Genomic DNA, 288,358 nt, shown 5'->3' with positions numbered 1-288,358 from the left:
CGAGTAGCTCCTCTGTTTACTAATTATCCTTTTTCTTACTCCAAGCCACACTGCACAAGTTGTCTGATTAAATCGGATTTGTGGGGATTGGAGGGTGGGGTAGGTGGGTGCTCCGGTGGTGGTGGTGGTGGTTGGGGCCGGGTGGATTGGATGGCAACCGTTGTCCATCTTTGCAAATGATCCCCACGTCCACAACACCAAGGGCCCGCTGGTGCGACTGTAAATCATGTTAAAGGGCTGTGCCACTGTTCTTCACATTGACATTAATTCCCAGCTTGTGCCGTTGATGATCTTTACAGTCAGCATGGTGGTGAGGAAAAAAACAAACACACGCTGGCAAGTGTATTCTAATGACATTTCGGAATTGATATCCACCGCAGTCACGCAGGGAACAGGCTTTGAAATTTGAGATTTCTTGAATGTGGGTGAGATGTGCAGTTAAGATCTGAAAACTTTTAAAGAGCCATGTTATATGAGGGTAGATTCACAACAGCAGCTCTTAGCCACAAGCTTATTTGTTTCCAATGAACAAGTAAATCTTTTTTTTTAATTGGGTCACTGTAGTATTTTGGCTCAAACCAGAGTAAATAGTACATTTGAATGAGATTATTAGAGCTCAGTGAAATTAAGTAAACAACAGAGTGGGGCAGTGTATTTGTACATAGTATAGTAACTATTTCTCTCATTATCTAACATATCTCTAATTCACTTTTTCTTCCTGTCTCTTGTGCTGCAGTAACAAGTGAATTTCCCCCAGTGTTGGATTAAATAAACTCTGTCTATGTCTAAAAAAGGCAAAACAGATCTTTTAATATATACGCATAAGATGTTTTACATTTATTTGTCTGTTCTGGCTTTATTGGCACTTTGTACTTGGAAGTAGGGTAAATTCAATACAGAGTTAGCTGTTTTCATTTGTTCATAATGAGGAAAATATGGATATTATTACCAACCTTATCAATTTAGCAAACCTTAATCACAGCTACGTTTCTAAAATGAAGTAACAACGGATCGCTGGAAAACATTCACTTATTAAGCCTCCCTCTCAATGTATTGTCCATCATAGCGCACCGCAGACACCGAGCTAACACTACAAATTTGAGCAATAATGTGCAGCAGTAATGAAGTGCTCCAGTTGCTACAGTAGAGAGAGAATATGGCGGGGCTCTGAACGCTGTGCAGATGAGGAAATTTGCACCGCTATAAAGACCTCTCCCTGTCAACTAAATGGGCAGTTGAGCTGCCATATGGTTGTGCTGACATTATCTCTGGGTAATTAATATGGCATCTCGCCTGGCATCTGGTGGCATTAATCTAGCTGGGAGCAGTTCATCTTACAATGTCAGCGCTGCTGCGGGCCCGACGTGAATTATCACAGGGAGGGAGGAAGGGACGAAACAAAACAAAACACAGCGGGGCAGGGTCTGTTGACTGCGTGGCGTTGCATCTTCTTATAATAGCGGTTGCCTTTTTACTTTGATTTCTTGTTTATTTCATCTGCATGAATAATGTGAGCGAGTTATTGGTTCTTTGAACTGACTCCTTGGCAGTCCTGTGTCATTACTGAAATGCTCGTATGAGTGCGATAATGTCTTCAGTGAGTCGTTTTGTTGTATTTAATTGCAATTGTGCCAAACTATTGTAGCTCTAGTTTTGTATTTTTCCCAATTATTAAGTTGCATGCTATTATATTGTAATTTTTCCAAGTTTCCTTATATTCTTTAGAGGTAGCGTAGTATAAAAACAATGTATAGTATAATTACGATTATAAATGTTGGTGTGATGTAAAGCATTTCCTTCCAACGTTGTCATATAATATTTTGCCATCCATCTTGCGTCTAGTGTCAAGACGGAGGTGATTATTTTTTTTGGACTGCCTCGATGCCTCCTCTTTTATTAATCACCCTTTTGCTGATCGACAGCCTCTCAGTTTCCTAATCCCGAGTTAAGAGTCACTGAAATAAGGTTTGTCCAGACAGATCTTAGTTTAGCAGCCTGCTTCTCCCATATGTTTTTAGAGGCTTAAATAATTTGATTTTGTGTGACCAGCTATGGCATTGCACTTGGGTGAAGCAGAAGTGTCCATCAGAACTAACTGCCACAGGCTAATTTCAATTAATAAAAGGGTTGTTTTTCCACGCACGAGGGAAAATCTCGTTTTTTTTCAAAGTATGTTCATGACCTCGGATAACCCACCCCCCCTAAAAACATGAAATCTCTGCCTGGTTAGAAGTAACCACTTTAAAATCTGTTGCCTCAATCCAGGGGTTTTATTCAGATGTAGAGCTCCCTTTCTCTGTTACCCCTGAAGCCTCATTTCAGCAGTCATTCCAGCCTCCTCCAGTTTGATCAATAAATAATTCTGTGGAGGTGTTTTAAATGAATTAGCAGAAGCGCAAACATTCCATCTTATTTTCTTTCTCGTGCCGAATACACAAACGCGCTACAACACAGGGTGCCTCAGTAGATGCCAGACCCCTGTGTTTATTTTTCTCGTGTTATGCATCTGCGTTTTGAAGCACAAGGGAGGAACTATACTGATAATGTGAGTTGAGAAAAGAGGATTTATGGGAGTGCTGCGCCTGGTTGGATAACAGGATACTCTGATTGAAAAGCGCATATCAAACGTGGCATTCACCTACAGGTTATTATTCTGAAAAGCTGCGTCTGTTGAAGTTGAGGTAAACATGAGATGTCTCCAGCAGCAACAGGTTCAACGCTAAAATCCTTAACACGTCGAATAAACAGCTCTTTGAGGGGAAATCTGAGGAGATTTCAGGATGTAGTACAGACCACAGGGGATGAAAATCTCATAAAGTAGTCCTAACTTACACCAGGAATGTTTTCTTGCCAAATTGAAACTGTTTGCATGCAACAAACAGATCATTTGCTAAGGGTGTGCAGAGTGATGTAATTCAGATGCAATGCACAATATGTAAACCACTTGAACAGAATGCTTATTTCCCCATTTCTGCATCTGCGTTGGCAGTTCTTCGGCTTCTACTTAGCACCATGTGGTAGCTTTACTGCACAATCACTTTAAATGTACAGTTCTCCACGATGCAATGAAAAGCTCTCAAACAGTTTTCCTCATGAATATCGATCCCCTGAACATTTTCTGAAGATTTAGTTGGCAGAACAAACCCCAGCCATTTTTCTCTTCAGTGTTAAAAACAAATTTGTTTTCTTGAGCATCTGTCGGAGCGATCGTTATCATACCGAGGAGCATATGTCTAACAGTTTGTTTCAGTGGCTACGACTGAATGAGGCTAAGAGTCTGTCACTCTTTTGATTATGTTACGTGGTAATGAGGAAATCCCTGAGACAGTGGAAAGGACCGCACACTGTAAAGAAATCCACTGGCGTTAGCAGTAAGATCTTCTAGTATTGCACATTCTTACATCTTTTTCCCTGATGCTTTTTTTCCCTGCTTATCCTTTTTTGTTGTTGTGTTTTGGAAGAAACTTTGTGTGGTGGTGCTACAGACAGGCAACTGTTGCCCACAGTGGAAAGGATATCCCTTATAATCAATTTAAAGACTCCTTTCAGTCCATAAAAAAGTAAATTAAAGAAGGCGTTTATTTACTTATTTATTTATTCATTCACTGTGAGATGCATATCTCTGATGACACCCCACGGAGGCGGCGGTAAAAAGGTGCTCTGCGACCTTTTCAGAAAGACTCTGGCTTGATATGCGATGAAGCCTGATTGCAGATGAACAACAAACACTTGACAAAGCTAAAGAGCAGCAGGAACATCGCTGTTTCTTTGATTTCTCACACCTTGTCCTGCCAGCACAGGCGGGGATGTTGTGACTGGTGTTTGTGGAGACTGTCAGTTACATGGTGGGAGATAGGAGAGCAGCCAGTAGGACGGATGTTGTTGTGACTGAATGCTGTTGTACTGTAGAGCAGCGATAGTTCAAGGCAAGAAAATGAAAGAAGACGCTGAGATTTGCGTACTAATAATCTAAACATTCAGCTGCGATGGTCACTCCAACTAAACAGGACATGCCGAGAATAATTCGCCTACCGCTGATTTCCTGTAAGGAAACGGACTGAAAAGGTCTAGTTCGACAAACCAAACCAGCACGTCCCGGGGAAGTGTCAGCGATCGGTTGTACTGCTGCCAATGGCTTAGTCAGGTTGAGTCATTTGCGGTTGATTTTTGATTGTCACTATTCAAATGCGCTTGTCCATGTGGCAGAGGCGCTAAAAGGGGGGTAAAGTTAAAATCTGTGACTCTGAATCTAAGACAGCAAATGCTTCTGAGAATAGTGTGGTTTCCTTTTGACCAGGCCACAAAAAAGAAGCCACTTGAAGGTAAACGAAGTAAATAAAGCAAGGGTATATTCACTGGCCTTTCAGGATTTAAGCCTCATGTTTGACAGCTGGGTGCATTCATTTTTCAAACTTCTATTTCCACATCAGGTATGAACGCTCCTTATCAAGATGAATCACATTTAGGTAACTTATCAAGGCAGCAGCTCAGAAAAGAACTCAGATTTCACATGATGCGGTGACTTTGGGATCATGTTTCTGTTATTACGCCTCAAATTGGGACATCTCCAATTAACCAACTACAAACCTGGCAATACCACGTTGACTGAGGGTAACGCGGAGCTTGCAGAGGAGCTGAACCACTTCTTCGCACGCTTTGAGGTGAAGGGACCAGAGGCAGCAGCAGCAAAAACATCGGACAGCAGCAGCCCAAGCCTCATAGTGCAGGAATATGAGGTGAGGCGCACACTGAGGGCAGTGAACCCCAGGAAGGCCACCGGACCAGATGGGGTAACCGCAAAGGTCCTAAAAGAGTGTGCAGACCAGCTGGCTGGGGTCTTCACTAAGATCTTCAACACTTCACTGTCCCAGTCCTGCATCCCGCCGTGCCTAAAGTCAGCCACAATTGTCCCACTGCCAAAGCGTACTAACATTAGCAGCCTCAACGACTACCGACCAGTTGCTCTAACACCTGTTATAATGAAGTGCTTTGAGAAACTGGTCCGACGTCACATCATGTCCTGCCTGCCACCCACACTCGACCCGCTCCAGTTTGCATACAGAGCTAACAGATCAACTGAAGATGCCATTGCTACAACGCTCCACACCACCATCTCTCACCTGGAAGTGCAGGGCCGTTACGCCAGGCTGCTCTTTGTTGACTTTAGCTCTGCTTTCAATACGATACTCCCGGACAGACTAATAGATAAACTGCTGGAAATTGGACTTCCTTCCACCACCTGCCGCTGGATCAGAGACTTCCTCTCAGACCATGTACAGAGAGTTAGAGTGGGGCCTCATCTTTCCTCAGCCCTCAGCCTCAACACCGGCTCTCCACAAGGCTGTGTACTGAGTCCCCTACTGTACACTCTGTACACACATGACTGTGTTAGTTCCCACCCAGACAACACAGTCATCAAGTTTGCAGATGATACCACTGTGGTGGGGCTCATCTCAGGGGGAGATGAGACTGCATACAGAGCTGAAGTTCAGAGGCTGTCAGATTGGTGTGCAGACAACAACCTGGACCTCAATACCACCAAAACAAAAGAACTGGTAGTTGACTTCAGAAGGAGGAAGTCCGAGCTGCAGCCTGTCAGCATCAACGGGGAGTGCGTGGAAAGGGTCTCCAGTTTCAAGTTTCTGGGTGTGCACATAGACACAGACCTCCAATGGAGCTCTAACACTTCTGCGGTCTTAAAGAAGGCCCAACAGCGTCTCCACTTTCTGAGAATCCTCAGAAAAATGGACCTGAAGAAGGAGCTGCTGACCGTCTTCTACCGCTGCTCCATTGAAAGTGTGCTGACATATTGCATCGGTGTGTGGTTCTCCAGCTGCACCACAGCACACAGAAAGGCACTCCAGAGGGTCATCAACATGGCCCAAAAAATCATTGGACATCCTCTTCCCTCCCTGAAGGACCTGTACAGCACTCGCTGTCTCAAGAGGGCACGCAGCATCCTACGGGACTGCACACACCCAGGACACCGGGTGTTTAAGCTGCTGCCGTCTGGCAGGAGGTTCAGGCTGCTGAGGTCCCGAACAAATAGACTCAAGGACAGCTTTTACAACAGGGCAATAGCCCTGATCAATGTAAATAGCTGACCTGACTGGATACCTCCCTGGACTTTTTAGGGGGAGGTAACAATGTTTAAAACGATAACAATAATATTTATATTTATAACAAGGTGCAATAATAATTAATGTGCAATAATAACAGTGTGCAATACACATACACTTATTCTTCTTTTTTATACTAAGTTAATATACTGTGTTGTGTTGTTTGTTACGTTGTGATGTGTCATATCGTGTCGTGTTGTGTCATATCGTGTCGTGTTGTGTTATATGTAGTGCCGACGTAGGACAGTTTTTCCAATTTCATTGTACTACTGTACTATGTATGACTGTGCAATGACAATAAAGAGTTATCTTATCTTATCTTATCTATCTTATCTTAATACTAGCGCACTAGGATGCAGACACCTACATTTAGTCACTATTCTGCCCTCTGTATAGATAAAGTATAGCTTGCTATAGATTGCTATTGACAAGAGCAAGCAGTAACAGAGGTTGAGGGCTGCGGTAATGGCCTGTGATTGAACACCTTGTGCTGAGGTCCCGCTGCTCTCTGCCTCATTAACTCTGGCAGTTCCTCTGTTCAGCACGCTGCATTGTAGGCCACAGTCAGGACGCATTTAACTCTCTCAGCTACAGTCCTGGAAACGTGCATTCAGAAAGGATTTAAACCAGCATAAGGACTTTTAATGCTTCGTCTCGAAAAACGCCTGCGAGTCGTTGCAAATATCCCAGGTAGCTGTTAAGCTTCTAATCGAGGAGCATAGGCTGCTGTTATGTAGAGTATGTGAGTGGCAGCACCTTGAGGTGTACGTGGAGATTTTCAGGTGTGTAGTTACATTTTACCACTCATCAAAATCCATTTCTTCAAGCTTTAGAGTCCTCAAAATGTTCTGAGATCCTGATGGTCCTCAGTCGTGCTGCATTCTGTCACTTCCACATTTAATTCAAATGGCCACCGTGGTGGAACCTATAACCTAGAATTATAGGAACAGTCTTAAGCTGTTTTCATACATGCACTTCAGATCTGAACTTTTCTAGACGTTACCCAACGGAGCTGCAGAGCTGTGAGAATGCAAATGTCCCTTTTATCCGGATCAGACATTAAAACTGCCTTTAACCTGCCAGATCCTCTGATGCAAAGTCAGTGTGATGTCTGCACGTGTGAGACAAGTGCAGCAAACTCTGAAGAGAATGAATGAGCACCATGTGTCCAGTATCAAACACTCAAACCACCCTTGCCTAATCCAGAGTATTTCCAGTAGAGGCCACATGTCTGAAGCAGATTTCCTGTGGTTTGCTAAATGTATGGAGAAAAGGAAACTTCATACAATGTCCCAGCCAGAGTCTCCTATAAATAGACTGATTCTTATATAGTGTTTCACTGCTCGAGCACTGAAAGTATTTTATACAACATGTGTCATTCGCCTATTTGCACCCATTCATGCAAGCACTGTTTTCAACACACTGAAACAATTAAAACTAAGATAACGCACACTGGAGAGCAACTAGGGGTTCAGCGTCTTGCCCAAGGATACATTGCCACACAGAGTGGAGCAGCCAGGGTTAGAACGAGCAACCTTCCGACCTTCAGATTACTACAGCTCAGTTCACCTGTGATAACGGCTCTTGTTGATTTATGCAGATTTATGCAGGTGACAACTGTAAGAATTTCTGATAATTTTTGAAGCCATTAATCAAGATGGATAATTTTTCTGAATAGGTGCGTGAGTGGTGGGTGGTTACCCTGCTGCTGGAAGCGCCAGCCTCAATGGCAAGCATCTAGCTACAGGCCATTTCTCTGCTCCTTGCCCATCCGGCCACTGTCACCTCCCATCGCGGGGTATTCCTCTCCATTACCAGCCTGTGTCCATCCCCCACTTAAATAACAGCAGCCCTGCCACTCCAGACCCATTAAGATACTACCGGCACTGCTGCGGCCCCGCACACAAACAGCCACAAACTGCCCAAGCCTTTATAAATAGATGGCACGAGAAGTGTAGAGAGGCTGGTTAAAGGAGGTAAATTATTCCAAAACAGCCAAACAGGACTGAGACTAAGAACCCCCCCCACCGCTCTGGCTCCACAGCTCCTCCTTTCAGGTGTCACTTTGGGCTGACTCAATTTTACACTGTAATGGACCTCCTGGGTCAACTACCTTTCTCCCACCTTTCCTTCCTTTTTTATCTCTCCACTGCTCTCTTCATCTATCAGCAGCTGACAAGCCTTTTACTCACTTTACTGCAACACACAATTATTCCCTGTTCTGAAGTTTGGACCGCTTAATTTTATCTAACAGTAATCAATGTTAGCACTTTGCTACAAACTGTGCTTTGCAGACAAGGAGGGCAAACGATAGCAAGGAGGAAGCAATTTCCTACAGTACATAGACTCAGCAGCATAGGTGAAAGATCTGGGATGTAACGTGCAGTTTGTGGAAAAAGTCTTAAAGACTTTTTTTACTTACTGGTGTCAGATGGACTTTCTGTACTGGCTGGTTAGTCAAACCATTTATTTCTATGATGTTATTTGTACTGTTATTAAAGTTCTGGAACTAGTTGGACTTTTTCCCACATTTAATTAAACATAGGATGTAGAAAGTCTTACTGTAGTTGGTGTATTCCTACACTCCAATGAGATCCATAGAAACATATTAACAGGAAAATTAATCATTTCTGTGCTCGTTAGCTAGTTTGCTAACATTGCTAACCTTTGGTTAGGTTTAAGCACAAAACACCACATGGTTTGGCTTAAAATAATTAGTTTGTTAAGGTCTAGGGGCCTTGCGTGATCCCGCAGTAGTAAATATGCAGTTGTTATGCAGGATTCTAGGAATGGTCGTGGTTAGAAGAAACGGCATTAACTAAGCAACAAATATCAATCTGCAATACAAGTGTATGTAATCTTATCAGTTCATCTACCCAACACAACATCCGCCCTGCAAAAATAATTGGACTTCCTCCTTTGCTGCTGTCGGAGCTACAACAGGCACTAAAGTGCTTTGTATCTTAAAATGAATAGAGATGGCAATTACATGTAAATGTGGGTTGTAATAAGATGCTTTAGTGTTGGCAAAATGCCTGAAACATTAGTTAATAGCAGCTCTTCGAGGCTCAGAAAGTCAAAAACTGCATAAATATGTGGTCATTTTTGATTATTTACTTGTGTGGTGTTTAGAGAGCAGCATGTTTAAACGTCCATCACTTTCTGGTGGTTTGCTTGTACTAACCATCTTTGTTCCAGTGTTCTCAGCTAGATTGTATTGCTTTTGATAAAAGCAGTCACTGTCAGAGCTCTTTTAAAGTTGATACACACTTTGGTGATGCATATTGTTCACCATAATGCGCCGCGCCACTGTAACTGCCCTGACTTCAAAGTCGTGTTTTTCATGCGGTGCTTCCACTTTTTTGTTCCACTGCTTTGATTTTCTGTGTGTGTCTGTCTGCGTGTGTGTTGGTATCTGGGTTTCAGATTTCCACCATGCCTTGGCCTAAACCTGAGGTCAGAGGTCTGCTGACCTTTTACATTCCAAAACCTTTTTTTTCCCCTCTAATTCTTGATCTTTGGCCAAAGTCTCCACCCAACCCTACCCCCAAGTCCACTATTCTCTCATTTTCTCTGATGCCCATTTCACCTCTTGTGCACTTACACCATTGTTAGTTTCTTCTTTCAATAATAGAACTTTATTTTTACATATTCAGTCTAACTCTGAATGTTGTGATTGATCTGATATAGCCTAAAGGAAGAAGTATTGTGCTTATGGAGGATCACCGAGTTAGCCAGACCTTAGATGGATTACAAGCTAAAGAAGGAGGAGTGAGGTAGAAAAAGGTGAGAAGTGACTAAAATCTGGATTGTCAGTCAAAGCTATTATCGTACCTGAAATGTCCTGAAGGGATTCTAAAAGCAATAATAGGCATTCATTGGCCTCTTCAGTGGCCTTTTCAATGATAAACGCAGAGAGGACAAGAAGACAGAATTGAAAAAAGAGCAAGCAAGTTTAGATGTAAGTTTAGATGTAGATGTAGGAAATAGATAGATAGATAGATAAATAGATGTTCTGAGCTAAGAAGTGGCTAATTTCCAAAGGGTGATCCTCAAGGTGGCATGAATATGCTCGGAAAAATTAAAAAGCAAAAGGTTGCAAAAACGCTGCCCTGTGTTTGGGGGGGAATAAGTTGGTCAGCAGCACATTTGGAGTTATCCTCCAAGGAGCATGAATATAACTGACATCACATGTAGGGCTGGAAGATTAGTACCTCGGGCTTTCAGTCATGAGTGCTCACCACGGTGTTAATGAAAACTCTACACTCCTGTAGACAAGCCTGATTCCTTTCATGTACAAGAAAAAATGAGAAATAGAGACAGTCCGAAAGTCAGAAGGGAAAGGTTTGTCAATATTTATTTTTTCTCCACTACTTGCAACAAAGTGAGAATTTTTTTTCCTCGTTTCGCTCTTCAGCATCACTTTCTTCTGCTACAAACCGAAATCTCCTCTCTTTACCTGCTTTCCAGCAACTCTTTTCTATCCTTCCTCCTATCATCATTCTCCAGCAATATACTCCCTCCCTTCATCCCGGTTCTTTAGCGTGTAGAGCAGCAGAGACAGTGATTGATCTGGTGTGGAAGCTGTCGTGGGCCCGCCTCCTCCTCCAGTGGTTATGAACATGAGGCGGGCTGCTCTTCATAGATTTTTAAATTAGTGTCAGCTTTGCCCCAAAGATGTGTTATTGACTGATGAAATAGAAACTGAGCTCCAAACACTCAGTCCTTCCCCAGAGTTTTCCCCAGCCTGGTAATTGAAAAAGTGTGAAGGGAGTGTGTTCAAAGGAGCGTGCAGTTGGGTGTGTGTGTGCGTGTTTGTGTGTGCGTGTGTTCTGCTGTGTTTGTGGGCTCTTTATCTCTGCTGGAGAAAAATGCACAGTGCTCGCTGGAGTCAAGATTCGATTGAAGTATTGCATAGGAGATCTTTATCTTTCTACACACCCACCCTAAAACATGAATGCTGCATGCAACTTTAATCCTATAAATACAGTATTTTTTTACATGCACTTGTGAAAAAGTTTTTTGTTTTCCTGGGTTCTTTTCTTTTTCTTCATTCAAATTTGATGTGCTAAAGTTCTCGACATCATACCTGTGTTGTTATCCTGTATTTTAATCACTGTAAGGATACACAGCCGTGTGTGATTGGTTTGAGAAAAGCTGGCTTTGGCTGTCACTCTGGATCTACATTGAAGTGCTACTGAATAGCTCCGTAGTGACAGTGCTTTATTCTTCCTGAAATAACCACTGCACAACTTGGATCTAAGTTTTTTTTTTTTTTAACACAAGCACCTATAAGGTCATATTCATCCCTTTAATTGCAAAAGAATGGATACACAAAAAGACATGCGACAAGTCAAGAAACGTGAGGTCGGATGACTTTTAATAAATAATGTTTGCCTCGAATTAACTTGCGGTGTTTTTTGCTCCGCAGGCTCGGACATGGCCATCTTTTGCCTGCTTTGTGGGAAGCGCTTCCAGACCCAGACAGCATTGCAGCAGCACATGGAAGTCCATGCCGGAGTTCGCAGCTACATTTGCAGCGAATGCAACCGGACTTTCCCCAGCCATACTGCACTCAAGCGTCACCTACGCTCACACACAGGTCAGTGAAAGCCGCCTGTGGTGATAAGGCGGCGATATCATTTCACCGAGGTGTTCCATGGGGCGTTATCTGTCTATTCATATCCAGCCTTTTCTCTTGGTCTGGAATATGCGAATGCTGTAACAAATTAAGTGCAGTAGTCCATAATACATTCTCTGTTTGATCTTGGGCGACCCGCATGTACCCACACCAGGTCGGAAAGGTAATCCCTTTGCTCTTTTTTTCTGTATCCTAGAGTCTGCTTTGATTTTAATTCAAAATACCTCCAAAAGTAGGATTCATCATAATTAGATGTCTGAACCACCTCCTTCCTAATGCTAAGGAAGCACATCCAGAACTAGTCCCTGTAATTCCTAGCTGAGTAACAGTCACCTTCCAAAACTTTGAGTATATAGTAGATGAAACACGAAGACCTGACAACTGCAGCCATTTGTTTTGTTAAATCAGTGCACTTATACAGCTTAGCCTTTTGATTCATTTCCTTAGCGTATTTAACAAAAACAACTCAAATCCTTCTAATAAAATGGATGGCATTGCGCACTAACAAGTAGTTGATATCTTTAACTTCTAAGTAGTTTCCATGAATGACACGCTAACTCATGTGCACAGTCTGTATTTTTTACTTTTTAAGGTTTCTTCAAGTCCAAAAGCTGCTGTGTGTTTACTTTAGGATGGGAGTTTTAACTTTCACTGTCCAGGACAACTGGGTGTGATAAAAGAGAGTAAAAGAAGTGATGCCACTGCCTTTATTTCCTTTTCTTTAGGGCAACAAATACGATACATACATGAACTCTCATACAACTTACACATATTTAAGCTCGTCATACAACAAAGGACCTTCATCACATATAGGATGCCTGAATGAAAAGGTACATAGACCCATATGAATGGTAGTGACAGTATCACTCCCTATCAGATATCCAGTTCTCTTATCAGTTAGCCAGGAGCAGAGCACGTGTATGTAGATAAAGGACTTTCAGGTGGAAGCCTTAGTAATCACCAAAGTATTGACTATTGGAGAAATGATTAGTAGGAATTAATAATGGCAGAATACATTTTCCACCCAGCTCATACTGATGCCAGATTTCCGTTTTATTTATCGTGCATGCCCACACCTACTAGACCACAGACGTGCAGTCCCTGTGGTTCCATAAAATCTACATTTATTATTATTCCAGCTGATGCTCTACCTAAACGGTACATATTCTTAATTTTTGTGTGTGTTTAATGGAGGCTAGTATAATGTCCAGCAGTGTCCCATAATTCAGGTCATCTGAGTTCATTTTTAGCATAAAATAAAATATAATTCATTCTCAAACAACACGTAGGGATAGGGTGGCTAGTAGAGCAGGGCGATATGGCCAAAAATATTTATCACGATATATATTTGAAAATTTGCGATAACGATATAACTGACGATATAATTGATGCAAGACAAAATACAACTCCACAACATTACTAGTGCAAAAAGACAACCTTCCATTTATTTTCACTTAAACAAGAAGCTGGTTTTTATGTACATTAAAGCTATATAAAAATTTAACAGTGCGAATACAAATTCCTTGCTGAAAGTTTAACCAAAAGGCATTTCCAGTAGAAATGGGCTGACATATCCTGAGCATAACCATGTATAATATCCACTGAAGTTAAAAAGAGGTGCTTTGCAACATTAAACTGCAGTGTGCAGTACGTATTTTTCGGACCATAAGGTGCACGGGATTATAAGGCACATTAAGCGAAACAAGGCAGTCAGATAAATCAAACTTTATTAAACTCATTCTTCTTGCTTCCTCCACTTCTGTACCATTGATTCATTAATGTTGAATTCTCTGGCAGCTGCTCTATTCCCATGTTGTTGCAGTATATTAATGACTAACCTCGTATTGTGGATGGATTATCTCAGTTGTTATGGATTATCTCAGTTGTTCTCCTGACTGAAGTTTGGTCCGTTTACAGCATCCTGCCATGCGATTGCATTTGTCTCTAACTATCAGGCACGTTAACTTTTATAAGTGGAAAAGTGTTAGTGTTCGTCCTCCAGCTTCACTGTTTATGTTATGCTAACATAGCTGTGTCGCTAGCGATCACGTAGCACATCATTATATACCAGCTAGCCCAACTTCAGTAACCCTACAAACGTCACTGCTGTTTAGTTTCCCGTCTTCATTTATGTTGGAAGTGATAGCAGAGCTGTACGTTTGAATTTATTCAGAAATCTCTCAGTCAGAACATGCTATATCATGCTTGGGTAACTAGCGAAACTAGCGAGCTAACTTCCGCTAGCTTCCTGCTAACTTCTAACTCCGTTAAATGTAATAAATTTTGTTTTCATGGATGCCTGGAAGTTAAACTTCATAGTTACACCTGGTAAAGCAGCAATGCTGATCGTTTTATTAAAGATGAAAGAATTTAGACAGTTTTTAAACTCTCAGTGATGCTGCAGTGTTGTTTGACCTGAAGGTTTACGGCGTTTAGGACCCAGATTACTCCCAGATTTAAGAGCATTTTAGTCCGACAAATACGACAATAACGACGGCCGCTTGCATGTTCTGCAAAAAAATGTGCTTTGTCGTGTATCTGACAGACAAACACCAAACCAGTTCCACATCACTGAAGTTGCACCATTTTTACAAACCAATTCTGGTTCATTTGTTTCACTCAACAATCGGCCATGTGCGTATGAAAACAAAGGCACTGCGCATGCGCGTTTTACTCCCATTCTATCGCGATATTTCATTTTCCTATCGTTGCCTAACATTATACCGGTATTACCGTGAACGGTATAATATGGCCCAGCCCTAGTGGCTAGTACAGCACAGCCAGCGTAGGGTTGCCATCGACAAATATAGGTATACAAATAAAGAATTCATGTTTTGTTTGTAGCAAATTTGAGTGAATTATGTTACCACTTTCCTGTTACGCTGTTGTTTTTGCTCATCTGAATAAACAGTATTAATTCAGGTCAACACAAAATGAATTCTGCAGCAGTCACAAAAAGCGTATTTACAGCAACTATTTTTTTCTTGTTGTTGCTGTTGTTGGGTTTTTTGGTTTGTTTGTTTGTTTTTTTTCCCCCCCTTTTTGTCAACTTGTAATACTCACGGTGTTGGCTCTCTACTGAGATGAGGCCAGGATACTAATACATTTTTGCGAGGGAGCAGAGGTAGCCTGACGGATGCGGCTATTCAGAGTAAAGAGAAAAAAGCCGTAGCCATGACAGAATATGAACACATGGAAATGAATCCCATTTCACTGGCAAGGGGATGGACGCTTTTTTCCTTCCCCCTCTCTCTCTCTGTCTCTTAGCCAGCCGCCTGTCTGCGACCTTAAATAACAGTCTCACTGTCAGAGCCGATTTAGCTCACCGGCTCAGGGATAAATATTTGAAACGAAAGGCAGTGAGATGAGAGCAGTCGGCCCTATTTACAAGTCAGGCGAATACACCATTAGTGTGTGATGGTGGCAGAAGCCGGGGGGGGTTGAGGTGGCGGAGGAGGGAGGGGGGGGAGGCGGACGTGGCTGCTTGAGCCGCCTGTACAGTAGCGGTGCACACATCTGTTCTATCTACCAGACATTGGAGGGGACACATGCAGCGTCTCTGATCCACCTGCCCACCCGGGCGACGCAAATGTCACCTCAGCTCGTCAGTGGAGCTGCAGATGAGACTTTGCAGCCTCCTGCCACTTTGAACCTCATCCCACTGTGGGCGTGTGTTAAATCACAATGAGCCAGCCATGAAAGCAATCGTTTAAATATGATGCAGAGCCTTTTGTCAGGGGATTATAAAGTCAGCAACTCGCACAGCCATCATAGGCGCCAGAAATAGGTCTAATTTACCCTCCAAAAAAAAAAAGTAGAGGCATGGTGTTCCTCTGCATTTACACTTTGATGTTAATAATCTCATTCACACTTTGCTTGGTAACGAGGCAAAAATAGTGCTTAAAAACAGACAGCTAGACAGCGTATCCACCTTAGAGAATCAGCCTTATAACTTTACCTTCATGTGATGCAGAGACACGTGCACTCTCACCTAGCAAAGTTCAAGTTCGGATTTTTGTCTAATTCTTTTCTTTATATTTTGTTATTTGTTCCTTAATGTATCAATGTTGTGTTTTCAAGTTTTATCGGATGCATCAAACATGCAGAACCCATAAAAGGGTTGGTTGGGTTAAGATGTGGAAACGATTCAATTAATAACGCCCTAATTAACTTATTTTCACTTGTATCAAACATTAGATCTACACCTTAACTAAAGTGCCATCCTCGCTTGTTTTGTGCATGTATTTTCTAGGAGAATATTCCATTCAAAAAGAAATATAGATTAAGTGACCTTGCAAAGGGGTGTATCTGTAAAGATAAATTAGACGTTAAGCCTGTCTGAATGTAGCCCTAGAGGCAAAGCTGCAGTAATGTAAGTCTGTAAATGTAAATAAATTATGTCCGTCTGTATGTTCTTATCAGCTAGGATCTTTTCTCGTCTGGATTCTGTAAGACAGCTCAGCTCAAGACATTTGAGTGATTAAAAGCAAATTGCATAAAGAAAGCTGCCATGTATTGGAAAGGAAATCTTTAAACCAACCAAAGTTTCTGCAGTAATGTGCATTTGTTTTATTTATTTACTTCAAGTTAACTTTATGCAAGCGCCAAAAAGCAGATAAAATGGGAACCATTGGCTCTTCCTTCTATAGTTTTAGTTCTGGTCCTAAAAACATCAAAACCGTTGTCATTAATGCTGATTAATGGCATACGCTATCAAAGACAGTTTATCCATATTGCAAAAGCTAACAGTGCTTAGTAATTGCTAACTAATTACTTTGATAAATGGAAGTAGTGACTAAGAGATGTTTCCATTTGGTGTCATATTTTGTCTGGATTAATAAAGACTCATCACTGAACACATTTAAATTTAAGATCTGAGATATGTGTAAATTACTTTTTGAATGAAGGTTCAGCTCTATAGGTTTTCTCTCGATTTAAAAATGATTCCTTAAAAAACTGTGCTTTAAAATAAAAAACCAAAATGAATTTTTGTTTCATGTAAACTCCAAAATTTAAATCTAAAAAAGCATATATTATAATAATTGTGACATCATTGTATATTTTCATGTAAGTATTATATTATATTATATTACACTTGCATTATATATTAAAGCAGCACAACAGTGTCCCTGTTGACAAAACCTGCTTTGCAAAGGGAGGAGAAAAACCTTTCACATGCCGCCATTTTTTTCTCTTTGTTTTTCTAATTTTGGGAAAAGCAGTTAGTTATATGCCAAGTTAAATCACAAAATTAATTCATTCTTCTTGTCTGTTCTCTTATTCTGATTTAGTGATGGTTGATCTGTTTTTGTTGTTTTCGGAGGGTGTGCTGTTCTTACAGATTTAGCCTTCCGCTTCATTCAGACCTGGAAAAATTGTATTTCCTCTCATCTGGACTTAAGGCAGACACTGAAACATGGAAAGTAACTGAAAACAAAACACTGCAGGAGAAACGCTGATCCATATTATATTACCGTAATAATGGCTTTTCAGTGGCAGACTTTGGCGTTTAGGTGTGACAGTTGTGTGGTAAATGAGGTTTGGATGAGGTGTCTTTGTTCCAGTGCACGCAGTTGTTTCCAGCACACAAATGTATCATGGATGCACTGGTTCCTGGCAGGTATTTTCCCAGAAGCACGGCTCAGTTTTGACAAAAAATCCCCAGTAAATACCAAAACCTCAATTCCTGGTATTCAACCTTAATTTTTATGGACAGACAATGGCAGCTCATCTTCCATACAAAGCATTCTAGATATTGCTTGGTTATTGGTTGACTCACTATTCGGTTGTATCAGCTGACAGCAGAAAGCAGCAAAAGCACTTTTATGGACATTCATTACGCGTGCTTCATTTTACCTGTCTGCAGCTTTATCTTTTGAACGCAGCCTTGCTGGTGCGGGCTTTGACACTGGATCACCGTTTAGGACGAGGAAGCAGGAAAAAAAAAACAACCTGATTTAATGGTGTTTATTTCAGCATCTTAATCTTGCCATCTCTCTTTCGCCTCCATCACTGTGTTTTCATTTTCTTCCATCCACCTGCGGTTTCATTACCTCCCCTTAACATCCTATTGCACATTCTTACTGCGATGTTGCCTATCTGTTAAATTTATTTTTGTCTTTATTTCGCGCATGTAGTACAGTATAGGTTCGAGCACTCACGCACAAATGCACAATGTTGGCTCATAAAAAGTGGCAGTCATAGCAGCTGTGTTATTTTTCTTCCCCGGCACCACATGCACACAGACATACACACTCTCTCTTTACAGACCAGACCTTCATTAATATTCTGTTGTTGTGCACTGTCTGTGTGTAAGTGTCTGTTTTTTTTTTTCCCTTTTTTTTTTTTTTTTAACGCTGGGCCAATTTGCTGTCTGCTGTGGCGGGGTGTTTTGTGTTCGCAGCTGTATTTGATAGTGCTACAGCCAGAAAGAGAGAGAGAGCGAGAGAGGGCTGAATTGAATTTAGAGAGAGAGAGAATGAGGCAGTTTCTGGTCCTGGCAGTGATGGAGCCTGGTGATTTACAGCCTCTTACCGTATATAATGAACACGCACCGTGTGCCCATGGGCACAGGAACCCTCAGCAGTCCTTTGGGGTGTCAAAGGAGGTGATGAGGAGGGGTCAGGAGACGCAGGTGGTGATGCTCGGGGGCACCCTTGGGTTCAGTCACCATGCTGTGGTTCCACCTCACTTTGCCGGGTCCTCATCTGTCGCGTCCCTGCCATGTGGTCACGCCACAGAGGGATGGAGAAATGGAGAGAAAATAAAGAGGAAAGCAAGAATGGAAGGATGGAGAGATGGGGGAAGTAATAGTAGCAGATTTGGGATGGACGGAGGACGTGTTCCTATTATTCTCCGCCTCCCATGAGAATATATCCTGACAAAATGAAGCCTTGTCTGCTCCTTTACATTCTCACAATGTGATTACAGAATTGTGTCCGACTTATATAAAACTCTGCAGTGCAACTTTGCACTTTGGCGTCCCCGAGTGGCAATGGGAGATAACATGCGTGATGAGCATCCAGCAACAGGGTGCTTGAGTGAGACCGAACCCCCTCTGTATGTTATACCACGGTTATTTTTTAGCTTCTGCTGATACCAGAAGCTCCTTAATTAGATTTACACTGGGTCTCTAAGCCTGAATATTATATATTTGTTGTCTATTCATTATATATAGCTAAAGCAGTTGTAGCCAGCACAGACTAACAGAGGCACCCTTACTTTAGCGCAGTAACTGTAGCATTGATTTGTGTGTTTGGGTATAGGAAAACTATTTTTTTTGTTTTGCATTGTTGTCAAATATGATTTTGAGGTTGTTTTCTTCTTGCTTTTTGTTTATTGCTGTTATTTCTTGTAAGATTTGCATAAATGTCTACAGTAACTTGAGATAAAGTCAGTGTAAATGGGTTAAATTGAAGTGATTTATAAACCAAATCTAAGCTTCAGATCATTTACAAAGCTATAAGAGAGATCATGGACACTCTCCAAAACTCTTTATTGTGTTTTCCAATTTAATTTAAATAGCACTAACTCACCATCACAAACATACAGAATACATATTGTGTAGAAATCTGTATTGTGCAGAAATCCTTTATTATATTATCAAATGAATCAAGTTCTTTCCTACTGATGGAAGATTTTTGATGTTTGCCAACAGCACACGTTAGCACAGAAACACGCATCTAAACGTAAATAGCCCTCCACAGACATTCTTCGAGTATTAGCATCCCACTTGCTGGTTTGATCGGAGGCCTTAATTAAAGGCAGGTGAATCTGAGCTCAATTATTATTCTTGCAGCATCGTGCAAGCCCACCGAGCTCTGTGATGGATTGTGATCTCTGCTGTGGTTGAAACGCTAGAAAGAGCATAATGTCTTACAGCGGGAGCCACTGATAACTTCATGCAGACAAATAAAGACTGTCACTTTTATTGATTTTTGCACAGCCCCCACCACTGCCACCATATACACCCACATCCCCTGCTCCATCCCTGTCTCAGTTTTATCCCTCCCCCTTTACCCCCTCCAATCCCCAGCATTCCCTTTAATGGGAATGCATCCAGCATCAGAAGGCTTTGAAAACATTTCCCTCCCCAAAAGTATAACATAGCCGACACGTGATCAACATTTAAAGAGTATCCAGTTTACATTCCTTTCCCATCCTTTCTTTGTCTCTCCTTCTAAATAAACCAGTTACATGTGTGCATACTCTATGTGCATACATAAAATCTCAAATAAAATATGCAGGATGGAAGTGAAATAGTCTCTTAACAGCGGGGCAGTGGTAGCAGCACATAACGAGAAATGCAATTTATTCTCTGGCACGTTGCTACTTGGACAGGCAGATAATGAAAGGCATAGGTCACTGATGGTGACTTAAACCTGCAGCGGTAGAGTGAAATACATTAATAAATATCCACAACATTACTTGGATGGAGAGTGTAACACTGGGGGGAAGCAAATGACGCAAGAAGCAGCCCCTCATCAAACACGGAAATACAATTAGTCTTTGGACTGCTGGTGAGAGGCTCCTGCAAATCATAATATCCCTGATCACTGACATCTGAATATGCATTACAGCAGCCCTGTGGGGACCTGTGCAGTGGCAGCATGAGGGGGAGAATGTTATCATTTTCATTTCTGAAAGCATGCATGCTATACAACCGCCAGCAGTCTGATGCCTACAATAACTGCGATGTCTCAGGAAGGAAATATGATGCTATCTAAGGAAAAATTAAGGAAGGGTGGAGACGGGGCGTAAGGAGGCTAATATAAGCCAGTCAACATGCTGCCAGTGAATGTCAAGACATGGTACATTTATCTTCATTTACATTTTTAGGCATTGTCATTTAACCGTGATGATGACACACTGTCTAAAATACAAATATTGTGTTTTAGGACCGGCTACATGGCAGTGATCGAGGATGCAGAGTAATTTGGACTCTACGACTAGACCAGTTAAAGACAAATGCCTGAATTTGGGTCTGCTTAAACACATATATATCCAAGGATAATAGATTCTGTGATGACAAACTCACTTCTTTATCCTAGGTTTGCACATTAGTTAGGTGATCCATTAGTGCATTGTGACACTGGGTCTGCATGGTCAATAATACATCTCGAGGCTGGTGTGACATGACAGGCTACAATTATTTAAGGGTTTGGACAAAGCAAAACAACAGCGCAGGTGATTTGTAGACAAAGACAACAGATGGGTTATACTTGTCTGCTGTTATTAAAGGCTTTATGTAGCTACGCATTGGAAGATACTGCATGCTGCTCTTGCATTGTGCACAACCCCGACAAAATAATCAGATAAAGTAAAACATTTTGCAATGCGGCTTCCTTCACAGTAGCTTTCTAATTTTTTTTGAAGGTGGAAGCTATTTTCAGACATTTGACGTTCTTCTTTGTCACAATTACTAGAGTAACACTTGAATTGTACATGTAAATAAAGACAAAACCTAAGCTTCTTGGTGCTGTCATTTGCACTGAGTTGTCATTAACCCTTCGAGCTATCTTTTCACGAGCTCAACCAGTGCAGTCTTTAGCCTTTTTATGATACAATGTCATCAGCAGTTTGTGTGAATGTGTCCTATTTTTTCTTTCCACATTTTAGCCGGGGACCACCCATTTGAGTGTGAGTTCTGTGGGAGCTGCTTCCGAGATGAGAGCACGCTGAAGGGCCACAAGCGCATCCACACCGGAGAGAAGCCCTATGAATGTAACGGGTGTGGGAAGAAGTTCAGCCTCAAGCACCAGCTGGAAACCCACTACCGTGTGCACACAGGTACTGTGACCAAAATAAGTAAAGGCTTTAGCGATAATGGATAACAATCAAAGCATTCGGAACTATTTATTCTCACTTGATTCTGTGTTGTTTGCGGTAGAAAATGAAAATCTATCGTGTGCAACACAGTGTAGCATCACAACAACTTTAGCTTTTTGTTTCAGAGCAAAAAACTGTAGAACTTCCTGTTCAACATTTTTCATATATACTCAGTTAACAAATGTTTTGGTGTCTGTAGAGGCCCAGTGACCCCCAAACTTGGGCAGGACAAAAATGGATGCCAGATCATTTCAGATACAATATGTTAACAAATTAATTTTGCAGGTGATAGCAGCTATGTGAAAAAGGCCAGACTAGTGTTTTACACTTGCTTTTGAGTCTTTTACTGTACTTTTACTGTAAGTTCTTCTCACCTCACTTGCAGAAAGAGCATAAACTGCAGTAATGAGGTGTTCTAAAACATATGGTGCATGATGGGGGAGCCTGTTAAGGGACTCTCTTCTAGAAAATCCAAGTTGCAAGGCGCAGACCAAACCAGATGAATATCTTTGTTGCTGAGATACAGTAGATGAATGTCTCAGAAGACTTTGTATTGATCTTAGTATATTTAGAGCCCCATAAAGATGTTGACACAGTGATAAGCTAGGTGCCCTGGAGAATGAGTGCGTGCTACGTAGCAGAGTGAGCGAGGATACCACAAGTGCTCACCAGGATGGCACACAGCCAAAGGTTTATGCTTCCTCACCATCCCTTTTTCTCAAACACACACATAGCAGCACCCTCCCATCTCCCATTCAATAAACCAGCTGTTAAGCCACACTATCAAGGCAGCCTGTCCAATAATTGGCTTCCCCCCCCATCCACCCTTTCGCCTTTTGTGTTGGGGAGGGGGGCTTTGCGTTAAGCTGGAGAGCAACAGCAGATAACAAGAGCAAGTGACAAGCTCACAGTCAAAGGCCACCTCGCACAAAAGGGAGCTGCTTGATGAATCATCGACATTGGCAACCCAACCCCTCCCCGACCCGTCCTCTCCACACATTCCAAATGCCAATGGCGGATCAATACCTGGGCCCTATTTGCAATTCATTATTAGCTGGTTATTTGAAGCGACCCTGTTTACAGTCTGGTTATCAATATCAACATCATGCAGGTGTCCACACTGCTACAAAGAAGCGCGGGGCCTGCAACACTGTATTTATGCTTATTGGCTCAATGGAAGCGTAACCCGGGCCCTGTGGAGGTCAAGGTTAACCGGGGATTCAAAGGAGCAGACGGGCTGGGCAGCAGAGGCACAAAGTCGGACGTTTCGCAGCACACATGCGCAAAGATCTAGCTGAAAGGTGACAGCGAGCGCTGGGCCAGATCACTTCCGACAGCTCATTTCAAATGCCATTGGTAAAGGTCAGCATTTACATGTCTAATTTGCGTCTGCCGGCTTGAGCGCTGGTGGATTATTCCGTGCCATCACTCAAATCATTAGCACATTTAGGCTGGCCGCTGTTGCTGAATTGAAATGTGCCTCTGGAATATAGCAGCCCCCACAGCAAGAAAGCAGTGTTGCACTATGATTTATGACACTTGCAGGAGTTCTCGGTGTCGTCAGCTGTATTTTCTTGTAATGTGCTGTAGATTAGTTGATTAGATCATATTCTATAAAAGTAAATACGCCTGGAATTTCTTTCTTCTTCTGATTGTACTGACTGGTTCTTATCACAGGTAAACAGGTGATATGATTTAGAGAGTCTCTTATAACTCTTGTATTCTCTAATTTGGGTCATTTTGAGCATATTTCTACCGCTACTCACTCTAATAAGTACTAAGAGCTGAATTTTGAATTTTACAGTTTTTACAAGTAATAACAAATAAAGTATATGTTAAATTATCCTCTGCATGTACTTTAAAACTGCTGGCATGTATATTAGTTTTAATAGCAGAACATCTCCTTTTCTTTTTCTTCTGTTGCACAGCCTGATGTAACTAAAACCTTGATCCTTCAAAAATCTCTTTACACAGGGGTATTTTAATAAAATAATGACATGGAAACAGTTCTATCCCTTTAAAGTAAGAATAATTAGTAAACAAATCATCATGTGCGCTGCTGCTGTGAGGGGATACTTTGACTGGACCTGACGGGTATTCTATTTATTTCTCAGAGGTGAGAAAACTGCACTAATGTACTTGGAGCTTTTTATTCTCCTCTCACTTCTGATTTGTATCAATTATCGAAGGCTGTTGAGAATGACTTTAAAGAGTTACCATTATCTTTTACTGGTGCACAGTGTCGCCTGGAAGACATTTGGGATTTCACCTCTGGGTTTTGACTTGTCACTTTTTAGATGCATCGTTCAATTATCATAATAGCGTCAATGTTTCTTGTGAGCCACACAGAGAAAAAAATCTCTTAGTGGTGATGGGATTTTTTTTCTCTCCCACAACTTTTACTTCTTTGGTGCAAAAGACACCATGTTTAAACTGTCGGTAGATTTGGGTTGATTACATCTTGGGTCTGGCTGTTGTCCAAAGACATAAAGATGGCAACACAAGGTCAAAACAGACCATGTAGTGAAACCTAACTGACAGGGATGAACCACCTTCACCTTAGCTCCTCTTTTGAGGCAATGTTTAACTTGAAAATCTGTAAGATTTTTCTGACATCCAGATATTCAAAATAACCTAGTATACCTTTGACTGCTGCGGCCTTGGTGATTGAAGACACAGAACAGTAGCTGAATCCTCAGAAGCAGCTCAGACAGTTGCTAACCTGTTGGTCCATTTGCTGTTTGTGTGTTTATCTGACTTATGTTAGAAAAAAAAAATATATATACATATATATATAACTCAAATGTAATTTAAAATCGTTGGCTGTAGAAATACACACATTTTTTACTGCATTTTGAACAGCAAGGATTTTTCTCATTGCATTAAATAAAGTTAATAAGTTTTAAGGCAAAGAAGCAGAAGTCATGCACTTATCAGTAACATCTTACAGACTAGTACAGTTTTTCCATCCCTCTAATGGATTTCAGTACTGAATTCCTTTATTTGCTGTTTAACGTCACACTTAGGCTAACACTGTTGTCTTCATCTTTAGGTGAGAAGCCATTCGAGTGCAAGCTGTGCCACCAGCGATCCAGGGACTACTCGGCCATGATCAAGCACCTGCGCACCCACAATGGCGCCTCGCCCTACCAATGCACCATCTGCCTGGAGTACTGCCCCAGCCTGTCAGCCATGCAGAAGCACATGAAAGGCCACAAGCCCGAAGACATCCCCCCAGACTGGCGTATAGAGAAGACCTACCTGTACCTCTGCTATGTCTGAGTCTAGGAAAGTGAATGAAGAGGGTAGGGGATGGGTTGAGAGGTAAGGGGAATGTAACAAAGCGGATAGGAGGCATGAGTGTTGACGATCGAGGAATGTCAACGAGAAGTGACTGGAAAGCAAGAGGGTTTGTTTTCTGTTTTTTGTTTTCATGCAAAGGCAAGCGATGAGGGCGGGGTGGGGGGAAAGGGTGGTGATGGTGGGGCAAACGTGCTAAGAAGAGGAAGTCTTGGACACGGAGATCAATTCTCCACCATTGTTCGGATTCACCGGGTCATTCACTACATCTGCAACTGTGTTATTGTTTCAGGTCATTTCATGCAGCGCCATAAAGTGAGCAAGCTGCAAGGAAGTGACTTCTTGGATGCTGCTGAGTTGAGAAAGCAGATTCTCAAGGGCTATCTGAACCTCTACATCCATGCTGTCGGGAGCCTTCACTGCGTTTTGAGGTCTTGTTTTGCTCAAAAAATGGAAAACTTTTTGGGGGGGGTTTGTTCTGCAGTGGTACTTTGTGCTTTCATGCTCAAAGTATCACTGCAAACCTACATCTTTCTGGTTACGAACTACATAAAAAAATATCTCAGAAGAAGACAGAGACATGTTTTTTAACATGTATGCATCCTGAAGAAACTAATACTGTGGAGTAAATGAACAGCTTTGGGGGGGACATACACGCAACCTTCTCCTTTTCCAGTAGAGGATGTATAGGTTTTGTCACCTTTTTTGTTTTATGCATGAGCAGTTTTCACAGAAATCTGCCCGTTATCCTGTCCATGTCTGAAAAACCTTCAGATCCCAATGGTGGCAGTGAGATAGCCCCTGAGAATCAGCAGCAGAGCCGGTAGGCTTATGCAGTAGATGAAAACAGTTGAACTGGACGAGTAGAAGCATTAATTTAATGCTGCAAACCAAGCACCCATTTGGTTGTGAGTGGGGAAAATGCTAGCGCTGCTCTTTGTCGGAAGTGTCGAAAGTGTTCTCAGTAGTCTTCCTCGTTCTGCATCTCTTTCAGATGAGGGCTGGAGAAGGTTGAGTCACAACTGGCCACTCACGGTTCTCCCCAGAGAGCCACAGGCTAACTTGTGTTACTTTTTCATCATATATATACATACATATATATATATTTTTATTTTTTATCTTTTTTGCTCTGCATCGTAGTTTATTACGGCTTAATTGCACAAGTAAAACAAACTACGACAACAGACTCTGTTTGACGTCAGCAAGGTATATACTTTTTTTTTCATCCGCTCATAACTCGCTACAATATTTCACATTAAACCCTGCCTATTCACTTATTGAGCAATAGATAACTGGACTGCTTGTATCCATGTACGTTTAACCAGATGACTATCATTTTTCCCACACTAACAAGAAAGTACATAAACTGACTGACACGCAAACACTTCAACTGCAAGAGATCTGTCAGTTCACCGGAGTGATTTGAAATCCAAGCAGCGGAAAGTGACTTGGGAAAAGGTTGCTGTCTGTGAGAGTCCTGTGACTTTACCTGCTAGTTGTAAATGTTGAGGATGCCTTAGCTGCACACCTTAATGTTTGTCATAGGTGGTGTGGCAGTTTGAAGACTGTTATATGGCATAGTGACATGAATGTGAACGCTTGTAAGCCCGGCTTCTACTACCATGTAAGCATACATACTGTAGCAGGTTAATGCTGCCTTTCAGTCAGTAATTCCCAGGTTATGATTAGTTTCCAGTGGGTCACACTGGAAGACTTTCTCCATCCAACATTAACAGCATGCATGCTTACGTTCCAGCAGGCAAGACTTGCTGGGCTACGCACCTTTTCATCCACGAGCCCCAGGTCATTGTGTGGAAGTGAGGTTTATTTTGGAATGTGCACCACTTGAGTACTGGCAGGTCCTGCGTTATGTTACAGATATTGTATTCAGATGATGCATATTCCCAAATGTAGTTGCACTGATTTGAATTACCACTGAGGCTTTTGGCAAAGATATAGCTAAAAGGATGTGTGTTGGATACCTGTTTACAACACAGCATAGGGAAAAGGGTAACAGCTGTAAAGCAGGCGTGATATTTCATGCTAAGCTGTAACACTGACCTTGGTTCTCTTGGGGGGGGGAAAAAACACATAACCTGAGAAACTCCTGCTCCAACATTTTCTCTGACTACAAGTCGGCAAAGTCTTTTCTTACACCTTTGAAATGCAGCATTAGACCTTTACGGTATACGCAGTCAGGTATTATGGTTGAACCTTGGGAGTTTTGATGAATATCACTGCACGTCACAGCGTTGTATCTGGTTGATCACATATCCAAGAAGGGGGAGATCACTGATTGGACGAGACACAGCCCAGCAGCTTAGGGGGCGACCAGTAAGATGACAGAATAAATCAACTCTTTCTCTGTGGTTTTTGTCCCTGCACTTCGTCTCTCTCTCTCTCGTCTTGTTTTGTTGTTGTGGGTTTTGTTTTTTTCTTATGATTTACCTTGAGTTTGATCTCAACACATTGTACTTGAATTACCTCGTTTTTGTGACCTCATGTTCCTTTTGTGTATTTTAATTTTCCCTTTTGTTTCATTCGTTTTGTTTTGTTGTTTTTTGGGGGAGTTCTTCTTTTGTTTTTATTTGTTAGTTAGCGTGTGTTGGAAAGGTGCATTGCGAACATGATTGAAGCAATGCGTACACGGAAAAAAAAAATAAGTGCCACGGCGAAGAGATTTGTTTGTTTTTTTCTTATGTTGCGTATTTCTTTGTGCATTACTCGTTACCAAACTTGGTATTATTAACCCTGCTTGTTAAAGAGCTGGAAGGTTTGGTCATTTGTTATAAAAGCTACCTCTAAGTTGTCGTGTTGGTTTTTTTTTTTTCTTTTTCTTGTTTTTTTCTTGGTAAAAGCACATTTTTTGCATTTGTGTTTTGCATTGTTTCATCTCATGCTTTTTTTTTTTTTAAGTTGATTTATGATTGTCTGTTTTTTTAAGCAAAATGTATATAAAAGGATGAGAGATAACAAAGTAGAGGCTGATAGGATGAGAAATGCCAAATGATGTTTATTCTTCTCTTATAGTCCCCCCAAACCTGCACCTCCAACCACAGAAGAGCAGAGAGAATGGAGGGGGAAAAAAGCAATTTTGAAGCCTTAAGTGATGAGGGATACAGCAAATAAGAGGAAGTACTATTGCTTTTAAGAGGGTTTAAAAACAAGAATCTAAACTTGAACATATGTGAATAGAATTGTAGTTTTGTAATGTGAAAAAAAAAAAAAAAAAAACCAGAAAGTTCGTCTAAAAAAACGCTGAACCACCCAGGACAGGTCATTTTTGCAGTGATGCAGAGTGCGTTGGACAATTGGAACTGGAAGTGGTAATCAAAAAAGGAGGGAGAAAAAACCACACATAAAACAAAAGGTTAAAAATAGAGATTCTCTCAGCAGACAAGCTCTCTTGAGAAATGAGTGTATTCCTGAACAAGAGCCAATAGAGGCAATTTGATATATAAAAATTGTGATATTTTTGTATTCAGTGTCAGTCCTTTTTCCATTTGTGGAGGGTTATAGCAGGGCACAAATATTTGTATTTCTTTTTTTTTTTTTTAACCTGTTTTTTTTTTCTCTTTTTGGGTGTGAATCATTTTATTTGCCTTGCTCCTCTTTGATATTGTTGAACAAAAAAACATGTGTGTGAACATATTGTAATAATAAGTGTTGCTTTCTGGATGTCAATTGCATTGTAGGTGAAGGACTAAATCTATCCGCCACAAATTTTACGAGTGTGTGTGTGTGTGTGTGTATGTGACAAAGTTAAGAGAGAAAAAAAAAAGAAGAAAAAAAAAGATGATAATATGCGGGGCGGCAGGGGGACGCGGCCAAACCGACCAATTAGTACTTGTCATTCATGATTTTTCAATCAAACTTGACTGTCGACATGTTTTTTTGTTTTGTTTTTGTACTTGAAAAAAAAAGAAAAAAGAAGGGATGGCATGTCCCGTGGTGTCTTGCCATTTTATTCTCTAACACTGTGATTTGAGGGAGCTTTTTTTCACCCTCGCATAATATCCACCCACTATAATATACCCAGTCACGGTTCAGTCTGAACACCACAATGCAAGACCTGTTCAGTCACATTATTCCTATCATCGTCCTCTGAATGTTTTCTACTTTCTTGTGCAGGTGAAAGAGTGCATGAAAGAGTGTGTAACTGTGTGTGTGCGTGTGGGTGTGTATTAGTGGAAAAATGCACTAAACAGATCAGATACAAAATAAATGATATTCTATGCCACTTTTTTTCTGTGGGAAAAATATATATATACATTGGCATTGATATAGTTCTTCCCTCAGTGTTTCTCCGATGTTTCTGTACTATCTTTGTGCCTAAAAATGGAAATTGTTCAACAAAAATATCCATCTATATCTGCTTAGTTTCTGTATTTTCAGAAGAAAATAAAAATGGTGTCTCCAGCGCCCTAGGGATGTCATGACGCTCTAAAATGACCTGATTTTCTTTCTTTTTTTCCTTTTTAATCCTGAATAGAGCAGTGCCTCTTCTTTTCTTGTTTTTTTTCAAGGACTGCAATAAACCCTTAATGCTATTGAAATAGCAACTAGGATTGTGCATTCGCTTCTGTTCTTTGGCTCTGCTCTATGATTGGCTCCCAGAAGCATTTATTTAGCAACACAAAACAAAACATGGGGAAAATTTACTGAAATTTGTGCTGCAGTCGTGAAACTATTAGAGACTTTTGGGGACGAGATCTGCTTTGTGATTTATTTTTCTGTTTTCTTGCGAGCAAACGAGGCCCCGAGTCTGCTTCTCTAATTCTAATTTTCTCTTTTTGTCAGCAACAGGTTTGCTGAGCAGAACATTTTATTGTTCTGGAAAAAATGTAAAAAAAAAAAGATAAAGAAACCTCCATTTGGGTAGGTTAGCACCGGGGTATTACCCTTCTGTTGCTTCAGTTTTGTTTGTTTTTTAAGTACTTTTTCTTTGCTACAAAAAAGCATTTAAGAGGGGATGTTCAATTCGTCAGAGAGGAATCATGGCATCCCTGGACCTGGCACTCTGTGTTTGGGTGTGGTGTTTCTAGAACAAAGTAGCCATTTCATGCAGTGTTGCAATGCATGTGTCATCGAGGTCTAGACTAAACTTGTTTGAGTAACAAAGCACCAAGACATTGTATTTTTTTATATTAGCACTGAGGACCAATTGCCCTGTCGGACCAAGCATAACAAAGCTTTTTATGTAACAAAGCTTTTCTCTCTCTGTCTTTCCCTGGCTTGTCTGTGCTACTTCTTTCCTCCATTGTTGTGACAGCACAAGTGCCAGTCAAGTTGCTCTATATTAAGAAAATAGTGTTTTTATTATGATTTGAATGGTTATAGTTTTTGTCTACCTCAGCACCTAATCTTAGCCTAATCTTAGAAGGTGCCCAATTATTATTTTTTATTTTCTTTATTTTGGTCTCTTATTGTTGTCAGGTATATAATTTTTTTTTTTTTTTTTTTTTTTTGGAGAAAATTGGCATTAGAGCTTTGCAAAGGTCCTTTGTCTTTTCCAGCGACAACGTGCTATTTCTTTCTGTGGCAGTACGTTTCCTGTTGAGCTGTGCCACCAATCTATAGCCACTGTCTGTTGATATAGAAGTTGTTCTTTTTCGTTTCTTTCCATGTAGAATCAGACACATCTCTTTGTAACATTTCAGTGTTCTCTGATGGAGTGTGAAAAAAATAAAAAGGAAAAATAAAAGAATTATGCTGCAGGTTTTCTTCTCCATGTTGTCGATAAAGTCAATGTTGTGCCTTTGATAGTGAAAATATAACGATTTTTTGTTTTGTTTTTTTACATCCTACTAACAGTAGATTGTTTTTGTTTGTTTTTTTGTAGTGAAATTTTTTTGTAATTTTATTTATGAGTCTCATAACAGAAATCAAATCATGATGTTCAGTTGTATACTTTCAAACTGCAGTTAGAAAAAAAAATAAAAAATGGACTTCATGTTGTCTGTGTTAGCCCTCTTTCTGGCTCACTATTTTATTTACAGTAGTGGAAACCCTGTTTCACAAGAGACAAAGACTCACAACTTTTGAATCGTTGTTAAAGTTACATACAAACTTTGGCAAAAGTAGGAAAAAGTCTGCGTGGAATAGCTGCAGACATCTATCAGGGTAGATGGACAGTACTTCCACATTCAGTATTATCCTAAAAACTAAAGGCATTAAATAAAAGAGCAAGGTATTATATATCTCAAAGAAAATAACTATTATACTGCAGATATGAAAATACCAAATAAATAAACGCCAAAGACGACCGGTTACATTTAAAGGACCAGTGAATATGAGAGATTTTATCTTTATCTCATTTTATCTCAACACAACTCACCATATGCTGTACTTTTATTTTCAGAATGACTATATCAATAATATTATTGTATAACTAGTATTTAATCTGGTGAAAAGACATTATTTTTACTCATTTTTAAAACTAAGATTTCGTCCACTCTTGCTTTACTTTATTGTAATGTGGGCAGGGTCATGTTTACGAGCAGCAAGACATACTTAAAGCAAAAAATAAATATCCACATTAAGTAACCGGAATCAACGTTTTATAACCATTTCAAAGTATCTGACTGATGCCACCATCAGTTTTCTGTGAATCTGCTTTATTTTTCAACAAATGCTCAGAGCTGAAGTGCATTCAGTTGTCTAGCTTTGCACTCAGCATCTGGCTGTTTGCCACCAGTTCTCACTCATAATGTACTAACGGTAACTGTTGCACCACTTCAAGCCTGACTGCCTTTTGTCTGTTCAGTCGCTAATGCCATAGAGGTCATAAATGCTATCATTAGATATGCAGGGGCATGTTTATCTGCGCACCTGTGCTCTCACACAGGCATGATTGTCATTAGAGAGGAAGCGAAGCAAGACAAAAAATGTTCCGATTTTGCACAAAGATAGACGACCCCAAACAGGGGGTTTTTCTGTGGCAAGTTATAGCTGATGTTTATCACCTGTTATCATTTTGCATCGTTGGTCAAGCTCACATCAAAACATCAAATATTTTGATATAGCATTTAAATTTATACAGCAGGTATTGAATAATTGTTCCACGGTTTTAGAGCAGTAGATCATTGTGAAGCTAAAGAAACAGCCAGTATTTAGAGAGGCTTAATCCCTGTCTTTAAAAGTAAAAAGAGAAGATCAGTCTATGAGTCCAATATCTGTTTCAATGCAGCGAAGTCTTCTTTAATTAGGAGAACTTTTAACAAAAGGGTCACAATGAAACTTTTGATCACTTAAGACAAGTTTAAGACAAATTTGGAAGTTCGATTCTGCACATGAGCCATATTTTAGTATTTCTAGTAGTCATAAACTATATTTAACTGTCCACTATTAAATGTTTTTATTAAGAGATAACACAGTGAAATTTTCCTTTTTTTTTAATTCCAAGTTTTCTGAAACTGTTCACCGTAATTAAACAAATGAGGTATCTCATTACTTATTTAGCAATTTGCAGACACTGACAGGAGAAATAGAGGAAAATGAACACAGAAATCTGTGCTTGGTTATTTTGTGAACCCTAGTTTGACCAAATATAACAAGCCAGAAATCACCTTTGCATTGCTCATTGGATTTGTAACCACTGCTATTGCAGGGACTCTCTGCCATTTGGTCTTAGAGCTGAAAAAGCTTGTCGGGTGAGAGGTGAAGCATCTTCAAGAAACTTAAAGAAGTCCCATCAGTTTTCCTTCGAATCTCCTTAGATTACTATGAGCTGGATAACTGAGAACCTACACTGCTATTGTTTCTACACATGCTTCACTAATAATATTTTGTCACTTCGTCACTGATGCATAGCTCATCTGAATTCGACAGCCAATTAAAACAGTTACTACTTTTGTCAGTCAGACTTTTCTCTCCTTAATATTGTCCAGCATGACGTTTTTTGGTTGTTTGTTTTTTTTTTAGTCAAATCAAATATGTATGAAAAAGTAAAGAAAGCACTTTCTATTTTACTGGAGCACTCAAAGTGCTTTATACAACATGCTTCCTTCACCCCTTCATGCTTTTTTTCCAGTACAGCATTTTTCCAGTCTTCTGAGATCTAGTTTGAAATGTAGCCTCGGTTTTCTGACCTTAGCTGACAGGAGTGGCATCCTGTATGGTGTTCTGGTGCTGCAGCTCATCTGCATCAAGTTCCAGTGTGTTGTGAGTGTTCTGCATACCTTCGTTGTAATGAATCATTATTTGAGTTGCTGTGACCTTCCTATCAGCTCAAAGTAGTCTTCTCCTTTAACCTCCGCTATCAACAAGGCTTTTTGTTTTCTCTTTTCTGACCGTTCATTGTAAACGTAAGAGATAATTGTGTAGGAAAATTCCAGTAGATCAGCAGTTCTGACCAGCCCATCTGGCATCAACAACCATGCCACACTGAGTCACCTTTCTTCCTAATTCTGATACTTGGCTTGAGTTTCAGCAGCTCATCTTGATCATGTCTGTGTGCCTAAGTGTTTTGAGATAATGCCATGTGATTGGCTGTAACATTTGAGTCAGTTTTTCCTCAGCTGGTTTGATGCAGCAGAAAAGTCTCTCTTAATGCAGTTCTCACAACACTTCAGACATTTTTCATAACGCAGAATCAGCTGTGCAAAAGACACTGAAAGATTCAAAATACCCTTTTCACATTTATCAAAACACGAATAGTGAGTCAATCACTTCAACTCTGTGATGAAAGAATCAAACCCTTTCACCACTCTTTAAAGAATTAGTCATTGAAATGTTTAGTTGTTTCTTTGTCTTAAACCCTTAGTGACTTTGAGAGATTTCTGCAAAAATGTGAAGGATTTTTTGACACTTTACAAAATTGCTGAAATTGAGAAAAGCTAAATAATACCCATTAAATTCTATGCATCAGAAAACGGACAAGTCAAATATATATAATCTGAGACCTGAACACCAACTACTGTGTGGGCCAGAAAAGTCACGCTACATACATTTAGCAACCACTTTATTAGATATGCTTGTTCCAATGCTTGTTACAGTAATCCAAATATCTAATCAGCCTTTAACATCAGCAGCAACTCAAAGTATTTAGGCATGTAGACATGATTAACTTAAATAACCACTCATTAGAAACAGGCTAGGCAGAAGAGCATCCCTGAAAGTACAACATGTCTGGCCTTGAAGGAGATCTGTACTTCAGATGGGTACAGAAGACCACACTGGGGGCTACACCCATCAGCTAATAACAGAAATACCTAATGTAACCAGTATGTAACAAAATATATAAACAATGGGCAAATCAGAAGATTTCAGGAACGACAGGAGCCCAGAGGATGGGTAACCACAATGAAAACACAACTGCAAATGATGAAGCAATAGTTCAACTGTATTTGAAATTTGTGCACTGTATTGCCTTTACAATAACAACCAAAATTGTGTGTGCGCGCACAGATACCCAAAATAAAAAAGAAAAGAATGTTAGACCCGGGTCTTTTAAAGTGTCAATAGGATCCAGATCAGGCCTGTTTGGTGATCTGGTGAGTTATTGGTGTGAGTTCAGTCCACGATCGATGTATGGTTTGCACTGTCCTGTCCTACCACAGTTCAGGCAACCAGACTTCAAGATTCAATTCCAAATGGGCTGTGGCTCGCCATCCATTGCAATGGAAAATTATTCCTCTTCTGCGGATTTCCACAAAGTCTGTAATCCAATGTTCTCCGAGGAGTCTCGGCTCCTTTCTCCAACTCAAACAACTTGACCTAAGAGTGAGGTCAGAATTACTTCAAATGAACATGGTTCACACTTAACACTTCTGTTTAAAGTATAAATCATGAACAAAATGTGTTTCAATTTCTAATGTTGTACAACTAATCAAATTCTAAACGTTTTCATTACATGGCAATGTAGCTATCACCAATCATTAAAGCAATTCACACTGCTCATTAAAAGCAGCAAACTCAATATACTCTGCTCACGGTCAAGTAACAACAGTGATGAATAAAAGTAACACAATAAAACATTTCAATACAACAGATAGACATACTGTTTTTTCCTTAACCTAACAACAGCTAATAAGTTCTCAACTAACGCTTAACAACGGGAGTGAGCGTTTAGCACACTCGCTAGCTACTTGCATAGTACCGTCACCATTAGCGTTTGTTTTTTGAAGCGAACCCCATTAACATTTCAGGATGCCGATCAGCGGCTATAACAGTTTCGTTACTCACCAGTGCAAAGCACTTCGTATTCATAAAACTAGCTTCGGCTATCCAAATCTGGCGGCTAATCAAGCAGACACCAACAGCTTCGCTGTTTCAACAGCTACCACGTTTTCCCCACAGGTACTGCTATGGCGCGTGTGGTCTAAGCAGCCTTAGCAGCGCAACCAAACATGATAAACAAGGCGGGACAAACAATCCCATTGGTTGGACTGCATTTGTATCCAGGTCAAAAAATAACCTTTGAGAAACAAAATAAATAAATAAATAACACAAATAATGCAATTCCATACAAAATAATTTGGATTTTTTCTTTAGAGTCTCTCTCCAATCATGAGTGCTTTTAACTGAACAAAATAAAACACCTTTAATAATAATTACAATAAACAGTCTCTAATTCCATCTGTTTGCCACTGGGCTACACTCTCCCCTCCTAAATTCATGCAAGTCCCTTTGCATGGGAGATGGCTGTGACCTCACCACTTGAGAGAGTGGCTCCTGGTAAGTTCCAACCTCCTTACTCTCTTGCAAAGCATCAGTAAAAGCTAAGCTCAAGCCTTGGAATAAGGATTGCACAATAGATATCAGTGGATTACCCAACTGGGTGTACTGCAGTCTTTCTGGCGGACCTCTATTCCTCACTGAACGTCGAAGAGTGTCCGTTTTATCACCTTCCACGCTCTGTTGTGAATCTTCTTTGTTAAAGGCCTCAGGCTCACTGTCAGAGTCTTCTCTGCTTAGAAGAACATCTCCCTGAAAGGTGGATGTGTCTGCTAAGTCATTTCCACTTCCAGGTACATCAGCAGCTGAGCGTTTTTCACTCACGGCATCCAAGGCAGTATCCTCCAAAATGATTTCTGCATTTCCACGAGACAAGTCTTCTCTGACTACCGTATCATTAACAGCTAAGCAGTCTTCAGTTAAATTTATCTGTGCTGCCTCACCATCATCGGTGTCAGGGGATGATTTTGGAATCTCGTACAATGTGGTGAATCGAATGGTTTCTCTGGGACGCCTCTCACGAAACCAAACGGTATCCTCCTCTGTCTCAGAAGGTTCAGTCTCATCATACTGTTTAGCTGATTGCCGTGTTACAGGCTTGCGTGTGGAGTTTGTCATAACAGGCTTCTCCTTAGTGGGTGTGACAAAACCACAAGGGAGTAGGAGATCTCGATGGACAGTTCGCCAAGGAGCGTCTCTGTTCTCAGGTTTTATTGTGTAAACTGGGAGATCTCCCGCCTGCTTTACCACCACATAAACATCTGACTCCCACTTATCAGCAAGCTTATGTTTCCCTCTTAGGCGTACAGCACGCACTAAAACTCTGTCTCCTTCTTCCAATTTAGAAGCGGTTACACGCAAGTCAAATCTGGTCTTATTCTTGTCAGCAATCCTGTAACTCTCTTCCAGACATGACTTCAAACTTTGCACATATTGCGAATGTGACTTGTAGCCGTCGTCTCTGAGGGGAAGACCAAAAGCCAGGTCAATGGGCAATCTGGGTTTACGGCCATACATTAATTCATAAGGTGAGTACCCTGTAACGTCGTTCTTTGTACAATTGTACGCATGAACCAATGGTTTCACAAAGCTATGCCACTGTGATTTGTCCTTGTTTTCCCAATGTGCCAAGCATGCTCAACAGCGTCCTATTAAAACGCTCTACAGGGTTTCCCCTAGGATAGTAGGGCGTAGTACGAATCTTGTGAACACCCAGGATGTTGCATAGTTCTTTGATGATGTGTGACTCAAAGTCAGGCCCTTGGTCACTATGCAAACGTTCAGGAATGCCGTAATGGACAATGAAATTATCCCACAGGCACTTGGCAACTGTTTGAGCTTTCTGATTGGGAGTTGGGACGGCAATGGCATACTTAGTAAAGTGGTCTGTAAGTACGAGGACGTCCTTAATATTGCTCCTATCAGGCTCAATGGACAAAAAGTCCATACAAACAAGCTCAAGAGGTCTGGTGGACTTTATGGTGACCAAAGGAGCAGCTTTTTCAGGAAGGGATTTTCTCAGAACACAGCGATCACAGGTTTTAACCTTTTTCTCAACATCTGCAGCCATCCTTGGCCAGTAAAACCTTGTTCTCACCAGGTCGAGAGTGCGTTCAATCCCTAAGTGGCCCATATCATCATGGAGGCTATGGAGGACTGTGTCTCGAAACTGCTCTGGAAGAACAAGTTGCTAGGTTACACAACCTCCATCTTGTCGTGTTCGGTACAGTATTTGATTGTGTAGCTCAAGGCGACTGAATTCCCTGATTAGTAAGGGAATATCGGGCAGTTGCTTTCTAACGGTGGGTGGAACCTTGTCCCCAGTCTCGAGTTGAGCTATAATTTCCCTCAAACACGGGTCAGCTCGTTGTTCTGCCCTTAGCTGCTCTACTGGCATATGGGGAATAACTGGTAACCCACCACACTGATCTTCATTCACAAACTCATCTGGTATAGCAGATACAGACATGGCCAAAGAGTCTACCAGGGTGAAAGCACAATCCATCTCTTTGTTTTCACTTGGGCTACAGCCAATGAGGTGCCTCTCACAGATAGCTGGGACCACGTCTGGGCCAAGAGTGACTCCTTGACCAGACAGATGTGTTTCAGTGAACCGCTGTATACGTTCCTGCTCTTTTTGTGAAACGGTGTCATTGAGCAGTTCTCCATGTGGTCGTCTTGAAAGACCGTCTGCATCAGAATTTAACTTTCCAGCTCTGTACTGAAGCTGGAAGTTAAACGTGGAGAGTGCTGCTAGCCAACGATAGCTCATTGCATCCAACTTGGCTGTAGACAGAACATATGTTAAGGGATTGCTGTCAGTTACAACCATGAATTGGCTACCATAGAGGTAATCAGAAAATTTTTCTGTAACTGCCCACTTTAGAGCTAAAAACTCTAGTTTGTGGGCAGGGTAGCGAGACTCACTCTTGGACAAACCTCGGCTAGCATATGCTATTACTCTCATCTGCCCCTCCTGCTCCTGATACAAAGCAGCACCCAACCCCATAGTGCTGGCATCCGTATGGAGAGTGTAGGGCAACTTGGGGTCAGCAAAACCCAAGATCGGAGCAGTAGTTAGCTTTTCAATGATCGCTCGGAAAGCTTGTTCACACTCTGGAGTCCATCGCTCACCAAAGGGTTTTTTCGGATCATGATACTGAGGAGTGTTAGCTTTGGGCTTGGTACCTTTGCGAAGGGGTGGGTAACCTGAGGTCAGATTGGTGAGGGGCTTCACTAGGTTAGAATAGCTTTTAATGAAGCGTCTGTAATACCCTGCAAAACCAAGAAAAGACCTCAGTTCTTTCAGATCAGTAGGCACTGGCCAAGTTTGCAGAGCCTTCACTTTTTCAGGGTCAGTCTCCACCCCATTACGAGACACAACATGTCCCAAGTACCTCACTGATGTCTGAAAAAATTTACATTTCTCAGGGGATAATTTCAACCCGTACTCTTTCAGACGGTTGAGAACTTTGATCAGTCGGGTCTCATGTTCTTCCAGTGTTTTAGAGAAAACAATGATGTCATCAAGGAAGACAAGAACCTCCTTCAGGTTCATATCCCCCATGCATTTCTCCATGAGACGCTGAAATGTGCTTGGAGCGTTCGTAATGCCCTGCGGCATACGGTTAAACTCCCAAAATCCAATGGGACAAACGAAAGCTGTCTTCGGTTTGTCAGCCTCTTCAACCTCAATCTGGTAGTAACCAGATTTTAAGTCGAGGACAGAAAACCACTGGGAACCAGTCAGCGTGGAGAAAGTCTCCTCCAAGTTTGGGAGTGCATAAGCATCCTTCACTGTTTGCAGATTGAGCTTCCTGTAATCAACACAGAGACGCACATCCCCATTCTTCTTCCTCACCACCACTATGGGAGAAGAGAAGGGTGATGTGGACTCCCTGATCACACCTGCCTGTTGAAGTTCTAGCAAGTGCTTTCGGACAGCTTCCAGATCATTTGGGTGTATGGGGCGTGCCCTGTGCTTAAATGGAGTCTCATCAGATAGCTTGATTTGGTGTTTTACCTGATTAGTTCTCCCAAAGTCAATGTCATTTTGCGCGAAGACCTCCGGCATATTGGCAAGTTTTTGTGTTACTCTCTCTCTCCACTCAGCACTTATGGGTGAGTCCTCGAAGTTGAAGTTGAGGCCTAGCTTCTGCTTGGTGCTAGAATCTGGTGTCACCACACAATGCTCATGTGAGAGAGAACACGATGAAATGCACTGATTTCCCCAATCACACACTTCTGGGGAATAACAACATCATGATCCAGCTCATTAGTCGTAATGACTGGCACTTTATATGGCGCTTTCTGGGGCAAGTCAATGAGGCAAGGTTTAACTAACACCCCACCTGGCAGTGCTGACAAGGAGGGATGTTCTAAGAGGACAGATTTCTCAGTGGTATGACTGTTAACATCAATGAACTCCTCTAACACTACGGTTTGTCCTGCTGGAACTAGCTGGGGGTCTTTTCCGAGCGAGGTGACCAGACCAAGGCGGTTATCCTTGCACTGCCTGTGTCGCAGCCCCAAAATCTTTAGCACTGCTTTGTAACCATATTGTGATGGTTCATACTCTTCAGGACAGGTATCACGATGGAGTTCGTAAAGTAGATCTAGTGTGTTAGTACCTATCAAAACTAGTGGCTGGGGGACTGTACGAACATCTGGAACCACCAATGCTAGTGTGGGGACTTCAACCTCAGCACCTAAAAACTCTTTGGGGAATACAACATTAATCTCAATGTAGCCTAGATAAGGCACAGATTGGCCATTGGCTCCTTCAACCTCCAAAAGCTCAAAGAGAGGCCGGATCTCATGTTGTGACAGGTTCTGATTGTAAAACGACTGGGGAACAGTGGTGACTTGAGAGCCTGTATCCATTAAGCAGCTAACACAATTGCCCTCTATTTGAACCTGTGCTGTAGTTTTCGCCCCTATTAAACCTTTGGGTAATTTGAAATTACCACGCTCAGCATTCAATGTTAACATGGCACCCTTCTTAGTGGTCACTTTAGGCTTCTTATCAGCGGGACGTGTTTGACCCGTTGCAGTCCCCATCTGTCCCACGACAGGGACTGAATTCAGTTTAACGAAGGTGTGTTTCGGTGTTGGCTTTCCCATAACTGCTGACGGATTCTCAGTTCCTTTCTTTTAGCAGCTACCAGGGTAGGATTTGGATCTGACTCACAGGTGGCCACAATATGACCATCCTCCCCACAACGGAAACAGTACCACGGTTTTGGCTTTACAGTTAAAGCGCTGTGTGGAGGGGGCCCTGGTTCAGTCTTTGCATGGTCAGGTTTTTTAGTTTCATCTTTCTGCATGTGTTCTTTCTTAGAAGCAGTGGGTTTTCTTTGTTTCATGAGTGCTGTCAATTGACTCTTCAAGTCAGCAACTTGCTTCTTTAACTTACTTAGGTCACTTGATTCAGATTCAGCTTGTGTTTCGCTTGTTTCCTGAACACTCTGTCTATGGGAGACAACCTTAGGTTTGGTAGTACCAAGGTGCCGTTTCATTCTACTAGTTTTTGTTTCTTGCCTATTTTCTGCAGTACGCAGCAGCAACAAAAGCTCAGCGAGTGATGGGGGTTGTCGATCCTTAAGTTCTAGCTGCAAGACAGCAAGCAAGTCATGATTCCAACAACCCCTGTAAAATTGTTTCAGGAGGTGTTTGTCGACCTCTTGTGGCTGTACACCTCCCCTGCGTACAGTACGGTTCAATGCCACCTGCAGGCGATGCAGGTAAGCTGAGGGTTTTTCTCCAGGATCTTGCAATGTGTTCATGAACCTCACCAACAATTCCTCCCCATCCTCAACTGTGCCAAAGGCAGATTCCAATAATTGCAGGTAGGTAGATGGTGGCGCTTCAGGTCCAAGATGTCGAACTACATCTGAAGCAGGAATGAGGAGGCTCTCGAGAATTTTATGAGTCTTCTCCAAGTCAGAAACAGAAGTGTCCTCCATCATTAAATCAACATGAGAGCGCCAAGTATCATAATCAGCTTCATTATATGGCCGGGGAATCTTCCCAGAAAAAGCTCTCAGTCTCAAGGTGGAATGGGTACGTGACATCTTATCATCACTCTTTACAATGTGTTCAACCACAATTCTCTGTACGTCTGGTGGGTTAAGCTCACCAGGATTTAGAGTCAGGGATCTCTTGGTTCCAGAGCTTAAAGTCGGTGTGCGATATTCATCATCAGCGTGGCCAAGCTTAGGACAGACTGAAATACCAGCTGATTCAATAAAAGTAGCAGGGGTCTGGCTGGGCCTGTCAGTATGATCAACTTCCTCTATTTCAACCTCAGTACTGAGTGCAACACTTTCTTCGGCGACACCCACAGACTTTTCAATTTTTGTCATCACCTCTCTCAGTACCTCTTCAAAATCTTTCCCACTTAGCTTGGCTATTCCTCGAAGTTCACTCAGGTAAGTATCTGTGACACTCCCCCCAACTCTCTGGGAATAAACATCTGTCAAAGCATGTACAGAAAATACTACATCAGGATTGGCAGCTGAGGGGTGGACATAGGGCAACAAGGGTCCTAATGTTTGCACTGCTACTCCACTATCTGATCCTTGTTGAATTCAGATACTTGATCATCAATGGTGAGGACCCTACTAATAGAGCCGTACTGCTTTAAGAACTCAAAAATCTCTTCATCCTTTTCTGATCCTGTTACCCCACGCACTATGACAGCATTTGGGACCTTAATACCTAATTTTTCAACAAAATCCATCTTTTGGTGCGACAGACGGTCTTACCAAAAGCTCAATCACACAATATGCTTCACTATCGTCACCCATTAATTCAAGGCTCCTGGCTGGCTCGCCACTTTTACACTGTAACCAGTATGTAACAAAATATATAAACAATGGGCAAATCAGAAGATTTCAGGAACGACAGGAGCCCAGAGGATGGGTAACCACAATGAAAACACAACTGCAAATGATGAAGCAATAGTTCAACTGTATTTGAAATTTGTGCACTGTATTGCCTTTACAATAACAACCAAAATTGTGTGTGCGCGCACAGATACCCAAAATAAAAAAAAGAAAAGAATGTTAGACCCGGGTCTTTTAAAGTGTCAATAGGATCCAGATCAGGCCTGTTTGGTGATCTGGTGAGTTATTGGTGTGAGTTCAGTCCACGATCGATGTATGGTTTGCACTGTCCTGTCCTACCACAGTTCAGGCAACCAGACTTCAAGATTCAATTCCAAATGGGCTGTGGCTCGCCATCCATTGCAATGGAAAATTATTCCTCTTCTGCGGATTTCCACAAAGTCTGTAATCCAATGTTCTCCGAGGAGTCTCGGCTCCTTTCTCCAACTCAAACAACTTGACCTAAGAGTGAGGTCAGAATTACTTCAAATGAACATGGTTCACACTTAACACTTCTGTTTAAAGTATAAATCATGAACAAAATGTGTTTCAATTTCTAATGTTGTACAACTAATCAAATTCTAAACGTTTTCATTACATGGCAATGTAGCTATCACCAATCATTAAAGCAATTCACACTGCTCATTAAAAGCAGCAAACTCAATATACTCTGCTCACGGTCAAGTAACAACAGTGATGAATAAAAGTAACACAATAAAACATTTCAATACAACAGATAGACATACTGTTTTTTCCTTAACCTAACAACAGCTAATAAGTTCTCAACTAACGCTTAACAACGGGAGTGAGCGTTTAGCACACTCGCTAGCTACTTGCATAGTACCGTCACCATTAGCGTTTGTTTTTTGAAGCGAACCCCATTAACATTTCAGGATGCCGATCAGCGGCTATAACAGTTTCGTTACTCACCAGTGCAAAGCACTTCGTATTCATAAAACTAGCTTCGGCTATCCAAATCTGGCGGCTAATCAAGCAGACACCAACAGCTTCGCTGTTTCAACAGCTACCACGTTTTCCCCACAGGTACTGCTATGGCGCGTGTGGTCTAAGCAGCCTTAGCAGCGCAACCAAACATGATAAACAAGGCGGGACAAACAATCCCATTGGTTGGACTGCATTTGTATCCAGGTCAAAAAATAACCTTTGAGAAACAAAATAAATAAATAAATAACACAAATAATGCAATTCCATACAAAATAATTTGGATTTTTTCTTTAGAGTCTCTCTCCAATCATGAGTGCTTTTAACTGAACAAAATAAAACACCTTTAATAATAATTACAATAAACAGTCTCTAATTCCATCTGTTTGCCACTGGGCTACACTCTCCCCTCCTAAATTCATGCAAGTCCCTTTGCATGGGAGATGGCTGTGACCTCACCACTTGAGAGAGTGGCTCCTGGTAAGTTCCAACCTCCTTACTCTCTTGCAAAGCATCAGTAAAAGCTAAGCTCAAGCCTTGGAATAAGGATTGCACAATAGATATCAGTGGATTACCCAACTGGGTGTACTGCAGTCTTTCTGGCGGACCTCTATTCCTCACTGAACGTCGAAGAGTGTCCGTTTTATCACCTTCCACGCTCTGTTGTGAATCTTCTTTGTTAAAGGCCTCAGGCTCACTGTCAGAGTCTTCTCTGCTTAGAAGAACATCTCCCTGAAAGGTGGATGTGTCTGCTAAGTCATTTCCACTTCCAGGTACATCAGCAGCTGAGCGTTTTTCACTCACGGCATCCAAGGCAGTATCCTCCAAAATGATTTCTGCATTTCCACGAGACAAGTCTTCTCTGACTACCGTATCATTAACAGCTAAGCAGTCTTCAGTTAAATTTATCTGTGCTGCCTCACCATCATCGGTGTCAGGGGATGATTTTGGAATCTCGTACAATGTGGTGAATCGAATGGTTTCTCTGGGACGCCTCTCACGAAACCAAACGGTATCCTCCTCTGTCTCAGAAGGTTCAGTCTCATCATACTGTTTAGCTGATTGCCGTGTTACAGGCTTGCGTGTGGAGTTTGTCATAACAGGCTTCTCCTTAGTGGGTGTGACAAAACCACAAGGGAGTAGGAGATCTCGATGGACAGTTCGCCAAGGAGCGTCTCTGTTCTCAGGTTTTATTGTGTAAACTGGGAGATCTCCCGCCTGCTTTACCACCACATAAACATCTGACTCCCACTTATCAGCAAGCTTATGTTTCCCTCTTAGGCGTACAGCACGCACTAAAACTCTGTCTCCTTCTTCCAATTTAGAAGCGGTTACACGCAAGTCAAATCTGGTCTTATTCTTGTCAGCAATCCTGTAACTCTCTTCCAGACATGACTTCAAACTTTGCACATATTGCGAATGTGACTTGTAGCCGTCGTCTCTGAGGGGAAGACCAAAAGCCAGGTCAATGGGCAATCTGGGTTTACGGCCATACATTAATTCATAAGGTGAGTACCCTGTAACGTCGTTCTTTGTACAATTGTACGCATGAACCAATGGTTTCACAAAGCTATGCCACTGTGATTTGTCCTTGTTTTCCCAATGTGCCAAGCATGCTCAACAGCGTCCTATTAAAACGCTCTACAGGGTTTCCCCTAGGATAGTAGGGCGTAGTACGAATCTTGTGAACACCCAGGATGTTGCATAGTTCTTTGATGATGTGTGACTCAAAGTCAGGCCCTTGGTCACTATGCAAACGTTCAGGAATGCCGTAATGGACAATGAAATTATCCCACAGGCACTTGGCAACTGTTTGAGCTTTCTGATTGGGAGTTGGGACGGCAATGGCATACTTAGTAAAGTGGTCTGTAAGTACGAGGACGTCCTTAATATTGCTCCTATCAGGCTCAATGGACAAAAAGTCCATACAAACAAGCTCAAGAGGTCTGGTGGACTTTATGGTGACCAAAGGAGCAGCTTTTTCAGGAAGGGATTTTCTCAGAACACAGCGATCACAGGTTTTAACCTTTTTCTCAACATCTGCAGCCATCCTTGGCCAGTAAAACCTTGTTCTCACCAGGTCGAGAGTGCGTTCAATCCCTAAGTGGCCCATATCATCATGGAGGCTATGGAGGACTGTGTCTCGAAACTGCTCTGGAAGAACAAGTTGCTAGGTTACACAACCTCCATCTTGTCGTGTTCGGTACAGTATTTGATTGTGTAGCTCAAGGCGACTGAATTCCCTGATTAGTAAGGGAATATCGGGCAGTTGCTTTCTAACGGTGGGTGGAACCTTGTCCCCAGTCTCGAGTTGAGCTATAATTTCCCTCAAACACGGGTCAGCTCGTTGTTCTGCCCTTAGCTGCTCTACTGGCATATGGGGAATAACTGGTAACCCACCACACTGATCTTCATTCACAAACTCATCTGGTATAGCAGATACAGACATGGCCAAAGAGTCTACCAGGGTGAAAGCACAATCCATCTCTTTGTTTTCACTTGGGCTACAGCCAATGAGGTGCCTCTCACAGATAGCTGGGACCACGTCTGGGCCAAGAGTGACTCCTTGACCAGACAGATGTGTTTCAGTGAACCGCTGTATACGTTCCTGCTCTTTTTGTGAAACGGTGTCATTGAGCAGTTCTCCATGTGGTCGTCTTGAAAGACCGTCTGCATCAGAATTTAACTTTCCAGCTCTGTACTGAAGCTGGAAGTTAAACGTGGAGAGTGCTGCTAGCCAACGATAGCTCATTGCATCCAACTTGGCTGTAGACAGAACATATGTTAAGGGATTGCTGTCAGTTACAACCATGAATTGGCTACCATAGAGGTAATCAGAAAATTTTTCTGTAACTGCCCACTTTAGAGCTAAAAACTCTAGTTTGTGGGCAGGGTAGCGAGACTCACTCTTGGACAAACCTCGGCTAGCATATGCTATTACTCTCATCTGCCCCTCCTGCTCCTGATACAAAGCAGCACCCAACCCCATAGTGCTGGCATCCGTATGGAGAGTGTAGGGCAACTTGGGGTCAGCAAAACCCAAGATCGGAGCAGTAGTTAGCTTTTCAATGATCGCTCGGAAAGCTTGTTCACACTCTGGAGTCCATCGCTCACCAAAGGGTTTTTTCGGATCATGATACTGAGGAGTGTTAGCTTTGGGCTTGGTACCTTTGCGAAGGGGTGGGTAACCTGAGGTCAGATTGGTGAGGGGCTTCACTAGGTTAGAATAGCTTTTAATGAAGCGTCTGTAATACCCTGCAAAACCAAGAAAAGACCTCAGTTCTTTCAGATCAGTAGGCACTGGCCAAGTTTGCAGAGCCTTCACTTTTTCAGGGTCAGTCTCCACCCCATTACGAGACACAACATGTCCCAAGTACCTCACTGATGTCTGAAAAAATTTACATTTCTCAGGGGATAATTTCAACCCGTACTCTTTCAGACGGTTGAGAACTTTGATCAGTCGGGTCTCATGTTCTTCCAGTGTTTTAGAGAAAACAATGATGTCATCAAGGAAGACAAGAACCTCCTTCAGGTTCATATCCCCCATGCATTTCTCCATGAGACGCTGAAATGTGCTTGGAGCGTTCGTAATGCCCTGCGGCATACGGTTAAACTCCCAAAATCCAATGGGACAAACGAAAGCTGTCTTCGGTTTGTCAGCCTCTTCAACCTCAATCTGGTAGTAACCAGATTTTAAGTCGAGGACAGAAAACCACTGGGAACCAGTCAGCGTGGAGAAAGTCTCCTCCAAGTTTGGGAGTGCATAAGCATCCTTCACTGTTTGCAGATTGAGCTTCCTGTAATCAACACAGAGACGCACATCCCCATTCTTCTTCCTCACCACCACTATGGGAGAAGAGAAGGGTGATGTGGACTCCCTGATCACACCTGCCTGTTGAAGTTCTAGCAAGTGCTTTCGGACAGCTTCCAGATCATTTGGGTGTATGGGGCGTGCCCTGTGCTTAAATGGAGTCTCATCAGATAGCTTGATTTGGTGTTTTACCTGATTAGTTCTCCCAAAGTCAATGTCATTTTGCGCGAAGACCTCCGGCATATTGGCAAGTTTTTGTGTTACTCTCTCTCTCCACTCAGCACTTATGGGTGAGTCCTCGAAGTTGAAGTTGAGGCCTAGCTTCTGCTTGGTGCTAGAATCTGGTGTCACCACACAATGCTCATGTGAGAGAGAACACGATGAAATGCACTGATTTCCCCAATCACACACTTCTGGGGAATAACAACATCATGATCCAGCTCATTAGTCGTAATGACTGGCACTTTATATGGCGCTTTCTGGGGCAAGTCAATGAGGCAAGGTTTAACTAACACCCCACCTGGCAGTGCTGACAAGGAGGGATGTTCTAAGAGGACAGATTTCTCAGTGGTATGACTGTTAACATCAATGAACTCCTCTAACACTACGGTTTGTCCTGCTGGAACTAGCTGGGGGTCTTTTCCGAGCGAGGTGACCAGACCAAGGCGGTTATCCTTGCACTGCCTGTGTCGCAGCCCCAAAATCTTTAGCACTGCTTTGTAACCATATTGTGATGGTTCATACTCTTCAGGACAGGTATCACGATGGAGTTCGTAAAGTAGATCTAGTGTGTTAGTACCTATCAAAACTAGTGGCTGGGGGACTGTACGAACATCTGGAACCACCAATGCTAGTGTGGGGACTTCAACCTCAGCACCTAAAAACTCTTTGGGGAATACAACATTAATCTCAATGTAGCCTAGATAAGGCACAGATTGGCCATTGGCTCCTTCAACCTCCAAAAGCTCAAAGAGAGGCCGGATCTCATGTTGTGACAGGTTCTGATTGTAAAACGACTGGGGAACAGTGGTGACTTGAGAGCCTGTATCCATTAAGCAGCTAACACAATTGCCCTCTATTTGAACCTGTGCTGTAGTTTTCGCCCCTATTAAACCTTTGGGTAATTTGAAATTACCACGCTCAGCATTCAATGTTAACATGGCACCCTTCTTAGTGGTCACTTTAGGCTTCTTATCAGCGGGACGTGTTTGACCCGTTGCAGTCCCCATCTGTCCCACGACAGGGACTGAATTCAGTTTAACGAAGGTGTGTTTCGGTGTTGGCTTTCCCATAACTGCTGACGGATTCTCAGTTCCTTTCTTTTAGCAGCTACCAGGGTAGGATTTGGATCTGACTCACAGGTGGCCACAATATGACCATCCTCCCCACAACGGAAACAGTACCACGGTTTTGGCTTTACAGTTAAAGCGCTGTGTGGAGGGGGCCCTGGTTCAGTCTTTGCATGGTCAGGTTTTTTAGTTTCATCTTTCTGCATGTGTTCTTTCTTAGAAGCAGTGGGTTTTCTTTGTTTCATGAGTGCTGTCAATTGACTCTTCAAGTCAGCAACTTGCTTCTTTAACTTACTTAGGTCACTTGATTCAGATTCAGCTTGTGTTTCGCTTGTTTCCTGAACACTCTGTCTATGGGAGACAACCTTAGGTTTGGTAGTACCAAGGTGCCGTTTCATTCTACTAGTTTTTGTTTCTTGCCTATTTTCTGCAGTACGCAGCAGCAACAAAAGCTCAGCGAGTGATGGGGGTTGTCGATCCTTAAGTTCTAGCTGCAAGACAGCAAGCAAGTCATGATTCCAACAACCCCTGTAAAATTGTTTCAGGAGGTGTTTGTCGACCTCTTGTGGCTGTACACCTCCCCTGCGTACAGTACGGTTCAATGCCACCTGCAGGCGATGCAGGTAAGCTGAGGGTTTTTCTCCAGGATCTTGCAATGTGTTCATGAACCTCACCAACAATTCCTCCCCATCCTCAACTGTGCCAAAGGCAGATTCCAATAATTGCAGGTAGGTAGATGGTGGCGCTTCAGGTCCAAGATGTCGAACTACATCTGAAGCAGGAATGAGGAGGCTCTCGAGAATTTTATGAGTCTTCTCCAAGTCAGAAACAGAAGTGTCCTCCATCATTAAATCAACATGAGAGCGCCAAGTATCATAATCAGCTTCATTATATGGCCGGGGAATCTTCCCAGAAAAAGCTCTCAGTCTCAAGGTGGAATGGGTACGTGACATCTTATCATCACTCTTTACAATGTGTTCAACCACAATTCTCTGTACGTCTGGTGGGTTAAGCTCACCAGGATTTAGAGTCAGGGATCTCTTGGTTCCAGAGCTTAAAGTCGGTGTGCGATATTCATCATCAGCGTGGCCAAGCTTAGGACAGACTGAAATACCAGCTGATTCAATAAAAGTAGCAGGGGTCTGGCTGGGCCTGTCAGTATGATCAACTTCCTCTATTTCAACCTCAGTACTGAGTGCAACACTTTCTTCGGCGACACCCACAGACTTTTCAATTTTTGTCATCACCTCTCTCAGTACCTCTTCAAAATCTTTCCCACTTAGCTTGGCTATTCCTCGCAGTTCACTCAGGTAAGTATCTGTGACACTCCCCCCAACTCTCTGGGAATAAACATCTGTCAAAGCATGTACAGAAAATACTACATCAGGATTGGCAGCTGAGGGGTGGACATAGGGCAACAAGGGTCCTAATGTTTGCACTGCTACTCCACTATCTGATCCTTGTTGAATTCAGATACTTGATCATCAATGGTGAGGACCCTACTAATAGAGCCGTACTGCTTTAAGAACTCAAAAATCTCTTCATCCTTTTCTGATCCTGTTACCCCACGCACTATGACAGCATTTGGGACCTTAATACCTAATTTTTCAACAAAATCCATCTTTTGGTGCGACAGACGGTCTTACCAAAAGCTCAATCACACAATATGCTTCACTATCGTCACCCATTAATTCAAGGCTCCTGGCTGGCTCGCCACTTTTACACTGTAACCAGTATGTAACAAAATATATAAACAATGGGCAAATCAGAAGATTTCAGGAACGACAGGAGCCCAGAGGATGGGTAACCACAATGAAAACACAACTGCAAATGATGAAGCAATAGTTCAACTGTATTTGAAATTTGTGCACTGTATTGCCTTTACAATAACAACCAAAATTGTGTGTGCGCGCACAGATACCCAAAATAAAAAAAAGAAAAGAATGTTAGACCCGGGTCTTTTAAAGTGTCAATAGGATCCAGATCAGGCCTGTTTGGTGATCTGGTGAGTTATTGGTGTGAGTTCAGTCCACGATCGATGTATGTTTGCACTGTCCTGTCCTACCACAGTTCAGGCAACCAGACTTCAAGATTCAATTCCAAATGGGCTGTGGCTCGCCATCCATTGCAATGGAAAATTATTCCTCTTCTGCGGATTTCCACAAAGTCTGTAATCCAATGTTCTCCGAGGAGTCTCGGCTCCTTTCTCCAACTCAAAAAACCTGACCTAAGAGTGAGGTCAGAATTACTTCAAATGAACATGGTTCACACTTAACACTTCTGTTTAAAGTATAAATCATGAACAAAATGTGTTTCAATTTCTAATGTTGTACAACTAATCAAATTCTAAACGTTTTCATTACATGGCAATGTAGCTATCACCAATCATTAAAGCAATTCACACTGCTCATTAAAAGCAGCAAACTCAATATACTCTGCTCACGGTCAAGTAACAACAGTGATGAATAAAAGTAACACAATAAAACATTTCAATACAACAGAGACATACTGTTTTTTCCTTAACCTAACAACAGCTAATAAGTTCTCAACTAACGCTTAACAACGGGAGTGAGCGTTTAGCACACTCGCTAGCTACTTGCATAGTACCGTCACCATTAGCGTTTGTTTTTTGAAGCGAACCCCATTAACATTTCAGGATGCCGATCAGCGGCTATAACAGTTTCGTTACTCACCAGTGCAAAGCACTTCGTATTCATAAAACTAGCTTCGGCTATCCAAATCTGGCGGCTAATCAAGCAGACACCAACAGCTTCGCTGTTTCAACAGCTACCACGTGTAGTCTAAGCAGCCTTAGCAGCGCAACCAAACATGATAAACAAGGCGGGACAAACAATCCCATTGGTTGGACTGCATTTGTATCCAGGTCAAAAAATAACCTTTGAGAAACAAAATAAATAAATAAATAACACAAATAATGCAATTCCATACAAAATAATTTGGATTTTTTCTTTAGAGTCTCTCTCCAATCATGAGTGCTTTTAACTGAACAAAATAAAACACCTTTAATAATAATTACAATAAACAGTCTCTAATTCCATCTGTTTGCCACTGGGCTACACTAAGGCTACATTGGTGAGTCACACAGTCTCACCAAAATACAGAAGACTGAAAAAACTGTACTCCAATGGCCTTCAGTCAACAGTATCCAGTAGAGCATCCTTGGGGCTGCTTAAAAGGGAAACTTGGATGAGCAGCTGACACTAACCTGAAAGTATGCATTTCTATTTGTTGCAAGTAAACCTCTGAATAGGCGTTACTGTATTTGCTCTTTCATACAAGCTTGAAGTCACTGGACTGGAAACATTAATGCAATGCTGGACAGTATTAGTAGAAAAAGGGTGTTTTCTGTCACGGTCTGGCTGGCAGACCGTGGGGATGTGGGGAAAGGAGGACCCAAAACGCAGACTCTGCGATGCAAACAGTGCTCTTTATTTACAGTGAAAAGGCTGTAAATACAATAACTCCCCGTTGCTCCCTCGAACCCCGTGTGCGTGCTTCCCTCCGATATCTGTGCTCGTGCTCCCCGCTGTTGTGTTTCCGCACCCCCGTGCGTGCTGCCTCTCCGGACCACTCCTCCTCCTGTAGGGAAACCAGAGACGCAGCCGTCAACACTAACCCTCGGCGGGCATATACGCACAGCACAGACCTACGCTAACACACACTGACTTGGTAAGATAACTCAATGATCCCGCGTCGGTGGGAGCTCCAAGACTCTCCTAAGTAGCTCCCCCGACGAGCCCTGATCAGCGGCAGGTGTGTGGCTTCGGGTGTGGCCAGTCCCTCCGCAGGGCCACACCCCTCAGGCCTGCAGGTGGCCGAGCTCCATCCTCCAGGCACACCCGCAGACATACACACCCATACCTCGCCTAAACATATGAGTGGGACACAGACTAACACAGCACAGAGAAACACACATATGTACACGCACAGAGAAGGGGAAACGACACCAAAAATACATAATAATAATAATACACAGGTCCATGACTGCCCAGGGATCCTGGGTCGCCCAGTCCCAGGACCCTGACATTTTCATATTCAAATGACATAATTTCCTTAGGGATTATTAAAGTATTCTGATTCTGAAGTTCATCAAGACAGTAACAAATATCTTTAGTAGTGTAACAATAGCAGTATCACTGGACAATTTATTAGGTACACCTTTTGGTAGATCTGTCTAGTACTGGTTTGGATCCCAATAGGTGATTCTATTGTGTAAAATGTTTAATTCTTCACATTTCATTTTTGGGTCTGGACACTATTTTTTTAGGGCCAGTAAAAAAAAATTTTGGTATTTTTTGATAAAAAGTAGAAAAACATTTTGATGTCAAAGTCCTAAAACAGCAGTGAGTAAAGGCTTTTACTCAGCGGTCACTGTGTTTAAGTGAAGTGCTCGACTGCATATTCTAACTCATGTGAAACAAGCTTTGATTGTTGAATTGTATCAAAACAATTGAGAAAACTTAAAAAAAAGAAATATGGTAATTATTATTCATCATTTTACTTACTTATGATTACGTTAAATAGTATTATGAACATAATCATGTTCATAATTTGGTGAGGGAGCAGGATTTATTTGTCTCCTCTGGTGCATTGGACATGTTTTTTTGTATGAATGCTTTAACAAGGCCTGATATTTTTTTTCCCAGTGCCATCATCAGGCTAAAATCTCCACACGCTACCCTTTCCAAACAAAACACAGCACTGAATAGGTGGATTGTACAACATTTGCTGAGAAAATGTATGTTTCCTGAGAAGAAACTCCTTTGACTTCACTGATTTGAGGGTCTTTTCTGTACCATGATACTTAGAGCAAGCTTTGAAATTTCATCCTCAGTGCTGGTGAGGCTTAAATGTTGCATTCACATCACACAGGCAGGATAGGAAAAAACAAAAGACATCCCTCTAACTGTCCTTTCATTGCTATAGTCAGCAATTAAATGTACTAACAATGAGGTGTTCTGACATCAGTATAATCATCCTGCCTGAGTGTGCATTACTGCGCAGTGCATAATATATATGGAGTATATTTTGTAAATGCTTGCAGTGTTGTGTGTTTGTAGTTAATGTCATCGCCGCTCATATCTGGGGTAATAAACATCCATTGTCAGTTCTGTGTGGTTCCCAGAATTTTATGCCCAATAAAACTAGAGAAGGCAAGCCCGGCTGTGTGTGTCCAACAAATAAATACAGTGTCACATCAAAAGTGTCTCCAATATTTCCCAATAATCTTCCTATTTGCTCATTTCCTCTCTCTGGCACACGAGATCAGATCTTGACTTCAGCGTATTGGAAACTAATGAGGCAGCTCTCCAGTTTCCCTGTTCATTTATGCAGAACACGCCAAAGTATTACATCCAAAACACATTGCAGATTAGTGTAGTTTTTCCCGTTTGATTTTTTCTTCTTTTCTTGTTTTTTTGGGAGAAAACAAAAACAGGAAATGAGGCCAAAAACTAACTGTGAGCAGATTTGTTGGACTTTGATGTGACTTTCATGTTATTTTGGGGCATGGGGAAGGAAAGGGCAGTGGTAAGTGAATGGTTTGTCAGGATGGTAGAAGGAACAGTGTAGGGGCTTTGTTTTACAGAATCAGGTTTGAGTGCTGATCTTTGACCCACATATGTAAAGAGTGGATTATTAGAGTGATGACTCCAAGGTTCCCTGTTTGGTGGTGAAGGGAGGATTAATGATGGTTTAATTCCAACTATTAATCGCTTACTCAACCAGACTGTTTTTAAATCAACCACATGAACTACGCCATTGAAATCTGAATCTGAAATCTTGTCAGCAAAGACGTAAACAGTTCAGACATAACCCCAGTCATCGGTCAATGATTTAAGAGGAAGCTAAGTTGATATATGTTAGAGCTTTTCAGATATGATGTTATCATCACAGTGCATTTTACATAGCACATACCTTAAGTTGCACAGCTTATTGCTCAGAGGTAAAATAGAAGCTTAAGCGAGTCTTAAGACTTAAGAGATCCCTTATTCCTTTAAATTTTGCTTCCAAAGAGACACACTTCCTTTTCATTTTTAAGTGGTCATGAGCAATAGTTCTTCAGGCTTTCTGATTGCTTTTTCAGTCACTTTCAGTCCAGTCCTTGTACCTGACCAGAGCAATGCTTTGTTTGTTTTTTAAGCCACTTAACACTGACCTAAAAAAAAAGGTTCCTAAAACTGCCAGTGCAGAAAAAGCATACCCGGAGAGAAAAACACACAACAGAACACTGCCAGTCATAGATTGGCCTCCCCAGTAACTAGATGTCAACATTACTGAAGCAGTGTGGGATCATCTTGACAGCGAACAGAACAAAAGACAGCCAACACCCGAAGCAGAGCTTTAAATGTCCTTCAAGAAGCCCGGTTAACTATTCCTGAGGACTACTTAAGGAAATTGCGAGAAAGCTTTTCTCAGAAAGTTCAGGCATGTACTGAAGAATAAAAGTAGTCATTACCAATATTAACATTCGAGGTTATTGGAAATGTACAAACTCTTTTTGTGTACTTTATTTCCATGTATGTTTGTATGTTGCTGTACCTATTTCCCATTTTCCTGAGAGAAAAACAAAACTAAGGAAGAGCTATACTTTAAAATGATTATTCATCTCTTAGCATGCAATTGTGATGGGGCTAGGGAGGAGACCTTATATAGTGTCATTCATCTCATTTGCATTGTGTTTTTGCACAAAGAGCTACAAGTTGAACAGACTGATAGGTCGTGTAAACTGATTTAATTAACCTTTAACGTGACATTGTCCAAATTGTGGAACATGAAAGTGGGGGAAAAATCCACAAAATGCATTTAGTCTAACTTACACAATCATTTAATCATACTAGAGAAAAAGATGGCAGTGAATATCGCAAATGTATTCCCCCTCTGCTATTACTCTAAAAATTCTCTGGGTGCACTAAAACTGATAAGAAGCATTCATGCGGGCCACTGATAATATGCACATCAGACCTTCAGTGACTCACTGCTATTGAGGGAAACTGATGTTATTGTACATGGTGCCATCCTCTGGCAGCTGTGGTGGACTGCAGGCAGAAAAAAAGCTAAAAAGTCTATTTTGTTATAAACTGCACATCACATGTGACACGTACTGTACTGTGTGTGAGTGTGTTTGTCTAATATCTGTGGGTTCATTTGCAAGACACGTTACAGCTTCAGTGGCTTGGTTATGATTCTTTTTGTGATAAATTCTATGAAAAGGTGTTTTTCTCTGTTACGATTTTTTAAAACTCTGAACTTCAGCATTATATTTTTAGTAGAGTGGAACAATGCAGCTTCCGAAACCTAAACTATGGAAGTCATTTTTCATTTCATAGTGTCCAGGTGCAAAGACATATCTTTAAAAAACGTCATTTTACACACCATTACATAAATGGAAGCTCTTATAAATGTAGTTTTTATCATTTGCTTTGTTTGATTTTATGTTTTATATGACTGTGTATTTTTAATGAAATACTGTGGCACACATGGACTTCTATAAAAAGCAAAGACTGCTATTTTTTTTATTATTTTTTTTACTTCTTTTATTTGATGACTAACCAGTGGTATTTTTAACTGGTTGTAAATGAACATTATGCATTTTACATTTTTTTTTAACATTCTACATTTTTTCAGTGTATAATTATACAGACATTGTATTTTTTCACTGTATATAATTATATATCATCTCTTGATGGCACAAAAACACCAGAAAGTGTGTAATAAAAAGAATTCAATAGATTTCACATATTTCTCATGCTTTGAAGCATGAAAATAATTAACAGTCTTCTGTCCAAAAAAGACACTAAATAAACAAACAACATCACTCGTATGCAAAGCAGTTAATAAAATGCAATTCTTGCCTCACTAATATAAATTAATGTACAGATAGCACACATGCTGGATATTTGGACTTGCATTTACATAGCACTTTTCTTCTATGCATGTTAAGCACTTTAATTTCTCACATATATCTTCTGCTCCCAGAACCTACCACTCACCACTTAACCCAACAACGACTGTAGACTACTTGAGTTCAAATTTGACACAGCAACATCTGCGATAACAACCTTAATGTCACCACTTTGACCAATTTTACTTTTTTTATGTGTATCTCCTGGTTTGTCACAGCACTTTTGCTATATTCGTCTGGGTTTTATACGATATTTACCTGCATTTTATGCTGTATTTTCATGTTTGTCTTGCAGATCTGAGTCACACGCTTCTGTTCTTGCTTCTCATTCTTTGTAATCCCTCATAATGATGGATAATAGGTGCATTTTCATGTGTGTGGGACTATTTGTATTGTTTCATATCCAGTTGCTATGTGAGTGCCTTAATGTATCCTATGAGCTACATGTGGCACAGGCCGACTAACTCTGGCATTCTTGATTTCCTGCTTTCGAGCTTGTGCCCACAGCAGTACAGTGCTATAACTTAGGCGGCCTGCCAAACAGACCACAGTGTGCCCAGGGTGATGCTGTAGGCCACCACGGCCACCAAGTAGACTCTGAAGAGCAGCACGTCAAGCACATAGCCAACCTGGAGCCACTCCTTGGCAATTTCACGGCACTTGTCCCTCTTCTCTAGGAAGTGACGTATCGTTGTCACCTCTTGCAGGATGTTGTCCATGAGAGGTGGGACGTTGTCCTTAGCTGGAGTCAGGTGCAGTCCAAGCAGTCCATCTTCTCTCTCATGCTGGCTGAGCTTTCGGCCGATTTCACAGGTGTGGTGGAGTGAGCACGGAGCTGTAGGGTTTGATTGGAGTTGTAGGATTATTTACAGTGCTAAAGCTTAAAAGCATTTAGGGATTTTTCCTTATTTTCTGCATTATTTAAGTGCGATTATGAATTATATTAGCCACTTTACTTGTTTTCTTCAATACCTACCACTTCCATAGTTGTTTTCCTTGTAGTTCTCCATGTCAGTGGACTGAGAGGAAAGTCTGGAACATAGCCGGTGCTTTTTGTGGATGCAGAAAAGGACTGGAGCTCTTTCCAACACCAGATACTTCAGCCACTGGGGCACAGGGGGCTGCAGGTCTTGTTTGTGGACCAAACGTACAATCAGTACAGTTTCTGTTAGGCTGATTACTAGGAGGGCCATGCAAACCACAAAGTACACACCTGTAGGACAGATAAGATTAAAAAAATAAATGAATTGTAGTATATAAATGATAAAGGGTAGTATGGTAAATGGTGAAAGGATGTGGCCTGACACCCAATCCATCCTGGGATAGTTTTCAGCTCAGGTGATGTTTTGCCCTCAGCCATCTGTCACTGCATGCTTTACTACAAACCAATAGCTGTTCATGGTGTTGATCTCCCCTGACATATTTTTCTCTGTTTTGTTTACCCATACATTTAAAGAAAAGTAAGACTGCCTTCAGGCAAAATATTTTAAACTCATCTCTACATAGTCACAGAAAATGCTCATTTGAATACAAACTGCCGGTGAGCGTAATTGATTCTAGTCACCAATTAGCGGGGTTCCTATGGCAGTGGCAGGCAGAGTGTCAGACACAATGATGAGGAAGACAGAGTAGCCCAGCAGCAAAGTGATCTTGAATGAAACTCTCTCTCCACTGTCTGGTGGCAGATAGAAACCCACAATGTCCATCACCATTAAGAAGATGCTGGGCAGCAGCAGGTTCACGGTGTAGAATAATGGTCGCCGTCGGATCACCACCTGGGAGATTTAGTTTAGAGTCAAGTTAAAATGTGTGCTATCAAATGAGGGAGGACATGTTTAGCATTTCTTTTCATAAAAACTGGGAATCTGGGGAACAGATGGGAACATGTTTCTTGTTTCTTGTTGGTATAAGCAGTTTATCAACAGTGTTATCACCTGGGAATAGATTTTGAGTAATTGTACCACAGGCAATGAGAAAAATACACACAAGGTAAAATGATTTTTTTAAAAAGACCTTTCAGCTTTCTCTGTAAATCATAGTAAGAACATTAACTATAACCTATAAACAGGGGCGCACATAAGTGGTCCACATGTGCGCATTCGCTGTCAAAATAAAAGAAGCGCACCCAATAAGAAGTTGCAACGCGCGTTTGCGTCCATATAAAAAGCACTGTTTTTGTCCTGTAGAGTGGGATTTTCACGGCATATTCTGCACCACATCTCTGTGCGTTTATCATTTGTTTGAAGCCAGCTCACCTCCTGCAACCACTTTTCCGAGAATACGTGCTTCTTTTGTGGTTCGGACTCCTTCTGACATTTCTTTGGAGGTGGAGGAACACCAAAGTAATTGCTTAAAGGAGCTTGCATCTTCGACATCTTTAAGAGTTCTAAACAAATGTCTGTCCTCCTCCAGAAAATCTTATCTCAAACGCGCGTTGCAACTTCTTATCTGGTGCGCGTCTTTTATTTTGACAGCGAATGCGCACCTGCGGACCACTTATGTGCAGCCCCTGACTATAAAGCATGATGATGAATACATAGTCAGGTCCAAAGTTATTTGGAAGTATTTGAACAATTGTAATTTTACCTCTCGGGACCACAGCAGTGGATTTGAAATAAAACACTGATAATTTTATTAAAGTGAAGATTTAAATTCAAGAGGTTACACAAAAGTGTTGCATTAGTTGTTTAGGAATTATACCAATTTTTATCCATAGTCCCCTATTTTCACAGGTTCAAAGAGAATTGGCTTGACAACATTTCACGATCAGGTGATGCCTGTCTTTTTTCAATTCCAAGTACTGAACTTGCATTTGGTGCCTGTTCAAGAGACATCCAAGAGATGTCTGTGCAAGTAAACAAGACCGTCATCTGGTTGAAAAATGAAAATAAACCTGTCAGAGAGATAGCAAAAGCCTTTTTAGTGGCTTTTGTGACAGTTTGATGTGTGCTTAAAAAGAATGAATTCACTGTAGTTCATCAACACCAAAAGGTCTGAAAGACCACAAAAGATAACTAAAGTAAATGATCACAGAATTATTTCCATGGTTAAGAAAAACAACTTCACAACACCTTGCTAAGCCAAGAGCACTCTCAAGAAGGTATGTGTATCATGATCAAAGTCTCCAATTGAGAGATGGTTTCATCATCGTAAATGCAGTTTACGACAACGTGCAAACCACTTGTTCCACTCAAAAACAAGAAGGCCAGATTAGACTTTTCTAAAGATCTAAAGGAGCCTGCACAGCTCTGGAAAAAAATCCAAATCATGGAACGAGGATTCACTTGTAACAGACTGACTGGAAAAGAAACGTATGGAGAGGGAAAGGAATGGCCCACATCATCTGTCAAACATGGCTTTCCATAGAGACAGGTCACTGGTGTTTAGTAATGACTCAACTGCTGATAAAAGTATCAGGATGAATTCTGAAGTGCAAAGGGTTATACTTTCCTAGATTCCACCAAATCCTGCCAGCCAGACAGCGTTTCACAGAGCAAATGGTTAGTGATGCAAAACAACCTGCAAAAGCACCTCACAAGTTTTTCAAAGCAGAAAAATGGGATAGTCCTTAATCGCCGGAGGAAAAAGATGATGGCCATGGACTTCAGGCAGTCAGTGAGTGCAAAGAATTTAATCATAAAAAAATTCTTTTGTTTAACATCGGGGTTGTCCGGTTACTTTTGAACTTCCAAAAATGAGGGACTTTGTATAAAAATGCTTGAATTTCTGAAGAGTTAATTCAGTACTTCTGATAAACCCCTTAAATTGAAGCTGAAATTCTTATGTCTATTTTTTATTTTTGGTCAGTCTATTGTTTTCACTGTTTCTCTATCTTGACCTATTAGATTGGTTCTGAGTTTTTGTATGCTCTATACAACTTAGTAAATCTTTACACTCACATGAAATTTCATTTCAGCGTAATACTCTTCTTTGTCCACACTGAAGTTCTTATATTTGGATAGTACATGAAGTAACTCCCACTCTCCTTGGTTCATGAAGACACTCTTGTCTTTACTGAGTTCCTCGGGCTCTCGCATCAGGGTGATGTTGATGTCATCAACTACAAATCGAACACAATATTGGGAGCAGCGTGAAACAGCCATGGCAACACGTCAGCCTTCACCTACCTCTGTGCTCTCTCACAGCGGGAGAGAGTTGATGGATTCATCAAACAGAGCAGTTGTTCTAGCCAAGACTTACAAGAAGTGGTGCTGCTTCAAAGACATTGATTGGATTTAGCTTTTTTTTTCTGTTTAGTTCAATTTGCATGCAGGTAATTGATAAATATGAACTATTCATTGCATTTTTTTTAAAGCATTCACAAATACTTCTAACCTAAAATGTACGTTTGGCTTGTTAGAGGCTTGTTAGCATTCTTATACATGGGAATACTTTTAGGAATAAAAATAATAAAATGTTCATTTAAATGTCATATAATAAAAATGTTTTTAGAAAAACAAAATTGTGAGAATGACTGTTATGTAATGATAAATTAATTAATAACTCGGTGAAATATCTTACTGGTATGGAGCCAGCTTTGGAAGGTCAGGCTGCAATTCTGTACATCAAATGGGAAGTTGTAGATATTGAGAGTGCAAGCTGTGACAACCTGGATGGGCTTGTAGTTGCGCACAACTCCATCATCTGTGACATAAACGTAAGGAATGTCTGGAGACTTCCCCACGTCTACACTGCAGGTCACAGGCAGAAATAACAGTTTTAATCATTGTAACAGAAATGCGAGAGGGTCTGTCTGTTAGAACTAGTAATAGCATAATCTTACAACTCATTGATGAGGATGTCAGGAACCCAAACATTAGCCGTGGGTATGGAAATTTTTTTGACTCCATCAAAGTCCTGTGAATCCCACACCAGGAACTCATCTTTCCATGACTGAAATATTCAGGAGTGCAGAAAGAACCAAACAGAATGTAAAGATTTTTTTAATTGCACTATGTCAGAAAATATGGACTGAGTGTGGTGTCATTATTAAGTGAACACAAAGGAATACAAAGAAAAGCAAACACAGATGTAAGTTAAAGCAAACATATTTCATGCAGCACTTTATAAGTTGACTAATGTCTAAATTTTATAGATAATACTTTGTGTCTTTTAATGGCGTATTTATTGATTTAGTCATTTGTCCAAACAAAGACAAGCAAACATTTGGTTTGTTTGTCTGTGTTTATGGCACTTACACAGCCCCATGAGAAAATGTAATGGTTTCAAAGAGGGGAAAAAAATCAATCATAACTGAAAGTTTTTTGTTTTAAATGGCATGAATGTGAATACTAAAACTTATTGTTGAGTAACCACATGTTTGCCATGTCAAATAGATCAAATATGTGATAAATTAATAATACCACAATTACAGATAAAGTAAGCAAACAATATACATCAAGATTTTTTATTTTTCTTACCTGTCTGTACCAGACGTATGTTGTTAACACCTGATTCTTCTCATCCTTTAACACAAAACAAAACAGAGAAATCAGGGGAAAAACAAAAAATGGTATATGGTCCACGTTACATTGGTGCTTCTATGTTTTTTTTTTAAAAAAATCCTAACATGTGAAAGCAATGATTTAGATTCAGTTTTACAAAATGACTGTGTATTTGTGCATGCTCATGTATGCATAATTATGACACATTGTGTACTTAATGATGATTTCTTTATATATATAATGTTATATATACTATATAAAATATATATATATAACACACAGAAAATAGTAATTGCTTTGTAGACAGCATAACTCACCACATTAAGGATAGAGTATACCATGAGGTCAATTTCCACATTAGTAGGGGTGTTCCAGTCTTTCACTGGTCTCACTCCTTTCTTATAACCGACACTCAAAAATTCTGCCAGTCGCACTAAGGTGGCATTGGCAAATCTTCCAGTGCTGCTGCCCAGTTTCTTTGCTGAAAAAGTTACAGTGAAAATTTGAAAAACCCATAAAAAATCTAATAGACACACTAATATAATATATATATATAATAATATATGCACATATAAATATATGCCGTTAAAGAAATAGTTAAAATCACAAATGACAAACAAATGTGTAATAAGATCGGTTGCATCTGTGGTCAACTTCAATAAAAATAAAAATGGAATTCATCAAAAATAATTAGAAGGAAATCATTATGAATATTAAATGCACTGAATATTTTTAAACTAAATGTATTTCATAAGGAATATGCATTTCTTGTTTCAGATGACAGATAACAGCTACATGTCACGTATATTTAATCAAAAAGCTACATTTCCAAGCATTCAAAGCATAAATGTTTTGAAGTTCCATAACGTATTTCACCACAAATATAACAGTACTTTAAGTGTTCATTGCTTTTTTTATTTCTCAACATATATCCTTTATCTTTTATACGTACAATTAATGTCAGCTGTTTCTGCGATATTTCTTTCTTTGTTTGAGACACTTTAATTTTATTTAATTTAAATGATAGATATATATAATTATTAGTTACTAAGATTCATTATTAAGATTCAACTTTTTGCAAAAACACTTAATTTGTTAGCAGACAGATGTGACTAAAATAAAACAGCTAAGATTGGACTAGAAAGTCAAATGAAGACTAGCAAAAATATTACACAGGAAAGCTAATACCATTTTAAACTATCATTAATATTTTCCCTGATATTTGGTGAACCCAAGGCCCAAAACTGGCTTAGGTTAACAATAAAATTAAATCCTCTGGTGTACCTGTGCATTCTTTTGAGGCTTCATTAATCAGAAGGAAGCAGAGTGCTGTCCAGGCTGATGAGAATCTCATGCTGCTAGTTCACCTGTGTTTTCCCTTGTTGCTGCTGAAGTCTGCCTGTCGCTCTGATGAAAGGCCTCAGGATGCCTGGCACCTATATCCTCCACATCCATCCACTATATGCATCGCTTCGCTCACATCCACTATCAAAACCTTGTTAGTGTCACTCCACTCATGAGGGTGTATCCGTCTGCTCTGACACCACTCCTTGTTCAATAAAGCAGCAGCTCGCTCAGATAAATGGAGCCAGAGTTCTGCGACTGGATCATATGTCATGTCTGAGAAGTTATTTAATTCAATAATACGATCACAGGCCAGTATGTTACAATGTTTACCAATTAAGAAACCATTAGGCAAGAATGTCATCTCATTTTAGTCTCAAAGTGTCAGCAATTAATGCCTTAAAAACAATTAAAAAGGAGCGTGGCGGTGTGAATTTTTATTAGCCAGTTTTCAGCTGTCCTCAGTTTTACATCAGGGTACATTTTGTTTGGTAAATATGCCCATTAACTTTTAAGGAAAGGGCATAATATTTTGTTCACACCTCAGAGCATACTATACTGCAAATGTTCGTGGCCAGGATTGCTCTATCTACAGTACTTACTATGAGTAAACTGATTATGTGCCGCATACAGCCCAGTTATCTTTACAACACTGAAATAATCTTTGCTGGATCTGCCTTCAAAATGCTCCATCATCCCTATTACTACTGAGTCTACTATCATTACACTTGCTGTACAATTTCCAGACAACAGTGAAGTCCACAAATGCACGTAAGCTTCACATGTTCTGTGCTTTTGGATTTAAACAACAGTAGTATGTTGCAATTTATCAGGATCTAGAAATACTATTTACTTTCAATACATTTTCATGGCTATACAAGGAATAGTGGTATGCCTTATTAAAAAATTTAAATGATTAATGAATCATTTGCAACTGTTAGCCTTTGAAAAGTAGCAAGGTGAACTGGGCTCTTTGGCAGGCCAGTTTTATTCAGTTCAATTCAATTTTATTTATACAGCGCCAAATCACAACAACAGTCTCCTCAAGGCGCTTTATATTGTAAGGTAGACCCTACAATAATACATACAGAGAAAAAAAAACCCAACAATCATGTGACCAAGCACTTTGGTAACAGTGGGAAGGAAAAACTCCCTTTTAACAGGAAGAAACCTCCAGCAGAACCAGGCTCAGGGAGGGGCGGAGCCATCTGCCGCGACTGGTTGGGGTGAGAGAAGGAAGACAGGATAAAGACGTGCTGTGGAAGAGAGACAGATTAATAACAAGTATGATTCAATGCAGAGAGGTCTGTTAACACATAGTGAGTGAGAAAGCTGACTGAAGAAGAAATACTCAATGCATCATGGGAATCCCCCAGCAGCCTAAACCTATTGCAGCATAACTAAGGGAGATTTCAGGGTTACCTGATCCAGCCTTAACTATATGCTTTAGCAAAAAGGAAAGTTTTAAGCCTAATCCTAAAATCTTAAAATTCTGGCCTCTGTGCCACATGTTTAGCCCCTGATCTTAACTGCACCTTGAAAGAGGACAATATTGTAGTTCACTTTCACACTGACTATATCTAAAATACTGAAAGCTTTGGTTTTTGACTCATATAATGTAAGTAGTTTTCAAATTCAGATTGCAATTCAAACAAAAAAACCTAGGTTTGATTTGGATTGAACCTTTAGCTCTAAGCCATGGAGGGTTGTAACAACTCTTTAGTTTCATTCATGTGAAATTTCCTAAAGAAAGGTTTTGTGGCCTACTTTTTCACTCGCCTGCTCTCCGGGTTTCAGAAATAATGAATATGAGCAGCGAAGCCTTTGAAGGCTTGTAGCTGTCTCTCTAAATGGATGCATACTAAGTCTGTAATCATGTGTATTTCAGAAAGGCAGGATCCATCGTTCCTTTGCCTCACAAAAGCTTTTGTTGCTTCTTCTGTCATGTTTTATCTTTGCAAAATAATCACATTCTTTTTGTGGTTATTATTTTTATTTAAAAAAAAAAACAGGCACAAACATCTACAGATTACATTTATATCCAAAACGAAGCGAATGCAGACATCTTAAACAGCCACTGGAAGCCTCATAGAGACACTAACAAAGCAATGATGAAAGATTTATTTTCAGATGTGTTGCATAACATCGTGTAACCAGATATACTGGAAAAAAGAGGTTGCTGATACCGTCAAAACTACATTAATATTGATCGTTACACTGGCAAGTTTTCTGTGCACATTTGATATTCTTATTAGGACTATTAGGAAACCACCAGGGAGTAGAGACACAGCAGCTGAGCTCTGAAAGGTTTTCACTGATCCATTTTGTGGCAATAGGATGGAGATTAAAGTATGAATACAATATCATAGCATCACACTGGAAGTGAGAATTTTCTCCTGAGAGCTACTTTATTGTACAGTATCTCTGAGTAAATCTTCACTGCCGGGAAACATAATAACAGAGCCGATACAATAATGTCTTTGTCAGAATGATGATACAGTGCTACGATGGCTAGAGCGGTGGCGGTTACGCGAGCAGCATATTTAAAGAGTAGCTATTGCTCCAGAAGACTTCAAGTGTACTTTTTGCAGTTTTGCCAAATATTTGTACTGGCTATTTAAAAGGCATTACTCAATCTGTCAGTAATAAACATAGTTTTTTTAAATAATTTATATAATCTGAATAAACTGTTGTTTTGACCACATCCTGTTCTTAGACCCCAAAGGTCCAAAACTGTGATTAAAACTAAAAACAGTCAAAAAACAGCCACATTGCAACATATAAAATACAACAACAACATACAAATAAAGTGTATTGTAACCAGTGGTTTCTTAGGTTAAATATATATGAGCACTTCTTGAAGTAGCCTATATTTTTATTTAAGTCAGGTTTATTCTATACACAGCAACAGTGCAGTATTTATCTCTGCAAGTACAGTGGACATAGGCAAGAACTGTTTTTAAATGTGCAGTTAAGTCAAGCAAAGCTCCAGTTGACCCAGAGCAGCAGCAGCGTTCCAGCATACAAGCCCAGAACCAGCAGATAAAGGCGAAACAGGAAGCAGTCGAGCTTAGAGCAGAGGGCCAGCCATTCGCTCTGAGCTGAAGACTCGCTGTCCTCCTGGGAAAAAGCTAGACGGAGGGAAACCAGCTCTCGGAGGAGCCACTCCAGCCCAGTGGGAGTATCCTGGATCTCATTCAGGGACAGCAGATCCTCATCCAGTGAGTTTTCAAGCTCATAGTCTAAGAAAAAAAACATTACAATGTAAGTAATGGATATATATTTATGGAGTAGGAGACAGTTTATATCCTTTACCAGCTTTATATCCTGTACAATAGCCTCATTGACTTGGCCCACTGTGCCACCCTGCTGCTATTCCACCCTCAACTATTCCGCTAATGCATTTTTGTCCTACTTTCAAAAAGAGTTTCCATACGCTTTGGCACAGTGTGTATTTCTATTTCTATTTTTAGGGCTTAAATTTTCCCACAGATAAGATGTGCCTTGGCTCCCGTTTAAGTGTTTTTCCTCCCATGACTCATGATGTTGTTTTCAATTTTGCTGAAGCAAAGTAAAAAAAAAAAAAAAAGAAAAGTGTACTCTTATATCCGCTGCCAATAGCACATTTGGGAAAACGAGTCTTAAAGTTTACCTCCAGACGGGTTTATGTGGTCGAGGGTTTTGATGGAAGTTAAAGCACTCTCAGTAAAGACATGACCAGCTGAGCCATACTTGTCCAACAGGCAGGCAGACACTGACATTTCCTTGACCTCCTTCTCACTGTAGTGAAGCAGCTTCACAACCAGTATAGACTTGATCAGACTGAGCATCAGCAGGGCCATGCACACCACAAAGAATACCCCTAAATGGAGATTGCATAGTTCAGAAACTTGGTGGAGAATATAGAAACACTTACAATAGTGTCTAGTTACATAAAATCCAAACTATAACCGATATTTACAATAAAGCTTTACTGATTGCCCAGACACCTATTTCCATGCTCACAGTCTGATTCTACCTCAAACTGCCTTCATATTGTGACACACTGCCAGTCTTGGGGTATTTAGTCTAAGAGTGATCTTTTCTGTGGTTTAACATTACCCTTACTCTTTATAGGTTTTTCATGGAGCACTCTATTTAAGGCAGAGCAGGTTTGCAGCCTCCCCAGATAAATTACTGTGTGTAAAATTAAATGTGGGGAGCACTCAGAGCTTCATAATTTAATTAAGGTATTTCAGATTCTGCTTCTTCAATTAGGCTCCACTTGTTTTTCCTCTTGTATTCCCCCAGTACTACTAGACATACTATTGTCATTCTACAAATTAATGTTTTGCAGACAGTGCACATTGGAATTTATTTTACATTAACCTTTCTGGCTTCAGTTACAGAATAAAAAACAGGATATAGGTTGTTTGCTTTACATATGTGTGTCTTTAAAATCCCACCAATGAGTGAAGTTCTGACAGCAGTAACAGGCAGTTCATCTGTCATGTTGACTCTGAAGACGGTGTAGCCGAGCAGTATGCTGATCTTAAAGGTGATGCGTGTACCGCTGTTCAGAGGCAGGTAGAAGCTCATCACATCTACCAACATGAGGAAGATGCTCGGGATGAGGAGTCCTACCACGTACAGCAGGGGGCGCCGGCGAATCAACACCTGAATAAAAGATGAGGCCAGTGAGCTGAGGTATGAAGGACAGAAGACAGACAGAAATAATATCCACAAGTCTTGACAGTTCACACACCTAATTTTGGAGTCACTTTTAAATATAACCAAGGAATATTTGTTTATCTCTCCAGACAAACAGCTGTGTGCATGAAACACTTATCTCTGACATTTCTGCCCCCAAACCCACCTGAATGGAACTGAGGAACATTTTACTTAGGACACAAAACAGCAGCAGCACTGTCTTGTTTCACAAAATAAATGTCCTTATTAGTCTGTATAATCCACAAAACACATTATCAGCTGTAACATAAAGGACAACCAGACTAAAGAAAAACAGTTTCTATCCACAGGCCATCAGGCTACTGAATCACTAACTAATTGTTGAACTGTAATGATCTCTCACCTGTAAATTTGCAATTTTGTACATTTATATATGTATATATTTATAACACAACTTCATACAATATAAACATTGCATACTCTGCATATATTACACTGGGACAGTGTTGCAACTACTTGCACTTTAAATTCTGACTACACCTACACATAAGCTGCACTTGTTTTACTTTATTATTATTTTCAGTGCTATTTTCTATGTTCAGGGTTAAGTTTACTCTTTTAGTTAGTTGTTATTTAAATGTGTGAAGGGAACCTGCAAAGTAAGAATTTCATTGCTCTGCGTAACTACTTGTATTTTGTGGTGTATATGACAATAAACTTCACGAATCTTGAACATATTTCCACTGTCACTCCATCCATTTTCTTTCATTTATTCTGTGTTGGACCGTATCCCAGCTGCCATAGGGCAAGAGGCAGGATATGCACTGGACAGGTCACCAGTTTGTCGCAGGGTTAACGCAGACTGGCAACCATTCATTTAGAATCACCTAAATTGTCTAACCCCACTGACTGCATGTCTTTGGACTGTGGGAGGAAGCCAGGGTACCCGGTAAGAACCCACACAGACATGGTGAGAACATGCAAACTCCACACAGAAAGACCCCAGCCAGATGGTGGATTTTAACCCAAGGACTTCTTGCTGTGTGGTAACAGTCCTAACCACCGCTGCCTGTTGGCTCCTGTGTGATAACACGAGTGAACTTGTGTGTTGAGTACAAGTAATAATATAAAATTCAATTATGTCTGATTTTGATAACCACAAACCCTGAAAAACCACCATTAAATCCCTCTCTAGTGTGTTCATGTGTCTGAGCTGCCGTGATGGTGATTAATGAAAAACTAAACATAATCCTGTTAGAAAGTTTCCCGTCATAACAAGTTGAAACCATCCCTGATAATAATTACCAGCTAACTGATGTTTCACTAGCTGCTGCTGTGAGGGAGCCTTTCATTACTCTCTCTGAGAGAATGAGTCCCCGAAGTAACTTCTGTTTACACTGCACTCGTTAAACTTTGTTAGCATTCACAGCACATATGATATGTAATCACAGGAGTGTCTTATTCATCACATCTAGGACACTCTCTCTCAAAGTCATTTTCCATCGTTCTCTGCAGAATATCAGCTGTCTACAAACACGTCTATCACTCAGCTCGTCTCAATTTGTCAAGCTACAGCCTGCTTCACAAAGTGATTTATGAGCACTACTCTGGTACAGATTGCAAAAATTGCTGGCATCCCAAGTTATCATCACTCGCAAATTAAATATAAATTTGCAAGTCTGACAGTCCTTTCCCATGTTCGGGCATAGGATTCAAGGTTTTCATTTCTTCAGATCAGTTAAAAGTGAGAAAATTAGTGTGAAAGTAGTTGACCCCAATTGCCAAATTCATGAAATGGGCCCCAGTCATCAACGAGAGATAAAAAAGAGCCAAGCCATTATTATTTATGTAACAACAATATAGCAGTGTGCATTGACATCAAGTGGCCCACTGTTAAATAAGCTTGTGTTCCAAGGCATGAATAGGCGTCACTATGAATGCTTTAGTGCATTTTTTTTACTTCCAAACTGGAACGAATATGTTTGGATTTCACTTTGACTTTTCATTTCGATGAATAGAGAATCAGGTCTTCTCGGGCTATAGATTTCGATTCTGAATGTGTGTAGATTTGTTTGTTCATGTTCAAGTATTTGGGTTATTAATAGCAGCTGAATGTTGCTCTGTTACTTTCTCCAGCTTGTGAAAAGCAACATTTTCTCAGAAGTCAGACGTTTTTATATAAAATATCTATTGCACGCAACAACACTGTCACAGTGTAACAATATCCCAGTGAGCCATGAAATGCTCCATTACAAAAAAAACCTTGGCTCTTTGAGCTGGATAACTAGCAGCCCTCCCTGCTCTCCACCTGCAATGGGCTATGGGGCCATTTTGCTCCCCGCTAACAAGAAGTCCATTGATCAGGCAGCCACTGAGACAGTCTCATTATGGTTGCTCACCCTCCCCTGTCTATCAGCTTCTCTCTCTCTATCTGTCTCTTTACTTGCCAGAAACAGCCTCAGCCTCATCATTTGGCATTAGCTCTCTAGCTCAATCCATGAAGGTCGCAGCCAATTGCTTTACACTTTACAATTCCACCGCAACGCTTCAGGGTGTAACCCGCAGAGAACTACAGTTTAAAGCTCACCATCGACTAGCAATCAGAGCCATCACAGCACAGTTACTCTCTCACTTGTTACAGAGCGTTTACGCCTCTGAAGTAATAATCTATCAAACACCCGAAATATTAGTATTTGATTGCTGTTAGATTTATAAGATAACCGGTTTCATTTAAATTACTCCCAATAACAGTAAATGTGATGAATGTACGCTAAGTACGATAAGTCACGTACGTTAAACTGGATGTAGGCATATTCAGTTTCGTTTTGTTGACTCAGCCGGTAGCGTGAAGGAATGGACAGCAGTTCCCATTCTCCATCATTCATGAACTGCTTTCTATCCTTAGCAGTGGTGTTTTCATTCCTCAACAGGGCCAAGTTTATTTCTTGCACTGCAGAGGGAGAGATAATGAAGAATAAAAGATGGCAGAAGAAACAACAATGAGCGTAGTGTGTATCTGCTATCTCCTTGTACTGTGTTGTCACCTTTGTCTCACAGTGGCAGACAAATCAGTTTCAAATTATTCAGTTTTCCTTCTACTATCCACAGATTTTTAAGCAAGGTGCACTGTCATATCTACATGTCATCTGTCAGCTGTGGCAAACCCTACAGCTGAATGGAATGATAAACACTGCAAATACGGAATAAAATAAGCTCAGCATTTCACTCACTGTCTTTATCGGTTGATGACTTTCATCAGTTGTCCTAGAGATGGTTCAGATTTTATCACAGGGCTGAAGCTATGTCGTTTACAAGGCAATGATAACTGATGGTTGCAAAGGCATATGAAAGAACACTAGCTGAAATTACAAAACATTAGCTGTACAGCTTCTACAGTTCGACTGTTTACTGCTTTAGTGGATCACCATAGTCTTTCATCCCGTCTTCCTTCTCTCACCCCAACCGGTCGCAGCAGATGGCCCCGCCCCTCGCTGAGCCTGGTTCTGCCGGAGGTTTCTTCCTGTTAAAAGGGAGTTTTTCCTTCCCACTGTCGCCAAAGTGCTTCTTCATATGGAGTCATATGATTGTTGGGTTTATTTCTCTGTATGCATTATTGTAGGGTCTACTCTACAATATAAAGTGCCTTGAGGAGACTGTTGTTGTGATTTGACGCTATATAAATAAAATTGAATTGAACTGAATTGAATTGAATTGAATTAGAAGAATAAGACAAGTTAAGTGAGTTTTGTTGAACTTTATGCAGCAATAGATATCTATGATTCTATTAACAGATGTAAACTGGATGAATTCATCAGAGCTTTTGGTTAGATTTTTTAACTTTGTAAAATATTGTAACATTTAATTTATTTTACTTAGTTACTGTTCTTACTTTCTTCGAGCAACTGTGACCACATAATTAAGGTTTTCTGATTCTGAAATTATAAAAAACAAAAGTTCAATTTATGTGATACTAAATAAAAACACTGTTGATCTAATCAGCCTCAACCTGTTGAATCACCATAGGTGCTCCTATTTTTTCTAATTTCTTTATTTTTATTATTATTTTATTTCTTTGTCTCCCTCCCTCACTAACATAGGCTTTTGGACTGAATAGAGCCCCATACTTCCACACAGCAGCCCCTATAACACACACACACCTACACACACTCATATATCTCGTCACATCCTGTCTTCTCTTGCACAATAAAAGACAATAAAAACGCTGTTGTTTTTGAGATTAAGCAGATACACCAAGTGAAGTCATTCTGACTGAATTTCTCTACTTAAAGCTGGTGAACGTCTCCACCACAGGTATGAAAACTGTACTCTCCTGCTGTAAACGTAGGCTGATTTTACAGACCTGAGTGCAACAAACTTCGGAAGGTGAGGCTGCAATTCTGCTTGTCAAATGGAAAGGCATACATCTCGAGAGTGCAAGCTAGCACTGCCTGTATGGGCCGTTTGTTCTTTACTGAGCCAGAAGAGTTGACGTAAACGTAGGGGATCGGAGGGGACTTCCCTTCGTCCACACTGGAATGGATATGAGGAGAAAGAGGGGAGAACAGGTGAGATCATCAAGACACCTTTTGTTGAGCTGATCCATAACTAAAGTGGCTGTTTCGTGGACCTTGTCCCATGAACGGGGACATGCTAAACCAGCACCTATAAATGCTCAGGTTTAACATGAATCCTAACCTAATTTTGATTAGACTTACTGAGATTGAGACGTACATAATTTCCTCTGCCATTAATAAAGTATTGTGATTCTGATTATTTCATGATTACCTCTGGGATGCCAAAATCCAATTTCAAATACAGAAACATGACATCAGCAGTTACCGGAAAGATGTAATTTCCTAACAGTTTACAACTAAATTAAAAAAAACATTGCCATGTTAAAAGATATGTGAATATTTTAATGTACTGCAAATGTAAACCATGTTATCAATTGATGTATTATTGCTTTAATACAATACAAAACAATCAGATCAGTAGGAATCTGTGGTACATTTCTAAAATCAAAGAAACTCAATCATGTTTGAGACTTGGGCAAAATTGAAGGACACTGCACTGAACACAAGAAAAAAAGTTTGTGCAGACACTTTCTTACATTTCACTAATGATAACATCAGGTATCCAGATAGCTTCAGATGACAGCGAGATCTCTTTGATACCCTCAAACTCGTCTGGATCCCAAACCAGGAACTCATCTGTCCAGACCTGAAAAGTGCAAAGGATTTTTCAGCTAAACTAAAAAGCTCTTTTATCCATAAAGATATATATTTTAATACACTGAAAAATGCCTTTTTTTCTTAACTTGTGTAGCAAGAAACAATAAGGAAGCACAAAAAGGCTATTTACCTGTCTGTACCAAATACTTGTAGTGATGCTCTGAGTCTTTCCATCCTGAAGAAAAGAAAATGAGTTTCAACACAATTTCTAAAATTTTTCTTATATATTAACTCTTCCAAGGTTACTGTTTGAGTTGCTTTGTAAACAACATAGAAATGCATGAAAAGTGATACTGAATAAAATGCAATATCATAAACGTTAGGAGCAATACAAACACAGCAGAAAGCATTCAAAACTAACATACCACATCAAGGACAGACCGTAGTGTCAGGTCTATGTAGACAGTAGTAGGAGTGGTCCAATTGTGAACAGGTCGAACGCCGCAGTCGTAGTTCCTCAGCAGGGTCCTGGTCAACTGGTTCAGAGCTGACCTCTTTGGCTTCTCTGGCACACATTCAGCCAGATGGGCTGAAAATTAAAGAAAGATTACCACTTGGACAAACAACTCACACTCACAGGACACAAAGGACAAAACGATGTGCTGCTACCCAGTGGTGCAGAGGAAAATCTGAGGCTTAAACTATTACATCAGTGGATTACTAAAAAAGATATCATATCATGCCTAGACTCAATATCTGTTGCCTACTTGAATTTACACAACACAAAAAGAATTGGATAATTAAGTTTTGGGGTAAGCTGGGGGTATCAAGAAGTCCCCTTTGAATTTCCTGGATCACTTATTAAGTCTTGCAAAAAGGTAGCTGCATGAGCCATTCATTGTTCCGCATTCCCTTCATTTTGCCACTTTAATGTAAAGCGATGAGAATAATGTAAGGAAATCCACATTTTTTAAATACATTTGTATTGATTTAAACACATTGTTAAGAGGATGCTTATAATAACCATCAGACAAGGTGACTTTTTCTTTATCTCTGCATTTATCGTAACATCTGAATGTGTCTGGTATTGCTGACCAAATACAATAAGCAAAGCAATGGCTCAAACAATTAAAACAAAACAAAAAATCAGGACATGTGACAGCTGCTTCATTCTGATGTGAAATGCCACAAAGACGAAGCATCTAAATGAATTCATGTGGACATCTCAATCAATTACAAAAAGAGCAACTTACCTGAGATCAGCAGCGTCAGCCAAATGAGAGACATCAAGCTAAAAACCAAGATTACAGGTGTTATCCAAGTCATACCCAAAATGATTGCCCTGTTAAAGTAGAAATATCCACAGTTTCATCAAATAAGTTCAACAGCAGCAATCCTGACAGGAGGGGAGGAGCAATGAACAGGGTAGAGCAGACATTTTTTTGGTTGTCATTGATTTTCCACTACCCGGGTAAGGTGATACATGTGATAGAAACACCCCAGAGAGACAGCTCCCTGGAGGTGTTTTTAGTCCAGTTTACAGCTTCGGATAATTCTAAACACTTAAGTATGTGTTGTAAAAGTGCTGGAAGCATCTAACAGAAGAACTAAAGAATGGACTGATGGGTAATTGTACATGTCTGCGAACCAGAGAGTGGAAAATAAAGCCATAAAATGCAAGGCATAAAAATATTTCACATTACAGATTGCCGTGACTGTAATACCATGGATATAAATGCATATCATTTATATTGCAATCACATTTAGTTTCTCGTAAGAAAAGCAGTAATTCAATTACAAAAACAACAATAAGGCTCTTAGAGACGAGGAAATTGTTTTGTTTTGTTTTTTTGTTTTTTCTGTAAGAGAGGCGGAAGTCACCGTATTGTAAACTAGCTACATAATTGCTGTAAAGCCATTAACGTTGGATAATAAATCTGCCATAGACACTGGAAGTATTTCATTACCTGAGGAAACGTCCCGACAATCACGTAACGGGTGCGCGCGGGTTTTAAGTTAGCGACCATTGACTGTAGTTAGCGATCGCTCCAAGGCACGCGCGTGTCTGGATAGGTGAGCGCGCACAGCTGGCCTGTCGCTCTCGTGCCTGACAGATGGAGCTGGTTTGAGTCGGAGGCAGTGCTGGAAGCATTTGGGGGGAAAAAATCAGAAGGAATTCATGTTTTCGTCTGCAATGAGAGCCGATCAGTCTGAAAATGGAGAAAACTCAACCAACTCGGTGAGAGCTCAGGATGATGGAGCTGCTATTAACACAATAAGTGGCATGTTTGTGACGCCTGCAGAGCTAACCTTAACACTAACCCCTCTGTTGTGTGGGCACAACCCCCGGAGGCCAGTGTGTGTTCAAAAATCTGCGATTTTAAAGTTTCCTCTGATATTCTTTAATGTAACTCAAAATAAAAATACATTTTAAAACGTTTTCAAATTTTAAAAAATAACGTTTTTTAAATCGGTAGGCATAAAATACACTTTTTATTTTTAAATCAAACTTCATGGCTTTTTAACCAGATGTGACTACTTAACTGAGCCTTGTTTGATTGAACTTCTATTTTTTTTTTTTTCTTTTGCTCGTTTAGTGACCAACAGATAAAATAATGTCTGTGAAGGTTCTCAGTCATCCAGGTCATCGTAGTCAAAGGAGCTTGCAAAGATAAAATAATAACACTTTAATTATGCAGAGTTTTTTGTATATAAATACATATTTTATTAATAATTCCCACTAGTTAAACGTAAACTACGTAACATTTACATTTAAACCGTTATTTGGCTCAGTAACTATTAATCCAACCGATTGCTCTTTCAATAGGCTTTTGTAATTATTCTAAGACAGTGTGGAGTGATTAGTGATTTTATACTTCAGGGAGGGCTTTCCTCTAATTATATATGATGTGGTGTTAATGAAAATGCAATGCAATCTAAACGTTTATTACACTTTTTTGGTTTGGTATTGACACAGGAGGTGTGTTTGAAGACAGAAAGAGACAGACCCACTACTGCCCTCTCACCATGCCTGGTGGCATGGTGAGTGGAATGATAAACAGAAGCTTGTGCTATCCATGTCAGTAGCTGAAAATAGAGGCTAACCAAGAGGGTCTCAGATAGCCACTGGACTCCATATAAGTCTGGTCAGCCTGCTCCTGGCTTCCTTTGTGTGTAAGAGAAAGATACCATGACATGTGCACCTGGTGTCAGGGTTGCAGGCTTTATATAGAGCCTCTAACTCAGTAAACGTGTGTTATTTCTTTTTTAAAACTTCATGTGTCTGTGAGGTCAAAGTATATGACTGCCTGGGAACACTTGTGTTTGCCTGTCCGTGTGTGGAACAAATAATGTGGTGGTGGGAGACTGACCATGCAAAGCCTGCTGGCTAAAAGAGGGGGATCTAATTGGAGGAAGGGTACCTGAAAGTGCCCCCGATTGGCCAGTGTCCCTGATTCACTGGTCTACTTGAAACTAAACAGAGAAGGCAGATACACAGACTGACATCCCAGCAAATCGCTAAGGTTTATTCAGTTGCTCCCTTTAGGAATCTCAGCGGATCATTTCCCTCCATTTCATTATCTCCCTTGCATCCTGTTCTGTCACACCAGCCAGTCTGCATGTCCTCTTTCAATACATCCATTAATCTTCTCTGTGGTCTTCCTCTTTTCCACCTGCCTGGCAGCTCCATCTTCAACATCCTTTGCCCAGTATGTGCACTATTCTTCCTCTGCACTTGTCCAAGCCATCCCAGCCTTGGCTTTCTCACTTTGTCTCCAAACTGCTCAACCTGAACTCTCCCTCTAATGTACTTATTTCTAAAGCTGTCCATCTTTAACATCTTCATCTACATCTCCTGGCTTTTTGTCAGTGTCTGATCTGACATTCTGATCAGTTGATCCATTTTGTTGTTGTGGAACTCACCCATAAATTACTGCCTCTCAATATCTCTAGCTATTCCAAAGCTTCTTCCAACTATGTTTCAGTTCTACTCATTGGAAATATAATTTCATTTTTGTTTAACTGTTCCTACTCAGCAAACTGCCTGTGTAAGTCACAGAATAGAGATGAGCCACACATGAGCCATGCACTTATGTGGTCCTCAGTTTGTTCCACTCCATGTACATTAGGTAAGGAGGACTGTAAGTGGGATGACACACTAACCTTGACATCTTTTGGTTACCACAAGTGACTTTCTTAGACTGGTCTTGTGTACCCTCAGTACTGGTGATATATAGACCAGACGTCACTTTCTGGCAGGAGTAATGCCAGCTGAATGATCGTGAGATCCCCTCTGAAATCCTGGTGTTTTCTCTGCTGAGGGAATGCTCATAAGGAAGTTGACTGGTGTTTTACTTTTGAATTCCTTTGGATAAATCATCTTTTTTGCCTCTTCTGACAACAGGGCTCTTTTTTTCTCTTTTGAAAGTCAATTTTTCACATTTTTCTTTCTTTGAGTGCCATTTCAGCTATCAGAGAAAAACTACCAATAGCTTTTGGTGAGAACAAAAGCACTATTCATTTATTTTGTTGGTGGCGTATTCTTTACAACATATTTCATTCTTGATGGAGGACAGACTTGGATAGTGAAAGCAAGGATTATTGAGCCAATCTAAATGGAGGACTTATTGTTGCCATTGTTACTGTAGTGATATTTATTTCGTAACAGTTGTAACTTCAAAGCCAATAATACTTCCAGTGGATCGCCTACTTGTGCTACAGTTATGTCCATTTTGTCTACCCAAATGGAAATGAAATGCCAGCCCATCACTGCCTCTAATGCATGGATCCGATACAGGAAGTTGTGTGTAATGGTGATAGAAAGATCTAAAGTCTGCCTGGTGTTTTCGTTCTCTCAGCAGAGTGAAATGCTGATCAGCCAGCTGAGGGAGATCACTGGCATCCAGGACCAACAGATCCTCTACAGAGCCCTGAATGTAAGGCCCAACAACTTAGCATCAGCTTTTAGAATCTGCAGCATCACATGTTTAGGGTACTACAGTTGTTTGACACTATGACTTTCAGACAGTAGAACAACATTCACGGGATTCCCGTGGCTGAGAGATTTGTAGTTTTAATGTGATTAAAAAGCTTGTAGGCCATTTAAAACACCATGAACCACAAACTGATAGAGCTAATACCATTTCTTATTTAGCCTGCTCAGCAGACCAGCCTCAACAAGAATCTGCTGTTTCACTTTAATAATATTTCATTTTAATATGATTGTCTATATAGTCGACTAATGAAGGGGTTTAGGTCAGGCTAACCTGAACTTACATTTCATGGAAGAAAAGGTTTACACTTTTTCTTCCACTCATCAAGCTTCTCGCTCCCTGTTGCCACAATATTTGAAACGTGTTATGGGCTATTATAAAATGATGACATTATTAAAGGTACAAAATGGACGATTTATTCCAGACATTCAGGAAATTGTTTATATTTAAAATGATTTTTGAGAAAGAAATGAAATACATAGAGTAAAGACTAATCTGAATGTGTGTATTTTTTAATTGATTATTTGCCCACATCTCATAATGGTAAAGTATCCTTACAAACATTCCTAGATTAATATCCAGATTCCCTAAAAATGTGAAACATTTCTAAGTTATGCTACGTCTGGTAAATGCATCTCCATCCTTAACTTTATGAGTAATGCTGCTAACAAACAGATAAGCTAGCAAACATCCTGAAGCCATAGTTATTTGTAAAGAAATCCAAATGGTAATCTAAGTAATGGTGAGAATTCTGCTTTTAGCTGGAGAAATATATTAGACAGTTTAAAAGGTAGGAGATGTTTTATAGCAAGATTTAATACCATGAAGAACATGAATCTAAAACTGTTAAACTGTAGCAATCCATTCCCGCACTATTAGGCAGCTAAAGAGTCTTTGAAGTGTAAATTATGTTAAAGACCCCATAGGGTCCCATTTTTTCACTCCAGCACTCTACCTCAAGCTTACCATGTTTAAATACAGCTGCATATGAAAACCCCGTTAAAAGATTGAATGAATTGGAACATCATAAAAGTAACAGTTAAACAAACAGTACATTAAACACACTGGTTAACTTTCACAGGCATCGTGTAACCAGATGCAGACGGCAATAGGGTTATGTATTCATTGAGTCATACAAGTCTAAAATTCTTGTTTAAAGCACAATCGACTGGATATGGCCATGTGTTTATATTTTGATTTGTGTGTCTTTAAAATGTGTTGATTTATCCTTGTGATGTATTATTAGATGTTGCAGTCACAGATAAAATCCTCAATATTTATATATTCCTTCTTCTCTCTCCTCAAGGTCAGTCAGGGGGACATTGGACATGCTGTTGGACTGCTGACAACCCAGACTGCAGAGGTTCAGGACCCTGGAGAACCACAGGAGTCAGGGACATCTGGAGAGGCCTGGGAGGGCCAGAAAGGTACTCTGGGGATGCAAATTGACACAAAGCTGATAGCAGAAGTGACACTTCCAGCACAAATGCAAACTGAGCTTAATGGATGAATATAAAGAAAGCTTTACTATGAGACATCAAAAGAGAAGAGAAGACAGCAGTAAATGCATTCAGTTGGCCAGCAAAAGGCTGTTGGTTTGAGTCCAGCCGGAGACACAAATCTCCTTTGGGGTGGCATCAAGAAGGGCATCCAGAGTAAAACTCTGCCAAATCAAACATGTGGTGACCCCTTGTGGCAAGGGGGCAGCCAAAAGTGGCTACTACAGATTTGCCAAAATCGATTGACTTATGTGTGGCGTTAGGGAAATTAGGTATGAAACAGATAAGGAACACACTGCTCTTCAAACACAAGTAAAATGTACAAAGAATGTGTCAAGCTTTTTTTTTTCGAGGTGAACTTACACATATTTTAATATACATTTAAAGTATTGCCATTCATAGCCATCTGTTTGGGGATTTTAATGGTAAGTAAGCTAACAGGAGAATATCTGAGCAATGTTATGGGTCATCCATTTACTTTAGTTAGAAAACAATGTTTGAGTGAAGGCAGAGTCACATAGAAGAAACAGAATTTTATTATGAGTGCTCAGTGTGATTTTTACATTAACCCATTTTAAGTTGAATTATAGGATCTCTGTTGTAACGCTCTTGTGGTTTTTTGTTCAGGGCTTCCTAAAGATGAACTGCAGACCGCTATAGAACTCAGCCTGCAGGAGTCCCACAAAGCCCAGGAAGAGGAGCGAGAATTTCATAGGTAAAGGACGACTTTTCATTTGATACAACACTTGTTTTTGGTTTAATTCACTTTTTAATTTCAATAGAGAGAACTATGAAAATTAAAATGTTAGCGGCATGAGTGTTTTTCCTCTCAGGCTACTAAATGTCCATGGATGCCACAACTATTATCTTGGCTGTGTGAGTGTTACACTCTCAGCAAAGGTCACTGCTGACAGCTGACAGTTCACACGGAGCAAAAACACACAAAACAGTGTGGTCTAGCAGTTAATCTGAGATCAAAAGTAGATAAAATAGCAAAGAACTTTAAGTGTCTGACTACACTTTCTCTCTAGCCATGCTGGATGGATTGAAATGAAATTTCTTTCAGATGATAACCATCTATCAAAGACCTTAACTAATTATCGTAATGGTGATTCATTGACTTTTGATGAAGAGGAGATTTCATTTATCCAATCATAGATGGCCCTAAGATGATTTAGCTCCATGTCTTTGGGGAACCTCAGATTTCTTAACGTTTCATCCCATGCAGTGTTTCAGTTTACACTGAAAATGGGTAGTTATGGCGGTTTTGGTCCAGCAGTACCCCACACAGTTTACCCAAGGACACTTGGGTAAACTGTGTGCAGCTTGGGAGCTGCAGTTTTAACACTGAACCTGGAGTTGCTTCCAGTAACAGGCCCGCGTTTTGCATTGCAGCTCTTTTGCCACTGAGATGTGAGCAGATGAATAGGGCAGTTACTTCAGCATAGTTCATTCACCATGAGCTGTTCTTCATTTCAAATGCTGGATTTAATGTATAAGCATGTTGATGCTCATAATTCCCACAATACTGATTACCTGTTAGACTCATTTGCTCCTCTTGATGTACATTTAATGTTTTTCTACAAATCTTTTTGGGGTGATTTTACTTATAAAGATTACATTATACTAACCCTAACCCATAACACTGGGAATGAGTTAACCTGTGTTCAATAGCGTTGTCAGATAACCATTTTAAAGTGGTAAACTGATGTTGTGCAGGGCTCTGGAAGCCAGTGCAGAGGAGAATGCTGCGAGAATAAAGAGGAAGAGATGTGAAGCCCAGAGTGAAATGTGTAGCCCTGCAGAGTGGATCCGTCAGGAAGATTGGCCTGTGGGCATTCGTAATGTAGGAAACACCTGCTGGTTCAGTGCTGTCATCCAGGTGAGGACAAGGAGCTTTTTTCACCTAACAAATAATAAGATGAAAAAGGAGCATTTTGGTTACAGAGGTCAGATTAATAACAACAAATGTCCATAAATATAACCCCTATCATGCTTCACAGAGAGATACTAAACAATCAAAATGTTGCTAAAATCTATTATTGCTTGTAAAATAGTGTAATTTATTTAGAATGAAAAAAAAAAAAACCTCAATCATAAATATGATCAAATAGGAACACATGACATTGTAATGCCATAAACGTCCTGAATATGTTGATATAGAATGAGATCCATGTGAATTTAAGCAAATGGATGTAATACTTTAATTGACTTGTCTGTAACAGACTTACTTAAAATTCCTTATAAAATAACTATCTTAAAATTTAAGTATTTAAGACAAGTAAAAAACATATGGAAGAACAAATATGCAAAACATAATAGGGAATCTGTTGACTTATAACAGATATTTACCACCAATTTGAGGAGGAATTAGGAGGTTGAGGGTTAGCATTAGCAGTCACAAGTGTTTTAATTTTTTTTTTTTTTTTTTTACTTTTTGTTTTAAGTTGTTTCATTTAGTTTCCTAAATTGATTTTCTTGGTTCATTTTTGGGTGAAAGCATTTTGAGTTTCAGTCTTTTTAATTATCATTGTATAAAGGGCATATGTCAGAGGCAAGATTTAGCAAAATCAGTTCAGGTATTACAATAAAAACACTACTTTTTTGAAAGCAGCTGACTCACAATCTTGTAGACATCTATCGACTCAAAAACAAGGCCATCAAAGCCTCATCAGCCAAGCTGTAATAGCTTAAGCAGTAAACAGTTTTAAGTTTAATTTTAGTTGACTGTAATAACCCTGATACCCACTAACATAAATTAGTGTTGTATTTTTAATGTAGTGTATATATAACACATGTCGATGTTAGACCCATATGACACTTGACCACAAAAGTATTCAAATTCATATTCAGAAAACATAGCGACACCTAGCATGTATTCTGTTGCATGAAACTCATCACCGATCTCCACCTGTTCTAACAGTCTCGCCTCTGTTGCTCCCAAGACCTAAATAGCTCTTGCACTTAGTTCAACAAACATTTATAGACTTGGAGTTTCCTTTCAAAGATTTCTAACTTCTCTTGATCCAGTGTCAATCATCACATGTCTGTTTTGCTTTCAGCAATATCTGTCACCTAGTTTTTCCATGGTAAAATTTGACCACACTGGGTTAAAATGTACAGTACAGACATCTTTTTAAAGCGAAAGCAGAACCTGTTCAGCTACACAAGAATCTCCCTTCTATCTCACCTTTTCATCAACCCTCTATCTTGCTAATAAAGTTAAACATCTTCCCGGTGAGCTTGAGCATACAGTATTAATCTGAGCTCTTAATTCTATTATAAGTCCATTCCAGCTAACTTAACTTTTCCAGGCCTATCAGGTAGCTCGGCAGAAACCAGAACCCTAACTGAGATACACCGGCTATATTGATAATTAAATAGCGAGCGAGGACGGAGTGAGCGGTGGCAGCCTGAGTATAAAGTAAACAGAAGAGACTGTGATTGTTTCTCTCTGTTAAACTCAGATATGCTTCCATATCTGTTAAGAAGTCCCACCCGCATATGACGGGCCTTTATCTGGAAATTGAAATGGGGGAAATAAGGCCGTATTGTTAGAATACAAATGGCGTTCAGATCATACCTTTTTTTCTCTGTTTATTGTACCAGAGTCACTTCCTTGTTTTACAACTGAGCTGTTGTAGATTCAACAGAGCTTGACTCGTCGTCTCCCCTAGAAAATTTTTATGCTATCAGATTGAGGCTGAGTGACCACGTGACTCAGTTGTCAGCTCATATTTCTTCAATTATCCTTTGTGGACTAAATTGCAGTAAAACTGAGATAAACCGTAATTGAATTTCCCTCTGAAATGTAAATGCATATCTTGATACTCAGAAGTGCTTATAAGCTCCCATCAGCCCTGCACATGACACATAAGATTAGTATTAATGCATTTAGTTTATCCTGAGAAACATAGGTATCTTATGACAAATTGATATGGGGTTTGTTCCTGGCTGTAAATATATTAAGCTATTGACATATACCGTTATAAAACCTTATTTTCCGACTTGCTGACTTCTTAGTCTTTTGCATATTTGTCACACTTACATGTTTCAGATGGTAATGAACTAGTGATTTGATTCAGGTGTGTTGACCCAGGGTAATATCTAAAACTTGCAGGACAGCGGCCTTTGTGGCCTGGAGTTTCCCCCACCCCTGTTTTACATCATCAATGTAACGTTTTCCCCCCCCGAAAAAACCTAAATAAATAGCTCAATACATTTTTAAGTAATAAATTGCACCCAAAAAATACGGAATGTAGCCAATTTATGTGTCTTTTATTATTATTTTTTGGCAATAATTTCAGGGTTCAGGCTTTAAAGGGTTAAACAGGCTGTTCATCCTCAAAAACCCTCCAATGTAGCTGAATTAAAGCAATTCTGGAGAGAAGAGTGGGCCAAAATTCCTCCACAGTGATATGAAAGACTCATTGCCAGTTATCACAAACACTTGATTACAGTTCTTGTTGCCAAGGGTGGCACAAGCAGTTATTAGCTGTAGGGGGCAGTTACTTTTTCACATAGGGTTGGATAGCTTTTTTCCCCTTAATAAATATACTCATCATGTTAAACTTTATTTTGTGTTTGCCCAGGTTATCTTTATCTAGTTTTTTTCATGATCTGAAACATGTAAGTGTGAAAAATGTCCACAAATAAGAGATTAGGAAGGGAGCAGGTACTCTTTCGCAACACTGTATGTGAAGAAAAAAGAATAACAAAAACACAGAGGATGTTGGCCTATTTTAGCCTACATTTTTGAATCCAGGTGAAACTACACCACAGTATTCATATGCAGATCAGCCACAACATCAAAACCTTCCACCAAGTATTTAACCACCAAAATATCTCTGACCCGTTGTGGCATGGATACAGGACTTTGGTTGCTCTTTGTGGTTTTCGCAGTTGATGCTTTGGAAGTTTGGATGCTTGGTCGTTGCCTGTGCCTCATGTATTCCTCAAGCCATTCCCAAGCAACTATTTTTCCCTGCAGAACATTGCATTAAAAAAATAGAACTGATGTCATTAGCCTCACCTTTCAGTTATTGTGATGGTTGTTTGATGTGTGAATACTTAATCTACTTAACACTCGCATGCAAATTTCCAAACAGCAAGCTAAATGTCAGTGGCAGAACATTAGCAGTGTTCTTTGTTAATCAAGCAACATATTTGTAAACATATGTCCACATTTTCTCCTCAACCAAGTTACAATAAATGTTCTGCTGTAGCGATGATCTGCCATCTGGTAATCTCCCATATCCAACCTTCAGTGGATGGCTGGATTTATGTGCCTTGTTATGCTGTCTTGTTACAGTCACTCTTCCACCTGCCTGTGTTCAGGAGACTGGTTCTCAACTACCATCTGTCTGAGAAAATACTGGAGAAGTGTAAAAGCCATTCAGTAAGTAAGCTACTGTCACGAGTATATACAGAACAGGATAACACATAACTCTTCTTACTTTGCCGCTGTGATATAAGGGTGATGAAGTTGATGAGTTTACGTTAACAGGACAAGAGGAACATAGCCTTCATGCAGGAGCTGCGCTGCCTGTTTGCCCTCATGGTGGGCTCTACCCGCAGGTTTGTGGATCCTTCTGCTGCTGTGGAGTTATTGCGTGACGCCTTCAGGACCAATGAGGCCCAACAGGTACAAGATATGTACAGTATTTGTCTTTTTAAGGAACAACCTAACTCCGCACCTGCTTTTAATACTCTCTGACTTGCTGATAAAGCTGAGGTGTTCCTCTCTCAGATACAGTAACCAGAGCACATCTGTCAGCACCTTTTCTGCAGGGCACTTCAGACTTCTGGTTTCTCTGAAATTTGTAGCCACTGCCTCATTGTTTCTCATTAACTACAGGGACATGTAGGCTTTAATGGTCAGCAGTCTCTCTATTTTTCAGCTGCTGTCCTTCTCAGACTCATTTTCTTTATTTTTTCTATTTTCCAGCTGAATATTTTATTTGTGTCTTTGAAGGATTTATGATGTTTTAACTCTTCTAAACCACCATGACAGAAACCAGCCATAATTTTCCAGAGCAAGTCTGCCCACAAACTTTTTTTTTAGTGTCCATTGTAATAGGATCAGCAGACGGCAGGCATCATTATCTGGGTTTTGCACTGAATCCATTAAATTTACATGCAGTCCGTGTTTGCCCTGACCTGCTCTTAGCCCAGTTCTGTCAGGGCCACTTTAGTTAAAAGAGGTTTGTTACTTCATCTGTAATAATTATGAATTTTAGGCTGGGACCTTCCAATCCTTCTACCTGCAGATTTGCAAAGTCTATAGGGAGAGCAGCAACAAGACTGCTTAAGTGAAAAGAGCAGGCATTAAAGAAAGGGGCTGATCTCTGGGTGAATTCAGGAGGACTGTTTCAAGCTGATAGGAAGGCAAAACTCAAATAACGTCATACCGAGTTACAACCAATATATGCAGAAGAGCATCTCTGAATGCACAATATGCTAACACCAGGTGTGACCTCTGTCAGCTAAGAACAGGAAACTGAGGCCACAGTTTTTATGCACTCACCAAAACTGGACAATAGAAGATGTTGCCTGGTCAGCTGACTCTTGATTTCTGCTGCAACATTTGGATAATGGGGTCAAAATTTGGTGTAAACAACATGAAAGCACAGATCCACCCTGCCTCGACTCAATGGTTCAGGTCAGTGGTGGTGTTGTAATGGTGTGGTGGATATTTTCTTGGCGCATTTGGGCCCATAGTACCAACTGAGCATTGTTTAAATGCCTCAGCCTATCACATGTTGCCAACCATGCCGATCCCTTTAGACCACAGTGTACCCATCATCTGATAGCTATTTCCAGCAGAATAACGCACCATGCCACAAAGCTCAGATCATCTCAGACTCGTTTTGTGACATGACAATGAGTTCACTGTACTCATTTGGGCTCCACATTCACCAGATATCAATCCAATAGAGCACCTTTGTGATGTGACTAAACAGGAGATGGCTCGTCACGGTTGTGCAGTCTACAAATGTGCAGCAACTTCATGTCATTTCCAGCACCTTGTTGAATCTATGCCATAATAATTAAGGCAGTTATGAGGGCACTATAAGGTTCATTCCAGCACTGGCAAGGTGTACCTAATGAAGCGGACAGTGAGATTATAAGCAGGCTGAAACTGTTTAAATAGGATGCCAATTTGAGACTCTTTTATTCCCCGGTAAAATTCACAGAAGGGAATCAGCTGAAGATTTAGCTAATGTGGCTGACTGAGTTCAAGTGTTCAGCATGCCAGAGGTAGTGCTATGCACACCTGGTCATCATTTAGTCTTGGTTTAAGACTTCCCAGTGGTCATGCAACAGGTGGTCATACACTTAGACAAGCTCCATTCACTGGGGAAGACCATGAGATGATACTGAAACAAGTTGATCTTTTATTAAGATTTTAATTAAGAGCTAAAAGACTTTTTCTTTATCTAACTTTCAGTGAAGATTGTCTCGTAAATGTAATAATATTTAACCTTCCCATTTGTTGTTTATATGTTTATGTAGATTCAGCACATACTAATGCTCAGCAGTCCCTTTAGTTCTTAGACAGCCCTTCATTAGGTCTTTATACATCAGAGACAGAGTACAGAAAAAGCACATAACAGAAAGACAATTAAATAAATGACTCAGACAAGTAAATTGCCCTTTTTGAAATGTGTCCCTTTTAGGATGTCAGTGAGTTTTCCCACAAACTGCTTGACTGGCTCGAGGATGCATTTCAGCTGGCTGCCAGTGGAAAGTACGTTTTAAGCTGATGGCACCCAGCGTGTTTTGTCATTGTCATCTTTAGTGCACTACTGCTTGCTAAATTAATTTAAAATAATGCCATGTTTTACTTTTAGAAATGCAGAAGATAAACAACATAACCCCATGGTCCAGCTCTTCTATGGTACCTTTGTGACAGAAAGAAGACACGAGGGTATGAGTTTGGTCTTTTTATTGGTGTTGTCTATGATTTTCAGTCATCCCCTGGTATCTATGTGATTTTTTTCTCAGGTAAGATGGTATATAATATTGAGCAGTTTGGCCAGTACCCCCTGCAAGTCAATGGCTTCAACAATCTTGATGAATGCTTAGAAGGTGCTATGGTAGAGAAGGAGATTGAGTCGGTTCATTCAGAGCATCATGTCACATCTGGACGTGAGGTGAAGAATTTGATAAACTTAAAATTGAATCTCTCTTTGTGCAGCACGCTCGGCTAGAGTTTGTGAAATTTAATGATCTGCTAAGAAACTCTTTATTTATTCATGTTTTCAGAGATGGTTCAAAAAGCTACCACCAGTCTTGACATTTGAACTTTCGAGATTTGAATTCAACACCCAGCTTGGGCGCCCTGAGAAGATACATAAGAAACTGGAGTTTCCTCAAATCATTTATATGGACAGGTGAGTTTAAAACAGAGGGGGATGGTTCCAGACTAGGCTTGTTGATAACTTAGGCCGCGGTCATTTCCACCAAAATGGTCATCCAACTTTATTCCATTGGTATTTTATGATGTGTGTATGGTGTAAATATTTAAATATAACTTTGCCACATTTTTAATTGTAGGAATCTTCTTGTTTTTGTGGTTACAGATATCTTCACAAAAACATTGAGCAGACCCATGAGAGGAGAGGAGAAGTAAAGAAACTAAAGGAGCAACTGGCAGTCCTTCAACAGAAACTTGAGTGGTAAGTTTTATCCTTTCTTTTTTTTAAGGTCAAATCTCCATCTAATTATCTGCTTTCTTTACTCACAGTTATAAAAACTATGGCTCTGGACCTACAAAGTACCCTCTAGCTGACATGCTCCAGTTTGTGCTGGAGTTTGCTACCACCAAGCCGACTAGCGTTTCCCCAGCTGAAGACTCGAGACAGGCCGCATCGTCACCGACTCCTCCAAGTGCCCCCCTCAGTGAAGCCATTGCCAAAGAAAGCAGGTGTTTACCTTTTTCAACTCTACTCTTCTTGTATAGAGCAACAGCATTATACTCACCGAGGCCACAAGTGGGATCTCGAAAATGAAATCATCTTTTAATAGATTTAATTTATTCTCAGTTAGTGTGGTTCCACACAGTCGTCTCTTTAAATGGGAAATCCTGACATGCTTGTAACTGCTGTGTCGTTGTTCGTGCCTTCTTTAGTGATCCCGGAGAATCAGTTTCATCAGAGAGCCTGGGTTCCAGTGTTTCCAGTTGCCAGAGGACCCCCATATACAAGCCCTTCACTCAGTGCAGACAACCTATTGACTGCCCACCACACCCTGCCCCCCACAGCATCACAGAAGAAGAGCTGCACTTTGCTAAAACCTGTCTTCAGCGTTGGAGGACTGAAGTTGAGAATGACATAAATGGTATGCTAATGATAATTCTCTTTTTATACCCACATTGATATTACCTTAAAGATTTACTTATATTGCTTTGTAAGCATCATATGAAATCATAACATCCTTCAGCTTTCTTTGTGTTGTGTTTTCAGTTGTTAAGCTGCAAACGATTTGTCTTTTGGTGCCTTGCTTGAGGGTTGATAAGTTCAGAGTGAGTAAACCAAAACAATCAAGCTGCATAGTATAAAACCCAAACATGCATAGAGTAGAGTGGGGTCATAAATCTCCTTGGGTTTTTTACCTTGTCTGGCATATTCCACATTATATAAACTCACTTGAACACCCAGTAATAAAAACACTGTGCTTAAAGATATGCTTCAATAAAACTGCTGCCAAACTGGATACAGCAGATGATGATGATGCATTAATGTGGGTAGCCTTGACAGTGAAATTGCAATGAGCCCCACGGTTTCCAATGACACTTGGTCTGCTACACTTATTCGCCATCTTCAGTGGAATAAAATACATTTCATTAAATATAAGTGCTGCAGGTGAGTAAAGAACAAAAAGTGTACTGGCACAGAGCTGTGCACCTGCACAAAAATAGAGCCAATGTTCTTCTGCTGACTGTGACTCATTCAGGCGCAGACAATACATCAGAATATGTTAAATGTCAAGATGAGTCATATTTCTTTGAATACGGGTGATAGACATTTGGCCGGCTCTCTCAACTTCCCCATTATGGCACATATCATATAAAATGTAGGACAGCTATGCAAGCATGCAAATTAGTATTATTCAGATTGACTTATTTTTGTTCCAACAGTTGTGAAAATCATTTCCTTTCAGGGTCTGTGTTTATTTTTTGCTTGTTTGCCAGAACTAAAGGCCAGCATTGACAGGCTCACTCAGACGCTCGAGGGCATGTACTCAGACAACAGTCTCTGCCAGGTAAGGCCTGCACACTCACCTAATTTAGCAATTCAATTACATATTTTACATCTGCAGCTGTAGAAAGTGAATGAGCTGAGATTAGATTAAACTTTACTGATATCTACAGAGAAACAGAAAATAGTGTCATGTAAACAGGACAACAGGACACAAATAAGAACAGGTCAACTGAAAGTAATGTTGCAGTTCATGGCGAACAGCTGATATTAAGTTGGGAAGCTGGATTCCAGTGTTCTTTCTCTATGTCTCTTGTGTGACTCTTAGGCCCCCTACAGACTCCATGCAGTGCTTGTCCATGAAGGCCAGGCATCAGCTGGTCATTACTGGGCTTACATCTATGACCATGCTAACCAGCGCTGGCTGAAGTACAATGACATAAGTGTCACTGAGTCATCGTGGGATGAGCTGGAGCGAGACTCCTTTGGAGGCATGACCAACGCAAGTGCCTACTGCCTAATGTACATTGACGACAGGCTACCTCAGCTCATCACAGGTACACCTACCTTTCAGTTATTTTATTTTTAAGAGGAAATGAGAGGAATGAAAGCAATTTTTGCAGAGCGTTCTCCATTTACTTGATGCAAAGAGGCAGTTCAGAGGTTTCAGCTGCTCTCTCCAGTGCAAAGATTCCTTTGTCCAACCTTAATATTCAAGAGAGGAATGCTATCAAACACCTGAGCAGAAACCAAAGCATCAACTGAAATATATTTATTTTTAAAACAAAGGTTTATCACTTTGTTTATTAGCCAGGATTTATTTGAGATTTTATAGATTTATAAATGTATACCAAACTAGTACATTTCATTTGCCAAATTCAAGTAAATTTAAAATTCACACTGTATTTATGAAACAAAATGCTCAGCATATCATTATAAAAATGGTTTGTCAAGAATTCCTCATTCCAGTATTCAATTCAGTTCAGTTTTAAATAGCTCGAATCACGACAATAGTCGCCCCAAGGCGCTTTATATTGTAAGATGATGGATACAAGCACTTGGCGACAGTGGGAAGGAAAAACTCCCTTTTAACAGTAAGAAAGCTTGGGCACAACCAGGCTTAGAGAGGGGCTAGAGGTGAGAGGAGGGGGAGACAGGACAAGAGATGCTGTGAGTGTGCATAAATACATGTAGAGTGAAAGGAGAGTGAAAGAATGGTTATTAAAGAAGAAAGAACACTCTGTGCTTCATTGCAAGTCCCCCAGCAGCAAAGGTCTGTTGTAGTGTAACTAAAAGATGTTTTTTTAAAGTCACCTGATCCAGCCCTAACTATAACCTTAGGAAAGTTTTGAGCCTAATCTCAAAAGTAGAGAGGGTGTCTGTCTCCTGAAACTAAACTGGAAGCTGGTTCCGCAGAAGAGTGACTATTCTACCTATAAATACTGTAGTAACCACAAGCCAGCAGTCTGTGAACTGCTGAGTGAGTCTGTTGGGGTGATACGGTACTCTGAGGTCTTTAAAATATTCAAGACCTTTTATATGAGGGGACACATCACTAGATAGACAGCATCACTTATGTATGTACTTATGTAAGTGCTAAGCAACGTTAAGGAGCAAAAAATGTTTTTTCCTGTAACTTGGACTCATGTAGTGAGATTCAGTAAAGATAAACGAAACTGAAATGAAAACAATTTATGTATAAATTATATGGAGTTCACCCAGTAGTGAAGTAGTGGCTAGATACTAGAAACTAGAAACGCATAAACATTTTTCTATGCAAACATTTTAAGTATAGTAGCATATTGAAATACCTATTTGTACAATGGATATTAATATGCATGAATTCAAATGGTATTACTTGAAAGGCATTAAAATGATAATAAATGACAGTTAATTTCCTAACTAAAATGTCTTACATCCCACCCAGAAGACACAGATGATGAGACGGGCCAGGTGCTCCATGGCATGGACTCTCTGCCACCCATCCTCAGGCGCTTTGTCCACGAAGATAACCGCTGGTTCCAGCAGGAGCTCAGCGAATGGGAGGAGCAGTTCTGCCAGACAGCAACCCCGCAGGAAGAGTCCACCGCCTCTGCAGAGCCCACAAGTCCCAGTCTGGATAACATACAGCAGTCACCTGTTGAGCCAGCACCCCAGTCAGGATCCACTACTGAAGAGGTGGATGAAGGAGTTGCTCCAGAGCCACAGCCAGACCAAGAAGCAGAGAAAGAGCCAGAACCTGATCTCAGAAAAGAGCCAGAAGGTCTGTAGTGATGCCTGAAAAAGTGAGAATGACATAAAATATTTCATCACCACTCTAGATAATGTGGAGATGTATATGAAACATGTAGTCATTGTAATTATGTTCACACCAGGGCAACTAAGCCAGTTCAATCAAATCTTGAACCTCCTTCAGGAGCACAATATATACAGGATGAGACTTAAGAAGCAGATTAAAACACAAAGTATTATATATCTGTTCAAGCTTTAGCCTAAGGAGCCCAAAACAGCAGTAGACATTGTATTTAAAAATTGTATGGACCCAAAATATAATTAGCAAGGATAAGCAATTCTCAATAGAAGAAAATCTAATTCTACATGAAATATTGAACTAGTTGATTGCACTTCTTTGTCCAATTAAGCAGGTGTCAGTTATCACTTTCTCTCCAACAAAATCACCTCCCTCCAATGTAGTTTTATTGGCTGTGTAACAAGAGCCCATCAAAAATGTAATGAACACTTGTTACTGCAGAGCTTTCTTAACTCTAGACAGAAGTCTGCCCTCAGGCTGGACGAATAGACTGTATCATTGCTCAGACCTTCTAGGTGGGGTCTCTAATACCAGATGAGATTAGAATATATCCAGTAATCTAATTATATATTTAGCACTTCTTCTTTTCAAAAGACACATGAAGAGTCAAAGCCTGTCTTTCTTTTTTGACCTTAGCGCAAACAGATTTATCTCCCCCACCACCAGAGGGCCCTGGCTGCCAGCCAGGTGATACCAGCACTCCAACAGTCACTGACACCACGGGGGTCAGCCAGAGCTCTGATTCAGAGGAGAAGGAGCCGCAGAATCAGGTGAACAAGTACACGACACCTCACCCTATCATTCCCTACCCTACCATGTTGAATATGGGTCAGAAATTCTAGGCCACAAAAATAAAGTGCGTCCATCTGGGTCAGCGATCAGATTTCCCCAGTTAGCATGGTGATGACCCTTCAGGACTTATGTAGAGCTTATTTAGAGACCTATTTAGATTAGTGTACAGATAACAAGTAGTTATTTGAAGTAATTTTTGCACTTTTTGTTGTGATCATAATATAAACATAACTGTTTTTGCTGACCCAGATAACCCGCTTCTGTTGAATGCAGATAACTATTCTGAATCACAATATTTCTCACCATGTTTCTCATTGAATACATTTGTTGTTAGAATTGCAAAGTACTGTAAATTAGCACTTTGAGACACACTGTTCAAGCCAGGTACTAGACTTCCAGAGCTTACTGGTATGCTGACAAGACCCCCAAAAGCTGTGAAAGCATACGCTGATATAAGAGAGTATATACTAACGTGTTCTATCTGAAAACTTTCTCTGTCAGATCCCTGGCCCTGATGTAGAGCTTTGCGATCAGACACCATCTGACATCCACGTAGAGAAGGATGACCCAGAGGTGGCCGGCCTCGTCTCTGAAACTGAAGAAGAGCCCCAGGCTTCTGGAGAGGCTCCTGAACCTATCGCAGAGCAAAGCAATCAGGAGCAGCAGCAGCAGCAGGAGGTTCCAGCCAGACCACGACAGACTGAGAATGAGGTCTCAGAAGTGGAGATCCCCAATGTGGGCCGGATCATGGTGAGGGCGGATGCTGACGGATACAATGAAGAGGTAAGGCCTAATGTCTTAATGGAGTGTGATTTAAGCAGTTATAAATACATACCTGCAGCTGATAGCTTTCCTAGTCAGTGGACACAAATATAAGCTAAATGATCAAATGCAGGGTTAATGTAAACGTTGATGAGATTTAAAGAGATACAATAGGTTTTGAGTCATATATCATATGTGTCATATGTTTTTTCTTTGTTTACCCTTTGGACTAATTATCTGTCATTTCATGGTATAATCATTCTCTTTTTTCTCTACATTGTCATGTCATTTCCCAGATGATGCTAACTCCAGCTATGCAGGGTGTCATTCTAGCCATAGCCAAGGCCAGACAAATTTTTGATAAGGAGGGTCCTGAGGCTGGCCTCATCAAGGTATTTTTTGTTTGGGATATTGATGTTCTTTTAATCACACATCAACTCTAAATTGCAAAAAATCTGTAAAAGCTGTATGACTGATTTGACCTGATTTAGACCCAGATACTCATAAACTGTCCTTGGATCAACCCGTGCTCTAATTGCAGTTTTTATCTCTCTGCGAGACAGTTTTATTAAAAATCCACTCAAAAACAAAAATGCGCATTTTATGGGACTTTTTCGCTAGAAGTTAATCCCTGAAGGAATTCCTTTTATCCTAAACTGGAGGTTCTCTTGCAATAAGCTCGGGAAGCAAGATTCACTTTGCAGGGTGAGAAGCCTCTTGAAGTATTCTTTCTGTATTTGATAAAGAACTTCTATGAAGCACAGTGTTTCATATTTAAAAAGATTAACATCAATAGCAAGATCTGTATTTTAACTTTGTCACTAAAGTCATGATGAAATCCCCATATTTCCTAGATTTTAAACAACAAAGAAAATACTTTAACTTGTGAAATGTGCGGTCCTTGTATAAGTCACACTGAGGCCTTAAAGTGTACAATTAATTAAATAAAGCATTAAAAACATTAAAATTTCCCGTGGTTCTTTCAGGCTTTCCATGAAGAGTATTCGCGCTTGTATGAGCTCTCTGAAGAGGAGACCACACCACAGGAGGATGCACGTCTGCAGCACGCTCTGGTCTACTTCTTCCAGAACAAGGCACCCAAGCGTGTCATTGAGAGGACGCTGCTTGAGCAGTTTACTGACCGCAACCTCAGTTTTGATGAGAGGTGCACACAGTCCTTGAGTGGCCAAAATAATTGTAACACAGATGAATTTTGTCCTAGATTACCCCAAATAAAAAAGTTTATAAATGAACTAACATAGAACAGAGGCATTTCAAGGTTGTAGCGTGTGTGTATATACAGGAATAGGAGTGTAATACTGTGGCTGGAAAGCAGAATGGTAACTAAAAATACAGTAGAATATATAGCATGCATATTGTGCCATCTAGTGTCCAGAGTTCAGAGCTGTAACTTTACAGTATCTTCTCCTTTCCATGCATTTGCTGTTAAACTTCATTTATCATTTTTGGTACTTACAGAGCCATCAGTATCATGAGGGAAGCCCGGGCCAAACTTCGTCTCATTAAGCCAGAAGACATGGACATGGAAGAATACATGGTACCGTCTCTAGGCTGAACGGATAAAATGTTTGATTTTTTTATGCAGGGAAAACATCATAAATATGCAAATAAAGAAATTAGTATAATTTTCAAACAGATATTTGATGAAAAAATGTCATTAGGTCCATGATGCAATATGGCAGTGATCTGTAACAGCAGCTGAGACTTGCCCCCAAAACAGAACAGGGGCAGACATCTGTTAAGTAGCTTCACTGGGTTGAATTTTTGTTCCACTGCTGAGCATCTGTGGAAAATTAGTGGCTCTGTTAACAGATTTGTGGCCAAATCACCTCATTCTTGCCTTTAATAGCAATAAAAGGCTAAAAATCCAAAAGTAAAAATAGACACCCTGCACTGCTCTCAAATGTCAGTTTTATAAAATATTTTGCGTTTATAAAAATATTATTACATGGCTATCTCAGCTTTATGAAGGAAGTTTGTTTGTGTTCAGTATATTAAATCCCTAATCTGTGTTTATTTGGGTCTGCGTGGTTGACATTCCAGTAGGGAGCATGTAAACCCAGTGACATTTGTTCACACTGGAATGAGAACTATGTCCAGCATGGAAAGACAGCTGGGATGGTGAAGACACCAATCACAGACTGCAGTAATAAACTGTTTCTTATATCAAGAATATAGCATAAACCTAACACCAAACTTGTCTTTGATTAAATGACATATTCTCTATGTCTTTATATCTGTGCAGCCTCTAACAGTCTGATTTTACTTCTTTTTTTTTCTTTTTTTTTTTTCTACAAAATAGAAGTTTTTATTCAAATACTGTCAAGTGGAAAAAATAGGAGGAGTGTAAAAGAGGGAATTACGTGATGGTGATATTTCTGTTTGCTCTCTCACAGCAGTGGCATGACGATTACAGGCTGTTCAGGACGGTCTTTGTCTATCTGTTGACTGGGCTGGAGCATTACCAGCACGGGAAGTAGGTGTCGAATATTCAGCACAACCCTACCCGATCAGCATGTGTCTGACCACATTTTTCCAGATTAATATATGGTTGTTTGTGCTCATTCGTGCGTTACACATAAAAAATCTCACACATCACTGATCCTTTTGACACTGCCTATTAAGTTATGAATTCTTTACACAGAGTAAAGATGCACTCATTTAAAGCCAGGATATACATACCAAAGAATAGTTAATGATAGTACAGTTCAGATATCTATATCCTTGAATACTATAACTTTAGAGTAACATAACACGAAACAATTTCTAAAAGCATGGGGACCCTCATTTTAAATACTTTTCATATGTTTTCAGATCATAAAACTAAATATTTTGCTTACATTTTGATTACATTGTGTGGGAAATAACCATTTCTTTTTTTACAAAAAGTGTATTTTTTGTGTAATATGACAGCAGTTGTTGCCTTTGCGTACTGCAGGATGCGTGATGCACTGAATTACTTGGCCCACGCCTACGAGACCAACAGCACCCTGCTGCGAAACGGAGAGAAACGTGGTGTGGACAAGTCTCTCATTGCTGTTTACAGGAGGAAGTGTCTCACTGTGAGTAGGACTATTTTCCACTCCGTCGAATTGCAGATAGATCGCTGAGCTCGATTCTTCTCTATAAAGTCTGAAATATCAATAAAGAAAAAGTATCTAAAAATAAGAGGTTTTGGTTTGCTTAAAATAAGATGTTTGCAGATCATTAGAATCCATCCTCTGGGAGTGATCCATGTCCCCCTGACATTTTCTAAAATATATTTCTCTGTACCAAAAATGTGGATAGAAGGACTGACTGGCCAAGAGGGCCACATTTAGGAGAGGAAATGTTTTGATAAGCTGCACTTGGTTTAGTTTCCCATTACAGCCTGTATAAAATCTAGTCGGACAGTATTAGAGCAGGAGTAGATTTGTTCTCCAATGTATTGAATTTTATAAAGTATATTGACTTGGAAACGACGGTTCTTTAATTGCTGTTTTGCAGCTTTTGATTGTGTCTCTCGAACCTTTACTTTTAAAATGCCCTACATTTAAAATAGTTTAGTATCAACCTCATTTTGAATTTGATGGCAGCAACACGTCTCAAAAAAGTTGGGACCAAGGCAACTGGTGTGAGTGGTGCTAAAAAGAAACCGCTGGAGGAACAATTTTCACTACTTAGGTTAACTGGCAACAGGTCAGTTACATGATTGGGTAACTAGTCAGGCAGCGTTTCTCATAAGTAAAGCAGACAGAGGTTCACCAATCTTCAAAAAGAAAATGTGTCTGCCAATTGTGGAAAGATTTCAGAATAATGTTCCTCCATGTAAAATTGCAAAGACTCGTGAAATATGACTCGTGAAATATCATGAAAAGGTTCTAAAATTTGGAAAAATCTGAATGCCTGTGATTTTCAGGCCCTCAGGCAGCACTATAATAAAATCAGGCCTGATTCTGTTATGGAAATCACTGCATGAGCTCAGGAAGACTTCCTGAAACTGGTGTCTGTGAATACAGTTCCCCATATTATCTGCAAATGCAGGTTAAAGCTCTGTCACGCAAAGAGGAAGCCATATATGAACATGATCCAGAAAGGCTGATGTTTTCTCTGGGTCACAGCTCATTTAAAACGGACTGAGCAAAAGTGGAAAACTGCTCCGTGGTCATGGACGCTGCATCCTCTGGACAAAAGAGGAAAGGGTTTATCCGACTTATCATCAGCACTCAGTTTAAAAAGCCTGCATTAGTGCCTATGGAATTGGCAGCTTACACATATGGAAAGGCTCCATTAGTGCTTAAAGATATATACAGGTTCTAGAACAACTTGTGCTCCCATCTAGATGACAGTTTTTTCAGGAAAGACCTTGAATATTTCGGCAAGACAATGCTAAACCGCATGCTGAATCTATTACAACAGCATGGCTTCATGCCCTGCAGTCCAGACCTTAAAACAGCTGAAAACATTTCATAAGCATAATCAAATGAATAAGATAAAACAAGGAAGCTCAGGACTGTTGAGCAGCTAGAATCCTCTATTAGACAAAAATGAGACAACATTCCCAAAAGTTCAGCAGCTGTTTTCCTGAGATCCCAGATGTTTACAGACTGCTGTTAAAAGGAGTTGAGAGGGCTACACAGTGGTTCCGGTGCTTGTGATTAAAATATAGGGTGATAACATGTGCAAATCATTGTATTCTGTTTTTTTTTTACACTTTACACAGCATCCTAGCATTTTCAGAACAGGATTTGTACATATGTCCTGTCATCCACCACACAGGCACTAAATGAGAGCGCATCGCAGCTATTTTGCAGCGGTGAGGAGGCCAAAGTAGAAGAGGGTATTGCCATCATGGATGAAGCCGTCATCCCCTGCCTTCACCTGATGAACCGGGACTCGACTTTACCCCAGGAAGACCGAGATGCAATGGAGGCCATCCGCAGCCACTGGTGCTGCTGCCTGGGCCGAGACATGGATCGTAAGTTTAGATTGTACATCAGTCTGTACCGTCCAGCTCTATTATTCTTATAGCTGTATACATGATGTCTCATATGATGAGCTAGAAGTTTTAATTACAGCAGCTCAAAAAGAAATAAATATATAAGGTGGCTTGCTGCCATGGTTTTGTGCATTTTCTGCAATACCGACTTTTAGGATGCTTTTAGGTTGCTGTAGGGTTTGCATCAAAAATGTCAAAATACACTCAATTATTTTTTAACTTTCAATAAACACAAATCATTAATTTTCAGTTAAATGCAACTGACATATATGAAAGAAAGGGTTTATTTTTTCAAATAATTCATCACTGAGGAAAATGTGCTTGATATAAACTGGATGTATACCAGTAAAGTAAATTTCATTTGACCAGATTCCATTAAATTTTACATTATGACTTATGTAACAAAATTATATGGAAAATTCACATGTAATCAAATTACTTTAAGTCAGCATGTTGGTGCATCTTGAATAAATATTTTATGTGTATACAGTAGATGAGGATCCCTTATTCTGAGAGTTTGAAATACATTTAAATTAAAAGGAATGTGGGACAGAGGCATAAAGGCTTATATTGAGTCAATACAGTATAAAGTTTGCATACTCAATAGTGTAGGTGCACCCTTAGACAACATTTTGCTGTAATTACACACATACATTTAATTCTATACCAGTAATGCTGCTAGCTAATTAAAATTTAAACCTTAAATTGAAACAAAACTGCAATAAAGAAAATCAACAATAAACTAAGTCGCTCACTTCTGCTGCTCTTCCTTTGTGTTCAGAGTCATTGCAGGTGAAGCTCGGCGAGTTGCTTCCCAGAGTTCTGGACGGTTCAGCTGACACAGTAGTGCTTAAAGACCCACCCAAAGTCCACGTCACCCAGGCCTACGACCTGTGCAGTCGCCTGGCTGCTGTTATGGAATCCATCCACAACACATCAGTGGTCATTGTGAAGTGAAATCCCAACAACTCTTTTTAAACTGTGTATCTTAACTGAAAGTGTCCCGGCTGATGGTTTCTTCTCCACTGACAGACTGTAGGGCGGAGACATCATGTAGTTTTAGCACAGATTGTTTATTTTAGTATATCTGCTGTTTTGCATTGCACACTTGCCTTGTTCACATAGCAAACCCTGTGGGTAAATGATGGACCATGCAGGGCTGTCACCACACGAATACATAATTATTACAAGAACACATATCGTGGCATTTTACCCCAAAAGCCTCAAAAAGAAGTCAATGTTCTTCTCAAGAATATTAAGGTATGCACTTTGACTGCTCACCATACGCAAACAGCTATAATGTGTAAAAGAGGTACAAACTGTACTTAAAATTTTAAGGACTACATCACAAGGATATGCAAAAAGAAGCCCAAAAGGTTGCAGTATTGCTATGTTTTGCCTGGTACAAGATGGAGAACCAGCAACTCTAAAGCGGGGATTATCTTTTCAGGTAACACCTAAAAGTTTGAAACTTGTCTGAAACTGTCTTTATGTTACCTGCTACAAAGAGACCGATAAAGATTTAAGTAGCTCTGACCATCTCAATTTACAAAACCAGCTTGCTGGAGAACAGTGAGGCATTGAAATTCTGATTGGTGCAAATGTTCATATATGGAAATGTTTAGCTGGGCTACCCCGTTAACTTGAAAAAGTGTTAACAGTTGTCCTGTCGCTCAGCTCTGCAGTAAGTGACTGGATTGATATTTGGATTGTGAATATACAAGACTAAAAAAAACCCACAAAATATATACTACACAGAAAATAATAGTGTTTAATAGATTTTTAAAAAATATATGTTTTATATTACTTTATTATCTTTGAAGGTCTATCTGTAAACGCTGTAAGCCTTTTGAAAGGAGACTTGATATTGGCAATCCTGTTTTGTGTCGCAGATGCAACACGTTATCGTGAATGAATGAGGATTTCTAGATGAGCTACTGTAACAGCCATTTTTGCCCACTGATTTCAGTCTTTCACTTGTGCTCTGTGATGATACAAATAAATGTTTTAAATACTCTCTGCGTGCTTATTATTGAGACTATTATTGTGACTTGTGTGGGCAGGCTTTGAAGCTGTTCCAGCTGTTGTTCCTTCCCAAAACCAAAGCAGCATCACAAACACCCAAACAGAATTAATCCGCCTAAGGAGTTTGGCTGTTCCCCAGTAAGTATTAAAGAAAAATAAATCAATGAGCAGCAATGTTTGGGGATATTTTTTTTGCATTATAGTAAACATCTTATTTTGGATAGATAGCACATATGCCATGTGTTTTAATCCACAGAAGATAATTGATAATACCCATTTCCGGGCTGGCTGCTTCTTCCAAGGAGTCATACTTTATTGTATTTTTTTTTTCAAGTTGACTTGTGCACTAGTTGTCTTTATGCATATAAGACAAGGCTCTGTCATGGTTTGGTATTTCAGCCAGTGGTGTTGGAGATTGATGGAATTATGAACACAGAAAAGGACCATCAAATTTTGATCTGCCATGCAAAATTATCTAGAAAGTATCTGACTAGCAGCAGCTTCAACATGGCAGTAATCCCAAACACACTGCGCAGATGCAGTAAATGCTTACCTGGTTAAAAAAGACACAATTGAACACTATCAGCCATGGATTGGCCTCCTCAGCTTCCAGAAGCAGTGTGGGATCATCTTGACAGAGAGCAGAACAAATGCAGGCAGCATCCAAAGAAGAGCTTTGAATCTCCTTCAAGACCCCTGGAGAACAATTCCTGGAGTTACTTAAAGAAAGTACAGGACAGCTTACCTAAGACACCCAGTTGCTGAAGAGTAAAGGTGGTCACACCAAATATTGATTTTCAAGCTTGTTAGAATTGTATAAACTATGTTTGTCCTCAAATATTGTATTTTCACTGATGTTTGCTTGCTTTTTTAACTACACGTATTTTCCTAGAAAAATATAATGAAATAAGAAGGGCTCCAGACTTTTGCACAGTACTGTAAATCTACAATAAGAACCAGTTATGTTACAGAAGTCAGACACACTTACCTCTCATTGGCCTATTAACAGATTTCTTTACATTAGGATAATACCAGATTTAGTTGGATTTTTTTCTTCTTCTTTTACTCTCAATGAGTTAATTTCATCTGCTGATTAGACCACGTGTAAATCTATTGCTATTTATGATCTCTCTGCAGTTATACTGAGATTAAGACAATAATACTTGAGAGTCAGAGTTGGCACGAGGTGGATTAAGATCTGATTTTCGCTAGTCAGCATTGTTGAAGGATGTCAAGGGGGGCTGTTGATATGTCTACAGCTGTTTGAAGTTTTCAGGACATGTAGTGTTATTGTTCCATCTGAAGTTCATCATTTGAGGAATGCAGCAACATTTTTAAAGGAGCATAGAAGTCCAGTGTTTCCCGGATTATATCTGGGACCACTTCAGCACACACACTGCTCTTTACAAACAGCAGTGACTGTTCTGTTTGTAAAGAGTTTCGCAATCCTCACAGCAGGTGCAAAGGCATGACCAGCTACTTTCAGCAACTACATAGGTATTCAACAACAAAAGCATGTATGCAAATTAAATAGACAATTTGTCAAGAGTTACTCTTAAAATATAATTTCAGAAACAACCAAAAAAAGATCTCTACAGGTAAGTAGTTTTGTGCATAAGGCAAGATTTCTCATAATATACAATACAATATTTCAGCCACAGGAAACTGACATGAGTGGCAAGCGTGAGCCTGGCTCCTGGATGAAAAATCTTTAAATAGATGCATCTAAAAAAAAAAAGTTTTGACAGCAGTAAATGCACTTCCACATACTGGCATTTTGCTAGTGCCAGTGGTGTGAGGGATATAACCACTCTGTCAGCTTTACAGAGGATATTACCTCCAAAATAGCCCTGGATGATCTTACCCACCAGTTACAGTTAGTTGCACTTTTGAGTTTGATCTAAAATTAACATTACAGGTCTTATTACATACTTTAAGAGGTATAATAACATTATTTAATTTATGTATCTTATTAACCCAGTGAGAGGCCTACTTTAGAGATTGTGACATAAAGCATTGCTGGGTCTAGAAACAATCACAACATGGTGCAAGTCATTTTTCTAAACCCAGTCTAGACAACTATTTATGCTTATAATGCAGTGTTATTGGGAACAGGGTTCACTGTTAAACTTTCTTTAATTGTTTTTAAGTGTTTTATGTGGAATTATTTTATGCATTAACAATGAAAGGGGCTTTTTGAACAGTCTTCCTTGTATTGTAGGAGACACCGGGAGGCTTCAACCTGCTTTTATTTTGAAAGTTACACGCCCAAGCGGAAACCTTTTATTTTAAGGACTTTAGTTTTCCTCAGCTTCCGTTCTGCACTCTGCTGGGACCGCACCATCCGAACCAGGAAACCAGGCGGCAGGTGAACTTACTTGGAATTGAAGCGCAACTGTCACGCAGGTTGTCGGGGTATGGAGGAGAGCAGTGCAGTTGGAGGACCTGGTTCAGATGCAGGAGTGAAACGGGGGTACTTTTATTGATTAACTACAAGCCAAGAGCGGAAGTTGTTTGACTAAAACACCCGGAGAGGACCGGAGAGCGTTCATTTGTCGGGTGGCAACGTGGAGAGAGGACTGTCTCGGAGTTTGCACCCGTAATTAAAAGGTACTTTGGCGGATAGGTAAGACGGAAAGTTAAGGAACAGGCGAACTTGCTGAGAATGGCTAGCTAAATAAGCTAGCTGGTAGAGACCTGCTTTTTCTGAATTTTGTTATGGTGCTCATATCAGGTGAAGATGGACTCAGGCTAAAATGCGCACCAGATTTTTTGCATAAGTATTCGCATTATGTCTTCCGGCTTTTACTGTTTAACGCTGACTGAAATAACAGCGGTATTTTTGCTTTCTGTTAGCGAAACTCTGTAAACGGATCCTGCCAACTTACCAGAGTTCTAAATATACATAGAGACGTAAAGGTGCACCCATCTGCTGAAACGTGTTACCCCTGCAAAATCATGGGGCCACCGTTTTGCACTTGTCTGTCTGTGTGTGTGTGTGTGTGTGTGTGTGTGTGTGTGTGTGTGTGTGTGTGTGTGTGTGTATATATATATAGATAGATGGAGAGAAAGAGAGTGGGCGAGATAGATATATAGATAGTGGTGCGCACTAACTATCATAAGCACTGACGCATTAATGGTTAAAGTGCAAACTGTAAAATTCAGTGGTTTGTGTTTGCACAGCCTGTGCTTGCACATCGTGAAGGGAGATAGACGTACTGCTGCTGTGCAGTTTGTTGAATGTTGTTGTTGAGTGCATCACTTTAGAATATGCCAGTGGATATGTGCTTATATATACATGCTTAAGTCTTTGCTTTTTTCATGTGTTTTTACTCATGGCATGGCTGTTTGTATTCATGCGTTAACTTTGTCTTTTTTTCCCACAATAGTGATTTCCTGTTCCCTCCCTTTAGCTCCCCTGGCTCTTTGCCAATAGGTTGTTGGTGCAAAACATTGTTGAGACAGCCCCCCTGTTCTCTCTCACACTCACACACACAGAGTTTGGGAGTATTTGGATAGTGAGCTCCTGTGATTGATGGTCAGGAGAAAACACAGCAAAGATAAACATTCACAACCGAGCATTTCTTTATATATAAACTTTATTGGGTTACTATGATAACATCACAGTTAATAAACTGAAGGACCCATGATGTATCTTTTTTTTTTCTTTTTTTGTAATATGTAAACAGACCTAGATATGGGCAGGAGCTGGTAAACCATCTTGGCTATAAATGCTGCAGTATTGTATGGTTAAAAATATGAATGTCACAGATTGATGATTTATGAGCTACAATTGTCCACAGCAGCATCACCAAATGTAAATTTTTGTATCTGATGCGTATCTCCTGTGACCACAAGGGAAGTTTTCTGTTTTCAAAATGAGTCACTTAAAAAAAAAGGTTGGTTTTGTTAAATGTCCCACAGTACGCTGATCACAAGGTTAACACTGTCTCCTGTTTCTCAATCAATCATAATTTGGTGATTAATTTGAGGAAGTGCTTTCAAAATAAAGTTCATGGTAATGTGATAGAATAGCGGTTAACAGCTGTGACTGTTAACCGCTAAAGTAAGAATCACGCTAAAGTGGCTTAATTTTTTGCATAAAAGTGGTACATGTCAAAGGGTTCTTGCAGGAGATTTAAAAAAAAAAAACTTTTGTTATTATCACTTAAACATGCCACGTGTATTAATCTCATATCTCTAATCTTAATCTGTAATGGGATCTGAGACACCAGGTCATTGATGTGATTCTGTCTCTGCTTCATATCCACCAGGTGAAATGAGCAGTGAGCTGAATGTGCCTATGGGTTCTCCAGCAGAGCATGCCCCAGACAACAGTGGGATGGACTACAGGGACTGGGTGCGACGTAGTTACCTGGAGTTGGTCAGCTCCAACCACCACTCAGTGCAGGCACTGTCATGGAGGAAACTCTATCTGAGCCGTGCCAAGCTGAAGGCCTCCAGCAGGACCTCTGCACTGTTGTCTGGCTTTGCAATGGTTAGTCAGTTTAGTCTAATATGAAAAATCCCCACTAACCTGCAGGAAGGAAGTGGTTTTAAATGTCATGTTTGTGCTGTCCATTTGCATTCTTAATGGGATGAGTGTTTTTTCTGACAATATAAATTAAATATATCGTTAAAGTTGATGAATTAAGTTTTTGACAGAGAAGCACATCTTGTGTTCTGTTGTGATCAAATTTGGACAGCAATTTTCCCACAAAGTAACAGCTATATAGTTAACTTAGTTGCTGTTTTGTTATCTCCATAGTAAATTAATTATTTTGCTCATCAAGAAGAAGCATTTGTAGCTGTTCTGGCATTGTGGCTTCTCACAAGACAAGCCACAGCCTCTGTTGCTATGGAGAGTAAGGCAGACAGAGCAAAACGCATTGCCTTCGAAACAGAATCTGACACTGACCCAGAAACTGAAATTTCATAAACCGCTTCATTTCCTGTGTGTGTGTGTGTGTGTGTGTGTGTGTGTGTGTGTGTGTGTGTGTGTGTGTGTGTGTGTGCGCGTGCGCCACCGGGTCTTTGCTGGGCCAATTCTGGCCCTCTTGCCTTATGCTTGACACCCCTGATCATTGGAGTTAGAGATTTATTCATGCTGAAGCCAATTCAAGCCTCCATTTGAGGGACTGCAGTTTGTTGGCTTTATTTTTCAGCCCTGGAAGCATGGTGGTTGTTATCTGACTTGAGAGTTAACATTCCAGAAAGTTTCTGAAGGCTTAGACTTGCCAAAAAACTGCTCTTTCTTAGTGGCTTAAATACTTCTGACCACAGTTAATGGGACCTCATAGAAAATGCCTGAAATTCTTTGCGTAGTATAGTTTGCATTGTGTTGGTGTGCTTTGATGTACTCATGGATGTAGAGTAATTTGGATATGTCTCTGTTTAAATGTCTCAGGTGGCCATGGTTGAGGTGCAGCTGGAAGTTCAATACAGTTACCCTCGTCTGCTTCTCATCGCCTTCAGTGTGTGCACCACCATCCTGGTGGCAGTGCACCTCTTTGCTCTGCTGATCAGCACCTGCATTCTTCCTAATGTGGAAGCTGTCAGCAACATCCACAACCTCAACTCCGTCAGCGAGTCGCCTCACGAACGCATGCACTACTACATCGAGCTGGCCTGGGGCTTCTCCACGGCCTTGGGGATCCTGTTGTTTTTAGCAGAAGTGGTGCTCCTCTGCTGGATCAAGTTCTTGCCTGTAGAATCTGGCAAGATCAAAAAGACAACTACCACATCAGCCACCCCTCTGGAAACCACCACCCCCTCGCAGCAGAACCCCGGCTGGCAGGCTGCCCTGGCCTCCACCATCATCATGGTCCCGGTGGGGGTGATTTTTGTGGTGTTCACCATTCACTTCTATCGCTCTCTGGTTCGCCACAAGACAGAGCGCCACCACCAGGAGATCGAAGAACTGCACAAGATTAAGGTGCAGCTGGACGGCCACGAGAGAGGACTCCAGAATGTCTGAAGACATGACGGCAGCTTTAATGACTTCACTTTGTCTCATATATTTATCAAACCCTCTCTCCCTTTTCTAAAATGTATTCTGGTCACTTTTAATACCTTGGACATGTCAGCAGTGAGCTTTAAAGTGTTGCAGTGCCGACAACCAATGTGTTCCAGACTGCTAATTTATTCTTATGGTGAACTTGTATTGTAGGATTTGTGCAGTGACTTTTTTCTGTGCTTTCAATCTTTAATCTGTGCTGATGAAAGGTCAAGTTAAAAGGTTTACAGAAAAAAAGGGCTATTAAGTTCTGTGTGCCATTCTTGCTATATCTCTGTTTTCATGTTAGGGTTGGGAGCTGGTGATGATTCCATTGTTACAATGTTTGTTCAGTCTGAGAATGACTCATTTTTTTGGAATCTCTTATAAGTCCTCACTTAATGGCATAAAAGTAACCAATAATTCTCAAAAAGTTGTTCTGATTAAGCTTTGTTTATCATCTTGCCTTAAGTAATTTGCCATAATGTAATGTGGCTTTTGTTTGATTATTGTCTTTTCTGAAAACTGGTCTCTATGCTCAGCTTTATTTAGGCATAACTGTGACAGAGAGAGCCATAGCGTGCAGTATTTGTCATGCAAAGTGTAACGATGCTTTTGAACGTTCAGCTTTTCCTACTGTTGTTACTGAAAACATGTTTCTTTATGCATCTGTACCATCCCTCCCACGCAGATGCCATTTTGTGGGAGGGATCATTATATTAATCGTCGTATACGTAACATTATAATGAGCCGAGCTACTCACAAAGATGAAAGAGATGCTCATAATCCTGTGACGCGGTTATCATATTGACCAAGGTTTTACTTCACTTGAAGATGACACATTTAGGTGCCATCAGATTCAAGTTAAAGAATGTGTGTCTGAAAGGGGTCTGAGTCTCAATCCAGAGTGGAAAAATTCTACTTTAGAGAGAGGTTTGTAGAAGGTCTTTGATGTCAATTATGGAATTGGTCAGTTTACCTTTTTTTAATTAGTTGTACCAAGTTAAGGTTTAATATTTTTACAGCACTTATATCTGAACACTCATACAAGCCACATTCACCCACAAAGCACTTTCTGAATAACATGTATGCACTGGAAGCTATTTCTTACCCAGTGCTACTTAGACACAATCTGTAGGAGCTGGGAATCAAACCACCAACTTTCTAATCATTAGAGAACCTGCTCTACCTTCTGAGCCACAGCCATCCTGATATAGAAAGATGCAGCTTTTTGCACCTACATGCTTAACTCTATAATGACAGGCAAAGTGTAACTGCCAACAAAAACGCGAGTTGTGTGTAATTGTCAGATGGATTCTGTGAGAGACTCAAAGATTTGGCTCTGTATAGCAAAGTCAGTACTTGATTTAGGTTTGATGAAATGCTACTGAACCCCAGACCTCATGCATTATGTGGTGGCCTTATTGCTCACCCTCAACCTGCCCCTCCAGTGGGGTATACAACAAACTGCAAGCAGCTGTGCGGTGTCTCTGTTCTGACTGGAGGGGAATTGTTAAACTAAGTATCTATTGTTGGTATGTCTTAAAAAAGCTGCATTCTAGTGTTTTTTCAGCCAAAATCTCACAAATGCCTCAAACCTTTTTTTTTTTTTCCCCTTTTTACTCAAATAGCTTTTACTGTCTGTTAAGACCTTGGATCCTTTGTAAAAGATGTCAAATGTGTCTATTCTGTATATACTGATGATGCACAAATTGCTTAAATATGAATGTGTTACTGTCCAAATATAGTTCTGCCTTACAGAATTGTTGCCTTTTATGAAACGCTGTTTTGCTAAAGGTCATAACACAAGTACATCTTTTGTTGGAAATGTAGTGAAGCTAAAATGTGAGTTGGGTGTCATCCAAATATTTGGAGGAAGAGTCACATATGAACAGTCACAAAGTGCATGTAACGAGCATGATTTATGGTGTTTACAGTTTACAGTTTTTTAAATGTTTTCAGTTAAGTGCGGGTCCATAAACGGAAATCCGCACGGCGAATGACGATGTTTGAAAAAAGAAAAATGTTCAAAACAACATTCCAAATATGACTGACCAAAGTGTTGCTCAGTTATGTGTCGTTTCTTTCTTTTCAGAACAGAAAAAAGTGCACTTGTAGTTTAATTGTACAGTAAGTAAGTGTCGGTTTCTTATCAAAGAACGTCCTCCATTGTGTTGTGTTTGTTGCTTCTTAAATGGATACTGCAGAGGACACGGAGACCTGTGCTGTAAGATAATTAACACCCTGAAGGCTACCAAAAATAAAAATAAAAAGTTCTCTGTGTCTTTTATGTCCACGTCCATTTTTAGGCACTGTGAAAAATAATGATTTATCTTCACTCTGTCTATTGAAATGAACTGACCTCGTGTGGCTTGACTAATGGCCACAGGAGGAAATGGTACTTGAGAAAAAGATAAATAAAATCAAACTTTTCCTGTCTTGTTGCTCCTGTCCCAACCAGGTAAACTAGTTCTGATAATCTTCTCAGGATGAGACTGAGGCCTGAAATGTCCAAACGTTCTTAAAAAAAAAAAAAGTCTTGTAATGTGAGGAGGTGTTATTGAGGTAACAGGTCACACTGTGTTGTTTTGTGACGCATTCCTGCAGTGCTACATGCTAATAGTAAAAACATCTTCAGACTACTGCTGTCAAAAACATAATGTCTTAGACAAACCTTTGTAAGGAACCTTATTTTAGTGATAAACGTCCTTCTGATGTTCTTTGAACATTTCTTGAGAAGGCCGTGAGAACGTCATCAACACTGTGGGAGGATTTCCTGCTAGCTGGGAACTTGCAGTTGCCAGTATTACAAAATAACTGATTGACTGTGACTGATTAGCAAGCCAAAGACATCCTGAACAGCACGAGACAGCAAAAAAGTAAAAGATCTCCAACATGCAATATCAATATGATAGTGCACTTTTTTAGCATTTTGCATGGCTTGAACGATCCACGGTATTTAAAGCCAGAGGTTTCTGTGTGTGGCACTGAGTTAAATCATCACTCTTAACAGTTTGATAAAAATGCTAAACAGTGATGATGAATATGGTGAGCAAACAGGAATTCTTGTACTCCTGAAATGTAAATTCTGCTTGAAATCATTTGTTTAGATGAGTGTCACCAAGTGAAGTTTAGCCCATGTCTAAGACTAGTGCAGTGCGCTATATGAAGCAGCGAGCATGCCTCTGCTCAGCAGTGGAGGACATTGTGCATATTTTGAAGCACTTAACCTTTGAAAGACTCAAACCTTGTAAGAGAAACAGAACTCTGTCCAGGATTCAGAGAACCATTAAGCCGGCTGCACAAAGACTACTGAAGGACGCTGGCTTTGACTTAAAAACAGACTTCAAAAAGAGAAACTTGAAACATTTTGGTGTCATTTTAGAATTCGGTCCAACATTTACAGCAAAGAGAGAATTTGAGATTCAGTAAAAAGAGACCTATGCTCATACATAGAGCTTTAAACATGGGTTGTCATCAAGGACTCTATATTTGCTTGGACGATCTGATTTCCTCGTGTCAGCATTGTTCCCACATCATCATAATTAATGTTGTTCCAGGTTCAACATTGCAAGTGACCAATCACCTTCTTGTGACGTCATTCCTTTGCGACTTCGAAATACCCGCCTTCGATTATTTCGAAATACAAGTGAAGAAGCGAAAAACCGCCGCCTGTCCGCCGAATTTGAAGTCAATTCGCCTGTCCGCCGAATTTGAAGTAATTTAGGATACTTTCCTTTAATAAACGGTAAGCATTATACATATGTTCCTCACTTGGCTTGCTGTTTGTTTGCTAGCGATAGGCTACTTGACGACAGCATTAGCTAACCAGTGTTCCCCAACTTTTTGGGTGTTTCGTGGCCCGGGGGTTGGGTCAGGCAAAATTGCAGTAGCTTCCCTGATCATTTTACAAACATAAGTGAAGAGAATCTGGACTAAAAGGCCTAGACTTATGGTTGTGTGCTGAATCTATGAATCAAACTATCACCTGGAAACATAATTAACTGGTCCATAGCTGTGAAACTGGACATGAGTTCTTGATTCTATGGAGATTAACAGTAATCCAGAAATTTACAAATTTGTCCTGGTACATCGCGTAAATGTTGTCCCTGGGACATTGTGTAAATGTTGTCCCTGGGACATCGTGTAAATGTTGTCCCTGGGACATCGTGTAAATGTTGTCCCTGGGACATCGTGTAAATGTTGTCCCTGGGACATCGTGTAAATGTTGTCCCTGGGACATCGTGTAAATGTTGTCCCTGGGACATCGCGTAAATGTTGTCCCTGGGATATCGCGTAGATGTTGTCCCTGGGATATCGCGTAGATGTTGTCCCTGGGACATCATGTAGAATTTGCCCTGGGACATCGTGTAAATGTTGTCCCTGGGACATCGTGTAGATGTTGTCCCTGGGACATCGTGTGATAGCTTGTAAATAATGGAATGAAAATTATTGATTGTTATTAACTTGTGAAAAAGAAGTGTAACAAATCCACATGTTATGTTCTTACACCCTTACAGAAACTGTGACTCCTTCACAATGTCAGGTAAATGTCAACTCATGTTGAATAATCAACCAATCAAGCCTTTTATTATCACATGCAATGTTACACGTACAACTGCAATGAAAATTTCACCCCCTTCTGACCATACATATATTGCTTAAACATCACATTGGGAAGACAGGTCGGAAACAGTTAGGAAGGTCAGAAAACAATTTAATTAATAGATGAGGGGAGAGGAGGAGAAAAAAGAACTACAACCAGACAAAGCTCCTAGAAGACTGAAATGGATGATGGTTGCAGCATGCAAAAAGAAAATGATATCTGTTGACTACAGCATATGCTTTCTCACAGATTACCTTGTGGGAGTAGCTGGACCAAACTCTATTGGTATTTCAAGTTTGAAATCCCTGTTTGACCAGACTAACATTTCAGATGAGGTACCTCTTGACATAAAAATCCTTTTATGTTGTCATAAAACTAATGTTAAATTCTGCTTTAAATACACTTTATTGTACAATTTACTTAATGAATCGTGTTCCTTAGTTCTGTTTTTATTTATATGTATTTATTTATTTGTTTTATAAGGTAATAGATGGCCTAATCTATTTGCAGTGTGAGGTATGTTGAAAAGCTTGTTTGATCATAATGACATAGCATGTTTACGTTTTTTGTAATGTATTTGAAAACATAGGTGTATTTATGTTATTTTTATAGAATTTCCCTCACATTTATCCAATACCAAGCCAAATCACTGGAAAAATTTTGGATGGGTCCACAAGAGCACAAAGTGCATACTTTTTGAAGGTATGACTTGGACTGTGGTAACTATGTTCTTATCACAAAGGGTTTATAAGTTGCCACTATAAACAAACAGCATTTTCCAAAATTGAAGCCTTGTCAGAAGAACCTGAAAAATACCTTTCTGAAACCTTTTCTGTGTAAAGACTTGTTCAAAAGCAATGCACACAGATTAAAACATTTCTGTCTTGGCCAACTGATAAAGAACACCAAAAATTGAGTGGTGCGTGTTGAGTCTGTGGTCTTGATTTGTTTTGTACACACTATAGAAATTAATTAATGTAAACCAAAAATGACACTTTCTATATGTTTGTATATCTGCAGAATTAATTACAAGTCTCACCTGACAAGCTTTTGCAGTTTTGCAGTGTCATTCTTGACAGAAAAACATACTTGTCACATTATTTTTATTTCCAGAAAAACATCTTTCAGATGTATGAGAAATTGATTGGAGCCTGTCTGGAAAATGGCAGCCACTGGACCTTGTTTGTAAGTTGCACAGATTTTGCACTCTCTCTAGTGCATGATACTTTTCAGTGTCCCTCATTAGGAAAGCTCAAGGCCCAAGCCTACCATATCCATCTTTTTACAAAACAGTTTTGTGACATACCCAAGAGGACCATAGTCTATATGAATTCATTTGGCGAGTCGGAGGTCAGAAAAAGTGCGGTGTTGAAAAACTGGAGGTAATTAATTAACATATTTAACATAACATATTTAATTTAATTGAAATCATTACCGAACGTGGTTATTGATTTCTCTATATGCTTTTTATTTGTAATAACTGCGATCTCTCAGCTCATTTGCTTCAGCAAGAGGCTGCACTGGAGAGTGGACCTTGTCACATGTGAGCCACCCACATCAACAGGATGGGAACTCATGTGGAGTGCATGTCATAATGGTACTGAAAACTATAGCTTTAACCTATATAAGTAATGTTTACATTTTTGCCTATTCAGTTTTTAAAGCCTTAGAGGCAGGATGGTAAAATCTCAATTTTTTTTGTAGATTGAACCATTTCAGCAGTAATGCTTTGCTTTGGTTGCTCTGTTTTTTTTTTTTTCTCGGGGGGGGGGGGTTAAAAACAAACAAACATTTCTTTGTTAATCTAATTCTTTTTGTTCTTTTTTTTTTTTTTTTTTTCTTCGTCAATTATTAGTTTGCCCAATCTCTCATTGACGGTAAAACACAAGTGGAGGAGTACAACACTGAAATCACAAAGCTCAGGTCCCGACTTTGCCACTACTTATTTTCCTCAATAGGTACAGATAAAATTAACTGCCTTCTTTTTCTCTAACATTGGAAAATGTAACTTGTACTTAAACAAATTATATTTTGCAGATCGAACTAGGAAGTGCAGTCAGTGCTGGTGTGTGATTGCAGCCAAAGACCGGGTACACTATGACATGTCCTTAGCCATATAGATTGTTTATTTAATGGACTTTGTTCATTTGTTTTTTGTTTGTTTATTTCTTCTTCTTTTTTTTTTTTTAATTCACAGGTGCAGTGCCAGAAATGTGGTGCATACAAGCACATGCGTTGTTCAAAGTCTGTTTGTGGCATCTGTATCTTCTGTGAGAGTAAGTCACAATATAACTAAACAATGTCCAAAAATGTTTAAAGTGAATTTTTTTTTCGTAATTTTGCCTTTGCACACCAGGACTGTGTAATTAAAGTGGACGTTTCAAGATCCAGTTTTTACACAAAACTATTTTAGACATAACTGTGTCGTATTGTGGGGATTTCTCTTCACAATTAAATTGATATAGTGCTGTTTATATCATTCTTCTTTATGTAACAGCACAGTGCAGCACAGCAGAGGGAAAGGAGTTGTGCAGCATAGTGGGTGGCTATACAGGAGGAGCAATAGAAGTAGCCAGTGAAGAATGTCATCAGGGAAAGCATCAGGCAGCGAATGACAAAGGAAAAGTTCCTAAGGGAGAGAACATCTGCAGCAAATCGACAAGTAACAGTGAGATAGGAAGACTGACAGTCAGAGATGAAGGTACACAGACTGAAGACAAAGAAAAAGAAACAGAAGTATACGGCACAAGTCTGAGTACAGATAATGCTGCTGCTGATGATGTTGACAGGATCGATGCAGATACAGAATTCCAAACTGATTCAGAAGGAACTAGTACAGTTTACAGAGTGCATGGTCGCTTATCTGTACCAAGCTCAAAAAAGAAAACCTACACAATAACAGAAGACGAGATCAAGCGCAGAATCAACGCAGAGAACATGTCAGTTCATGTTTTCAGAGGTTTGATTGGGGTAGATATACATTTCGTGATTTTGATGTCACCTGAAATAAATCCGGGTTACTCGTATCAATGAAGTGACAATGTGGCTGGAAATTGTGCATTTGCTGCAACATATACACAATTACACCATGTAAACAAAAGCATTTAACTTTGTGCGCGTGTGTGTGTCTCTCTCTGCTCTTTTGGTGTTTGCACTTTTTCTTTTTTAGGGCCGTAAAGCCAAACTGCCCGCAATGATTCTTGACAGGCCTAAGAAGGCCAAAACTAAAGTAACAGTGTTTAGTGTTCTGAGTGAAGAGGAGGCTGGGGAGCTAGCCCTCGGGTTTGCCGGAAGATTGGCCTGCGATGTCACAACAGACATGGTCTGTAAAGGCATCGACCATTCAAGTGCTGATATGACAAAGTAAGTTAGTAAAACAATATGAAAGTTGTATCTTTTTTGGTATTATTTGTCATTTCCCCGTATTTGGGTTATTGGTGTAACATTGTTAATCTTACTTTCTAATAACAGACAGACTCTTCTCAAAATCCAACACAATCTTAAACATGAGCTGACTGATTCCTCAACCTTCAGTTTGCTGACACACACCTTTGGCCCCGCTGCACTGGATTCTGTCATTTCATTCCTGTGTGAAAAACTTGATCTTGTCTCTTAAATAATGAAACCTTTTGTGACTTTTGTTTGTTCTGTAAATCAGAATCTTGAAAATTGTTCATTGTTGTTCTAAGTTTGTGTTAACTATTTGGCAAAAATGATTGGTTCCTAATCCAAACAGCATAATGACTGTTCTAACACATATCTTAAAAATGCTACAAAGAAAGAAAATTATCACATATGTTTCAATATGAATGTAATTGTGTCACACTCGGTTTGTAGTAACTTTCCTGTTTTATTTTGAGTTTTGGTATGTTTACACTGTTATTTTTATTTCCCGTGTGTTCGTCTTCCCTTATTAGTTTTACTGTATTTAATTAGTCTGATTTAATAACTTATAATTATTTACTTTCCAGTGTTTATATATGCTCCTCGTTTGGATTATTGTTTGTTTGAGTTCTGCCTGTCTTTTCTATTAAAGATTTGGACTTTTGGACTATTAGTGGACCTCGTAGGTTTTTATTCTGTTCAATTGGTAATTGACTGGGTTTAATTTAGTGGCCTGGAAAACAGGCCGGAGGGGTCTGGTCATTTTAACCCCCTAAGACCCGTAATCTTCCATGGCATGCATTTTTAATTTCTCTTTGATATTTGGGCCGATTGGAACCCGATGAATGTAAAAAGAAAGAATTACCAGGTTTTGTTTTTTTTTACCTAATTTTTGTTTCTGAGAAAAATGAGAGCCACATTTGAGGACATTAATTTGAAATTTCGATAGAACAGTTGCAGTATAATGTCCTCATAACTGTATATCAGGCACTTGTTGATCAAGATTTAGTATTTTGGTCTAAATAACCCAAAATGTGATGTCCACATGTGTGGACGCCAGGCTGGAGTAAAGTGTTAGAGCTATTTATACCTATGTAAACTTTTATACACTGGTTTTTACCTGTCTTGTTTCAGAAAGGTTTAAAAGGGTAATGTCCACAGTTTATTTATTTATTTGTTTGAATTCAACATATTTTATTAAAGTAATTGAGCTTGAACACAGAAAAAACTGAATCAAATAATCATAAAATCAAATCACTTGCACTATACTGAAGTCTAATCTACTCTGAGCTAATGCCGGTTTCCAACACTAATGATCGGGTGAAGGAGAGATATGAGGGTGTGCACGGCCACTGGTGCTCTTATCCCTGTTCTTTGTGATACAATCCAACAGGAAAGCAGTCAAACCCTTGGACATTAGCCAAGTTAACGTTCACAAATATATACACACAGAGGAACTCTGAGCCCCAATGTCAGCATTAGCACAAACATGCCACTTCATACCAAATCTCAGTGTGAGGTCAGGTGTTAGTCTCATTCCATTATTCTGGCTATATTTTCTTACTCATTACTATTAAACTTATACTTAAGACTAACTATTAACAAAATCACACCCCAATAACTCTGTTATTACACTTTGTATTTAATCATAAAAAGGCTGGATGTTGAAACCTTTTACTTCTATTTTGTATGAGCCAGGATTCTCAACAGCTGATACTCTATGTCCAAAAAGTGACAGGTATCGTTTTATGGAGCAAAAAACTTAAGAGCGCATATTTTATAAATAATACCAACAATTACAAATGCAGACCTTTAATAGTAATAAGTAATCCTTTATTTATAATGCATAGCAATATAAAAATAGTAACATATGAAAATATTACAATGGGCACAGATGAATTTGTATCAAAAACAGCAACCAAGCCAAAGTAATGAATAACACACATAAATAACAACTGCTTGAGAGACCAAACAATTTCTTTTCAACTGTTCCTTGGCAGAAAGTTAAGACAGCTATTCAGCTTTAGGTTTCAATAAACAGAAGTAATGGATGCAGTCCCTTTGAAATGTCACACAAAAGTCTACTTGTGCATATACTTAGCTTTAACTCTTCTCTTTTTTGTTTTGTATTCCAAAAGGTTTTCATTTTCTCCAGAGGATGTCTCTCTTTCAGTGGTTATCGACTGTTCACATTCATTTTCACAGACTGTTGGAATGTCGATGCTGGCCGAACGTTTCTTGCTAGAATACAATGGCCTAATTTTGCGTGCATTCTCTGTCGTCTTTATTTCGTACTGGCATATACTTTTGCCTACTTGTTTTGTTTTTAAGACATTTGTATGCAGTTCATCTATCATTGGAGTAATACCCTCTGGAATGAATGCCCACTGTTTAACTGTGTCTAAAACAGCATTTAGTTTTCCAACTGCATCTTCTGTGCATTTTTTGTCTGTGCTTTCAACTACAGGAGTGTCATTCAAAGTTGATAGAGGACTTTTCAGAGAGTTTTTCATTTTTTTAAAATGGCTACAAGCCACCTTCAGGCAAGCACATGTGTTATAGTGAGAGAACGTACAACAAGTGCACTGAAGTGTTTCAGCCGATGCAAAAAAACACAGATTTCCAAACAAACTTGGCATTTTTATCACTTTCAAGTCCTCACAGTGTACAAAGTAATGCCTTTCTTTCACTGCAATTCTTGCCAAGGTAGAAATGTCTGTTTCCATGTTTGGATAGATGTCATTGTCAGCCTCTGCTAATTTTGCAAGTAACACTAGATGCTTGCAAAGAAGTCCTCGTAAGCCATATGTACAGTTGCAGTAGGACTCAACAGGGCAGACGTCATACACCATGTCTTCTCTTGACTCAGATGGGACTTGATATGCATTAACTCCATGGCTGTTCTTGACTGTAATTTTAAGAGCCCAACCACTTTCCATCAGTCTTGAAGCAGAGTCTGAAACTTGAGACAAGGTGTCAGCAAACCTGTTTTTCATGCGGCCCACATCTTGCAGGGTTTTTATGACTGAGAAGTAGTCGTCGGCCTTCCCTAGGAGCACTTCAATCAGATCATCCAGACGCCTATTCTTGTAGCCAGATAAAAACTGGTATTTCAGGCGGTGGAAAAATCTGAAAAACAGTTATTTGAAATGATTAGTAACTGTAATTGAAGGAATTTAAAGTTTTAATCAAGACTGTATTATTTTTTTAAAAATTGGAATACCTATTGCACACGTCTTTTATAAAGGAATGCCGGTTTAGCTGATTTAGGCAAATCCACCTACTCTGTTTTTTGTTGTGATAACATAAAAAACGCTGCTAGAATTTAAAGGATTTGCCTAAAACCTGTTCTGGCAATGACATGACGAACCTACTCAGTTTAGCCTCTTGGATTAAAGCATAATATCTTTTTTTCAGCAATACAATTGAATGAGGTCAAAATAATAAATCATACCTTTCAATCACATTGTTTGTTTCAGAACGAGCGTGACTGAAGCGACGGCCGTAGTCACACCACATGTGGCCAATGCCTTCCCAGTGCTTCTGAAAATACTGGCACACCAAAGGGTATTGCTTAAATGTCTGGCAGAACTCTGCTGATGTGGCTTTAAAGTCGTCCTCCTAAGAGAATTGGATGCAACAGAATATATTTCAATCCATTTAACAGACCTATTGAAATCTTTAATATTATGTATTGAAGCCCTTTTCCTTTTATTGAATAACATTAAGAATTTTAAGTTATTAATAATATGTCGTGTTTTTGTATTAAGAAGCAATTATTTCTTCCCTTACAATGGCTAAGAAGGAACACTAAACCTATAAGCATATTTGGTTTCAGCATCTGTCTGTGAAAGAATCCCACTCACAAGTTCTACTGCACAGTGGGTGACACAATGATGTTCTGCACAGCTTAAGTACTTGTTTTGATAAGCAAGATAAGAAGCCAGTTTTAGAAATTGTTTCAAAAATCTATTTTGTATCTCTCTGTAACTTTTTTTAGCAACTGAAAGTTATTATGCTCTTAGTGTAATCAAGAAATCAAAATGTGAAATAGACAAATTACACTTACAGATGTGCAAGCTTTCAGCTTACAAAAGAAAGAAATGATTTCATTTCTCTTTTGGGTGTTAGAAAGCCCATGGACCCCGGACTCTGATTTTGAAAGCCATCGATTAACAGCCTGTGAATGTAAGAGAAAAAAAGTTAATCTGGAGAGAGAGACAGAGGAGCAGCTGTACAAAAAGCATAAAAGAAAGCTGACGTCCAAAAATAACTTTGTCACTCACTGGACAAGAGGACCTGTGCATTACAGAAATCAACCAGGCAAACATATTTTTAAATGTCAAAAAGAGCTTTGGGAAGCAGCCACCAGAAGATGAGTGCACTGTGGTCTTAAATGGATGGACATAGTCACTCAACATTTTATCCCTTTATATTCATTAACCTGAGTAGGTGAATATCACAATGAGGCAAATCATGACAACAGGACCCTGTTGTAAAAATGTGTTTCAGGTGCATCTTAGACAACGTGAAAAGAAAACAATGTGGTTTACCTGCAAGACATGGTACCAGCATAGAAGGATAGCTGACTCTGGAAAAACCTTCTGCAAAGCATTTATTTCCGCAAAGTCTTTGTCAACCATAAATGCTCTACAGAAAAAAAGAAAACACTAAATGAGATTAAACAGTATGAAAATGTTTTTGCTATCTCAAAGCACCACTTCAATGCCAAATTAAACATTTCAACTCACAAGTAGATATATAAAATACTGCATACAGCCTATAGGAATAACTTTAACAACTGGAAAGGAAAGTTTTTTGCAGCCCATGCTGCAGCTATAGCATTAGATTCTGGCATGTTATAACTTTTTTGAAAAGGAATTATTTCAAAATCAATAGCTGTCAATGTATTATTTACCTCGGGGAAGTTGGGAAATGCTCACAAACTATTCCAAGAACAGTTTCCAGGGTTTTCTGACTTTCGTTGCTGACAATAGCATAGGCCACAGGGACTCCATGCCCATGATCATCTCTTACAACAAGTGTGAATAAGGGAAATGAATACTGGTTAACGCAGTGCGTGGTGTCAACAAATACTAACTGTTTTGCATAGTTCTCCATGTTTGATTTCATTACAGGTGTCTGCAAAACAATCATTAGTTCTTGGTCAGATGTGTATGGTTGATAGAAGAGAACATGTTCTTGATGTTTTCCATTAAGTAAGGTATGTACACTTTGACTGTCTCCACAGTTAAAGTGCTTCTTCCTCATCATGCAGGTTCTAACACTGTCAATGTCACGTGGTGTGACAAAATGCTCTCTGTTGTGAAGATCTCTGTGTCCATGTTCTTTGGCCCATTTATGACATTCGGTTAGTACGATGGCTGGCTTAGTTCCAAGGGAAAGCAGTTCCTCAATCTTCCTCCTTAAATCACTGGAAATATTGTTGAAATGTGCGTCTTTTGGGTCCGAAGGATCATGCCCATCATGCTTATCATATGTACGCTGCACGATGACTGTGTGGTCTTTCCAACATTTGAGTACTTTAAATGAAACATAGGCCTTACAGCCCACTGCTCTGTAGCTGTTTCGACTTTTTTTCCCAGCTCTGATGCAGTTGAATTTGTAATAGTCTCTTTTCCTGTCTTTACCTGAGGCAACATTTAAACATTTATAATGTCCATGAAGGGTTAATGAGTTCAATTTTTCTAACACAACACTGAATGGGTCCTCCTGGCATTGTGACACATGCACACAAAGTTGTGTGTCTTTTCCAGTTCTTTTTTTTTCGTCATTCAGAACACTTCTTCTAATTATGTCGTCCATTTCTGGTGGAAAAATAACGAAGGTTTAATTAGTCAATATTCATTAATTCATTTTAACTTGTTGTGGGGTTTTTTGCAATACAATGTAAATATTAAATATAATATTAAAAAATATATATATATAAAATAATATAAAATAAACAGGGGCTAAAAGAAGCTAAACGTTCATATGGTATGTCTCTGGCAACTTTAACATGATGTCCCAGGGACAACATCTACGCGATGTCCCAGGGACAACATTTACGCGATGTCCCAGGGACAACATTTACGCGATGTCCCAGGGACAACATTTACGCGATGTCCCAGGGACAACATTTACACGATGTCCCAGGGACAACATTTACACGATGTCCCAGGGACAACATCTACACGATGTCCTAGGGCAACTTCTACACGATGTCCCAGGGACAACATTTACACGATGTCCCAGGGACAACATTTACACAATGTCCCAGGGACAACATTTACGCGATGTACCAGGACAAATTTGTAAATTTCTGGATTACTGTTAATCTCCATAGAATCAAGAACTCATGTCCAGTTTCACAGCTATGGACCAGTTAATTATGTTTCCAGGTGATAGTTTGATTCATAGATTCAGCACACAACCATAAGTCTAGGCCTTTTAGTCCAGATTCTCTTCACTTATGTTTGTAAAATGATCAGGGAAGCTACTGCAATTTTGCCTGACCCAACCCCCGGGCCACGAAACACCCAAAAAGTTGGGGAACGCTGGTCTAGAGAACACTGGTTAGCTAATGCTGTCGTCAAGTAGCCTATCGCTAGCAAACAAACAGCAAGCCAAGTGAGGAACATATGTATAATGCTTACCGTTTATTAAAGGAAAGTATCCTAAATTGACTTCAAATTCGGCGGACAGGCGGCGGTTTTTCGCTTCTTCACTTGTATTTCGAAATACTCGAAGGCGGGTATTTCGAAGTCGCAAAGGAATGACGTCACAAGAAGGTGATTGGTCACTTGCAATGTTGAACCTGGAACAACATTAATTATGATGATGTGGGAACAATGCTGACACGAGGAAATCAGATCGTCCACAATGCTGACACGAGGAAATCAGATCGTCCATATTTGCTTAGTTATAGAACACCCTTTCAGAAAGGACCTTCAGGTAGAGCAATCATTCATAGTTTGCAGTACATATTACCTGTGGTGTAGCACAGAGTTCAATTTTTAGGTCATTTTTTATTTTCTGTTTACATCTCTTTTTCCACTAGGAAAAATCACCGACTTCCATCAGGTGTTTTTCTTTACTGCTCCACAGACAACTGTGCAGCAATGCAGCAATGCACAGTTCAAACCACATCAAGTTCGCCGATGACACGACTGTGTCAGCATACAGAGGAGGTGCAGCAGCTAACGGACTGGTGTAGAATCAACAACCTGTCTCTGAATGTTGACAAAACAAAGGAGATGATTGAGAGCACAGAGAGATCACTGTCCACTTAACATCGGTGGATCCTCTGTGGAGGGCGTCAAGACCACCAAAGTCCTTGGTGCCCACCTGGCCGGAACAGTTTATTCCCCCAAGACATCACACTCCTGAACACACAGTGACAGGAATGACACCACACACTTCATACACATCACTGCCAAGCACTTATCTGCAGAATCTCTCACACACACACACACACACACACACACACACACCAAGTTCTTTTTTGCACGTTTCCATTGCTCTTCCATATACCAGGATTGCAGTGATTGGTTTCACTAAGGTATACTTAAGAGCATCTCAAATAACCATTTTGAGTTTGCAGTTTAGACTTTACTGAAGATTTTACTCGCGTTTACACATAACCTGTTTATAGCACTAATGTTAAATGCATATGTGCCAGTTCACAGCTTTAATTTGTCAGGTTGAGGTAATTTTAGCTTCTATGAGGTCAATACTTACTATTAAAAAAAAATAAAAATCCCCATGTCTAATGTACACCCTATAAATTCTTTACTATTCTTTTCACTCTTAGAGTTTGTATTCCTCTGGCATTAACCATCTGAACATCTTTTCTTCTCTGGTCTTGGTACTGCACTCTACTCCAATGCGGCACCAGCAATGTGGATAAAAGAAACTAAAACCCAGAGTGACTAAGCACACAAAGGTATGTTAACAATCCACATATTTGGCTAGTACACAAGAATGTTGTGTGACATTCCTTACTTTGTTGTCAATCTAGGGCTAAATATAGGCCTATAAACCCTATAGATGTATACATAATTCTGTGTATGTAAATATGTTACCTTTGAGACTTTGTGTATTCTGCCTTGACTTATATGTTGCAAATGTCTAGCTAACAAAAAAAAAATAATTTTTCTTTATGACTCCACTCTTTAACCATTTATACACAGGGAACACTGACTCACCTATAGTTTGTGATTTAGCATTGATAAACTAAAGGAGCACTGATGGTGGCTTTAAACAGTCACATACGTCCATTAGTTGTGTCAGCTATAAAATAAAAAAAAAACAAAAAAAAAAACACAAAAACAAAACACCCATATATTCATTCTGTGCCACTTGTCCAGGCCCGGGTTGCGGGGGCAGTAGACCCTCTCCTCAGCCACCTCCTCCCGCTCTTCCAGGGTGACCCCATGTGTTCCCAAGCCAGCCAAAAGATACAGTCTCTCCAGCACTGCCTCAATATGACATCCCCTAAATACCTCACCTAGGAACCCTTACAAAAGCACCTTTTAATGCACAGAAATGTCGTCTCTATGCCAAACTCCTCGTCAAGCTTCTCACCCTACCTAACACGGTAAGGTGAGACCATTTGTAAAATAACGAACGAATAAAAATCAAGCTCACTCTCAGTTCCAACAAAGTGAAATTTAATATCTACAGAAAATGTGGGAGAAACTAATTTCAGTCAGAGAAAAAAAAAAAAAAAAAAAGCACACTTTCTCAGTAACATGACTTGAATATTTTGGTATTGTACTGGAGATCATTTCTAAATGAACTTTTTTCTGATCCTCATTTTAAAATGCAAAATTAATCTGAATTCTAGACAATTAAATTAACTTGTATTCACCATGTCCTCTTCTTCCTTGGAAAAAAAAAATCACTTGATATTCTCTCCATGAACAGTATTTTTCAGTCTGCCCTTCTCTTTTGTGGCCTACAGGGGGCATACAGTGCACATTTTATGTTTATGAAAAGCTACAGCCTGGCAGTGAAATTCAAAATGTGCAAAACCACTCTCAGCATTTTTTTTTTAATAGGAGGAATCCTCAAAATGCTCTTTACAGTAATATTTCCAAAAGGAGATACAAACCTCAAATGTTCACCTGCATTTTTTGAAGCTATGATTGTTTATGCTCCCTCGCCTTAACGTGTATACGCTAAAGTATATACAAGAACTTCAAGACTGTCAAATCAGTAATAAAAACATGTAGAAGGCTTCATCAAGAATACAGGTACAGACAGTATACCCTCTCTGACCTTTAAACAGTTAATCATAGGGGGCTGTTTTTGCTTCACAAAATGTCAAAATAAATACCAGCCTTTACAAAATTAAATAGATTCTGAAGGCAAAAGAATACGTTCACAATGTCTCACAGGTTTAAAATGGCATTTGAACTAATTTGTATGTAAAATCAGGGAAAGAAGAAATGAAGCTTTCTGTACTCAACTTTTTAAAGATCTTTGTCATTTTGTTTCTAACCAGTTCATAGTCTATACAAGTAATATGCATTCAGCTGTAGAATAATATGTCACACAACTTCAAACAAACAAACAAACAAACAAAAACCTGACGGATTTTAAAAATTTAGAGATGTTACATCTTGCAGATAACATCCTAAGATTTCTAATGCCCTTTCAAATGAAACAAAAAAGGTTAATGCAATAACAAGCCCACGGATCAAACAGAAGAGGTGTAGCTTTCTGATTGATCTGTTGGAGCTGAGACCCACTGGGGAATGTTCAACAAACTGCAAGGAGTGTTTGTGTTAACTCATATATTGCAACTTTTTCAACACCTGACTCTGCTCGATTTTTTTTCTCTACTCCCAACAGTGTCCGTACAGATGCTGCTGTGATTTTCTTGTACAAATATTGAGATCACAACATGGTTATCTCATTATTTTCTCAAACACATTCTGTTTTTCATCGGTCCATCTATGCATCTATTTTCTGGAGCCCCAGCCTATCGCAGGGCAAACACAGAGAGACGGACAATTTTGTGTCACCAATCACCCTAACATGTACACCTTTAGACTGTGGGAGGAAGCCGGAAGCTTTGAACCCACCTGTAGGGTACTGGTGCTACTTTTTCATCCACCAAATTGACAATCACACTGACTATACACACACATAAAGTGTGTCCTACTTACAAGTTTGGCCATTCACAATAATGACATAATCAAGCAGTGATCTATACCTAATAGAAGACCAGCAAACTTGGCTAACGGTGGAGAAACTCCTTTGTCTACTGATGCTGTGAAATTAAATGGGACCTTCTGCAAAGCCTTGTTTTAAAAAGAAAATATACACCTTCCTAAAGAAAAACTGTGAGAAAACAGTCAAATAACGAATAAAGAAGCGTATATCAGACAATACTTCTCTGGTATATTGTTACTTTGAAAGTTGTTACAATGTTAAAGCCTGCTATGATCTGCACTGAGCATTACAACAGGAAACCTATTCATTACTAGTGAAACGTTCTGACATGGTGTGCGTCTGTGTGACCCAATAAAGGTAAGTACCACAAAGAAAACAAAAGAACTCAGCATGCAGTTAAAGGACTAGTGTCACGCGTAAGGCAGCTGAACATCTCGGTCGACTTCCCCGTTCAAAAGCTCTGCAAAGACGCTGCTCGACAAAGACGCTCATCAGAACAGAAGACAGAAATGTGTTAATGAGCATTTGGTGTTTTTGGCAGTTTCTTCTGTTTTTAAGAGCCACAGCTGTACAACAGAAGAAGAAAGCGGTGTTTGAGGAGAGCGCATGAGCTTTAAGAAGAGGATAATTAAGCGAAGCATGTATACTGCTTCTACCAACGTTTCCCCTTGCAGTCAATGACACGCTGGGAGGATTTGGTAATTTAACACATGAGCAGCATTGATAACTTTGAGGAGATTTTGACAGGGCTGCTGGAGTGTCTCAATAGTTCCACTTGAAACATTTATCATCGAAATTTCTACTTTGAGGCTATTAGATATGCAACTTCATCATGAACTTCTTTAAAACTGAAGCTCTTCTTTCTTGCTTTCCTCTGTCTCTCATAATCATCGTCATCAATAATATCAATTAACATGCACAGTTTGTCCCGATAACCTACACATTCAAAGTTCATTACCCGCCCCGCCCCTCAAACTTCAATACAACATGCCACAGGGTACAAAACAAAAAGAACACAAAAGGAAAAACAACAGAAATCATCACCTTGACAGGTAACATAGCTTATAATCAGTCTAAGGCAAAAAGACAAACTAAAGAACAAGTAGTGGGTTAGTGAATTTAGGAGCTTTCTGAAAAACACTTTTCGTCCTTGTCCTCACCAGCCTTCGTCGTGGGAAACCCTCTGCACTCCTGCACGGCCTGATTTCCTGGCTGGCGTCTACATGGATTACTGACGTGGGGAACGTTACACCCTGAAGCTCTCTCCTTTGCCATCAATATGGCGCAGACGCAGATAAACATCAGTGCCAATGCCCTGCATAGACTGAATAGACAGAGAGCCACCGAGGTACTCCGCATAGGCCCTAGACGTGGGTAGGCCGAAGCCAAACCTGTACAACACACAGGCAACAGGTTTAAGGTGATTACGTGAAGTGACAGAATCACACCAGGCTGAAAGTGATTTACTGTAGGTGAAACATTAAGCTGCAGGTAAATACAGGCAGCCATCAGAGCTTATACTGGCTCATAAAGAAGCCTACTGGAATCATCGAGACTGGATAAAATCAATACTCCTCTCTTATCTCTGACACAAACAGAAGTGCATCAGTAAAGAGCTTACCCATGCATAGGGTTAGACTGATTCCCACTGTTGGTGATGTTGTTGAAGAGGTTGCTCATGCGGGGATCCTGTGCACTCTCCTCAGCTGTGCTGAAGTGGTAGTCCATCACCTTGTCTATGATATTGTGAGGGATACCGCCGCCGCGATCCGAGATCCTGAATTAGAAAGAAATGGCAACAAAAACTTGTAACGATACCTTCTGTTACAGGAAGTCTCCCCTGCAGCAGTGAGGAGCGCACAGATTTGCAAAGGAAGTACAAATTATTGGTCCTACACGTTAAAAGAAATCAACTGGGCTGGTTTGGGTATTTGGTCATCATGCCTGGACAGGTAAACCTGCTCAGAGGCTCAGGACACACCTGGATTACAATTCTGGCACTCACCTGATGACAAAATCTATGTCGTTATTAGCGATGGTGACAACCACATCGGGGAGATTGTATGGGGTGTCCAGATGGCTCTCCATGGTGGCCCTGAAGATGCAAATTGAAGATCGATGTGACAACTGTACTCCCATTTAATAACAATCCACTATGCAAAAAAAAAAAAAAAAAAATCTTTTTAATAATACTTTTGTTTTTCTACAGTCTGTCAATCAGAGGAGGCAAGAGCAAGTATTCAGCTCATTTAATTGATTAACTGATGCAATCCACTTTTAAATTTAAGTTGTGTGCTAAAAAGCAGATGTGTAGTCTAAACTACATACTTTTTCAGGCTTTTGAGCGAACAGTGAAGATTCTGTTGCAAACCTGTTCTTCTTGTGCATAATACTAAATTAAATTGTGCCAGAGCCACTGTTGTGACACATGAAAATCTCAATTTTTCCAGGTGGATGACACACAATAATCTTTCTAAATGCTGGTCCAATAGCCCAGTAAAATTTTTTTAAAAAGGACCTGTGTGCACACCGACTTGGACTTGGCTTCTATGTCCAAGCTGAAATCAACAACATTCTCTACACTCGTTAAAAGCTACATCAAAAGAGCCAGTCATTTTCCAAACTGCACCCCTTCTCTCCCGCTGTTGCCCTGGAAACCATTAGCAACAGCTACACTGGTGCCAACATTAAGCCAGCTCCAGGGCTCACTCACACCAGTCAAACAGCACCAACTAAAATCTTCACTGCTCTCCCTCAATGATCCTTTATTGCCATCACATTATTGCTCATCTATTATTTTACTGATTCACATAATTTTTCACTGTCAGACAAAAAAAAAAAACCCCAGCCAAATCATTCAATATAACTTTATTTAACACAAGCTGATTTGAGGTCAGTGGACATCTCCGTGGGTGAGTGAGTGGTTAGTTTACCTCATGGCGTTCTTGAGGAGCTCTGGCAGGATGTAATCCAGAGGCAGAGGGATGAACGGGAAGCGAGCTGCTACGTGTCCGTTGATCCTCACCCTGGGCGAGTTACCGTACTGGTGCTCGCAGAGACGTCTATCAAACACCAAGAACATTTCTCATAATATTGAAGACTACAAGGTCAAAAATATATACAAATTCTCTGCCTCCACACAACGACTGAAATGAAACTGTTTCATGACACTTTTCTAAAAAATATTAATGACTTTTTTACCTGATTAAAAAAAAGGAGGAGGAGCCACACGTAGTGTAGGGTGTTACCATGGACAAAGCACTAAGTAAACCTCACAGTTATGGGAAAGGTGTTAGTTTTGTCTGCGTGGGATTAGAAACCAAAGCAGTGGACCTACTAATGCTGCTGGATGACAATTACAGTTCATACAGTTCATTAAATGGAAGTCCAATTTCATTCATACAAATGTTAAACTGTAACGACAGAGAACACGCTGTATCTCTGATTGTTTCTTTGCAAACTTCCTTTGAACTTGGTTAAAACAAGTCTATAAAAGGTCACTTGATTAGATTACCAAAGACAAACAAGAATGAGAGCCCATTCACAGCTCCACATGCCATTTCTGAAAGGTTATCTGATGAACTCTGGTTTGCCTCGGTCAGCACAGCGACAAAGTCACCGAAAGGTGAGATAAACTAAGCCGTACCAAACACTCACCTGGCAAAATCCACCCACTTCTCGATGATCTTTTTGGGTGAGAGACGTCTGCATATGATCCCAACAAAATCAGACTGGAATGAACAAAAAAACAACAACGAAAAAAACAACGGTTGGTTTAATTACACAATAGCGTTTACTTAAATAGCCAGCTGCCAAAACAAACATGACGTATTTTATGCTTCCTTGTAGCTGAAGGTAAACACCATGAAACCAGCAACTTCTATTTGACAGGATCCTGTTGTCCCAACCAGAGATGGGCAGTAACGCGTTACTGTAATCTGATTACTTTTTTTCAGGTAACGAGTAAAGTAAGGGATTACTATTGCAAAAACGGTAATTAGATTACCGTTACTTTCCCGTAGGAACGCTGCGTTACTGCGTTACTAAAACCGTGATTTTTTTTGCGAGAATGTCTCATGACAGTGACGTAAGCGAGTCCGTGACAACAGCTGTGTGCAGATCAACAATGGATCATATATTGAGTGCCGGAGAGAGTATGAGCGTGCAGCGTTTAAAGCGTGGAAGTACTGACCTTGCTTTGAGTTTGATTCCATAAAAAGTGACAAAAACATTAGCGTCCGTTGTGCGTGGGAAGAAAACTTCTTTTTACAGAGAAAAAAAAACCCCTAAACTTCCAAGCAAGCACCGAGTGCGCAACGACGTAATGGGAAACTCACAGAGAAACTCGCGGATTCTTCAACTGACCGCGGCACACCTGCACCAGGGTAAACCTCCGCCTACCCTACTCCTGCTTTACAGGTGAAAATAGAGCAACAGGACCGCTAGTCTTTGATGTTATTTATTTTCTGCTGTGTTTTACTTGCATCTATTTGAAAGACTGAGTGTAAACACACAAAAAAAAAAAAAATTTATGTGCTGGAATGTGCAGAAAATAGGTTTAAATGTTAAACAAATTTCTTCCAGTCAGAGAATGTTGCATATAATTAAATTTTTGCTTGATGCATAAAGTTAAAAGATTAAAACTGATTAAACAAGTTTTAAAAAAGAGACTTTTCCATTTGATTACATTTTGTATGATGGATTATGCAGATAAAAGTAGAATTGGGCTGAAAGATCTATCGCTTTATCACCTATTCAGGTTGTAAATTGTGTTTTTAAAAAGTAACTAAGTACCTAAGTAATTATTTACTTTTGAAAATAAGTAATCAGTAAAGTAACGGGATTACTTTTTTGGGAAAGTAATCGGTAATTAGTTACTGATTACTTTTTCTAGTAACTTGACCAACACTGGTCCCAACCCAACATTAATCCCATGTTTGCAGAAAAGCTGGACAACTATCACCTTTCCCCTTAACAGTTACCGCATGATTTGCTCTGGGTAACCGTCACCGTTCAGAGGTTTTCAAATCCTTTGAATAACAGTTGCACGTACATTATCTTCATGAAGGGCGAGATGGTGCGTGGCCAGCATTCGTATTCCCAAACGAGAGCACAGCGTTGTATCCAGGAAGTTGCGGATGACCATCTCATCCTGTGACAGCAAATAAAAAAAAGCAACTGAAACTTCACAGTTGAAACTAACTTATCAACTCTAACAGCTTTTGGTGAATCACAGCAAATGTTTTATTTTAGCTCTACCTCCCATAAAGGTTCTGACATAAAGATGTGATTTAATGACCATTAGAAAAGTTTCCAGGTTTTTCCTGTGTAGCTGCAAATGCAAAGACCGCCCTCACTAACTTCTAATGCAGCCCCAGTAATTTAGTTCTGTAAGCAGGCCTGAAATATGACATAAACAGCCTCAAGAGTGACTCCCTGAAAGCTTTAAGGAGTAAAGAGTTAAAGGCAGATCAGCAGCTTTCTTAAGAAAACACATCATTGTTAGCTGAGAAAGCCTTAAATAGTCTTTCCAAATAATAAAATAGTGTTTAATTAAACTGAATAACAAACAAACTGACATTAATAACCTAACCTGTGCAGACCGAGAGTAAGTTGTTTTAGTAAGGAGTCATTTCCAGCAAATGGTGAATCAGGTCAGTCTTAGTATCTCTGTACCTGGATGTGTCTGCGACACTCCCTGAAGCCCTGTGCCAGCATTGTGACCACATCCTTGTGGTCGTCCAGCAGCTGCCGCACTAGTTTGCAGAAACGAGCCTCCACGTCCTGATCCTTGATCTGCAAACAGAGATGCTTCACACTAAACCCGACAAACCCGACGTTTAAAGAAACAGCCTGCTCTAAGAAGAGCCTTTTAATTATTTTGGATTTTATATTTATTCTGGCTTGAATGACTCAATGCTTCATGTTTACCTGCTGCACTGATAGAGTCAGCTTCAGTGCAGCAACAGCCTCATACTCAACACTTCTACTGCACAGAGATTTTTTTTTTCTTCTTTCACAGAAACGCTGCTTCCATTTATGAAATTGTCCGTTTCTTTCACGACTAGAGCTTCACATTAACGGTTGTTTAAATCCATAAATGGTGTATTGAGAAATAAATAAAGAATGCACAGGACCAGTGACTGAGAATCAGTCGAGCAATTCTGTGCAAACCGCTGTCATTTTAAAGCCACCAATGAGAGAATTCAAATGTAAAAGCAAAGCAGGTTTCAGGCATACAGATAAAAGCCGGGTGAGTGTGACCTGCCTCTGTAGCACAGAGATGTTTTTAGACACTATGATTTCCCCTGAGAGCTATTGTAGTATAGGTGACTCCAACCCAGAGTCACATTATCTGATCCTTTGTCTCTGTAGTTTCCTCTTAAATCTAGGGACCTTTTATTTTTAGCTAACCTTGCATCTGCCTCATCTCTTTAGAAATGTGTTTATACAAGAGAACAAGAGGAGTCTCAAAGTCTCAGCACAGTGCAGTGTTGCAACGCTCCATAAAGAAGGCACACACCTTTATAGGCACTGAAATAGGTGTTGTTTTTTCTTAACCTGACAATGTTAGGGTTACTTATCAGATTTTAGTGTTTACATTAACACAGAGGAAAACACGTTCAGCCAGTTTGAAATCTCCAATCATACATGTGCGAACACACTGAGCAACTGGGTGTACTCGTCTGCTTTGTCCAGACCTAAAAAGAACAGAACACAATGATCACTTTGCTACTGCATGCAGCAGTCAGTGAGACAATTTGGCACTGATAACCCAGGAAATGCATTACATCTAGCAAGCAAGGATGACTGTGATGGAACACGTGTTATAGCCCTGACAGTACACAAATAAATACAAACAATAATCAGTGTCGTAGAAAAGCTACAAATCCTAAACTCGATAGCAGAGAAGAGTTATCCACTAACCTTCCCTCTACGACCTTTCAATGCCAAACAGAATGATTGGCGAGAAACAGATTTTTATTGACTCGAACAATGCATACGGCTAATGTTTCATTAGTTTTAATAACAGAGTCACGGCTTGTTTACTACTCAAATGAGCCAATCCTAAAGCGGCTGCGGGCAGATTCATCACACGTCTCGACAGGAAAAAGGTTCACACTTCCTGTTTTTGCTCATGAGCAAACCCACTCCCTGAGAAATAAAACTTGAACTTGTGACCCGTGTTTGTGCGCGTGTGTGTTTACTGTTCGTGTTTGAGTGGGTCGGGCACTCACCTCTGGAAAGTCACTGAGCATGTGATAGGCTCTGATATACAGTTCATGCTGTGAGAAAAGAAGAGAGATGCGGGCTATGGTTAGACCGGTTTCTCTGTGATCGTTCACTCAGCCAGAAAACATCACACCACAAGCACTGTCCCCCCTGACTGGGCCTCACTGTGTTACTGACAAGTCCATGTGAGGCTTACACGTGGCAACTTTCTCCAAGCATCAGTGGGATGAGTTTTCTGTTACTTGCAGAGTTGAGCAATTTCTCTGAATCAGAATTCTGCATAAATGACTAGACTGGCTTATTAAAATCCATCTGATCATCTTGATGTGCAAAAGTTGGAGAGTTAAAATCAGTTCCAGCAATTATTTCACTTCTGATCAAAGAGCTAAACAGTGAAGGTACAGTCACTCCGACGTCACAAGTAGTGGCACAGAAAAGGAGCTTTTGCTTTATGTAATCGACACAGAGTGGTTCCGTGATACCAGAAAAGGAAGGAATCTGGGTGAAAGTTCACCAGCAACGAGACATGCAGAGGCAGCGAAATACTCAAAGTGCTTGCAGGGGAATTAAAGGCTCAGCGGGAACAATGACAACAACAATTCTTTTGGTGTCAAAGAGTCTGTTATATCCAGACACATGCGTATTTTTCTGGTTAAGTTTTTGAGATCTATGTATAAAGGAGCTTTAAACCTGACCTCTGTCTGAAATTGCATCTGAAAAACTAAACAGCCCTGCAAGATCAGAATCCTGCTGATGTGGACAGTTTCTGCTGGAAGAAACATTTCCCATGAAAAATTAGGAAAGTAGAGAATGACAGCATAGTCATTAAGTATGAGTTATTGATATGACAGGCCTAAGTCATGTGTGAAATAACAGTATCAAAATTATTTACTGGACAGGGTGTGGCACTGATGTCGTTACAGTTAATCAAAAACAACCTTGCCTGCAAAAAGTTTGGAAGACTGTCAGAAACTTAAATAAAACAGTGTTTTCGATGTCATTTAAACCCTATTTATGATTTAAAAATAGTACAATGGCAAATATTACCAAATCTGAGAAATTGCATTGTTTCAAAATATTTTGCATTTGGTGCCAGAAAATCATTCCAAAGTAGTTGCGACAGCTGGCAGGAAAGTGGAAAGTGGCAGGAAAACAAACCACAATTAAGTGCCAAAAGGCTCCTCGAATGGCCACATGAGGTTGTTTCTGAAAGTGGATCAATCTCCATAGACTCCTGTGTTAAAATGACCAACTAAACAGCCCCGGAAAGCATCCAGAAAATAAAAGGTTTTGTGGGACTTTTTTCTGCTTCCTACATTTGGATACTGTTGAAGCTAACCGTTAAGGGCACGGCAGCTTAGACTGACAGGTGTGCTGACACCTTACTGCCTGCGCTCACCTCTGCTAACTCAAATAAGTGAACTGAACCTCTCCACTGTGTTTGCAGTGTTGGTGCCTTCTGAAGTTTTTTTTTTAAATGACAAATAATAAGACAAGCTTTCTGATAATGACCATCCAGGCAGCCTGTGCTTCAGTTTTGTGTATTTGTCTGTTACTAAGCACCACTTATGTGTTTATAAGCATGTTTATGATGCATATTGCAAACCAAGCTTCCTAAAAAAAAAACCAAAAAAAAAAAAAAAAAAAATCAGATGATAACTTAAAACCCCATCACTTTGTCCAAATATGGGAACTTCCACCTAAAAATGTCAAATGTGCAATTTGTTGCGGTAATATGCAATGCTCTTCCTGAAAAACAACATCTGGGTGGCAGAAAACAAAACCTGCATTTATTGTTCAGCATTAATAGTACCCAGGACAGTTTTACTACAAACCTGAATACAAACATGTGCTTTCAAATCACAAGCTGCAGCTCCTGCGTCAGCCATTGATGCTCTTTATTTTAATAAAAAAACAGAACGGTACAACATTCCTGGTATGACCCATCTTTACAGGATATGGATATCCCATAAAGAGTCTACAGGTTGTTTGATGTCACCATTATGTGTATAAATAAAACCCCTCCTTTCAGTTCTTGCAGTCGTATTTCAGCTTGGTATTGAACCATAAACCTGCTGTACCTCTTAATGCACAGCCATACCTCCCTGTCCACTCTGACGGGAGTGGACAGGGAGCATCTTAAGAGCGCTTTCTGTCAAGACTTTCCTGCGCAGTATTGTTACTTTCTATTTATATAATCAGTTACAGGGCCCACTTCCTGTATAGCTCAGCAATCTGTAAACTGTATTTGGGTGTGTCTGGAGAGCTGTGCGCTTACCACTTGCAGAATCGTGGGGTTGCAGCCAATAATGAAGGGCAAACTACGGAAACCCTTGATGCGATGAGCGATTCGTACAGGCAGCTCCTTGTGGAGGTACTTGGCACTGCTCTGTGAGCGTAGAAACACACAGAAATAACAATGAAGAGTCTCAGAAGTCTCATTATTGTTACACTTTACAGAAATCCCAGCACGGCTGAAATATTTACCAAGATGTGGTGTCCATCAGCAGACTTCCCAGAATACAACAGGGTTGCTAAAGTCAGTCGAACAGAGGCCTAGGGAGAAAGCGGCACATAAAATTACACACACAATCATAACAGCAGGGTTGAGATTGTGTTTTAGTTTCGAGTGTGCAGCCGTAAAAACACACATGATTGTTATCCACATAAATGACTGGCTGTTTAGCCTGTGACAGATAAAGTCCTTCAGGCAGTTCATGCAGATTTTTAGCTGGGACACTGAAGGACACTCCATACTTGTCTTAGCTGTACACTCTGGTCCAGGTGACGAGCAGAGCTGAGTGTTCGCAAAACATAACGAAACATTTTCACTGCGGTATATAATTTATATTCAGAAAGTCCATAATCTGGCCTTCCAAACTGCAGTAACTCAGAAAACTAAAGCATTACTTTGTGATTGTTTGATGGCGGTTAAGTCTACCCAGACACAGAGACCTGGAGCTGTGAAAGCAGAAAAGACAGCTGTCTTTATCCAATCACTACATTTCTAAAAAGTCACACATGTAAAAACATTAGCAACTTTTTTTTGTCTGTGAACTTATTTGCCTGGTCGTGAAACAAAGGTTCCTGAGACTAAAAGCTCTGGGCACTTTGAAAAAACTGCAAAAGTGCTCGGAGCGAAACATCTAAAACTCAGCTTGTTATACGCTCGCTGCATGACTGTGTGTTTTATTTCCTCTCGTGAGGCCAAGCCTTCAAAAGCATGCACCGATGTCGAAGGCAGGATATGGATGTACAAAACAGCACTGCTATTTTGATGTGCTTGCAGCAACAATGATGCATTTGCTTAGTGTATTATTATGTTCTCATTTGGTCCATTTTGGTGCTGTAGATAATAGAAAGAACACATGAAACACTCCCTTCATATCTGCACACACAGAGCCTGAAGCAGAAAAACTGGTCTGCAGAGAAAGTTGATAACCAGCTTCGTGATACCTGTTATCACTGACTAGGCCTGTAGATTTTGTTGACTCAATTTGTTAAAACAAAGCCTTAAGACTGTTAAATCACAGTTCTGATAATTGTTTTAATTTAACAAAATGCATTAGAAAGAAAAGACGGTGGCTGCAGCAGACACCCTTCATTGTTTTAAATGCAATTAAATGTTAGCACTTCGCTCTTCTCTACACACAGCCCACAATTAGCTATCCTGTCTGCTAACGCACTGCCAACAGAGAACCATGTTCAGCGCATTACAGCTTCAACATCACCTAGACATCGTTGTTAGACTTTCTTGTAAGAATACGTTTGTTTTCAAGAATTATTTTCCATCTCTATATCGATTAGAATATAATCAGATTTAAAGAAAAAACTATCGATAGAAAGACAGGGAAGATATATATCTCTCAGATAAAGTCAGTGTCTGACAGTGATAGTTACTAGAGCAGGGCGATATGGCCAAAAATATTTATCACGATATATATTTGAAAATTTGCGATAACGATATAACCGACGATATAATTGATGCGAGACAAAATACAACTCCACAACATTACTAGCGCAAAAAGACAACCTTCCATTTATATTCACTTAAACAAGAAGCTGGTTTTTATGTACATTAAAGCTTTATAAAAATGTAACAGTACAAATGCAAATTCCTTGCTGAAAGTTTAACCAAAAGGCATTTCCACTAGAAATGGGCTGACATGTCCTGAGCATAACCATGTATAATATCCACTGAAGTTAAAAAGAGGTGCTTTGCAACATTAAACTGCAGTGTGCAGTACGCATTTTTTGGACCATAAGGTGTGTGGTATATTGTAATAAGCAGCAGCTATTACTACCTCCCACCAGTAGGTGGTACTGTGTTATTGTATGTGTTCTGAGCTTATGGAGTAAAAGTCTAGACCTCCACCATAGCCTCGTCTCAGTCCTCTGTGCTTGGTCTAAAGTTATTGTTGACCACAACCCACGCTACACGGGCAGTTGGAGCAACACTGCATAAAGTTACAACATGGTGTCAGAAGTCGGCAAGACCGTGTGAACAGGGACCGCGACGTGAGTAAGCTAGCCGTAGATTAGCTAACAGTAGCCATTGCTAACGGCATGGAGCAATTCAAGCCACCATCACCGCTACTGCTCACAGGCAATTTATCTGAGACCTGGCGCAGATGGGAACAAAGATTCGGACTGTATAGGACTGCTACGGGTGCGTTGGAGAAGGATGAAAAGGTTAAAATAGCCATTCTTCTCCACACTATCGGCGAAGAAGCGCTTGAAGTGTACAACACGCTCACAGTGACCCCGACCGGAGACGCACTGACAATGGCGGACATTTTGAAAACGTTTAAGGAATACTGTAGTCCACGAAAGAACGTTGTTTTTGAACGCCACAAGTTCTGGTCATACCCAATGTCGGCGGATATAACAGTGGACAGATATGTCACGGAACTCCGTCAGAGAAGTAAAAGTTGTGAATTTGGGATCAATGAGGACGACATGATCAGGGATAAATTGGTGTTCAGCATAAGTGACGCAAGACTAAAAGAGAGATTGCTTCGTGGCAACGACCTCACACTGCGCAAGACGATAGAAATATGCAGATCAGCAGAAGTGGCCAAGTCACAGATTCAGGCCATGCAGTCAATAACTGCAGCCCAAGACACGTCAGTGGACGCATTAAGAAAAATGCCAGGATACATTAAATCAGGACACAGTAAAAACAAACTGAGCAACGACAAACAAACAGTTTGTCACAAATGCGGCAACAAACACGCATTCCGACAGTGTCCAGCCTATGGGGCAACATGTCACAAGTGTGGGAAAAATAACCACTTCTCAAAAGTGTGCAGAGCTAGCGCAGAGAAGAGTAGACACTTCAAGAAAACAAAAACTATTAACAACATTGAAACTGATGGCGATTCACTATACATCGGCATGGTATCCAGCGACAAGCACAAGACTGGCAAATGGCATGAAAGTGTGACAATCGGAGACGTACCACTCACCTTCAAGCTAGACACAGGTGCGGACGCAAATGTGCTAAACCACCTTCTACCTCGGAAGAACTTGTGGAGATGTACGCTGATGTGTTCACAGGCTTAGGTGAGTTCCCTGGACTTCACCACATACATATTGACCCAAATGCAACACCTGTGATTCACGCATGCAGGAACGTGCCACTCTCCATAATGGATGCGCTGAAGAAGATGCTACAGGACTTACAAAACAGAGATGTCATAATGCCTGTCAATGAGCCTACAGATTGGGTCAACAGTCTTGTCGCCACACAGAAGAAGAACGGAACACTAAGGGTGTGCTTGGACCCTTGTGATCTGAACCAAGCAGTTAAACGCCAGCACTACTCCATTCCCACACACGAGGACGTTCGCAGCAAGCTAGCAGGAAAATCCATCTTCACCATATTGGATGAAAAAGATGGATACTGGCAGATCAAGCTGGACGAGCCGTCATCAAAGCTCTGTACCTTCAATACACCTTGGGGCCGATATCGCTTCCTCCGACTCCCATTCGGGATCAAATCAGCCAGCGAGGTCTTTCAACAAAAGAATTGTGAGACTTTCGGCAACATTCCTGGTGTATTTATCATTGCAGATGATATGATAATTGCAGCTACATCAGAGCACGAACACGATGAAATCCTGCAGAAGGTCATGGAGAAAGCAAGAGCAGCTAACGTGAAGTTTAACAAGGACAAAATTCAGTTCAAAGTTGACACAGTGAAATACATGGGCCATATCATCACAGCAGCAGGGCAGAAAGCAGATGTTTCAAAGATCAAAGCTATTGTCGACATGCCGACTCCAGAAGACAAACAAAGCCTTCAGCGTCTGCTGGGAATGACGAAGTTTTTGGCACAGTACATCCAAAATGAAGCATCGCTCACAGCACCTTTGAGACAGCTACTCAAGAAGGACACAGTGTGGCAGTGGCAGCCACATCACACAGTAGCGTTACAGACGCTCAAGTCGACGCTCACACAAGCTCCAGTGTTGAGATTTTATGACCACAAGAAACCACTAACACTGCAGGCCGATTCTTCAAAAGATGGGCTGGGCGCATGCCTATTACAAGACGGACAACCTGTGTGTTACGCGTCACGAGCACTCACAGACACAGAAAAAAGGTATGCACAAATAGAAAAAGAGTTGCTAGCCATTGTGTTTGCCGCTAAACGATTCCACCAGTATGTCTATGGAAGACCAGTGACAGTGCAATCTGATCATAAACCCCTGGAGGCGATAGTGCGCAAACCGCTATGCAAGGCACCAGCGAGGCTACAAGGAATGCTGCTGCAACTACAGAGATATGATCTCACCGTCACATACACCCCCGGCAGAGACATGTTCATAGCCGATGCACTCTCACGTGCCACAACTACCAGTGACGACGGAAACGTGAGTGAAAACGCAAATGATGAAAGAGTTGTGTATGCTCTGGAGGCCACAGCAGCATTGAGCGAGAAAACATTGTGTGACCTGAAAAAAGCAGTGGCAGCAGACAGCGTACTACAAGCCGTGCGTGAAAGACACTTCAACGGATGGCCGCCCAGAAGGAAGAGTTTAGACAAAACACTCCACAGCTACTGGCCTATGAGACACGATATCAGTTTCCACGATGACATTATTATGATCGGGGACAAGATCGTAATACCCCAAAGCTTCAGGCGTGTGATCCTGGAGAAGCTGCACCTTGCCCACCAAGGCGTGCAGCGCACAAAAGCCAAAGCAAGAAGAGTGCTGTACTGGCCTGGCATGTCACGCGACATAGAGACCATGCTTGAAAAGTGTGAACAATGCCAGCAAATGCAGCCAAAGAACCAGGCTGAACCGCTTATTCCACACCAGATTCCAGAGCTGCCATGGATGAAAATCGGAGCAGACATCTTCGAACTGAACGATCATCCATATCTTTTGTTAGTGGATTATTTATCAAAATATCCAGAAGTTCTTAACTTACCTGACAAAACGGCACACTCTGTGATTCAGAAGATGAAATCAGTCTTCGCAAGACACGGAATTCCCAAAGAGATAGTGAGCGATCATGTTCCATTCGCCAGCCACGAGATGAGATCGTTTGCAGCATCCTGGGAGATAAACCTAACTTTCTCCAGTCCCGGCTTTCCTTCTTCGAATGGCATGGCGGAGCGAGCCATAAAGACTGTCAAACATGCACTTAAGAAAGCCGCACGGACTGGAACAGACCCACATCTAGTGCTGTTGTCTTTGAGGAACACTCCAGTCACAGGACTTAGTGTGTCACCTGCACAAATGTTGATGGGACGGGTTCTCCGCAGCACCCTGCCATGCACCAGTGCTGTGTTGAGGCAGTCAACCCCACAGAACATTCACGACAAAGTGCGCAGGTTGCAATCAAAGCGGAAACGCCACTATGATCAGCACGCAAGACCATTGCCTGTTCTGACCCCAGGCGAGACTGTGCACATGCAAACAAGGCGCGGTTGGGAGCCAGCTGTTGTAACTCATCGGCGAGAGGAACCACGCTCCTACACTGTGCAAACACCAGATGGTAAAGTGCTCAGGAGGAACAGGAGACATCTGAGGAAAATACACCCAAGTCTGTTCAAGGACACACCCATGGACCCAGATGAACTGTCCGTTCACACCCAAGAGCCAGTGGAGCCACCAGCAAATGACACCCCACAAAACTCTAGTCCTGCAAGTATGGACAACACACCCACATGTTACACATGCAGTGGCCGAGCAATAATACGCCCTGCCAGGTATAGAGACTAAGTGATTGGGAAACTTAAAGTCACTCTATCCTGTACCTGCGTTGTTCTGTACAAGCTAGATAACTGTCTTGTTGGCAAAGAGAGAAAATATGTCATGTTTCATATGTTCATTTTGACATGTCTTATCTAATCTGTCATGTGTTCATCTGTTTCAAAACACTACACTGATGTGTATTTGCATTGCTCAAGTGACAAGCAATCTGAGGTGTGCTCTACTTAATGTCTCAAGAATATAATATTGTTAATGTTCCTACGATTTAAAAGGTGCATTTATGTTACAAAATATTGGAGTTAAGAGGTAGTATCTTTATCTCGGAAAAGAGGGATGTGGTATATTGTAATAAGCAGCAGCTATTACTACCTCCCACCAGTAGGTGGTACTGTGTTATTGTATGTGTTCTGAGCTTATGGAGTAAAAGTCTAGACCTCCACCATAGCCTCGTCTCAGTCCTCTGTGCTTGGTCTAAAGTTATTGTTGACCACAACCCACGCTACACGGGCAGTTGGAGCAACACTGCATAAAGTTACAACAAGGTGCACGGGATTATAAGGCACATTAAGCGAAACAAAGCAGTCAGATAAATCAAACTTTATTAAACTCATTCTTCTTGCTTCCTCCATTTCTGTACCATTGATTCCTTAATGTTGAATTCTCTGGCAGCTGCTCTATTCCCATCTTGTTGCAGTATATTAATGACTAACCTCGTATTGTGGATGGATTATCTCAGTTGTTCTCCTGACTGAAGTTTGGTCCGTTTACAGCATCCTGCCATGCGATTGCATTTGTCTCTAACCATGAAGAACCTTCACGTTAACTTTTATAAGTGGAAAAGTGTTAGTGTTCGTCCTCCAGCTTCACTGTTTATGTTATGCTAACATAGCTGTGTCGCTAGCGATCATGTAGCACATCATTATATACCAGCTAGCCCAACTTCAGTAACCCTACAAACGTCACTGCTGTTTAGTTTCCTGTCTTCATTTATGTTGCAAGTGATAGCAGAACTGTACGTTTGATTTTTTTCAGAAATCTCTCAGTCAGAACATGCTATATCATGCTTAGGTAACTAGCGAAACTAGCGAGCTAACTTCCGCTAGCTTCCTGCTAACTTCTAACTCCGTTAAATGTAATAACTTTTGTTTTCATGGATGCCTGGAAGTTAAACTTTATAGTTACACCTCGTAAAGCAGCAATGCTGATCGTTTTATTAAAGATGAAAGAATTTAGACAGTTTTTAACTCTAAGTGATGCTGCAGTGTTGTTTGACCTGAAGGTTTACGGAGTTTAGGACCCAGATTACTCCCAGATTTAAGAGCATCTTAGTCCGACAAATACGACAATAACAACGGCCGCTTGCATGTTCTGCAAAAAAATGTGCTTTGTTGTGTATCTGACGGACAAACACCAAACCAGTTCCACATCACGGAAGTTGCACCATTTTTACAAACCAATTCTGGATCATCTGTTTCACTCAACAATCGGCCATGTGCGTATGAAAACAAAGGCACTGCGCATGCGCGTTTTACTCCCATTCTATCGCGATATTTCATTTTCCTATCGTTGCCTAACATTATACCGGTATTACCGTGAACGGTATAATATGGCCCAGCCCTATTAGTTACAGAGGCTAAGATGGAGGTAAGTCACTGTGGTAAAGCAAGTCTAACATTTAATACTGTGCTCAGTCATCACTGACTAATGTATGTAAACTTGCCACATTATAAAACCTTACAACGGAGCCACAACTTCACCAACCACAGGCATGTGCACTATAACAGTGCACATGCATGCATGCAATGTTACGGTGTGCTCCAGTACTTTATAGCACTCCAACTCTGCTCACCAGCTGGAGCAAGTCGTGGCATCAGCTCCAAAATGGATCCGAGGGTGCCACAGCGAGATGCCAGTAGCACAATCTGAGCTAGCTAGAAAGACAAGAACACTAAAGAAATGGTTCATGGTTTGGATTTCCTGTTGAATCACTGCAGTAGCCTGATTAAATCAAACATACTACAGTGTGATAAAAAACATAAAAACTGTAGTAACTGTTAGAATAATGCATCTTTAAATTGCAGGTCCAGTCAATAACATTCATTCACACCCCACAGTAAGATGCAATTTGCAGGTGCACAAGTAAAAAGCATTGTGTAAATACAAGCAGAATGCACAGCTGTATGCCTGGTGATGGTCTACAGATCTGGGAACAGATCTCAAGTTAGAACCCAGGATAAATGGAGCCTAACAGGCACACCTAAGTCAAACAGGCATCAGTTTTATAAGCTCTAGCTGTGTTTACCCCAAAAGGACACTGACACTCCAGTGCTAAACCGACATGCACAAGTGGAGAATGTACAAGTGGAAAAACACTACTCATTGCTCCAGGATCTAAATGCTAAGTAATGTCAGTGCAGTCCTAATGTTTGCAGTAGGTCCAGTGGGTCCTACCTGCGGGTGTAGGACCCACTGGAAACAACAATCTGCTGGATTGGTCGTATTACATTATGTATACTGATGCAAACATTAAGCCATCGCATCGATATCACTGTACAAAACAATAACATTTGTCTTCCGTAAAGTGAAAATGTTGTCGTTGGGTAGTGTTTTGTTTCAATATTTCAATTCCTTCCTCTTTTTTGCTGTAAGAGTACTTCTTATATTCACTCCAGTAAGTGAGTAAGTAAGTAAGTGAAAAAAAACTGAAGAATGTGACCAAAAAAACAAAACAAAACTGAGCCAGGAGGAAGAAAAGCATCTATGCTATTTTTATTGGTAACAATAACAATAATAATAATAATACTAGTTAACATGGCGATATTCATTCAGGAGTTGTGTTTTCTTTCTTTTATTTCACTTTAAGGCAAAGTATTTTAGAGATTGGCAGAACAGATTGTTAGACTTGCTTCTCATTAACTGGGGCAACGTCAGCTCAGCTCCATCGCTGAAACTTTACACCATCAAGTCTCCTGTTACTGGACAATCGTCTTATGTCTATAGTGTAGCTAATATTACAATTTTGCGTTGGCACCTCGTCTGGTCCGGTAAACATCAGCGACAGCAAAGAACCGACGTTATAATTTGTCTAGAAGCTCAGCAGGCTGCAGATAAATTTACCCGGGCGTTGCGTTCAGGTCTTCGGTACCGGGCATGTCAGCCGCTTTACATTATTACTGAATTATTATTATTATTAAATAGACCATTATAATTCAATACACTATATGACTTAAAACAACAACAACAACAAAATAACAGAACAAAGCACGCTCTTTTCTTTTGCTAGAGGAATCTCCGAAATATTAAAGGAAAATTACAAATTACAACTACAGACACTGCAATGTAGGTGACAGCTTTATTCCTCTTATAGAAGGAATTCGTTTTTAAGCTTCTAACTGACAAAACATTAGTTCTGAAGGCTAAAGCACTGCTCTTTTAAGTAGCAGCATGTCACTGTTTTTCCACCTGCCCCTGAACGTAGCACAACCCTGCCGCAGCTAGCTACAGCTAGCTTAGTTACCCAAGAGTTCTGAGACCTTTTCAGGAGAAAAGACCGGGAACCCGTCACATTTATTACCTTTTCTGCAGAAGAATCTATTGCAGACTGGTTATAAAACGACGTGACAGTCTTCGACCGCTCTCGTGCCATCTCTGAATATCCCTGCATCGAGGACGTTGACCGAAATCTCTGGCTCCCCGTGCCTGCCAGCGGCGGTACTGTTTTGGTGGCGGGGGCCAGCAAGAAGGTGCCGAGCCTCGGCCTAGCTCTGCTGGCTGCGCCGCTCAGCATCTCAGCCGCTACACCCGCCAGGGCCAGACGCATCTGGAGATGAGCTGTGTGTGCGAACAGGGCTGCCCTGCTCTCATACAAACACGGAATATCACAGTCGCTACGAGGCCATTAGGGTCGCGTCGTACTAGAGCACAAAGGCATGTATCTCTGAATACAGTTGCGTTGAGGGTGCAGAGAGGGCTTTGTGCGCATTGGCCAGTGGGGAAGAGAGCTGGGGGAACGACATGACAGCTCAGCCAATCAGTCCACCAGAGGCGGAGCGAAGCAGCATCAACAACACCCCGGAGCCCAGAGTCTGCAAAGCCCCCCCGCAATGTACTGTTCTGTACTGTACTGTACTGGAGGCAAAGCAGGAACAGCCGATTGTGAAATTGCACCAGTCATAAGTTTTATTGGCCGACTTGAGGCTGAAGGGGACATTTTAACATGTATGTTACTTGTGAATCGTTTATGCAGGTAGAATCGAGCTCAGGACCATTAATTAGAATGCCTTTTGCTACTTAGGATTTTTCCTGTTTGTTGAAAAAAACAAAACGTGGTTCAGGGACCTGCAGTTAGTGTTTGCTGTGTGCCTGTTAAGAAGTGAAAAATGCAAATCCCACAAGTTTCACTTCCTGTTAAATAAATGTAAATAATGATAGAGAATGTCCCAATAATCCGCCCCAAGAACCACGGATTGAACCGCCCAGCCTCTTGCCTTTTACTGCCACCCAACACACTTTGAACCCAATCCTCATTGGGGATCCTGTATGTGGTGAGCCCACAGAAGACCCTGTCCCTTAAGCTCCTTCCCCAGACCCGGCCCAAGAGTGCAACTCCAGTAACCCTAACCCCCTAACCCTAATCCAGAGTAAACAGGTCCCTTCATTTTTTTTTATTTTTTATCTTTCATGGTACCCTCATCCAGGATTTGCCTTGGGAGACCCTACCAAAGGCAAAAGCCCCCTGACAACCCTGGGATCTTAGGATACATAGATCCCAGAAAATAGCTTCCTCCAAACGGTAGATCGCTTCTTGCTTAGAGATAGGGTGAGGAGTTAATAAGTAATTTGGGAGGGAGTCCCAAATGAGTTTTCCAGGCATGTCCTAACAGAAGGAGGGCCGAAAATAGGTGTCACAGGATAGGTGTTAGAAAATGAAATGATGAATAATAAAGAATGATGTGTCATCATTGTGTAGAATTTTTTCAAACTACTGGTGAGAGGGCACTTCTTAATACCTGCTATATTTCAATGTTAGGAAGATGACTAGGGCAGAAACACTGAAGGTGAAGAGAAAGACTCCCTCGGTCTTGTTTTGCACTCATATAGCCTTACATGAAGTGTGGTTGAATTAATACAAAAGTGCATTCTTTCTAAACTGTTAACAAAGGGACTCTGCTGACCTATGAAGACAAAACAGGACAAAAGTCTGAGGTAAAAGTTTGGACATCCTGCATGGTTGGATAACCTGCTCAGTAAAACTTGTTTGGGGAAGTTTTTTTTTGTAGCAGCAAGTCTTTTGATTCTTGTGTAGAGAATTTACAGCCATCCCTGCCAAAGTCTTGGGTTCCCAGGAGTCTCAGAACACCTTTAGATTTCCTATTATTGTTTAGGTTTGTGGACCGGGAGAGTCACGTCAAAACCTTCATCTTACACTTTCTGAGCTGGTCCATTGTAGATTTTTCATAGTTTTGGAACATCTTCTTCTTTTCATCTTTGTCTTTTACAGATACTTCAATGTTTACTCCTGGAAATCATTTGTGTAATTAAATCCATTCTTCCTTGTAGCACCAAAGTACTCCCAGTAAAATAAGCTGAGTGGTTATTTTCATCTAATTTTTGAACCCCTTTTCCAAACATATGATTCTGTAATGAAATCTTCTGTTTTTATTGTTTGTTTTTTAAGCATATACATTACTGGGCACAGTGGGTAGCAAGCACCCTTCAAGTAAATTCCTTCCAAAGAATGTAGTCTGTGTTTTCAGAGCTAAGGAAAAAACAACCATGCCAGCCACCAAGTGGTTAAAATGAGAATAGTCAATACCAGGTACAACAGAACAACCTGTTTACATCTTTGCTGTACTTCTTAAGAATTCAGACATTTGATTCAACAACAGAATACACTTAAAAGCCAAAAGCAGTTAGAAGCAAGCTAAAAACTTCTTTAATTAAATAAAATAAAAAAAACAGTCCACTTTCAGCTTTAAAGCATAAAAACACAATAAGCACACTGACATGAGAAGTATTCAGAAAAGTAAATGTTGCAGCAGTTTCACTCTTCAGTGTTATCTGATCATTAAAAAAGTAGCACAGGAAAATAAAAGCCTCAATCATTCACATTCAAAAACTATACTTATCAACAAAGCATATATTTCAAAAAAGAAACAAGCCGCAGACTCTTGACGGCTTAAATCTGAATGAACCAATTTAATGTGAAACATGAAGTTTGTTACAGTGAAAATGTGGATAAACTGTAGCCCTTAAAACATCCTGCAGACACTGAGCAGTCTTATTATGTGGAGTCACAATCTGCTGTGTGCTAGGACTGCTTTTTCTGCAAAAACCAGGTCCTTACTGGTGGAAACAAGGGTGATGGAGGGGTGAGACCTTACCACAACACATCATTAAAGTTAGGAATAATTCTTTGACACGAACTCGTGACCGTTCTGACATTACACACAGATCTGCTAAAAAAAGTTTAACAAAGCTTTAACTAATTCAAGTTAAACTTAAACCAGCTAAATGGCTTTGTTAATGTTGGGCTCGCTTGTACTTTTACACTGAAGTTTGCACATCCAAACTGTGAAACTGTGCCAGGGAGTAGAAACAAGAAAACAAATTCAGTCATCAGCTGAATTTTGAAGTCCACGGTTCATTATTGTAACCATGTAGATCTAAATGGAGCCGTTTCTGTCCATTCTGGACAAATCAACGGATAATTCTGTCACAGTCAAAGTCACCTAGCTATGATCACCTATAACTCATAACAGCAGCAACTTTAAGTAAAAACAAAAACATCTGAAAATTACAGTTTTATGTTTAAACTCCACATAATACATTATTGTGTAAAAAAAGTAACAGAGTTCTTTTGTTCTTCAGTCTGTGATGCTTTTAGATGCTGATGTAGCATCAACACTCGCAAATTATGAATGTGCACATTTTCAGTAATGGGGCACACTCAGATTCTTTATGGCTGTGCAGTCCATGGTTGCTCAGGGCGACTCCTCTCTCTTCCACACTATCACCATATTCTTGTCACTAAGGGCAACTAGATAGCATAGCTCAGGGTCCATGGCTACGCTGTTGATGGAGGGGCCTTCTACCTTGCCGTGGCCGTTCTTAACTGGGGTCGGCCACTCCAACACCTGCCAAAAACAAACAACATGTTAGTGCTGAGTGGAGAGAAAAGCGAAATGCATCTGAAGTTTAGGCTCATTACACGCAGCCGACGTGAAGCTTTGGAAGTCTCAAATCACTAGTCTTTACATTTCATGTGCAGGCTGAAAGAGGCAAGCAAACTGAGCTCTCTTTAAAGAGTGAAGATGGATAGTGACATTTATTTCATTGAAATGTAGGTTTAAAATGTCTCCATCCTTTACGTTATCTTAATGGCCTGCACAGGCACTCCTGTGCACGATAATCCTGTGTTTATATGTGAGAGCTGGTCATTGTGTAATCTTCCAAAATGAAACAAAAATCAACTACACAGCTCAGATCTCTCATATTTATGGTGGTTGCACACATCTGTTATCAGAGATGCAGACAAAATCTGAGGAAATTATGCTGAAGCTAAAATAATACTTGAATGGCCCGTGTTTATCTATTGTAAGCTTCCTGTGTGCATTCCTGTGCACGTGTATTTCTCTAGGAACAACACAATTAACTGCTTCTGCAAATTTAAATGTCTTGTGAGTGCAAGACAAAGAAACTCTCTCTTTACGGGACTTCAGTGGATTCACACATGAAGGACAATGTTTCAGCCCAGTGCTGAGATCTGGGTATGTTGTGACATCACCAGAAATCCAGCTGGAAAACAAACAAGTGGGCGGATGAAGCTCCATGTGTTTTCACTTTTCAGAGCTAAGATTGTGAAACAACTTTAATAAGACATAAAAGTAAAAGAGAGCAAAAACAAGGACAACGAAGTATAACTGATGATTAGGATAACGTTCACTAATCTGAGAGTTTGTTTTGTCTGACTGCAACTACCTCCCAGACTAATTTAATAGACTCATTTTTAGGAAAAAAAAGAACAAAAAAACAATCGATATTTCTCTAAACAAGAATCGTAAGAGAAAGCTACTGTCTGAGAATACAGATACCTCAGTGGGCAGTATGGGTTTCCCAGTGTGGAAGCTGTTTTTCTGGAGGTTGGGGATGTGGTATGTCCATATCTTGCCTTTGTCATCACCGCACACCATGTAGGCTTGACCTAATGATAGGAATGAGAACACAGAAAAGTACACGTGGTGAGTATCTGTGATGTTCTTGGTCTAAGCACTAAAGTAGTTTTTTCACAAGTTACTACCAGGAACCTTTAAATGAACTTTAAAGTCCTTCAGGTCATTAGCTGTCTGCATTTCAAGATCTTCTAAATTAGTTCACAGCATAGAGTGATTGAGTTACATCAGCTGTCCTCTCTGTTGTTTCAGAGCTGCAGGTCTGAGTGTGTGGCTTCGGTGAAGGTGTGCACTCATCTATTTGTGCTTTAGAATGTTTTATTTATCTGATTCACCACAATCTGGAGGGTTAAAATCATAACCCTGGAACGTAATTTAGATTGTAAAGTGAAAACATCCAGTTCTACAGTAAAGCCGACAGTCAGGGCAACTATGGAGTGGCTTCAGACCCAGTCTGGACTGTCCTTCTGTGTCCCAGCTCCCAAAATATCTGTGGTGACCGGAAGATGGCAGTTAATGAGCTTACTGCCTTTGTCTACACTGATGATGACCTGAAATGACGACTGAATGTTAAATGCATCAGAACTGACGAGATGAGGTGAACTTACCAGGACAGGTGTTGAGAGCCAGGTAGGGAATCTGAGTGTTGGTCCACTGCAGCTCAGCCAGAACCACAGCACGCACTGCTTTGCTCTTCTTGTCAGGCCGCTGAACCTTGGTCCTGCTCCAGCTCCACAGGTAGATGCAACCATACAGGTAGTTCTTGGATGCTATCATAATTGACAGAGCGTGCAAAAGATTAGGAAAAAAAATGAGAAAAGGGAAGTCAGGAATAGTAATAAGCAGGAGATTTTAAGCTAGACAATTTTATTTATGTAGCACCAATTTACAACAGAAGTCACCTCAAGGCGATTGATATTGTACAGTGAGACTATGACACTACAGAGTGCCAGAGTCAGATCCTCAAACTTAAATGAAGTCAGGACCAACCTGGACTGACTGCCAACGCCAAGCATCGCTGAAAGGTCTAATTATATCCAGCATGAGTCAATGTTTCCAGCTCAGAGTGGCATGTGTTTAAAGGCACTGTAAATAAAACTACAGTGGTATTGTGGTACACTTACCCACTATGTCATCATTAAGAAAACTCAGGCCGTCCACCGTGTGGTAGTCATGGTCTTTGTCTTCCTTCTTGTATATGGGGAAAGTTATCTCCATTTCTTTTGACCTACCAAGGAGATAAAAACAAAAACACTGTAATTGTTTCTGGGTGGGCCACATATGTATTCATAGTTTTCTCATTAAAACATCAGTGAACAGATATAGTGAGCCAGTATAGTCTAGGTCACTGACTGTCACCAGAATAAAAGGTAGACTGGGAGAGATTCAAATCTCACCTCTTACTGGTGTTGTTGGCACCGAGCTGTGTGTTGTAGCAGTGCAAGCCGTCCTCACAGGCAGTCAGTAGGTGTGCACTGGGAGCAGTGGGGGGCAAGCAGATGTGCAGAGGGGTGGTACCGATTTCCAATACCAGCAGCTGACTGGAGGGTCAAACAGCAAATTTTCAACATCACAGTCTGAACCGTTCATCTTAATGTCAATGGTAGCAGTTTGAAAAAACATAAAAAATATATTTAAAAATGTATTATTGATAAACAGTTATATATTTTAGAAAAGTCAGTACAACAGATGTGATCTGCTAAAGAAATTGCATCGCAAACACTTTTCCTGGCAGAAAGACTCACACAACTTTGAAGTTGTACTGGCTGTCCACCCCGCCGATATCCCACATCAAGATCTTGTTGTCGTACGATCCCGCTACAAGACAGAAGTTGAGGCGGTGTTACTTTACAAGTAACCCACTTTAAACAAGAGCAAATCAAACTATGTAAAGCCCACTACTCTAACAGGTGAGCAAATTATTGCTAAAGCAATATCAGTGAGATGTGAGGACTTAAGAGCAGGCATAGCTAAGAATACAACTAGAACACAGAGACAGGAGTGTCACTTTCCATAGCCAACTGTTTACAAACGGCATCAGATCCCTAAAACCTTAAAAAATATATCTAACAGAGAGAAAAACATGAGCAGAAAACAGTCCAGCAAACATTCAAAGAGGTGGTAATAATTCCTAACTGGACAATTACACTACATCAGATCACAGCTGAAGCAGAGGTTGATATGTAAACAATGGTAAATGATTACAACAGACATGGGTAATCACCTCGCTATTCATTTGTTTTCTCTTTATAAGTTTAAGCCTGACAAAAGATTTATTTACAAACCATCTGATTCTCTGTCAGAACTTTAAACTCCCAATTTTTATCCATACTCGCTATTATGGTTTGAGTTTGTGTAATTAATTACTCACTGAAGAGGAAGTTTCCCTGCTGGTGGTTAAATCGGAGGACAGACAGCGCCTTTCGGCTGGCTCTGAACTCTCCGTAGGCCACGTTGTTTCTGGGATGAATCAGTTTGACTATCCCTCTCTTCCCACCGGCTGCAAGAATGCTGCAGTGCTGCGCTGAAGCATTGCCTCCTCTGGACATCAGCACTGTAGTCCAGGCCAGGGAGAAGAACTCCTGGTGTAAAGGAAAGCAACAGACAGAGAGCTTTATTGTTTTCTTGCCATTATGAACCAAGTATCCTACGAGTCTGAGCAAAAGACAGAGAGAAAATTCAGGTTTTTAAAGCCTAACTACTGCAGACTAATCCGAATAAATGGAGCATACCTCCCCGGGAACTTTGTACTTCTTCATCACCATCCCCATTTCACAGTCAATCAAACAGATAGAGTCTCCTCCACAAGTAGCGACCAAACGACTTCCTCCAGCGTTGCCTGTTAATAAAGATAAAAAGCCTGAGTTTAATCCCACATTTACAAAAAACAACAACTTTCAAATCTCTTTCTTCTAATCCTTAAAGCTTTGTTTGACTTGGAGATGCCCTACAACTGTTTTTCAACGTGTATTCAAACAATACCAGCAGAATCAGGCAGTGGCTGGAAAGCACAGGCCCACAGCTGGGTGGAGAAGTCCTCTAAGCTGTCCTGTTTGCTGTGGCACTGAAGAACATGGAGCGGCTTGAGATGCACCGGCTGTTGGAGGAAGGAATCATGAGATGGAGAAGGGAGATAGGGGGAGAAACTTTAATGAAGGCACAATCTGATGATACCTATAGTGATGCTACCAATACTGATGCACACAAAGCTCGAGCAAAAAAAAAAAAGAAAAGTGGGGGGTTCACAGCTATTTTGACAATAAACCAGGTTATTAGACAAAAGAAAAGACCTGTTGGAGCTAAATGAAAAATTAAAGAAGAGCCAAATTACTAAAATTCATCAAGAGGGGACATATGTTCTGTACCAGCTGCCAGATGTACAAGTCTGCATGGAAACACAGACTAATACTGCCACCTACTGGCTGTCTCAAGATACATTTTGACTTCAGGTATGTTTTTTCCTTTTTTTTTTTTTTTTTAGATCTTTTGTCTTGGGAATTCAGGCAGATCAATTTTCCAGTGATCAATGGCATTGGCAGCAAATTTCCTGAGAATCTGACTGGCCAGACTAAAATTTAAATGACTGCATTTAGCAAAGAAGGTATATTTCCCTTACCTGTGTGTTGCTGCGAATTTCTACTGTTTGCAGCATGTCAGCATCTCTCCGTGAATCCTTTTTGCCCAAACTTTCCTTCCGTTTCTTCTGAGCATCATCCTCGCTGGTTTGCTGCTCTTGAAAACTTCTCTTGGGTCTCTCTGATCTCCTCTCTCCCCTGCTCGGGGTAATGGGAGGCCGACTTGTTTTGCTGGGGACATTCCTGATTGTGTCGATTGGATCTTGTGTCTGAGGCTTGAGGCGGAATCTCGACTGGCGTGGACTGTCTTCGGCTGCAGAGGCTGCGGGATCTGTGCGAGGCCTCAGTCTTATGCTGGTGTCTATAACTGATTCAGTTTGTTTCCTCTTCGCAGGCTTCGAGACATCCTGTGTAAGACGAAGCCACTGTATGAACTTTAAATCTTCTAACATCATCATCAGCTGACTACAGAACTTTGGATATAAAAGCATATTCTGGACTAAAGCAGAGACACTAAGTAGGAAGCTGCTGATCTCTGGTGCAACTTCTTTAATGCAGCAATATTTAGTGCACACAATGACTCACAGAGTTATTTTGAGTGCCTGTAGTCTCCACGCTATCAACTTCTTTCTTTGGTTCTGTCAGTGAGAGAAGATACTCCTTAGCTAATATCCCCACCTAGGATCCAAAGGAGACAAAGAAGAAGTTTTTTTTTTTTTTTTCTTTTTTTTTTTGACCTGTCCCGTTTGGCTCTTTTGCCATCAGAATTGTTGTCTAAAGGCAAAGAAAGATGCCCAACGGATTTACTTTACCAAATTGACCATCCCAGCCTTGCCGTAATGGTCCATTTGATTCACCTTTTATTGTTTATTTTATTTTCACTTACTGAATACGGGACAGACTTGACTGGGGGAAAGAAGGGGAGAAAGAAAGAGGGAAAGAGAAACAGCTGAGAAGAGGGACGGGGGAGAAGGGCAAAAGACAAAAACCAACAGAACGGGCAGAGGAAAAAAAATGCATATATCAATCACCTGGATCACCTGCTGAGAAAGAAAAAAGAAAGCAAGCAGAAGAGAACAAGAGTAATAGAATAAACAGCATCACAATGATATATGGGAATATGACAGTAAATACTAAATGTTAAACATTATTGTGCAGCACATAAGATCAACAGAACACAGTGTGCTTTGAGGTAGGAGCCAAAAAGGGTGTAGTTTGTGGGTGTGATCACCCGTGTGTACACCTGTGAGCATGGACTTGTTTGTTTTTTAAAAGGTTCCTTCATGTAATAATCTGCTAGAGGGTGTGGGGGGGCCACAGCCCCGTCCTCCAGGGCATGAAGCAGGTGTGGAGGAGATCAAAACTCCAGACATCCAGAGGCCCCCAGAACACAAGAGACCAAGGAAGACCAACAGAGGGGCAGCTGCGCCACTGTCCCGGAAAGAGCTGAGGAGAGTCCCAGATGAGGGCTCACTCAGCAGCCGCGGAGCAGAAGCCAGGGGGAGTTGCAGTGACGCGCCCGTGAGCTCCGCCGGCAGCCAGCTGCGCCTGAGTGACCGAGCCCCAGGCCGAGAGGCCGGGGGCACCCCACCTCCGAAGTGGCCCGAGCGAGCCCCAGGCTCCAGGCCCCGAAAAAAAATGACTGCATTTAGCAAAGAAGGTATATTTCCCTTACCTGTGTGTTGCTGCGAATTTCTACTGTTTGCAGCATGTCAGCATCTCTCCGTGAATCCTTTTTGCCCAAACTTTCCTTCCGTTTCTTCTGAGCATCATCCTCGCTGGTTTGCTGCTCTTGAAAACTTCTCTTGGGTCTCTCTGATCTCCTCTCTCCCCTGCTCGGGGTAATGGGAGGCCGACTTGTTTTGCTGGGGACATTCCTGATTGTGTCGATTGGATCTTGTGTCTGAGGCTTGAGGCGGAATCTCGACTGGCGTGGACTGTCTTCGGCTGCAGAGGCTGCGGGATCTGTGCGAGGCTTTTTGTTAGGCCTCAGTCTTATGCTGGTGTCTATAACTGATTCAGTTTGTTTCCTCTTCGCAGGCTTCGAGACATCCTGTGTAAGACGAAGCCACTGTATGAACTTTAAATCTTCTAACATCATCATCAGCTGACTACAGAACTTTGGACATAAAAGCATATTCTGGACTAAAGCAGAGACACTAAGTAGGAAGCTGCTGATCTCTGGTGCAACTTCATTAATGCAGCAATATTTAGTGCACACAATGACTCACAGAGTTATTTTGAGTGCCTGTAGTCTCCACGCTATCAACTTCTTTCTTTGGTTCTGTCAGTGAGAGAAGATACTCCTTAGCTAATATCCCCACCTAGGATCCAAAGGAGACAAAGAAGAAGTTATTAAATGTAACAGAAAGCAGCCAAAAACAAGTGCTAAAGCACTCTAAACTTACCCTCCACCTGGTGAAGTCACTGACTGAATTGGGCCCAAATTTAACTTGATAAGAAGCAGTGCTGACAAACTTGCTCTCCAAGACATCTATTTTCTCTGCTGTGATGGGATCAGGGAGGCAGAAGCTATTCTCCCAAAGAGCAGCAATCTAAAATAAACAGCAATAGTTAGGACAGCGATTCCAGGCTACGTGATGAAACGATGACGCATTGCCACATCTGGGCCAGAAGTTGTTTTTTTTTCCAAAACAACAGCTGCTAAAAATCATTTTTTGGTGCATGTTATGACTTTGTACAGTATCAAATGCAGGAACATTAACACCAACACCATGAAGTAGAGCAAAATAAGATATTAGTTCCATACCCTGGTCCTCAGATTATCACTGTAGACATAACGCAAGTGGTTGGCATAAGTACTGACATCTTTACCGTTGTAAATCCTCAGATTGGGCAGCAACACCATCAGCTTGTAAGTGTCACTCACCTGATAACCAAAAGAAACGTTAACAATTAAGTCAGTGTGGCGGCATTTTATGATGAAGGGACCTAAAAAAGCAGTCTCTCTGTGAACACTTTCAAACATACTGTACATTTGATATGACTGTGCAAATGTGGAAGACACTGGAGATCACAGCAAAAAAGGAAAAGAGTTTAATTCCTCCATTATTTGCAGTTCAGTGAATGATTTATACTTCAGAATTATTATGTAATTACTCATTCTGATCACTGAGCTGACAAAGATCATATATATTTGTTGTGTGCCAGCTATTTGATCTTGTTTATGAGTGGCAGCCAATCAGAAGCAAATGATGAAAATGAGCGGAAACCATTTTTAAAAGAATTTCTCTGCTAATAATACAGTTTTCATTGGGGCACTGGGATAATAAGAATGCAGGGATGTGTTTTGCTTTATCATATGAATCACCTAGAAAAACAACCAGATCCTACAGAGGAGCAAGGATTTCCTTATTTCCATTTATCATCTGCAGGATAGTGGGGGCTGAAACTGTGTCTCTTTCACAGTGGGGGGAAAAGGCTGGACAACAGTCTATCTTAGAGTTGACACAAAAAAGAGCCATTCACACCTACAGGACTTCATTTCACATCATCAGCATGTGTTTGCATTGCAGGAGGAAACCCTTAAGACAGAATACACAAACTCAGCAGACAAAGGCCTGAGCTGGCTGAGGGAGTCAAACACATGAATATTTTATTGTCATGACAACTGATGCAGGGTGCTCCCTTGCAATGCTAACACTAATAATCAGCTGATATGATCATTCAGCAATGTGGCCTGACTCAAATATTTCTCCATGAGCCAAGCCAGACAGCAGTAGGTGTAGATGTATGTGATTTTATGAAATACTGATGACAAGTGTCAGTTATAACCTGTTCATGTATTTGCCATTTGTGCTGTAGCTGCAAAGAGTGACACTAAAACAGGAGTGTAAGGAGAAAACAAAGCGATGTGCTCACAGTGATGTAGAGGTTGCCATCCATCCTCAGCTCTTCTACGTTGCTTAGCGAGTCCAGAGTGGTAACGTCCTCGATCTGGTTGTCGCTCAGGTCCAGGAAACGAAGAGCAGGAAGCTCCAGGTTCTTGGGAAATTCCTGCAGCATGTTTCCAGAAAGATCCAACTTCTCCAGAGACTGGAGACGGGACAGCAGCTTGACAGGTAGATCCTGAAGCTTCAACCTCATCTTAGACAGGCTGAAACACAAAGAGCACCAAAGTTAGTGTTTCCATGGGGTATGAAATAAAATTACATATGACACCGTTTAGTGATTATAGTATTACATCTATAATCATTTATTTAAATCTTATTGCATACACACAAATATCACAAAAGTATAAAAATATTTCCATTAATTCAATGTTTTATTCCAGTTTTTAAATAGCCAACTGGAAAATGTCTTTGACTATTAGGGCCTTAGCTGTTTATGTGCACTCAGCATTGGTATAAATGTCATGGTCATTTAGGGCTTCATAATTTCCAGGGTGGAATGAATGGATACATTTTAATTACTTTAAAAAAACAAGAATCATCATAAAAATACCATGACAATCATGCCCATGATGAGTGGATGTAAACTTGTCACCACAACTGTAACTAAGCATTACCAGTTTACTTCAGTGCAACTTTAACAGCAAGACAGCAAGACACCTACAGGGCATAATAAGAAGAATAAGAATAAGAAGAATAAGAAGTCCTTACTTCAAAGTCATGATTTGCTCCAGTTTGTTGGCTTTTGGAGAGGCTTTCTCCAGTAAAAGTTTCTCAGTGATTTTTTCCATCGCTTATCTGCAGGAAGAAGCACAATTCAGGAGTGAAGATGGCAAACTGAAGCTAGGGCTGAGAGAAGTGTCCTCCTAGTTTGTTTATATTGTCAATCCTGTTCTAATCACACAACCAGAGCACCGCCCACATGGCCAAAACAAACTGACTACATCAAGGACTGAAACTCCGTAAAAGCTCTTTAAGAATATAATTAGATACAAACAATAGGGTAAGGTCTGTAACTGCTTTAGAAGGCCTGATTAGTAATCAACACCACTGATCAGCCTCGAGAACAATGAAAATTCCTGTGGATGAGAAACGCTGTAGTACAGACAAAGACTTAGAAAAGTAGATTTGTGTTTAATATTATTACACAGATATTGTTTACAACTGAGCTTGTTCCACTTGTTTTAGCTGATCTAATTACTCTTTTTTGGCATTTTTTCCAATTAGCAATTAAAATCCCCTCTAGCTCCTCAGCATGATGAATCTGTTAAAGAAATGGAAGATTTCCTCCAAAAACAGTTTACAATAAATTAGCGGCTATTCAACAATAACAGGCTAAATGCGATTTCATAACGCGCTATCCTTTAAGTAACGTTATCATAACGTCTATATAGAGATCCATACATACTAAGGTGAGGAAGGATATTTCACTTAAAGAAGATGAGAAAGTGTTATATGAGAATAAGTTTGAGTTTCTTCTAGCTAACCACGTTGCAGTGCCGACAGCCGTATATATCTCTATATATTTATATTTCTCGGCTACAAACACAAATAACAATTATTGGCTTAATTAGAGCAAGCGTTAGTGGTTTTGATTTTATTATTAAACAACTTAAAACTTGCCAATATCTGTGATTAATATCACTTACCAAACACTTGAGCGAACTCAAAACACTCTTGCCGGGGAAATGTTACGTATATCCGGTGGGCGTGGTTTAAACACGAGATTGTTTTTACAGCCTGGGTTTTGCCTGCCAGGCACTAACCTTAACCCTATGACAATTGTACAATAACTTAGTTTTTATTAATATGATTCTTTTTCATTTACGTTAAGCACATTGAGTTTAAGTGTAATTAAAAGTGCTGTATAAATTAAATTGACATTGATTTAAAATTACGTTATTTTAAGTTCTTTGGATCACAAAGAAGTGAAATAGTATTGACATTTCATTCCAAAAAGCCATCATCTGAATATTTTCTGCTTTTGTATAGTTCCAATGTGATAAAACAAAAAAGGTAAAATTCATGTCATTTTTGAATGATTTAGTTGAAGTTGTGCCGTTAATCACCACTCAGAACATTTTCAGGATGTGGTTCAAAATAGAGCTGGGCGATAGAACGATAACGATATGTATCGCGATATAACTTTTACTCGATAGAGAAATTAAGCTATCGCGATAGACCTCGTCGCTCTTGTCCTCAAAAAAAAAAAGTCAGCCAATCCAAATTAAGTAACGCAGAGCCGAACCAATCACAGCCGCAGCGTCACGTCGCGTGACTTGTTACGTACAGCACAAGTGCCAAGCCGCACGTGTGTTTGTTTGGGAAGCAGCCAGCGGGTAATGGAGCCAGCGCGTAATGGAGGAAATGAGTGGTTCCAATGGCGGAGAGATTGTCGAACGGAAGAGCCATAGAAGTTCCGTAGTGTGAAGGTATTTCGGCTATTTCAAGTCTGACAAAAAACAGAGTAGCGTGCACTGTAAATTGTGCCGAAAGCAAGTCTGGAAATACAATAAACTGGTGCATGCGCTACGTCCACACGTACCCGGGTATTTTTGAAAACGCAGATTTTTCTATGCGTTTGCACCTTTCGTCCACACGTAAACGGCGTTTTTGGTCACTGAAAACGAAGATTTTTAAAAACTCCGTTTTTGCATTTACGTGTGGACTAGAAAAACGGAGAAAACGCAGCGTCAAAGGTGTGCACATTTTTTGACGTCACACTGTGCGCCACGTTATTGTTTCGGTGAAATGAATTTCTACAATACTGTTACTGTTAATTCTCTCTGCAGTGTTTAAATGCTTACATATACACAGTTACTGTCCGTCCACACATACGACTCTGTTCTGCTTCTATGCCCCAGCTTTGTTTACTTTTTCCCACCGAGGCTTCTAGACTTCTGATTGGCCAACATTTCTGCACGGTTAGGAATCTAGCGCCACCTGCTGCTTTGGCATGTTCATAGCAGCGTTTTCCTTCATTTCTGCCTTTATGTGTGGACGGGATTATTTTTTAAAACGAAAACGGAAAATCTCAGTTTTCAAAAATACCCGTGTACGTGTGGACGTGGCCTCAGTCTCTGACTGGAAGCGCTAATTCGTCATTCGGCTTTTGTCAGACTAAAGTAACTGTTAAAACTGTTTGAAAAGCTCAGCTATACAACAAGGAGAGATTGAGAATTTCCTTTTAGTTCTCAGTTTATTTGATATTGACAAAAGTTAGTCAGTTTTGTCTGTTCTTCTGTAAAACAAACTAAGATTTATTTTTAGAATTAATATTTTGTTTCTAAGTGGAATTGACAATTTAGTCTGTTTTGTTTGTTCGTTCTATTTTGAAACTTAAACGCTTTAGCGGCTGCCTTTTGTGTAGTTTGCAATATTTGCCTTTATTTATCTGAAAAAGTCTCATGTTCCTTAAGTACATCTACCCTGTTGAACTTATTATGGAAAATGAATATTTAAATAAAAACAAGCTGCTGATTATTTCACATTTTACTTGTGAGCAACGGCACATTTAAATCTTACAAATATAGTTATTTGGCTTATATCGTGATAGATATCGTTATCGCCTGAAATGAAAAAAACATATCGTGATATGAAAAAATCTCATATCGCCCAGCTCTAGTTCAAAAGAAAGGGTCTAGAACTGAAGAGTAGATTATGCTGTCTGTAGCCCCTGAAATGCATTCATTCTGGCACTCCCAGTTTAGAGCAATGAACAATGAAGACTTTAACAGAACGGCAAGGAGGGGCAAGAGGTCTAGGCAGGGTGGCACTGAAGTATATGAAAATCTCTTATATGTTAACGGAGTCAACAAAATATCCGCAAAAACACTTTAAAATTATTTATTGTACCATTATCTGTTCTAAGAAAACAAAGGCAATAAGAGGCTTTTGGACAAACAAGCAAACAGTTTTTACAAGTATTTTAAGGACATAAAAGTTGGAGGGCAGATTTTTAAGGCAGCCACTCCCGACATTTACCCTTATATCACGATCAACAATCTCTCTCTCTATATATATGAATACATATATATATATATATATATATATATATATATATATATATATATATATATATATATATATATATATATATATATATATATATATATATATATGTGTGTGTGTGTGTGTGTGTGTGTGTGTGTGTGTGTGTGTGTGTGTGTGTGTGTATTTTTTATATTCAGAAATGTGTTTTCTTATTTGCATCCTCTTTTAGCTTTGGTTGGATAATTCTCAAACCCTGAAAATACCCGCATTCTCCGCTAGGTGTCGATAAAAAATGTTTTCGTTTGCTGCCTCTTCCTGACACAAGAAGAAGATGCAGGATGATGGCTCCCGACACCAGTGACGACGTGCCTTCATGCGCTTGTAAAGGTGTCCGCCGGTGTCTCGTTTGCGAAGGGTTGAAAGAGAAAGTACAACCGGAGGCGAGTGAATCAAAGGTACTGTTTTCCAACAGAATACTTATATATTGTGCTTATAACAGTTAAAAAAATAATCAAATACTGCTAACAGCAGCGCACACACAACAAGCTACGGGTGCCCTCTGAGGACATTCCATCCTTATTAAAGGGATATTACTGCGGTTATAAATGTGTGCCAACAGCTAGTGATGGCCAAATGAAGCTTTCCGAAGCACTGAAGCTTGTATTGAAAAACGGTTCATTACTCGAAGCTTTTCAACACAGTCCTCTCCGGTGACATCTGGTGGTGAAAATTTTGAAGAGCAGCTTGAATCTGCAAAATAAAACGGACTGCTCAATTATCACTGCTCACTCAAGAGTGGAGTTCTCTCTGATATTGGGCCACCGTTCCGTTGCTTTGAACATGTAATTGGTTTTGTTTTCTCGATTGGGGGGCTGAAAAAAATGTAATGCGTATCTGCGTAATACATTTTGATCAATAAACTTTCCCTATTTAAACATGCACTATGGTGTGGCCTTTCTTTGCTCATAACTCCTTGATGTTGGTAAATACAATAAGTGAGCAATATATATAATATACATATGAGAATGCACAGCACATTATGGAGTATGCCCCTGCTGTGAAGTCCTGCCTCCATCTACTTGTCGTTTAATCACTGGACAGCTGGACAGGTTCATACAAAATATTAGATTAGGCCAATTCCTATACATATTTTTGACCTAGGGGTGGGACTGATTGTGAACTGGAAAGGGAAAATGCTTAGGGGGCTGAGTATGGCTGCATCGTCACTGATTTGTAGAATCATTTTGATTCGATACAGGATCCGATTCAATTTGATTGGAATCTGGAAAGTTTTGCCTCAGTCAGAACTATTACAATTCTGATCATTTAACAGTATATATCCATAATTTCGTATCTATTAAAAGAAAGCTGACACATGTTAGACTTAATTAGAGATGTAAACAGAGAGTTATGAAACCTGCAGAAGCCAGCGGAAAAAAAAAATATGCAAACACAGCGCGGACCCGACGACACATCAAAATCTGATTCTGACGCGTCGGGTCCGCGCTCTGTGTTTACGTTTGTATGCAGAATCCGTAAACCTGCTCCCAGTTACTGTTTTAGCTGCATGGTGTTTGACGACATGTTGTGAGGTTTAACCTGAGATGCTGGCGTTTCAGGCATAATAACGTTAATTTACAAATCGACACGGGATTTTAATGAATCAATATCACTTTATTCAATTTAGCATGGATTGTAATCAGAAAGGCGATAATCAAAACCCACCCCTAATCAAGAACTTGCAAAGTAAAAACATGATCAATGTAAGGTAGCCCTTTTGTTATTTACATTTAAAAAGAGGATTAGTGTTACTGTGCGCTGGCTGAGTCTGTTTCTTTTCTTAGAAATAGTTTCTCCTGCCCTGGAGAAAATCCACTTGCATGGAACAGAAGAGGCTGTGGAGTGCAGGAACTACACTGCAAGCTGGTAGATATGCAGGTATTCCTGGGTCCTGCAGACTATCACCTAAAAACAATAAACAAAATGATTTTCTAAACTGTGTAGCAATGTAATGTACGTATAGTGTCAAATACATTTTTGTAGTCTTCATCAGCTTTAATTCACATGGAAGTGTTCCTAAAGTCATATGCTGTAATGATATTTACATTATGAAAACATGATTTTGGACATTTCAAGTTTTTCACTTCGGCAGATAAAATGAATTGAGCAAAATCAACTCAAAATATTCCCACACGCCAGAACGTCCTCTCTTCCTCGCTGGCTCCATATCTGTCAGTGGAATGATCACCTCGTCGCTATCTGTCACCATCAACACACTCCACGAATCCCGTGGATGATTCACTTCCTTATATCCGTTTGAATCAGGTACCGAAGCAGTTACGTGCGTAATGAAGCTTCGGACGTCACTGGTCACGTGACTTTTGCCAAACGAAGCAAGCCTCGACACAGTGCTTCTGAACCAGTGTGTTGTTTTTTTCGACACACGCTCCGGAGCGTCAGCTTCAAGCGGGCCATCACTACCAACAGCGTTTGTCATTATAACAAAAAGGCATTCACTACAAACTGTCAATTTCATCGCCAAAATAATAATAATTCTAGGAATACATTTGCGTTACTGTATAAATAACGATGTTTTTCTATTTATCTATCTTTCTGTGAAGATTGTCCATCATTTCCTCTACGATCCTCAGTCGAGGCTCGCTGTTGGAAAAGATGCCCAGGCTGCATCCTTCCCCTTTTCTGGGGTCTTTCTGTGGGAGAACTTCATATCAGAAGAGGAAGAGAAGGAGCTCATATGTGCGATGGACCAGGATGTGTGGAAGGAGTCGCAGTCCGGTCGAAGAAAACAGGTTAGCATGTTATCAAATAAAAACAGACAAAACATTTTTGTTTAGACTATGATTTATAGAAGCGATTATCAGGGCTGTAAAGTCAATATAAGTGCCAGTCCGAGTTTACTCAGGTCATCAACAGTGATTCACAGAGAGTTTGAGTCATACTTCTCCATGCTGCCTTCAACACTGTTGATTGTTGATCGTGATATTTTAATTCAAAGGCTTCGTGATTCAGTTTCTCGATTGGGTTTCATCATGACTAAAGGGTAAATGTTTCTATGTGTCAGTTAATATTTTTAGAACTGCAGAAATAAACATTCTGTCAGTGGTTACTTTTTAACCTTATCATCTAACTCACAGGTGTCGAACTCCAGGCCTCGAGGGCCGGTGTCCTGCAGGTTTTAGATGTGTCCTTGATCCAACACAGCTGATTTAAATGGCTAAATTACCTCCTCAACATGTCTTGAAGTTCTCCAGAGGCCTGGTAATGAACTGATCACTTGATTCAGGTGTGTTGACCCAGAGTGAGATCTAAAACCTGCAGGACACCGGCCCCCGAGGCCTGGAGTTCGACACCTCTGAAACCTGTTCACAAATTATGAAGCTACGTTGATGACATTAACTTGTGGATGTCTAGAATCTTTCTAGAAATGAATAGAGACAAGATAGAAAAATCCAAAAAAGTCAGAGACAGAGAAAATTTGTTCATATTTATTATCCCTTTCTCTGAAACACAATGAACAAGTCAGGCACCTTGGCATCATTTTGGACTGTGGTCTCAGTTTTGATAATCATATTAATAAAATAACCAGAATTGCTTTGTATAGGTTAGAAAATTCTTATCTTCTATTTGATATATGTAGTATGGAAAGTGTGTGTGTGTATGTATATATATATATATATATATATATATATATATATATATATATATATATATATATATATATATATATATATATATATATATATATATATATATATATATATTAGTAATGGAGTCCAATATTGTTGCAGGACTTTGGCCCGAAGGTGAACTTCAAGAAAAAGAAAGTGCGTGTGGGTGGCTTCAGTGGACTCCCTGCTTTGAGCCATAAACTTGTGCTTCGGATGTATCAGGAATCAACTCTAGCTGGCTTCCAGCCAGTGGAGCAGTGCAACTTGGATTATCATCCTGAGCGAGGTGCAGCCATTGATCCACACTTAGACGATTCTTGGCTATGGGGGGAGCGCTTAGTCACCATTAACATGTTGTCAGACACTACACTCACCATGTCTCTGGAGCTGGGCCTGCCAGAGCTGGGACTAACAGGGGAGGTCCATGTAGCTGTGCACCTTCCTCGCAGATGTTTAGTAGTTTTATACGGCGAGGCACGGCATATATGGAAACACGCCATTCACAGGAAGGACATTCATATACGTAGAGTCTGCAGCACCTACAGAGAGCTATCTGCAGAGTTCCTGCCTGGAGGGCAGCAGGCAGACCTCGGAGCCCAGCTGTTGAATATCGCCTTGAACTTCCAAGGCTCTCCGGTTTAATCTAATTTGATGGATCCAGAGGGAGCTGCAATCTAAATCACTTGGACTTGTCTTAAACTGTGAAGATGTGTCCTTTAAGGCACCCTAGGGCTTGTTTGCTGGATCTGTGCCAGCTCCCCAAACAGTGAGCAGTGCTCACGAGGCTTGTGTGCATTAATTAGTTGAACATCTGCTTTGCTGCGAAGCCAAGCTGAAGTCAAATTGCTTTGGAAAAAATGTTGGGGAGAAATTGTTTTAAAATAGCTGCAATGTCATTATTTTATTCCACCACAAACTTCAATTTTCTTTTTGTTTTATGACAAATGGAGAGAAAATATACATACACACTTATTTAGTGTTTGGATGATGGAGAGCACAGCCTTACACATCTCTTTAATGGTTCAAATCTGGTGAATGGTATGGCCAGAGTAGATACCTTAATAATAATAATTTAGTAAGCTTGATTATTTTTATTGTGTCAAAATAATTTTAAATATGGCCTTTAAAGTGAATTGTTGCACTGAATTGCATTTCTGTCTCTGTCATTCTTGGAAATAGACGGTCTCAAATTACAGATGTTTAAAAGTGGAAGCTTTTATTGACACATATAAATATGTGTGTGTGTGTGTAGAGAGAGACTGACACAAACCTAATCTTTGACGTTGTGATGATAAGGACAAATCTTTGATGACAAGCTGAATAGAGAATTATATACTTGTTGGGATTGAAGCTTTTTTTTTTCTCCTTCAGAACTGCAGTTGTAATTGTTAAGTTAAACATTTAACAGTAAAGTATGACTTAAAACAAAAACAAATCTGATTGCAAAAGTGAATCAAAAGATCTGTCACCTGAAACAATCATGTGCAATAGCTGCCCTTTAATATCTGGCTTTGTTGAATCAGCAGTGGCTGCGAGTCATTGTTCGGAAACCCAGTTTGTCCAGTTCCCGATGAGTTCTCAGACACAGAGTGAGAACTACAAACAGGATGTGGCCCGCACACTCAAAACTGACTGCCTTTACAAAGTTTTTGTGTTCAAGTCATTCTTCTTGAAGTCATTGTCTCTTTAAAAGAAACAGGAAATGTGCAATGGTGTCAAAGCTTTTATTTTTCAGTTCTCTAAATGTGTTTTTGAGGTTGCTGCCGTTATCCACACATTTAGCTTCAGTGGTCACAGATGTCTGTATTCACAACACGTCTCCGGTTCATCCAGCTGGCAACATATGAATTTGATTAAGGACTACAAACATGAAGACAAAACCTTTATTGTTACTGTGTTCAGGATGTAGAGGGATTGGTAGTGCCGCTGCTGCTTAGTGATTTACTTTGTGATATTTAAAGGAAAAAATAAATTATATTGTAAAAGAGAGAACTTTTCAATAAAAAGCCAGGGTCAAATGAATTATTGTCTTCTGTATTTCCTGAATAGAGTGTTATTTCTGCTGGGGTTTGGAGCAATTTCTAATAACATTTTTCATGTTGGGGGAAATGAATTGTCACTGGAGAGATTACTTTACTAAATAATACATTTTTAAAAGAAAGCAGTTAAAGTTATGGATTTCTTTTTGCAGCTCATGAGTCCTTTGAAATCACTTGTAAGCTCAGTATTTTTTAAAGATTTTGAATAAATGGCAATTTACTTGAAACAGCAGCTTAATTTAAATGCTATTTTAGCTGTTAGCAGAGTTATAATTGATTTATATTTTCAATTTTTTCTTGTTTCGTTTTTGCTTTTTATTTTTCTAAAAATGTTTAGTTTTAGTTTAGTTTTTTTTGTTTCAGTCTCTTTAATTAGTATTATGTGGAAAGCATATGGGGGGTGCAAGATTGAGGGAAAATTAATATATCATAGTGAACTGAATATTACAGTAAAAACATTTTTTTAAAGCAGTTGACTCATAGTCTAGTTTTGTTTTGTTTTTTTGAGTTAATTTTTTTTTACATTTAGATTTAGTTCTTAGTTTAGTTTCAGTTAATTATTATAACTTTGGCTATTTGGCTCTATTACAGGTAATTTACGTTAAGCCAGTTTTAATTTTCCCAGGTTTTGCGTGTTTGTTGACCGTGCTTTTACTTTGAAGGTACGGCCGGACATCCTTGTTTACTTTAGCTGCTGGCTTGCTGTTGGCTGGATCCGCTTCTCAACCTGTTTGTTAATCGCGCTGTGTGGCTTATTAACGCCCCGAGTTTATAATAAGCCGGGCTGATTTCTCAGGGGGAGATTTGACTTGCCGTCGCCGGGAGGCGGTAGGTCTATTTTTGAGGACAGATTAAGCAACACGGTGAGCATGTCCTGAGCTCGGAATCAAACTGAGTGGCTTTTCAAATGTAGCTTGTTAGCTAGCTGCATCGCGTACAGTGTACACACTGCCTTTTTTGTTCTGCTCATGGACAGCCTCTGCATGACAAATTATTACCAGTGTTGAGTGCAGGCAGGGCACGAAGACAGCGATCGTTTTGTTTGAAAACGTGTCAAGAACTGATCTTCGGTTGTCAGCCACCCACCCCCAGCCCCGGGCTAACCCCCGGTCACCGACCGAATTAATGGCCGGAAATCCGAGAAGGGGCGCCGGTCTCATCGGCTTGATGAAGGACGCCTTTCAGCCTCACCAGCAAGCTCTCCAGCCTCACCAGCCCGCAGTGGTCGACAAGAAAATGGTGGAAAAATGCTGGAAACTCATGGATAAGGTACTGACAGTGGTTTTCCGGTAATAAATCCTTTACAAGAAAGGGGTTTGAAACAGTAAACGAAAAACTTCTTACTTGACTTTTTTTCTTTTTGTCTGTAACTCGACATCAGAGACAAATGCGAGGCCACTTTAACTGATTTTCTTTTCTCACATATTGAAAAAAGATTTAGCTCAACTTTTCCATATGCTCCTTCACTTAGCGTGAAACTGCGGTTATATTGAATCATCACTAATTCCCTTTGCATGACATGAATAACCTCCAGGACATCCACACAGGAAGGTGCTTTGGCTTAAATTTTAAACAATAACCTTTAAAGCAGTCTAAACCTGAAGCCTAAAACTGGAGTACAGTGGTGTCTGATTGTCTAATTGGGGTCATTTCTCCTGAATTAGGTCACATTCATATCCCTAAGAGGACACCCTATATTTAGTATTGGATAAGAAGAGGTGTACATGTTGCAGGGGCAAAGCAAGGTTCTCTATAGTCATTGCAGCCTATTTACTTTCTTTTGCAGTTGGCTATAACTAAATCAGATGAGCGGGAAGTGCAGAGAGATGGTGAGACAAGAGCTCACAAGATATTAATGCAAGTGAGCTGATGTAGGAAGTAACAGTGCATCAGATAATAGAGAGTGAACCACGGCATGCATGTGCAGTGTTCTGTGCAGACTCATTTACACCTGTGCTTGTAAATGGCACGTTTGAGGTCAAAAGCTTTCACACCTGGGTGGTATGCTTCAGGGCTGGGTGCTGAAAATTTTTACTGCCTTGCTGTAAAGTTGTATTGTGGGAATACATTGCCATCAAAGTAGCAAAATGAGGAATCCGAGGGTTTGGGGGAAGGGCTGGATCTGATATAAAGAGTGAGTGTGCAAATGTATGCAAAAAAGAAACAAAACCCTACTTGCATGCACAGTTGGTCCACAGCAACGTGGGGAAAAGATGCACTTAAATGAATAGTGACAGCTAAGTTTCTGGTGAAGTTGATGCAAATTTTAGGTATTCAACGTGTTATTGTACTATGAGCCATTTCATGTTTATGGTCACAATATATTGGAAGTTATTTGGTGGGTATGGGAGCATAATTGAGTGCAATTTGATAAGTAACCTTAGTTGTCAGGTGATTAGTCGGGTAGTAAATGTCCGTCACAGATTAAAGAAACAGTTCCTGGTCAAACTTTGATCTACAGCTTGTGCCGCATTATTCTCCGATTACCGAAAAGACTTTATCAAGAACATTATCATCATAAACATTAGGAAATATTGGCTGAAACTTCAAACCATGACATCTGTAAGAATGGCAATTTTGTCCAGTAACATCACATTGCAAAAATCGTGACCCAGTTTTATGAGCTTAAAATTTATAGACACATCCATATCCAAACTTGCGTGCGATAGCTGATGATCTAGCTGGAAAACTGTCACGAAATCTGTGAGGTCTCTTTAAGCGCCCTGAGTATTAAACTGGTTAGTCCTGTATTTAAATGACCTCAGGCTTTTCTCCAGTACCATACTTAGACAAACTTTGTGAAACATGCACATTGCAGCATCTCGCATTGCCACAGCTAAAGGTTTTAATCCTGTTTGTTTTATTGTTTTTTGTTTTTTCGTTGTTTGCAAGTTAAAAAAAATCTCTGAGCCGTTGCGTTCTCTGTCCAGGTGGTACGTCTGTGCCAGAACCCCAAGGTGGCGTTGAAGAACAGCCCGCCCTACATCCTGGACCTTTTGCCGGATACCTACCAGCATTTACGCACCATTCTGTCCAGGTATGAGGGCAAAATAGAGATCCTCGGCGAGAATGAGTATTTCCGCGTGGTCATCGACAACTTGACGAACAAGACGAAGCAGACCATGAGCCTTTTTAAGGAGGCCAAGGAGAGGATGTACGAGGAGAACTCCCAGCCCAGGTAGGCGCACGTTATATCTGGTCAAAACGATTCATCTTTGTGGGGGGAAACGGAATATTGCACCAGCAGAAAGCCAGGATGCAAAAGCTGTGAAGCAGGGAGTATCTGAATCATGGCACAGTTAAAGAGCTAATCGTTGTTTTTCTTGGCTTCCTATCAATAAAATAATCCCTTAAGCTCATGATGGTACGATAATTCGAGACCGTCTCTGTCCTATGGAGCACAGAACTGAGCTTTTTCACAGCATCTGTTTTGACATGAAATAGTTGGAAAGCACAGATGTTGATGATCACATTAATAAAGATCGTTACCTAAATAGAATAAAAGCTTCACTAATGGACCACCTTTGTCTGAAGGTCTGCTGTCAGCATTGGCTGACTTTTTTTATTTTTATTTTAACCAAAATAAAAAATGGGTTCTTAATGAAAACCTTCTAAACTACCCAAGAAATACAACTCATACTGAGATTTTTTGTGTGCTATTTTTTTTTCTCCATCAGATGATTAAAAAGATTAAAAAAAAAAAAGCGGCATGCTTGCACATCTCTAACTCTGTGCATTTAAAATGACTAGAAAACTACTGGAATTGCTGATGTCATTTAAGCTCTATAACATTAAACATGCAATCTTTTTGTAAATATTAATTTGAAGTATTGAAAAAGTTTGTCTTTTTTCTCGAAATGTTCTTACAAGTTTCCATCGCTGCGATTAAATCAAACCATATGAAGCAAAGTGAACTTTATAGGGAAGTGATTGCACTTTCGCAATCATGTGTACTTCCTCTGCTTCTCAGAAAGTCTTTGCTAAGCAAAAGTTCATCCTTCCTTTTACGCACTGAATTTTTATCAAGTGTAAGATGTTCTACACAAACAGCTGTGTTGGCATTAGCAAATGCATGTATAGGTCATCGGAAAGCCTTTTAATTGAACCTTCAAAGCTGAGGTCATGCTCAGACGATGTCATAAACATATATATTTTAAAAAGTCGTTGCCCAACTGGCTGTGCTCAGTATGCGTCTGCGACTTTTGGTTCAGTTTTTTGTCACGTGTCACCTTGTGCCTCCTTTTAAACTGATTTACTGTTTAAAAAAGCAAAACAAGTTTGGACTAGATTATGCACCCGCACTGGTTATGTTCAACCCCAATGAGGGTGGACTCACTTCCTCTGAAAAGTAGCGTTTCGTGTAGACTGCTCAAACCAGTTATCTTCAAATGTAAAGCAAACGCAAGTGTAAATGTCAATTTTCAACATTGCTTCCCTTCTTCTGCAGTTATGTTCATCATTTCAGCTCTAAGTGGACATATTTTTATAAATTTGACACTTGAGTTGTCAGGAATGGGGTTCGTTTATCTGGGAGGTGGTGCAGCCGGCCACAAGTAATTTTACAGAAAGTGCTTTATATGCATTTAACAAAATAACACCAGTTGTTTCAACAGCAGAAAAAGAAAAAAGCGAAGAAGAAAATGTCCAGTTGACTATTGTGTTTGTTGAGAAAGAGGAAAAAAATTAACTGTAGATCCATAAAATGTGCCAGAGGAGAGGGAAATGTACGAGACGAGTGGTACCATCTTTGATTCCGCCTGATTGTTTTGTACTCGAAAGTGTCTGGCTGCTGAAAACTTCTATTTCTGTGTGCATGCAAGTGTAACTTCCCCTTTTTATTTAAAACCGAACATGGCGTTATAGAATACTAAAGACATTAGGCTGATGATACCTGTAACTAACTTGTTGCTACGGTTTCCTTTAATTGTCTCTCTTCCTTTTCTCTCACTTAGGCGAAACCTTACCAAGCTGTCTCTGATCTTCAGTCACATGCTAGCGGAGTTAAAAGCCATCTTCCCCAATGGCCTATTTCAGGGTGACAACTTCAGGATTACCAAAGCTGATGCTGCTGAATTCTGGAGAAGGTCATTCGGGGACAAGTGAGTTTTTGTTTCAGCTCTTTATTCTTATTCTTGGGTGATGCTCGAATGACTCATATTTCACAGTAATCCTTATTTATGTCATGCTGGCCATCGATTCCAGTTCATCTCTGGCTGATACAAGCAGTTTTATCTTACTTACTGCTTCCTGCCTCTTGCAAACAAAAGATTTAAACAGAAGTCAGATTACCATATTAGCATAGTCACATTCACGGGCAACATACATACGCAAAGTAAAAAAAACACAACAAAAGCGCTGAAACTGAGCATTTATAGCAGTGGGAGGTCTGGGTTTTGGGGTCATGAGTTAAGGCTACGTAAGATGACCTCGTGATTTGAACCTTTGACTGTGAGCATCCCAGCCATTTTATTAGGGGCACCTTGCTTCAGAGATGCCTTCATTTTTGTGGCATTGATTCAACAAGGTGCTGGAAACATTCCTTGCTGATTTTGGTCTATAGTGACATGACAGGATCATAAGGTTGCTGCCACATACCCAGGTTTCCCTATTGGACTCTGGAGGCCATTTGAATGCTATTGCTTGGATGTTACTTACTGTCATGTTTAGAAAACCAGTTTGATTGGAGCTGTATCACCTGATATGTTATTTTACTGAAAGCAGCTATCAAAAGATGTTAGAGATGTTTGTGGGGGGAAAATCACAGCAGATCAGCAGTTTATGAAATGCTCAGAGCAGCACCAACAAGCATGTCCCATTCAAAGTCCTTTAATTGCTCTTTCTCCCACATTCTGCTCAGTTTGAACTTAAGCAGGCAGTGGTAACCATTAGAGGTGGGAATCACCATACATCCCACGATACGATATTATCACAATACTTAATGCACGATATGATATTATTGCAATTTTTTAAAATATTTTGCGATATTCAGATTCTGTACATAAAGGTAAACTTTATCAATATTCATTTTATCTAATATCAAAGTCTCACACTCAGTCTTTCTCTCATTTCAGTCAGTTTTATTGCTGACAAACTGAACGGTTTGTATTACAGTCTAGTCCAACTTAACTGAATGCAACCATCTGGTACAATTATAGCTATTCTGAACTATGCAATTTATGAAAACTATGCAGCCCCTTCAGCAACTGAAGAATTTGATAGTAAATGAAAACAAAATATAATTTTACATTAAATAAAAAAGTTTTAAACTTAATTAAAATAAAAAATGTCTTAAATTAAAATAAGTAAACTGTCATGTTTATTGCTGCCAAAAAAAAGTTAATCTTTTGCTCAGAAAAAGGATCAACATGCTCTGAAGTCAGAGCATGTTCCATTCCACAAAAACTTTTTTTTGTAACAAAATATCGATTTCTGCTGTCCCTGTATCGATACATTATTAGCAAACAAAATATCACGATACTTCACAGTATCGATTTTTTCCCACACCCCTAGTAACCATATACATATGTGTCTGCATGCATAAATGCACTGAGTTGCTGTCATGCTCAGATATTAGTATTAATCAGTAGTTGAACACACGTATCTAATAAAGTCACAGTTGAGTGTGTGTATTTGAGGAAAAGCATACCAGGTCCCCTTTAGTCAACTAAAAATACACCTGTGTATATATTTAGAGTTGTGTCTTTATAAAGGTCTGCTGCCTTGTTAGCTAGGTGTTAGCTTAGCAAATCTGCAATTTTATTACATTTTAGGTTCTGTTTAACCCCAAATTCTGTCTTAACTAATAGTGAAAGGCAATGTTCCCACAACAAACATTTGTTTCCTCTCCCTCCCTTCTACCCAGGACTATAGTGCCATGGAGGACATTTCGGCAGGCTCTTCATGAGTTTCACCCTATTAGCTCAGGTCTGGAGGCCATGGCGCTCAAATCCACTATCGACCTCACCTGTAACGATTACATCTCTGTCTTCGAGTTTGACATCTTTACAAGGCTCTTTCAGGTACGTCACAAAGCATTCAGAGTAGTTCACTGTAAAACTGCACAGTTTACTAAAATGTTATTAAAGTGCAAAGGCGGTGAATTACATGAGGACGCTTAAATTTGTTTATTTGTTTAAATTTGAGTCCAGCTTAGTCTCTCCTGTGTAAATGCAGCAGCAGGGTCTGAACCCACTCGCATATGTTTTTCTGTAGTGTTGCCAGCGATCAGAGTTGGTGTTTGTAATTTTATTGCTGCAAACAGATCTTCTGTCCTATATGCATTATAGTCTCATACCTGATTTTTGTTGTGAATTCAACTTCAAAACAGCCGATGTACACAACATAAATAAAATGTTTGCATTTGTGAATCTGTGTCTTGCAGCCATGGTCATCTCTTCTAAGGAACTGGAACAGCCTGGCTGTTACACACCCTGGTTATATGGCCTTCTTAACCTACGATGAGGTGAAGGCTCGACTGCACAGGTTCATCCACAAACCTGGCAGGTAGGCCTCACAGATCAGATATATCCTATAATACTTTTGGGGGGAAATTCCTACTGTATTAAATATTTTGTTGCAGGAGTTTGTAGCTGTTGGTTGAAATAACTCTCTCCCACAGCTATATCTTCAGGCTGAGCTGCACTCGGCTGGGCCAGTGGGCAATTGGCTATGTGACAGCTGATGGGAACATCCTGCAGACCATCCCGCATAACAAACCACTCTTCCAAGCACTCATTGATGGATACAGAGAGGGATTGTGAGTCGCATATCATCGGGGTTAATGAACTAGTATTTAGTGTCGATTTATAGCACTATTAAACTGCAAGCTGTCAGGGGAGGGTATTGTCTTTCAGCCTACTGAGTACATGTTACTTTAGGTTACTGAATTAATAGTGTGGAGGGTGGAGTCTTTGTAGTAGTTCCTCAAAATTTAACAAAAAACCTTACGAGGAACAGGTTGGAGAGTGTGGATAAAATGGTGTCACAATCGATGTATAATTAACTAGTTTGTGTCATCCTGCAGAGAAACAGACCTGTTTTGTTGTTTTTTAAGGATTTTATAATGAGAAATTGTTTGGCAGCCTCGATGAATTGTAAAAACATGGCGAGGTTGTTGTTTCTTACTGTTGATTTATAAAATCTGAAACTGACCCTTTTTTCGTGACTTGGTTGCGTTTCTGTGCGCCGTGGTTCTCCAGCTATCTTTTCCCAGATGGCCGTGCACAGAACCCAGACCTGACAGGGTTGTGTGAACCGTCTCCACAGGACCACATCAAAGTTACTCAGGTTTGTTTCTCATGTGCGTGCATGTTTTTAATGCAGAGAACAAATACAGATGCATAAAATGACAGATTTTTAGGAATAAATCTCTACAGGATGAGAGTAACATGAGCAGCCGGTGTTGAACGGTCTCCCTCTTTCCCTCGTTTCTCTGTGTAGGAGCAGTACGAACTCTACTGCGAGATGGGCTCTACTTTCCAGCTTTGTAAGATCTGTGCAGAGAACGACAAGGATGTGAAGATCGAGCCGTGCAGACACCTGATGTGCACCTCGTGTCTGACCGCCTGGCAGGTATGACCTTATCTGCCACCTCTCCATTTAAACTATAAACTTTTATTACACTGATTTGAAGCAGCTCGATAAATCCTGACAGGGATCTTCTTTTTCCTGCTGTAGAATTTTCTTTAAATTCCGTTTTTTGTGCTCAATGGTGCCTTTTTAAATAGGTCAATTAATAATAAGTCTTTGATTTAGATTCATTTTCAGATTGCAAGTGTTTTACTCCACTCTCTGATCTGCATGTTTAAACTTAAGTATAATGTCTTTTTTCTTTTTTTTAAAAATTATTAGTAGTAGTTCTTGCAGTAGAGGAGTCGTGTCATGTTCCTCAGTGTAACTGTTGCAGTCCCCAAACTTATACGTTCGGTTCTTTGAGCCATAAGAACCCACAGTGCTGCTGAGTTTTAATAATGAAAGTGTGAAACAAAGGGAAGCAAAAGAACTCCGGCTAAAACAAACAAACAAAAGAGGAAGGAGACCATGAACGAACCACACCAGACTGTCTGCTTCAGGCGTCACCCCTAAACTACTTTTTTTTCTTCCTTTTTTAACTAAGAACCAAAAACAAAATCAAAAAACAGGCCTGTAGCAACAGAAAGGCAGAGGGGAGGGACAGAGATTCCAGTTACTAACCATCAAGCTTCAGCAGCCAATCGGCACTAAGAATAAATCTAAAGTGAGATCAGGTTAACGAGGGTGCTGATAAAAACACAACAAGGTGACGACTGGACCAACGCACCGAGGTCACGTGTAGCTGTAACTTTATTGTTTTATTAACGTGATCTTACAGTCAGTGAAGCTGAAGCACTTTCTTTTTGTACTTCCTTTAATAAAATCCTTCTTGTTACTAACAACTAACAACTTTTCCTCTTCAAACATAAAAGATTAAATAGACTTTACTGGCTGGGAACATAGACTTGCTAAGAGTGACACAAAGGACTTGTTTGCCATGAGTGAGTGATTAAGTGAATGAATTTGATGTGCTGTTTATTCTTGATGGACTTTGGACTTTAGACTTCCTTATATGGAATTTATTTTGATTGTGGTTGACATCAGACGAACAAGATAATCGTTGTCTTCCCAAGCACAGTCGTGTTGTTCTCACTACTCTGCTTTCACGACAGAAATGCTCTCCGGGCTAATTTAACAGATTAATTAATCGCAGCATGACTGCAGAGTTCTTTAGACATGGTTTTTGTTGAAGTGCTCCTTCTGCAGATCTTTGATGTACAACATTTATTTGACATCTTCAGTTTTATTTACATTATAATTCATCCTATCCAGATTGACTCTTTTTGTGGTAGTTTTCATGGTTTCCTCCTTCAGCTTTCATTCTTGAAAAGACTTGCAGCTGTAATTTGGGTTTAAATCAAAGCAAAGCCTTTTACAAATGATGAAAGCTTCAGTCTGCTCCTTTACCTTTACCTCCTAACCTTGCTGTGTCTTTCTGTGTGTGTGCATTTCAGGAATCGGAGGGTCAGGGCTGCCCGTTTTGCCGATGTGAGATTAAAGGCACGGAGCCTATTGTAGTGGACCCCTTTCACCCGAAGGCCAGTGGGGCTTCCTTTGCTGGTTTCCAGGGGTCGAGCAGAGCAGAAGCCGCAGGCAACGAAGAGGAAGAGGATGATCGGCTGGAAGACCAGCAACTTGTCATGAGCAGGCTGGCCTGCACCAAAGTAAGACGAGCACGTACATATATTTAGACGCTCACTGGGTGCTTTATTAGACGCAGCTGTTCGATTGCTTATTAATGCACATAATTAATCAGGTAATTGCTACAACAACTCAGTAAATTTAGCTAATAGATATGGTCAAGATGACCTGCTCAAGTTCAAGCAGAGCATCAGAAAAGGAATGAAAGGTGATTTGAGTGATCCTTATCGTGTAAATATCGCTGAGGAATATTACAAGCACTTCATCTGCTACAAAATCTGTAAATCAATGTGTGGGTGTGCAGGTGGAGCGCCCTCCATCTCCAGTGTCTCAGCTGCCTCCGGTGCCTCCGCGACTGGACCTCTTACAGCAGAGGTCCTCTGCCTCCCTTAGTGCACTGAGTCAGGGAGCCACAGCCAAAGTAAGTACACGCCTGAGTGCACTAAAGACAAAAGACTTTGAGACCGACTAGCTGTGGAAAAGAATTCAAAGGGTGGAAAAATAGTTTTTAGAAAAACACTTGCATTGGCCAAAGGTGCATTCAAGACTTACCGGTCACTGAAATATTTTCCCTCTGAATAGTGCCTATAAGAAGAGCCCTGTGCAAACATACAGTTGAACCAGAAGTAATAACTGCTTAATCATATGGAAGTCATATGCAAAGTGTTAAGGCCAACACCTGCTGCTGGGACGCAAACTTCATTACAAGAGCAGTACATTTAGGTCAGAGTAATATCACAAACTAACCACCTCCTATTACCAGCTTTAACTCACTTTTTATATCAATAAATGAATGTATATGAATGGCTAACGATATAAATATCTAATGAATATCTTCTCTAGAAAAGAGCATTTATAGTTTTAGTTGTGATCAAAAGAGCCTGTGAGATAAAGCTGTAATGAGCCCAAGTATATTTTAGTCAATATTTCCTAGAAGCCTTGAAGTTACCACAGTGTGTGTCAGATGTCCATTTGATAGTCAAAAATAATCATGTGTTAATGTGGCTGCAGATTCCTGGAAATTATGTGAATTGGCTAAGTGTTGGTATTCACAACTGCTCAATTGTTTGCGTGTGACTTAAAGATTAATAGTCACGCCTTTTTATTAAACCTCCAGTGTGCTGCCAGCCCTGCTAACACAATTATTGTTAATACCAAAATAGGATGTGTGTGTGTGTGTGTGTGTGTGTGTACTTGAGTCTTCACATCTCTAACAAAAAACATCCTGTACTGTGTCTTCTGACCCAGATGGTAGCCACTCACAGGGACAAGCCTCTACCTCTGCCTCCAGCACTGAGAGAGCTGCCCCCTCCTCCCCCACCGGAGCGCCCCTCCCTGGTCGGCCAGGAATCCAGACTCCAAAGGAGACCCCTCCCCTCCACCCCGGACCAGCCAGCCTGGGCAGCCAACTACATGGTGCCACGCCCTGCAACGAAGGCCCCGTCGTCCATCCCTCAGAGCAACGGAGCCGGCGCAGAGGGGAGCAAACCGCAGACGGCGATCAATGCTGTGTACTGCCTGGCTGCACTAAGGTGTAGTAGACAGGAAATAATGTAGCGAGACAAGAACTGATGAGGAGCGAATGGATATTTTTCCATCTTTCTTCGACCTTGCCAGCAGCGTTCTTAACATTTGTTTTGGTGATGTAATGTAGAGCCACATCAGTGTTCTGATCTATCAAAATGATGCCTTTCATATATTTCTAGAACTAGTAAAAAAAAAAAAACTGTCAGTGTGTTTGCGTTTTGTGTCTCCTTCAGGATTTCTCAAATTTGTCATTTACGACTGATGAGAAAAAACACGCTCTGTGATGTCTACCTTTGCTCAGGTCGTTGCCAGGGTCAGCGGTGTCCAGCGGGGAGAAGCTGTCGTCAGACGGTGAAGATAATGAGTACATGAGTCCCACATCCCTTCCAGCTTCCGGTGCCCCGTGGGTAATAACAGGCTCCTTGGTGCCCCCACCACCAACCCAGGGAAACAACCACAATGACATCAGGTAAACGGAACAGCAAGGGGGATGAAGTTGCTTCTATTAGAAGAATGTTTTTCAGGAAAATGACCTCTAAAGGCTTCTCCGCAGCTGGAACGTATTGACACTTAACATGTGGGCTATTTATTTCCCATATTTTTAGGTTTCTGGATTAGTTTTAGTATTCTGACTCAGTTTTTAAAGGCCAAACATAATCAATGACCAGAAGAAGAACACAGCTTAACAGCATTGAAAGTATCACAGTGTAAGGAAAAAAATAGACAACACTGGATTTAGACTACAAGTGAAAGAAAATCAGACCCAAAGGGAGCATAAAAATGACACAATTGGTTCCACTGTCATCTTATTAATGGAGTATGTATAGTGTAAAAGGAAGAACTTTACACCAGATCAGGTCAGATGACTTGAAGCTCCAGGGTGTGCTGTCTTTTGGACAGCACACCCTGTGCTGTCTTTTGGACAGCACACCCTGTCCAAAAGACAGGGTGTGCTGTCTTTAAGGGAAAAATATAGATGTTGGGTTGTTGGAAATACCAGCAGATCAACAAACATGCTCAGACCTTCCGGCAGGTAATAAAATGTGTTTATGTGTGTGGTTATGTAATTGTATAGTGAATTGCAGAGAAAAATCTCGCTGGGAAAGGTTACAAGTGAATTTCAAACAGTTCGTAGAGTGAAAAGTGAGGAAGTTGGTCTATAAACAAGTTAAACGGATAGTCTGACACACAGTAATGCAACCCTCAAATCTGAAGCTGTGTATTTTGTCCAGCAGGGTGCTCTCGAGGTTCCCATTCCTTAGACAGAACTCTCGTTCACTTACTTGCTGTTTTTCACCTCCTTAAATAATTTAAAGGGCATTGCTTGAAGATGACGGCAGCTGCATCTCAGCTTGTCTCTTTGATTAAAATGATGAAAGTGTCTAAAATGTAGGGAATTCGAATGGATAGGAAATCTGCTTAAATTTTAAAACTCGAGAGCTGAAAGTTGTGGTGTGAGCCTACAAAGATGCCTTCACTGGGTCCATGCATGACTAATTAGGCTTAAAATGTGTAATATTTGGAAGCATTCATACCTCTGTGTGATTGGTGGATTTTTGTTTGAAGTAGAGCTAGATGTTTAGCGGTCTATTTGTGATGTTAGCACACTGAAATGATGAGTTTTTGATCAGAGGTTTGGTGATTTAGCTTACAAAGTGTAGATTCAGTCATTGAGAATATTACTTTCTCTGTGAGGATTAGTTTGTGTAAGAGTCAGGCATAAAGGATCGCCAACAATGGCCCTTTTCAAAATCTGCTTCTAATACTTTTTCCTTTCTTTTTGTTTATTTTGGTCATGTAGTGTTACCATGGTAACTAGACAAAATTTCAGATTATGAGTTAAGTGTAAGGGGCTCAGGATGCAGACTTTCCAGGCACACCGCTCTGTCCCCAACCACCTACAGTTCAAACCTGCTGTTTGCAAGGGGCATCCTATCAGAAGAAAACTGACTTTAAGGGGACGGTGGCCTGAAAGTATAAATGGCATTATTTATTTATTTATTTATTTATTTATTTAAAATCATGGAAAACTATTTGAGTCCAAGAATAAGATTCTTTAAATGAAAATAAGCACAGTTTGTTCCCCTTTAAATGATTCCTCTATCTCTCTCCGTCTCGCTGTGTGCCTGCAGTGAGGTGGGGGACAGTGACTCTGAGGACCCCCAGGTTTACGAATCCATGTGTAACATCCAGGCCCAGGCTGGCTCGTCGGAGACGACACAGAACTCTGAGCTGGGTAACGTTCTCAGTTTCTCACTTCAGTGTATGGGAAGTGCTTGATCATTGTGGATTACTAACAGTAATCGGACTATTTGTTCTAGTAGTAGTGGATAAACTGACATCACAGAATTAAGAATATCAGTGTAAAACCTCATTTTTATTTACATTTTTTTTCCCCCTCCAAGACCTTCCTCAGCATTCAGCTGTTCCGCCGGACAAAAAGGAGGAGGCCAGTGTGGAGGATGTTTACGAGTATGACTTTCCCAGACCAGTGGTCCCTCCTGCCCCCGCCAGAAGAGCCCTGTCAGATATCGGCGGCCCTTCTTCAGCCTTCAGTAATCTCAACATAGACTCTGCAGTAGATCCCAGTATGTGTGGGTTTTTTTTTTGTTTTTTTGTTTTTTTTCTCCCCCCTTTTTTAATTTCTAATGATCAGCAGGTGGCGAAATTTCTGGTTTCAAAAAGGGAGTTGTGGTCATTAGTTACGTCGTACTGAACACAGCGTGATTTATATTTTAATAGTGATCACCAGTATGCTCAGCTTGGGGCTTCAAGATGATGCACGAACAAACCGGTGACATCCAGTTCTCTGTTGTCCACGCTATTAATGTTGTTTTATTGAGCATTTTTCCTCAGGCTGGAAATAAAACAAAAAGTGCCAAACAATTTTTTTGGCATTGAAGCTAATCACAATTAAAGAAAAATCAAAAAGTCCAAACAGAAAAGTAGTTTTAGTTAGACTCTGTAGTGGTGGACAAATGAATATTAATTTGAGAAGTAATTAGGCTACATGAATGTAACTTGAAACTTCTTGTTTAACTTTGGCTTCAGCAAATTACTGCTTTAACCACACTGAAGTCAGTGATGGAAATTGCTTTCATAGATACTCTAACACATAGTGCTGCATGTCAGGCCAGCTTGTGAAACTGCTCAGGCGATTCATGAGGTCAAAGTTGCAACAAAATCCATCGTGCCAGGCTTGAAGCTATGTGCTTCTAGATGAACTACAGGTAGTTTGGACCAATCAGCCTTCTGTTAGGAAGCCACATTCATTCTAGGAGCAAGTGTCACTGCTTGGCAGTTTGCTTGGTAACAGTTATTTTGAAGCCAGAACTTTAATGTCAGTGATAACCTAAAGGCCTTTTTTCCTGCAAGTTTTATTTCTGTGGCACATGCTGTTTCTTTGCCTTTCACAGACTGTTACAGATGATTTATCCAGTGTTTTAGCTTTTTCAGAGTGCGGATACTTTTAACAGTTTTTAAGGACTTCTTAAATGTTTCTGTTTCTCAGATGTTTCAGGTTAGCAAATGTCTGGTTATAAAGGCAAATATTAAATTATTTTTCCCACAAATCATCTACTCATCAGTGCTCATGTGTCAATGTAAATGTGTATTTGACGTGTTTATTTTGTATTTGACTCATCACGTTTCTTATTTTTCTTTCATTTTCTCTCATTTGTTTCAGGTATGTTTGTAGCAGGCGGCGACCCCGAACGTCCCCCAAAACCTCTCCCGCGGCGAGCCAACTCTGACCGACGGCCTCGTCCGTTAAACCGCGAGCCACCTCCGCCGCCGCCAGACCTCCCTGGCCCCTCCTCATCTGCCTCCCCTGTTCCACCTCCGACTATTCCTCCTTCAGGTCCTGGAAGCTTGGCCCTAAACGGGGAGATTGAATGCCTCATATCCCAAGGCTACTCCATCCAGGACATCCAGAAGGCCCTGATGATCGCTCAGAACAACCTCGAGACGGCCAAGAACATCCTGCGCGAGTTTGTCTCCATCCCTTCCACAGCGCACATCGCCACATAGTCACTTTGCGCAGGCTCATCCTCTGTCTCATCTCTCTCCACTCTGTGCCATTATCATTTACCAAGCACTTTCCTGCAGGGCCACAAGTACTTTCAGAAGGCTTTACTCTGAGGGATGATGCTGCATCCATGTTATATCTCATCCAAAGTCATTTGTAGTGGGAAAACAGCAACGTGGGGTGGGGTGGGGGGACTATTGTTAAAGACAATGTCAAGCGGCTGAAATTACAGTCTCAGAATCTCTTTTACTTGTAATATTCATTTGGAGATTGAGGGTTTTGGCCTTAAAGGTGAGAGGTCAACTGTAAGTCCGATATGACCTGAACACAGCATAAATGGAGAATCGGAGCCTTTAAAATGGGCTTGCTGTGACCCTGCTGTGATTCGCTGAGTTAGTTAAATGCTGCGGCAGTGTCTCCCCTCAGTCTGCGTGCACGCTCTCATTAAGCTAAGTGTTAAAGCCGTGCAGACTTTGTTCAGCGAAGGTACCCCGCACATAGTCGTGTCCGACTGGGCGTCCCACTGCCTGCAGCCGCTCGGTCTGGTGCTTTTACTGGCTTCTTTGCAAATCGTGGCGTACGAATATGTAGCGATACGGTCTGAAACTGGTGATTAACTGTGTGGCAGTCGTGCTCGTGCTGATGAATGTGAACGTGTAGTCGCGGTGCAGTATTGCAGGGCTTCGATGTCGTACGCGTCGCTGTGGCTCGCTCCGTTTTCGATGGTATCTGACAAGGTGAACACAATTCAGTTGCCGTCTGTCAGCTCCAGGTTCGGTGATAGTTCTATGATGAAATAACAAATTTAATGTTTAAGTACTCTCATAATGTGTTGTGGTGTGCGTAGTACTAACAATGGCTGAGTTTGAGTTCTTTTTAATTCCATCGTTTCCTGCCACCGCTAGAGGTGGCCCGACACTGAAGGCTGGTTTATTTAGTCGCAAAGCTTCTCTCTACGCTCGTAGTTTCTTAGTTAATAACCGAAAGAAGCTCTTAGAACAGCTTCACTCAGTTCACTGGGAAATCACATCAAACTCTAAAGCCTAAAGCAAAAAACAAAAAACTGAAAGTGGGGTGAAGTCACGTGGACTCAGGTACTCAGTAATAAGCCAGGTTATATGTAACGAGCAGATGCTAAAGGACACGCTTCCTCCATCCTCACAGACATTCCATAGAGTGGATTTTCTTTATATTTTTAGGTTTCCTGCAGCATATTTACATACAGCTACCATAGTTAAGATATTAAAATCTGTTTTCTGATTCTTCGATGAGCTCGTTTACGTCCTCTAACTTTAAATTCTGGATATGACTCGAATGTAGCTGCGGTAATTCCATCTGTCCACAGTCCTGTATGACCATTTTGTGGATTTCAGTCACTCTGCAGTTCATAAAACTCTTCATGGGAGGAATGTTGGGGAAAGGCAACAAAAATCTCAGGATTGTATTAATCCGTCAAAGCAATTTGCAACACATTACAGCTGTCACAAATGCCAACAAATTTCTAAAACATGTTTTAGAAATTTGTAAAAACTTTTTAAAACAAAATTGTATTATTAGTTATAATGTTAATAATGAACAGAATTCATGTTTTTCAGGCATAGCAGTGAGCCAGTAAAAACTTTCTGTGCAAGAATGCAAGAAAATAAGTATGTGGCATCTTAATTTAAAAAAAAAAAAATTGTATTTAAACCAAATTAATGGACAACAAAAATAATTATATTCAAGCATTAAAAATAAAATTTCAATCAAATAGCTTGTTTATACTGGTGGATTAACTGGTATGGAGATGATTTCGGTAAATACTAACACTGTTCATTTAGAGCAGCTGGGGCACAAACCTTACATTGGATGGTGGTCTGATAAACGTGTTGTATAGCCAGCTTCTAGATGCGCAAGTGGTAACACTAAACACGCTCCTGATCACTAGTTTCAAACTTAGAAAGCCAATTTTTGGGGGGCTGATTTGAGCTATTTGCAGATATATTTCACTCTTGGTACTATATAACTGCTACTAAATGGAAATTAAAAAGAAAAGACTAGATGAGCGAAACATCCTTCAAAGATTTATCCGTGATGTTTCGTAGTTTTCCACCAGAGGGCACTCTGTAACTTCCCTGTTGGCAACAGGAATGTTCTGAGCAGAGTGAGAGAGTAAACGAGTGATCCATGACATGTATTGTCTGTATTTGTGTGTGTATAGACTATGCATAACAAATTTGTTTATTTCGGCTGCTGAAAGAAAAACAAACTGTTGATATCAGATTTTTAAATCACTAAATATCAGTTTTGTTTTATCCTATATGGGTCGGGAATAAATGCCCAGAATAAATTGGCTTGAAATTGTCACAAAACCTTTGAACAGGGACTCGTAGACTCTGACTTCTATTTTAACTTTGGTACAAAAAACAAAGAAATCAACAATCTGCTCCAATTTTACTAACACGTTAACTTCTTCGCGTAAAATTTCAAGCATGCGTGCTCTTCATCACACCAAAACTCTGGTACCACCACTAAGGATGAACTTAGATTGTAATACTTGTAGTGTTGCAATCCATTACAAATACTAGCTTTCCTGTAAAATGTCTGAGTTGACGATACGGGACTTTCTCCAAATTCCTGCTGTGACCATGTGCAGCTTCGCTGATTCATGTACGCTACTGTGTAGTTTTACTCCCCTTTTCTCCTCTTTAAAAGCTGCTAAGAAGTAAACATCTGGTGAGATCAACACTCTTCCCATACATACTTTTATGAACTGCTGCTTTTCAGTGCACAGAGACCTTAGGTCCTTAACGCGCCAATAAAATATCCAAATTGACACGTAAAAAGCCCTTTAAAGGTTTGGATTTCTCTCAGGTTATATTTTCTTGTCAATGGACCAAAAAATTCAGCAGCTGCCACTTCCAGGCATCACCACACCTATAGCGTCTGAGATGAGCCCATCGGTGGTATTCAGCGTCATACCTGCATGAGGGCTGTTGGTTTGTCTACTTAAGAAACTAAAGAAAGATTCAGATTAAAGACATTAAAGGAGAACAGTGATCTGATCTGAATCCAAACACAACACAAAAAGAGTTGCAACATCTGGAACATTTATGTTTTTCTGCATGAATATTATTTAAACCATAGGCTGATTTTTGTTGTTGTTCTTACAAGTCCTAAAGGTAGATGACAAGAACCCAGTTTAATCAAATGAGTCTGACAGTGAAAGGAAGCTCACTGTCAGCTGGTCACCTTTTCATTCCTCCGCAGCGACATGTACAGTAAACGTGCCTTCTGTCCATCACAACTTGCACATGCCAGCAGGCAAGCCAAAATAACCCCTCCACATTCACCATTTAAATGTGTTGGAAACTACTGCAGATTGTTTTCAGGTCAAGCGCTCTCTTGATTTCACCATGGTAACACTATATCAGAACTACAGTTTATGCAAATTTACCTTTTTAGATTAAAAAAATTTAACTGACTTAAAAGTGTTTCAGAATAGAGAGAGCTCCACTTTTTAAAGTCAAAATAACAAACTTTAACCCTGATTTGGGTGAAAGGGCAAAGGGTGATTGACTTATATTAAACATGAACTTTATCTGAAAAATGTTTCTCGTAATTATCAGACACTAGGATCTCCCACCCCCAATAAATGTGCTGCTGGATTTGGAGACAGTGCAAAAACCTAATACTTCAAACGGAACTAAATGAAAAGAAATGTTACTAAATTTCTAAATCTGATGCTAAGGGGGAGAAAAAAACCCCAGTAAATCCTGTTAAGAACCCAGAATACCCTGGAGTTGTCCTGCTGTTTTCTGGCTGTCTGTGATGCCACAGAAATGTTGCAGCTTTAATCGCCCCAAACCAAAAGAATCTTAAAACGTGTGCGTGCGCTGCTCCTCCTCCTCATCTTCCTCGAGTTGCCCCAGAACAGAGACCACGAATGTGTCTTCAGTCCCCTCAGCTTTGTTTTCACTCAGTCTTGGCGTTTTGTATCAAGGCAACCAACTAAATGGCACTAACTCTAGGACTGTTGTAGTCCTGATGTGTGATGACGCACTCAAGGCTCATTGTCCTGCTGAATCACTGCCAGAGGCTCCTCCGTCTCACACGCTTTCTCTCAGTGTCGCCGGTAACCTCGGCCGGTGTGTTGGTTCTGATCCGCTGATTAACAAGGAGTGTGTGCGTGCGCTTTATTCATGTTAACTAGCCTTCTCAACAGGAACTTGCCTACTAAAAAAAACTGTCTTCATTGCTTTATTATTGTCTATGTAGATATTTTATTTATTGTGTTTTTAATATCCTCGGCATTCATTGTGTTACAATGTTTTCATGCCTAAGCCATTAAGATTTTTAATTAAACTGTATTTTCTTTAACATTTGATCTGTGTGGTTTGTCACTAAACATAAGCAAACAGATTCTCTATTAATGTGTTTGAGCATCAGGTTATTTGCATTTATCAAACTTTATGGGACACGCTAATGAAACGATCCTGCAATAACAATTTTAAGACTTGACACAGTACGCTGCAAGACTGTCATCTGCAGTGCATCACATTTGTAAACGTAGTGGGTCTCCAAACATTTACTGCTGCATTATTCTGCATTCATTAGTGGTTGTGTTTCTGGCTACATGCTGAAAGTAAAGCCAACGTTCTCCACAAACTCCAGGAGGAGCTGCTATTTCTCCTTTGTTTACTGCTAGAGAACTTGGTTTGTCTGCTTTTATCAGACTCAATTACTGAACAATTCTGCCTGAAGCGAGGTTAATGAGAGTGTACTCGACAAATTAAAAGATCAAAAAGGGTTCAGCAGAGTTGAAGGCGACTGTAGAGTCACTGCAGGCAACTTATTAATCTAAAGGTGAGCTGCGACCACTGTGCTATGAATTATGTTACAGTTATGGGACACTGGAGGTGAATACATGTTTTAAAAGTTAGGTTCTCACATGTTTAAACACAAGTTCCACTGTTTCTGCATGCAGACAGTTTTGGTTTTACTCGTCGAGGTTCTGAGATTTATCTTAAATAACATTTTTAAGTCTTTTTCCATGAGTAACACCTGCCTCCTGCTTATTATCTAGACAAAGTTATAATATGGCTTTGTCAGTTTTTTGCATTAGAAAACGTTCCTGTAACATTATACCCAGCAGCCTACATGTGTATAAAGGTATGCATGACAACGGCTGCACATTTCATTCATTCAGTTTCTTTTGTACTTCATGGGGTGGTTTAAATCCACCATCTGGCCAGGGCCATTCTGCATGGAGTTTGCAGGTTCTCCTCATGTCTCCAGGGGTTCTGAGTACTCTAGTTTCCTAAAGATATCCACTTAGTGGGTTATGTTAAGTAGTGATTCTACATTGCTCATGTGCAAATAGCTTTATCTCTGTTGTTGACCTGTCAACGTTGTACACTGCGGGGATAACTCTGGGATAAATGGGGGGAAAAAATTGCATGATAAATCTTCTGCCATCACGTAAGTATGGCTAAGATTGACAAAAGGTGTTTGTTTTAAATCTTCAACTGTATTTGAGAAACAGAGGAGCTGATGTGGGTTGCAAAGTAGCTTGCTTTGAGCAGGTTAAATACTGCAATCTGTGTGAGAGATGCCTATTGGATGTGTAAAAGGGTGTCTGCTGAGCCATCACAGCCTGAACTAACACTGTGCTTAAAATGTTCAGTGTGCATTTTTCCTGTGAGGCACCCAATCACACACAATTTATTTCTGATTTGGGTTCTGAATTTACACTCAGACATCAAACCTATTAAGAACCTCTGAAACAAACCAGCTCACTGGGTTCCTATGTGTTGTTCCCCCACTGTTAAATAAACACTAAATGCTTAAAGCACAAACTTTCAGTGTAGAAAATATGATGTACTTTTGCGCTTTTCCCTCAAAAAAAACCCGCCACAGGCAGCAATCCATCCAAGCAGCAAAAATGCAAGACAAAGCCAAAGTACCGAGTCGTAATCATGGTGGCAGCGCCTCCTTTGGAGGCTTTACACTAAATGAAGAGAGAATGGCTGATTTGATTCGCAGCTACATGAGCTAACGCTGCCTGAATTCATTGCAGATGTGAGCTTTGTTTTCTGACCTGCCTCCTTCCAGACTCCAGCTGGAAATCTGAGCTACTGTTGGAGTCACTTCCAGTTCGTGCTGACAGCGGTTTGGAGGCTGCACTCCTTCCTGTCTTCTCACTGTGGGACTGTGCAGAGCTAACACACTGAGCTCACATTTGCTGGGGTTCATATTTAGCCTCTGGGCTCTCACTTCAGAGCTCCCTTATACCTCTGCAAAAGTAATAACACTTTAAATGAAAACTTTAAATGAAACTTTATTTGGCTTTATTTTCTTGCGAAAAATATAAAAAAATGCAAGCTCAAAGAATCACATGTACAGTACTCAATTTACACACGTAGAGAAAAAGAAAGAACACAACATTTTTTTCCCCACCAGTGAAAAAAATCCAGAGCAACAAAACAGAATCAGAAATGTTTCACTGCACACAGGACACTGTCGGCGTTATGGCTTCGTGCAGCTTTTCTAAACCATAATGACAGTTATTGCCTGAGGACAACCTGTACCTGGATATTTCTTCCAACTTCAGCTCAGTGGTACAAAAAAAAGACACAAACCAAAAGCAGATAACAGAAAACACATCACTACTTTGTTAATGTTGCAAGTCATTGGGGCAATGTAGCGCTCTCAGCAACAAAGTGTATCTTTTTCACAATGATGTACACAGTGAGCAATATTCACAACACTGGGCCAAAAAAAGGAGCGCACCAATATTTTTGCCTCTTTTCCCTCATCAGGCAGCCGGACTGCATTTGTACAGAGTGTTTAAGGTTAGCCACAGTTTCTGCCTCATGTACTATAATTACATGGGAGTAACAGAGTTGAGCACTTACTGAAATATAAATCGTTGAAGGTGTTTCAAAAAGCTTTGAAGATATTTTTCAAGAAACAAATCAACGTGTTGCTGTGTACAGAAGAATGGAGGCATAAACTCTTGTTTACATTGTACAAATGAGTCGAGGAGAAGCAGCTCATCATTTCTGGATATTGTTTTTTAAACACTGTGAGAAGAGTCTTCCAAATATGTTCAGAAAATCAGTAATGTTTAGTTTTCAGACTTCTGGGTTTGCTGAAGATTGTTCAAGCCGTTCTCCTCCAAAATGACAAACTGTAGACTGATATTTCAAGGTTTGAAAAAAAAGCACTTGCTTTAGTTTGGCAGTCCATAACAGAAATCTTAATGTCTGCAATTTATTTTTGTTGAAGGTTTGTGATAGTTTAATCGTAATGCCAAGCCAAGATTATTTTAATCAGTCTGGCACAATGCTGACCAGAAAACTAAATGTTCAAATCTCAGGTCTTCGCATATAATTTCTCAAAGTCTACAAAAACAAAAAGTGTGGCTGCCTGAGGGGGGGAAAAAAGCGCAGAGCCTGCAGCCAGACTGGAAAACAGTATCTGCAGCATGTGTGTTGTCTGGACTCACACATGCAAAAACACTGGGACGCCTTTTCAGGCAACTAGCTCTCAGTGGAAACACAAAGCAAACAGCAAACAAACAAATTCAGTGTATGATGTATTCTCAAAAACATAGGCACAGCAGATCTCTAACCTTTGACCTTTTCACCTTCAGTAATAGTTCAAGGCCACCACTAGCAAGTCTGTACAAACATGTATTTACAAACAGTACACGAGCTTGACAGCAGTTTCCAAAGAAGCTGCCAGTGTGTTGTGTCGTTTTGACGCTCAAATTAGTGTTGGGATTAACCTGCTGATGATCATCGATTCGGGCTGAAATTACTCGTCCTTTTCTTAAAGTCAAACACACTGACACCCTCTCAGTATGACTGTATCATTTGGTCTCTGACAACACGTCCTGCCTTAAACATCACCTGGAACCATGAACACGGATCAACATGCACAAGACCCAGACGCTGCCATGAAATGAAAATCTGAGTGCCAAATTCCTTAAATAACAAAATATATATAATATATACACTTTGATAAAAACAAAAAATAAAATAACATGATGCACGTAAGATGCCATCATACACACTGAACAACAGCAAAGAGCTGAACACAGTTTCAGGAAGTAGTACAAGAACTAATGAATGGAAGAAAACATTCACTCAAAAGAAAATACAGATCTCTATGTACATACCTGTGTGTGTTAATGTGTGTGCGTGTGTGAGTGTAATGTGCATGTATGGTTGCAGTTCTGTGTCGATCATCTGAATACTGCTGTGAACAAAGCACGGTGGGTCGAACGTCCAGACTGTGAGGTGGTGTTACTCTGCAGGTATCAGGTCAGTGGGAGCGTCTCCTGCCTCTGCTGTTCCAACACACACCCACTGCCGGCTTCATTTATCCTGCTGTCTGCTGCACATCTTCACAGGGGCTTCACCGGAGACAAAGAGGAGAGCGTCAGCTTCTCAGATACTCCTCTCAGTCCAGTGATCACACTGAATAAATCCTGTTTCCAGCTGCATGCACTACATGACTGTTATTCTATATTTATCACACATTCAGTGCAGCCCTGAATGTTACCCAGAATGCGACGGCACAAATGTCTAACTTGGATCAAACATTTAAGTTTAACTGAACAGCTACCAAACATGTGAAATTAACCACAATATAGACAATTTTCAACTTCCACAGCCTTGGCAGTTATGTTAAATCTTCACAGAATAAAGGCATTTGATGGCAGTTTTAAAAATGCTGTCACTACAAAAATTGTTGTTGGTGTTTGATGAAATGAAAACTGCAGTCATGGTTCACACAAAATTACTGGCTATACATAGAAGTTGAGTGTAAATTGTGACTGTTCATCCACAACAATAGTTACCTGGTCATTAGGGCCCTTTTTGTCTCCGTTGACAGCCTTTAGGAGGACGGCTTCCTCATTCTTTGTGTTGGTCTTCATCTCCACAACAATCTCATCTTTGGTGGTCTTCTCTTTGGTGCTGACGACAGAAAGAGATGTTGGGACATGTATGTCATGGCTAAAGGCCCAGGCATCAGTGCTGGGCTTGATATGATGGCAAATTCCAATTTAGACAGTTTACCTCTGGTTTCATAGACTCAGTAATTCCATTTTTCCTTCTTTTATAGAACATACTAATCTTACACACGACTCAAATAGTCCTTTATTTTTTACACTTGAAGCACTTCACTTTACAGCCAATTCAGAATCACTGCTTAACCTAGCATGCATGTGTTTTAGAGAGCCAAAATCACAGAATTACTTAATCATTTGGAAGAAAAAATGGATGGATGGCTAGATAAATGGCGAGAGTGTAAACCCAAAAATATATAATAAAAAATATATAGTGTACACATTTACTAACACGTTGCAACAGTGCAAACTGGATGCAGGCGTAAAAAATATTGTTGGCAGCGTAGTGGCACGATTGCGTGACCGTGACCCTGTTGCAAATGTATCCCTGTCAGTTCCCTTTTCAAGATGCAAAATATAGGGAGAAAAATATTTAAATAAAGTGCACAAACTGATTTACAAACATCTACGATGTGCAATTTAATTGAGTTGATATTAAACACAGAAAAAGCATGTTTTGTGCTTTATATTGATAAAGAAACAACCTGGGTGTTAGAAAGCAGCACAACTTTTATAAATCACCCAGAAAACTAGCCACACCTGTCAATGCTCTTTAGGGCCTATTTAGTAAATCTGGCCCTCACAGAGTAGCTGGAGGCTTCAGACTGCTCTAGATAGCCTGTTTCAGCCTGTTTTTTCAACTCTTTTATCTCTATGATGCAGACGTTGCTAATATACTAATATCAGGGACATGTGATGCCCGTGAGCACAGAAGCTCCACCTTACATTTTGTTTGCCATGGGCAGCAAGTTAGAAAGTTTAAGTGTAAGAATGAGCACAATCGGTCACCTTTAAGCAGAATGAGTAGAGACAATACTTACATCTCCTGCTTGCCAGAGCGTCCACAGGGGATTTTTCCCTTCTTGTGCAGGAAGTAGATTACACTGCCAAGGAAGGCCAGCAGCAGCAGACACACTATGATCACTACAATGATCACCCCACTGCCCTCTGCGTCACAAAAACACAGACAGAGGACACACTGATCATAGGTTCATCTAAAAGGTTAATCAGGTTAACCTAGTTAACTTTATCAATAACGTTTCTGTTTACTGGTTCAACCTGCACATAACAATCACACTACACTGAAGATACATGATTTACTTTAAATCACTCAGTGCTTTCGTGCCTGTTTCATAACATCACTGCAGTCGCCGGAGGAGCTTGTACAGCTTAGACTTTAACAACATGAATATGAAACAGAAAGACGGTGTCACATGTGTGGTGTTGTGAATTTTAAAGCTCTACCAGGGACTTAAAGTGTAAACATTATTGTAACGGCAGCGTTTTCTACTATTCTTCTCTTTAACTTATCTCTTGCAAAACCCTGTAACTATAAGGAAGTATAATGGGGTGTATTTACATACTGCATTACTTGCTGCTCTGCTACAAAGTAGTTTATTTAACAAAGTTCTTCTCTTTACGCGTAAGAAATAATTAACTGACTGTGAAATTATGTCTATTATATTGTCTCTATCATTTAACTGGCAGTGGACGCTGCAGTGCAGCAGGACTGTATGAAAAATCCTTTATTCATTCATTTATAATCATCATTTATTTTGCTCAGCATCTGTGACCCGTAGCCCTAATAATTGACTTCATTTGAATTGCATTATCCATCCAGAATGTAGGGGAGCTGTATTATCACGTCGAAGTCTACTGGAACAGCATTTGTAAGAAGTAATAGACTGGTGGGAAATAATACGAATATTTTAAAGGAAAAACAAATTCTTCCAGGGTAATATTGTATTTTGACTCAATGTGTCATTTCAAGTCCGAAATAGCATTCCTTGATGGCTTTTTCTCACCTCATAAGACTTGCCTGGTTGCATGCCATCATCAAAAAATGTCTTAGACACCTCATGTAGCGGTAACTATCACAAATGTTGTTTTAAGTACTTTGGGGGTGTTTATATGCTGGTCTGTCTGTGACCAATCCTGTCAATGGAATAGTGATGCAGTGATAAAACTTTACCGGTTTAGTAGCTGAAATAAAAGTGAAGGCAGGCATAGTCCAATCAGTGGGCACTGAAGGCATCAGAAACAGAGGCACCATGCCATCACTGGCATCCCACAGCCCTGTTACTCATTAATTTTAGTGTATTTGTAACTCACAATAGCAACAATCGTTATCTGATGCATAAATATGTAATACAAAAGCTTACATCCTTTCCTTTTAATCAAAAGTCTTTAAAAAAACTTTTGCTACATATCATACAGCCACTGGTACATCTGTGTAGTCTCTCTGTGTCAGTTCATTGTATTGTCCGGGTCTTCTATGACTACAAAACTAGCAACAAGGCCAGGTGGTTATAAACTGATCTGCATTTTCTGTTCTTTTAATAAAATAAAAAACAATTAAACGCTTCCACAGTCATGTGTTCCCAAATCTAACTCCAAATTTCTCAGTTTAAATCTCAAATAAATTTTGTAGTTTGTATAAATTCCCTCGACTGCACTGCTCTAAGCCTTCTGAATATATACTCATTGCAATAAAGATGACAGCTCTTTGTGTCACGTTTATCTCCAAACAACAACGACAACAACAACAACGACAACAACAACATCTACGACAACGTAAAAACTACAAATTTAACCAAGTGGCTTAATAGCCTCTTTAATAGAATTCTTAACCTTTGCATAGGTGCGTGGGATGAGAGGCTATATAACCTTTGGCACTGAAACATAATTTTGCACAAACAATGTGAATGAGACACTCAGCGTGCAAAGACATGGACAGAGAGGTGACATGGGCAGAAGGATTAGAATAAAGTGATACTATTATCTTTCTATTCTGCTTTCCTAGAGAAAGATGCATCCAAAGCCATCCAATGTAAGGGAGAACTACTAAGAAGTTAGTTTTGAGGACTTCTTCAGGTGTTTTTATACCCGTGGACACACTTCACACTTCACAGTCAGAATTCAAAGGTCATGATATTTTTTTTGCATTTCATCCACTGAAATATCCACGAGTGTCCTGAATCCATATAAAAATTGAGAAGCACACCAAACACGGTGCATAGTGTTAATTCACTCTAAAAATACACATAACTGCAGTATTTTGAGTCCAGCCAATCTCCATGTGAGATAACTACAGCTCCCGATAACGCAGTAAATAAAAGTAAACAAGAATTTACTTCCTATGAGCACTCTACCCTAAATGGAGCACACACTGGGTTTTTTACTGTTGTTTTGGTTCCTTTGTATGGCCCATAGGGCCGATGAAGATTTAACAGTGACTGCTCAGATAACGTCAGAAAATTACTTTAATGCCCCTCGCCACAAATAAGTGCAAATTTTCCAGGTATGTAAAAATCTGCTGTAAAACAAGAGGGGTGTCTGGAAAAGTCAGTAAAAGTGAGACAGTGTCTGTTTTTAGTGTTTAATAAGTTATTTTATTTGTTTTAAAAATTCTGGTATAAATAAATAGTATTTGTACCAGGGCAGAGTGTTTGGTCTACGTACCATTCTAGCTTCTGCTGTGCTTGAATTTGCTGGTGTTACGATTTTTTAGTCTATATCAAACAGAATATTTAATGTGCCCACAGGCCATCCCAAAGATCTGCCAGCGAACCAAAGACAGGACTCGTATCGAGTCACTGAAAAGGATTGATAAATAATGTATGGACTCATCCAACCCTTCACTGTCACACACAAAACTTAAGTCAAAAGCGTGAAAACTGAGACACAAGTTGATAGAAAGTGAACGAAAGAAAAATAGGCGTCTTTAACAAGAAGAGACTGAAGGGCAATAATCTTACCAGGAGTGAAGGGAGCAGTTGTGGTGACCCTGGGAACTGTGAACAAGTAGAACAAAACTTAGAGCGGGTAGCTGTTCATGTCTACCAACATCCGCAGAGCACACACAGACACTCAGATTTAACTGGATTCTTTTCATTTATTATAAAAATCTACTTGGACTGTGTAACACAAGTTTCTGAAGCATGCAAAGCACTTTTCAAAGAATCAATAATGAGTCACTCAAAGATGTTCAAAAAGCTACTTTAACATGCGCCCTTATTCACAAGGGGTCGCCACAGCGGGTAGCTCCACATATTTGATTTAGCAGACTTTTACGCCAGATGCCCTTCTCGACACAAACCCCGAGGGATTTGTGTCTCCTCCTTGGACCGGACCAGGTATTTTTCACTTGTTAGATATTTGATCATTTAAACAAAGATCAGTTTATTAGCTGGAACAAGGGAAAGTTTCAGATATTGTTTAAAACATAGCTACCAGTTATTGAGTTCAGTTTGGTAGCTGCAGGCTTCTTTCGTTTTATTCAACTGAATGTGCTTTTTTTTTTCTTTTACTTCGATCTAAATCTGAGGTTTAATGCAGCAGCCTTCAAGCAATCACAAGACTTAAAGAGATGTTAAAAAAAGAAAGAAAGAAATACTTTGGTTTTTCAAAGATATGTTTGAAAATATCCATGATATCCAAGAATCCATGAGAACCTTTTTATCAGTAATCATAGGGAGACGTGTAATTTTCTGAGAGGCCAAAATAGGTAAGAATCACTGCATTTATGTGATAAACTAAGGTGTGATGTATTTACTGTGGTCTAAACCTCTTAACAATCATTACCACTGACATTCATTCAAATTAAGTCTGATACGAGGTGTCATCATAAAGCCTTTGTGTGACATCCGTGTCACAAATGTCATGTAACATCCGCAAGTACCTTAAGAGGACACATTTTACTATCACAGAGACTGTCGAGGTGGACCGGACAATAAAACAAAAGAAAGCTTTATTCTGTCAAGGAATAGAGCTGCATCTATATTTCTTACAGAAGGAGACACAGACAGAGACTTTAGATGCTACTGTAAAATTTTAAACCCTTTTGCTATCTGTGACTAGAAGTCTGACTTTGTTTATCCCTAATCTAGAACTAACCTGCTCTGGAGCAGATTAGTACAAGCCTTCAGTCAGGAGCATGACCAGGAGCATGCTCAGCACATTCATTTGCAATATGAATTAATTGCTAAGGGTAAGATTATAAAAACCAAACTTCACGAGGAAACCACGTGAGCAAGTGGTGTGCACCACTCTAAGCCATTTTCAGTCATCACTCACCCTACTCGAGTCCCTGTAACTTTGTCCTTCAAACCTAACTTCCAGAGAGAGATTTTAAAGAGGGAGGAAAGGGATTTGGGAAGCTCTGCCCAAGGAATGACTTTAAAGGTGAGATTGGTCAAATTTAAAGCAGGTGTGTTTTTTTGATTTTTTATGGATGGGGGAGTTAATAGCTTCACCTCATGAATGCATTCTGGCCTAACGGGTCTTCTGAAAAAAACAAAACAAAAACAAAAACAGAAGACATGTTAGGCCTGGGCTTCTTGGGCTGAGGAGGAGGGAAAGTTCACCAAACCTTGAATGATTTGGGGGCTACAATAAGTTCATCAAATAAGAAAGACCCACGCTGAGTTACAATTATAGTGCATGAGAAGTAGTGATGTTTGGTTAAAATGTGACAATCAATTTTTTGGTGTGTCCTCAAAGTGCCTGAAAAATGCATTTAATCTATTTAATACTAAAAAGTCATCTGCTTGTTTTATATCATCTCACGGTACCCTGAGACTCTTCTTTGCAGACATGTATGTACGCAAACATCACCACATATATTTGTACCACATTTTCTCTATATTGCTTATTTTATTGTTTTTTATTATAATATTCATGTTGAAAGTCCAGCGTGTTTTTGAAAGTCGTGTATTTTCAATGTGCAAATACGAAGGAAATCAGACACTAACGTTGTGCACTGGGACGTTACTAATGATTAAGAAAAAGTATGAAGAAGATGTTTGAGGGCTTTCTCCATATGTGAATTCACAAAGCATAATCAACACACCAGCAGTGCCTCTACAAAATGTTTCATTTCTCCAACTGCACGGATAAAAGGAATCAGCATTATGAATACTGAGCAAATGACTTCTGATTAGATTTAGGAAAATAAATGTTTTCTGGAAAAACCATGTTTCCAATCTTTCCTTTTGCACAGTTATTACAGAGCAGGCGGCTAGTAAGTAAATGGAAAATGTATTTGAAGATTTAATGTTAGAACCAGGGCGAGCTAATGATGTTCATTCATTTAGACTTGAAAAGCAAAATAAGTTTTAAGTTTCAGCACTGATGCTGCCTGGAAGAGGTCAGAAAATTCTGTCCTCTTCATAGCTGTACTTTTTAACTCCCTTAATTAGCCAGGAGCCAAATATTGTGCAAGAGTTGTGGCACTGTGTGTAACAGTCCTGTCAAATGGGAATGCAAGCTGGAATTAAACGAGCTAAAAGATGAAAGAAAACTTGTAAAGCTCTTTAGCACCGAGAGTTTCCAAACTAGCATGCTGGAGCAAAGGTTAGCATTGGGAAAACATATATGTAAATGAAGTCATAGTTATAGTGTTCTGGTGTAAGTGAGAGAGGCACTTACTGGCTTTGATTTTGAAAATCTTGACGCCAGAGCCCCTGTCACTGGAAACGTTGCACTCAGCGGTGATGTCCGAGGTGACTTTGACCGATACCACGCTGTGAGTCATGTGCTTATGTGTTTTTTTATCCACTTCATGCCAGCTCTGTGGAGACACACAAACACACTAACTAAAGCTGGACTAAAGCTGTTTGAGAATACTGTAATAAATGCTAGCATCATCGTGACATGTAAACAATCATAACAAATCGAGCTAGCTTCGACTGAACATGAACATTGTAGGACAAATGTCATCTCCCACTGTGAAGTAAGTTTGCACTGCGAGGCAGACTAAGTACCTGGCTGCCAGTGATGTTCCAGGAGATGCTTGGCAGTGGATTGCCCAGAGCCTCACAGCTCAGGTTCACCACCCTGCCTTCCACTTCATCTAGCTGGACCTCCTCCTCTGAACCCACCAGTTCAGGACCACCTAGAAGCACACATAAAGAAATGAAGATCATTACATGTCAGTGACAACACGGTCAAACTCTCACAGCCTTAATGAAGTCTTTCTAGTTTAAGTTCTAAGAATCACCACAAATCCCATCACTTGGCTGACATTTACTGTAATTAGTTTTCAGGGCAAATCAGAGGGATGTAAAAACAGAGGGAGCAAGTCATGACCAATAAAGAGAGTGCAACAAAAACATGTCCACATATCTAATGCTGTTTTCACAATTCATTTTTTCCCTCCAGGTCACATAGGTCCTCCTCTCAATAACTTCTCTCAGAGAAACTAAAGGGCTTTGCTGTTATTGCCCCCAGACTCTAGAGTAGTCTGCCAGCCCATGTAACAACCTGTGCAATCAATGACGCTTGTACGTCACCTCTAAAACCTCAAAACTGCCTATTTTAGTCAAACATTTGTCGCTCTTCAATTTCAACAGTTTTTCCACCACTATTAGAGTTTGTGGGGTTTTTTTAACCCTATGTCTAAATTTTATTTTGCCATGTTTATTATATTTTATTGCTGCTATTGTTCTTGTGTTATTGTAAGGAGACCTTGAGGGTCTTAAAGGCGCCTATAAATAAAATGTATTATTATTATTAATATTATTATTATTAGGTATATATTTATTTTTATTTTTGACTTATTCTGAAATTGTTCTTTTTTTTGGAGACCTAGAAAACACTTGGGGTCAACTAATAGTTATAAAATGCATTATATGAATAAAATTGACATGACTTGATATGTGAACTCTGAAGAATGCAAATCAAGTCTGAAGTTGCCCAAAGCGCTCTTTTCTCAAATCCAACAGATGCAGGACACAGAACACAGAAAGCTCGATGCATTCTGCACGCTGAAAATACTTTTCAGCGCGGGGTGGTGTCTGACTAGAGCATGCCAAAGGCAGAACACATGACTGCTGTGAATTCTCCACATAATTATCTGCTCTACCCAAACAAATGGGGAAAATTCTTTAATGTGTTGTCTGAGTGATTTGCACATTTGCAATCTAGAATGGAGCTCCTCGGGGTCATTTCTCGAGTATTTTACAAATGGTGTGTAAAAGCTCGATTCTCAGGCACAGAGATAACAGTCCTGTTTTAGAAACCAAAAACATCCACATTACGAGGTTGCAGGGATGGTAAAGTTGAAGTTGCACAATTGTCACCCAAGAGGTCACAGTTTGTAAAGTGAATAGTTTACTAAATTAAGTTGATTTTCACTCGCTTTAGTTCTGCTTTCAACTACGGGCTGACTGACTAACAGTTACCAGTTACCAACATCCATTATTACTGCAATATATAACTGCACAAAATGCTAAGAAACAATTGCTAAATAGCTACAGTAGTAATTTGTACACTCTTTTCAAAAACCTTAAAACTGAACCTTTGAGTCAATTCATGCAGTTGCAGGATGGTGGAAATTATGAGTGTGACACAGTCAAGGCCCATGAATAGCAGCAAGTTGGTTAAATGGGGGGAAATTATGACTTTTTTTGAGTGGAGCAAACCACCATCTAAAGAAAAGAAGAAAAAAAGCACAGGAAGTCTTGCATAAGCTTGTCTTGTGACTTCAGTTGGATGTCAACAGCCCTCAGTACGAGCACTTCATCTGTCAGTAGACGTTCTCTAACACTAGCATGGTGCCAACCAAGTGTGAAAGACGCCCTCAACCAAACATGTCTTCTCAGAGAAATTAAGTTACTTTGATTTATCTTTATTACAATTTTCCAACCTCACCTAATTTTCACTCTAATATTGTTTATTTCCCATTGGTTTGTCGTTATTATTATTATTTTTTCTTTTTAGTCACGTTTCATCATTTTCTTGGCTCTCCACTGGGACCCAATCTGTGGATCGCACTAAACCATCCAACCAGTAGCATTACTGAGAGTTGAAAAACTGTCTAAAGTCTTTCATCTTTAATAAAATGATCAGCGTTCTGCTCTACCAGGTGTAACAATTGAGTTTAACATCCAGGCATCCATGAAAATGGAATTTATGACCTTTAACGGAGTTAGAAGTTAGCAGGAAGTTAGCTCGCTAGCTTCTATCTAAATACAATATAGCATGTCCTGACTGCGGGGTTTTAGAAACAAATTAAAACGTACAGCTCTGTTATCACTTCCAACATAACTGAAGACAGAAAACTAAACAGCAGTGACGTTTGTAGGGTTACTGAAGTTTGGCTAGCTGGTATATAATGATGTGCTACGTGACCGCTAGCGACACAGCTATGTTAGCATAATATAAACAAGCTAACTTTTTTTTCACTCGATAAAAGTTAACGTGAGTGTTCTCGGTGGTCAGGAACAAATGTAATCGCATGGCAGGATGCTGTAAAAGGACCAAACTTCAGCCAGGAGAACAACTGAGATAATCCATCCACAATACGAGGTTAGTCATTCATATACTGCTGCATGGGCTGGGCTGTAGTTACATCCTAAGGGTTTAAAAACTGAGCTTAAATAAATGATTAGCGGTAATAAAAGCCGAGGGAGGTCAACAGTGATCACTGACTGTTTTAGGAGCTTTTTGAGATTAAATAGAAGAAAATGCATAACATTAAACATGTTAGCGACACAAAAGCCATATTAAACGCAGACTACTTTAGACCTGGAAGTAGGATTCGTGATGACCGGATAGATAGTTAGTTAGCATATCGTTAAGCCTGGATCAGGTGAGACCGAACCCACCCTTGTTAAGCTGCAATAGCCTTAAGCTTCTGGGAATTTCCCATGATGGACAAATGTTTCTTCTTCACTCACCTCTTTTCATTCTGTGCCTTTATAAACTACTCTGTATTAGTTATTATTAATCTCTGGCCCTTTTCCACAGTCTGTCTTTTGTCTTGTCTCCCCCAACTCACCATCAATCAGGCAGAGGTTAGCCCCTCTGTGAGCCTGGTTATACCAAATATTAAAAAGGTTTCTCCTTTCCAATGTCATCAATGTCACTGCCAAGGTTGTGTGATTGTTGTTGTTTTCTCTGTATTATTGTAGGGTGTCTACATAACTCTCTCTCCCTCTATATACACATATACATTATATATATATATATATATATATATATATATTAGGGGTGCAACAATACACAAAATTCACGGTTCGGTTTGATACTTTGGTGTCACAGTTCGATATTTTTTCGATACAAAAAAATGTTCATGCTTTTTTAATTTGTCATTTATTAAATTTATAAATATATATTTTAACTCAAAAGTACAGTTTTTAAATTTAATGTTGCTGAAACAACAAAGTAATAAAAAAATAAATCTATCTGATCGAGAAATCACTCATCTTTGGAAAAGAGAGTTTATTACAGAGAAATGGCTCTTTCCAAAATAAAAGCTATACTATACGCTTCTTCTGGGCTATACTCTCAGCAGCATATTAAACATATCAGGTCCCCATAAGGAGAATCATGTGCTAACGGCTGTCTAAATGACTCAGGTAAAGTTTGTAGCATGCGTGCTTGTTGTTTTTGTCTGCTTCCACTTGTCTTTGCACTAGGATGATGTCGGCGTAAATGTGCAGTCATATTCGTTGTATTCCCACTAGTGCTGTCAGCGTTAATCTCATTGAAATGATGTTAACGCCACAACACGGCAAATCTCCGTTAACGAGCTACTGCGGATCGCCCCGTGCGTGGGGCTGGACTGCGTCAACACGTTAACGTGCTAACGCAGTAGTTCCCAGTAGTTGAGCATTGTGTTGCACATCCGACATACAGTTTTACTTTTGTCCATGACGCGCTTACCTTCAGGGTCATACTTCACATGAAGACCAAAATAGTTCCAAAGTCCAGATCTGAATGAGGGTGGGGGAGGTTCAATTTGCCATGTTGCAACGAGCTTAGCTTCTGTCTTGCTAGCTTGTGCTGCGCTCAGTGGATCTGCGCTCGACAGTACAGCCTAGGCGGAGTAGTCGAACGCAGATCCACTGAGCTCTCAACACAGACAGCATCGTCAGAAGAAAAGTTGATAAAATAAATTTTAAAAAATTGTATTGTTCGATATAAATGCGTACCAAACCAAAAGAACTGTATCAAACGGTTCAATATCGATATGAGTATCGTTGCACCCCTAATACACATACATATATATATATATATATATATATATATATATATACACACACATGTAAATGTGTATATATATATATATATATATATATATATATATATATATATATATATATATATATATATATATATATATATATATATATACACACACACATTTACATTATATACATATAATACATCAAATTGGGGGGAAAAAAGAAAAACGATTTCCTTGCAAGTAAAAGTGATGGGAAGTTGTTCTAGCAGTGCAGGGGATTACTAACCTTGGACGATGATTTTAACAAAACCGTTGGTTTTCAGGTTAGGCAGGGAGGGGACCGTCACCTCACATTTATACACCCCACTTCTTTCATAGGTGGCATTCTGCAGGTGGAACGTGTTCCCTCGACCCACCACCATCCCATCCTATACATATCCACAGAAAAGATGCACAAACATAAAAAAAGGCTATGATAGCTGGTCAATCCACTGTGGCTACTACAGAAACATCATCTCATCTATTAAATAGACTGGAACAGTCGCAGAAATGTATCTTCCCTTCAAGGAGAACTAGAACAGCAGTGATGTTTACTTACTTCTGTTTCTTTCTTTTTTACTCTGATCAAAGGAAGCAGCTGTAAACTCAGTGTTGTGTTTTAAAGGTTCATACCTTGTACCAGACAGTAGATGTTGAGCGGGAGGACAGAGCATTGCAGGTTGCAGTCAGATCTTCTCCTTTGTGCATTAACTCTTCATCTTTTGGTACCACAACAGCTGTATCCAAATCTGGACACAAGAAAAAGAGACAAAACAAGATATGTGAAAACACAGTTTAAAACAGGCTGTAATTAACAGAGTAAAAGAATCTGTGAATTAAACTTGGTTTTGAACCAAAAAATATGCAAGCCAAGCTTGCCAATTAACAGAAATGCAAAACTCAAAAGTCTGCAAAGACAGGCAGGAATTACGTCCATTGAGCTGTTGGGCAGCTTTGAAGGTTTAATAGTAACAGCAGCTTAACATCCCCCCAAAAAACCCAGAACAGCAATGAAGAAACCATGTACTGTAGAACAAAATACACAGAATTAAAATTAAAAGCCTTTTTTCTAGCAGAAGCAGAAAGATTTACTTTGTGGTAAATACAGGATATGTCGAGTTTAAATCAACATCAGAGCTTCTTACTATAATATAAGAAAAAAATATTTAAAATTAGAGAAAGAAAGTCTTCAGGTTTAGAGGGAAACCTGAGAATTATTAGTAAACTTTCATTTGTACAAAACTGTTTCCTCCCATATGTAAGTATGTATGCCATTCATATCAAGTTGCTCCTTACAATGCACTTTGAGCTCCACTTCTCCTTTGACTTCCATGACGCCATCGCCTTTCAGAGGGTGACATTGGTAGGTGCCGCTATCTTTCCGTGACACTGATGACAGGATCAACACATCCCTACTGCTCTCGAAATTCACATCAGGCTCCTGCAACAAATACTTTCATTTTAATTTTCATCTAAATACATTTTACTTTGGTGTAAAAGCAATAACAGGTAATAATAGTTTGCCTTTGACTTCACTGTACCATATTTGGGCTTGATTAAAAAAAAAAAAAGATAAATGCCTAATTGAAAATATTATTGGCAGGAAGCAAAAAAAGCAGTAATTGACTTTTATCTATCAAAAACAGAATCTGTGGTTGGCAAAGAGTTTCCTCAATCCTCTAGTGAATCAAGTAGTCTTTTGTGTCCTCTTAGAGAACGACCAAAGACAGACTCAAAATTAGTAACTTTAAACACAAATATTTGATGAATTAAAAGCAGATCCTTTCTTGTAACCTGCTATCTTAGACAGACAGTCACTTAGAAAAAGAGTTGATTTTTTTGTCCAACTTTACCAAAATCTTCTGAAGGGACAACAACAAAGTCACCCACTATTTATGGGTGAGTCCATTAATAATAAGCACATATGGCCAGACAATTACCAAGTGTACATACGAGAAAGCAAAACTAAAAGGCACATAATGTCTGTTGCATTATTCATTTACAGTGCAAAAACATTCTGTATACAGCTATGATACAACTGTTAATACATCATGAAAGGTCTTATGGACATTAAAAGTGATGGGGTGAGTTATTAAAACTTTTCAAGATCTGTTTATCTGAAATTCCAGAAATTGGCTAGAGTCAAGAACACAAATTTTTGTTTCACCTTCATAAATACTAGTATGATCAGGACAGTGCAGTAAGGATCTTGTAACAAAAGAGTTCATTTTACAGTTCTGTTTATCATTCAATGGATGTTCCACACTTCAAACGGCTTGACTGACATAATTTTTTTACCATCTTGTCTGAGTTTTTAGCTGTTACTGTGTGAATAAATCATGTAACCTCGATGATGGCTTAACAAAATGGAGAACTTTTCTTTATTTTCTCAGAAAAAAATCTTTTCCAATTACTCTTATGTGCCCAAGTCAACAACCGCGAATAAAAAACCCTGACAGCCAAGTTAAGAAAAGTTGACAAAAGTGGACAATACAAAAACTCAGCTCACTGCCACTTCAACTTTTCTTAATTCGGCTGAGCTGAGGTTTTTCATTGTCTATAAGTACAATGAGTGCGTGTCTGACATGGGAATGAGTCCTACCCATGAGCCCTGTCATTGTGGCCTCTGGTCTCAGACCCCAGCCTGGACCTGCAGGGTCAGAGCTGACAGAGTCTTCATAGACCTTGCACACTCATGTCTACATGGGTCCCTGTGAGCTATGCATATCAAAAACATTCCCTACATGTCTCTTGTGTGTCACCCATTCTCTCTCTGGGACTTGCAGGATGAGAAAAGGCCGTCCATTCTTACTTCTACTTTGTTGAAAATGAAGTGCGGTGGGGGGTTGCCATCACCCTGGCAACGCAGCTCCACAGTATCCCCCTCTTTGACCAAGCCCTGGGGCGACTCCTTCCAAAGCTCCACCATGGTGGTGGGGTCTGTACGCACACACAAAATCAAATTAAGCAGGCTTATTCAGCAAGCTGTTAAAGTCACTTTATAACGCCATTTCCATATTGCTGACAGCACAGACTGCATTTGGCTCTGCCTGCCAATGAAGAAAAGAGGAGATACTGAGGCTGTTAAAATTCTTATAGGTGACGGAAATTGAAATGAAGTTTGTTTTGATATTTATTTTTAGTGAAACAAGGTCATTTTATGAGTTGAGGACATTTTTAAAAAGTTGGGGCCCAAAGAAGAAACTACTGTACTACTACTGTAAACACCATCTTAGGATGAGTATGGACAGATGCTGTGAAAGACAAGAGACTTATTTTGGGATTTGTGTGATATTGTCTCTGTTTTGATGGCTTTTGTTTTTCATTCTTACAGAATAAACTAAACCAGCATGGTTAAAAATGGTGAGCAATAATAGCTGTAGCTTCAAAAACACCTTTTTGTACATTTCGATACAACAAGCATAAACGTTAACAAGTAATCACCGCAGCTCCTTTGATGTGTGTCTTATGAATATTCCACCGACTGTGAGCAAGTTCAAACAAATTAGCATCTATTACAGTAAAATGAAACACAAGCAGCTTCCTTTGAGGATGAAGCCAGTTACCCAAATACAAAACAAAGGAAAAGGATTTCATATATATCCAAGGTGTTAATATTTCTGTTACGTTATGCTCTGTTATGACACTACATATAAAAAAGTGATAATCAATTAACAACAAATGCTATAAAACAGACCAGAATGTTAGCTACAGTTCAGCTCATGATACATCACAACTCACAGGTTAATGTGATGTTTGAATACTAGAAATAAGGTTGTGAAATCTCTTTTAACAAATTATCCTGTACATAAACAAATTCCCACAAACCCAGTTAACCTGGATAAACTAAAAGTTTATAAATAAACTTGATGAAAGACTAATAAAGTCATAAAGAAATAATTGCTTGACGTTATTGCTTCTAAAGATGGTTCTATAAGCTACTGAATCTTGGGTTATATATTTACTTAGTACACTTATTTTCTTAAGTTTACATGACAATATAAAAACCCTGAGTGTTAACTCACAGTGGACAGTGATGTTGACGCTTGGGGACTTGATTGTCCTGATACCGTCCGGGACAAAGAAGCTGACTTCACAGGAGAAACGGGCATCCTTGTCCTCCTTTTCCACCTTGTATTCCAGAGTGCTCTGGACGCTGTAGAGGTCACTGGACATCCGAGAGCTCAGGATCACTATGTTTACACCTGGAAATTGGACAAGACTAAATGTGAACATGCATCGACCAACACCATTATGTAATTTAATTGCAATATGCACAATGCAGCATCATGCAATCAGCTAATCTGAACAAAGTGCACATATTTTGCTCCTGTTTGAGTCCTTGTTCATGGGAACAGTTACAGAGTTACACTAGGCTAATATTGTGTTCCCATACTAACATGATCACAAGGTAAAAACACAGACATTTAACATGTAGTGGTTAACATTGTTACAACTTCAATCCAGCTTTTAGTATAGCTTGCAGGCAGTTTTTCCTCTAGTGCTGGACATTGTCAAAGGCAGCCTACATAGAGAAATATTTACTGAAGGTGATGGATGTACTGATCCAGTATGACAGCATTCTTTTAGATAACTACACGTATGCATTTTATCATTTCCTAGCTGGTATGTGCAAAAAGGATTTTCTGTTATAGTCCTGTGGGGTGTGTTTGAGAAAACTATAATAAAACAGGAGAAAAGTGAATTTTAAACAAAGGGAGATTTATTTCTTATTTGATCCATCTGCAGTTTGTACTCACGTCCTGATTCGTTCATCAGTGGCTCGCCGTCCCTGTACCAGGTGATGTTAGGTTTAGGGAAGCCGTTTCGTGTCTCACATGATGCAACCTGGGTTAAAGGTCACATAGAGAAATCTTTGCTATCTTTAACTTGGTAATTTATTTGTTTTAGTGACTTTCAGATGCCTCCTTCACATTGCCATCTCAAAGAATATTTATTTGTCAGCATCTAAAATTGAATGGCTCACCTTAGATGGTGTGTCTTTAGTGACAGATATTCCAGTAGTGACACTCTCAATCTCTGGAACATCTGGAGGAGCTGAATAAGAAACAAAAAACAATTGTAGTGGTTTATAATAAATAAAGATAGAGCTCAGTGACATTCTAAATGTTCCTTTAGATCGATTAGCTTGTTTTCTGTGCTTTCTTACCAAATACTCTGAGGTGTGTCTTGCGCACCCCGCTCCCAGCAGCCAGCCCATTAACATGGCAGTAGAATTCCCTCTCGTCAGACAGTCTGACGTCCTGGATTGAGAGTCGAGTTCCTTTCTCGTCAGTAACCACGTTAATGCGGTCGGTGTAATCTGTGCCGCTATCAATCAGTTCTTGATTGGCATCAGCGTAATAGAGCCGTGACCGCGAGCCACCACGTTCAGCCTAGTAGAGAAGGACATACAGTAAGAACATGGCATATTTAAAGTTCACTCTTTTTCAGTCAACTCAGTTTTTCCTACACAGAAAAACAGTTTGCCTAATGGGCAATTCCCTGGCTTTTATTTTGAAAGTTTAGCTGTTGCTAAACAGCTATTCCTACTGTCCCTCTGAGCTAGAAAATCATAACAAGCACTGGCATCCGAAACAAAACGTCCAAAATGGCCAAGTTGGAGTTCATCCTCGCCCCCAACCAGCCGTGGCAGATGGTTGCAGCTCCCTGAACCTGGTTCTGCCTGTTTAAAAGCAAGTTTTTCCTTCCCACTGTCACCAAGTTCTTGCTCATAAGGAGTCTGATCACTGGGTTTTCTTAATTTACCGTATTTTCACGACCATAAGGCGCACTTAAAAGTCTTAGATTTTCTTCAAAAAGTACGGCGCGCCCTATAGCGCAGTGCGCCCTGTGTGTTGTAAGGAGGACGTAGTAGAGAACACCATGAGAACGCTAAAGGGTGAAGTGTGGGCGCAACCCTGAAAATGGCAAAGAGACACGCTTATGAAGCACAGTTTAAACTGAAGGCCATCAGCTACGCGGAGGAACATGGAAATCGAGCAGCGGCGAGAGAATTTAAGATTAACGAATCGATGGTTCGCAAATGGAGGAAGCTAGAAAACAAGCTCCGGCAGGTCAAGAAAACGCAGCTGAGTTTCCGCGGACATAAGGCGAGGTGGCCCGAGTTGGAGGAAAGACTCGAGCGGTGGATCATCGAGCAAAGAACGAGCGGGAGAAGCGTTTCGACGGTCACCATTCGGCTAAAAGCAGTTTCACTTTCACTTTTTATGAAACTGTGCCATTTTTCCATCCAGGATTGTAGATGCTTGGGCTAACATGTCTGCTGGCACTGTTGTTCGAGCTTTCGCAAAAGCCGGCATCATTTCCGAGGAGCCGCACGGCACGGAAAGTGACTCTGACAGTGAAGAAAGTGAACCTGGCATGTTTGATGGAGATTTAGCGCAGCTGTTCAGTTCAGACACAGAGGATGAGGACTTCGATGGGTTTGATTGATGATAAAAATGTGAGTACCAAACTTCATTTTGCTCCTGCTTTATTTTTAAATACGCACACTTGTATGCTTGTGTGTTGTTGATGATGACGATTACTGGTAATAAAAATGTGAGTAAGGTACCAAACTCAGGTTTGCTCCCGCTTTATTTTTAAATACGCATACGGTACTTGTATGCGCCCTATGATCCAGTGCGCCTTATGTGTGTGTTAAATACAGTAATGGCACACATAACTGAGACTGCGCCTTTTAGTACAGTGCGTCTTATGGTCGTGAAAATACGGTACCTTAATTTAACTTACCTCAAGTTCCTTGAGCCAACCTTTGCTGTGTTTTGGTGGTATAAATAAAACAGAATTGAATAGAACTCACTTAAGAAGCTTGGATTTTTTATTTTTAAACTGCACATTTGAACCCTATTTACATAAGAAACCCTGCTATGTGAACAGATCTGCATGAATCAAAATAAATCTAAAATGAATGAGAGCCTCAAAGACTTAGGATTGCATGTTACTTCACAAATAGAGCACTTTAAGAAATCTCTGGAAATTACACAAAAGTTTGATGTTGCAACAAAAAAATGGAGCTCAGGGCTCCCTAATGGTGAGGTAATTGCTTGACTTTAAGACTTCATATAACAGCAGTTGATAGTTTCAGATAGTCTGAGCATCAATTTTCACTCACCGCAAACCACTGGATCAAAAATCTGGGCTTGCTGTCACTGTTCGTGGAGGTGTACTGGCAAAGGATCTCAGCCATGTCACCGATGTACACATCCACAGTCTCATTCATAGACAGCTCTACCTTGGCCAACACTGAAAAAGACAGAAATACATGTGCATAAATCAACTTTATGCTTCCTGTAAGCACTACATGGTTATCAAACATTATTCAGGAATCGTGTAAATCCAGAGAGCATTGTCCAGTGAAATTGGATGTATTCATCCTTACCAAACTTTAATTCTTAAAATATGTTTTACTTCTTAAAGCATTGCTCCTGACAGATGATTGACTGTCTTCTCAAGCCAAACTGAAGCTAGGCTGCCCTGTTAGCACAACAAAGAAGAAAAGGCTTCCTGTCCACATGGCATAATTTTAATCTCCCTTCTGCCTGACTGACTGTAACAAAAAAACCCACAAAAACATCTTGGCCAGAAATGTAGTTCCCTAGGCGCCGTTGGGAGAATGCAGGCAAGAAAAAGACTAGCCAGTTTGACACTGTGCTGTTGATTCAGAGAGCCAAGAGCTTTTTCAGCCATGTTGGACTTGGCTGCTGTTCCAGAGGGGCCCACTCACACAGTGATGAAAAAACAGAAGGATGGCACAATAACGTGTATTTTCTCTGCTTAATCTTGTTTGGAGTTACTTTGCAAAATGGCACAAGATACCCCCACCTTCTTACACTGTCAGGCGTCACCATGCGATAACCATTACAGTAACTTGTATATTTTCATTCACAAGTCAAGCAATCACAGGATAGAACAGATAGAACTTGTATGAACAGTTGCACTTGTGTACCCAGACAGCAAATACCAACCTCTCTTTCACACTGATTTAGCTTAAGTCAACTTTTGTATTGAGCAGATAGCTGCAGAAATAGCCGAGCTGTTGGGTGTGCCATCATCCACCGCAATTTCTTTAGCCACAGCAACACAATCTTGATTCGTAATCTGCCCTACTTCCAGATACTCCTCTGACTTTGTGTACTTCCACAAAATGAATATCAAGTTAAAGATTTGCTGTTTTTACCCACTGAATGCGAGGTCAGCCAAATTTAAATCAAGTTAGTTTGTAGAGTTTTACGGGCCGATTCCCAGAGCAGTTTCAACACATCTTATAAGATTTATTTAGTCCAGGGAATTATTCATGGATATTCCTTTAAGTCTATTAATAATTACTACATACAGATGGGGGGAAACAAATTGCATTGCAATTTTTTTTTAACCAATGGCTTCTAAAACGAAAATAAAAATAATGAGTCAGAGCTACACCATGGTGCCCTCAAGTATGTTTTCAGCGTTGGTTGAAACCGATCAAGCATGAAAGGAGCATTAAGAGTCCAGTTGCCACCCTGCTGCCCCCATTCTGCCGGCTGCTCCCCATCACCATCTTGTCAAGCCCCCCTTCCTCGGCACCAATCATTTTCGCAACTCATTTTTTTCTTTCTGTCCCTCCCTCCTCTGCGTGGGGCTATGCTCAGCCAACCATTCCTTTAAGACAACGGGCGAACTATTGTTCCCCCACCTGGGTGGACCAAATCCCCCCCTTGCACACATAAATAAAAATCCCACACACCAGTCAGCCAAAAAGTGTTATTTTCATCCAAAGCAAAGGTTAGCAACAGTTCATCATGTACTGAATACATTGTTTACTGTGACAAAGATGACGTGAAACGGCTTTGAGACAAGAAACAGATTACGGGCACTGAAGAGCAAAATATGTCACAGAAGTCAGTGTAAAAAATGCTGCGTCTCTTTGGGGCCATGCTGCTAACTTTTCAGCTAATCCGATTAGCAGTGGGGGGATTTAGCTTCGCAAGCCAACCTGGGACCAGTCTTATCTGTTCCTGTTGTGACTTTATACAGCATGGACTAAAGGACAAGCACACATGACCCATGATCTATGGAGCCTGACAACCGAAACTGCTGCCTGTGACTGTGAATGCGCATACATTTGTGGCAGTCTGCTGTCTGTGTCTGGATGATATAGAGCTAATTAATTCAGGAAAAAAAAACACTACTCCAGAATATTTGGATGTGTTGACAGCATGAGGGCTCTGAGTGGACCTTAACTGAGTGGCCTGTCAAGAGGACAATATAGGAGGACTGGAAGACAGACCAGTTACAATGCAAAATTATAAAATAAAACATTAAATATTAAATATAATCCATTATTCAGTCAATTTCCCATAATGACAGCAGTAAAGCAAATGAAACCACCATGCTAGAAACAAGGAACCAGGCGTGGTTGAAACATGAAGCCAAACAAACCAAGTGACTAAAACGGCACTTTCTCAAATGATCATAGTTCAGGCTTGAACTGAAAGAAGAGTTCATCTAAGGAAGCGCTGACTGAGACATTTTGGATTATTTCTGATACCAATGTTTAAAATAACAATTTAGTTTATTCAAATGAATTGAATTTTACTTATTTAGCAACAACAGTCACCTCAAGGTGCCTAAGGTAAAGAGCCTACAATAATACAGAGAAAATTCACATTTCTAATACTAATATTTATTTGTTTAGCAATAAGTTTTCAGTATAAAAACTTAGTTTTCCTCTTTTGTTTAAATATCACTAAGAATATTGTCTGAACATGTGGCTGTTTTAGTTTTCAAAACCTGTTCTCCAATGTTTTTGCATTCAAAGACCAAAAACAATCACAGTTGTTCTCTGCAGACATGTTGGTGTCCTCCATGAAAACTACCAGAGACTGTAGCAATCTGCGAGTAACACTAAGTTTTGGTGCCGCACCTTTTTGTGACCAATTACATCAACCACTCGCCAACCAGTCGGGGAATACACGTCACTGTTTCATCAGAATCAGAATCAGAAACTTTATTGTCATTGTCACGAGAACAACGAAATGAAGAATGGTCCCCGATCATTGCATCATGTAAATGCCTTCAATACAAGTGTCTATGTAGCGTGTAGATGAAGACAATTAAGATTCTTAATTAACATCTCAAATGATAAAGGCTGATGTGTGAAGTATGCACAAATTTATTAACTGCCTTGATACAATATTACTCAGACTAGGGATGTTTAGTCCGTTCTGTTGATCCAGTCTGGAATTGAATTTGTTAGAAAGTTTCAGTGGATTGCTCTCAATGTTCAGCTCAGTGATTCCTTCACATTCATTTAAGAAATTGCTTTACTTATTCTCTTATATATCTTGGCATCCAGAAGCTGAATTAGCATTGAACTGTATACAGATGTTTATGATTCCCACTAAACTGAGCACAGTGAGGTTCAAACTCTGATGTCCTCTTTGGGATAAATAGCAATTTTCATTTTGTGCTACAATGATCCCTGACAGTCCTAATGTATTTATACAGACTTGTGACTATTTTTAATAAGATATAGGAAAAGAAAGAGCACTGGAGAGAATGGGCTGAGGTGGCTGAGATGGTTTGGACATCTGCAGAGGAGGGATAATGGACACAGGACGTTGATTGTCAAGCTGCCAGGCAGGAGGAAAAGAGGAATAACATAGAAAAGATTCACAGATGCAGTGAAGTAGGACATTCAGAGGGCTGGTGTGACAAAGGAGGATGCTAGGGATAAGGTGACATGAGAGAAGTAGGGGAAGACTGGAAAAGTAAGAGAATCCACAGACGAAACCATTTTGTCTGATTTCTGGGTAAGACTCACATGCTCTCACAATACTAATAAGACAATAATACACATTATAAGGGGATAGTTCCAGGATAGCATCTGTGTACAGTCACTCATTATGCACGTCGGACAATACTCAGACAGTATCCTCACATGCTAACTAAGTAAACTGCCATTACTGCAATCTCCATCCCATTAAGGCTGCAAGCTTAGGCCTTTAGCAGATCTGCAGCTCTGCTGCCGATAAGAGTCCAAATCAACTCTGACATCACAAATCTGTAATCCTGCACATGCCTGGTGACCCGTGAAATAGGACTGAGTGCCTATTAGAACAGGATTTTACTGAATGAAAATCAAATTGGTTAAGATATATTTTGGAATATTCAGATATAGTTAAATCAGCACATTTAATGTTATTTATTTAAGCTACTTCAGAGAAAATGTATGAGAAGATTAGCCTTTCAAAATTTCAGAGACCTGGAAACGCCCAGAATAAAAGCTGTACGCGGGCACTGAGTGTCCCCTCGGAGAGTGAAGGGTGTAAAAAGCTAGCATGTAAGTGTGGATGACAGGGTGGAGGATTTCTCAATATGCAACCCTGGTTTGGTGCTGAACACCTGCGGGACACTGTGTACCGCCTGACATCAAAGAGCACACACACACATAGTGAAAGCATACAGTGAAGAAGAGCGCTCCTTGTCCTCCCAATGTGGCTGTTCTTTCAGAAGCAGCATCTGGCACAAATCTCCCAGCAGCCCCTTTCCCGTTGGTGCAGCAACTGTCACCCATGCTCTATTCTTTCACACAGACAGATAAGGAAGTGCTGCAAATCTCCTCAAAGCCACCTCTTTATGCATGTGTGATCTCTCCTTTCATGCAGTAAAGCATATCGCAGCTTCAGGTCAAGACCTCAAACAGTCCTCCATGATCAATGCCGAGGTGAACTCTCTCAGATTCACGACAGTGCACCCTTTAAACTTGGTTGCAAAGCATTTTTAAACTATGTGACCAATTTGCATTGCACATCTTTTGCAGTTCTTTGACTGTGAAGAATTCTCAACTTCAAATGTTGCATATTAACTTTAATCTTATATGATAGCACTGCAAAAAAACCCAAAACATTTACAAGTCCAATGGGATCAGCCTTATCGAGGTTTCTGCACTAAATGAAGGTGACTGATTGTTTTCTGTCAGAACAATACTTACCTATACCGCAAATTAGGGCTGAACGATTATGGAAAATAATCTAATTGCGATTTTTTGCCCCAATATTGCGATTGCGATGCGATATGCGATTATTTTTTAAGGTCTTTGTCTTCTGTATTATTAAACAAAGACAAGCAATACATCATATAGTATGGCCAATACTATATTACATTAATTTTAAACTGTTCTTTCCTGGAAGACAGACCTCTGTTATGATGACATGAGGTGATGCATGAATTGATGACTGACATTTTTATTTAACTTCTTCAATCACAACAGTATATTTGAACATACACAATAGTTTATTTTTAGCTTACAAACATCTGAGCATAAAGTGCTGACAAGGAACCCTGGTGTAAACATTAAAATGAAAGTCAGTACAATGTGCAGATTGCAGAAATATACATAAACAAAATCAGTGGCTTTACCACACTCAGTTTTTCGACATCTGTGAACTACTAGACAGTCATTCAATTAAAAAATAATATTAAATAAATAAAACTAATAAATAAAAAATACACACATCTTACTGATCTCTGCAGTCAGTAACATTACACATAAAGTGCAAACATAATAGCAATTGTATAAACACGCACACAAACACGCCTTTAAAGTTTAAAGGCGTGAAATTGGACGGTCTAGTTCTGATTAGCGTCACCGCTGTCTCGGTGGAGTTTAATAAACTCGGCCGTCTGCTTCTTGCTATCTAAAATATAACCAGACACTGGCGTAAATTCTCGACTGTCTCATACTTCTGTTTAATAAGTTTTCTGTTTGACGTTTAGTCAGCTGTGTGAAAACCAAGGAGGAACCCACCCGGGGGATTAATAAAGTTTTATTTTATCTAATCTAATAACTTTAATCTCAGCCAAACCGATTTACTCACGAACAAACAAAACACTGAAAAAAGCCCAACAATAACATTTTTAGGTTGTCTAAGTGACTTATATATTACGTTTAACCCGAGCAGCGAAACTCCGCGGTGATCTGAAAATGATGTGCCGGGAGTTGTGCCGTTCTCGGCCGCATCAGTAACCCTCGAGCTCCCGGCTAGCTGTCGAGCTGGTGGGTAGCAGACGCCTCTGAAAACGTCGAAGCACTTTTGCAAATATGGGATATCTTGATAAACCGAGCAGATATTTGATGTTTACACAACTACTTTCTCGCCTGAAAATATTTTAAAAGTTTATTTTGTGACCCAGAAAGATTAGTATGAGTAATTTTAAAACTTAGTAGCGGCCGCCATTGTTGGAAACTGGAGTTTGGCTGGGCCGCGCTATGAATTCTGGGATATGGTAGTAATTTGGACAGCCTTCGGCGCGTCGCTGTGACGTAATCGGTCTACAAATGCGGCCTCAGGAGGATGCAGCCCATGAATTTGGACATGTCCAGAGTATAATCGCAGCCTTTGCGGTTAGAAAATTGCACTTGATCATGTCGCGATATTATCGCAAATGCGATATATCGTTCAGCCCTACCGCAAATTAGAAAAAAAAAAACTGGTTAAAAGATACATTCTCACTAATGATGTGTCTGCATGTCATCAACGTGCCGAGTTATTGTTTTTGTCATTTGCTTACTAGACTTTTACATCTCCTGACCATGTTCCTTGGTTTATGAGTGAGTTGAAAGTGGCAGGCTGCCCACAGAAACATTACTTATTTGAGATTAAAACTATTTAAATGTCAGCTTTGCTGCACTGGTTTTGAATGTACTTTGGCAAAGCTTACTACACACCAGGTCTCTCTTTGTCTTTTATTATTTTCTTTATCACTACCTCAGCCAAAAAGGTTCAAGTATGTCTGACTGTCCATCTGTTTGGCTGGCAAATGGGGCTTAGCCCAACTAAACATTTTTCAGTTCATTTAAATCAACATTTGGATCCAGGAATTTTTCGGAAGGATTCTTTAACCCCGAGGTAAAGGGTAAAAACTGTACTTGTCACAATGTATTTTCACAAATATATATAAATTTTCAATAAGAACATCTGAGAGACATTGTTTTAATATTACAGGGTACAGGGAAAAGGTAGAGATTTGATAGGGTGTTCTTGTCTAATATTTTCATGTGTGTGCGCATGCACGGGTTTGTTGGTATGGATATATATATATAATTGTAGGCTGTGTATCCTTGAGGTGTTAATGGGGTTATTGAAAATGTGTATATGTGCTTATGTGTGTATATACGTATGTATGGATAGATAGAAACATATATGTGTATATATTTATAAAAAAAAAAAAAAAAAAAAAAATTACACATAACATATAATGTAATTGCAAGGAGGTATTTCTGTAGTCTATTGATACTAGATAGTGGAAAAGGGGTGGGATTAAATAAGCTTATGCTTCTTCCTGCTCCTTTTTGAACATGGACGTTATTTGGAGTTGTGGTTGCTTGTTTTCCTTTTGTTTGCTTTGTTCATTTGTCTCTTTTAATTCTATTTTTTTTTATACTTTTTCAACATGTTCAAAATAAAGATTCAATCAATCAATCAATCAATCAATCAATCAATCAATATTCTCATGATGGTCTTTGCAAACATCCAGATATCCTGCAGGATTTGGGGGCTTAGTTCATGCATGATTATGGGATAAAATTTCAGCCATGGTAGAGGTATGCATGACTGCTCTTGTTTAACTCTTATCCACCTTACCACTCAAACCTCTGCTCACATACCTGGAGATGGCTTACAGACATACTGGGAATGTTTCTCATCTTTTCTCAACTGTTTCACCACATCTTCCAATCACCATCAAACACAGTGCCATTTTTGGCTTTTCAGGAATTACTAATCATTCCCGCTGGTTAGTAACTTCTTCAGCAGCTGCATACATTTTTAATCATCACACCCGGTGGGTGAAACTTCATTAAAGAAGCAACATGAATGTTTTATTTATGCTTGTATCTGATGTTCAGCACTGAGTGCCGCTTGTTCCTCGGTATCTACTATCCATCAATAGATCCCCTACAGAGCCGCTGGGCTCTGGCACGCAGGCTGCTCCACAGCCACAGGATGGATAATTAAAGGTCAATAGGCTAAACACTGTATCAACATTATGGGGGGTTCCTTTTACTATAAGAGAGAACAAAAACATCTGGAAAATAAGCCTATGGTAAGTCGTTTTGCTAAAAACAAAAACAAAATTACACATATGTTGCGTAGGGGTGGAAACTACAAAGCCACCAGCTAAAAACATGGAAATACAACCAATATATTACACAGTCATTCCTCTCACCAAACACTGGTTTAATCCAGTGTAACAACTGGATACATGATTTTATAGTTCCTAAATGTTAGTAACAGTAACTGAAGTCAGACTAGGAACAAGAGCAAATGCAGCTCAGCAATCCAGAAATACCCCTGACCACAATGTTGCTACTGCTATTTGGTTTTCTCTTTAAACATAAATATAAATTCAAGAATAAATGGCGTGGTTTCCCTCTACTAAATGGATAGGTTGGATAAAATATTAACCACAAGTTCAAAGAAGGTTCTGACCTATAACGACATGTTTAAAAATCCTTTCCATTAATTAATTTAGTTTTCAAAAGCAGGTCATGCGATCCTGCTCTGTGAAAGGTAGGCAAAAATGATTTCTGAGGTAGACAGAATCTGGAAATGACAGCGATTCCTTCTTCATCTCATATTAACGTGTGTGAAAGACGAGACATTAAGGTAAAAGGGGCCAAATATGAGGCTTTGGCTGTTATCCTAACACTATAAATAGGAGACCTTCTTTCCAATCAAACCTCTGATGACAGCACACTGACTTGCTGCTCTACTCCAACAAAGGCCTTCTTATCCCAGCCCCTGTGGTCATCATCACAGTGCTGAATATCCTTGAAAGCTACAAACTAGGTGCCAACTAAATCAGCTTTCCCTCAACCGCACAGCAAAAAGGCCTGGGATTAATTAAAGTCCCCAGGAGCCAAGAGCTCTGCTAACTTTGAATTCAAAAAGTTATTATAGAACAAAAGCAGCAATATAATCTATATTTTTTGGCACTTTTGGCTTTACTTCATCGTTGGCAGAGTATTTACAAACAGAAAACATGCAGATGTTGTATGTTATGACATGAAACAAGAGTAACTGGCTTGAATAAAACTCATTATATTTTACATTTCAATCAACAGGACATTAGCAGGATTTCTGCAGTCCTGTTTTCTTTGAGTGTGATGTGTTTTCATGAAGTTTATTGCTACAAGATTTACTTCCCTTCTTTGGGATCTTCCAAGCTGATTATATGTTATTCTTTCAATACCAATGCAATTATGTTATTCCTTCAGAAATCAAACTCACTAGTGTAAACCTACGTTATCCACCACAATCGTGGTTTTTTTGCACATTTTGCACACTCAACATGTAGCTGCTGGTTTTAATCTCTCTGAGGATACAGGTCCTATCTCTTATCGTCAAACAGACTAATGCTTAAAGATGTTCAACATCAATGGATTCTAATCACTAAAGTCTCTCTTTTCTGCTAACCTCAAAATTGGCGACCTTTTTCTTTAAAAGTTAAGTAGATGGTATAAAACAAATCAAACCAACTAACATACACTCTCATTGGAGCACTGTAACCAAGAAAGCCCCCCCCCCAAAAAAAAACAACAAAAAAAAAAACACATAAAGAGGAATGATTAATTCCAACTACATAATCATGTATGCAAACAGGTCAAATCTATTTAGTGGGATGTTCTCTGATACAGCCACACACTGATTTGTCAGCCGAGTTTTCACAGAAAAAACAAAACGTACACATTTATCTTTAATGGTGATTACATGCGATGTGACACACCAAGTTGTTCACATAAACACATATTTCTGTGCTTATGAGCTTCCATGTGTTTGAACTTTTGTGGATTGTTTTGTGCATCTGTGTCTGTTTTTATGTGTGTATTAGTATTCAGGCAGGCCTGTGCTACAACAAAGGTCTAATTGTGCTTTCGCTCTCCTTTTATCCCATCACCCAAACATGAGGGGAGCTGTCGGGCAAGCGTGCCACACCCAATTCACCGGGATCAAAATGCTGAACCCCAGCCCCCCCAAATCCCACGCTGAGAACCCTAATGCTCTCAAAGAGAATATCATAGTGATCACAGGTGCACTGCTGTGTTAATGAGGAGAAAAGGCTACTCCCTGTGCCCAGGCCAGTCGTACCCTCCAACATTCACAAAAGCATAATCCAAAACCAATGCTGTTTTGGTATTATTAAAAAACAATCTTAATTCTCATAGCACACTCCCATCAAGAAAATATCTGTAGCCAGCAGTCCAACAACCACGCCCAATTTCACTGGCGACAGGGCAGTTTGAGAATTGGCCACAATCTCTTCAGAAAATCTGGTTTCAGTTTTCACAAATCATCATATTTGCCACTGAACTAACCATTAACGGGAAAACTGAGAGAACTGCTAATCAGATATAGATATAAGCCAAATAATTTGACATAAATAAATGGAAAAGGGAGACAACAAAGGAACATTTTGTGGAAGAATGGTGTTCAACACCAATTTAAAACACCAATTTTTTGCAAAAAGACTGAAATGAGTGGTCCAACACTTAATTTAACACAGGGTTGATTGTGGGGAGTTTAATACACGTTTTCATTTAAAGTTTTCAGTAAATACAGTTGTAGTCAGAAGCTTACATACACTCATCATGGGTAACTTTTTGACTGTACAGGATACATCTTTAATGCCTAAAAACAAAAATTGGATGCACACAGTTGAATCATTTTGGATTTTCTCTAACCCATATGGGGTCAAGTGTATAAATACTAGCTCGAATATATACATACACACTCACTAATACTTGGGTAAATGTTCCTTAGCAAGTTGCACCTTAATACATTTGGTAGCCATCAAGAGGTTCTAGCATAATTCCAGCTGAATATTTGACCAGTCTTGGCAAAGTCAAATTTAGGTTGATATAGGCTTGGGGTCAGGCTACGTTCACACTGCAGGCGAAAGCGCATCAAATCCGATTTTTTTGACCCTATGCGACCCATATCCGATCATGGTTGATCTGATATCCTCATGTTGGTGTTGTTCCCAGATCATCATACTAAATGTTGTTCCAGGATTAACATTGCAAGTGACCAATCAGAATGTTGTGACGTCATACTTTTGCGACTTCGGGAAAAACCGGCGTAAAACAAAAAACCGTACTAAAGCTGCGTGAAACCGCCTCTGTCTGCCGATCAACGGACCCTGACCCTAACCCTAACCCTTTAATAAACAGTAAGAATCATTTAAACTGCTGTTTTGTCTCTCCTGGCCTCACTTGCGCTGTTCCCTCTGAAGAAGCGAGAGTAATCGCGAAACGTAAGGGATGCCTCTCAGGCCTCTCAGGCCAGCGTGAGCAAGGTTTTTACCTCCCCCAGAATAAGGTAATTAGAAGTTTTAATAGTCTTTTTAGCCCTAGTTTTTAGTGGGAGAGAAACACACTTTTTGTTCTCCCATTCAGGGCTAAATTGAATAATTGAACCAGGGAGTGAGGAACTTATGCCTCCCACTTTTTCATTTTAACTTTTTTAACTCAACTCAGCGGGAATAAGCAAATTAGCCCTCCCAACTGAGAGTTTTAATATTGAATTGGGAATAAGCAAATCCAGCCCTCCCAATTCATATTTTAAAGTTTTAGTGGGATTAAGCAGAATTGGCCCTCCCGGTTTTAAGACTATCCTCTGGGGGAGAGGAAGAGATTTTATTCTTTTAACCCTTTTTAACTTTCTGGATTTTAAGAGGGGAACTCCAATGTTTTTTTACCTGTAATATCCTGTGTGGCATAAAGAGTTTTTGCAGCGTGTGAATGAACCACAGTCAACCAGGAACTCCACAAAAACGACACTGTGTAAAGGAGTAACATTAAGAAGGGACTTGGTTCAAAGACACTTAAAAAGTACAGCACACTGCTTAAAGGCCCTGGAACAACAAGTGACGACGTTTCTGACAAGATCCAGTGGAAGCCTAACCGCAGATGTAAAGGCAGGTGAGTTCCCCGGTAAGACTTTTAATCTTGGAGTCCAGAGTGATGAGGGTTGAAGGAGGAGGCTCAAAGGCTGGTCTGGGAGGGGAGGTGGGGCTGGGGGGAGACAGGGACATGTGTTTTGACGTTCTAGGATTAATTTTAAGCCAAGAAGGCTCTTAAACATTTAACACACAGTAGGAATATGGTCAGGTGTTGTTTTAATTTTTATGGTTTGGGGAGGAGGGAGGGAAGGAAAATAACGAGGGTGGGATTAGGTGGATTATGTTTTAAATAGATTGCTTTATTGAAGTGATTTTTATTGGTCTTATTGGTCTCTTTTAACTTCTTTCTTTTTATCTGGCCTGGCTCGACAGGGACATCCACTCCACATGACAGGATATATAGCTACAGCCGAAACAGGCAGTACATTGGGGAGATGATGAGAAATGTCCCAAATTGGGCCAATGCGGTCTACATAGGAGTAAATACTTCATGTGACTGCACAGATCCCCATTCATTTTAATATATCAGTAAAAAGTGAGGCTTGATTTGAGGCGGCGTAGTTTAAAGTAACACTGCTGCCAATGAAAAAAATCATATCACATAATCATGTGGAGGCATAGATTAGATAAAATGGATGCACTTGGGAGCGGGCTGGATACTTTTAAAGATGAAAAATTAGATAAACTGACCTTAGGACCACCCAGGATGAAGAGAATTTTAACATAAATATCATCCTGTGGGTTTTAGTATTGGGTAGCTTCATTGAGCTGGTCTTTTAAATCCACTTTGGACAGCCTGGCGGTCAGTGGAATGGTCTTGGTTTTATTATAATTCCCTGTGAAAATGTGTTTTAGCTTATTAATGCATTTTTTAACATCGTGAGAGGTAGAATAGGCTTGTGTTTTAAGGTTGTTTTTTTAGGTATAATTATTTATGTTTTAATGATCATTTATGTTTTTTTAAAGTTTTTATAAGTAAGTCTAACCCAAGTAAGGGGACTAACAAGATTACCGATATGTCAGCAGATCTTCCTGAACCTCCAACAATGTACTAACATGGATGTGTAAATAAAAGTGTTGAAAAATAATTGTGTTTGCTGTGTTTCATACCAGCTGCATGACTTTTTATATTTACTAACTCCAAAAACTAAAATTAACTTTCTTATAAAAATGGGTGAGATTTCCCCTATGGAGGTGTGGGAGGGTCTGTTCGCATGTTGGTTTTTAGTTGAGTTTTTATATATATATTTTTTTTAAAAACTTTTTTTATTAAGACCTGAGCACTCTTAGCCATTCCCTTGATAAATGCAACCAAACAGGGACTATATATTGGCATCCTCGCCATATGCCATCATGAGGGATGCCACCAAGACTCACACACAAAAAAAAAAAAAAAAAAAAAAGAAACTGAGGTGAAGCACATATATCATGCTATAAGATCACAAGGAGAATACGGGTCCAGTCAGCCACTAGGACCGTGCACTGGAGCTCCAAATGGAGACAACTAAGACTTAATCTCCTAATACCTAACCCTTTAATAAACAGTAAGCAGAATTGATACTGTCCTTGCAACATTGGAATTTCATAAATGCACGAATGGCTTGGCGCGCAAAAGAATAACGTCACAACAATGTGATTGGTCACTTGCAATGTTGAACCTGGAACAACATTTTCATGATGGTCTGGGAACAACACCAACACGAGGATATCAGATCATCCATCCGATCATGGTCTGACAGTGTGAACAGCACAAATCGGATATTTCCAAATCCGATCTGGGTCACTTTCGTATGTGGTACTGAATCCTGTCACGGTTCTGGGTCATTTTGACCCAGCTTTTTCAGTTTTTTTATATTTTGGTATATTTCTATAGTATTGATTATTATTCCAGATTAAGTTCAGTGTCTGTCTGCCTCCTTGTAAATTGTTTCTTGTTTCCTGTTTTACTTTGGAGGTTCGTGTCTGGTGTCAGTGTGTTCGGTTTACGTTTCCCGTCTCGTCAGCTGTGATTTCTCCCAAGTGTGTTCCCCTCCTGTCTCTCATCCCTTGATTACTGCCGTGTGTATATTAGCCCTGTGTTTCCTTTGTTCTCTGTTGCGTTGTTAATGTCTACTCACCCTCAGTCTATGCTCTGTGTTTCGGTCCTTGTTTATCTGCCTGTTAGTTTATGTTTTCCCAGTGTAGTTAGTCCGCTGTTCATCTGCAAATAAAGCTGTTTACTTTGAGTTCAACTTCGCCTCACTGAATCCTGCATTTTGGGTCCTTCCTCCTTGAGGATTTTGAGATTTTACTTATACTGCATAATCTGCAGATTCTGACAGAAATCTGCAACTATCCTTTGAAGCACCGCTCCTCTCTAAAACAGCGGTCCTCCAGGCTTCATGCCCTGGAGGACGGGGCTGTGGCCCCCCCACACCCTCTAGCAGATCATTACATGAAGGAACCTTTTAAAAAAACAAGCGCGTCCATGCTCACAGGTGTACACACGGGTGATCACACCCACAAACTACACCCTTTTTGGCTTCTACCTCAAAGCACACTGTGTTCTGTTGATCTTATGTGCTGCACAATAATGTTTAATATTTAGTATTTACTGTCATATTCCCATATATCATTGTGATGTTGTTTATTCTATTACTCTCGTTCTCTTCTGCTTGTTTTCTTTTTTCTTTCTCAGCAGGTGATCCAGGTGATTGATATATGCATTTTTTATTTCTTTTTTTTTTTTCTCTGCTCATTCTGTTGGTTTTTGTTTTTTGCCCCTCTCCCCCGTCCCTCTTCTCAGCTGTTTCTCTTTCCCTCTTTCTTTCTCCCCTTCTTTCCCCCAGTCAAGTCTGTCCCGTATTCAGTAAATGAAAATAAAATAAACAATAAAAGGTGAATCAAATGGACCATTACGGCAAGGCTGGGATGGTCAATTTGGTAAAGTAAATCCGTTGGGCATCTTTCTTTGCCTTTAGACAACAATTCTGATGGCAAAAGAGCCAAACGGGACAGGCAAAAAAAAAAAAAAAAAAAAAAAAGAGAGAGTTGCACTTTAAAAGGGCTTTAATGGAACCAATTATTGGGAGTATCTTGCCATCTGATTGTTCTTGTTATAAATGTTCCTCCTTCCCTTGTCAGAGTTGGCCATCCCCATAGCCAACCCACCTCACATTTCATCTCTCCCCATTGTATAGTGATGAGAAGGTCGATAAAGTAGTCTTCACAGTCCTTAAACATTTTCCATATTTCCTAATTAGGCCAGGTTGCATGTAAAAATGAAGCCTATGGACAAGTACTTTCTCACACATGCACATACTGAACATATTCACACTTCATAGTGTGTTCACTAGCAAAGTCTGACTGGGAATCTGATGTTTCTCACAGGTAAAGGCAGACTGCACAATACATAGTTGATGTCTAGTGGTTCATTTCATATACTTTACACTTGACCAAAGCTAACAGTTTGTGCTGTCTGCAGTTGGCATTCCACAAACTTAACATCTGACATACTAGAGAGGTGCTGGACAACCCATCCTTAACACTGGATAGAGGGGACTTACCATAATGTCAGTGGGAGGAAGGATGGAAAGAAGCAGGCAACAGTGGAGAACAGAGGAAAAGGGCCACTAAAGCCTTTGACATTTTGTTCATGCTTGAAATCCTCAAGTTGTTCTACTGAGAATCAGTCGATTCAAGTACTAATTAGCAATCAGAAGAATGTCATGGCTCCAACAGTAATTGTGCATGTGTGTGAAGTTACCCCACAGCTGTCCTAATGTGGCGACTGTTTCTCCCTTCCCTGCCTCTTCTCAGATTTAATGCAACCACTGCTGCACTAAAAACCTTACAAGCTGGAAACTCTTTGACAAAACAAAGTTTTAAAAAAAAAGAAAAAAAAAAAACAGCAATAAGAATAATTATTAGGTTATCTACATTATTATGTAAATTGTGGCGTTGCGTTGTGTGTGACGTCTTCTTTTGCACACTTGGGCCACTTTGAGGGTTCACACTAGAGCACGTTTGCTGTTGCATTTTATTTGTAGCGTGAACAAGCAGACAAAAAAATCGGAATTGAGCATTAACACCTGCAGTGTGAACGTAGCCTTAATGTCATCTCTGATGTGTATTTGGGATAATTATCCTCTTTCAAAACCCAACTATATCTAGTTTTCTTAAAGCTATTGATTTGAATTTGGAGGTAGTCCTCATTCCATTCACGTTGCGCAATGTACCAGTACCACTGACAGTAAAACAATCCCACAGCATGATGCTACCACCACCATGGCTGAGCTGGTACAGCGTTCTTAGGTTTAAAACATCACCTTTATCGTATCGTAGTGAAATATCAATCTTATATATTTAATCTCTGTAATATTCAGGATATTTATAATTGAGCTATTTGTATATACATTAGAGCTATTTCTTTCTTATATTTTGTAACTTTGTAATATATTGTATTATTGAATTTAGTTCACATTGTTACTGCTCTTATTGTCTTTGAGCAACTGCGGCCACATAATTTCCTTAGGGATTAATAAAGTATTCTGAAGATCCTCAACACCACTGGTTGAAACGTAGCTCAAACCATGACAGAGCCTCTGTGTTTTACAGAAAGTTGCTTGCCCTCATGTTTACACCTCTCTCCTGTCCTCCTCCCTATATATTGAAGACGATTTCAACCAAAAACTTCAACTGAAATTCAATTTGTCATGAGCACGAGTAAACCTAAATGTTAAATGGACATACTTAACATTTCACTTTCATCAAACCTATTATCTGAATATACATATCACATGTTAAGTAAATACAAAAATCTAGCTGGTTCAAGTAGTTTCTTATCCGCATTTATCTCTCTTTTTTTCTTTAAATTGTAACTAATAGACTTTTAAAATAATCAGATTTCTAACAGTAACTGCCATCTTGCTTTTACACCATGGCCAATAATACAAAGAACAAGAGATAGCTTGCAGAAGCATTGTTTTCTAACGTTATTTCAATCCTTACTCACTCAAGGACAGAGCTGAGGTTGTCTGATTGTCAGCGAGATTATGCAAAAACAACCAAACCTCATGGAACCAGCAAATTTTGGGGCCGATCTGGTTCTCTTGCTTTACAAATTTTCAAACAGGACATTAGCTGTGGCTCAGGACTCCCCAAGCACACATCTAGGCCAAATAGGTTTCACAGAGATCAGTCACGCCAGCTTTTCACATTTGAAGCAACATTTGAGCAAACATGCATTCAGTTCAGAAGAAGAGAAAAGAGGAAGATGAGAATACAATGATAAGAGGGTCTGAGTATATCTGTCTGGTTGTACCAGAATGTTATCAACCACATCTTCCAACTGCTCTTTGTGATCACACACTCACACAAAGTGAAGAACTGTGGCAGGGATCACACCGGATACGGAGGAAACCCAAAAAAGGGAAGAAAAAAAAAAGGGAAAAAAAACGTGGATGTCAAATTTTTTGTTATCCAGGTTTACTGACTGATCGATCTCTAGGCATGTGTGAGACCTTAAGCATAAAATTACATCTAAATCTTAAATCTGACTGACTTAAGAAATCCTTTTAATTGCATTTCACAACAAAATGAAACATGTCATCTGTTAATTAATCCAAGTAAATCCAAAAAGACTTTGGAACTGGTTGCCAAAACTTTTTCTTTCTTTTTTTTTTCTTTTTTTACAATGGAAACTGAAAATCTGTTAGCAGTAACAACCATTATGCTGTTATGCTATTATGTCACAGTCAATAATATAAAAGAATAAGAGATGACTTGCAGAAACAGTGCTTGCTCAAGTAAACCTGGTCATTACTCTTCCAATGAGAGAGCTGCGGTTGTCTGCTTGTCAGCAAGATTACACAAAACTCCCAAGATGAATTTCATGAAAATTTGTGGACAGAAAAGTGATAAAGAGAGAACATTTATACATTGGCTGTGGCTCAGCCAAGCACCCATTTAGGCCATCTATGTTTTGCTGAGATCAATCATGCCTGTTTTTTATATCTGAAGCCAGGTTTGAACAAGCACGCATTCAGTTCTGCAGTGAGAAAAGATAAAGATGAGAAAGAAGTTATAAGAGGATCTGAAAACATGCATCTACACTCCTGCACTGGAATCTTATCAACCACATCAATCAGCTCCAACTCTTCAGCAGCTATACTGAAGTAGCGATCCCATCAGCTCCAAAAGAAGCCCAAAATAAATATAATTCGTTTATTTTTTGAATGTTAGTGTTTTGTCTAGTTAATCAGTAGATCATTTGTTTGTGGCGCTTTGCAGGTCTTCTGTGGCTGGGTGAACTTGCATTACTTGGTGGTTAGGGGGTGTGCAGCTGAGATATCGGTAAACACTCAGAGACGGGGGAGGGAAACTTGTGGTGGAGGGCAGAGCAAGAAGCAAACAAAGAACATGTAGGTTTTACTGCTACTAGATAACTGCAAGCGTTTAGAAATGCTGCACAAGCAATTACAATGCTTTTTCTATAGCTAAAAATATGTTTATGCTTCACAACTTCTAAGTAATTGCTGGCGATGAATCACAAATCCCAAGACAGCAACATCTCACATAAATTAACCGGTTTTAGAATGTCTTACAATCCCCAGGGTATCCTAAGACACTTTATTTCAGTGATTGAAAACATCTTCACCTTCACCTTCCAGCAGCCTCATTGACAAATTTCCGAGACCTAAAAGTCGTCTATTTTCACAACAAACCTGCCCTGTATTTCACATCAAAACACAGACCTTGCCTCCGGGAAGTAATAAACACTTTCTCCTTTTTCTCTAACAGGAGTCAGATGCGTGCAGTCGGTCAGACACAATGTCAAACACAATGATATATCTGTGTTCAAAACTCATAACCAGCCGCATTGTTTGATATGAAAGTAGTGAGCAGCTCAGCGCCTACTTTATCTTGATCTCCAGACTGGGAGACTCCAGTTCTCAGAGCTCAGCAGACAATATCCACCACTTGTTTTATTCAGTGGGCCGCAGCATGCCAAAACCTTGAGCCAGGGCCATGGTTATGACTGGATTCCTAGTCGTCGGGTGGCAATGTGTCCTGCTGGGTTGGGGAGGATGAGGGCGGCGGGGTTCACGTTGACACAAGCAGCTGTGAATAATAGGAAAGTCGCCCACATTCCCATGCTGCAGGGAACGGGGCAGTTGGGGGGGGGCAGCAACACCTGTGGGCAGCCCATTTGTCAAGTGATTTGTGGGGCAGAGTGTAGAAGCAGTGAGAACAGAGGACCGAGGGCAAATAGGGGTGTGTGTGTGTGTGTGTGTGTGTGTGTGTGTGTGTGTGTGTGTGTGTGTGTGTGTGTGTGTGTGTGTGTGTGTGTGAATGGAGGATGGGGGGGTAACTTTGTAGAGTATTATTACAGGACCACACACAATGTCATGCCTGTTGATTTCCGCTCTTACACACACCTGTGCAACTTAAAAAAGGCTTCACTTCCTCAAACTACAATTGGAGTGGAAAACAGCAGAATCCAGCTGAACTGGCCTGAAAGCAATGAAACTGTATGCCTGCAAGCTTATCGATTTGTTTTATCAACTAGGGCATGTTTTTCTCACACCTGCAGACTACAAAACACTGATGTCATAGCACCAGAAATTTTCCACACCTGAGCCACATGCGTGTCTTCGTGCTCTGTTTCAATTCTGGGCTCAGACTAAAAAGATAATAAAATAGCTGCGCTGATCCTGAAGATCCTGAACCATGGCAGTGGCATCAATAAAATGCTGTGATCTTATTGCACTTTGTCCTACTCCTGTCCAATATCGACATTCTACATTTTTACTCAGGTACTACCTAAGCTTAAAAGTCCCCAAAGAAAGATGACTCTGGCTAGAGCTGGGCGATAGAACGATAACGATATGTATCGCGATATAACTTTTACTCGATAGAGAAATTAAGCTATCGCGATAGACCTCGCCGCTCTTGTCCTCTTAAAAAAAAAAAAAAAAAAAAAGGTCAGCCAATCCAAATTAAGTAGCGCAGAGCCGAACCAATCACAGCCGCAGCGTCACGTCGCGTGACTTGTTACGTACAGCACAAGTGCCAAGCCGCACGTGTGTTTGTTTGGGAAGCAGCCAGCGGGTAATGGAGCCAGCGCGTAATGGAGGAAATGAGTGTGCCGACTAGAAAAATCAACCGAGCGTGACCGAAGAGAAAACAGATGATGGTTCCAATGCCGGAGAGATTGTCGAACGGAAGAGCCATAGAAGTTCCGTAGTGTGAAGGTATTTCGGCTATTTCAAGTCTGACAAAAAACAGAGTAGCGTGCACTGTAAATTGTGCCGAAAGCAAGTCTGGAAATACAATAAACTGGTGCATGCGTCACACTGTGCGCCACGTTATTGTTTCGGTGAAATGAATTTCTACAATACTGTTACTGTTAATTCTACTCTCTGCAGTGTTTAAATGCTTACATATACACACAGTTACTGTCCCTCCACACATACGACTCGGTTCTGCTTCTATGCCGCAGCTTTGTTTACTTTTTCCCACCGAGGCTTCTAGACTTCTGATTGGCCAACATTTCTGCACGGTTAGGAATCTAGCGCCACCTGCTGCTTTGGCATGTTCATAGCAGCGTTTTCCTTCATTTCTGCCTTTATGTGTGGACGGGATTATTTTTTAAAACGAAAACGGAAAATCTCCGTTTTCAAAAATACCCGTGTACGTGTGGACGTAGCCTCAGTCTCTGACTGGAAGCGCTAATTCGTCATTCAGCTTTTGTCAGACTAAAGTAACTGTTAAAACTGTTTGAAAAGCTCAGCTATACAACAAGGAGAGATTGAGAATTTCCTTTTAGTTCTCAGTTTATTTGATATTGACAAAAGTTAGTCAATTTTGTCCTTCTGTAAAACAAACTAAGATTTATTTTTAGAATTAATATTTTGTTTCTAAGTGGAATCGACAATTTAGTCTGTTTCGTTTGTTCTATTTTGAAACTTAAACGCTTTAGCGGCTGCCTTTTGTGTAGTTTGCAATATTTGCCTTTATTTATCTGAAAAAGTCTCATGTTCCTTAAGTACATCTACCCTGTTGAACTTATTATGGGAAATAAATATTTAAATAAAAACAAGCTGCTGATTATTTCACATTTTACTTGTGAGCAACGGCACATTTAAATCTTACAAATATAGTTATTTGGCTTATATCGTGATAGATATCGTTATCGCCTGAAATGAAAAAAACATATCGTGATATGAAAAAATCTCATATCGCCCAGCTCTAACTCTGGCACAGTTTATCCATTCAGAGACAAACAGAAAGCTAGTCAGGGCACTATCTACCCTATTCTTACAGCTGGACTTAACACAGTGTAAATTTAATGTAAAGCATTCAGCCTGGCTCTAATGTTCCCAGAGATTTACTCTCAAACTAATTCCAACCATTTAGCGAACAGAAAGAAAATTATGACTATTACAAAGTCCAGCTCATCAATAGTAATAAAGTCAGTGTGTTGAATTTTATTATCAGTGCATTATTTCTTGTCTATGGTGTATATTTTGGTTTACTTTAACCGCTCTCATCATAAGTGCTTCCGAAAGCAGCAGCAGTTTGCAACTTTCAGTGGAAAAAGGATCTGATAAATGCGACCTAGCAGGTCAACACAGTGGAGAACTCAAAAATAACATGATGTGACCACCAGGGATTTATATGGTTTCATTGTTAGAGTGCTTTTAATTAATAAACTAAAAGACTGAACATCCATTATTTAATAAGTGTGGAAAGAACAGTAGCTCACAATAGCAGAAGAATCCACTCTCACAAGTGCCTGTAAGACAAAAGTTAGATAACCCAATTTTATGCTGAAACATGTATAAATTAAGTTCCACAGATGAGCACACTGGGAAAATCCTCTGCTCAGAACACTGCTCTTTGATTAGGCGGTTGATCTTTTAACAGCATCCAATATCAGGGCTGAGGGCGTGGGGGAGGATTTGATATTTAAGCATCTCTTTATCCTCTTCCTTTTGAAATGTCAAGTTCAAAGATCCAGACCAGCAGCCTTGATCTGTGAGCTAAGACGACCCAGAGAACTACCCAGCAACTCCTAACCATCATCACACGACAGCTTCACGGCAAGTAGCAAAACAGTACACATGGAGTTTTATTAACTCTGATTACATTAAAACCAGTAAATAGGCTTTTGATGTTTGCGCCTCGTGCTCAGACAGACCGTCTAAATCAAACCAAAGCTGTGTTTTCTTTGTAAGGAAATGCTCACTGGATGTCTGAGCCTACTCTAATCAAATAGAACTGATTCAATTAGGAAACTTTCCCAGGCAGACTCTCATAATCCCACAGTGTATCTTCAGTTAGTGGAATTTTTAAAGACAAACAAAAAGAAGATTTTGATGTCTGTAATGAAAAGAAGTGATACGCTGACCTTTAGTTTTAAGCAGGGTGCCAGTGCTAGTTAATGAGTTACTGCCAGTTCATCCAAAGCCAAACCAAGCATGATGCACTACTGAACCTGATTTCATGGCTCATGAGAGAAAAAACACAGAAAGGCAGCCCCCCTATGACTAGATAAAATCTAGACCTGCCTTGCATTTAATTTTTTTGCATCTTGCAACCGATGGCAAGCAGCTGCTGTTAACTTCTGAGCGACCACTTTTAATCGCAAGTCGACTGTCTCGTGAGGGCACCCTGCCTCCAAAACAATCACGTTCCGACTTGGGCTGACCGCAATCTCTCCCAGACAGACTGGCGAAGGTTTGCAAATAGCTGCTGTCCAATTTATAGACACAGACAGATTGTAAACATGTTGCAATCAATCTGAGTTAGTCTGCATCAATGAAAGGAACTCAAACATGACACATTTCTCAGATCAGCTGGATGCCAACTGGTTGAACCATGATTTCTGTCACATTGCTTTGTCATTCATTTCTGCAAGTTGTTGGCATGAACTTAAATCTGAACTCAAGAAGAAGCCGATGTTATTTGCACCAGTGTTCACAGTTAATCACTGCATTAAAACAAACTGTTTGTCATGGTTGGCTGTGTGGCAGGCAGGAATTGGACCCAAAATGCAGGACTCACGGAGGCAAAACGTGAACTTGAAAGCAGCTTTAATGCTGACCAAAGGAAAACCAAACAGAAAACCTAAACTGGAAAGCTAGAACTAAAATACACAAGAAAACATCAGGAGAGCCACAGCACGAGAGAGAACTGACGTTAACGACACAACGCAGAACACTGGAGGACACACACTATAAATACCCGGACAGGAACATGAGGGAACGAGGAACAGGTGGGAACACAGCCGGGAGAAATTAGACTAAACGAGACAGAGGAAGCGAAACTAGAAACACTGACATAAGATATGAACCTTCAAAATAAAACAGAAAATCCACAGACTGAACATGGATAACTCTGACCAAGAACAGGAGGAACACAGTACAGGGGTCAGAGTGACATCAGGGGCAAAGGAATACACAAGCTAAGAAATATAGAACAGAAACCAAAACACCAAGAACCAAAAGGAAAACACCATTCAGTCACAAACTGACTCCATCTTATTGTTGTTTCATCGGTCTTGAGGCACCAAAGTTGCCTTTGTTTGTGCCAGTATAACATTTTTCACTTACATCACCCTCATAGTTCTTTCAAGTTTAGCATTGACATGTCTCTGAACATTTATAAGCAATGCAAGGTGCTTTAAAAATGTGAAAAAAACTATAGAATTTGTCTTCCATTTCCAGAGTTTTTGCAGAGAGTTACTGAGTGCATACAAAACCTTTCTTGAACTTGACAGATCATATTTTAGTTATCATACATTTCTATCAGTGTAATAGTGACTGCTTTGTTATCAAGACCTATCTTTGAAGCTCAGCTCTCACCATGTAAAGCATTTAAAAAATGATTCAGCTCAGTTAAGACACGTACAGGTGAGATCAGAAAGACAAGGTGATCAAACGATTAGAGCAAATGCTTCTGGCAGACTGAGTCCATAATTTGTTCATATATGAAAAAGATAAGGGGATTAGCATTAGAACACCAAGGTAATATAGCACTGAAAATGCTGAATCGGAGATTAATAAAGTTGCAAAATTAAAGATTCGGTTCATTCAGTGAAGTTTAAAAAGTTTGAAAGTAGGTTAAAGTCAATTCAGTTTCAAAGTATTCAACACCTCAGAGTTTTTTAAGGTTAAGGTACATCTATCGCTATGAACACGTCAGCACTGTGTAAAGCATGACTGCTTCTTATTAAAGGGGCGAACCACTGGTTTAACACAAGAGTATCTGTGCACTAGCCATGGAGAGAATTACCAAACCTGCAGAAATGGTTATACACCATCTCTGGCTCTGAAGTAGCTGAAAAGACCCAGATAATGTAATCTCAGCTTGGGCTTGGAGGACTCAGTTTTTTAAGAAACTACAATTTAAACTCGGGCTGAGGCATTGGAAGAACCAGTCAGAAAGAATTCATGGGAAGTGTGTTAAATATTTCCAGAGTTTGATCCATGCAAAGAAACTAATGCTCTCTGCTGCTTCAAAGTTAACATTCAAATTTTTGTTACCAGCCTATCACAAGTGCTCTAACTTTATAGCAGGATTGTCCTGAGTGCAAATTTCTAGGCATTTTCTGGTGCTAGTCAAACAGAAAATATTCAAAGTATAAATAGTGGCTTTAAAAATAACTCATTTCGCACAGAAAGACCTTTAAAAGCAACAGAATGTCTTGTATTTTTTTCGTGCACAGTGCACAGCCTCCCTGAGGGCCGAGAGTAATGCCTCACTCTACAAAACAAAATTCTTGTGGGAGATAAAGACTCTCCACCACTAAACAAAACTGTCAATACATTTCTCACTAGGTACTTTTTAAAAAAGAATCTCGAACAATTACAAAGACACACAATCTTGTGATAAATGTGTTAAATTGGTAAAAATTAACTAACTAATGAACACTACTGCTGTTATTAGAAAGGACTATTGTATTGTATTGGTCTACTATCCCGCATTAAAATAACCCCAACTCTGACACTGAAAACAAAATAAGGTCTAAACTGATCCTCATCACATGAATAATTGAATATATGGCTACAGCCTTATTTTTCATTAGTTAAAAAAATACTGATTTTTTTTTTCTTATTGTCAGCAAAAGAAGTCAACAGATGAAACCGAACAATTTTACAGCTTCCAATCTTCCAAAGAGTTCAACTGCTGTCTAGAGCCATTAAAAGAAGTGCATCAGTAAAGCAAATGATTAAGATTCACTGCACTGAAGCAAAACACACATTAGATCACTAAACATTTATTAATCCTGAAGAAAGAAAATTCAGAAATTCTCAAAGCAAGAATTAGTGTTGGAAAACTGCTGACTCTGTGTCAAAATGACCTTACAACACACATCATGAGATCTTGCGCAGACTGCTAGCAGAAGGGGAAGTGGAGATGATGGATGATAATCAGATAACATCTTTGTCACTGGGTAATAGGCCCTGCATGGTCGTGACCAAGTTGTAAAGAACCACCAGTCTTGCAGATAATCTCAATAAGGGATGACACAATAAACTGGCTGTCTGATTTCTGGTTAAAATACCATTAAATCAAACATCATGAACATTTGTCTTGGAACTCTCTAAAGCATTGCTTACTCCTCCATAACAATTGGCTCTGTGTGCTGTACCCTTTAACAAGCAGCAGTGTTTTTTTCAGGCCTGTCGATATCAGTGTTCCTGGTCTCTGCTGGGCAGCAGATGCCAAGCTGGCTGGAGGTGGCGGAAGCCCATGGTGTTCTGACTCCTCCGGCCCTGCAGGGGGCTTTGCCTAGTCAGAGACTTCTTCAGCAGGTTTTCTGCTTGTTAACCATACTTGGATACTGTCTGGCATGGTTTCCAAAAATCTAGTCGCCATTACCAAGCTTTTTTTTTTCCTCCTTGTGTCTGTAACTATGCGACAGCGTATATGGAAAAGGAGCTTAAACTGAATCAAGCAGCTAATGACTCTGTAACACTTCAGGAGCCATAATTTATTAAATGCAAGCCTGCATGGGGTCTGTTATATCAATTTGACTGCATATTAGATTAGTATGACATGTTGCAACTTAAACACCTCCAACGGGGTCTTAAAGCTGGACATTTGTTGTGGGGTAATGTGGTGTATGTACTTCCAGGAAGACTGAGCAAAGGAGAAACAGGTGGGTCTGTTACTTTACCTTACCTATCTTTCATATAAATGCAACAAAATAAAATATAAGTGCACTGAATTAAACCTTAAAGTTAAGAGACTGCATGTTCACTAAGTATAACTGCATAAAAACCTGTCTATTGCATCCATTTTGAGTCACATATTAAGTTCACAGTCACTTTAACAACAGGTCAAGGACAGCAATGACTTGCAGGCTTGTCTGCCTCCATCAGGGCATCTCCACCAGATGCCCAAACCACCCTGAATGACTCCTCTCAAAATGGAGAAACTGTAGTTTGACACTAAATTCTGCTCCTGCCACCCACTAATGTTAGAGGAACTACAGGGAGACTTTGGCTAAGATGAGAGTCATGTTTTTGCTTTGCCTCGAGGGAAAATGGGCAGCTTTGCTGCTGCTCCATCTCCTCTCAAAGCTGAGAAGTGCATTTAGAGAGACAAAACCACTTACCACACACAAAGATTGTTACAGTTTTCTCTGAAGTTTACCGGTTTGTAAAAGCCTGAGAGCCAGAAGTCACCTCACTTTGTCCACTGCATCGTGTCACTGTTACCTATGTCATGGTTTTTCTGAGTTTTTCTGTTATCTGTGGTTTCTATTGTAATCATTAATCTATCTTGCAGTGTGTTTTCGAATGTTCGTTCCTTTTCTAAATGTGTTCTGCGTTCTCTGTGTCTTATTGTCTTGGCTTTATGAGTTTATTCTTTGTCCTGCTTCCAGTTGTCTCCCGTTTTATTTTGAAAGTTAGTTCCTCCTGTGACTTTGTGCTTTTACCTCCCTCCCTTGTTCCTTTTCTGACCTTGTTACTGTCATGATTGAATTCACTTGTGCCTTATTACCCATTTTTCTGGTTTGTGTATTTAATCTTTATTTTCTACCTATGTCAGATCACCATATGGTCTCCCCTTTGTTCCCGTATTGCTGTCTCCCCAGTGGGCTCTGGTGAATTTGCTCCATTCTTCATATTTTTGACCTTCTTAGTACTTCAGGGTTTCCTGCCATCACAGTACAGCATGTTTTCTTTTTTTCAGTATTAATTAAAGTACCTTTCTGCAATACCTGTCAGTCTGCCTTCATCTTTTACTTTTTCACTGCTTTATGAAACATCAAATATGGCATCTTTACATAATGTTAAATGAATGTATCTTAAAATGAAAACTGTTCTTTCAATATCAAGATAAAAATTGTTTTTCCTCCCCAAGACATTTTGCCAAAGGCCAAAGAAAAAAGGAATCTCTAAATCATTATCAGCCATCGCATAATTTACAGAAAACCCTCTGGGTGGTTACCATTTGTCTGTGACAAACATTCACTTTAAAATGTTTGGAGCAAATTAATGACTGCTATGAAGCAAGATAATCCAGTGCAGTAAGCATGATGTCTTCATTTGGTATTGATTCAAGTTCTTTATTAAATTGAGTCCTTTCCAGGGACAAAATAAATCACTAACATGATTTTCATTTGTACGAAGAGAAAAGTCTGCTTGTCATAATACATTTTGGAAAACAAGTAAAACCTTTTAGAAAATAAATACACCACAAGAAATACTAGCAAAAACTGTGTCAAATCTGCATCTTTGCTTGAACAGGATGGTGCCTGCCAACAGCTAACCACAGGTTTTATCTTTATTGTCCTGAACTAAAGCTATTTCAGAGTCTTCAGTCCAGTTTTCACATTGCAAGGGACAGTGTACACCTGGAGTCTTGACATGCCTTTACACTTAAATTGCACTTGTAGAAGAAGACCCCCTGAAGGCAGATTCCAAACGCTGAACTTGAGCTGCAAAGGTAGATCACATTACAGCTCTCATCAGACACGTCTTTAAAATCCATTCCCTGTGTCTGGCAGCGACCAAATCGCCCCTAAAGTCAACTCTGCATCATGTCTCTTTAATAAATCCTGTCTGTGATTTAGTTATCACCCTTCAGCATCTGATTCTTATCTGTGAATACAGCCAGTTGTCACAGCCCACAGCAAGACCAGGAAGATGTTCCAACAAAAGCCTAAATACTCTTGTTATATCTACAAATCTCATCCGAATAAACTCATATTAATCCATCTTCATACTGTGGGAAGGCATTCTGTTCAGTTCGAATACGTATTTTTAGATCCTTTACAAATCGAATTCAGCTCATCTCACTCACTGCAAGGCATCTGTCTACAAATCCTCCCACACATTTGCCCCATGACTTCTGGTGGCTGTACACATAGTGTGCACACACAGATTGTAAAAAGATACAAGAATCTCATTTCCAGTAATACAAATGAGTCATTTCAGGAAAATCATTAAAGGAAAGATAAAGAGTCTTTTGTTTAGCCAACATTTAACATTTGCAAGTCCGTTTTTTTTTTTTTTGCCATTTAAAATGCAAAAGTTTTTCATTCTTGAAAAAACAACCTCTTTAGTACCAAAATCAGATATATTTTCTCAAGGCTTAAGAAATACAAACTATTAGTTTGGTGAGGCAATCGACCTTTTAAAGAAAATTTTAAATGCAAAAATAAAAAAACACCAAGTATTAATCTGAAGAACTGGTAGTGAAAGCGAATAAATATTTTGGCCCTGATGTTAAAATGATGTAGAGAAACATTTTAGACAAATTCCTCTGTCCGATCAACAGTAGTTGTTGGTTTTCCTTAATTGCTTAATTTTCTGCCTCTCTTGCGCTTCCTGAGGGACACTTAAACAAAGAGATCAGCCCTCTGGGGAATCAATCACACAAATGCAACAAATGCCCCGCAACCACTTACTGAACAACCAAAAAAAGACCAAAATAATTAGCCTGCACTACAAGTCAGCTAAAGGGGAGAAACCCACTCAAAGCATGAAATGTGAGTTAAATCAGACACTTTACCTCTGCAGTGATGGTTGAGCCTTAGGGGCCAGAATAACATTAAAAGACATGACTGACACAGGACTCTCTAATGTTGTTCATCCCCTATGCATAGAATCATGTGCAGACATGCCTCCACACCTTCAGACAAACTTTATTTTGCAAAGCATATAATGTTGGGGGTGTTTTATTATGTTAGCTTACACTAATGTGCAAATTTCACGCTAACAATTCAACAAGAAACCCTGAAATTTTGACAAGTTACAAAAGGCGGTCAAAACCAGCCCCTAAGAAACAGCAACACTGCCAGATGCATGCTATATCCATGGCATGGCACAGCCCATTAGATTGAAGCGAAAACCATGAAAGACTGTCTGGTTAGCCCTGGGGTCCTCATGAATATTCATCTGCACATGCACACACTGAACACAGAGATTTCTTTTCACCATCAAAGTCAGTCTGGATTCAGACTGGTTTCATTTTAATTTAGCAGATGTGAATGCAGGTTTATGTGGCAGGCAACTGACTGGCACAGTGCCAGACATAATGAGCCTCATCATTTTATCTGGAGGGAGATGAATAAGGAAAGACAGTACAGCTAATAATGTAATGGTAAATGCATTTGGCAGGTTATTTTTTTTCACCATGTTTCCTTCCTGATGGTTATAAAACTGTCAAAATCTATGACAAGTCTTTGTTTCCTACAGGCAGAAATAATGATATCAGATATGATATTAGAGGAAAAAACAGCCAACAGGACAACCTGCCCCGACATGGCAAGATGTCCCGTTGGCTAAAAGTCATGACATACAAAAAAGCAAATACATAAAAAAACGAAAGCAGAGGACGGACAAGTAAAGTTAATCAAATTGAAGACAATTTGTTTCTTAGCCGTGAAGCAACAACGGAGAATGACTGTCTTATTGATTTGTTTCTGAAAAAAGAGGGAAGCAGGAAAACCCCCGTTGACCCCATGACCCGTCCCTACCCTTGCTTTACTAACCCATGAACACCCTGAAGCAGTCAAACTGTCACTTTATTTTTGGTATCTGACACAATAATCAGTAACCCATAAGCCTTTGTCCTCTTTGTGTCTTACAGCAGGTATTGTCAGTAACATGTATTTACTATTTTGTTACTTTCCTCATATATAGTGCCGATATCACTTTGCAACTTAATCCTGGTTATGGGCTAAATGGTACTCTAAATATATTTCCCCACAGACACATCGACTGCATTGACAGTTTGACATAAAGTCAAAGAACAAAAGAAATCAGAGGACATGGCATTCACTAGGACAATGGCATGGTCTGAGGGGAAGCCTTGAGCAAATACTTAAGAAGCTTAATGACATCTGCATTGTTCGAAGAAGAATCATAGCTCATATCCATTACAAAAAAAACAGAAAAACCAATGACATAGTGCTGTGGTCACATTTCACAAACACCTGAACCCCGCAGGATGGCAAGGGGAATCTCTGCTTCCCACTTTCCAGGAGTAATAATTTATGGACCCTTTTGTAACAAATTGTAAGCAACAATGTTCGTAATTAATGGGTAAATTCTGGCCCAGAGATGTGGCACTCGATCCTTTTTTTAGTGCCTGCTGCTTGAGGTACTATTATAAAATAATTTAGTACTAACCTAATGGTGCAAACAGTAGAAAAAAATTAATATATATAAATATTGCTTTAGTTTCTGCACAATCCAACTTCATTTGGACATGATGGTAAGCTTTAAAGTTGCTGGCTGCAGAAAGACAAAAATCTTAATATCAACGTCCAAAATTAAGCATCTTAATTTCTCAGCTTAACTCTAGGAAATATAAAATATACTAGCTTGCATCAGATTCTACTGCCAAGAATGAAAGAAGGTACAACTAAATCCCAAAACAATCTGGTGTGATTTCAAATCATGTTTCTGGTTAGGAAGTAATTATTCCTGTCACTTGGTTAGGCTTCCCACGTGGAAGGTTATGTTTCATATGCCAAAGTATAATTTCTTTAAAAATCCGACATAAGATTTTACTGATTAACTCAGATGAGAGTAAACTGAAAATTAAACTAAGCTCTATAACCAACGTATGCAGCACAGTATAGAATAAATTCCATCCCTTTGTGTGTGCTCGTGAGAGAACTGTTGATTTCAACAACAGCAAAGCAAATAATCCCAGGCTCTGGCAAATATTAAAAAAAACAAAGCAAAGAAGAGGGCATGAGAGAGGTGTGCAGAACACAGGGTGTGGGGGGGAGATGGCTCAGAAAAAGGCGGGAAGGAGGCAAAGACCATTGTGGTGTAAAATTTCTCTGTAACACGAGCCCCTGCTTGTTGCCCCACGGCAGATTGTGCCTTGTCCGATGTACTGGCGTCAGGTGTGTGCAGCTGCTCTTTAAGCTCTGTTTGTGGACTAAAAAGGGAGAGAAGAGGGAAAAGGAGAAATGAAAGACTTCTCAATGAAGGCAATACTGGAGGGTTTTTTCGTCTCTCGCCCTGGCACTCAAGGGACTGCTGCCAGGACTTGGACTGTGGCCCAAGACAGTGCCATGTGTCCCACAGATGGGCCTTCTAAATATGAAGGGACATAATGTACAGATGGCCAATTTTGCCTGGGCACAGCTCAAAGACAAATGGCCAAATCTGCTGAAGACTGAAATACTACAAATTTGTCTTATTTTAAGACAAAGAACCCAGTAGTTGTTATGGTACTCCCTGCAGTGTTTTTTCAATAATACTTAGATATTTTACTTATGAAAAAGATACATTTTAAACTTTTAATTGTTATTTTATAATTACAACTAATTCTACTAACAGTATGCAGTATCTATGATTATCAAATCCTGAGGATTCTACATAACATACATAATTATAGAAGACACGGGAGGAGAGTCACAAATAATCATACATTTCTTGGTGAATGGAAATTTTAAGCAAATATTTAGGCTACTGTCAACATTTCAAGCTGCATGTTGTTTCTTTATCATCATTTTCCACTGCAGAAATTCTCAGGCAGTTTAAGATTCCTTTGTGCTCATTCAAACCAAAGAAATTTTCCCCCTGTAGGATGCCTTTCAGCACCGTTTTCAAGGGATAAAAGAAGCAGCTTTTCAGGGCAAGGTGCTTCTGAATGTCTCTGAAAGACTTCTTGCTGGGACTTGACCCTGACTGATTAAACTTGTGACTAGTGTTGTTCTTAATACCATATTTGCAGGGCCCCAGAGAGCCACAAGCAGAAATGTGAACATGTCAAGGTATGGCAAGTTTGTTACTGTGATGTTGTCTCACATTGCCACAGTACACAAATGTTAAAGAAATGGTCTCTGCTATAATTTTTGCTACATTTACAAGTCAGATGCCTACTAAGAGACAAATTTACGAGCAGTAGAAAATGTCGGTATTCTTTTCAGTTCCCCACTGCTGAACAGAAAAGAAGAGAGAGGATGGTGCTTTAAAAAAAAGTCCCCAAAGAGCTATTAAAAATTGTTAAATTGGCAACAGTGAGGTGAAATGAACATGATAACCAATGCTGTGAGTGATAGGGATGTCACACACACAAGCTGAGATGGTAAATACTCCTGGATGAATATCCAAATATGCCGGCAGCATCCCACACGACGGAAGACTACTCCTCCCAAATATCACCAACAACAAAGCACAGTTTGCCAAAGTTAACAAAACAACTAGCAAAGTATAAACCACATCATTGCCCTGTGTTATTATTTTTACTCTTGCAATGCAGTCCAAGCCGCTGCAAAATTATAATGCTACTTTGTGAGTTCTGTGGGTGCTACGCTGCAGTGGACATGAAGGATATAAGGAAATGATTTACAGTGCAAGGACACTGTAACTCTTAAGGTGTAACTCTTATGCTCTAACTTTGCTGACATCATCCGCACAGCCAATCCAGCAGGGTAAAATATACCTCTACTTCACTTCACACTGCTCTTACAGTACTGGATAGAAATAATCAATCCTGTGCGAGCAATGCAGCCAAATCCAATATTTGTGAGTCAAAGAAGTGTGATGAAAAAAGCCCCTGAGCACTCTCCCAACAAGACGAGAAAAACCTGAACCTGCAAGATTCCTGAAAAAAACTGAATTCTGCAATGCCTTTTAAGGGAACAAGTATTAAAAAATGAACTTAATGTGTTTCTGGGGAGATTTTTCATGTTTCTGACACTGTGTGATAACAGTTTAACGCTCTGAAGCAACCGTATGACAAATTCTTTACCTCCTGAATGGACACATATCTTCTTAAGTCTCATGAGTAATTTCCTGCATCCTTCACCCTGACTGAGTCTGCTTAGACAACCGTCTCTAGCTCTTAAAAGAGGTCCTATCTTTTCTGAGGTGATTGTTCGCTTTATGGATTTCTCACTGTGGTGAATGATGTGCTTTAAATAACATACCAGGCGAGGATGTTTTGGGGCAGCTCTGAAGCACCAGAAAGGTAGTTGATACAGGAGAGTCCCTCCCAGAAGGATAGGGATCAAACTACAGAGGCAGCTGTTGGAAATAAAATCCCACTCAAACATCAACCATCCACTACACATGCAAGACAAGGCCCTTGAAAAACCTTTCAATTTAGGCTTAAGGGTGATGTCAGCTCTGTTCCTGCCAGCTAAACAGCTAGGGCTTTGATTTCCCAAAACATGTCTTGGATCTTCAGAGCATGCACTGGCTTCAAACCACAAACTGAAACAACAAACACCAATGAGCGCTCAAGCAAAATGCTTTTTTTTTTTTTTTGTTCCAGTCGATTTGCAGCAGAGAAGCAGCCAGGTTGAGCACCTTTTAAAACAAAAGGTATCAAGCCTGCTGTCTTGGTGTTGGCACACATTCAAAATGAAAAAAAAAAAAAATAGTTATGTTCTCTGGGAAACTATGATACTTAGATCATCTTTGTTCTCCGACAACAAAGGAAAATGCTTGGTTTACTATCATATACAATATCCCCTCATAACTTCTAAAGCTATATCAAGTCAAATTAAACCACTCAGGTTTAAAGAAAGTGCCAGTCTTTCTGTCAAAAATGTCTTAAAAATCCTAACATTTACTAACATTTAAATAGTCTAAATCAAAACATGCAAACCCCATGTCTTAAAAGTCTGGAATAACACACAAGGTATCCTGCAATCTATTTAGAAGCTTTTAAGTTCGAATGATTAGCTAAAGTAATGAAAAAAAGTTAATGCAATTGCTTGTATTTATTTAATTGTCCACTGTGCTGACCTACATGTTAGCCGAATTAGCTTACATATGCCTAACGCTACAGCAAGTCACCATTATAATACTACAGGGATCAAACAGCACACTCTCTTTAATGAAAACAATGAGCCAATACATTAGATTATATGGCTGTCATGCCTAGCTATCACTCAGGCAAATGCACTAATCCCACATGGACAACTGCAGCCAACAGCTGCACACTTCCTGCCACATCCAGACAAGCCCAGCAGCAAAGCGTAGGCATTCCCAGGCATTCAGCCACGGAGACGGATGAAGAGGAGGTCAGGGAGACCAGCCATTATTTACTAGAGAAGACTGACTCACTGGGATACATTATGACTGCTTTTTTATTTTTCTACATGCTGCAAAAAATATTTTCTTAGAAGTCAAAAATAGACCTGCAGATTTACAGCAAATACATTTTTAATAGCATATTTATATCTCTATGAATTTATTTTCATTTTCAAGTATTTTTCAATATGACCTTGGAGTCAACATGAATTTGAATGTCTCAATTACAGGATTGGCTGTTTAATAATTCAACAGTCTGATATATTTAGAATATAAATAAATGTATATAAACCACAATGAATTATAAATAACATTGTAGAGGACTGCATGGTCATCACTTATTGTCTAAAAATGACATTATTATTTTCATAACTCAACAATTTGAGAAATATTTAAAGGCGACATCTTTAGAAAGCTTGATTGATTGGCTTACTGTCCACGGATATTAAAATATGATATATGATGACAACCAGGAAACACTTACATTTCAGGGTTTGAAACTAGAGCTGGTCCAGCAGTTGTGCTAGACAAATTGCCACTGCTATCTATTCATTATATTTCACATAAATAACAAATTACAAAGTCCTTCAGATGTGTATTAATTCTATCAAAAATGCTTAAAGCCAAAAGAATTTAAGAAAGGCTGAATGTGGGTAAGCATATGAAAGGGAAAAAAAAGAAACCTTAATGTCATTTAACACTTCAACACACATAACACCAGCAACATGGTATTGTTTTTGATTAAGCATCATACTTGTAGTACTTCAACAGATTTTCTTCCCCAAGTGATGTTAAAACTGATCAAATGATGTCAATACAACCACTTTTTAAACATCAACCCACCCCTATAGTATGCGGCTATCCGATACACCCATACTATAGGGGTATTATCAGGAGTCACTCCCTAACAGGCAGCTGAATTGTTTGGATACTGAATTTTCTTTAGAGCTGGAATGAGCTGCTCTGTAGGAAAACTTTCAAGTTTACCTCCAAGTGAAAAGTGTGTCTAAGGCCAGTAAAACTGGGATTTGGGGCTAACTTTACAACTTTAGCATTTTCTAGAAGGTGCCCTTAATCGTTTTCAACAACAATGCGAGTTCACGGTACAGCTGGGCAGTATATCAATGTTTTTCTTTGCTTTCTTGTTATGTTTCCAAACAGGATATAAGTTGAGACATTACCAATTGTATTGATATAGCTTGCTTTTGACACTTGGTTCGACTTCTTTATGGTCCAACAATAAATAATATCTCCAAGGTTGAAGGCATATGTTTTAACTGCATGGGTGTCCACAGTAGGTGGTGATCTGTGGAAACACTGTACTTAGAAAGAAATTGCTCTTCTTATTAGGGCTGCAAAAAACACTGATTCTCAGATACTGACCACTGGATTAGGTACTCATTTGCATCAGTATTAATAGCAGCAGTCCTGTTTTTATCTCCTCCAGTTGACACATAACTTCATACAGCCCCTCCCCTCACTAGCATCTGCAGTAGTTGACATTCACAACACTTAACAACACTTTAAGAGGAATTTCGAGAAGCCAATAAAGCTCCAGTTGCAACATTAATTGCTTAACAATGAGTCTTAATTACACTATCCGTGGGTCTGTTCGGATCCCAGTGAGGTAAATTTCAGCTTGCGATGGTCTGTGTGGACATCTGTGTACCTACCTGTTTTTTGTGACAGTATGGACTTGTAGAAAATTTGAATTACAATGCGATCCAAGTGACAGACTTCAAAGAAGCGCAACGGGAATGACTACTCATCTGTTGAGTCTCCAGCTGTCCCTGTCTGCAGCAGAGTATAATCAAGGCATTAGCAATTTACTCAATAGCTACAAACCCAGGGAGTCACAAGGTAGTGTACTCTTAGTGCCCATCCCAAGCCTGAAGGTGCATTTATGTAACAGCCACATTAGCTGACTGTTAATTATCATTAAGGTAACAGCCATGGCTAAACTTTGCAGGTGGGATGTGAACGTTATCAGCCCTGCACGTCTGTAACATTATAATAGACGATGTTAATTTACCAGGATAACAGAACTGTTTGGGTCTAAAAATCATTATGTTTCTCCCAACTGAAGCTAAGAAAAGTCTACCAGCAACCAAACAGAAATTGTGGCAGACTACCTTAACAACTGTGTTTCATCAGCAAACAAAGTATGGAGCCAATTCACCAGAAGCACAGCACTACCTCAGAAAACCTAAAAATACTGACTTTTTCGTTGTTAGCAGTCCCCAAGACAAGCTTAAAATATTTGTCATAAATACACTATGCAATTATGTTAAAACCTTTTTTGCATGATAGTGTCATCGCTGTTCTCTCTTTTTTTTAACTGACTCTTCACTTATAACTGATTTTCTGTCATTTTTTACCTCTTGTAGTATCCAAAATAGTGAGGAGGATTGAGGAATTTCCCAGTATCTGTATTATTATGACAACGATACTCCTTAAACACAACAGACTTCTTTGACAAAAATCGCCATTTCACCCTGCAGATCATGAAAGTTGCTGGTCTACCACTGTGTGACCTTTTTTTAACAGGTTAATCCAGTTTTGAACTAACCCTTTCAAAGACCAAAGTCAAATAACAACACAAACAAACTAACCAGTTGATGCAACAGTAAACCAGCACCTCCTATCTTTTAGCAGGTACGCTGAATAACTGACTTTGTCAACAAAGCACACTGTCTTTGGGTGATGTCACAGTTAGCGGTACACTACGATACAGCTGCTCATTTTAACATCACAAAGAAATATTTATTCAGGTAAGTTGCAGCAGTTTCTTACTAAAGTCTGCGGTACTCACATGTTGTTACACTAACATATATTATATAAAAGCATCTGCCAGTTTTCTGAATGCAAGAGGCATTTTACACACAGAAACTCAGAGCGGATCCCTCCGAGCCTCCAAATGCACCGATGGATAAAACCTTGTTTGGTTAGAAATATTTCATAACAGCATTAACTAAAAAGGCCTGTCTGCTTTCCCTACTCTCTGTTCTGTAAATGTCATCGTAAAAGCTCAGCCACTGCTCAGATTTACTGCTCTACCGCCATTCCCGGACCACTTGCCCATTCTTTTAACAGAACGTGATGATCATATTGATGAACATTGGACTCTGAAATCAATAGTGGGTTGTATACAGTGCATCAACAAAGCTTCATGTTTGGGTTTCTTCTCATGCTCAGGATGGGTTCATTTCCATGCAGCAGAAATGCTTTTAGCCACAAATTGTATTCGAGTAAGTGCCCTTCAAGGTCCATTAGGGAGTAGGTCAGTTTTGACAGGGGCTGGTTTAGAAGCTCTTTAGGGGTCCGGGGTCTCTACCAAAGGCTAATGACCTAATCCAAAAACAGACAGCTTTACTTGGTCTCCAGAGGAGGTAGAGGGGAGATGAGGATTAAATAGAGATAACCCAATTAAGACAAGGCTGATGGAGTAAAAAAAACGTGGATTTAAGGAAAAAAAGAGGGATAAGGTCAGGACAAAGTGAGTTGCGAGAGGGCGGATGGTTTGGGTGGGGAAACTGACTTAATGAGTTTTGATTAATGTGTTTTGCAAATATGATTCTAATAAATATTTAAAGACACCCATATCAGGTGAATAATTTATCTTTCTTCATTTTTCATGTTCATTTAAAAGGATCAGCCACTGTAATGAAAGCAGTACAGCATTTAACAGTCCAATATAAAGTTGAAAGCACACAGCTGTATCGTCGATATACAACACACTCTAGTTGATCACGTCCTTCAAAATGAGAAGGTGCATGGTGCCATTACCCTACACTGGCTAGATAAACAGTAGAGTTGCAGTTAGCTATCCAAAAACTTCAAGTATTTCCCCAGTTAACCTACTACTTCTACAAAATTCCATAAAAAATTAATCATCATAATTTTCCACAGTTCAAGGGAAAAGCTTAAAATAGCTAAAATTGTCAAACAGTACAAAACCCAACAACCCAAAAAGGTTCAAATTGTTTTGAACCTTTTAAAAAAAAGTCAAAATATTGAAATTGAAATGTTTCAGTCCACCCACCTTGTTTTTTAATATGTCATGTAACTTAAAGGGGCACAAAAGGAAGAATTTGCAGTTATTACAAAAGCATTCAGTATTGTACTTCTTTGCAGATTGATTATTCAACAAGCCTCAAACCTTAAACTAATGTTTGCTTACCTGTGAATAGCTTTGATGAGCCCCAAGTCCTTAAGGCATACTGCTTTTCTCTGTCTTATTTTGTACTCAGACAGACCAGACAAACAATACACGAGAACCTTTCACTACCGGGAAACTATAGGTATTTTTCTCAATTTGAGCCAATCTGGTCAAGAGAATCAAAGAAAATTGTTCATAGAAGCCCCAACTAAAAAGATCTATAAACAGCTTCTAACCCTCCACAGCTCCCTGAGGCAATGAGTCACGCCTTTGCAAAAATATTTACAAAAGTTAAACTCAGACTGGCTCTTAAAATGACACAAGCTGAGGATATACAGACACTGAAGCAAACAAACAAACACATTGCACTGCTCTGTGCTTATCTATCCCATCCTTTAACTAAAGAAAAACAAAATGCCCCTGCCTTGAAAACTCAACCCTCTTCTAAATTTGGTGCTGTGGTCTACATAAAGTGTTGTGGTTCTTTAGATGTTCACAGCAGTCGCATTAAACCTTTACCAACTTTCTTCGCAGACCGAGAAGAGTTTTATAACACACGAGCTCCTCAGACGCTCGACGCATGCCCGCGTGCACGCGCTTAGCTCTACGGGCTACAGCTACGCATTTGGTGCTTAATTAGTATCAATTACGCAGTAATTAAACACACCTTTAAAGGCGACGTTTCACGAAGACGACAAGCAACTTAAAAAAAATAAAACATGTAAAACGTGTAGAAGTCAACACCAGGAGGTTCATATATTACTATATTAAAATGAGGATGAAAATTCAACACAGAAGCCAAAAGCTTGTTAACGGAATAAGATAATGAACTCCTCAGAAGCACGCGGCATAAAAACACGTCAACGTCTCGAGCAAACGAAACAAACGCTCCGAAAATTGTCGCCGCATCCAAGAAGAGACACGCATCCAATTCTCATTCAAACTCTGCACTCCTCCACGAAACTTTATTCTTTGATAAAAACGCGCAAAAAAAGCAAAACCAAAAATAAACCGTGCTCTTTTACTTCTCGATTTTTTTTTAACTTACCGCTCACGTGCAACAGGCAGACCTGAAGAAACAGCAGCAGAAACGCTCTACGAAGGAAAGCCATGTCTTTTGCTGCTTGTCCGTATCCACTCCAAAACAAACTGAAGCCAAGTGGTGCGTCGACGAGAAGTTAGCTGCCCGCTGGAGACGGAGGAGAGAAGAGGAGAGAGGACGGGGGGAGGGTGGAGGAGAAGAGAGGGGAGGGGAGGGAGTTCAATTAAAGTCTCAGTGCGGCTGGGATCTCGTATTGTGGGGCCTTAACGTGTGTGGCAGAGGCACAGAGCTTATCGGTGTTTTCTTCTGCTGCAAATTCACGCTGCATAGATTCCTTCTTGGTGGAAAGTCCTCAAGGTCACTGTTTAATATGCCCACCTTATCACGCCTCCGCACCTTTGAGGCCAAATCGCATGGCCTGTTGGCTGTATTCAGTTTAACTTTGCGCTAATGCTAGATCAAGGTTAAAAGTTTATTTATACAGGAGTCTGAAATTTAATTTAGGAGCTACCGGGCTGTAGATTTTTGTAAAATATGCTAATAAGCTGTCCAGATGAGAGTGATGCCACATATCTAGAGCCAGCAGGCAGTTAGCCTCGTTTAGTATAAATTCTGAATGACAGCTTAACAAAAATATGCCTACCAGCATTTATGAAGCTTACCAATTAAGATTATATATCTTGTTTAATAGCCTACATACAGGAAATACGTGTAAAGGGGGAATAAAATGCTCTCATATGAACTAGATTACACTATATCTTAGCCTCTGACTTATCACATTATGTGCAGATTGTAAAATTAAAATAAGCTGACGTGTATTAATTAAAAAGCTTTATAGATGGAGGTTTGTTTGGTTTTTTCTGTTGTGTTTTCTGATGGTTAAGACTGCTGAGATGAGTGTGCCAAACTTAAGACTACTGAGAGGCCAGCGAAGCCTGTTTTTAAGCCGGACAGTGATTTTAAAAAATATTCAGGGTTAGAGGAAAACCTCAACCCTTGACTTGTGCATCTGAAGAACCAGATGGCTCTGTTAAGATGTGGAGGACATTTGGCTGGTATGGTTTGGCTCCCTTTGCCTTTTCAAGGAAGAAGTGGCACTCCAAATAAAAACAAAGCTGTTTTACTCTGCAAGGGGAAATCTTTTTATTGTAATTAGAGATACAGTGCCCACAGGAAGGATGAGGATTTTCACAGTCACCAGAGTTCAAATTATCAACACACTTATGGGAGATTACAGTTTAGACAGCACTATCCACCTACACGGTTGGCAGCAGACCTTATGAACTGGATGTGCAATCAACTTTGACAAGGACATTTGCCTCTAGTCACCTTGCTTTTCAAAATATAAACAACAACACAAAAAGTGCATATTTACAATAATATATGCATAGGACACTCACAGAGAAATGCCTTCACAGTTAAAAAAAATGTCAAAATATTTGTCTTAGATTGAAGATACAACACAGAATGCAAAGAAGACAAACAGGAGATAAAATTTCTTTAAGTGCAGAAGTTTTGTGTAATTATATTATGCCTTTCTTTAATTGAAATATTCAGAAGATTCATCAGAATATTGTTCTGTATTCCTCAACTATCTCATCTGAACATACTTCCCTTCTTTCAAGCTCCCCAACTCCTCAGATATTTCAGACCTGATTCGTAACTACAAGACATCTACTTGTAACCTGGACCCTCATCTAGTCCTCTTTAGAAGTTGCCTCCTCTCTCTGGTCCCTCTCATCTCTGTCAAAACTGCTGCAATAAACCGGATTCTGAAAAAAAAAAAACTGGTGCTGATCCTACCAACTTCCTTTCTAATCAACTTTTCATTTCCAAAATTCTTTTTGCTATTCAACTTCATTCACTTTTATCTCATAACATGTTGTGTGAACAATTTCAGTCTGGTTTTTGCTTTGTTCATAATTCAGTGACTGCACTTACAAAAATTACCAATTACATGGCAGCAGATTTCAGTTTATTCAGTCTATTCTCATCCTTCTTGACTTCAGTGCGGCCTTTGACACTATCAGTCATATCACCCTTCTCAAAAGATTATCTTCCATTGGTATCACTCACACTCTACGTGACTGGTTTAAATCCTACCTATTTGGGTCATAAATATTGATTAACCACCACCTTTGGAAATTCAGGGCTTTGTCCTGGGCCCCTTCCTTTTTATCGTTTATCTTCTTCCCCTTGGCAATATCTTCCATAAATACAACATCAATTTCCGCTCCTGTGCAGATGACACCCAGCTCTACCTCAGTACCAGACTTACATCCACTTTGCCTCCACACTCTCTCATCAACAACATATCTGAAGTAAAATCTCAGTCATCCCAGTGTGTGAATGTGTGTGTGAATGGGTGAATGACTGAATGTAGTGTGAAGCGCTTTGGGGTCCTTAGGGACTAGAAAAGCGCTATACAAATGCAGGCCATTTACCATTTACCATCTTCAAAAAAATTTCAAATTAAACACTGACAAAACTGAGGTTCTCCTCATTGGTTTCAGCAGTATCCAAAATTGACCGTTTTTCCTTAGTCATTAAGAATTCCTCTGTGTTCCTCTCCTCACAGGTTAAGAGTGTGAGTGCCATTGTTGACAGTAATTATATTACCTGGTCGGCATATTTGTATCTATGTAACATCAGCCACCTTCACCTCTCCCTCCCTCCCTCCCCATACTACTTCTATCATTGTTACTTTTCGCCTGGATTACTACAGTTCCCCGGCTTATTTTCCAATATCAGATATATTGATTAACCGCCACCTTTGGAATTTCAACTTTAAAGCCCATCTGTTTAAAATGGCTTTTTACCTGTGATCACATTTCCACTTATAGTTTTTATTTGTTTTTCTGCACAAAGCCATCCATTTAGTGTCCTCTTTAGTCATGCTGCCCACCACAATTTTAGAAGAAGCACTGTAAACTACTAAACTGCAATAACTTAGCCCTTAAATTTCAAACTTAACACTCTGAGTGTTTAAGTTTTTCATTGCCGAACTGCATGAATTAGTGTAATTTATAGTCAAAGTGTATCAGAAGAATTCATCTGAGGATGACAGTGACCTCACTGGGCTGGCCTGGACTCCCGAGGCCCATCCATAACCCTGGCATTGTCCACTTCCATCATTAGAACATCCAATGGGGAAATGTATTCTGAAGGAACAATCTTCCAGATTGTTCCAGCACACCACTATTTGTTTTGGCAAATAGTAGCTCAGCACCTTGCAAAGACACTTTATTTTCTCTAACTTGTCATCACTATACACCATTTATAACACGGATGAAAGATACAAATTGTCACTCTTAGATACAGTAAAAAGGATATGGAGCAAACTATGTTTAGGAAGGTACGAAGCCAACATAGACATAAGCTCTTCTGGGCTCTCACATGTTTTGAATGGCCTCGGTTCATTAATGAACTATGTTACTTTTTCCTCTGTTTGAAATCTTTGACCTAAACTAAATTTGCCTACACTGGGAGGGACCTCTTCCACAGTACATGGAAACATCTGATTTACATTCTATCAGTAAAGCAAATTTGAAGGTTCAAACCACCTTGTGGTGCAGTTTGAATTCAATGATGTGTTGTTTTCACCTCAGATAGATAAAAGTGTTAACACTAGACTGTGATTTCAGAGACAGACACTTAGTGTTTGCTTGCTTGTTACTGATGTCCGAGGCAGCAGCTAGTTGAAAACCCCTATCTTCTTTAATCTCTGAGTTACTCATGCAGCAGCTGCTAATGTAAAACTGCAATTCTGGAACCAGCTTTTACGACTTTACTACTAAAAAACAGTCCCTTTAAATCAAAAGCTTTTCAAGGTTATTCCAGTTATCCACTGCTGAGTAGAATATATGCTCATAATTAGTCAAAGACACAGTGAATTTACTGATTTTTGCATCTATGCATGGTTGTCAGACACCTGTCTAGGTATGTAGTCTTTTTCACCTGTTTGTCTTTTGTCTTCAGACGGAGGGACATGTGGGTCTACCTTACTCAAGTCTTAGAACTTTGGAGTTTTGTCCAAAAATCACATAACCCATAAAAGGGGGTTAATACTAAGACACCTGGTAAAAAAGACTTTTCTATCTTTATGTCAAACAGTTTTGCTCATATGTCTTCCTCACCTTGAATTATTGAATGAATCCTGTATTTAAATATTTTTTGCTTGATGGAGGTTAACAAATGTATCATCACTCTAAGTTTCATCAACATATATTTAGTTTTGCGAGTTTCAGTGTGCAAACTGAGCAAAGTTTAGACACACTGGACTGCTTCCAATACAGCAGCTCCCAGTGTTTTTAATCGCTGCATGTGGGGTCACCTTGGCTAACAGCTGCAGCAGAAAAGTTTCCTGGAGTTGGTCACCCAGTTGTTCGACCCCCATCATAAGTGAAATTACAGCTATGGGCACGATGCAGGCATTAGGCCTGGAAACAAAAGCCACTTTGCACAAAACACTTAAAAACCCTATAGGTAAAACAGAAAGAGCTTCCAAGCATGCCAGTGATCGGCGCACTCTTTCTACCTCAGTCTGACCTAATTAACTATGTTACTGATAAATACGACCTTCCTTTAAGGTATAAAACCTTGCAGCAGCATTGTAGCCGAAAACTTTGAATGAATTCTTTAATAATTTGCCATACTTACATACAAGATTCCTAACACTAAACAATGTTTTGCTTTATTTACATGGATTTGGCTGCTGTATGGAGTGCTGTGGGAAGGTGTTTGTCTCTTTAAAATCCCTTCAGGCTGTTTCTCTGCATGTTTAGTCAGCAAACTGACTCAACCTACACCTACTTTGCTCACATTTGAGACTTTTATTGTGAAACTGTTACACTATGACTTGTCTGTAGTGATGTTATAGCAATAATTACAAAAAAATGAATGTTTTGTTGCTTTATATTGATCAATCCAGTCATAAATCATCTGACCATTCAAAACAAATGCAAACAGATGTTCTGCTTCATTTAAGCATGAATTTTACATGTTACACACTTAAATGTATGACTGCATTTTTTAAAATAAACTGGATTAGCTAGACAAGACTGGGAAGGTTTGGACAGGTGAAGAGGAACGTTAACGCTCAGTTCATCACTCTAAGATTTCCTGTTGTAACCTTAGTTGCTGCTGGTTTTTGGTGCCATCCACTTTAATATTCTGAATCATGAATTTAACAGCTGTTTGAAAAAGTACATAGATTAAAAAAAAAAATTATTCAAAAATGTATTCACTAAAATGATTTTTTAGTAGATTTACACCAGTCAGTGCTCACAAACTATCCTATTTTTGGAAGCCACACAAAGGGCAGCCAATCAGAAGAAAGTATTTTGGATACTTTTGGATAGTGCAAGAACAGGGGGGCTGCATTAAAGGTCAGTATATTTGAACTCAAAGAATAAACAATCTAGTCTGACAAACACCTATTTCTTGATTTTGCACTGGGGTTACACTTATATGAGTCATTACTCAGTCAGCGTTGTCAACTCAAAATAAACCTAATGCTTCATGCTGAAAAGGGCATAGCAGCAGCTGCATGCAGTGTAAAAGTGTATATTGCGCCTCACATCAGAAAATATTTGGTTTGAATAGAAGCCAGCTTTTCTGTAGGAAATCTTTCTCACATGTACCTACCCCTTACTCCTGAAATGATTCTCACCAGGCTTCTCTAAAAAGGGAGTTTTTTTTCCCCAACTCTCGGCCCACACATTTTCTCCTTTGTTAATACCAGAGGCTCGGTATCTCTCGTCTTCTTCCACCTCAGTCTGACCTAGTTACCCGCATTACTGATGAATATAAGCTTAGACCTCCCTTTGAGGTAGAAGCCTTGCAACAGTATTTCAGCTGAAAACTTTAAGAGAATTTATTTAATAATTTATCGTACTTTGAGATGCATGAGAGTTGCTTCAAAACACTGTATTCAGATAGAAAGTGAAATAAATGTTTTGCTTTATTTGCATGAATTTGACTGCAGATGGCTTCAAAACCAGCCAGTCACGCCATGTCTTTCCTTTATATCCCTGCAGGCTGTGTCTCTTTATGTTTAGTCAGCACTTACCCAACCTGCATGTGTTTTTCCATCAATTTTAGCTTTGTACCAAATTGTGCTCATATTCAACCGCTTCACATTTTGAGCTGTGATCCAAAATTATGCAAAAGTTTTTACATTTAAAATTTCTAGACTTTTAAATGCTTGTTAGTGCATAACAAAGTGAGATGTCTGAAACCATCAGTTTAACACTGCAGTGTTGGTAAGGAGTAAAACACCTTTACAAACATGGTGACACATACCTTCTCAGACACAATCTGGTGCTGTGTAGTGGTCATCTTAAAAGCCCTGTCTTTTATCACTTACTTTGAATACAGAAATAGCCACAATCAGCGACAGCTGTTGCCATTATCTGTGACATTTCTGGCATCTGATGACTCTATGCAGCACTAAATAGTGTTGTGATTATTGGGCTCACTGATGCAGTTGTCTTAGAGTCATTATTTTAAATTTTCGCATTGTCCAACAACAGAAAAAAATGTCTGGAGAACTAAATTGTGATGTTTACATAGTTTGTATTGCTATACTTGCAGCTTTTCTTTTGCAGAAATAAAGTGATTGGAAGGGGAACAGAGCAGAGGCTAAAGGGGTGCCTGCTCCACTTGGTACCAGATATAAACTATATATAAACTTTTTGCCAGCACATCTGTGTAAATCCAGTGGGAAGAAGGAGGATGTAATGGTTTTCCCCATGAATGTTTTGGAGACCTTCAGCTAGATGATCTGATAACTTTAGTGTAGACACAACAAGCATCATGTACCTGACTCATGCTTTAAAGCATGTGCATTTCCTCATCTTTGCTTTCAAGAAACTATTATTACTCTCTCTTGAAATTACAAATGCAATATTATTATAACTCCTGTTCTGTTAAATGTTAGCTCATTTATGACCATGGCATGCATACAGAATGACATAGTTCCAAAGTTTGAACAGAGTCAGCTTTTTAAAATTAAAACTGTGTTTTGATGTGTTGGTGCTGTGGTTGACGGTTAGTTAAATGTAGCCTTTAAAAAAGAGATACTGTGGTTGCTGTGTGTAAATAGATCTACTTTGTTAAGATTGGGGAATCTTGTTTATGTGCTTAAAAAGAGAAACTATTTGTTTGAGGTCTAGGAATAATTTAACATGTTTAAAGGAACCAGTGTTGGCAGAAAACAGGAAGTAAATGGTGATTACCTGTATGTTAGTATATCAACATATATATCATCTTCCCTTTTCAGAGAATGTGGCTTTATATTAAAGCTTGCTATATCTTTCATTTATCAAAAACAGTGTTAAATCCAGTTGAGCCTCAGTTAAATATCTGCAATGTCCGTTCATGAACTTTTTTCTTCTTCTAATTTAGAGCCCAATTCCCTTTGCTCTGCAGTCATTTTACTATCACTTCTGTTGTCCGGGGAAGGGTGTGTACAGGCATGTGCTACATGTATGACAGATGGTATGGACAGCCCACTTCTTTTCACCTGCCACGAGAGGGGAGCTCCATCAGAAGAGCATAACATGCCTGAGGTTTTTGCTATCCCCTCTAGTTCACAGCCCCCCCTCTGTGCAGGCAGCCCAACAAAGCATGTGCTCTCATAACTCAACTTTGACTGGAGCTCGTGAACTTTTTGCCAGGAGGCAACAAGGAAAGTTAGGCATCTCTGTAAAAGCTTTTTGAAATAATCGAATGCATCTAACCTGCTTTTCAGTCTTCGTTTAATCATTTCTTTGCCTACTCGTGAGACACTTCACTAGTTTTTGAACATAGCTACAACTTAAATCACTGCGAGGAGTAGCAGTAGAAATAGTTTGCATTTTTTTATTAGTAGTATGAGGTGAGATGTGTAGAATCAATCAAAAATATACAGAAAACAGAGCCTCTGTCCAGCCAGACTTCAGCTTGGTGCAGAAAAGCCACACACGAAGGCTGCCACAGAGATTAAACATCCGTCTCCAGTATCAGATTTCTCAGTATCTCTGCCTGAGTTATCAACCAAACCAGGACTGGAGAGCCATGAGGAAAACACCAGCCAGAAAGAAAGAGAGAGATTAAACTGAGAAGTAATTCTGACAAGCTTGAGGCAGTCTAAGGCATCTTAAAAATCAATAAACAACCATGAAATGTATGATTGATCAGTTAACAGTAAGGTAGTGGTGTCATTAATGGTTTATACTTGTATTACTATACTTATAGTGAAGCATAGCCAGAGAAACTATTGATGATTACATGCCTAATAAAGTGCTGATGTTATAAGTGTCTTCTTGTAAAATCAGAAAGTGAAAGGATTTTGAAAAACAACCAGAGAGGGTCAGTGTCTGCTGGTGACTGGGAAAAAAAGAATGTATACAAAGGTTTTAGTGAAATTAAACATGGTAACTAATTTGATTATTTACCCATAATGTGTGTCATCACACCATCTATTACCCCACTTGACCTGATAGGTAACTGGGGTAAGCTTATGCAGGATGTTCAGCTACGACTGGCAAAAATGGTTTAGAAACATTCGGACTTTATAAAGTTTACTGCTGCCTTGGGCTTCTGCATCACTTTAAATCAGGATTCTGAATCTATGCAGAGCTCTCAGCTGTGTTACACGGTCAACAATGACTGAGTTTCAACTGATTTTGGATTTAGTCTTCAGCTTTCAGAGAATAGTAGCCTGAGTGGGCTGCTAATGCTACCAATTACTGCATGCATTAAGTAAAGTAAAATTACATTAAAGGTTTTAGTAGCATTATTGTATTTGAGTTAAAGGCGTCTTTATGGTACCCGTAACCTCTCTTCACTGACGTAAAGGTGTGTGCCTAAATCAAGCCCATTAGATGAAAGCTGTTGTTGCTTTGTCTAGACTCTGAAAGTAACAATCCCTCACCAGTAAAAGTTCATTTACAGCATAAAACTATCCATCAATTAAGAACTATTTCAATTTTTGCCATTAGGCAAAGAGATTTCATAGTTTTCTTGGGGTTGGCCGGTATGGGTGTTGTTGAAAAACTAGCAGTGAATGGTTTGGGAAGTAAGACCACAGCTAGACATATCACCTTGACCTCAGGCTTTTAGTAAAAATAATTAGAGTCTTGCTGTGGACAGATCATTAGCCAGGCTAACATATCAGTTTACTGCGATGACTGAACTAGGCTCCTGAGTGGAGTTGCCAAAGTATCAGCGTTGCCAGATTGTAGTCAGTAACTAAAGTGCACATTCCTGAGACAGGATTTTGATTCAACACGCGCGGCACTAAAGTGAGAGAAAAGGACTGGAGTCAGAGAGACCGGGGTGGGTTGATAATACACTAAAAAATCTATATTCATCTCTTTAGTTCTTGGTTGACAGACATAAGTGGAGGGCCACACAAACATCCCTCACCCATAGAGATGAAGTCTGTTTTATATAACAATGAAAAGAGAGCGAGAGACTTGTGAGAAAAGGTCTTTGAAGTGGGCAGAAATCCCAACCCTGATCGAAAATCCTTCATTTCCCTCCAATAATGGAGCTGGGGGGAGTCAGAAAGAAAGATGATTCCCCTCTGCCAAATCTTTCCTCTGCTGTATTTTAAATCAACTCTGCCTCTTTGTCATATTCCTGCCTCTCACCTTTTTCCATACTTATCTTTATTGCAGTCATCCGTGGCGCCGAGGAGTGGCTGGAAAGCAAGACGGGAGAGGGCGGAGGGAGAAGCCATGTGTCAGCTGTCACCCGTTAGTGTGTGGAACTGAAGATTTAATGTTTGTGTACACATAACCTGCCATGAGACATAAAACTGATATCCCTGTTAATTCGGTAAGGTGAGCTTTTAAATGACAACAAACAAAAAACTGTAAATGTCAAGTTAAATGTTTCATTGTGTTTTTTTTACCGAGCCAACAGAAATCTTTGGCTGTTGGAACCCCAAATATTGTTGCTAAAACAAACACATTTTTATCTTGATAGGACTGTCTGACTCAAGGCTCAGGTGAGAACTTATAGACCTCTAACCGTAAAAGTGTAAACAAGAATCCTAATTTAACCATTTTGTTTTCTAGCCAAACATGTGCCACATATTGAATTCAACATGTTGAAAAAATCTTTGATGTCTTCCAATAACTAAAGAAATGTCAACACAGGCCCTGGTTTCTCATTACTATTAAAGCCAGTTATACTCAGATTGCACATCACTGTGCCATTCTTTGTTTTGAGCTTGTATACAGCAGATAAGGGATGCGGTGGAAGATAAATTATAAGATGGTTTAAAGACTAATGTGCCATGGCTTTTAAGCGCTCCGAGATTTGAATGTACTTTAAAAATTATTGGGTTTAATTTTGAGTATATAAGGTTTAAAATATTTGAAATCCTAAAGATATACTTAGTCAATGGATTAAGATGCGGGGTTGTACTTTGAAAAGAGCATTTTGGTTGTAATGCAAAAGATAATGGTGACATCCATCCATCCTCCTAGCTGCTTATCCATGGGTCATGTGGGGTTTCAGAGCCAACTGTCATAGGGCAAAAGGTGAGATAGCCCTTGGAAATGACTGCAAGTCTAAACAGGGTGATAACAGCTTTGTATTTTCTGTTATTTGGTACTTATATTGATTTAGTTTAATCGATGGTGCAGATTTTTCTGGTTGAACACTGTGTGATACAGCAGGGGATGCTGATAAACATCATCAATTAAGATTGCATGAATTTCTCATTTCAGTCTAATCATTAAATAACTGCCTCCCGAACTTACACGATTAAAACTAGTAAACTAACATAGTAGATTTACAAAATTAAAATTAAAATCATTAACTACGGAAGGACAACACACCCACATGAGACTGGTGAGTTTCTTTATTTAGAGGTTTTGCTACAGCTGAACTGGTTTTCTGCAGATGCAGGGGTCAAACAGGAAGCTGTAAGAGCAGGTAGAGGAAGTACGGTGGATTATTCTGGGTGGGGTTTAAATGCAAGTTTGTTTGGCTGCACTGTAACAGGAGTTATGAGCTGTTCTGCTGCAGTGTTTTGGATTAATCAAAAAAAACGAAAAAAAAAAACAAAACAGCTTCTCCAGCTGTGCTTCACTTGTATGAAGAGTCAATGTGGATTTTACTATAATACTAGAAAAGCACTACATAAATGTCAGACCATTTACCAAAACTAACCAACTACCAAAAATAACCAAGCATTCAAAACAGAATAACTAAGCAATTCACTATATATATATCTATATCTATATATCCATATAGATATAGATATAGATATATATCTATATCTCTCTATATATGTATATATATGGTAAATATTAAACAGCTCCAATCTCTCGAGCTGTTCCCACGAGATGATAACTGTACACTTTCGTGCACCAACATAAAAACGTAATCACCTAATGGCTTAAAAACTCTTTACAGTAAGAAAGGACATGGTACTTAATCATCATCATCATCATCATCATCATCATCATCATCATCATCATCATCATCTTGATGTCCGGAGCCTGGAGTGAGCCTGCACACTGGCTGCTCCGCTCACACAGATTGGGAGCAGAGTGTTTCACCACAGGAGTGCCAGACAAAGTCAAGGGCCGATGGTTTGAGCAGGCAGACACTTACAGAGGAAGGGGTGGGAAAGAAAGGACACCATTCACTAAAAAAAAATAAAATAAAATGCCAGGGGGCTTTAAGGGCACGCTTCCCTGTTCAAGCAATGGATTGCAAAACCTTGCCTGTGTTGACCAGGGGAAAAAGATTTATGTCTGTGATGTCTGTCTTAAAGAAAATTGCAGCAATCAAACTAACAATCTTCCAAATGGGAACAGGAGGACCGCTGGGCCAGAAACGACATAATTAGACAGAAGATTCTTGTGTGTATTGACTTAACTGCTTAGTATTCAGACTGGAAATCTTGCACTGCACATTGCAGTTTGAGTTTCAAAGCAAAGCTCATCCTGCAGCATCACCCAGGAAGACAGAACGAAAACATTAGGCTGGAGGAGGCAGAAGAAAAGAGTGATGGAAACTGCCAGGCTGGGCATTAAATTATATAACAGATTGTTTATATTTATTGCTATAATGGTCTTTTTGTTCCAGTGTTTCTTCCTTAAGTCGTGTTTGGTTTAGGGTTAAGCTTCTCTGGTTACCAGGTTATCTGTTTATATAATACGTATTGGTAAGCATGCTAAACAAACTAAATACACAGCACATTTCTTGGTAATAGAGGAAAACACAATATTGCACAAAAAGGTTGATCCGAGACTGACTTCTTAACTTGAATTCTTGGTATGTAATGTTCATAATACAAATCAAATAAATGAATAACCCATTGTTTACATTTCTTTCTTTCTTTCTTAAAAAAACAAACATTATTTAACATATCTTGTACAGCACTAGTGCACTGGAAACGCTGAATAAATTGAGCTTACAGTCAGAGCAGATTCTGGATAACACACACACACAAAAGAAAAAAAGAGATCCATGTGCTTTCACCTCCATTAGCTGCGGTGAATTTTGCCCGACCAGAGGCACACTGGAACTATACAGAGACACTACCCAGAATTTCTTATTAGATCATAGCTGGAGCATTGTGTGTTGAGGCGATCTGCGTGAGTGTGTATACGTAGTTGTTTTTTGTTTTTTTTCTAAAGCTGAGGGCATAAATGGGTTAGGGGACCTCATGATGTTTTGGGGGTGGGGCAACTGATTGTACCTCCTGCCATTGCTCAGATCGTGTGACAGGGTTCGCCCTGAAGGAGACTGTCATGTTACCGGTGACCCCGTTAGAAAGATTGTTGCCATGGCCACAAGACGCCTTAATGAACTAATGAATCACTCTGGCACACCTCAGCTCAGACGCATCAGTGTCTCGTTGAGGGCACGGTGGGAGGGAGCGGAGGGGTGCGGTCAGGCCTCAATAAGAGGGTTTGCTTGAAGCAGACTTGGGGACCCAGGTGGCCAATTGTTCGTAAATGTACTGAATCAGAATTTGGTCAGGGGGAGCTCTTAATCATCTGCAGAAAGCACACTTCTCATTCATTCTTCTCTGATTACATTAACAAGGCGTCTAGGAGCATGCCATCTATTTTTTCCTTCACATAATGGAGAGACTGAAACCTCTTTTGTTTGCAGTGAATTACATTATGTAAAAAAACAAGACCGTTTAGTTGTTATATCCCATGATGTCAATCCAGTATTAAGGAAGAGTTTAGCATTTTGGGAAGTAATTGTATGTTTTTTACTTACTAAGTACGAGATGACATTGCTGTGGTATGAGGAGATAATCAGTCAAGTTCAGGATAACGACTTGAATCTGAGGCAGGAAAATCTACCTCACCTTACACCTGGTCTCTATGAATAAAGGGGCAACATCAGGCAGGTGCAGTCACTGTGTATCCTTAAGTTCCGTTATGGCAGTCAGGTTGCCAGGTTTGGCACCAATGGCAACTTTAAACGCTACAACGAATTACTTGGTGGGTGGATAAACTGTTTGTCGGGACACAATTAAATCACACATATCCCTCCCCAAACCACAGATTGCCGTAGAAGTAAACAGAGCTCATACAGCCACATCAAAAGCAGCGGATTAAGGACACATGCCGAGCGCTCGAGTTGGGAAGCCTCTCCTCTGGCTCTGATTACCTTCTTAAAGTATAAGTAATGTTATCCGTCTTAGCAAGACTTCAGAAAAGTTGCCTACAGATGCCGTCGTCATTTGGGTTTTAAATCATGGGGTTTGATGGGAGCTTAGATTGTATATAAACAGTAGATGCAGACACTATGATGTCACTGACTGGCATATGAACTCCAGTCTTGAAGATTCAGCATTTTGGTTGTCGCCATGCTTTTTTTCTTAACCCGACATAATGAGTGAGGGGATGGTCTGACTGAGAAACAGAAGATACTCACACAGTAGCTACTTTCCAGTAAAAAATAGCAACACAGTAAAGTATTTCCTGCTAAATATAAAATAAATATGACCATAATTTACTAAATTTGCTTCATGCCATCTTGAAAAAGACCTGAAACTAGTGACTGAGACCAGAAAATCATTTTTAAAGTCTTTACTGAAGTCGAAAATTAGGGGAGAAGTAAAGTGATTATCTCATAGATTTCAATATAAATGGACTTATTTCTGCAGCCAGTGGTGTCGCCACCTGCTGGCTAACAGAAAGACTGCAATTTTAAGATGCTTCTGCATTGGCTCTTTCATGGCAGCACTTTGAGACAGTTATCCACGCCTTTGTTACCCATATGGAAATGAAATAGTAAAAACTTGCATAAAAAGACTTGCATAAGATGTGGTCAACTTCATATAGTGAATCATGTAAGGCTTATATGATTTACTCATGAAAGTGGCCACTTTCTCATTACTTTCATATAATTAGTAAGTATCCAAAACATACAAGTTTCATTTATATAATTTTTTTAAGGGATCTTATATCTGTTTTCACTCTTGTATGCTTTTCATACAAGTTTCACACAAGCCGCAGCTTGTCTTTTAACCGGCACTCAAAAGTTTGGGCACATTTCCCCTATTTTAGCTTCACTTCACTGGCTGCCCATTCATTTTAGGATTCATTTTAAAATTCTTTTATTTGCTTTTAAAGCCCATGGCCTAGCCCCATCTTATCTCTCTGAGCTGCTACAGCCTTATACACCCACCCACTCTCTCAGGTCAGCTGATCAGCTGCTCCTGAATGTACCCAGGACTGAGCGTAAATTTAGAGGAGATCGTGCTTTTGCTGTAGCAGCTCCAAAACTGTGGAACGATATTCCTTTAGAGATTAGACAGGCTTCTTCTCTACCTATTTTTCAATCACTCCTGAAAACCCACATCTTTACCCTGACCTTTGACACCACGTGAGATGTTGGCTTTTATTTTTAGTTTTATTTTAATTGTTTTTAGTTGACTCTGTGCTGTTTTATCTTGTTTTTCTTAATATAAGGCTGTTTTAATTTTTATGTATTATGTGTTTTATTTAGTTATTTTTGCTGTTTTCTGCTATTCTACTGTTTTTAACTTATTTTCTGTACAGCACTTTGGTCCTGTGCTGGGTATTTTAAAATGCTTTATAAATAAAACTGGATTGGATTGGTGTCACCTTACAGATCCAGAAGAGATGTCCATCTTTTACTAGAAATACAGTTTACATTGAGTTTTTGCAGTGGAGGAATTGAAAAACAGAGCGGCAACAGAGCTGTCTTCTTCAGCGGGTTTAGTGCTGCAGTTCATGTAAACCTAAAGGATTTCTCCCAGATTTATAAATATGTAGTGACTCACACTCACAACAAACTCCTCATCCTGAACACAATAGTTCAAATCCTTCTTAGCATTTCTCCCCCCCAACATTACACGGAGCAGCTCAAATTATATTTGCTCCTGTTGAGTAATCCTGCTGAATTTAATTTACTAAAAAACAAAACAACAACTAAGAAAACAGGGTTTAAATTGATGAATTTGAGCCTTCGGGCAGCTCTGATAACAAGCTTTAACCCCTCCTTGCTCTGCCCTTTTAGCTGTTTACAGCTTTACACAGAAAAAATGGGAGCTTTAATGCACTTTTCTCGGGTATCTCACTGACTGACGCATGCACTTCTAAACCGAAATGAGAAAATGTAAGCAAAGTCTTGAGGAGACCTGGCGACAGACCTCTTAACACTTCACAGGACTAATGGGAGCTTCTATTCCTTGTTTATGTATTGAAGGGCATGTAGAGGGCCAAGACGGGCCCCTTGAAACTGGCCTCCGGTTACTTGAATGACAACCCCAAGTGTGTTTGCTAACACCATTAACCTTAAAACATTAAATTATCCAATCACATAAAAAGTCAAGTGTTTAGTATTCCCAGTGGTGTTATTCCCAGTGCTCAGAAGGGCAGCAGGTCTGTTTTCGGTGCAAAGGGTTAGCAGGTTTTATTCTCATCATCTTTTTAGTAGGCTTGTTTTCTTAGCAGTACTTACATGTAGTTATTTTATGTTCTTTTGATTTGGGTTCCTGTTGCATTTAGATTCTCCTTTTGACCTTTTAATACTGGGTTAGCTGAAAGAGGTCTCCCTGTTATTTTGACTGGTGTCTTAGTTGCGATCCCATTGTTTTTTGCTGGTTTATTGCAGTGTTGTTAAGTGATGTGGCACTGTTTTCTTGCCCCTCCTGTGCACCACAGGCAGCTGTGACACAGCATTCAACTCTATTGTCCGGGGTGGCTTTTTATAGTGTGACGTGTCTTGCAGCTGCCAGCCATTTAGTGTTTGCTTGATGTTTCATTTGTGGAAAGTGAGTAATGCCTGAATTGCAATGTGTAATTTAACATCATTAAATTTGCTTGTGTTCTTTAGATTTACTCAATTTTGCATTCCAAGCATTGGATTTTAAAGACAGTGCCAGACAGTATCGGTGGGTATTGCATGTCTATCAAACAGTTGTCTCACAACATTCAACACCAGCGCAGGGACTGTTGTACAGTTTATATTGCAAAGTGGAAAGTAATGGGCTGGAGGTTGTCTAATTGGTATAGCAGACTCACAGGCTTGCAATTAAAAAGAAAATGCAATTACTGACCTACGTCGTCCTTCCGTAACTATGACTAAATGTTTTTCTTGCTTAAACTTAACCACAGTTTATTTACTGCCTCCACAATCTTCCTGTTAACTCAGCAACAGTGTATACAATAAGACAGAGACAATGTAGAAAGCAGTGCTGACAATGGAAACTCTGAATGTAGCATGTTGCAGAATGATCTAATACTGGTGTTCTTGACTGGTTGTTCTCTCTGTCCAGTACTTAAATCTTATCCAGAACAAGATAAGTCAGCATATTTGCAGCACAAATTTGCTACAGTAATTACATTTTGCCAGAGATTACATTTTCCCTGACCTGTACTCAGGACAAGAAAAACACTTTTGTGAGAAAGTTCAAGTCTTAACAGGCAGATAGACATGAAACTTATGAATGACATTTGCATTCTTAAGTCCTGAACTCTTTCCATTTTGGGCACCGCCATCCGTGAATGTGAGATGTTGTTACTTTCCACTTCAAATACTCATTATCATTAAATGCAATGGCAGCTACTCAGTGTATTTAAGCATGAAGACATTGTCAAGATTACTCACTGAAGTCAAACCTGAGCATCACAATGAGGACGAATGGTGATTTAACTGACTTTGAACACTGCATGGTTGTTGGTACCAGACGAGCTGGTGATCTCCTGGGATTATCCCACATAAGCATCTCTAGGGTTAAAAAAAATGGTCCAAAAAGGGAAAATATCCTTGGTTGAAAATGCCTTATTGATTTTAAAGGTTAAAGGTGACTTGGCAAACTGCTTAAAGCAGAAAGAAAGCCGACAGTAATTTATGTAACAACTCGTTACAACCAAAGTATGCAGAAGAGAATTGCTGAACATGTTGAACCTTGACGTGGGCTACAGCGGCAAAGATCAGACCAGGTGCCACTCCTGTCAACTAAGAACAGAAAACTGAAGCTACAATTCACACATACTCGCCAAAACATTGCCTGTTCTCATGAGCCTGGATAATTGCTGTGACATTCGGATGGTATGGTCAGATCCATGCTTTCATTCAGACTGATGATGGTGTAAGGATGTGGGGGATATTTTCTTGGCACACTTCACCAGCTGAGTATCGTTTAAATATCTTAGCCTACCTGAGTATTTTTGTTGACCATATCCATCCCTGTATCACAGTGGACCCATCTTCTGATGGTTGCTTCTAGTAGGTTACTGTGCCATGTTTCTGGAATATGACATTTAGTTCTCTGTACTCAAATGATCTCCACAGTCACCAGATCTCAATTGAATAGAGCGCCTCTGGTATGTAGTGGAACAAGAGCCTCAGATCATGGATGTGCAGCTGACAAATTGCAGCAACTGAGTGATGTCATCATGTCAATAACAACTAAAACCTGCGGAATATATCCATTCCTCTCCGGTTCTCATATAACGCTGTTCTTCTCTAACTGAGCACTTAAAGTGCTTTCTACTACAAGAATATCACTTTATTCTGTGCCTTTAAGTGCTTTCTAACTATCACATACATGCATTAGGGGAAATTAGTGGTTTAGTATCTTGCAAAAGGACACAATCACTCCTGGTTATATCTGCACAGTGAGTGCAGGTATAAGAAAATAAGTGAAGCATCATTTATATTTATTTAGACCTAATATGTGTATTGTCAGGTTTGTTTTATTTGCTTGTTTACACCTCACTTCAGTTTGGGGAGGGTGCTATTGGTTTAAAATGGAAATGGTAACCAGGGGAAACTGAAAATAGCAGTAACAGCACTCACTGACAATGGCCGCACTGAGCATAACAATGACAGCGGAGGGAAATAAGGGCTTTAGGTGGCTTTTTACTGAAAATAGATTGAAGTAAAGGGAATAAACTAGAGGCTGTGAAGAAAGCCCTTTCAACAAGCAGTGATGTGATATTCTAAAGCTGTCAGGCTGAGATTTGTGTGTAAGTAATGGGAGCATTTCAGCCTCTTGGTTCCTTAATACCTGCTCTAAGTTATTTCTGTGTACAAGCAGCTTCTCGGGTTCAGTGTATTGCAAAGCAACAAATCAATCAACATCCCACATTTTTTGGAAGTGACAGCAAGGTTACGTCCTTTGTCATAGTCCTTTATTTTCTCTGGGAATATGAGGGCTTTAATGACCTCAGGACAGTATTACATTACACAAAAAAAGAATGTGCTGACAGCAATTTTTCTTTCAGACTTGTTATCTTCAAATTTCACAGTCTTTAGGCAAAGACTATTAAATTTAATTAAAATTTAATAAAGTCTGAAACACAATTATATTCCTGGCAGTGAGGAGATGATGATGACTTTAGACCATCACAGGAGAAATGAACTTTAAGAAAACATAATTAACCAATTCAGTGAATAAATATAAAGGAGAACATTTCGCAGAAACACTGCAGCACACCTATGGGAGACATCATCAAAATGCCAAATTCAAAGTCATTATGGGGCCACAATCATATGCCAACATCTTACAAACCAAACACTTTATGGTTTGTCAGACATTAGTAGGCTGCATGGAAATTGTTTTAATTCGCCGATGTTTGTTTATATTAGAACAACTGGATTTCTTTTCTATTTTATAGTGAATTTGTTAGAAAAAGTGTCAGGACCAAAACACAATAACATTAGCTGCAATAATGACCAGAATCAGCCTCGGGTGAAACCTTAATCGCAACATCAAGTTTCAGCAAAAGCCGTTTTTGTAAATAACTGGCTCGTGTAAAGCTTTGTGGGCCATGTTTAGGCAAATAGTACACAAAAACACTAGAACACCAAATTACAAACTAACGAGCGCCACTGATAATACAATATATGATGAACCACGGGTGGAGTCCCCTCCACCCGTGGTTTACCATAGACTGCTGTGTATGTAATTGTACAGTGAGTATGTGGCACTCGACTGCTGCGTGCACCGCGGGAGGCTGCAGGGTCTTTATTCTGCAGGGTGTGTGCTGATTGAATTCAATCAGATGGTGGACAAAATGTGTTATGATTAATCTTCTCATGGCTCCAACCAAATTGGCCATCTGGCTTGCAAGAACACACAGAGTGTGTAGGAGTGGACCTATTGACCCACTTCACTGCTTATTCTTTTGACCCTCAGGGCCAATTGTTTTCAATATGTGGGTCAAGGACTCTGTGGATGCGGTTATGATGGTGTATGTAAACACTCCCATCTTTATGTTGCTGTGTAAAGAACTGCAGATAGCTTTGAATTGTTTCTGTTTAGTTTGAAATATAGATTTGTCTTTGTTCTGTGACTTAAAGGAATTTGTTAGCTGTTATATTTTGAAGAAATGTCACATGATTAGGTTGGAGGAAGTAAAAAAATCCACAATGTTTTCCCTTTCTCACAATAAGGTGTAACAAGGGTAATCAAGAACTAGGACTTATTTGGAACGGTACCTTGAGATTTCTATTCTACTCTGCAGAGACTACTTTAGAAAGCCTGGGCCCGATTCTCTGATATAAAAAATGGTTTGATCAGAAACTTAATGTTGTAGTATCCCTAATCCAGTATGACACCATAGAAATAGTGTCTGAAATTCTGTGAAAAAGAAAACATAATTTTAAGGAACACCTTAGGCTAAAGTCAAAGGGGAAAACAGTGGCTGGTTGGTTGCAATCAACTTGCATGTTCTTGCCTTTGAAATGGCCGCTTCAAAAAGGGGACCTGGTCTAAGACCAGCTGCAGTCAGTTGCTATCAATCTGACATTGGTGCGTCAAGACGGCAACAAAATGGGATAAAACAGCAGCAAGAGGGAGTGATTCGGTTTTCAGTTTAATGGGGTCAAGTTGGCACTTACATGCAATCTCTTTGCAATAACACTGACATTCACTGTGATAAACTGTCTACATCAGACCTGTAGTGCTGTACTTCAGCCAGGAGTGGACTCATCATACACATATGGGGTGCAAAATCAGACCTGTTTTTGTTGTTTAAATGTGCAATTTACAGCAAAGTGTAAACCGCCAACTCTATATGGATATGGTGAAACGGGAGATTTCCATCAAGGACCTGTAGCAGACAATCTACAGCAACCACGTGATGCTATCATGTCAATATGGACCAAAATCTCTGGGGATTGTTTCCAGCTCCTTGTTGAATTAAATAAAAAATAATTAAAGCAGAACTGATAGTGGATCCAACTTGCTAATGCAAGCTGTACCTAATAAAGTTTTACAGTGATGGTATATTGTAATCCTGCAGGTAGGAGGCAGAGGGAATACCCAAACACTGGACAGAAAAACAGGCAAAAATAAATAAAAAGTAGGGCTGCAGGGAACCCACATAGAGGTGTATGAAGCCTGAGAAGAAGACTCATGCGTGCAAATAGATGAACTCACAAAAAGAAATATTACATTATACCCTATATACAAAGAGGACTGATTGTAGGGCACTGGTGAAAACAATTAAAGGAAGACACAGGTGGAAACAATCAGTAACCAAAACTCAGCAAACACTAAACGGAACAGAGACAAATTTAATACAATTTCCTGAGATTACTGGGTACTCCTGGATGCTGAAAAGGATTTTATTTATGCAGAATAAAATAATTTACTGTTACACACTCATCAAAACAGGCCCACATCTTGACTCTGTACTAAATATATCATACTTTAAATAAGATATTCTTTTTTATCAGCGATGCATTGGCTGGATTTTAAGGTCTGACTTGAGCAGAAGTAGACACTTGGCAGCGCAGAGCCTGTTCCAAAATGCTGTTTGAAGGTTCAAGAGGTAGTAAAGGCGCATGGCAAGGCAGTCTCCTCCTCACTGTCTGCTTTTTGCGGTTGCTATGGAAACATGCAGTCCAAACCCCCAGAAAGGCAGAATGTATGTAATCAGCGCTACAGAGAGGAGGCAGGGGGAGTCCTGCTAGGGTTGCTCCCAAAGAGCCATGCTGAAATAAAGATGAATTCTCTTTTTTCTTTCCAAACTCTGCAGGCCATAAAACTCAGCCTCTTTCTCTCAGTCAGATTTCCTCAGTGCTCATACTCTCATTTAACAAGTGGATGCAATCCTGTTCCCCTCCTATTAAATATGCATGTTTAATTTGTCTCTCAGTTCATATTTCAAGAGGTGAAGGAGTTGCTGTCATGGGACTTAATTTACTAATGAAGAGGGGAAAGAGCTGAATCTCATAAGTGTAAGAACATAAGGCTGGAGTTTCTATAAAAGCCTTATTTTGCTGATTTATTTGTTGATCCACTTAAAAGATCTACATGTCTTTCACCTTCTCCTCTGATTGGCTATATAATGCCATCCATATGCAGGTATAATGAAAATCTTTGACAGACTGCTGGCTGTTCTTAGTCTTGATGGTGATTCCCATAGATGTGGAATTAACTAGGGAAAACAATATAAACACCCCTTAAACCTCTAAAAATGTAAATGAACTGAAATTGGTGAGATACCTGTCTTTGTTAACCTGTTATGAATTTGATGGACTTGTTATTTTGGAGTGATAATTAGTGGCCATTATTTAGAAGAGAGGTTGTAGTTTTATTATCAGCTAACGCTAGCACGCTTGGTTACCAAGCTCCATCCATAGGATGTAGGGGTGCAGGGTGAAGACACAGATAACTGGCAATTAGTACTAACAGACTAATAAATGTTTTTGGTCTTCAGCGGTGTGCAGTTACAGAAAGCCAAGCAGACACCAAACCTCTACCAGTGCTTTGCTTGCTTTTATTAATGCTGTACTCGGCGTGGCTGAAGAATTGTTAAATGTTATTAGTTCTATATTTATCAGAATATTCACTGATAGCTGTACTACTAGCTAAGTACTAGTAAAGTACTTAAAAATGTTACCCATTTTCAGAGTTATATGGATCAATATTTCTGGTGCAGATGTTTAAAAAGGAACAAATTTTAAATACTTTACATTCTATTTAATCTCCAGTAATGCATCATATTCTACAAAATCATATGTTTGTGGTGGCTGACATGAGCTATATAGGCTATAACAGGATTAAGTTATGACTAACAAAATTATATTGAAATAAAATAACTGTTGAATAAACAATCTTGAGCAGTGTATGAAATTGTTAACTGATAAAAATCTACAAGGGGATTAAAAACAATAAAAAAATTGAACTATTCAGTCAACCAAGTGATTTCTCACAGATGTTCATTTAAAAGTGCTGGCTGAGCCTGCACCAGTTCAACTTGCATGTATTTTTCTGTCTATTTATTTAACTGGTAAAAGCAGGAGCCTTGTGTTTCCTTCCTATCATCAAAGCTTTCCTTCGTAACATGCTAAAGAAATTATTAAAGTTTCTTACATTACACATGTTGGTCAAACTGATTAGTAACAGAAAATTTATATTTTGTGATGTTAAACCAGGGGGCATTTTATTTGTTAATTCTAGCTCAGTTTCTGCAAAATGTGTAGATTGTAACTGTTCTCAGAGCAGTAAAAGCAGAGCTGTAACACACTAGTCTTCAAGATCAGACGCTTGTCTGTACTGTGCATGCGCAAATAACCAGAACAAACTGTCAACCGTTTAGCTTGTCCAGCGCAAGCCTTTGGTAGGACTTGGACATGCACATGAATTCCAGCGACTACAGATTTCAGTGGAATCATAGACAAGCAGAGTTAAGTTCTCTTCCAGCTACAATAACTGCTAACTGCTGCCACAAAATGATTGAATGTAATGAGAGAATCTTTTGGAATGGAACAGTGTTTGAAACGTAAAGAGAGAGAGAGATCACTTTCACTTTGACTTTTATTTCACTTTCAGATTTAACTGGACAAGCACTGCTTGCCTTGCTTGCCCTGACAGAACACTTCTGTTTTATCGATAGTTTCCCCATTCATAGTATCTGTAGAGTATTATTTGTATGTGTCAGAACACCTATTTACCGCATTGGCCTTAACAATTTCCAAATGGATAAGGTATAAAATCCACCTCTGTAAAGTATACAGGGGGAAAATAGACAAGTCCATGAACGCTTCTTGATCCAGGATATAAAAATATATTGCATGGCTAAAGTTGGGCATTTTACCATGAAAGTGAGTAAGTGGGGGCTGGCTCATTTTCACTAGCCTCCAGTGGCCTTTGCAGGAATGTGGTTTTAGCCACTTCCATTTTTCAAAACCAGACTTTCTGCTTGGCTGGAAGTGATTATTCTCTAAAGTCTTGGTGATGGTGGCCTGTTGCTAGCTAAACTTAAACTACTTTCTTGGCAGCATCAAACATCTGCAACTATAAATTCTATACAGCTAAACTAAACTATAAATGGCCTGCATTTGTATAGCACTTTACTCAGTCCCTAAGGACCCCAAAGAACTTTACACTACATTCAGTCATTCACACACTGGCAATGGCAAGCTACGTTGTAGCCACAGCTGCCCTGGGGCGCACTGACAGAGGCGAGGCTGCCAGACACTGGCGCCACCGGGCCCTCTGACCACCACCAGTAGGCAAACATGGGGTTAGTATCTTGCCCAAGGATATTTGGCATGCAGCCAGGAGGCAGCCTGGGATCGAACCACCGACCTTCTGATTAGTGGCTGACCTACTCTGCCACTTGAGCTACAGCCACCCATAACCTGAAATAAACTTTGTGGGAGAAAATACAACAACAAAAAAACAGGCTTTAAACACCATAAACCTAAACATGGGAGTATCACTGGAAACGCTCCAGTTAAAGACCCCATGTGGATCAGCCTTTTTCTTCAGAATCAACCCTTCTGTCATGAACTACTTCCTCTCCTCGCCTCTCTTTTAATCAGTCTTTCCCAGATGGAGGCTCATCAGGGCTGCCCTCCTCTTTCATATACAGTCCCTGAGAGAAAGCTTGTGCATTTCAGACCTACTCAACCAGAGACGCCCCCTCGGCCTCTCTGCAGCTGTTAGCCATTCCCAGGCTGGGAGAGAAGGTGAGCACAGATAAGAGGTCTTTATCTGGGCCCCAAAGGAAGGCAGGTTAAGTTTAAGGTGAAGGTTTGACATGGCCGCCGTCTGCTTGCGCTGGCTGTTTCCTCCCACCTCCTCCACCTCCTGATGTGAGGCTCAGGCTCAGTCCCCAATCCCCATGTCCCTGGGCTCATTCTTGATGGCCCCTACTGCTTCAGCTTTAATGAGAAAGATGAAAGAAATGCAGGCTGGGAGAATACCCAACCCTCCTCCCCTCATCTCCTTCTACCACCCCATTCACTTTGCTCCTCGTCCCATTTGTTCAGTACAACCTCGCTCTCACTGGCCCTCCAGCATTAACTCATCTAAGACTTTTTACTGGGGTGGGGGAGTTTTACTGTGATAAATCAGTAACAAGGGTAGTTTCTTTTAAAATTTCAGGTATTATTCCCTCTGATCTTACGTGCAAATTTCTTTCCAGCCTTTATTTCTCGTGCCCTGGCTCTTTGGTTCTGCTGTGGACATGTTTTAATCATAAAGCAATGGAAAAGTGGCTCTACTACTTTTTAATTTTTTTTAATTTTTGGTTACAAGATCGTTTTTTGGGATTTCAGGGTTTTCTAAATGTCCCTACATTAAAAATAATCAGTATACTCTGGAATGAATATATATATATATATATATTTATTAATGACAGAACATGTTTTTTTATTAAACCACTCCATTTTTCCATTTTCAAAATCAAAGATAAGATCCAAATCTAGATCAAATCATCAGAGTTCACCACAGGTGAACTCACAGCATGACCTTTACCTGAAAAGGAGCATTATCAGTGATGATCTTCATGTGACTAACATTAAAGAAGCCAGACTAATGATGAAAAGAGTCCTCAGTCTACTGTCGACATTACTCTTTATCTCTGAGTCCAGTGTTGCACCTAAAGCACTGATTCTGAACAATGTGGCTGTGTTGACAGCACCTAAACAACAGTTCAGCCCCAGAAGGCACAGAAAGATCACACCTCAAAAGATGGGTGTGTTGTCCAAAATTTAAAAAAAAAAAAAAAAAAAAAGATAAAAATAAAATAATGTATACAGTCTTTTTGCAGCTGGGTCCAGTGTGTTCACCATCAGTTAGTGTAATTCAGTGCTTCCATCTTGTGGTCAGTTTAGGTATTGCAGTACCAAACAAAACTTCTCAAACAACAGCTGTACACTTTAACATTACCATTGCTGTCACCATATTAAAATGTGCAATCAGTTTCAATTTTCAGGTAAGAGAGCTTCCTTTTGCTTTATAGCATACAGAAATTTGCAACAGTCTTGAACCATCCTTCGTTTTTTGCTTCCAGGAGCCAGACGGTTTTATTCTTTAAGTGTTTGTGAGCAATAGCTCTCCAAGCTTTCTGAAAATTTATTTGTACCTTGCACTTGATCACTTTCATTCTTTGTTTGTTTGTTTGTTAAGTGACTGTCATATAAATCATTCAAGGAAAAAAATGCACCTAACTTAAGTGATAAAACCTTTAAACTTGTTACAATTAAAATGTTAAATTAAAAACATTAAAATGTTTAAAAGTACATGTCAGAAACAGAACTACAGGATGAAATTGTACCTAAGACACGTTAGAGGCACATATGTACACAGAGACAATAGTGCAGCATAATAAAGAGTTAATATTTCACTGTGTGTTATGAGCCCTGCATAGTACTAAAACCCAAAACACGTGGAGGATGGCGGAGTGTTTTTTATTCAGCAATGCACTTTCTCCAAGGCTAAGATACAAAGCAGCTCAGGATTGAGAAACTTTAGAGCTTCCTAAATAAATACAATGTAAATAACAAGCTGTTTAACCAAGAGAGACAGATAATTCTGCCCCAGCGATCTCACAGTGTAACTTATTAAGACCAACAAAGTATCTGATTACTTCTTTTTAAGTAAGTCATTGTGACAATACTTTAACATGGTGGTCTGACCAACATTTGGAGAAATATGAAATGAAAGGGACTTCAAAGATGCAAATTAATAGAAGAAGCTGTATATGTAAACACATGGACAATAATAGAGACCACGTGCTCCTCCTAAGAAAACATTAAAGTGATTGTAATTATATGAATTTACCGTTCCATATATAGGACGGAGTTTTGGAGAATTGGAGAAGCCGTCTCATTAAGGATTACTGTCTTACACGTTTTTAGACTTGTCCTGGTTGTTCATGTATTTCTGGTAAACCACTGCCAGCGTGGTGAAGACGTTTCCCATGAAGAGGACCAAGTAAGAGCAGCCGCACATGAAAACCTAGACCACAGCAAAATAAACAAAAATAATACACACAAATAATTCTAAATACAGAAAATGTATACCTTTTATGAGGATGTGTTCACTAAAATATCTGTTTTCATGTAATTTTTGCTTAATGACCTCATTTATAAAATAAATAAATTTAAAAAAACAAACTTGTGAAAGCTCTGGTGTACAAACCTGCCACTCTTTACATTCTGGGAGCTGAAACATCCTGAAGAGTGTTATGCTGTTGTAAAGCTGCCAAAACTGTAACAGAACAAATAGTTAACAGTCAAAAATGTCCTAAAACACGTTCCTGCAAGAATTTTCTAATTTAGTATCTAGTAAAGAGTTCACAGTATTACAGAAAAGAGAAAAGAGCCACTTACATGATAAAAGAACAAAAAGGGCAGGAGGAAGGTCAAGCCTCTCCACATCCAGGACTGGAACCCTTCTGAACACAAAGAGGGGAGAGAAGAGAGGCACTCGTATAAGAGAGACACTGAGACGATGCATGTGTGTAGGAGGACTATAGACATAGTACACAGCTGACATAAAATAAGATGTTAATATGTAAATGAGACACTGGGATTTAAAAATACTTATCATGTACAAACATGGTAGTACAGGGATCATAATATTGTTTGTGCCAAGTTAAACATTTTACATTTGAACAAGTCTAACTATAAACCAGCTGCCAACATGCCAATCAAATCACCCCTTGGTTTCTGGACTCTACACTGTGTTGGGAGTTCGCCTTGTAATCGGAAGGTTGCCGGTTCGAGCCCCGGCTCGAGCCCCAGCTCGGACAGTCTCGGTCATTGCGTCCTTGGGCAAGACACTTCACCTACCGCCTACTAGTGTTGGGCAGAAGGGCTGATGGCGCGATATGGAAGCCTTGCTTCTGTCAGTCTGCCCCAGGGCAGCTGTGGCTACAACTGTAGCTTGCCTCCACCAGTGTGTGAATGGGTGGATGACTGGGTGTGTAAAGCGCTTTGGGGGGGACTAGTAAAAGCGCTATACAAATACAGGCCATTTAGCGTTTTTAGGATCCAGAGATGACTGTCTTTTTATGTGAGGGTACCCTGATAAGTTATCTGTTAAAGCAAGTAAACTGCATTTAGGGCTGGGCGATATATCGAGTTTTTTTTAAAAATATCGATATATTTTCATACGAGATATAAGATGTGACAATATCGTTTATATCTATATAGTCTATGTTACGTTATAATTATACTTGTGGAGCCGCAGGTTTGCCTCTCTTTCGTCCACTTTTGTCTCTACGCAACGTTACTCGGCCTCGCCTCTCCTTCACTGAACACAACTCCGTCTCCCCCATAGCTTCACCTGCAGGCAATGACAAGATGAAAGCGGAAAATCTCCATTAGCGAGTTACCGCGGATGGCCCCGTGCGTGGGGCTGGACGGCGTCAACGTGTTAGCGAGCTAACCGCGCTAACGAGCTAACCGCGCTAACGACATGCAGCCCGGAGGAGCTGCACGGCCTAAAATCCTTTCATTTTCTCAAAAATCGACAGTGCGCCTTATGTATGAATTCTGGTTGTGCTTACTGACCGCGAACCGATTTTATGTGGTACACAGCGCTCAGCAATCTGTCAAAAAAATGTTTTAATATGACTTTGCTAAGCTACGGAGCTGCACCGCTTGATGGATTGTCGGAGGATTACGGCTACCAAGGAGGAGCCTCGCGGAGTGATACGTACTGTGTGTGTATAAGGACCACAAACGGCACCTGTTCAGAGATGTGGTGCAGCTGTGAAATCTGTCTCTTTGTTATTATGCTCAGCGTCTATTAGTTTACATTTTGACTGCACAATTGTGAGCTTTTTGTTATGCACAAAAACAACATTGTTTTCTTTTATTTATGGACCATGATTATTTAATAAATGCTGATAATTTATTTTTGAGTAATTTCTTCATGTACATCTACGCTGTATGTAAATAAAAGTGCCCGTGTGACATCTGGGACACAGTGTGACTAAGAACTCTCTTTTTGTTCTTAACTTATAGCTTTAAAAAAAAAAATCGAGATATATATCTTATATCGCCATCCAGCTAAAAAATATCGAGATATGAATTTTGGGTCATATCGCCCAGCCCTAACTGCATTGATAAAAAGTTAAACACTACAATGCAAAAATAAATGTAAACATAGAGAATTTCACTCGCCTAAACTGAAGCAAAACTCCTTATTTGTCAGATAAAAGGCACTAATCCATAAAGAACAAATGTTTTTTTTTTTGTGAAAACTTGCTTTTGAAGCCTGCCTCAAGTGGCCAGTCTGGGAACTTCAGTTTCTGGCTTAAACTTTTTAGTCAGGCAGCATAACCAACCTGGTGGTGATGCTAAAATGTAATCTCAACTGTTTTCATTGCCTCAGACATACCTTTATCATTCAGTAAATTTATTAGTAAATTACCAAATGTACCACCTGTAACACCCTGAAGTCAGATGCCAAGATCAGCCAGATAAATATATCATGCTTTATCTTGTTCTGTACCACCTTCCTCTTCGGCTTGCGTTATTTCAAAGTCATTTATGAATATAAATAACAAGCTGGTGTACTCACCCACTGTAAGGTCCATATTATGTCTCTCTCCCAGTGCTCTGAGTCTGTACAAACAGCCACTTTGGTAGTAGTACTGGAGGAACTGAATGAAACCTAAAAGAAAGAGAAGTGCATGTATGACTTCATTGTTGGGCATCTTGCCCAACAATGAAGTCATACATGCACTTCTCTTTCTTGTGACACAAGTGAGACGAGAACCAACCACAAACAGACTTGCTTACTTTGAATATTATCAACAGTTTACACATTTTAACCGTGTAAGAATGACATGCATGCAGGAAACGCATCAGAATGAGTACATTCATGTAGCTTTCCTGATTGAGGCTTGTGCATATAGAACCCTAACTGTACAAAATTCTTTATTAAAGTGCATTCATTTCCACATTCCAGGTGCCTGATCTAATGTTTCGGTCTCTATACTAAGAGACAGATACAGCTTTTATGCACTTTTATGATGCTTCCCATGATGAGAATCGAGTCCCCACAAGATATTTAAATGACTATGGGAAAAATATGCTTTCTATGCTTTTCTTTTTTTTCAGTTTTTGTTTGCATTTGTTGTAAATTATTGGATAATTTAGGCCTGAATGAATCCTTAAATTGAAATATGCAGTTCTGCTAGGTAGGCTCAGCTTCATTTTAAGAGTTTGCAAGCCAAAATCATCACCTGACAACTCATACTGCAAGCATGTCAATGAAACAGGGGCAGTCTCTTACTTTGGTATAAGCAGTAACTTAGAAACTGGTTCCTAAACATCTGGTAGAGTGCACCTTCAGGCCTGTCAACAAGGACATAAAAACAAAGCACACCCACATAATATGTATGTCATTTAAAACGGAAAGGATTTCGATAGCAGGGATGCAAACAGTTATTGTATTATTGAATAATTTTAAAACTGTGATAAAAGTGCAAAAACATCACTCACCAAGTGAGCATGACTCCAGACAAGAAGGTTGACACATAGTGATGGAAAACCCACCAGCCTTTGATCCTGAAACAATTTGGAAGATTGAAGGATTACAGACGGGATACCAACAAGAAAATAACATCTCATAAATAAGATAAACCAAACAAAATATATAATAGTCATTATAACTGGTCACATACAGTAGTTACAGAAAGGCTTAAGAATAAGGCTTTCTGTAGTTGACAATGCCCTGCTTTATTACAAAGCCTTTGCATATAATCTCCTATTATCATTAAAAGAAAAACAGTGGAGACAGAGGAAATAAAATGGTCACAGACCTAGAGCCGTTGCTGATGAGGATACTCTCCCGGATGGTGAGAGTGCAGTAGTACCACACCAACAGGAAGTTGAACAGGGCGTCTAGGACTCTAAAAACAACAAACATGATGATGATTATCTTCCTTTATACATTAACATGGGACCTGTAGTGGATTTGCAGATAATTCAACATTTACTACTTGCTGCTACAAACATTTGCCAATAATGAGCGAGCTGACAACATCATCCACAAGTTTCATGAAAACCAACTCAAAACAAAACAGTAATGAGGTGTGGGGAATCATACCTGTAGCTTAACAAAAAGCGACACGTAAAAGAGAATACAAAGAGGATGACAGTGAGGACCAGTTTGAACTTCTCATATTCGTCTTTGTAGGCAAATCTGTTTCATGAAAGAATAGAAATGATTATTATTGTGGTGCTCATGTGGCCGCACTTTAAGAGGCATTTTTAGGTTTGAAAGAAGAAGAAAATTACCCTTATACTGGACTTACTTTGACTGTTTGTTGAGGAGTGTTATATTGACATTTCCTAAAACAAGATTGAGATATAACCTAAACAGGAAGAGGCATTAGTTATCCAAAATGTCCTCAAATCTTATATAAATATGTTTTATTTTTAAAACGCAAAACTCATCCACTTTAAACTAGTGGATGGTGTAGGTTTAAGTTTATTAGATTGATCAGTATTGCTGAACTATGAAATATTTTGGGTGCAGTGTATTTTTTGCATACAGGTATAACAGAATGGCTTTAGTGTTGTTTATTTAAACTTGAGTATGAACTTATACAAAATGCAGCAAGATATTAAAAAAACTGTTTTATTGATTAAAAAACACACTATATCGGATTCATATCGGTATCGGCAGATATCCAAATTTATGATATCGGCATTGGACATAAAAAAGTGGTATCGTGCCATCTCTACTTTAAACATTTTCCTTGTTTACTTCCATTTGGACAAAGAAAATTGTAGCTATTTATCATTCTCATTTAGAATCATACCCATTCCTCTTGGGGAGAAATGCTTCCATCTCAAAGAAAGTATGTGCTCTGTCTTTGATGGAGTCCTCGATTTCTGCGATGGCATCCTCTTCCTCTGGACTTAATTTGGCTGTTGAAGAATTTGATTTGCATCTAATGGAAAAAAAAGATTTGTTAGGACAATTGTTAGGTTTCATGCATGTAGGAAGATGTTCACAGAGTCACTTTTGATTTTAGATCCAGTTTGTGGACGAGGTAGGTTGTGATTCTGTTGTGGCAGTTATAATCCATAATAATGCCCTCCTTCGGAAAATGCCTGCAATTGGTCAGATCCTCCTATTGCAGGCTAGATTTTGAGAACTCAGTGGAGGTGCAGGAGTTTAATATCCTCCTTAGCACACATGATTATAACATGCTGAAAGATTATCAATTTTTTGCTCAGTGATGCCAAAAATGACTACCTATCCCAGCTTTAATAGTAACACTCTCCATGTTATGAGAGTGTCAAATCAAACAATGATATATCCATGAACTTAAAAAGTCTGAATTATAAACCCTTAGTATCTGAAGAAAGTATTACGTGAAGTACATTCAAATATAACTCTTACTTGACTTTTAAAGTCCTCACATTTTTTTGCATTTATACTCCCACTGACCATATCTGTCATACTAAGTTCATGTTTTTTTGTAGAGCACAAAGTCTTCCAACACCCAGCTGAAGTTTTTTAAAAAGAAACAAAGCTTCTTTAAATGCCAATTAATACTGAACTGCAAAACTAAACATAAAAAGCTGCAGTTACTCTTTAAAAAGCATGTCTGGTAATATTGGAGAAAGTGGAAAAAAGTCCCTGAAAACAACCAGCTACTAAAAAGCCAGAATAAATTCCTACCCAATTCATTTTTTGGGCTTCTGTATCCTGAATGAGCTGATGACACAAATGCTTTTACAAAAACATTACATACACATATTTCAAGTTATCTTGTCTCATTTCTGATCAATACTTACTCTTCTAGGGACACAGTAAGCTCTTTCAGTTTCTTCCTCTGACGTGCGATAGCGTTTGAGCAGCTGTCTTGCAGTTTGGTCACGTCCTCAAGTTTCTGTTTATATAGACGATGGGTGTCCTGGGGTTAAAAAGAAAAAAAAATCCAGAGGATAATATAAATATGTATGGTGTAATGCAAAAGTTTTAATTATGATGAAATCTGCAAGGTAGGATGGGCACAAAAAGATAAAAACCAACCAAAGCTTTAACCAATCAGAATCAGAAAGACTTTATTTATCCCCAAGGGGCAATTAAAATTAACCAAAGAATCTGATGCTGTTGCATGTTTTTCTTTAATGGTTGCAATACAGGCTGCTAAATGGGTTATCATGTAATAATCATGGATTTATTGTTAATGGATTCTTGGATTCTAACCCTAACCCATAGATATTTTAAATGATTACATGAGAAAATCTGTCTAGCTTCCAAAGCATTTAAATAAGTTATTGTACCTTAATTATTTAACTATATATTTGAGGTAGGTATAATCAGACGTAAGTATGTTGCTTTCCAGAAAACATGTGACTGGTTATCACAGTTGGTTTGTACAAGTTTAAGACACTTTTAACTGCCAAATTTTTCTGTAAAGTGATTCTGTAAAAGTTGGGCACAGGAATAATTTTTTACCCCCTTGGCTTCATATTGTGGCAAATTCCCAGAACTGAGCAATCAGAATTGCACAAGAGACAGAGAAATGGTTGTGCCCTCTTTTATATGACGGAAAGTGATGCAATTTTACGCAGAATTTACAACTGCAGACAGCAGTTACTACTTTGCATTTTACTATTCACACACACATATTGATAAAGGGCAATCTGGTATTCAGTATCCCACTCAAGGATACTTTGAAAGGAATTGATCCAACAACCTTCCAGTTAGTAGACAACCCACTGTACCACCCAAACCACAGCTGCTCTAATATGATGTGTAAATTGACATGGTAAGACAAGTTACCTAGAAAAATATTTGTGTATTGTGCTACATTTACTAGCATAAACAGACCTACTCAAAAAACTCTGTCTCAATGTATTAATCTTAGCAAAGACACACTGAATATATAAAATCTATTTTATGTGTTTGCATCATTGTCTTGCAGTTAAAATGCTCGCCTTTTTAAAATGTAAAATTTCCAGTTACACCAAAATTCACATTCAGTATATTGCTCCAACAATTGTGTTTTTAAATTTAGTTTTTCTTACCTTGATGCTGGTTTAGGACCTGAACACTTCCTTTGACAAGTGACATACGCATTTCAGTGCCTGCCATTTAGTTATATATTAACACCACACCTATAAACGACAACTAACCAGGCCTATATCAATATATGTGCACTGTAACGGATCTAAGCTCTCAACGATAACAACAAACCAACACCCATAGCCCCGAGGTTCTTCCTTTAACAGTGTGACAGCTGTCACGGTGGAGGAAAAAAAAGAGGCTGTTGTCCTCGCAGGAATTAAGCTTACGTTTCAATTACATTTTCTGCATCTCTTGGCTGTCACAAGACAGTTATCTTGAGCTGCTGAAGGCAAGCCCCTCATTCTGTAGCCTGTGCGTTTCCCCCACCTACCCCCGACTGTTAGCTTACCCGGGCAGGGGTAACCAGGGATGGACACACCATTTAGTTAAAATACCTGAATCTGTTGGTAGTCCTTCTCTAAATCCTCCCATTCGCGTAAGCACTCAGATAAACCACCTGGACTGAACAACATTTTTCCCTCTGGCATCAGGAAACCTCGCGGAGTTGGTCAATAATCACACTCGAGTGAGCAACAGTTGTACCACCCAACAGAATTAAAGCTTAACAGATAAACTGGCGCTACTTCCTGCAAGCACCTTCATAATAAAGGTGTTGAGGTATTTTAACGTTCCCAGTTCAAAACGGATGGATAATAAAATACGTAAATTGGCATTAGTTAAACATAATTACAAATGTGTTGTAACTAATTGCGGTTTAATATTTTATTAATTTATGTTTTAGTTTCCAATGAATAAGTGGTTTATGGGGTACTTTCAATGAGTTTTTGTTACTGACACCGATGGTCCAAAAAAAACAAAAACACCCCCCCAATAAAAAAATAAAAAAATAATAAATAAATAAATAAAAACAGAAGGTAGAAGGACACACATTATGTAAACACAGTAATTATAGTGTGTGTGTGTCTGTGTGTTTGTCTGATTTTGGCTTAAACCACCATTATTTGTAAGTCTATTATTTTAACATGAATTTGTTTTAATTTAATTTAACTTCATTTGTAATTTCATTTACTTATTTCATTGCTGCTCTGTTACGAACATAATGTATTCGAATGGTGGCTTACAGAATAATTTCATATATATCTTTTTTTCAAATAGTATAGATAGCAGTAATCCTATAAAGTCCAAATATATTACTTTGTTCACTCCAAAACCACTTTACACTAACAACAGTACTATTTAATTTCAAGGATTAAAAATGTATGCTTTTATTTTTATTTTTTAAATGTCCCATCCGGTTAATCATAGGCTTATAACTAGTTACCCCAATCAGATGTCAGGCTGGCATTTCGGTTTCCCCTATCAGCCAATCAGCTCTAGCATCTTTAGAGCCGCTTTGTCACATCAGGAAATAGTGCCCTGAGTTATATCTTTCAGGCAATACAACAGCTTTTTATCCATCCAAACTAACAAGCCGGGTTTGCCACATTACCCTAAACTGTCATCTAATCCTAGCCATGCTAGAAACTACAGAAACACAGATAATTAGGATATATGTTACTACTCAGTTGGGATTTTACAGAGAAGGCATTCTCTCACCAGAAAGGTAAAATCTAGGGTTATATATTGCCCACCACTTGGCCTGTGGCCTGTATTTTTAGAGGTGACGTTGTGCAACTGCAAATAGGGGAAAGTGTTAACGTCAATAATGTAAGCGCCTCTGGCAGGGCCATTTAAGAACCTAAATCAACAAAACCTTTGTCAATACAAACCAGGTCCTTTAAATTCTGCAAAATACAAAAAAAAGCAAAAAATAAAAAAGGAAGATGTTACCTTCATTTTTTTTTTTATCCTTGTGTATTGTAAAACTATATCAACACCTGAAATTGAAATCCTTGCTTTTTTAACCTTAAAAATCCATAAAAATGGTGAAAAGGTTATTTGTTTGCATTTAAAGCAGTAATGAATGGAGAAATTCATTATTTAGAAAAGTTTATTTAAATACAGTTTTATTAACCATTTTTACTTGAAATTGATCCTTTAAATTACACCCAAAATTTTGTGATGAAAGGGAATGTTTGGAGATTTCATTGCTTTGGATCAAATTTCCACTTAAAGTCACTGGACATTTCAATACTTTCAACGTTTCCAATAAATCTCAGTGTATTTATTTAAACAGTTCAATCCAATATTAAATGAACTAATACTGAATGAACCTAATCTGTATCTTAATTAAAATACAATTCCCCTGTCCCCTCCGTGAATTGCTGCCTTATTTTGGTAGAGGGGTTTTTGTGTCCAAGGGATCCTGGGGGCTATGTTGTCAGGGGGCTTTTGCCCCCCTGGTAGGGTTTACCATGGCAAATTGGTCCTAGGTGAGTGACCAGACAAAGAGCGATTGAAAAACCCCTGTGAGTGTGAAATCTAGGGAACAGTTCACCCTGCCCAGGATAGTGTTACAGGGTTACTGGGGCCCTGCCCTGGAGCCAGCCCCGGTGGTAATGGTAGTGGTGGTAGTGGTACAGCCCAAAGAGGGGACACCACCCACAGGAGGCGCTATGGGGTAGGGTGCAGTGTGTGCAGGGGCGGAGACCCTGACAGAACAATCACCGGGCTACCGAGCAATTGGGATATGTAACGTCACCTCTCTGGTGGTGAAGGAGGCTGAGCTAGTGCGTGAAGTTGAGAGGTACTGGTTAGATATAGTCAGGCTGACCTCAACGCACAGCTTGGGCTCTGGAACCAGTCTCCTGGAGAGGGTCTTGACTCTGTTCCAGTCTGGAGTTTGCTTTGATGAGAGGTGGTGGACTGGGATAGGTATCTTAGTATCCCCCTCCGCTTGCTGCCTGTGCATTGCAGTTGAGGTGGTTTGGGCATCTGACAAGGATTCCTTCTGAGCGCCTCCTGGGTGAGGTGTTCTGGGCATGTCCCACCAGGAGGAGGCCCTGGGGCAGACCCATGACATGCGGGAGAAATTATACCTCTTGGTTGCCCTAGGAACGCTTTTGTGTTCCCCTAGACAAGCTGGCCAAGGAGAGGGAGGTCTGGGCCTGCCTCTCTGCTTAGTCTGCTGCACCCATGACCTCCCCGCAGATAAGCGGAAAAGAATGGATGGATTAAAAACCAAGGTTCTGTGAAGTTACAGACTTGCATGCAGTCAATGTAGGTATATCAGATATTTTAAATGTTGCATGGGCCACATATACAGAATCCAGAGTTCAGATGACTAAAAAAAATTCTTCTTTTGTTAAAAATGTGAGACAAAATCAGTCGTTGTTGTTCCCAAAGTGTGAAGCTCCCAGTTGGACAACTGCTGCAGAAAACCTGTGTTTGGCCTCATGATGGGTTTACATTTGAGCATATGCGTCCAGGCCTCCTGAAAAAGTTAAACCAACATCATTATGCACTGTATTTACTGTACTTTCTATAACTAGGATCAGTTCTTTCTTGGTGCCATTTTGGAAAATATATTGTTTTTCTTGCCATTTGAGGACACAAGAGCCACACTTTGTGCACATACTGCCACTAAACTGAACGAAACAAACTTGCCTTTAGTGTGTATTTGAGGTAATGGATGAGAAATGCAATGGCCACTGCGCTGGCGCGGCTTCTGCCTTGCTTGGAAACTATCAGGACACGAGAGCCCATGTTGATGTGGGAACCTGAAAGCAGGAGATAACAAGAAAGCCCTCTGCAACACCTGTTCTGTGCAACACTTACTACATTTATAGCAACAAAAAACAGAAATTAGAAAAATCTGAAATCACTCATTACAATTTGTGGTGGATGGATTGCATTGCATAATACACATTGCCTCAAATAATAATTTTCTTTTTAAAATACATTCAGTAAGTTAACGTTACACTCTGTGATTTTAAGTTAACGCTATGACTCTGATTCATGATACATGATGCATTTCTTTCAGATGGACAGTCTTGAAGCTGTTGTATTTTTACATATTAATAACAAAATAATCAGAAAACAAAATAATTCAGAATTTGAGTAATATGCAATCAGTTTTTTTTAGTTTGAGATCTTGAAATTTTTACCTGAACTAAGACAGCCAACTGCATTTATATAATTATTTCTGTTCTCCTTCTAGAGTTTGCCCAACTGAAGAAATTCAGACACCTATAATTCACTAGTTTCTGACTTCTATGAATTAAATTATAAAATTCAGATTTTTAAACGTCTTGTTAATGAAAGCAAAGGAACAACTTACTAACAAAATTGCAGATCCTTTCAAAGCTTGAATATAAATCAGACCGCACTGAGTCAGCCACAGGGGTGATAAGCAAGGTATGGATCTCCTTCATGAACCTTGATTTGAAGGAATTTAAAAGAGTAAAAAAACAACAACTAATAAGATCTATAAAGCAATATGTTAATTATTCTCTCTAATGCTCAATATCCAGCCCAGCCTTACTCGAGAGTGTCACTCTCTGAGATGCTGACGATAGCACCAATTTTCAGGTCTTTGATAAGAGTGAAGTCCATGGATTGCTTCTCATCGCCCATGTACAGCAGTCCTGCTAAGATCTCCACTGGGTAAATCTTAAGGCTTTCCAGCTCCTGAGGTAGCCCACAGATATATACAATCAATTACAACAATTCTCCAAACTGCTTAGACTGGAGCCTATCTCAGCTGTTATGGGGCTAACAGAGTGACAGAAATACTCAATGGTGCCATCCACACTGAAGGCCAATTTATAATCACCGGTTAACATAACATGCATGTCTTTGGACCATGACAGGAAACTGGAGTACTTTGGGAAAAGGGTAAACATCCAGGTTAACCAGTAGGTGGCAAACAGGAAACTTATTGCATGCAAGGTGGCAGTGCAATAATTACCTGACACATTTTATATTTATTAGGCAGAAACTGGAATCAGTTCACTTTAGCTGGATATGTGGGAACACATGAGTAAGAAACTGCCCTGTAGCCGCTAAACACTGGCCTTATGTTACCTTATATTGCAACATATGTAATTTGGCAATTAATTGAATGCTGATGGAAGATTTGTATACCTGGCTCCAGATAAGACAGCCCCCCCATAATCTTAAATTGATGAAAAAAAAATGATGGCAGGAATGTTTGTGTTTTAGGAGAGTTCTACCATGATGGTGTTCAGGATTTTCTCAGTCCTCAAAAAAGGGTATTGAGCTGAGAATCTCTGAAAGCCTCCTCTCAATATCTTGACTGGATTGAGGCTAGCCTTAGCGAACACTTGGGCACACGAAGTTGCTCTGCCTGTAATCACAGGGAGAGAGCCACAATAAGCATTGCTTTTAAGGCTGAAATACAGATTTTATTTATTTATTTTTGTTTGTTTGCAGGAAACCAGTTGTTTTCTTTTGGCACAACAATGCAAATAAAATGCATAAAAGTGGACTTGCTCTGAAGAAATCTCTCATTTACCACTCTAACCTTGCTCCTGTAAAGAGCTTGTGTTGTTGTCGTAGACCACCACATGCTCCATACTTTCAACCTCCACAAACTCTGGAAGAAGGAATGTCCCCTCTGAGTCCTGGAAAAAGTCAATTTGAAAGTTTTGGTACAGTCGTGTGCAAAAAGTTTAGAGGAAAGGTTAAAGCCTGACTAAATGTACAGGAGAAATTTGTAGTTTGAGCCCTGGGTTTTTGCACACACACACAGACACATGTCAACTGTGGGCCCAATGATAGCCATACCATTTTAGCATTTTTAGCAGTTATGATGTGACTCCTGTAGTAATCTTTGACTTCATTAGCATCTGGAACAGAGACATACAACACTGAACAAAGTTACAACTAACGGAATCAAGTTTATCTATCAATCAATCAATCAATTAAAACAGATTATTATCAATCTCACAATCTTATTTGGTTTTCATATTTTTAGTGATATCAACTTTTGTATTTGTCAATTATTATCAATTCTTTTCTTTCTCTCTCTCTTTTTTTTTAGATATATGTAATTTTGCCTATATTTGACAACAGCATAATAAAACTGGAAATTCAGTTTTTTAATGTGCCACCCCAATATTTTTGTTGGCCCCCATATGGCCACCACTATAAAAAAGACTGGAGGCGCCCCTGCTAAAGGGAGCAGGTGAAATAAGAAAATAAATTATATTGCAAAATATAATATTGCATAAAGTTACAAGTAAATCCATTAAGTGTCATGTTTGTGTTTGAACACTTTTTACGTTTTACTCTAAATCAAGCCTGCGGGTTTGTTTTGTTTTTTTGCGCTAATGGGCAAGGTTTTGATAAAAGTATAAAATCATCCAGCACAAAATTGGGTATATCTTTTGCAAAGGTGAGACTTTATGCACAAAAAGTTGTGAGAATGAGTCTCCTAAAGAAACAAAAAGCATGTGCTATAGCACTCATACCCATAGACAACACATAGAGTAATTAAGCATAGGACTTATCTAACCAGACAAATGTTGGTACTGGCCGATTTTCTCTTACCAATCAAACACAGGTAGTTGATCTCTGCGAGTCTGGGCACACGTCGGCACTGATTGAGGATATTGTAGAGCTCAAGCGTCTCACACATCACGATTTTAGCCATCACACGGACAGCTGTAACAAGAAAACACTGAACTGGAAAACTACTGTCAGCAAGCGATCCGAAAAGCTTGACTTGCCAGGTAAACGCAGATACAAGTAGCACGTCCGCTTCCGCTTTTTTTGTATGGGTTCTGTTGCTAAGCAACTCAGCGTTATCGCTCATTGGGCGTTGGCGATGATGTAGATTCTGCATTGTAGAACGGTAAGTGACTGCACCTGTGGGAGGGAGAGCCTGAAAGTATTTAAAGGAGCTCAGTGAACAGGCATGCATTGTTCTGGAGTGAGGAAGCTGGTGAGTGTAGCGTGTGCCTCAGCCAAGCAAGCTGCAGCCTATTTTAC

At 39.8% G+C, this 288,358-nt stretch overlaps 14 protein-coding genes and 2 long non-coding RNA genes across 24 annotated transcripts in view; 7 read left to right on the top strand and 9 right to left on the bottom strand.

The window, feature by feature from the left end:
• Positions 1–30,841, top strand: part of zbtb16a (zinc finger and BTB domain containing 16a) — a 147,607-nt gene extending 116,766 nt beyond the window's left edge. The window contains exons 5-7 of the mRNA XM_085470925.1: positions 11,551–11,721; positions 21,379–21,549; positions 24,641–30,841. Of these exons, the coding sequence (XP_085327051.1) occupies positions 11,551–11,721; positions 21,379–21,549; positions 24,641–24,870 (572 nt within the window). The 3' untranslated portion in view covers positions 24,871–30,841. The remainder of the gene's footprint in view (positions 1–11,550; positions 11,722–21,378; positions 21,550–24,640) is intronic.
• Positions 30,842–49,827: 18,986 nt separating this feature from the next.
• LOC146700712 (uncharacterized) lies at positions 49,828–51,067 on the bottom strand. The gene is made up of 2 exons (XR_014922677.1): positions 50,687–51,067; positions 49,828–50,220 (listed from the first exon to the last, which is right to left on the bottom strand). It is a non-coding gene; the product is annotated as an uncharacterized LOC146700712 (long non-coding RNA).
• Positions 51,068–55,626: 4,559 nt separating this feature from the next.
• Positions 55,627–62,715, bottom strand: htr3a (5-hydroxytryptamine (serotonin) receptor 3A). Its single transcript, XM_085471421.1, has 9 exons — positions 62,646–62,715; positions 61,679–61,842; positions 61,338–61,382; positions 60,701–60,810; positions 60,439–60,608; positions 59,817–59,977; positions 57,482–57,692; positions 56,894–57,130; positions 55,627–56,752 (listed from the first exon to the last, which is right to left on the bottom strand). Exons 1-9 carry the CDS (start codon positions 62,713–62,715, stop codon positions 56,442–56,444), a joined length of 1,479 nt encoding a protein of 492 aa, XP_085327547.1. The 3' UTR covers positions 55,627–56,441.
• Positions 62,716–64,720: 2,005 nt separating this feature from the next.
• On the bottom strand, positions 64,721–74,589 carry htr3b (5-hydroxytryptamine (serotonin) receptor 3B). Its single transcript, XM_085470924.1, has 10 exons — positions 74,512–74,589; positions 73,798–73,835; positions 72,970–73,133; positions 72,735–72,779; positions 72,484–72,593; positions 71,734–71,903; positions 70,166–70,323; positions 67,151–67,361; positions 66,358–66,567; positions 64,721–65,947 (listed from the first exon to the last, which is right to left on the bottom strand). Exons 2-10 carry the CDS (start codon positions 73,829–73,831, stop codon positions 65,682–65,684), a joined length of 1,368 nt encoding a protein of 455 aa, XP_085327050.1. The 5' UTR covers positions 73,832–73,835; positions 74,512–74,589; the 3' UTR covers positions 64,721–65,681.
• A 56-nt stretch (positions 74,590–74,645) lies between these two features.
• Positions 74,646–100,120, top strand: usp28 (ubiquitin specific peptidase 28). Of its 3 annotated transcripts, none has more exons than XM_085470921.1 (26): positions 74,646–74,783; positions 77,407–77,481; positions 78,845–78,965; positions 79,665–79,752; positions 80,757–80,919; positions 84,349–84,435; positions 84,544–84,681; positions 86,717–86,787; positions 86,891–86,967; positions 87,045–87,193; positions 87,306–87,433; positions 87,623–87,718; positions 87,787–87,966; positions 88,171–88,379; positions 89,233–89,303; positions 89,568–89,796; positions 91,167–91,502; positions 92,187–92,320; positions 92,844–93,125; positions 93,401–93,496; positions 94,091–94,269; positions 94,584–94,662; positions 95,522–95,601; positions 96,064–96,187; positions 97,884–98,082; positions 98,885–100,120. In XM_085470921.1, exons 1-26 carry the CDS (start codon positions 74,724–74,726, stop codon positions 99,058–99,060), a joined length of 3,627 nt encoding a protein of 1,208 aa, XP_085327047.1. In that variant the 5' UTR covers positions 74,646–74,723; the 3' UTR covers positions 99,061–100,120. The 3 variants fall into 3 exon arrangements, with proteins under 3 accessions (XP_085327047.1, XP_085327049.1, XP_085327046.1); XM_085470923.1 differs by having other exon boundaries at positions 77,404–77,481; positions 91,170–91,502; XM_085470920.1 differs by having other exon boundaries at positions 77,404–77,481.
• A 2,331-nt stretch (positions 100,121–102,451) lies between these two features.
• orai2 (ORAI calcium release-activated calcium modulator 2) lies at positions 102,452–108,406 on the top strand. 2 transcript variants are annotated; one of them, XM_085470918.1, is made up of 3 exons: positions 102,452–102,738; positions 104,403–104,626; positions 105,536–108,406. In XM_085470918.1, the coding sequence occupies exons 2-3, from the start codon at positions 104,408–104,410 to the stop codon at positions 106,103–106,105; spliced, it is 789 nt and encodes a 262-aa protein (XP_085327044.1). In that variant the 5' UTR covers positions 102,452–102,738; positions 104,403–104,407; the 3' UTR covers positions 106,106–108,406. The 2 variants fall into 2 exon arrangements, with proteins under 2 accessions (XP_085327044.1, XP_085327045.1); XM_085470919.1 differs by having other exon boundaries at positions 102,452–102,754.
• A 1,211-nt stretch (positions 108,407–109,617) lies between these two features.
• Positions 109,618–114,786, top strand: LOC146700707 (uncharacterized). 3 transcript variants are annotated; one of them, XM_085470915.1, is made up of 12 exons: positions 109,618–109,871; positions 110,644–110,669; positions 110,979–111,064; positions 111,213–111,245; positions 111,342–111,431; positions 111,843–112,111; positions 112,224–112,326; positions 112,585–112,687; positions 112,767–112,819; positions 112,927–113,005; positions 113,227–114,092; positions 114,201–114,786. In XM_085470915.1, exons 2-11 carry the CDS (start codon positions 110,663–110,665, stop codon positions 113,760–113,762), a joined length of 1,359 nt encoding a protein of 452 aa, XP_085327041.1. In that variant the 5' UTR covers positions 109,618–109,871; positions 110,644–110,662; the 3' UTR covers positions 113,763–114,092; positions 114,201–114,786. The 3 variants fall into 3 exon arrangements, with proteins under 3 accessions (XP_085327041.1, XP_085327040.1, XP_085327039.1); XM_085470914.1 differs by lacking the exons at positions 109,618–109,871; positions 110,644–110,669 and having other exon boundaries at positions 110,693–111,064; positions 111,843–111,914; positions 112,023–112,111; XM_085470913.1 differs by lacking the exons at positions 109,618–109,871; positions 110,644–110,669 and having other exon boundaries at positions 110,693–111,064.
• A 1,134-nt stretch (positions 114,787–115,920) lies between these two features.
• Positions 115,921–120,991, bottom strand: LOC146700706 (uncharacterized). The gene is made up of 6 exons (XM_085470911.1): positions 120,770–120,991; positions 119,032–119,941; positions 118,667–118,763; positions 118,183–118,293; positions 117,568–117,734; positions 115,921–117,242 (listed from the first exon to the last, which is right to left on the bottom strand). The coding sequence occupies exons 2-6, from the start codon at positions 119,937–119,939 to the stop codon at positions 116,195–116,197; spliced, it is 2,331 nt and encodes a 776-aa protein (XP_085327037.1). The 5' UTR covers positions 119,940–119,941; positions 120,770–120,991; the 3' UTR covers positions 115,921–116,194.
• An 8-nt stretch (positions 120,992–120,999) lies between these two features.
• On the top strand, positions 121,000–123,476 carry LOC146700705 (uncharacterized). Its single transcript, XR_014922596.1, has 2 exons — positions 121,000–121,067; positions 121,174–123,476. It is a non-coding gene; the product is annotated as an uncharacterized LOC146700705 (long non-coding RNA).
• bckdk (branched chain ketoacid dehydrogenase kinase) lies at positions 122,765–143,751 on the bottom strand. The gene is made up of 11 exons (XM_085470916.1): positions 143,331–143,751; positions 134,016–134,084; positions 133,807–133,917; positions 131,534–131,581; positions 129,972–130,091; positions 129,349–129,447; positions 127,953–128,026; positions 127,229–127,357; positions 126,301–126,390; positions 125,917–126,072; positions 122,765–125,686 (listed from the first exon to the last, which is right to left on the bottom strand). The coding sequence occupies exons 1-11, from the start codon at positions 143,574–143,576 to the stop codon at positions 125,542–125,544; spliced, it is 1,287 nt and encodes a 428-aa protein (XP_085327042.1). The 5' UTR covers positions 143,577–143,751; the 3' UTR covers positions 122,765–125,541.
• A 1,648-nt stretch (positions 143,752–145,399) lies between these two features.
• Positions 145,400–157,096, bottom strand: lrwd1 (leucine-rich repeats and WD repeat domain containing 1). Its single transcript, XM_085470910.1, has 17 exons — positions 157,063–157,096; positions 156,125–156,211; positions 155,385–155,619; positions 154,273–154,392; positions 153,911–154,057; positions 153,734–153,826; positions 153,178–153,555; positions 152,543–152,545; positions 150,910–151,024; positions 150,660–150,766; positions 150,299–150,509; positions 149,673–149,745; positions 149,325–149,468; positions 149,052–149,155; positions 148,536–148,697; positions 147,850–147,959; positions 145,400–146,892 (listed from the first exon to the last, which is right to left on the bottom strand). Exons 2-17 carry the CDS (start codon positions 156,202–156,204, stop codon positions 146,740–146,742), a joined length of 2,235 nt encoding a protein of 744 aa, XP_085327036.1. The 5' UTR covers positions 156,205–156,211; positions 157,063–157,096; the 3' UTR covers positions 145,400–146,739.
• A 2,642-nt stretch (positions 157,097–159,738) lies between these two features.
• Positions 159,739–165,117, top strand: alkbh4 (alkB homolog 4, lysine demthylase). 2 transcript variants are annotated; one of them, XM_085470909.1, is made up of 4 exons: positions 159,797–159,861; positions 161,251–161,344; positions 162,028–162,216; positions 163,216–165,117. In XM_085470909.1, the coding sequence occupies exons 2-4, from the start codon at positions 161,339–161,341 to the stop codon at positions 163,735–163,737; spliced, it is 717 nt and encodes a 238-aa protein (XP_085327035.1). In that variant the 5' UTR covers positions 159,797–159,861; positions 161,251–161,338; the 3' UTR covers positions 163,738–165,117. The 2 variants fall into 2 exon arrangements, with proteins under 2 accessions (XP_085327034.1, XP_085327035.1); XM_085470908.1 differs by lacking the exon at positions 161,251–161,344 and having other exon boundaries at positions 159,739–159,861.
• Positions 165,118–165,820: 703 nt separating this feature from the next.
• LOC146700701 (E3 ubiquitin-protein ligase CBL-like) lies at positions 165,821–185,264 on the top strand. Its single transcript, XM_085470907.1, has 15 exons — positions 165,821–166,403; positions 168,065–168,312; positions 170,087–170,233; positions 171,997–172,153; positions 172,516–172,637; positions 172,753–172,890; positions 173,333–173,420; positions 173,574–173,705; positions 175,160–175,369; positions 175,651–175,767; positions 176,595–176,878; positions 177,175–177,342; positions 179,006–179,109; positions 179,279–179,461; positions 180,559–185,264. Exons 1-15 carry the CDS (start codon positions 166,260–166,262, stop codon positions 180,900–180,902), a joined length of 2,586 nt encoding a protein of 861 aa, XP_085327033.1. The 5' UTR covers positions 165,821–166,259; the 3' UTR covers positions 180,903–185,264.
• A 1,935-nt stretch (positions 185,265–187,199) lies between these two features.
• mcama (melanoma cell adhesion molecule a) lies at positions 187,200–248,020 on the bottom strand. 2 transcript variants are annotated; one of them, XM_085470905.1, is made up of 16 exons: positions 247,714–248,020; positions 208,168–208,298; positions 206,200–206,425; positions 206,017–206,087; positions 205,790–205,877; positions 205,055–205,234; positions 203,842–203,969; positions 202,326–202,470; positions 201,663–201,778; positions 201,277–201,418; positions 196,783–196,913; positions 196,448–196,589; positions 193,777–193,812; positions 190,840–190,966; positions 189,749–189,866; positions 187,200–189,301 (listed from the first exon to the last, which is right to left on the bottom strand). In XM_085470905.1, exons 1-16 carry the CDS (start codon positions 247,775–247,777, stop codon positions 189,293–189,295), a joined length of 1,854 nt encoding a protein of 617 aa, XP_085327031.1. In that variant the 5' UTR covers positions 247,778–248,020; the 3' UTR covers positions 187,200–189,292. The 2 variants fall into 2 exon arrangements, with proteins under 2 accessions (XP_085327031.1, XP_085327032.1); XM_085470906.1 differs by lacking the exon at positions 193,777–193,812.
• A 25,828-nt stretch (positions 248,021–273,848) lies between these two features.
• On the bottom strand, positions 273,849–282,096 carry tmem120aa (transmembrane protein 120Aa). 2 transcript variants are annotated; one of them, XM_085470903.1, is made up of 12 exons: positions 281,899–282,095; positions 280,225–280,343; positions 279,240–279,371; positions 278,730–278,789; positions 278,522–278,617; positions 278,235–278,324; positions 277,915–277,980; positions 277,706–277,767; positions 276,989–277,081; positions 274,789–274,853; positions 274,598–274,666; positions 273,849–274,414 (listed from the first exon to the last, which is right to left on the bottom strand). In XM_085470903.1, exons 1-12 carry the CDS (start codon positions 281,989–281,991, stop codon positions 274,301–274,303), a joined length of 1,059 nt encoding a protein of 352 aa, XP_085327029.1. In that variant the 5' UTR covers positions 281,992–282,095; the 3' UTR covers positions 273,849–274,300. The 2 variants fall into 2 exon arrangements, with proteins under 2 accessions (XP_085327029.1, XP_085327030.1); XM_085470904.1 differs by lacking the exons at positions 278,522–278,617; positions 278,730–278,789 and having other exon boundaries at positions 281,899–282,096.
• Positions 282,097–284,622: 2,526 nt separating this feature from the next.
• styxl1 (serine/threonine/tyrosine interacting-like 1) lies at positions 284,623–288,197 on the bottom strand. The gene is made up of 8 exons (XM_085470902.1): positions 287,918–288,197; positions 287,153–287,214; positions 286,890–286,989; positions 286,579–286,712; positions 285,888–286,033; positions 285,684–285,781; positions 285,011–285,123; positions 284,623–284,837 (listed from the first exon to the last, which is right to left on the bottom strand). Exons 1-8 carry the CDS (start codon positions 288,180–288,182, stop codon positions 284,709–284,711), a joined length of 1,047 nt encoding a protein of 348 aa, XP_085327028.1. The 5' UTR covers positions 288,183–288,197; the 3' UTR covers positions 284,623–284,708.
• Positions 288,198–288,358: the final 161 nt, after the last annotated feature.

This window comes from Copadichromis virginalis, linkage group LG10 (assembly GCF_057382275.1).
Source record: "Copadichromis virginalis isolate Kocher_CV1m ecotype Utaka linkage group LG10, C_Virginalis_male_GT1.1, whole genome shotgun sequence".
In the NCBI taxonomy this organism is placed as follows: Eukaryota; Metazoa; Chordata; class Actinopteri; order Cichliformes; family Cichlidae; genus Copadichromis; species Copadichromis virginalis.
Note: the sequence above shows the minus strand (reverse complement) of the source record. Positions and strands in the feature narration are given on the sequence as shown.

Coding starts and splice junctions, on each gene's coding strand:
- htr3a (XM_085471421.1), bottom strand. CDS start 62,715: ATGAGATTCTCATCAGCCTGGACAGCACTCTGCTTCCTTCTGATTAAT. Junction 61,383..61,678: donor TATACTCTATCCTTAATGTG/GTGAGTTATGCT, acceptor TTTGTGTTAAAG/GATGAGAAGAATCAGGTGTT. Junction 60,811..61,337: donor CATACGTCTGGTACAGACAG/GTAAGAAAAATA, acceptor TGAATATTTCAG/TCATGGAAAGATGAGTTCCT.
- htr3b (XM_085470924.1), bottom strand. CDS start 73,831: ATGTCTCTCATTTGGCTGACGCTGCTGATCTCAG. Junction 72,780..72,969: donor TACGGTCTGTCCTTGATGTG/GTATGTTAGTTT, acceptor TCTTTTCTTCAG/GATGGAAAGACTCAGAGCAT. Junction 71,904..72,483: donor GATGTTATCATTAGTGAAAT/GTAAGAAAGTGT, acceptor TATCCATTCCAG/TGTGGACGAAGGGAAGTCCC.
- styxl1 (XM_085470902.1), bottom strand. CDS start 288,182: ATGAGCGATAACGCTGAGTTGCTTAGCAACAGAACCCATACAAAAAAA. Junction 286,990..287,152: donor CTGCTAAAAATGCTAAAATG/GTATGGCTATCA, acceptor GACTTTTTCCAG/GACTCAGAGGGGACATTCCT. Junction 286,034..286,578: donor AAATCCTGAACACCATCATG/GTAGAACTCTCC, acceptor GGGCTACCTCAG/GAGCTGGAAAGCCTTAAGAT.
- tmem120aa (XM_085470903.1), bottom strand. CDS start 281,991: ATGCCAGAGGGAAAAATGTTGTTCAGTCCAGGTGGTTTATCTGAGTGC. Junction 279,372..280,224: donor CTTACTGTGTCCCTAGAAGA/GTAAGTATTGAT, acceptor TTTTTCCATTAG/ATGCAAATCAAATTCTTCAA. Junction 274,667..274,788: donor CCTTTTTGTTCTTTTATCAT/GTAAGTGGCTCT, acceptor GTTCTGTTACAG/TTTTGGCAGCTTTACAACAG.
- LOC146700701 (XM_085470907.1), top strand. CDS start 166,260: ATGGCCGGAAATCCGAGAAGGGGCGCCGGTCTCATCGGCTTGATGAAG. Junction 173,421..173,573: donor ACCACATCAAAGTTACTCAG/GTTTGTTTCTCA, acceptor TTCTCTGTGTAG/GAGCAGTACGAACTCTACTG. Junction 179,462..180,558: donor AGACTCTGCAGTAGATCCCA/GTATGTGTGGGT, acceptor CATTTGTTTCAG/GTATGTTTGTAGCAGGCGGC.
- orai2 (XM_085470918.1), top strand. CDS start 104,408: ATGAGCAGTGAGCTGAATGTGCCTATGGGTTCTCCAGCAGAGCATGCC. Junction 104,627..105,535: donor TGTTGTCTGGCTTTGCAATG/GTTAGTCAGTTT, acceptor TAAATGTCTCAG/GTGGCCATGGTTGAGGTGCA.
- usp28 (XM_085470920.1), top strand. CDS start 74,724: ATGTTTTCGTCTGCAATGAGAGCCGATCAGTCTGAAAATGGAGAAAAC. Junction 87,434..87,622: donor CAAATCATTTATATGGACAG/GTGAGTTTAAAA, acceptor TTGTGGTTACAG/ATATCTTCACAAAAACATTG. Junction 87,967..88,170: donor GCCATTGCCAAAGAAAGCAG/GTGTTTACCTTT, acceptor TGCCTTCTTTAG/TGATCCCGGAGAATCAGTTT.
- lrwd1 (XM_085470910.1), bottom strand. CDS start 156,204: ATGGAAAAAATCACTGAGAAACTTTTACTGGAGAAAGCCTCTCCAAAA. Junction 154,393..155,384: donor ATGGCAACCTCTACATCACT/GTGAGCACATCG, acceptor TTTGGTTATCAG/GTGAGTGACACTTACAAGCT. Junction 149,156..149,324: donor GCCAACAACACCAGTAAGAG/GTGAGATTTGAA, acceptor TCTCCTTGGTAG/GTCAAAAGAAATGGAGATAA.
- mcama (XM_085470905.1), bottom strand. CDS start 247,777: ATGGCTTTCCTTCGTAGAGCGTTTCTGCTGCTGTTTCTTCAGGTCTGC. Junction 202,471..203,841: donor TCATTTTCAACAAAGTAGAA/GTAAGAATGGAC, acceptor TATTTGTTGCAG/GAGCCTGATGTGAATTTCGA. Junction 193,813..196,447: donor GATTTTCAAAATCAAAGCCA/GTAAGTGCCTCT, acceptor ACTTGTTCACAG/TTCCCAGGGTCACCACAACT.
- LOC146700706 (XM_085470911.1), bottom strand. CDS start 119,939: ATGGACGACATAATTAGAAGAAGTGTTCTGAATGACGAAAAAAAAAGA. Junction 118,764..119,031: donor CATTTCCCAACTTCCCCGAG/GTAAATAATACA, acceptor TTTTTTCTGTAG/AGCATTTATGGTTGACAAAG. Junction 117,735..118,182: donor AGCTGAAAGCTTGCACATCT/GTAAGTGTAATT, acceptor CAATTCTCTTAG/GAGGACGACTTTAAAGCCAC.
- LOC146700707 (XM_085470913.1), top strand. CDS start 110,852: ATGAGGGGAGAGGAGGAGAAAAAAGAACTACAACCAGACAAAGCTCCT. Junction 111,246..111,341: donor TAATCTATTTGCAGTGTGAG/GTATGTTGAAAA, acceptor TTATTTTTATAG/AATTTCCCTCACATTTATCC. Junction 112,820..112,926: donor TGATTGCAGCCAAAGACCGG/GTACACTATGAC, acceptor TTTAATTCACAG/GTGCAGTGCCAGAAATGTGG.
- bckdk (XM_085470916.1), bottom strand. CDS start 143,576: ATGCGTCTGGCCCTGGCGGGTGTAGCGGCTGAGATGCTGAGCGGCGCA. Junction 130,092..131,533: donor TGCTCAGTGACTTTCCAGAG/GTGAGTGCCCGA, acceptor CTCTGTTTGCAG/ATCAAGGATCAGGACGTGGA. Junction 126,073..126,300: donor GACATAGATTTTGTCATCAG/GTGAGTGCCAGA, acceptor TTTCTAATTCAG/GATCTCGGATCGCGGCGGCG.
- alkbh4 (XM_085470908.1), top strand. CDS start 159,745: ATGATGGCTCCCGACACCAGTGACGACGTGCCTTCATGCGCTTGTAAA. Junction 159,862..162,027: donor CGGAGGCGAGTGAATCAAAG/GTACTGTTTTCC, acceptor CTTTCTGTGAAG/ATTGTCCATCATTTCCTCTA. Junction 162,217..163,215: donor AGTCCGGTCGAAGAAAACAG/GTTAGCATGTTA, acceptor ATATTGTTGCAG/GACTTTGGCCCGAAGGTGAA.